At 47.1% G+C, this 288,358-nt stretch overlaps 1 protein-coding gene and 1 long non-coding RNA gene across 2 annotated transcripts; both read left to right on the plus strand.

The window, feature by feature from the left end:
• The first annotated feature begins 19,759 nt into the window (after positions 1–19,759).
• On the plus strand, positions 19,760–138,336 carry LOC119405542 (uncharacterized). The gene is made up of 2 exons (XM_049419435.1): positions 19,760–20,390; positions 138,112–138,336. Exons 1-2 carry the CDS (start codon positions 19,776–19,778, stop codon positions 138,334–138,336), a joined length of 840 nt encoding a protein of 279 aa, XP_049275392.1. The 5' UTR covers positions 19,760–19,775.
• A 35,352-nt stretch (positions 138,337–173,688) lies between these two features.
• LOC119404144 (uncharacterized) lies at positions 173,689–191,597 on the plus strand. The gene is made up of 3 exons (XR_005186184.1): positions 173,689–173,766; positions 183,950–184,034; positions 191,348–191,597. It is a non-coding gene; the product is annotated as an uncharacterized LOC119404144 (long non-coding RNA).
• The last annotated feature ends 96,761 nt before the right edge of the window (positions 191,598–288,358 follow it).

Genomic DNA, 288,358 nt, shown 5'->3' on the forward strand with positions numbered 1-288,358 from the left:
GCTATAACCAAATATAACTACCCAAGGTTGAGTAAATACACAAGGTTAACCCTTGCCGCCAAGAAAAATTGGAAGTAACTGGAAGGGAAGTAGACAAGAAAGATATAAAGTAAGAGAGAAATACCAAGATGCAGGGAGAGAGAGAAAGGAAAAGGCGACTGCCGATTTCCCCTGTGTAGGTCAGCCCAGGGGTGCCACGTACGTGAAGTCGGGGCAACATGGGTGTGTTGCCTCTGCCAAAGGGGCCTTATAGGTCGAAAGCCCCAGCGTCGGCTCAACCCCAAAGCCAAGCACGGCGAGGCGTGGGACGGGGTCGAAATCCCTCCTTTGCCGCGGGTCCTTGGTGACGCCGCTCACCAAACGCCTGCTTGCGCAGACGCCCCAGCAGAGATTACTCAAACATTCCGGTAGCCTTAGTCACTTAATGCGTGGCAAAGAAACCAGACGATCAATTAAAGAAATCGTCAGTCCGTAGAGTAAATGGAGAGTGATGCATCTGCATGGCGCTCCGCGTTATGCCTGGAAAGTTAAAATATCGAAGCTTGAACAACGGCAAAAGAAGGAACACGAGAATTATGTGGATAGTGTCGTGGAGTTCGTAAGAAAACTTTCACGTGACCTAGTGGCAGCTAGAGATGGTAAAATCGATGAAAGATTAATCGATTAATTGTGATCTATTTCCGCTTTCCAATTATTTGAATTAATCGAATAAGACACTTCGATTAATTGACTACGGCAACCTCCTCCCCGAACACCACCCTTTGGCCGGTGCACATGTGTGCGAGGCGAGCGATACTGAGACGCAGAAGTCGAGCGCAACTACTCTTTTTCACTACAGCGCATATTTCTACGCAAGTAGAACGAGCCCAAAACCGGCGGCGGCCTTATCCCATACAGGCAGAAAAGAACCCGCCCTGGTCTCCGTTGGATACAGCGTCCACCTCCAAGCCCTGCCCAAGGTTTCAAGCGCGGGCAGGAGGTGGCCCCAACCCGACGAGGCAGAAATGCACTTGCCCACTTCTCTCCACCCACAGGCTACTGCATTCGCCTCCTTTCGCCCTCCTTTCTTCTGTCGTGTGCTGGTTAACCATTTGCAAAGTGCACGTGGTGTTGGTAGTATATTGCGTTATTATTACATTTTAGTGTGTATAACGTTTCTTTTGTCAAGCCCTAAAGGCGAGCATTCGCAAGAGGAGCGCGGTGTGGGCTTTGTTCACAAACTATTAGAAAACGACGGCTGTGATGTGCGATAAAGGTAGTAAGCAGAACTCGAAGCCAGCGACAGAAACTGTTTAGATATCACCTGCTTTGCGCATAATATATTGATGTGCCAAAGAGTCATCGTCCAAAAAAATGGTCATCACTAATACTACAATGTTGAAGACACCGTTCGCGAAGGCCTCAATCGGCCTCTTCAGGTAAGTTATCTCTAGAGGCCGGATTTTTAGGCATTAGAAAATCTCACTTTAGCGCCAAAAATAGGCAAACAAAACAACGTTTTGGGCTTCCAAAGTCGTAAATATAGCAGTGTAGATAGCTGGGCTAGTAATTTTAGCCTCAGGATTCTGGTCACGGTGCAAGATTACGATTGTGGTTCAGCCATCTCGTTTCTTCCCTCCTGTGGCATAAGCCTACAAGAGCCAAAGCGTTCCTACAAGCTCGCGCCACCACCAGCCACGGGATGCTCTTCTTTTTCTCTTACAGCCTGGCCACGAGTGGCGCGGTGCTACAACACCAAAATGGAAAACTAGCGCGGGTCGCCAGCGATACGACCCAAACGCAAAGCGCGCAACGATACAGCAGGGCTTGCGTCTCGCATCATTTTACTTTTGCCATGAGTAGCGCTCCGTTTATTTCACCCAACACCACGTGCGTTTGTATTCTGCCGTTAGTGTCCTGGAGAAGGAATGACGCATCGCGTAGTTTTCTAAGGCAGCGCGCTGCGTAGCGACGGTTTGCATGTTCGAATCCCCGTGCGCGCGCTTCGGAATTTTTATCTTCTGACTTCTTTTTATTTCTAGCTTTTATGTATATATATAGGCCCATTATGTAAATGCATTATGTATGTATAGGCATTTATGTAAATATAGGCCCATTAAATTTTCATATAAGGGCAAATAATTTCGAGCTAAGATGTGAGCGACCTCTATCTACAACAGCAAAAGTTATTGCTTAAGATAGCACAAAGGCGCGAACTGTTGAACACAGCCGTACAATTGTGCTTTGTCCCACACGGTTCGCAGAACACGGTCTCTCCCGTGTTCTGCACGGTGAGTCAAGTGTCCGCTGTCGAATCAACACATTCATGAGTGTCTTTTCGGCATGACTTAGATGGGCAGAGCAGGAGCAGATAGCCCGATCGCTAAACGACAGGAAGGGTGGTATAGCTCCTATTGGCTCGGTTGAATCACGTAGAGCGGATTTATCCCCTGGCAGTGAACAGCTGGTGTAGCCAGGGAGAGAATGAGGGCTTGGGAGGGGATTTAACCTCGTCTTACCCTTCTCGTTGTACATGTGTGTATAACACGCCCACATACAAATGCACAGACGAACATGCCCAAATATGACTGAAGACCACCGCCACCCGCTTCCGAAAAACCTTCTGGCTGCGCTACTGCAGTGAACACCTCAAAAAGTAAATTACAATCAAAACAAAAGCCCATGCACATCACATTTTTTTGCTCTGCACTCTCCTTTCCGCTGATGGGCAGGCGTCTCTCCGCTGTCTCGCATTCGCCAACCACTCGCGCCATGTCAGCGCGGTACTTATGCTCGCCGGCATGTCCCACTTCACTGCTGCTAGCGGTTGTTTCCGGGAGTTGGTTGAAATAGAGGACTAGGTTGAATCCCATATAGTTCCGAACAGTCAATGTTGCGCGGTAACATGAACAGCGGTCTCAAATTGCACCCGGTAGCGAAACTTGTGGATAATAACTGGTGTTCATAGAAGTGCCAATTTAAAAAATGATTATTTATAGGCATTTGCAAGCATTAAGGCACAAACGCCAAAAATATGCACTTCACCTCTTACTCATACGCGCCCATCAAGTTGGCGCGATAGGACCGCAAGGAACAAAATAGGCATTTGCCTAAAATACGGTCTTTATTTATCTGTATCTCGCTACACGGGTAAGATCCTTTGTGTAAGTTATCTTAAAATCAGGTCGTTCCTCAATTACATACGCAGGATCAAGGAATTCTTTTTTGATAAGGCTGATACGGAAGACGTAAGCGATGACTCTTTGCGTCCGCCAAGCACTTGGACACCAGATACAGAACAATGCCAAGAGTTAGATCAATATATAAAACTAGTCTCAAGGGAAATTCTGAGCACAGCTAAACGAAGTTGAAAGCCGAAGAACTTAACTTATGCAGAACACGAGGTCTTGAAACAACTTTCAAACAGAAAGGACATTGTCATAGGACCAGCGGACAAGGGTGGTAGTATAGTAATCTGGTCTATAGAAAAATATAAAAGCGAAGCTTTCAGACAACTCAGCAACAACACGCACTATAGAAAATTACCCTCGGACCCGACTGAAGAATATAGTAATAGCATACAACATACGCTCACGAATTTTCTAGCCAAGGAATTATTCACACACTCTGAGCACCGGTTCGTGATGCCTAAAAACAAGCAAGCAGGCCGCTTCTACATTCTTCGGAAGATTCATAAGGTGTCCATAGATGAACTGCTTATCGCGCAAATTCCGGGCAGGCCTATAGTATCTAACAATAATACACCTACTGATACTCATTTCTCTCAAATACAGTCTAACCTGCCGTCTTTTGTTCAAGATACACCTCATTTCCTTCGAATTATAGATTCTATTAGCGAAACGCAAGTACTCTGGGATCAGGCCATTCTGGTAACATTAGATGTCTGCTCCTTGTATACGAATATACCTGTCGCTGAAAGGATTTAAGCGTTCTCAAAATCACTCATAGAAAGCAAGCAAGCACGTAATGCTGAAGTTTACCTATCGTTACTGAAATTTGTCCTGACGCTAAATTATTTTGAATTTGATTCGTCCTACTACCTGCAAACTTTCGGCACTAGTATAGGAACCCCCTTTTGCGCCAACATACGCCAACATTTTTATGGGACAGTTAGAATCAGAGCTGTTGGAATCATGTTCAGTGAAGCCTTCCACCTATCTCCGTTACATAGACGACATATTTATCATATGGGAACATGGCGTAAGTACACTAAATGCATTCATTGACCACTGTAACAAGTTTAACTCCAGTATTAAATTCACCATGCACCATTCTTCCAGTGAAATTAACTTCCTAGACACGACGGTATGTAAATATACGACGGTATCTATTGAAGCAGGAAAATTGAAGACGATGCTTTACCGAAAATCAACAGACAGCCAGCAATACCTAGATTACACTAGTCATCACCCGCGACACTGTAAACAAGGGATATTTGTAGGCCAAGCGAGGCGTATAAGAAAGATCTGTAGCGACGACAGTGACTACGTTCACCACTTAAGAGACCTAAAGGAAACATTAGTTAAAAGAAACTACCCGCAAGATGCTCCAAACAAGGTCTTCAACGAAGCATGTCAACTAGATAGGAATTCATCACTAGCTCAAAGGGCCCCTGTGGCACAGCCTAACCAGCCGCCAGCATGTATAACCAAATACTCAAATGCGCTACCAAACATAAATAATATCCTCCGTAAGTATTACCCAATACTGGCAAGTAACGAGCGCTTTAGAAAAGCGTTTTCCGGAGCGCCAAACGTCCTGTATCGCCGCAACAGGAATTTTAAGGACATGTCAGTGCATCCAAAAACAAACCCTCATTCTACTGCCCAAATAACACCTTGTTCTCGTCCAACATGTAAGACTTGTAAGCACCTTCAAGATGACGTTGTAGTTAAAAGCGTCGGAAGTGATAACATTCATCATATAAAATCTAGTTTTACCTGCATTAGTTCACACGCTATCTACATGATCGAAAGTTCTTATTGTCAAAAACGGTATATTGGCGAAACGGGAGAGCCTGTTAGTGTTAGATTAAACGGGCATCGTGCGGACGCGATGAAGAAGTTACCGAAAGCCGTGGCAGAGTATTTTAATGTAGCAGGTGACAACTTCGAAGATCTCAAACTTTACATACTACAGTCAAAACTTCCGGTCCCCAAGAGACAGAAAATATAGTCATAACTTATTCACAAGTTTAAAACAATTTAGCCAGCAGGTATTAACGTTTCTAAGGGGGCTCTTGAATCTATTTGGTATGGTACATACACAACGAAAACCAATGAGAGTTATGTCCTTCTAGGAATTTCGAACCTACTATAGTTAAACTGCCACGTGCATCCACTGACAATCATTCAGCGAAACGTATACCGTCCCGTCTCCCGCTCCCCTGCCCACCGCATTTTGTTCCTTTTTTTCTCTTCTCTTTCCGCGTTCCTTATGACTCACCTAGTCGTCACGGTGGCCTCTCCCCCCTCCCCCACCCCTTCTTCCTTGTGGTGGAGAGGGCACGAAGCATACACACGATAGCTAAGGAAATCAGTTCCAGCCTTGAAGAAGACAATTAAGTCCACTTGTCGAAACGTCGGCTCAAGCACCCACCCCCTGTTTACGGATTTTTTCATCGCAGCTTCCATCTTCCACTTCCTGCCGTTTTTTGGATACGCAGTTCTTGTGTCTCTAAAGGATGGATTGTTGGTAATTCATATTCGTTCTAAAAGCTTCGTCTTCTTCCAAGGACCTCTTCCTTTTTCCCTGTGTTTTCAGCGCTATGGCTTCGTTGAATGAAAGCAGCAAGGCGGTGTGTCAACAGTCAGCACTGAAGTTTGTGGTTTTCTGTGAATTTGAGATGTGAGAACGCACCGTTTAGACGCTCATTTTGTTTATGTTCGTTTTCGGCTCGGCGCTGGTTCATCGTGTTTCATCGCACAAATTCGGCTCTCCTTGCCATTGAGAAACAAGGGATTTTCTTCGCATGCAGTGTCCATGACAACATTTTTGGGTCTTTTATTTAACCTTCAGGTGGTTACGGTACTCGGATGCTGACCCGAGCGAGCGTCTTATTTACTTCCTCTTCCTCCTCGTCCCAATTTTACATTTCTCGAGAATTTTTTCACCATCGGCTACGCTGCACGTTTCCGGTGCGACTTTTCGACCAGTGTGTTTGCCGAAAGGGCCTCCGATTTCCGTGCCCTCGAGTAGGCAGGCTTCGAGCAAATACGACATGCTGCCGAATCGTCCATGGATATGATGGCCACAGATCCTTCAATCTGTGCCATCACCTCTGTGTTCATTGGTCGAAAGTGCGAATTGTAACGAAGGCGCAAATGCGCACAGGTGACCTTTAGCACGTCTGATAGAAAGACTTCGGTCGAAATTAAACATAAACAATGCCTCTAAAACAATGAGAAATCCTTTTTAAAGTACCCATAAAAAATGCCGATTAATCGAAAGCAATTAATCGATGACAGGCTGAATCTACGAACGATTATTGCCTAATCGATTAAAATTTTTATTCGACCATCTCTAGTGGCAGCCACGAAACGCCATCAAATCGGCCAGCTTGGCTATGTCTCAAGCCTTGCGCGGCCGAGTGAAAAATTTCCCGTTTTTTTTTCTTTTTTCTAAACATACCGTGCCTTTTAAGTGCACCAATTCTTGTTTCGCTATTGCACATTGCAGGGATCGCGGAAAACGAAGTTGTTGGTAGATGTTTATTGGCGCAAGGGTTCATGTGATGGCCAAAGAGAGCCAGGACATGATAGCGAAACTGAACAATGGTTATGTGAAGTGGCTGTATAGGCGCCTTAAATTCCTCGCGCTAAAGGCGGGTAAAACATATAAGCAGAAAAGTGATGGCAGTGGCGTGAAACATGTGGATAGAGAATGAATGACAAGTGGTTCTGATGATAAAACAATGAGGGTATGGTGTGAGCCCGCATACCTCCTCAGGGCCTTTGAGGCCAAAGGCAGGGAGGCAGGTGCTTTCTCTGATGTAGCACCCGTAGCAATAACCTCTTTCCAGAGGTCGTGCTACGGACTGCCTGGCTATGTGACGTGAAAGCTGTGGACTTCTTTTAAAAACGCGAAGAGTGACTGACATTTAAAAACGGGTTCTCTGCCAATAAACACTGATGGGTGAAATGGTAATTCCTGCCGGTAAGGTAACAGAAGGCGTTGTTTTCGTAGAGTTGTTCGTAGAGTTCTTTCGTAGTGTTTTGTAAAGCTGTTCGTAGAAGTGGTCCTTGGAAGTCGTTTCAGTGTTTTCGTGCTGCCGTAGCGTCGTTAGATTTTTCACTAAAAATGGTTTTCTTTTTCCCCGCCGTCTACGAGCACCCTTTCTTTATAGTGAAGAATGAACTCCCAGTTCACACAAATGAAAAACATTCGTGATCGGTAAATATTAGGAGTGCTCAAAAGCAAGCCACAATGCGTATCATATTTGATGCTTATCTTTCAGATGGACGTGTAAACCTTAAATACGTTTACACTAAACACGACCGTCATACCAGCGAAACTCCAAATTGAGCGTGACGTCAACCTTTCCGAGAACACCAAAAACATTGTGCATAATTGCCACAGAAATTACATTACGTTCGAATAATTCTTCACGAAGACCTGTTTTACGGAGAGCGTCATCTTGACAATTTACAAAAATTCACCTTCGTGAGAGTTTCTGTGCGAACGCGAAATGAGGCTAAGTTATACCGGGTTTATAAAATGGACTTTGATGACAGAGAGGTTCCTAGTACAAATATTATTCACCAGCAATCTCGCGTTGGCAACAACGAACCACAGGCCAGTACGTCAGCTTGACGAATGACGAAAAAAGCGTGAAATTCTTTGCGATTGTAGGAAGATCTCGTAAATGGAAAGAAAAAACATTGCACCCACCTGGACGAACTGGGTAGGATGGCCTACGGTGGCCCGTGAACAACACCGCTAATGCCTTGAGGAGCCAACTCCACAAACACCTGCAGGATTACATAAAGTTAAATTACAATATACACAGTACAACAGGCTGCGTATAATACAGCAATGCGATATTGTGAACAAGCGTCGGTTTCTGTCTGCGTTCTTGGGGCGGGGGCAAATCGATGGATGAAAAGCGCAAATCGATGGATGAAAAGAATTCTGCTCCTTGTAGGCTATCAATCGCGTCGTCTATGCGCGGTAGTGGATACACGTCCTTACGAGTGATCTTGTTGAGTCGTCGGTAGTCCACACAGAACCGCATAGAACCGTCCTTCTTCGCAACAAGAACGACAGGAGACGCCCAGGGGCTGTTAGATGGTCGAATAACATTTCGTCGAAGCATGTCGTCGACTTGCTCGTTGATTACGCGGCGTTCTGTGGGAGATACGCGATATGGACGTTGCCGCAGTGGCGGTTGGGCGCCAGTGTCGATGCGATGCGTAACGGTGGACGTGCGGCCGAGAGAAGTTTGAGCGACATCGAAAGAAGCGCGAAATTCTTCCAAGAGACCCAGAAGCTGGGAACGCTGGACTGGCGTAAGGTTGTCAGCAATGGAAGAAGCGAATACGTCATTGGGCGATGAACCAGACGTGGTAACAGCACTGAGCGTACTGGAGTTGGGGCAGTGCGTGTCATCTGGTTCGTCCATAACTTGTGCGTCTTCGAGGGGTTCCACGCTGCCGAGACATTCTCCTCGCACCAACGTAACACTGTACGGAGATGGGTTGATAACAAAAATTGACGCGCTGCCCTGAGTGACTTGCACGGTCGCGAAAGGCACCAGCAAGCCTTTCCTCGTGCAAACACGGTCAGATGGCGAGAGGAGTGCAACGGTGTCGGAGAGACTGGCGCAGTAGACGGACACCGCCGTTGACGAGTTTGCAGGCACTGTGGTGTCGTCTTTGACGAGTACCTTGCTCACAGACGTTGGACAGTCAGCCGGCGTCAGATCAGAGAATGGTGAGAGCTCTATTTCGGCTGGTGCGCAATGAATCACGGCGTCGTGGTGGGAGAGAAAATCCCATCCTAGGATGACGTCGTGAGAGCATGCTGGAATTATGATCAATTCGACGGCGTACAGAGCATCGTTAATCATGACGCGGGCTGTGCACACCGCTGTAGGGTGAATACTTTGTGCGCTGGCTGTACGGAGGGAGAGCCCGGGAAATGGCGTCGTCAGTTTTCGCAGTAATCGGCTAAGTTTCGCGTCAATAACGGATACGGCGGCTCCAGTGTCGATAAGGGCAGATGCGCGAACACCGTCCACAAACACGTCCAACACGTTCGATGGGTTTCTCTGAGGGCTTTCGCAGTTCGCAAGCGTCGCAGCCCTTGCCTCGTGGACTGCGACGACTAGTATTCCTGGTCACGTGGGACCGGACGTGGCCGCATCGGTGACAGTGATCGGCGTCGTGGGGACGGCGAACGGCGTGTAGATGGAGCTGAGCGAGACGATGGTGACATAGGTGGCGGTGAAGCGTAAGACGGGCGGCTTGACTGGCTGGTGATGGTTGAGCCGACACGAGGCGGCTGCACGCGATTGCAATAGCGGGCAACATGACCGGCGCAACCGCACGCGAAGCAGATCGGGGGGTTGTCAGAAGTGCGCCATCGATTCGTCGGGGTAGGTCCCATCCATGACGCAGGACGCGGTGGACGAGGCGTCTGCTGATACGACTGCATGATGGGCTGCATTGGTGGCCCAGGTATGACGTCGGCAAACGCAGCCGGCACACTCGCTGCAAAAGCCTGAGGTCTGGCGACGGCTTCGGCGTAAGTAAGTGGGGCAGCCACAGAGATCGCTTGGGGTGACCTGGCTACAACTTGCGCGTAACTGAGCGGTGCAGGCGCCGGAGGGGGCTGGTGGTATTCCGGCATGACCTCCGCGATTTCCTGCTGAATAGCGCGGCGTAAGGGAGGCAGCAGCGTGGTCGATGGCTGTTCAACATGCTGCTGCTGAGGGAAGGCCAGTAGTGAGAACTGGCGGGCAATTCCCTCGCGCACAAAGGACTTGATCTCGGCTAGCAAGGCGGACTGATCAGAAATGGCCGACAAGCCAGCGAGATCGGCGACGGGTCAGCAGGTCGACGGGTCAGCAACCGCTGCCGGCGCAGCTCCTCGTAGCTTTGGCAGAGCGTGATCACCTCGGCCACAGTACGAGGGTTCTTGGCGAGCAGCATAGTGAAGGCGTCGTCGTCGATGCCTTTCATAACGTTGCGGATCTTGTCAGGCTCAGGTATAGCTGAGTCGGCTATCTTGCACAAGTCGAGGACATCTATGTAGCTCGTAAAGGACTCACCGGTCTGCTGAGCTCGTTCACGTAAACGTTGTTCGGCTTGCAGCTTACGAAGGGCAGGGCGGCCAAACACGTCGATGATGGCGGTCTTGAAAGCAGACCACGTGGGGAAATCGGTGGCGTGGTTGTTGTACCACAGGCCCGCCACACCCGCGAGGTAGAAAACCAAGTTGCTGAGTTTGCCTGCCTCGTCCCATTTATTGGGTACGCTCACACGCTCGTACATCGCAAGCCAGTCCTCAACGTCGGTCCCATCCGCGCCGGTGAAGATAGGGGGGTCGCGGATGCGGGGGACACCGGGGCAGGAGGTCGTTGTTGGAGGAGGCGTTTGCTGAGCAGCGTCTTGAGGCATGGTAGTCGGTAGGGTACGGGCAGGGGCGTATGGTATGGAAAAACTTTATTTAGGTCCGTCGGGGCGTGAACTAGCACGTAGCGGGCCGCTCCCACGTCGGGACAGATAGGCCTAACCTGTCCGCCACGTCGTGGGCCCGTTGGACTGCCCATAGCTGCGTCCTGAAATCCGTACTGCGTAGCGCAGCATCCCACTTTGACGATGTAACGTTTTGAACCCGTAACGCAGGGCACCACCAGAGCATATGATCTAAGCTGGCAAAGTCTGAGCAAAGCGCGCACGTGTTTGACGTCTGAATTTCTGGGTAAATTTTGTGCAAGAGTGCGGGACTGGATATGCCCCGACCTGCAGGAGTCTGAGCGTCAATGCCTGAGGCCTGTTCAGTTTACTGTGCGGTGGCGGATACTTTCGCCTCCTCAGATAAAAGTTCTTGCAAAGTTCATTGTACGTCGTTGGGGGATCTTTGTTGTCAACAACCTCATCGTCATGCCGTTCAGTAGCTACGCGGTCGACGACTCCTCGCGCAGCTCTATGGGCCTTCTCGTTGAGGTTGGACGGAGCGCCCTTGATCTGTCCCATGTGAGCTGGGAACCAGACGATTGTGTGTTGTTGTACCTCCTTATTTCGCAGGATCCGCAAGGCTGATTCTGAGATGGTGCCCCTACCGAATGCTCGAACTGCTGATCTCGAGTCACTGTATATTGTTGTTCTCCCGTCGTCTAGCAGGGCCAAGGCTATTGCGACCTGTTCGGCAACCTCAGCCGTTGTGGTCCGGACCGACGAGGAGTTTGTAATAATGCCATCTTGATCAACAGTGACTGCAACGAATGCTTTTCCGTTTGGGTACCGTGCAGCGTCAACGAAACAGCAACTCCGGGCATGTGCATGGGCACTCTCCAGGAGGGCTTTAGCCCTAGCCCGTCGTCTGCCTACATTGTATTCAGGGTGAACATTCCGAGGTATGGGTGCCACGGTAATACGCTCTCTTTGTTCTCGAGGAACGCTGCAGTAGCGGGTATCGATTTCTGTCGGGTGAACTCCAAGCTCTTTCAGGATGTTTCTCCCGGCACTGGTGGTAGAAAGTCTCGTGAACTGCGCCCTCTCTTGTGACTCAGCTATCTCTTCCAGCGTGTTGTGCACGCCGAGGTGAAGCAGCCTCTCCGAGCACGTATACATGGGAAGCCCGAGGGCTCCCATGTATTTTTTTCGGGGGGGAGGCACCTCCTTGATCTATAGTGGGGACGAGCAGGCAGATGTGGTCGAGTGTCATTTTCTGCTCTGTATGCTATGGCAAAAAAAAATTTCGGGGGGGGGGCACGGGCCCGGGTGTGCCCTAACGTGGCTACGCCCCTGGGTACGGGATCTTAGCTCCAGGGGCATCGAATGGGAGCACAGCACTCTCCACCAATTTGTTGAGGTGTTTATTAGACGGCAGTCGGCCACGATGCTCAATGGCGACAGTCAAGCAAGAACACGAGCTCAGAGCGCGAGCGGGAAGAGCCCAAGAGGACGACCCACTAGAAGGCTATAGAGAGCGCAACCCCTTACTCAACTCAAAGGCTTCGCTACAGTGTGTTTTGTTCGTAGATTGGTCTCCTGCAAGCACATGGCCATCGAAGAAAAGCTGTTTAGCATATCTTTAACGTCACCTACGTTATGAAGGAGTCCTCTGCAGTTCCCATGGAGAATAAAAGCCACCTTGAAAATGAAAGTTTACAAAAAGGAAGTAAGGAGTGAATAAGGGATGCGCAAGCTTGGGCTGACATGTCTAGGGATACTGTGGTTGCAACAAAAGGAACCATAACCTTTAAGGTTATGGAAATGCAAGTTCTTTTATTTTACAGGGCCTTTTTGATGCCCTGTAATTAGGGTTTTGTCTTTTTTGGAGCGGTCGAGCGAGGCTCGCCGCTCCTTCGACGCTGCCTGCAGCGACTGGCTTGCGGTGGTGTCCATAGCTTCCGGGAAAGCGTTGGACAGTCGCTCTAATGAGCGATCCGTGCGCCTTCTGGGCTTCGTCTCAGAGGAGGAAGCCTTCGACGCAACCGTTCCCGAGGTCGATGGGACCCCCACCGCCTGCCCCTTGCCCTGGCTCGGGCCAGTGCATGTCGAGGCCTCCAGTGTGGCCGTGTTGAGTGGGGGCAGGGCAGCCTTGGCTGCTCCCACCCTGGGGGCGAGCGACGGTCGCTCCAGCACGCTGCACGTAGCTTGGGCTCCGCCTGATGCCGTCGTGGTGCTGCCCCCTGTTGCACCACTTCGGCGAAAGATTTTCTAGGAAAGTATGGAGGAACACGATGCCTTGCTTCGCGGAAAGTGATGATGTGTTTGAATTTGATGGTGATAATTTCTTGTTCCTTTTTTCCATGCCGTGCAGGATCTGGAATACGCCGCGTGGTCCCCATCGCAATTTGCGCAGTGGACTTCGGCATTGCAGTGATCGTCTGTGGAGAGTCCCTTGGTACCGCACCGTGCACAGGTAAGCTGCCCACGGCAACTTTGCGAAGCATGGCCGAATCGTTGGCACTTGAAGCACCGCCGCGGGTTTGGAATATAGGGTCTTACAGGAAGTTTGAGATAGCCCGTTACTATTTCTTCGGGCAGGTGCAAGAGCTGAACGTATTATATGCTTAGTTGGAATTTCTTTGTTGTCTCTCCGCATTTTGATTCGCTGTACCTGTATCAAGTTCTCATCTTTCCAGCCCGCCAGGAGGTCGCTATCGGTGAGATCAATTAGGTCGTCGTCCGAGACGACACCTTTTACAGTGTTCATGGTTCGGTGGGCGGTGACGGTGATGGGTTTGTCCCCAAACGCTACAAGGTTTGTCAATTTCTGGAATTGCGACTTGTCTTTTACCTCAACTAGAAGGTCCCCACTTGCTATCTTGGTGGCCTTGTAGCCACTTCCGATGGTTTCAGTGAGGCACTTCGAAACAAGAAACGGCGAAATGTTTCGCGCTTTCTTCTCTGTGCTTTCACCGTGTATCACATGGTACTTTGGAAACGAGTCTTCTTTCTTCGAAAGGAACTGAACGGTTGCATCATTGCGCCCCCTTTTACGGGGACGATCTGTACAGAAAGTGTTCGATGAGCCCATGAATAGGTTGTGTCTTCGGTAACAATGCCAGCCACCCACCATCGAGCCCAACGAGGGGACACGACAGAGGCTGTGGTGTAGCACGCCCTGCCCTGCCAGTTGTAAATCATTACTCTAACGGAATATGGTCACCCAAGGTTGGAGCACCACACAGGGTTAACCCTCGCCGCCAGGAAGGTTCGGAAGTAAACGGAAAAGATAAGTAGACAGGAAAGAATAAAAGTGGGACAGAAAGACAGGAAAAGGCGACTGCCGATTTCCCCTGGGTGGGTCAGCCCAGGGGTGCCGTCTACGTGAAGCCAGGGCCAAAGGGGTGTGTTGCCTCTGCCAGGGTGCCTTAAAGGTCCAATAACCTGGCGTCGGCTCAACCCCCAGGATCCCCTTTTCCCCGGACACGGCAAAGCCACGCACGGTGAGGCGTGGGAGGGATCGAAACCCCCCGTTAGCTCGGGTCCGTGGTGTCGCTACACACCAAACGCCTGCTTGCGCACACGCCCCCTGCGGGGTTCTCTTTTTTGGTCAATTCGTTCATTGTTCACTATTGTAAGAGTTGCAAGGCATTGAACTGCCCTGTCATCGTGCGTTCAGAAGGTAAATATTACTGTCAACGCATGCTTTGTCCGCAGCGGTGGAGCAGTGATTATGGTGCTGGGCTGCTAAACCGAACGTCGCGGGTGCGATGCTAGCCGCGGCGGTCGCATTTCGATTGAGGTGAACTTATGCTAGAGGCCCGTGTACTGTGCGATGTCAGTGCACGTTAAAGACGATGGTTGAAATTGCCGCAGGATGGTTGGTCGGCGCCAACGCCGGCGGCGTCTAACTTGGCGCTGTGAGGAGCGCTTTGTGCTCTTTCTTCGTCTTCGAATCTTCGCGGAACAAAACGTTCGCGCGTCGAAAGTGCGCGTCCGTGGTTGCCTGCGCTGTTATGTCTGGCGTTCGTTCCCACGTGCATTCCTCTGTGTGTGTGTCCAGTGCGCCAAACGTCTTAAGCTTGACATTGACTAAGCGTTCATCGCTCGCTTTGCTTTTAGGGGCGAAGCTCCTTAAGGCGGCACCCGTTCGTTCCTCGTAGTCGTAGTAGTAGTAGTGCGTAACCAGTCGTAACGCTAGTACCAGACCTTGACCTCCAAGGTGGTGCCGGTGGGAGATTTTTCCTGTGCGTTGTTGAACAATAAAAAATTCGCAGCGTGCGCGTTAACTAAAAGCCGAATTATTCTCTCTCTCATTCCCCATTAGCAGCCATTGTTTACATCCAAGGTAGTGCCTGGTGAGATTTCTCCTGTGCGTGAATAAACAATAAAAATTTTGTTCAAAACGCCGTTGATTGATGAAATAAACCAACGAAAGACGCCAGATGTTTTCTAAAAGCAAAACGAAAGAACGCCAGATGTTTCTAAAGCAAAACGAAAAGACGCCAGCTGCTTAACGAAAGACGCCAGATGTTTTCTAAAGCAATGGTTTTCTAAAAAATGAAAATTCACAGCGTACATGTGAAATTAAAGTGAGCTGCAAGTCGTCATAACTCTCATCGAACCTTTAGTATAAACGCGCCCGATCTCACGTCGGTGATGATGTACTGGGCAGAGTTCACGGAAGATTCACGGTTTACCGATGAACCTCCGCAGCTTCACCCACTCATCATCATTCACTCCGTGGATATGCTGTGATTTTATTGCGATAGCAATTATATGGACAGTCTCGGCTGGATTTTGCCGTCGCCGTCGCCGTCGCCGCCGTCATGCACCGTATATGTATAAGTATGTATATATATATAAAGGCCCCAAAGAAAAATAACTCAGAAAAATGCTTCCGAAGCGCGGAATCGAACCAGGGACCTGTTGCTCCGCAGCGAGCGGCGCTATCCACTACGCCACGAAACGCAGATCCTCCACGTAGCTAACGGCGAGCGTTATATACACACCATTTAGCGCTGGACGGACTCAGAGACAGCAGGCGATAATAAGCGTTTCTTCATTACCAGCGAGGTGGCGCTAGGAGCCCGACGGGCGCATTTAAAAGTCGTCGGCGAGCTCGCTCGCTTCTTCTTATATTTGCGCATGGGAGAAGCTTGCCCTTCCGCTGTCTGCTCGCACGGTTTTCTCGTGGCGAGGGGTAGAGGAATGTTTCACGCTTTCACCGTGATGTCCGCGCTCATGTTACGGCGCGTACGAATGTCACTCGAGCTCAGGACGCCGCCAAACGAACAAACAGAAGATGAGCGCGAACTATCAAGTGTCACAGCTCGACACTTGAAGCACGCTAGTTTCCTTCGCTGCTTCGGCCGCCTTTGCAACAGAAGCGCTGTTCAAACTGAGAGTATCCATTTTTTTGTCTTACGCGAGCCCTATTTGCTAAGAAACGGACAAGAAGCGTGTTTGGCATGAATACAGGGGGATTCATCTCTTGGCCTTCGTGTTGGTCGTACGTTAGACGACTACCGGCAGTCGTTCTGCCATCGAATACTAAACAGCGCCTGCGCAAATATAGTTGTAGCTAGCGGCGGCACCGAGCGGCCTTGAAGCGTTCCAATCTTCCATATAGCAGTGGACTACTGTGTACAGCCATTTTGTCACGACGACGAAGTGTATAATACACTGATGTAGATGCAGGTCTACCTGAGCCCGTATAGTGCTGCAGGACAGCTACCTAAGTTATCCAAGCCGCAAGGTCCATAGCTGGGCCACGTGGGAACAAATAATCATAACGCCTGTGTTAAGCGTCACACGGAATTAGACAAATGGTAGAAAACAGAAGCAAACAAAACGCTCGCTGGTGGTGCTTGTTAGTTCGTATTTTCTCTGCACTGTCCTGGTTCGTGAGCCGCTTCGCACAAACACAGACACACACACACGCACACACCACGATGATCTTCCTTCAGGTGCGCATTAACAATCCGTAGCAACGCCAAAGACGCAAGTATTTTGCCTACATTTTGGGCAAGTAGGTGTGAAAATAAAATGTAGAATTGGCGTGCCTGAGGTTCTCAGTGCAGTGAGTGAACTAATGCTCTGCGTTGCAGCTAGACTTATTTGGTTTTGAGTTCGCATGTCTCCAGTCCTTCGACATCCTTTGGCATTCGAATGTATTTTTTTTAATATTTTTTAAAACGTGGCTGATTCCTCTGTCATAGCAATCGGTATAACAGAAAAGTGAAACGTGTCTTCATAAAGTAGTTGAATGTTTATAGTGCATTGATATATGAGAGCTTGTACATTGTCTACTAGTGCTTGGCAGATACATCATCGCTTGATGTGGAGGCACCCACGTTGACGCGTAGTGGCACGTTTCAGTCCCGACGACTTACGCCCATGATCATGATTAGACCCTTAGTGTAGCTGAAGTTCTAGCAGCTGAGGTTATTAGGGAGTTTTCGAATAGGCGTCCCAACGAAATAGCGCCGAGGCCATCGCGCATGCGCGAGGCCCAAACAGCGTATGGGTTTTGCGTTGGGAACGCTATTTCTCGAATTCAGCGGGAGCCCCAAAGCCTCCGCAAAAGCTTTGCGTCAAACATGACGGCACCCACTGAAGTGACGGCTCTTGGCCAAGACCAGAGTGACCTCGAATATGGAGAGTGCGCAAAGCGCCGCAGACCCTATTTAAAAACTCTTAGCTCCTCCTTGACCCAAAGCGGGCACACGCAAAGGGCTTCGGGGCCCCAAACTTTCGGGGCAACTATTCTAAAACTCCCTATTAACGTATACCTGGACACTGCAAATAGTGAATACAGCGCAAAGCTGGCATGGACAAGAACCTAATAAACACTGGTACTCAATATGCACTACTTCAAAGCGTCGTGAAGAGCGAGGAGAAACGCAACGCGGGTCGTGTCTTCGCTCTAGCTTGGCCGCGAGTTTTCACAGGGCAAGCGGGGAACGCTGTGCGACAGGGGGCTAAGCACCTTAGTCTCAGCGTGGCTGCGTGCATCGTTGTCTGCTAACGTGTTGGTCCATTTGCTTGAGCACAAGAGAGGGCGCCACCGCCTCACTCGCTGAGTGGCGAGAAAAAGCGAACGGCGCGCCGTAACTATGGAAACGCGCTTTCTGCGATGAACGCTGAACTACCAGCTCGCAGGGAACGAGAACCTGCGCTCGCCTGCGGGAGACAACGCTGACGCAGGCAGCGTCTGTTAGCGTGGGCGTTGCAGATTCGCAGCGTGCACGTTAACTAAAAGTGGACTGCGGGTCTCTGTCTAATCTTTCTTCCGTCTCTCATTGCCTATCAGCTGTGATTTTGCTCTGGGAAGCACCGGCGCACACTGCATGCTTCGCCCCTCCACATGTTTCGCGTTAGTGGAGCTGAAACACCGTTCCCTACATGGTTCACCACCTCCCCGATTTTTTAAGCTTCTTCAATATGGATGGATGCTTTGAGCGAGGTTTGGAGGTCACGTATTACTTCACTCTACCGCTTCCAGACGGCACCTACATCCCGTGAATCAGCAGCGCTGTGAGAGTAATGGGTGAGAGATACAAAGCGTGTTCGTGTCCCCTCCTTCGTGTGTTTTATGGTAGGGCAGTGGGGTTTAGACGCTCGCTAGCAATCGCCGCGGACCCAGCGGTTACCTCTTGTCAACGAAACTTTTTCTTCGAGTTTTTTTTGGCCACCTGGTCGTGTTAATTTTGCTGACGTATTTCCGTGACGGAAATACTCATGAAAGTCTCGGTGGACCCCGGCATAAAATACTTTCGCGTTAAAATGCCCTCTTTTTAGTGGTTGATTGGATCGGCACATTTACCAAACACGCGAAATACACTCCGAAAGATATATATCTTTGTGTAACATTCATAAGCATTCCTTCAATTCTAGAGACAGTTGACGTCGCTACACTGTTATCGTACCAAACACAACTTAATTGTGAGTTGTGGCGAAACTGACCTCAGCCAGAATAAGATTTCACCAGACACACACAGAGATTATATATATATTGTCAAGACGTTTATTAACGGGCACTCAGCGACGGCGCACGGCAGCGACAGTCAAAGCGGGGTGACTCTCTCCACGAGGGGCGTGCTCTCAGAGAAGAGAACGACCCACTGGAAGGCGCTCGAGAGGACGACCCATTACTGAGTCGGAACGCGCCGCTACAATTACCCCCGGCTACGAAAAGGGAGCCGCCTGGCGACCTAGCAACTGGTCACTACGAGCGGGTCATGGTAGGGCTTCAGGCGCGCCACGTTGACAATGTCGCGCCCTCGACGGCGCATGTCCGAAGATGGGTCGATGGGTTGGATCAGGTAGTTCAATGGGGATGTGCGTTCGACGACACGGTAGGGGCCTTCGTATTTGGGCAGTAGTTTGGAAGAGAGGCCAGGTGCAGTGGTAGGGACCGAGAGCCATACGAGCGCTCCAGGAAGGAACGTGGGCGCAGAACTGGTGGTGTCACCGCGAATGCTTTTCTGCTGCTCTTGGCTATGCGTAGTAAAGGTCTTGGAGAGCTCGCGACACTCTTCAGCAAGTCTGGCTGTGGTAGAAATAGGCGCACATTCAGATCGATCCGGCTTGTAGGGAAGGATTGTGTCGATGGTGTGCGATGGGTGCCTGCCATACAATAAGAAAAATGGTGAGAAACCAGTAGTGCTCTGAGGAGCGGTATTGTAGGCGTACGTGACGAAGGGCAGAATGACATCCCCATTCGTGTGGTCTGCGGCGACGTACATCGAGAGCATGTCGCCTAGCGTGCGGTTGAAGCGTTCGGTGAGGCCATTCGTCTGCGGGTGGTGTTGCATCCAACGCTTTACGGCGTTGCACCGAACGCGCTGTGGCGTTGCGCCCAACGCACGGTGGCGTTGCACCGAACGCGCTGCGGCGTTGCATCGGACCATGCGCGCGTGCAAGTGTGTGCCGCGATGTGATTGGTGGACTTGAGTGTTTGTTCTGTGTATGTGCCTGTTTCGTGATTGGACGTGTGCATTCACGTATACTTTGATAGGGGGGCTTTTGCTATCAGTGTGTAAGACTGTTACCATGGAACCGATGGAATAAAGACGTTCCACGAGTACGTCTCCCGGTGTGGAGTTACAACAAACTGGCCACGAGGATGGGATACGGCAAGATACCCTGAAGATGGCTTCATCGAGCGCTACACTTGGCAAGCTGCCGGAGTTCGACCCGGACAACGGGGACTTCGAGGTCTACCTCGAGCGTCTCGAGTGCTTCATCGCCGCCAACGACATTGCAGAAGAAAAGAAACTGCAGGTCTTCTTGACTACGATCGGCGAAAAGGCTTACGGGACGCTAAGGAGCTTGCTTCTTCCAAAGACGCCTACGAAAGTAACATTCGAGGTTGCCGTTGATGCACTTAAAAAGCACTATGCTCCCAAAAGTTCCGTGGTGACGGAAAGGTATCGCTTCCACCAACGAAAACAAGAGAAGCATGAAAGCGTGGCGGACTTCATCGTGGGTCTGAAGAAATTGGCGGCGACGTGTGCGTTTGGCACATTTCTAGAGGAAGCTCTGCGGGACCGACTAATCGCCGGCCTTCAAGCAGACGCTGTGCGCTGCCGACTGCTAGCCACGCCAGACGCTGAGCTGACTTGGGAACGCGCCTGCAGCATCGCCGTGGCTATGGAAGCAGCTACGAAAGACACTCAGCAGATGGCCTCTACAAAGAGCGAAGGCATCGCAGCGAGCGTCTCCGACTTGCACTGGCAAGGACAAGCAAAAGAACGGCGTCCACAAGCAAGTACTGGCAAGAACGCGAAGAATTGTGCGTTCACAAAGACTGAAAAGACCACGCAGCATGGGACTAAAGCTTCTTGTCATCGCTGTGCGGGTCACCATGCACCAGTAAGTTGCCCATTTGTTAACAGTACTTGTTACAAATGTCAGAAAAAAGGGCACATAGCTAAAATGTGTAAAACCAAACTCGTTAAGCAGCTGGATTGTGATGTCGCCGGAAATGAGTTACTTACGCTGTGTCACACTGATAAAAGTTCAGGAACGCCGGCTATTACAGTTATGTTTGAGATAAATGGAAAGGAAGTTGGCATGGAGTTGGATACAGGTGCTGCTGTGTCGGTTATGTCCGAATCTGAGTGCGCTAAGCTTTTTCCTTCAGCCAGCTTCAGAGAAGCTAATGTGAACTTAGTCGCCTACAATGGCACACCTGTCGATATCAAAGGCGTGATAGATGTTGATGTTAGATATTACGATCAATGCTATTCACTGCCACTTGTCATAGCAAAGGATGCTGAAAAAGCTAGGATGCCAACGTTGCTTGGTCGAAACTGGCTGCAAAAAATTAAAATTAGATGGCATGAAGTCATGTGCATGAAGAGTGTGAGAAATCCAGTTCCTGTAACGGAAATGTACAGCGAAGTGTTTGAACCAGGCTATGGCGCTATCAAAGGCTTCAAAGCCAGTATTAAGCTCAAAGAAGGTGTTACGCCGGTCTTTTGTAAGGCGCGGCCAGTGCCATATGCTCTTCGTGAGCAAGTGGAACAGGAACTGTCGAACATGGAAAAAGCAGGAGTCGTGTACAGAGTAAGGCATAGCGCTTGGGCGACGCCCCTGGTCATTGTACCGAAAAAAGATAAAGGGCTGCGTCTGTGCGGTGACTATCGTGTCACTATAAATCCGGCAATAGAAGTTGACCACTACCCTCTGCCGCTGCCAGAGGATATTTTCATGGCATTGCAAGGCGGAACCGTCTTCTCGGTCATTGACCTATCTAAGGCTTATCTACAGCTTGAGTTAGATGAGCTGGCACAAGAATTGCTGACGGTGAACACGTACCTGGGCCTTTTTAGGTTTCAGCGTCTCCCTTATGGTGTCGCGTGCGCGCCTGCCGTATTCCAAGCAGTAATGGATCAGATCCTAGGCGGCTTATCGGGAACTGCCTGCTACTTGGACGATGTCGTCATAGCTGGCGAGACATACGAGCAGTGCCGCGAGAGAGTCGAGCAGGTGCTCAGACGCCTAAGTAAGCACGGTTTGAAGGTCAACGCCGGAAAGTGCAAGTTCTTTCAGGAGAAAGCAACTTATTTGGGTCACCAAATTGATAAAAATGGCCTGCATCCTACTAGGGATAAGGTGATGGCTATAAAGAACGCACCCAAGCCAGTTAATGTGACACAACTGAAAGCCTTTCTGGGTTTGGTAAATTTTTATTCCAGATTCCTGCCAAATTTGGCAATGGTTTTAAAACCTTTACATGAGTTGCTACGCAAAGAGACCAAATGGCACTGGTCACGTCACTGTGACGACGCATTCAATAAGTGCAAAGCGTTGTTGACTGATGACAGTGTTCTTCAGTTGTATGATGTTCGCAAAGACATTCAAATCACATGTGATGCGTCGGATTATGGCGTTGGAGCGGTACTGTCGCACGTGGAGAATGACGTCGAGAAGCCTATAGCGTTTGCTTCAAGGTCTCTCACCGCGGCAGAACGCAATTACGGGCACATTGAAAAAGAAGCCCTGAGCATTGTCTTTGCGGTAAAAAAGTTCCATAAATACCTCTATGGAAGAGCGTTTAAGGTAGTAACAGACCATCAGCCCCTGACAGTGCTGTTTGACCCAAAGAGGCAGGGAAGCGCTGTGGCTACCGCGAGAGTGCATAGATGGCTGACCTTCTTGGCTAACTATCGATACATAATAGTGCATAAACCGGGGACAGCCATTGCTAATGCCGACGCGTTGTCCCGCCTACCGCTATCTGACACTGAAGAGCTGGCTGAAGAAATTTTTTACTTTTCCACTCTCACTGAGTTGCCGCTCACAGCTAAAGATATTGAACGCGCAACAGACCGTGACAGGCTCCTAACGAGCGTTCGAAACATGATCTGGCACGGTTGGCCAAAAAGCGTTCCAAATGAGCTACAGCCATTTTGGGTTCGTCGGTTGGATCTTGCAGTTGATAATGGCTGCATTGTTTGGACCAACAGGGTCGTAGTACCAGAAAGTTTGCAAGCCCAGGTTCTAGCTCTTTTGCACGAGCAGCATTTAGGGATCACCAAAATGAAAGCAGTGGCACGTTCAATGGTGTGGTGGCCCGGCATAGATAATGCTCTAGAACAAGTGGTACGCCGATGTAAAACATGCCAATCTGTACTCCCTTCGACGCAGCCAGCACCCTTGTGTCAGTGGCGAGTAAGCGATGTCCCATGGGAAAGAGTACATTTAGATTTTGCAGCTAAGGAAGGGCATATGTTCTTGATTGCTGTGGATGCATATTCCAAATGCCTTGAAGTGAAAATCATGCATTCAACAACAGCTACAAAAACTGTGGAAGCTGTACGTTCTCTATTTGCGTCGCATGGGCTTCCAACTGAGCTGGTTACCGATAACGGCCCTCAGTTCACTGCTGCTGAATTTGAGGCCTTCTTAAAAGCGAACGGTGTAAAACACACGCTCACGCCTCCGTACCACCCACAGTCAAATGGTGCGGTCGAACGAGCAGTACAAACTACGAAGAAATCACTTCTTAAGCAGCTTCTAGACGATGAAGGGAAAGGAAAAAGCCGATCGCTGCAGCATAGAATCGACAACTTTTTGTTCTCCTACCGCACGACGCCCCATACCTTCACGGGGAAAACACCCGCCGAGCTCTTTCTCCGACGCAAACTGAGGACTCGGCTAACATTGCTTCAACCAAATGTTAGGAGTGAACTGTCAGACAAAGCGGAAAGAGTGAAATTGTCTGCAGATAAGCGACGGGGTGTACCGCGGTCCTTTTCTGTCGGTGATGCTGTTTTGGTGCGCTCAGTGCGAGGTGAAGTTATTAAATGGTTGCCAGGAAAAGTGACACGAGTGAAATCGCCGTGCACGTATTTGGTCCGTGTCGGAGGCCGTGTGCGATACGTGCATGCCGATCATTTGCGAAGGTCTTTTCTGGAAACAGACGGGAACTGTGAGCCTAGTGAAATTGATTTGCCGCACGCTGCGGAAGTGCTTGTGCCCAGTTCATCAGAGCCACCGGACACTCAGCTGGCACCGGAACAAGCACAAGGATCACCCGACCCTGACTGTTCCCCACCGATCACCGTTAGAAGCAGCAGCCGAAATCGACGGCCTCCAGACCGCTGGGGTTATAGCCACTCATAAATAGGAGGGAAGGAGTGTTGCATCCAACGCTTTACGGCGTTGCACCGAACGCGCTGTGGCGTTGCGCCCAACGCACGGTGGCGTTGCACCGAACGCGCTGCGGCGTTGCATCGGACCATGCGCGCGTGCAAGTGTGTGCCGCGATGTGATTGGTGGACTTGAGTGTTTGTTCTGTGTATGTGCCTGTTTCGTGATTGGACGTGTGCATTCACGTATACTTTGATAGGGGGGCTTTTGCTATCAGTGTGTGAGACTGTTACCATGGAACCGATGGAATAAAGACGTTCCACGAGTACGTCTCCCGGTGTGGAGTTACAACAGGTGGTAAGCAGTAGTTTTGCGGTGAACAACGTTGCACTCTTTGAGAATGGCTTCGACGACTTCCGACAAGAAGACACGGCCTCGATCACTGAGCAGCTCCTGGGGTGGACCGTGACGCAGCATGAATCGGTGGAGCAGGAAGGAGGCCACATCGCTCGCTGTGGCCGCAGGGAGGGCAGCTGTTTCAGCGTATCGCGTGAGGTGGTCTACAGCGACGATGGCCCAGCGGTTACCAGCGGACGTCAGGGGAAGTGGCCCATATAAATCGATGCCAACGCGCCCAAACGGTCGGTCAGGGCAAAGTAGAGGTTGCAGACCTGCTGGCGACAGGTGCGTTGAAGTTTTGCGGCGCTGACAATCGATGCAGGAGCGAACGAACTTCTCCACGTAGCGGTACATCCCTCGCCAGAAGTAACGTTGGCGAATGCGGTGGTAGGTTTTCGACACCCCAGGGTGTGCACACTGCGGATCAGAGTGGAACGACTCGCATATGTCATAACGCAGACAGCGGGGTATTACTAGTAGCCACTGGCGTCCGTCGCCGTTGTAATTGCGTCGGTGGAGCAGGTCGTCGCGAACGGCGAAATGGTGGGCTTGACGACGCAACAAGCGAGTGGATGGTGTGGTCGATGGATCAGTCAGCAAGTCTATCAGTGAGGCAATCCATTGATCCTTGCGCTGCTCGGTAGCGATGGTGTGAATATCGATGGAAGAAACGACAAAGTGAGACGCTGAGTTATGGGCATTGTCGTCAGGCAAGGGAGAGCGCGACAGGGCGTCGGCGTCAGCATGCTGACGTCCGTTGTGGTACAGCACGCGGATGTCGTAGTCTTGCAGGCGAAGTGCCCAACGGGCAAGACGGCCAGAGGGATCCTTCAATGACGACAACCAGCACAGTGCATGATGGTCCGTGACGACATCAAATGGGCGACCATACAAATAAGGTCGGAACTTTGTTAGGGCCCAAATGATTACCAGGCATTCTTTCTCCGTGACGGTGTAGTTGGTCTCGGCTTTAGTAAGCGTACGACTTGCATATGCGACGACATATTCCGGGAACCCAGGTTTGCGCTGCGCAAGGACAGCACCGAGGCCAACACCGCTGGCGTCCGTGTGTACCTCTGTAGGGGCCGTAGGGTCGTAGTGGCGTAGAATGGGAGGAGACGTCAACAAACGACGGAGCTCTGCGAAAGCGTCGTCGCACTCTGACGACCACGAATTGAGGGGCCCGTTACTTCCAAGGAGCTTCGTCAGCGGTGATATGATAGTCGCGAAGTTTCGGATGAAGCGCCGAAAGTAGGAGCATAGTCCTACAAAACTGCGCAGTTCTTTGACGGACGTGGGTTTGGGGAACTCTGTCACGGCACGAAGCTTGGCTGGATCTGGGAGGATGCCGTCCTTGGACACCACGTATCCTAGTATCGTGAGCTGCCGTGCTGCAAATCGGCACTTCTTGAGATTCAGTTGTAGCCCGGCGTCGCTCAAGCGCGTCAAAACCTGCTGCAGGCGTTGAAGGTGTGTTAAGTCCGCGGCAAAAACGACGACGTCGTCGAGGTAGCATAGACACGTGTGCCATTTCAAGTTGCGCAGAACGGTATCCATCATGCGCTCAAAAGTCGCGGGCGCATTGCACAGCCCAAACGGCATGACGTTGAATTCGTACAAGCCGTCGGGTGTGACAAACGCTGTCTTCGGTCGAGCGTCATCCGCCATGGGGACTTGCCAGTACCCTGAGCGCAAATCGAGCGATGAAAAGAACTCTGCTCCTTGCAGGCTGTCAATGGCATCGTCTATTCGAGGTAGCGGATAAACGTCCTTACGGGTGATCTTATTGAGTCGTCGGTAGTCCACACAGAACCGCACAGAGCCGTCCTTCTTCGCAACGAAAACGACAGGAGACGCCCACGGGCTGTTTGAGGGTCGAATAACATCGCGGCGAAGCATGTCTTCGACTTGCTCGGTAATTACACGACGCTCTGTTGGCGACACGCGATATGGACGTTGCCGCAGTGGTGGTTGGGCGCCAGTGTCGATGCGATGCGTGACAGCAGACGTGCGGCCGAGAAAAGTTTGCGCTACATCGAACGAAGAACGAAATTCTTCCAACAGGCATAGAAGCTGGGAACGCTCGACCGACGTAAGGTGTTCAGCAATCGAGGAACCAAATAAATCAGCGGGTGACGAATCAGATGTGGAAACAGCACTGAGCGAATGGGAGCTGGCGCAGTGCGTGTCACTCGGTGCGTCCATAACTTGTGCGTCTTCGAGGGCTTCAGCTCTGCCGAGACATTCCCCTCGCACCAACCTAACAATGTACGGGGATGGGTTCGTAACAAAAATATCCGTGTCGCCCTGAATGACTTGCACGGCCGCAAATGGCACCAATAAGCCTTTTCTAGTGAAGACGCGGTCAGATGGAGAGAGGAGTGCAACGGCGTCGGCGAGACCGGTGCAGCAGACTGACACAGCCGTTGACGAGTTTGCAGGAAGTGTGGTGTCGTCTTTGACGAGTACCTTGGTCGCAGCCGATGGACTGTCCGCCGGCGTCAAATCTGAGAACGGTGAGAGCTCTATTTCGGCTGGTGCGCAACGAATTACGGCGGCGTGACGGGCGAGAAAATCCCATCCCAGGATGACGTCGTGAGAGCATGAGGAAATTATTATGAATTCGACGGCGTACAGAGCGTCCTCAATGATGACACGGGCTGTACACACCGCTGTCGGGTGAATACTTTGGGCGCTGGCTGTACGGAGGGAGAGCCCGGAAAGCGGCGTCGTCACTTTTCGTAGTAGTCGGCTAAATTTAGCGTCCATAACGGAAACGGCAGCTCCAGTGTCTACAAGGGCCGATGTGCGCACACCATCTACAAACACGTCTACTACGTTTGATGGGCTTTGCTGAGGGCTTTGGCTGTTCGATAGCGTCGCAGCTTTTGCCTCTTGGACTGCGACGACTAGTTTTCCTGGTCTCGTGCGATCGGACGAGGCCGCATCGGTGACCGTGAGCGGCGTCGTGGGGACGGTGAACGACGGGTAGATGGACCTGGGCGTGACGTCGGTGACATAGGCGGCAGCGGGTCATAATACGGTCGGCTGGACTGGTTGGTGACGGCTGATCCGACTCGAGGCGGCTGCACGCGGTTGCAATAGCGGGCGACGTGACCGGCGCAACCGCACGCAAAGCAGATCGGGTGGTTGTCGGCAGTGCGCCATAGGTTTGCCGGGCTAGGTCCCATCCACGCGGCAGGACGCGAGGGACGGGGCGGCTGCTGATATGACGACTGCATGGTGGGCTGCAGTCGGGGCGTATGGATGATGTCGGCGTACGCAGCCGGCACACTCGCTTCGAAGGCCTGAGGCCTGGCGACGGCTCCAGCGTATGTCAGCGGGGGCACCACAGGGAGCGCTGGGGGCGGCCTGGCTGCAACTTGTGCGTAACTGAGCGGCGCAGACGCCGGAGGGGGCTGGTGGTATTCTGGCATAACCTCCGTGATTTCCTGTTCAATAGCCCGGCGTAGGGAAGGCAGCAGTGTGGTCGACGACTGTACAACATCCTGCGGGTGAGAGAAGGCCACTAAGGAGAACTGGCGGGCAATTTCCTCCCGCACGAATGACTTGATTTCGGTGAGTAAGCCGGAGTGGTCCGACACGGCCGACCCGCCAGCGAGATCGGCGTCGCGTGATGGAGGTCGAGGCGTCATAAGCCGCTGTCGGCGTAGCTCCTCGTAGCTTTGGCACAGCGTGATGATCTCTGCCTCAGTGCGAGGGTTTTTGGCGAGTAGCATGGTGAAGGCATCGTCGTCGATGCCTTTCATGACGTTGCGGATCTTGTCGGCTTCAGTCATGGTTGCGTTGGCTTTCTTGCACAAGTCGAGCACGTCTTCAATGTAGCTCGTGAAAGACTCACCGGACTGCTGGGCTCGTTCACGTAAACGCTGTTCGGCTTGCAGCTTGCGAACGGCAGGGCGGCCAAACACGTCGATGATGGCGGTCTTGAAAGCGGACCACGTAGCGAAATCGGATGCGTGGTTGTTGTACCATAGACTTGCCACACCCGCGAGGTAGAAAACGAGGTTGCTCAGTTTGCCCGCCTCGTCCCATTTATTGGGGACGCTCACACGCTCGTAGATTGCGAGCCAGTCCTCGACGTCGGTGCCATCCGCGCCGGTGAAGATAGGAGGGTCGCGGATGCGGGGGACACCCGGACATGGCGTCGGTGCAAGAGGAGGCGTTTGCTGGGCGGCGTCTTGAGTCATGGTAGCAGGCACGGTACGGGATCGTAGCTCCAAGGGCATCGAATGCGGATCCTAGTTGTTTAAAGGGCACAGCACTCTCCACCAAATATATCCTCTTCAGACCCCGCGTGCATTAAAATGCACATTTGTTTTTTCCCGGTTTTCGAAATTCGCGCCACTATTAGAGTCAACATTCTTGGTGCAATCGCATGCTCTATCATGTGGTGCCCTCTGGTCAACAATACAGGAAGCATACTACAGTGGAAGCCCGGTTTTCCCGCTTTGAAACATGGCGCAATTCTCGGCTTCGACGTTCTGCTCACGGCGTCCAAGTAATTCACAAATTGCTCAATAATAATCGTGTCATATTTCTTAATTGTTGTTTAAATCTAATTAGGAAGGGTTTAGGGATAATTTCCACAGGTCATGTAACCCCAAGGGCGAGTATTTTTGTTATCACAAGCTATTTTCTTCAAATGTGCATTATAATGCACACTCGGTCTCAATGGGTGCTTTTTCCTGCGTATGTTTGCCAATCTCATGCGGTTCGTTACTCTTTGGCATTATGCTTTGGCGTTTGTTTCACCTAGGAATCAGTGATATAGAAACGTGTTCTTGAGTCGATGACCAGCAACGACACCTCGGACCTAGAATTCTCATACGATGAGGCTGTCCCTTCGCCATTACCTGTTGCCGGAAGACAGGTGTGGTGCAGAACTTGACAATAGACAGTTTTCGAATAGACAATTTTCAATAGACAGTTTTCGAAGTTAGCGTTAGCGTTTGAGGCGCGCTATTTCCGTCACTTAACGAGAGCCCGCAAGCGGAAGCGTACGACGCCTGCGCAGTTGCGCGAAAAGCCAACGCAAAGCTTTGCGTACTCTACTCAAAAGCTCCCTAATGAGTCACCACGGAAGCTGCTGAAAGCCAAGGTCGGGCCCACGCCTTATGAGCCTACAACTGCGCAGGCAAGCCACACTTGGGAGCTTGGGAACTAGGGATACTCCTCGAGGTGCCCAAACCCAGGATATTCTCAGCGCAGTAGGAGTGCGCAAGGGGGGAGGGGGGACAGGGGTTCGGCCGCCCCCCTTAGTCACCTGAGAGGGGGGCACAAAATCTGCCCCATACGTTGACCCACCTAGTCACTTAAGAGGGGGAGGCGCAAAATCTGCCTCGTACATTGATTTAGTAGGGGGGGGGGCGCTGCGATGAACCTTCACCCCCCGCCCTGATGGGGAAACCTGCGCACTCCTGTGCTTAGCACACAAAGTTCCGATGCACCACGTGTAAAATCGTTCTTTGCATCACATCTGCGCGAAACTTCTCCAGGCAATTTCGCAACAGATAAGCGTGCTTTTCGCAAGCAAATGTAAAATTTCGTTATAGGCGAGTGTTGTTCGTTTTCTGTGCATTGAGACCCAGTGTGCATTATAATGCACACACTGCTGTGCGAAAACTGTTTGCCGTACAGACGCAATTTTTTTCTGGTTTAATACAGCATGTGTGTGCATTCCAAAAATGTGTGCTGATTTCACCTGTGTGGCCACAAATTTGCTGAGGTCTCAGGAGGATATATATATATATATATATATATATATATATATATAGGGCATGTGTGTGTGTGTGTGTGTGTGTGTGTGTGTGTGTGTGTGTGTGTGTGTAGGACGCCGCAAAATTAGGGGCCCCCTCCGATGAAGGGAGAGACTAAGCCCTGGTCGCACCACGATTGCTCCCTGAACTAAGGCGGACCAACGGTTGCCATTGCGGAGCGATCGTTTGCATTGGCATACTACGGCTAGGGTGAAATCATGATCATGGGCGTTAGTCGTCGGTAGGGATATGTGTGACTAGGCGCCAACGTGACTGCGTCCACATCAGGCGGTGCTACATCTGCCAAACAACAATAGACATTATACAAAATACCAGTGCACTAAAGCATTCAACTACTTCTGTGAAGACACGTTTTACTTTCATGTTATACCGATTCTTATGACAGAGGGATCAACCATCTCTTTCACGTTTGTTTCAGGCGTAAACAAAGTGCTGAAGCGGCAGTCTGGGGACCTTTAAAATGTAACCAGCTAGTTAGCGGCACCTATATTTGTTGCAAATAAATTATACCGTGTTTTGTTAAAAGGAAAAATCATTATTTATTTAGCGTACAGCAGCACAAGCGGTGCATGCATGCACTGTCTTTCCTATGAAGCATCAGCTTTTTCACAGTACTGATTTCACACCTGCCCACAATTCAACAAAAGCTGGTGTCGATTTTCACAAATTGAGTGACTACCAATACTAAGTGTACTGCATGCTCTGTAAAAACAGGACCCCTTCTTTTAATATAAGGTAACAACAGAAAATCCCAATCAAGCACCGAAAACCTATTAGACTAAACCATCTGTTATTCATTCCGGAGCACGACGAATAAAATGTAAAGATAAACATAGAGAACAACAGGCAGCAATATTTTGAAGAACTTGTTGCAGGGCTAGTTGGTAGATAACCTAGGAAAAATATACATGCCTAAGCATCACCAAACGAAATACGAAGCACAGGAAAGAGCGCCAAGACGTGTTTACTTTGGGGGTGCTTAGGCGTCAAAGTTTTCCCTCTAAGCTGACAGAAGTTCCCTCTAAGCTGACAGAAGTAGTCGTTTTACGAAAGCCTCTGTTGCCATGCGTAATAACAGAATAATTTACAGGAAGCCCGTTCCACGGCAACCCCCGTTTCTGATTTTTAAATAACGGCAATGCTGCATTTCAAGTTATAGATTCATGCTGTGTAAGGGTTAACAGAATTGCCTTGTTCAGGAATACACAGGTATGACGTGCACATGAAAACGGAAGTGTGCTATGTGTGGCGATACAGAAAAAGAAGTAGGTAGTTTCCGTGAAACGGAGCCTGCTGTTATATATTTACAGAAATGTCTCCAGGAACTATGTGGCAGCAACTTCTGTAAACTGAGACTTTTCCAATAGGAGAAGTGCAATAGGAGAATCGCATTTCCAAAAGGAGAAGCGCAATTTTTTGAACACCTTAACATAGCGCGAGGTGGCGACCTTAGACTAAGCCTCGGCTTCGCTCATAACATGCACTCATATCAGCAACAGCTCTGCGACACGCGCCTGTCTCGCCTGGATGTAACACCGCGTTCCCGGCTTACGGTTACCCCAAGAAAAATCACGACCGGGCTAGAGGGGAGACATGACGCGCGTTGCGTTTACCTGCAGTCCGGCCTTAGTGTTCAATAATGCTTGAACATGCCGCGGGATGGCGGCCTTAGCCCAAGTTCTGCTAGGGTGCCTCGATGCGCGCGCCCCCGCTTAAGGTGCTGCCCCCTTTTGTACCTGTTCGGCCAGTTTAGAGCCTGCATCTTCCTCGACCAGCTGTTGTGCTCACGTGCGCGAAGTGCTGCTGCCTTCGCTCGGCTCTCTTCGACATGGCATGCGTGGATGTTACGTCCCTCAGTGAGTCCCTTCCCACGAGAGCGAAAGTGGTATGCAGTGGCAGTCAGAATGGTGGCCGCCGTAGCAGACGACGCAGTAATTTGGAGTAATTTGGAGTGCCCGACTACAAGGAAAAAAATGGCATTAACATGTGATGACATTCGCCGCGTATCACATTACTTTTGCCTTGTTGCAGGTGTAAAGAAAGCTGTCGAGTCTGTGTTTCAAAAGACGGCTCATTACACCCTTTGAAATAACCTGCCTATTAAGCTTTCTTCTCTCGCTAAACAAAGTTATAACAGGCTCCCCCGCGAACAGCACCATGCGACATGAACTCGGGGCTAGTGGTTTCAGGTTTTCCCGCTGGCGTCAGAAAACTGATAACGCAGCGGTTGAATTGTTGGCCAGAAAACCAACGGGAGCGATCAGATGTCGTGATAACGAGTACCGAACTGCAGAAGCCCGACTCATCGCTGGAGCGTCAGTTAGTGTTTCCTCGCGCGGTGTACGTGAGATAACCGGCCCCGACTGTCTATTCCTGCCAATGCGCAATATGGCGGAATTTCACATCTGGACACGGCTCGCTTCGCGTTCGAGTTGCATAAGCTTCGCAATTTCCACCAGTATGGTTATTCTCGGTGCGATAATAACGGGTGGTGTAAGTCTATACTCGGACACAACTGACGAATTACGGAGCCCAGACGACCGAAGCGCGGCAGCCGATCGCTCCTTCTAGTAAAGAAACAGTTCCGCCCATGTACGCGGCAATGTCCTCCAAACGCGGGGTCACCGGCCGTCCGGCTCGTGATGTCAGTCTGGAGGACGCGCGCATTGGTGCAGGCTTGTGTGCATCTTCCATTGAGGACGAAATGCCACGGACTTCGAAAGTTGTATCCACCTATGGTTGTTCATACATCTCTGGAGGGGGTTTGAAGCGCCAAATAAGACGCGGAGTCGGAATAGTAGAGTGGAATAAGGCACGGGCAACTTTGTCCGCCATAATAGTTAAGAAGGCAATGCGTCGAGACGCTGAGCTGAACGGCGCGGGTTCGGTTGCTGGCCAGGACGATCACATTTTGATGCCGCATCAAAATGCGAACAACGTCCGTGTACTTATGTTTATGTGCACCTAACGAAACACCAGGTGGTCAAAAATTGATCTAGAGTACCCCACTATACGTCGCGCTCGTGATCATATCGTGGTTTCGGCAGGCAAGACAACATTATGACAGTTTACATTCGTGCAATGTTATGACAACTCGCTGTGCATGAGAATCCAACGATGTCATACAGATTACTGACCTAATACAAGCGAATTAACATTGGGTCACGCATTACGCCAGAATGAGAGCTCGTTGAAAAGTACAGATGAATTTATTTATGGTCTAAGTAGACGATTGGTGTCCCCTTTACGCAGGTTGTGACCCCAGCAAAAGCTAAAGTGATACTGAAAGTTGCGGGAACTGAGGTAACCCAAGTAATCAATTATCCGAAATCTAACGTAACTTTAAATAATAACCCAGTGTTGAATAAGAGAGAACACAGTGACCATACCATTCGGCCGACATTGCACGTTCGACGATGGTCCTCGAAGGCACATCGGCGCTCCGCGAACTCCAGGAAGTCCGATCCACGTCGCCACCCACGTGTCAGGGTTCTTGCCGTGTTGAAGTTCGCGCACTGTGTCTACACAACGGCGTGGTTCGCGGCAGGCCTGCAGGGTGCACAAGCTGGACATAAGCAAACCGTTCGCATCGAAGACATGCTGACCCACCACGCTGACGCGCACACTGGGCTTCATTCGCGGGAGAGGAGGCTCGCTGATGGAAAGAAGGAAGGGGGGAAGAGCGTTGCCTCGGTGACGAGGCGAGCAGAGCGAAGAGCCCGTATTAAAGGGCCTCTCACCAACCCCATTTCAAAGACCAGGAAGTGGTTTCCTCCTCGCCGTCGCTACCCTTCCTAAGGACCACATCTCCCCCTCGCCACTTATTCCTTAAAAGCACGTGCACCATGTCAGCACTAAACGGTAAGTCTATCAAGATTTCGCGATGGTAGGCTACACGCTGTTATGTCCGTTTGCGCAGTCGGAAACATAGAAAATCAAGTGATATCAATTGATCACGCACAATAGGGGGCTGCATGGCAAAGCAGTGCAGTAGACAGTTCACATTCGATATTTCGCGTATATGAACCGATCGATAGTATGTACTATATAGATGTCATGCGAATCACTGTACTGCGTCACGATGTGCGCCAGAAAGACGAGAAGGGCCAGGAAAGAATGTTGCGCTCGTTTTGTTTTTTAATTTTGAGAGGCTGGTCAGGGGTCCTCTAAAGGGAGGCTAAAGTGAAACAGTAAATAGGTTAATACTGATAAATTACATTCTGAAAACTACAGTGTCATTCATTTTATCACAATTCCATTGTTAACAAAACAAAACATCAATGTAAATATAAATTTACCGTGGAGATTCCACATGTTCACGTCACAAATTTCAAAGTGCTTTATCGTAAATTGGCCGCATCGGCTCAACGAAATTTCCTGAAACTTGGTATGTTCAGACTCTGCCTCCCTCATAAGACAATGTAGAGCCGCCCAAAATCTTTAACTAGCGTGACCGAGCGCCGACCTTTTTGTGCGTCAGCGCCGTACGACGGAGCCAAATTGCAATTAGGGCTAGAGTAAGCGCATGCCCGCGAAGCGCGCTCAGCTGGGCCCATCGTCTGCTTGGCTGTTCCTTCGTGAGAACGTCACCCTGCATTAACTCACTTCAGACGAGCAGGCAGCGCGTCTTGCTCGTATCTCAAGCAAGCAACCGAGAAACATCAGCAAGCAACTGAGAAAATGAAATCCGCAGATACGTTACACGCGCCCGCGCATGAGATAAGCTGACAAATGTGGATGGTTAGTTTGTTATCTGGTGACGCCGATGCTTTTTTTTTTGCGCTCACTCTCGCCCTGCTTCTAAATTAGCTTCGTCGTACGCGCTGACGAACAAAAAAAGTCGGTGCTCGCGCGTGATATTTAGAGATTTGGGCAGCTGTACTCAACTTTTCAGCAGTTAGGAACTTCGTAGGCATAGTAGACGCCGTAAAAATCTATGACGTCACGGCGACTGGTGCAGGAACTGCAAGATGGCGTCGCCACCCACATTTAACTTTGCGCGTTTTCTCGTTTACTAAGCGTCTTTTTGCAGCGAGCATGGTGTTCTTGCTATCGTAAATGAGTAATTCACCAACACGAGGAAAAAATCATTTTGCTCTTTAATGTCCCCTTAGGGCACGGTATCAGCGACCGCTGATACCGTGCCCTAAATATCGTTGCAGCGATGGCGTAGTGGTAGAGCATCAGCCTCGCATGCAAGAGGTCCGTGGTTCGAATCCAGGCGCCGGACAGTTCCCAACCGGATTAAAAAAAAATCCGCGTGATGATGGAATTGTGTAAAAGCCCTGGGGTACAGCCTCACTGGCGACCACAGCCAGCAGTGCACTCCCTCACCAGAGCAGGATTGGCCACACTGGTGTAGTACTTGGCCACCACCTTCCAGATGAATACACCAATTAACCCTCAGTCCCCAGCGGCTGCGAAGCAACTGACCAAGGTGGCGGTCAAATCTGCGACGCAGCAGAGGGTGCTAAGAATCTCTGGGTCCGGACAGGCCGCCATTGGAATCTGAACTTTGCTACGTATAACGCTAGAACTTTATCTAGTGAGGCGAGTCTAGCTATACTATTAAAGGGTGTTAAATGGGATGTAATGGGCTCAGTGAGGTTAGGAGGCCACAGGAGGCCTATACAGTGCTGAAGAACGGACACGTCCTATGCTATCGTGGCTTAGCTGACAGAAGAGAACTAGGGATGGGGTTCCTTATTCATAAATATATAGCTGGCAATATAGAGGAATACTATAGCATTAATGAGAGGGTGATATGTATCGTAATTAAGTTTAATAAGAGGTACAAGTTGAAGGTGGTACAGGCCTACGCGCCTACATCCAGCCATGATGATCAACTGGTTGAACGCTTCTACGAAGACGTAGAATCAGCAATGAGTAAGGTAAAGACATAGTATACTGTACTGATAAGCGACTTTAATGCAAAGGTAGGCAAGAAACAGGCTGGAGATCATGCAGTTCATAGCAGCATCTGTCGCAGTTGCTACGTCTGTGGGCTTGAGCAACGCGCTGAAAGTGTGGACAATCAGATGCCCTTAGATATTTCATTCTTTTTAAAACTTCGGCGCGTGGAGTGACCCCCTGCGTCTCCTGGCACAGGAGAGCGTCTGATGCAAGGTTTGCACGGTGTTCTTTGTTTTAACGCGATAGCGTTAGAGAACTCGTGTCGCTGAAATTCCGGTGTCGGCGTCGGCACCGTTGGTTGTGAGCGAAAAATCGTCCGTGACCGAAAAATCAAGACAGAAGCAAATAAAACAAACAACAAAAATCTTCGGTTCCACTGAGGATCGAACCCTGGCAGTTCGCGTGGCAAGCAGGTGTCCTACCACAAAGCCACCATGTAACTTGCAGCTGCTTCGGAAAAACACACTACATAAATGCCATGTACTGGAAGGAGTCTGCTTAACGGATTTTGTTCGGCAGGTGTCACGACGAAAACGAGCCCATTCGGCGATTTGTAGGTGCATAGGCGAGGCCATCAAACTACGTCGAAAAAGGCCGGTATAGTGCAGCCATCGCCGCTAAAAACACACACGAACTTTCAAACAGCTCTAAAGATGGACAACTATGTCCATCTAGCGGAAAACATTTCAAGCCAACGCCAGTTTTCTAGAGGAGGCGTTGATGTGCTGCCATCTGTGAGGCATTGTGAGAAATATGTCTCAACCCTTTATGGCCTCCGAGAGATGGCGGACGCGCGGCGCATATCTTGGAGGCCATGCGACTCTTGCTTTAGATCAAAAACTTGTACCATTCGCGCGCGCGCGCGCTCGTGTGTGTCTGTGTGCGTGTGTGTGTAACAATACACATTAATAAGTATGCACTTAGTGGTTGAAGTGCGCACTAGGGGCCGGATTTCGCTATCGCGTTGAACTCTTAAAGGCGAAGCTTAAGGGTCCCCCAATTTTTTTTCTTCTTCCACATCACGAGTGGGTTAAGAAAAGGGCCACTTTCTCATCCACATCTCAAGTGCAGTTTTGAAATTGAAAGACAATTAGAAGAGATGCGTCTGTAAGCATTTGCAAGTGTCGACAATGGAGAATTGACGTGGAGTACCCCACTATACGTCGTGTCCAGGGCTGGGCAGTATCGCCATACAAGAGTATCGCGATAGTATTTAAGAGATACTTTTGAGTATCTGTATTTCTGTATCGAGGTACATTTGAAAAATGTATTTGTATCTCAGTAGTGAAATACTTTTACGAAGTATCGTTTTTATCGCGATACTATGTAGGACACGGGTATCTCGTTACATTTTTTTTTGTTGGAAATAAGATGAGGCGTGTTTGCAAGAGGGGAATGACGTTTCTTTTTTTTGTGCCAGCACCGGTTGCACAAAGGCGCACCGCCCGTCGCCGACAGAAAGGGCGGCGATGGTTTCCCCTCAAGCACGGAATGGCCAATGTGGTAAAGCGCGCGACGCCGCAGACGGCAGAATCGCGGAGGCAGTGTTGTTGGCCTCTGCCGACGAAAGTCGCTGTCTCTCAATGCCAGTGCAGCACGCCTAATTTTTTTTCGGGTGGACAAGCCATTACTTCGTCACCCCCAGCGCGGATACCGCCTTGGAACAGACGGCTTTGCAATGCTTCGCGTGCGTTCAGTTCCCAAAGCGGCGGTACTTCCAAAAGAACTTCCTGTAGTTGCGGCGGAAGTGACCACAAGAAGGCTATCTTTGTCGCGCTTTCAGCCACGTCGCTAGCGCGTCAGGATGCGTTCCTAATTGATCACAAGCGTGAAATGGTTTTTTGTTGTACCAGGCTCCCCCACCGCTGGAGCCGACTTCGTCTCTTGCGGCTTGCAAAAATGGATGCTAGTAGCGTCGGTGGCGGTGACAGCATTCTTGGAGAGTGACCCTTTCGGCCCAGGCGACGAGTACTCGCTGTAGTTTCTGATGGGGCGCTCTGAGCAGCTGTAGCTGTTTTCACGTCTGTTTAGTAGCTGGCAGGAGCGATTGGGAGGGCGCAAACCCTCTCACCCCCGAAGAACGCAATTTTAGGAGGCCAATATCTGAATTGTGCTGTTTTTACATATTGGGCTCCATTACGCATAGGTAATTATGGCCGGCCTACATGGGCAGCGGAATCCTCAGCCGTCTGACCTTGCGCCGACCGGGCCAGACGACTTAGGATTACGAAGATGGGGGCCGAATGCGGCTTCTGAATGGTCAGAAACCCACGTCAGGCCGGAAGTGTTTCGGTATCTAGGTGACCTGAAAAGAGATATCGCCACGCTGCAGGGCTCTCCGGCTATGAAGGCGGTATTTATTTACTATAACACGAATTTGTGATCGTCTGCAGCGGTAGAGAGACTTTTTCTCTTTCGCGAGTCTTGCGCTGAGGCCGAACCGACGCTGTTAGAAGACAGCCTATTTGACATGCTCACACAGGAACCTTCTCAACAAAGCAGATCTTATGTGCAAAATAAAGGTATACTTTTTCTCATTTCACTGGTGTTCATTAGTGATTCGAGTAATTTGCTTAAACTATGCTATTTCGAGCATAGATCATTTTGTCACCAAGTATGTCGATTTCTGTATCCAATGCTTGTTACTGTTGCTGTGAAATAGTGCATTTTTATTGCAATTTATGCGTGTGATTATGTCATTATTACTAATTATGTACATTGTAAATCCCCCCCGGTAATGTATTAATAGCGCTGAAGGTACTATTATAAATAAATGAACTGAAAGTTTGAATGCGCTGGAACTTTATTTACAACATTATGCTGCACATATAAATATGGTTGCTGAGTATGAGCATCCTCGACATAAAAAGAAGTATTCCAGCATCTGTAGTACTGTATCTGTATTCCGGAATACTTTTTTCGTCTTATTGCGAAAGTATTTCTCAAATATCCCGTTACAGTAAAAGAAAATGTATCTCAGTATCTGTATTTTAGGCTGTCAGACCATGTATTTCGATATCTGTATTCCGGAACACTTTTCCGAGTATCTCTGCCCAGCCCTGGTCGTGTCTCATAATCATATCGTGGTTTCGGCAGGCAAGAAAGCAAGATTACAATTTACATTCAAGCAGTTTGGTGACAACACGCTGTCCTTGAGAATGCAAGGATGTCAAACAAATTACCGACATAATACGATCGAGTAAGCATTGAGTCACACATTAGGCAAGAATGAGAATTTCTTGAAAAGAAAAGATCAATTTATTTGTGGTCTGACGCACAAATGTGAGCGTGCCTAGAAGTATACTAGGTACGGCAAGTGGTTACTGCCTTCAGAAGTCACGAATGCTGAAGCGTTACTACCGTATCCATTTTCAGTAACGTGTCCGCAAGCTTGGGAAGACGAAGCTTACCCGTTCTTGAAAAACAACGGAGGGACGTACACAGGAGGCTTCCGTCGTTTCTAGCTTAGTGAGCACGCTTATTACAATTATACGGACAGTCTCGGCTGATTTTTGCCGTCGCCGTCCGCCGTCATGCACCGTATATGTGTATGTCTATATATATATATATATATATATATATATATATAAAAGCCCCAAAGAAACATAATTCAGGAAAATGCTTCCGAAGCGTGGAATCGAACCAGGACTTCTCGCACCGCAGCCCGTGGCGCTAGCCACTACGCCACAAACGCACATCGTCTGGGTAGCTAACGGCGAGCGTTATATGCACACCCTTTACCGCTGGCCGGACTCATAGACGGCAGGCGCTTTTAAGCGTTTCTTCATTACCAGCGAGATGGCGCGCTGGGCTTTAAAGGTCGCCGCCCCGCTCCTGCGAACGCCGTTGCTCTTCGCCCTACAGGGCGTGGTCGCCTTCGTGCGCTTATCTCGAGGAAAGAAGGGGGAGGGCGGGGAAAGGGGGGGTGGAGCGGGGGATTGTATGTCTTGTGCTTTCCCCGCCATGTCCGCGCTGAAGTGAGAGAGCCCGCTGCAGCAGCCGCGTTTGCGAAAGGAGCGCGCTTTATGTTTCAGTATCGAGCTGTGACGCATGATAGTTCACGCTCGTCCTGTGTGCGTTCTTTTCGTGCGTCCTTTGGGCTCGAGCGACGCGCTGGCAATTTCAAGCTACTTTCCGTTCTTCGCGCTACATTCCAATTTGTTGCTATCGCATTCATTGCTTCGCCGTTGCGGCGAAACTGTGACTTTTTTTTCGTATGAACTATGTCTGTGAACACGAGGTAACGTAAGCTTCAATTAGACGGCAACGTCGTAATGTAAGCACTGTCGCGCGAAACGAGTTTACATAAACTAAAGCTTTAATTTCAAGGGCTGCTTACTCAAGAATCGCTTTGCTATAACGCGTACGAAACCACGATATAATTATGAGGCCCAGAATAGTCGAGGACTAAAGATGAAGTTTTCACCACCTGGCCGTTGCTTAAAGGGCACGTTCATCTCAGTACATGAGTGTTTTTGGAGAACCACTGCTTTCAATTGCAGAAATAAAAGCAAACTTGGGATCTTCAGTAAAGAAGAAAATGGACGGTAATTTAAACCTTTTAAATCCATCTCGCTATCTAACCATTCGTCGAAGGCATACATACGGCTGGAATAGCAACGTTCACAAGAACAATCGGCCACCAACATCTGTTACCATATGGTCAACATGCAGTACAGTCCTTACGCTTAACTATGGTAATGACTACCCGTATGCCACATGAATGGATATTTTGATGAGAAAAAAATTCGGCAGATCCCACGCACCGTGGAAGTCGATAATATACGAAGCATGCGGCGGGAAGGTGACTGCGGCGTAATTTTTTTACTAAGCGAAACGTCACAAAATGATGCTAAAGATTTGTATAAAGTTCATATATGCTGAAAAGATGCATATGTGTTATGAACCAGTTGTTTAAAGTTGGGTAGCGCTGCCAACGGCAACGTGAGTAGTACCAACGCCAGAAGCGGTAAGCTGATATGTAGTGCTTATACTTGTCCATTATCGTGGAGAAAGCGCGCACGTTTCACGAACCCATGTGCATGTGTGGAAGGGGTTCTTGACAGTTCTTGAACAATGTCATCATCACCGTGATCAGTGAGCACTAGACACTGGTCATGACTTGTATCGGATCCGGTCGCGATCGCGGTGGCGAGGGGTCCATGTGTAGTGAAGTATGAGTTATAGTACAGCTGTTAGAAATCGTGGATGCTTCGGTCATTTCGTCGACAAATTGTCTGTATATAGAGCCGGGGACATGTCGGAATCTAAAGTCACCCATCGCGTTGGTGAGGTTTAGGCCGCTGAGGCTTGTAGGCCTGGATAGGGCTACGTCGACCAATATCAGTGGATGGCACCTGTCGTATTCGTAGGCTACCTGGGCGGATGTGACCTACGTAGCCTCGTCTACAAAACGGCTGTCAATCAATCTGTCATGATCCTCGGTCAGCATGAGGCATCTCCCAGCCTCGTAAGAAATGAAGAGGACACTGCGTCCTTCTGGTGGACTAAGTGCACTTTACGCTGCGATGATGTAAATATCATACGTAACTTTCGTTAATGTATTCTTCCGGGGACGAGCAATGCTTCAATATAGCTTGCTAAATCATAGAAATATAAATGTAAGGCTTATTAGACTGCTATAAAAGCGGAGCCAACACTGGAATCACGGACGTGATACGACGCCTGTATTGTAGGACTACATATGTACTGCATATTGCTTTCTTGTAAAATAAGCACCAAAACCAGAACTGACGTTGCACCGACACTACGCCTGCGTAGGCTGTTTTTCCAAACCAGTTTGTAAGCCTGGCATGGCTTTGCGGTAGAATACCCGATTGCCACGCAGAATGCTTGGTTTAGATTCCTGCATGGATCCTGATTTTTATTCTTTCCATTCGTCGGGTCAACGCTGCCGATGCCGGTTTTTCTTAACGCTCTCGCATTTAAATGACTAATGTCTGTTGTCGCCGTTCCTGGGTAGATATAAAATGTCAATCACCTGAGGCGCATGCCCGTACACCGCGGCCGGTGGTAAGCGGGTATGTGCCACACGTGTTTGGAGGAAAGGGTTTGACGACCCACGCGATAGGATTTTCGCGTTATTCATGTAATGACCACACAGTCATATTAGTCAAGTCCTCTTACCTTCCCATGCTAATTTTGGTCCACACCAAGTTAAGGAGGCGATCACGACAGCACCCAGACGTAGGCGGCTAGATAGATAGATAGATAGATAGATAGATAGATAGATAGATAGATAGATAGATAGATAGATAGATAGATAGATAGATAGATAGATAGATAGATAGATAGATAGATAGATAGATAGATAGATAGATAGATAGATAGACAGGTAGATATAAACGCTCAAAGTGCCAGAGGTTCGCTAAGAAATGCTTCGCATTTAAAACTACCAAGTCGCCCAAACACTAACGTTAATGATGAGAATAAAAAAATTCAATCAATCTAAAGACCGCGATAAAAATTAGGATTGTGTTCTAACAGAAGCAAGCGATCGGTGTCGCCTTTACGTTGGTTGTACCCTCGGCAAAAGCTATATTGATGCTGAAAGTTACAGGAACTGAGGTAAACCATGTAATCAATTCCCGTCCCGTCCACGTCGCAGACTACGTGTCTGCGACCCCGCGGGTCGAAGTTCACGCACGGTCTCTACACGACGCCGTGGTTCACGCCAAGCCCGCAGGGTACGCAAGTTCGCCATAAGCAAACCGTTCGCATAGAAGACATGCTGACGCCGCCAAGCTGACGCGCACACTTCGCTGCATTCGCGGGAGAGTAGGCTCGCTGTTGGAAAGAAGGAAGGGGGAAAGAGCGTTCCCTAGGTGACGAGGCGAGCGGAGCGAAGAACCCGTATTAAAGGGAAAGTGAAACCATAAATTGGTTTATACTGATAAATTATACTCTGAAAACTTCAGCGTCGTTAATTTCATCACCTTAATTTAGTTAATAGATGAGAAAAACAATGTGAAATTAAATATACTGCGGAAAATCCCGATATTGATGCTGCGAATTTGGCTGCGTCGGCTAAACGAAATTTCCTGAAACTTGGTGTCTTATGTATCTGGCTCCCTCTGAAAACAATGTACTTCATTTTCAGGAATTGGGAACTACGTAGGTCCCAGTAGACGCCTTCAAAATCTACGAAGTCACGACGACTGGTGCGTGAAACTCAAGGTTGCGTCGCCACCCGCATTTTTACTTTGCGCGTTTTCTCGCTTACTAAGCGCATTCTCGCAGCAAGCGTGGTGTTCTTGCTATCGTGAAAAACTAATTTACCAATACAAGAAAAATATCGTTTATATCTTTATGTCCCTTTAAGGGACTGCATCCGCGACCGCCGAATACGAAGCGACACATTCCCATTGGTGATGTTCTGCCAGACACGAAAAGGGGAGAGGGCAGTATTTCCTGCTTTCCTTCGAGATGTGCGCAAGTCACAGTGTGGAAAGAGCGCCGCGTGGATTCCTATGCGGCAAGCGCCTATACACACTCCATCTCTTAAGAAATGTCATAGCTGACAATAGCTTCACGTCATACATTCATTAAAGTGTACACGTTAATGCATTGTTTCGGGACCTTTGTGACCCGTGGCTGCTCGGTATACGTGCAGATGTTGTTTAGCCGAGTCACTTTGCACAATCTGCAGGCCGCCTATGACAAACGAGAGAAAATACTGGGATTCTTTTTTATGAGAAACTTATGGTCGGCTGCTTTACGTTCATAATAACAATGAACCAATAAAAAAAAACAGGAAGGAAGTAGGTTCCCTAGATATCAGCATACTTTAGATAACAGCACACGTCAGCATACTCCCAAACGCACATGTGCGCACACATGAGGACAAACGAATAATAAAAATATTGTAAGGGTTTCGCGTGCCAAAACCATGATAGGATTTTGAGGCACTCTGTAGTAGAGGACATCGAAAATTTTGACCGCCTGCGGTTCTTCAACATGCACCTAAAGATATGTACTCGGGCCCCTAGTATTTAGCCTCCATCGAAACGCACCCTAAGCAATGTGGTTTTAAATCGTGTTTTGCTGATTCAATTAGAGCAGCAACGGAACTTCACGAAGCCGTCACGTGATCATCACGTGATCTGAACAGAAGCGTGGCGCCCTCGGCTTCGTGACTGCGAGAACACCATCTTTACCGGCGACATTTTCAGAAGGCTGCTTGATGAACTTCACTACGCTTAATGATCAACGTCGACATGCTTAGGCGTGCGGAGGGCTTCCTACTTCAGCCAACACCCCCCCCCCCTCCCCCCCCCCTCTTCGTTCGTCGAGGTCGATAGAAAAGAAGCTTCGGCATGGATGCAAAAATCTAAATGAAGCGTGCTTCACTCAACAGTGTCCATGGTCCCCGGACTTCCGGCGTTGGTAATATAGGCCAATAAACAGTTATGAATACGAGACATAGGGAGTACTCGACCGCCATTGCAGTAAGAAAACCTGCGCGACATTAACCTTGACCTTGGACATTTAATGATGACGGAACAGGTCTGACTGAGTAATGGTAAGGGCCACACATGGCGCCCCCCGAGAATAATTACGGGGGCGACCGCCTCACCCCCCCCCCCCCAATGTGCCCTCGCTCACGTCGTCATGTGTCTCTTTGCCTACGCAATATGAGCAATCTTTTGCGGAGTTGCGAATTCGTGTAGTTATGCCTATTACACCAATGTCGTACGTTCGGAGACATTCCAGGGGTAATTTGCAAATATTACTTATAACTAACTTATAAAAACTTGTAGGAAAGAAGATTTCTTTTAAGGGCTAGTTTTTCTTTGTTAGACACAATACTAATGAGAACTAACATACAAACGGCACGAATTCTACGGACCATGCTCGCCTTTCAAGGAGCACTGAAACAATTTCTGGCATGGCAAAAATTACATTTTAACACGAAAGTATTTCATGCCGGTGTCCACCAAGACTTGTGCGACGTATTTCCGTCACGGAAATGATGTCAAAAAAAAAAAAACACACACGATCAGATAGCAAAGAAAAAAAAGCTGAAGAAAAAAAGATCCGTCAACGGTAGATGAATGCGCGATTTCTCGGTCCGCGACAACAGATGCCGGACACGCTATCCACTGCACCATCGTCACATAGTATGGAAGCTGTACAAACGCGCCTTTTATATATCACACTGTCCTCTCACAGTGCTCTTGGACGGCGGGAGTAATGAAATGCATCAGGGCCGTGGCCTCCATAATTAGCTCCTGCAACGCGTCAGTCCTTGGCGCGTTTCCAAGAGGAGATGTGCCATTTTGTCAACGCATTAACACACAGCGGGGTGGCGACCTTAGCCCAAGCCTCGACATCGATCACAGCATCCATTCGTAATAAAGATTGCTTTATCATGGATGGTTTTGCTTGTCCCAAACACCGCATTCCCACTTACGCTCGTATCGAGCGGCCGGGCTAGAGGGAGACACGACACTCATCGCGTTTCCCTCTAGTCCTGCCGTGGTGTTCTGTTTACTCCTTAACATGCTTAGATGGCGACATTAGCGCAAGGTCTGCGTCAAATGAGTGACGCTCGTCTGGCAGTCACATCGATTTCTTTGTTTACACTCTCCCCGTCAAATTTTACAGGTACGACAATAGTTTGTTTAATGATTGATCATGGATGTTAGTCGTTGGGATGAAGATGGGTCACCAAGTGTCCACATATATCTTTTGTTGCTTTTTTGACAAAATAAAAAAAATCACAGCATATCCACGGAGTGAATGATGATGAGTGGGCGAAGCTGCGGAGGTTCATCGGTAAACCGTGAATCTTCCGTGAATTCTGCCCAGTACATCATCACCGACGTGAGATCGGGCGCGTTTATACTAAAGGTTCGATGAGTTATGACGACTTGCAGCTCACTTTAATTTTACATGTACGCTGTGAATTTTCATTGTTTAGAAAACCATTGCTTTAGAAAACATCTGGCGTCTTTCGTTAAGCAGCTGGCGTCTTTTCGTTTTGCTTTAGAAACATCTGGCGTTCTTTCGTTTTGCTTTTACAAAACATCTGGCGTCTTTCGTTTGTTTATTTCATCAATCAACGGTAGTCGTAGTGCGTAACCAGTCTTACGCTTTGACCTTGGAGGTCAAAGCGTAAGACTGGTTACGCACTACGACTACTACGACTACGACTACGAGGGCCCCTAATACAGGAACGTAGACATCTAATTGCACATTAGGAGGTCCCGAAACAAAAACTGTCGGGGGGACCTCCTAACAAAAACTCAATGGGGGTTACAAGAATCTCGGCAAACAGTGAGTCATATATTTTAGATAATTTCGAGTGCGTCCGTAATAGAAGGGAAGACTAATCATAAAAAAACGCCAGGCCTGCGCTGAAACCGCAGCACAGTCACAGCGAAAGCTGGAAGAGCAGCGTTTCTAGAGCCCGTTGTAAGCTATCTTGGGGCTACAATACAAGTATACTAGAAAGGTACCCACTACACCATAAGTCACAATTTTTGTGAAGTTGGGAAGCTCCTACTAAGCCATTATTCGAACATTCGGCAGAGAAGCGAGGCACTAGCTATGCGTCTGTAAGGCACTATGTGAACTTTGTTGACGCGACGACTGATGATGATGAGGAATTATGGCTCAGCCCTTTGTAATAGGTTGGAAGCTTTAAACGGCCCACCAGTTACGTAATTCGCATTGGGTGACGCGCGGTCGCTATTTCCCTCTCCCGTCATGCTGTATTACATACGTTGACGTGGAAGAGAGATGGGGGGGGGCGAAGAACTTTACTGAGACCCCGAGGAAATGGATCATGCGCTTATGGGCTTCCTTGGCAACCAAGACAAGTGCACTTGCGAGGAACCCAGTACGCTATAAATAATTTTACTGAGACCCCGAGGAAATGGATCATGCGCTCATGGGCTTCCTTGGCAACCAATACAAGTGCACTTGCCAGGAACCCACTACGCTATAAATCATTGTAATTTTTGAGAAGTAGGGCAGCAAGCACTGCGCCATTTTTCGTCATTCTACGGAAAGCCGTGGTACATGCTAAACGCATGTAAGGCATTATGCGCACTTTGTTGATACTGTGCCTGATGACGACGAAGAATTATGACAGAGCCCTTTGTAATGGGTTCGAAGCATTCAACAACCTACTCGTTGCGCAATTCGGATTGTGTGACGCCTGGTTACAGAATTCGCGTTGTGCGACGCTTGGTGCTTATTTTACTCTTCTACCGCGTTATATTGCATATGCTAATGTGGTTCCTTCCCGACATGAAGCATGTATAGGACCTTTTTGCAAGGCAGTTTCAAGCACCGGCATGGCTCAGAGGTTGAATACTGGGCTCCCACGTAAGGGCCCAGGTTCGAACCTCGTTCCATCCTGGATTTTTTTTTCTTATTTCGTTTTTTTCCTATTTCGAGCGATACTGGTTACGGACACCGGCGGTGGCGGCAGCGGCGGATAAATACGGCGCCAAAAACGGTCGGTGAAATGATCTCATAACAGCTTTTGCTGTAATAAAAGTCATTATTATAATCACAAAAAATGGGATATTTAAAAAGTCAAATGGAAAAAAATTACATATTCACATAAATTCAAACAAGGATAAATGCCACGTGCAACCGGCAATGCAAACAATCATCAATTAAAGGCAAAATTCAAACACTGTACAATTAGGCATTAGTACATTTTCAAAGTGTGCTGCAGAAAAAAGAACGTAATGAATTCTATGTGTGTGACAAAATGCTAACGAAATGCTCCTTAGTTCGACGTTTGAGTATAATAATGAGGATGACGATATCTGATGGTAAGGAATTCTAAAGTGCAATGCCTGAAAATGCAATGGTAAATTTCTCATAATTTGTTCTGACTTTAGGAAGAAGTAGATTAGGTTGTTTTGAAAATCTTGTACTGCTGCTATTAATGAGGCTGGAGTAGGAAAAACCCGGAATATAAAATTCGGTATTTATGAGACGAAACATTAGTAGTAACACCTTATGATTGATCAGCATGCGCAAAGGTAAAACATTTAGGGAACTGAGTATGGGAGCAGAGGTAGATGTATGCGGCTGAAATGTAATTAATCATAGTGCCTGCTTTTGCAAAATTTTAAGCTGATGAAGATGTGTGTCATATGTATTACCCCAAGCTTAAATGCAATATGAAATGTGACTATGTATGTACGCGTAATATAAAGGCATGAGGATGTTTCGATGGAAGTAAGAGCGAGTTTTTATGATGCTGTGAATACCAAATGAGATTTTTTAAAATAAGCGATTCAGTATGGCAGTGGAACTTTAACTTCTCTTATAGAACAACACCAAAAAATTTAGTACACGGGGATCTGGCAATTACGTCATTATTTAGGGAAACTGCAATAGAATTAATGAGCAATCTTTTGAGAAATGGAATATCATCGAAGTTGTCTTAGATAGATTGATTGTTAGCTTATACATTACGCACCAGGAATTAACATTTGCTAACTCGGCGTCAAATTTATCTTGCAATGTACCAGCTATAGCACCGTTAAACGGTGCTATAGCTGCCAAACACCAATAGCCATTGTAGAAGCTCTCTTATATCAATGTACCGTATAAATTCTACTATTTCTGAAAGGACACGTTTTACTTTCGTGTTACACCGATTCCTATGAAGGAGAGATTAACCATGTTATTTTTAAATGCGAAGCATTTCTTAGCGAATTTCTGCGCCTTTGAGCGTATCTATCTATCTATCTATCTATCTATCTATCTATCTATCTATCTATCTATCTATCTATCTATCTATCTATCTATCTATCTATCTATCTATCTATCTATCTATCTATCTATCTATCTATCTGTCTATCTATCTGTCTGTCTGTCTGTCTGTCTGTCTGTCTGTCTGTCTGTCTGTCTGTCTGTCTGTCTGTCTGTCTGTCTGTCTGTCTGTCTGTCTGTCTGTCTGTCTGTCTGTCTGTCTGTCTGTCTATCTATCTATCTATCTATCTATCTATCTATCTATCTATCTATCTATCTATCTATCTATCTATCTATCTATCTATCTATCTATCTATCTATCTATCTATCTATCTATCTATCTATCTATCTATCTATCTATCCCCTATTGAAAATTCATCCACCATGAGGAATGGTGGATTCCACCATCCACCATTATGGTGGATTATGGTGCTGGAAGATGGTGGCACGTGGTGTATGCTGGATGCTGGCGTATGATGGATGCTGGAGAATGACGGAGCGTAAAACGGCTCTACAGCGTCGGCACCATCGTGCCTAGCCGTCACATATAAATAATTGTATAGAAGGCGATGTAGATAGCACTAGTACAAAAAAAATAAAAATAAAAACCATCGTATGCAAAAAAAAAAACGTCCGCCACCGGGAATCGAACCTCCAACCTTCGGATCCCGAGCCGAATACTTTACCACTACGCCACGCTGACACTTGCTCAGAGACTTGCAAAATGGCTAGTCAACATACTAATAAACCGTTTGACTTCAGCTTTGTATGTCTCATACTGGAGACAGAGGCGCTCTTCACATCCTACTAAAATTTGCGTAGTTATTAAAAGCAAACAAACTGCTGCCGGTAACGAAGGGCACGTCGAAATGGCAACAGCGCTAACTTTCTTTTAGAATTCACAACGTAACTCCAGAGAAATATGTCAAGCGGAGCGAGGAGCGCGAGTATAGTCAAACGGGTGTTACTGGGTAGTTTTAATAGCCGTTTCTCGCTTTTTCCAAAGTGCGACATGTGCAGAGGCTTTCTGTCGACTCTAATCTCCTTCGATAAATACGCGCGTACGATTGACTGAGTCTTGTGATGTGTTTTTTCTTTTTTGCGCAGCCGTGCCAGCGCACTGATCTGACGCTGTATCATTAGCTACAACTGCATAACAGCTGGGCTAAAACAAGTGCAGTGCGCGGGAAAAATATGCCATCATATTGGTTCAGTAAGGCGCACGAATTGACAAGTCTATGTTCTCGCATACGTGTCAGAGAAGCGCCGGCGAGTGCGACCGGCGGCGGTTGGTGACCGGAGGCGTTTGCTGGAACCGCGTCGCGTCTATGCTCATCGCTCCTTGTGCGGACACCGTACACAAGAAAAAAATGCTTCATTTAGGTTAGCCGATGCCACAGGTATGCTGTAAAGTCATTCGTACTCACCGGAATCGTGAATACTGAAACCAGAAGCGCCGATAACACGTAGACGGACTCGGTCGCTACGCTATGCCTAACCTTTGGTGGCAATCATGGTGGTAGAATATGATGGTGGTAGTCATACTTGGTGGGGCTTATCTCGACGCAGGCCGAAGGTAAAAGTTTGTGCATTTTAGCCTTGCCTGCATTTTCACTATTACCTTAAAGTGCCGCTGAGGTAAGTGAGTGTGCAAGAATTGCCAGAGTTGCGTTTCAAGCGTGGCGGTATCAAGCGGAAGCTGTTTTCTGGTCTCCCCGCTGGAAGGACTGATTTACTTCTCGGCAAATGCGCGGCGATGTACCACAGTTACTGTCGCTGTTCACACCGACACTTCTAGACTTGTAAACATCAAAATGCAGCAGCAGATCGCGGATGTAAACCTGATAAGTACGTGCGTAAAATGTAAACATTCACGGCTGCTGTGCTCCAGAAACCTTGTAGCGGTTATTGGCGCCGCATGAATAAAAAAAATAGTGCTGGAAAGCTTAATAATCGGTGTTGGGTTCTTTGAACTGCATATATTTCTGCACATTCAAGAGGAAAACATTAGAACTGACAGCGATTTCACATAATGTCACGTTCACTTCCATCATGCCACCGTCATCCATCATGCTTCCATCCTGCCACCGTCATCCAGCTTGTTCACCAAGTCATCCACCAAAACATGTTTTGCTCGCCACCATCAGCCAGCATTTTCCACTTAACACCAAACGAAGCTCGCCACCACCACCACCATCTGCCACCATTTTTTCCACTCTCGCCATCATCAGCCATCATGACCACCACAGCTTCCACCACATCCACTATTCTTTCCACCTTGTCCACTATTGCTTCCACCATGTCCAGCAAGATTTCCAGCATCCACCAACCCACGATTTTCAATAGGATCTATCTATCTATCTATCTATCTATCTATCTATCTATCTATCTATCTATCTATCTATCTATCTATCTATCTATCTATCTATCTATCTATCTATCTATCTATCTATCTATCTATCTATCTATCTATCTATCTATCTATCTATCTATCTATCTATCTATCTATCTATCTATCTATCTATCTATCTATCTATCTATCTATCTATCTATCTATCTATCTATCTATCTATCTATCTATCTATCTATCTATCTATCTATCTATCTATCTATCTATCTATCTATCTATCTATCTATCTATCTATCTATCTATCTATCTATCTATCTATCTATATAGACGCCTATGACTTTGTGCTCTCCTGGTCGCTTGGTTGATCGAATGTACACCAAAATAGGTATGGGGTAACATGACTGTATGACGAACAGAAATGACAAGTCATAACATCAAAATGATGACACGCATGTCATGTACAGCATGATTTACATGCCACGTTCATGGTTCGATGGCAGCCGTTTCGCTAGCTTGATCTACCCCGGAATTGGTATTGCGCGACGTGACATGGTGACGAACATAAATAACACAAGTTAACATGAAAATTATGACACGCATGTCATGTAGAGGACCACTTACGTGCCACGCTCACGGGGCGCTGGTGGCCGTTTCGCTAGCTTGATATACACCAAAATTGGTATCTTTCGACGTGACTGTGTGACAACCTTAAATAACACGAGTTAACATGAACATTATGTCACGCATGTCGTGCACAGCATGACTTACGTGCCACGCTCATGGTGCGCTCGCGGCCATTTCGTTAGCTTGATATACACCAAAATTGGTATCTTGCGACGTGACTGTGTGACGAACATAAATAACACGAGGTAAAATGAAAGTCATGACACACATGTCATGTACAGTATGACTTAGGTACCACGCTCCTGGTGTGCTGGCGGCCGTTGCGCTAGCTTGATCTACCCCGAAGTTGGTAGTGCGCGACTTTACTGTGTGACGAACATAGGACTTAAAATCATCACACGCATTTTCCTTAGTGACATACAAGGCGATGTATGCAGTTCTTTGCTGGCTGCTTCGCATTACATCGATTCCCACAATACGTGGGATCTGCCGGCTTTTTTATTACAATTGATTGAGTAGTAAAAGAACAAGAAACAAAGGCGTAATATGGATTTCGCCTACGAGACGTCTGAGGCGAATGCGCAAGGGACCGTGTGCCTGTCATTCCAAGCACGCAAACGCCGCTTGTTGGCTTTCAGGGACAGCTAACCGCCAGGTCAAAGTACTCTACATACTGCTCTGAACCTTGAAACATTTCTTGGAGCTGCGGAACAGTTTTAATGACGACCCTATCGTCGTCTCATGCCTCGTGTTGATGTTACGCAGGTTGAAGTTTTGATACTATAAGCCGAGCAGGCTAAACGTTTGTAATATTAGCATGCACTTTTCTGTGAATGCCACCGTCGAAGAAAGGCTGATACGTTTGTCCAAGCCAGTGAAGCGACAGCGAAGTTGTTAGACAGCGTCGGTTGTTAGACGCATCACGCTCTGAGCAGCAGAGAGTAGAATATCACTAGAAAGGATACCAGAAAACAAGATTGAAACTCTCACATGAAATCACAAAGTCACAAATGAAATGAAAAGGATACAAAATATCACACCATAACATGAAAGTAATAGAAAAGAGCACGAAAGAGCAGATAAACACAAGAATAAAAAACGAACCAAGAAGGGCAGTTAAAAGAACAATAAACGCAAGAGAAACACAGGCGATTAAATGCTCCACACTTCACGCAACAATAAATTGGGGTGGAACTGGCTTTGATTTCTTCTAGACGTTTTCCTCGTATGTACTGTCACGGCCGCTCGATATCCCCTCTTTGGTGCGGTCCGCCGAGTGCTCCTCTCCGCCTGTGAAAGCGGTAGTTCCTTTTCAACCCGCTGCGTCGGCTATGGCGCTCGCTATCGGCGACCCGCGGGGGTTTCTTCCAAAGCTCCTTTCAGCCACAGTGAGCTATCTGCGCGGGCACTTTCATGTGGTTCTGCTCAGTGTTTTCTCACGCTTCGCTTGAGACGCTCGCATTAACAAGCTGCACTCAATTTAGCTGGAATAGAGGTCGATGACTGGCTGAGACATATTAGCGCAACGAATAAAAGGACGAACACAGGAAAGGAAGCGAAGGCAAGCGTTACTCCTCCCACAACTGTTTAGTAGCAGGTAAGGGTTCCTCATATATATTATTTCGTCCCGAATGCACATACAATAAAGTAACTCGTATATATCACAGGCGTTGGCGCAAATATTAAAACGAGGGGTCCAGCAAAGCGATAGACGGTTCACTTTGCTGGACTCCTAATTTGAATGCATACGCAACCTTCTCTAATGTGCACGTGTTTTTTTATTCCTGTATGCGCATGTGTGATGAATGGATATATATGAGGAACCTGGTCTGTCCTGCTAATAAACAGTTATGAGTAACGCTTGTCTTCGTCTTCTTTTTTCTTTATTGCGTCATAGACTTTTAAGGCATAATATTTTGTGCGTATATGTACGGCGTTCTTTTTTTCCTAAAGGAGCCAGCTCCAGAAACCAAAACTGGGCTAAATTTCACGGGGGCGTAAAGCGAGCCTAAGAATCTTCCACTTTTAAAACAATTGTAATCGAAATCGGGCACTTCCTGATCGTAACGAGAGCTCAAAAAGGCTGTTTAGAATAAAGAATAAGCCAAATCCGGCATCTGTCTGAATCAAACTATGCCAGATCCATTAAACCAGTGCTGCGTCAACAATCGTGACCAAAACAATCAACATGGAAGCATCCAAACTATTTCATTCGTGTTCTTTGCTATACTGCGTCCGTTCCACAATTGGTTTTTCTTGGGCGAGTTGGTACTTACTCAAGGACATGAAGCTGTTGGGCAAAACTCGAATATAATGAGTAAGAGGCCGACTTTCATATTCTCTGCCTCTTAGTGTTTCTTTTCGAGTTTTGCGCTACAGTATCATGTCCTTCTTTCGCTCCAAGACAGTACATTTGAAATAGAAGACAACTGAAATGAAGATATTGGTTTAAAAGGGAGGCGGCTTGGGCTAGTTGGTAGTCATGATGAATGCTACAGCACGAACTGAGAACTAAAAGATAAGGATACACACGAAGATGAGCGCTAATGTGCAACTGAGTTTATTGTACAGAATACGAAGATATTTACCTAAAAAACACAAAGAACGACAACAGGTGACAAATGACGAGCAATGCAAAATTATATTGGGCACAGATCTATCCCTTCAAGAAGGAGAAGAGATCAGAAATGGTGCGGCATAAAACGAGCTAAGGAGAAGAGCTGAAGCATTTTTTGAAGGCCCCAGCATTGTATTAATATTGTTATTGTGGATGATTAAGACCTAGTGACTTCAATGTCAACCGAGCTTTAGTCTGTATTTTATTTATAAAGGCACGAGCGAATTTATTTGCGCGTCGTGACGTACTTATTTCCGTGACATAAATCATAGTATAACATGATTCGGACAAATATTGGTAAATAGTCTCAGATACGCGTGATTTATTACCCAATTGTTGCAGGATTTCACAAGGGGAGGACTTTGCGGGAAAGTGGTTTCTGAGAAAGTTTGAGCACGTTTTCTAGCGAGCTGCTAAGATCTCCAGCCCAGTTGGCCAAGAATGACTCGGTAGCTTTTTGATAGAGAGCTCGGACTTTTAAACCAAACAGCCGTCCAGAAAAACAAAATGGCATCCCACGCTGACCGCACGACGGCAGGATACGACTGTCACAAAATACGGAGGATTAGTGCGGTTAGACCTTCGCGCGAAGCGGTGCAAGCAGGTGCAGAGGCGATTACTTCGCCGATGTGCAGCGCCCTCACCTCCCGCCGTGACCAGTCAGTCAACTTCTCCTTTCACGCGCGCTCTTTTGTTCGGGAGACGAATCGGCAGGCCGCACCAGAGGGGGGAGATCGAGCGGCCGTGGTACTGTTCACTCCTATACTGCTGCTTCGTGATCTATACGGATGGCGTGCCGGTCTGCCACAGTAGAGCACATGGCCCTGTAAATCTTCTAACATTTCTTTTCTCTAAAAGCTCTTTTCAGGTAGTGTTCTTAAGACTGTTCACGTTTTTGTGATTACTTACCGCCTTGTACGTATCACCTTGTACGTGTTTCTCTATGGTGCAGGGAGACCTGCATGCGGTTCTGCCATATGACGGAGTACCCAGTACTCGCGAATCAATCGCCTTCTTTGTAAACATGCAAACATACATTTTATTCAGCGGAAGGGCACTACACGCCCCAACAAAGCGGCGGCTCAAAAGTGCGTTTAGTTCAATCACGTCGAAGATGAGCCGGAAAAACACAGACAAGCTTTTCTTGGACGCGGGCACACGCGTTCACAAAAATTAGGAAAGGGGTAGCTGGAGTTCCCTGTAGTCCGCACTAAATGGCTGGTCTCCAACGCTCACATACTGAAGACTGTCACTTATGAGCGGATATGAGAACGTTCGTAGTTTATACGATCTGTCTTAGTTTATATTGTGGTTAAAATTGTCTTTACGTCATTGTGTTAATGTGTATTTGAGAAACGTATATACCTTTTTCTTGTCACTTTCGTGATCAGCGACGTCATGATGACGTCACCATATGTTGTTATCACCACATCGAACCATAGCGTTCACATCGTGGCGATCAAACTTACATATCTGCTCTAATGTGAGGGCCGGCGTTACGTTGGATAATAGCTGGCCGTTAGCTAGCCCATATACCCTGTGACGTTCAAAGAAAACAAAGGTTAAATGCGCTGGTAACTTATATAGGCTTACCAAAAGTATCCTAGCTTTATTGAGGCTTGGACAGGCTTAACATATTGAGTTGCACGCGATAGGCGCAGCGGTGCTGGGTGGTAGGCGACTTGAAATGTCACACAAGGTAGAGGGTGTTCATAATGATAGTTTTAGTTCGCACGAACCCGAGAAATGAAAAGCGTAACAGCTTTGCTGTAACAGTGGTTTCCTGTATTTAGAATAAGGAGTCGTGAGAAGTTTCTTTGTGAAATTTTTCTTGCCTCAGCGCTGTGTTGTCATCCGAGGAATCGAGCTTGCTGAGGTTCCTGCGCTATGCATGGGCTGGAAACACCTCAGCAGTGCTTACTTCTGCTACGAATGACTGTTACTACTGAGAAAATGACGGCTTCAAAATCTGCAGTAGCATCTGCGGTGTTTTTGGTGTTCCATGCTGAATGTAATGCTGCGCAAATTTTCTAAGTGCGAACACGATAAGGTCGAGAAGTGATGAGTACTAAAGTGTAGAATTTGCTGCATACAATAATAAACATTTCTCAAAAAGCTGTTCGTAACCGGGTCTGAGAGGTGCTTCAACAATTTCACCCGGTACCAGCTTTGAAGCTTGCTCATAGATAATGTGGCTGGAAAGTTTTGCATCTACTTCGCCCAAAACATGTGCTGCCTTTTGTCGTACTCGTATGTGGTCTTCGCAACGTGTTCCAAGTACCACCGCATGTTCACAGCTTTGTCGCGATCGTGTTGCCAAAAATTCTGATTGCACGCGTATTCATAAAGTCAAGGCAGGCCTTAGCACACCTTCGATATCATCCGTCGTAGACCTCTGGCTAATATTTATTCCATTGGTGCTATCAGAGACCTTTTAAGCATTTCGAATTAGATAAAGATACGCTTGAGTTGAAGCAACTGAAGAATAGGTTGGCCCAGAAAAGTCACCGTTTCGCCGTAAGGGCGAAGCAATGAACCCGATAGCAATAAATTGGAATGTCATACGAGGAGCGAGAAGCGGCTCGATACTGCCAGCACCTGTCGCACTTGTGTCGCACTGTGGCGCTGCAAGTTTCGACAATGGACAATCAGATGCTCTTAGTTATTTGTTTTTCTTTTAAACTTCGGCGCGTGGAGTGACCCCCTTGAGTCTCCTGGCACACCGCAGCGTCTGATGGAAGATGTGCGCATTGTTCTTTGTTTTTTTCTTCCACTTCACAACTGGGTAAAGAAAAGGGCCACTTTGTCATCCGCGTCTCAAGTGAAATTATCAAATTGAAACACAATTAGGATAGGTGCGTCTGGAAGCATCTGCTAGTGTCGACAATGAAGAATGAGACGCTCTTAGATATTTCTTTTTCTTTTACACTGCGGTGCGTGGAGTGACACCCTGCATCTCCAAGCACACGGGGGCGGCTGGTGTATCCGGTGTTCCTTCTGTTTTTTTCTACCACATTACGAGTGGGTATAGAAAAGGGCCACTTTGTCGTGCGCGTCTCAAGGGCACTTTTCAAAATGAAAGAAAATTAGGAGCTTTGCGTGATAGAAGACATGCTCAAGCTCCTCTGAGATTTTCTTACCACCAGAGGTAAATGGTGTATACAAATAGCTCGCCGTTATTTCGCCGGCACATGCATGGGGCATGGTTGAGTTATCTAATACAGCTGGCTGGGGAGCGAAAGGTCGATGGTTCGATCCCCTCTCGGGTGCTGCGGAAGTTTTTTTCTGCTGCTTTATTTGTCTTTGTTTCTTTTGATATATATACATATACATATGCGGGGCGTGACGGTGACGGCAAAAATCAGCCTATGGTGTCCACTTAGTTGCTATCGCAATAAAAATTATGTTTGTACAACGAATCGCGGCCATATTATCAAGCAGCTGAAAAATCCGCAGAGTCGAACAAACGCCTTTAGATAAACCTTTTATGGACAACGAAAATACATTGGACTTAGCGGAGATACCACCCGTCTTTCAAGGACAGAGTTCTTGAAACGTATGTAAACACCTTAGCCAACATCTGAAGACTTCACAGCCATGCTGCGTCTTTGTAAGGCATGTAGAACGACATCCATCGATATAATGGTCACGGGACATTATATGACCTCTCACATTTTTACAGCGAAAGCTGTTATGAGGTCATTTCACCAGCCGTTTTTGGCGCCATAGTTGTCCGCCGCCGCCGCCGGTGTCCGTAGCCACTATCGCTCGAAATAAGAAAAAAAAACGAAATAAGAAAAAAATTCCAGGATGGAACGAGGTTCGAACCTGGGCCCTCTGCGTGTGAGGTCAGTGTTGTACCTCAGAGCCATGCCGGTGCTTGGAACTGCCTTGCAAGAAGACACTATACAGGCTTCATGTCCAGAAGGAACCACATTAACATATGTAATTTAGTGTGGTAGAAGACTGAAATAACAACCACACACCACACAACGCGAATTCTGTAACCAGGCGTCACGCAATCCGAATTGCGCAACGAGTGGGCTGTTGGATGCTTTCAACCCATTACAAGGGGCTCTGTAATAATTCTTCATCGTCATCAGGCACAACACCAACAAAGTGTGCACAATGCCTTACATGTTTTTAGCGGGTAACACGGTTCTCCGTTGAATGACGAAAAATGGCATAGTGGCTATTTCCCTATGTCATAGAAATTATGATGAAGTAAAGCGTAGTGGGTTCCTCGCAAGTGCACTTGCATTGGTTGCCAAGGAAGCCCATAAGCCCATCATCCATTTCCTCGGGCTCTCAATAAAGTCCTTCCCTCTTCTCTCTGTCTCTCTTTCTCACGTCAACGTATGTTATATTGCATGGCGGGAGAGTGAAATAGCGACCGGATGACACATAATGCGAATTACGTAAATGGTGAGCCGTTTAAAGCTTCCAACCTATTACAAGGGCTGAGCCACAATTCTTCATCCTCATGAGTCGTCACGTAAACAAAGTGCACATAATGCCTTAGAGATGTGCAGCTGGAACCTCGCTTCTGCGCAAAATGATAAATAATGGCGTTGTAGGTGCTTCCCAACTTCACAAATAATATGATTTATAGCGTAGTGGGTACCTTGCTAGCGTACTTGTATTAGTAGCCCCAAGAGAGTTTACAACGGGCTCTAGAAATGCCGCTCTTCCAGCTTTCGCTGTGACTGTGCTGCATTTTCCGCGCAGGCATGGCGTTTTGTTTTTTCATTGCATGCTTCACTGAAAGTATTCAGGCGACTTGATTCGGAAAAACAGCAATGAAGATTGATGAAGAATATCAACAACACGTGGTTTGGAGTTGACACTGTGCTCTTCAGCAATAATGGCGACGAAATGAAAGAAATAAATACTGGCTCTCCCGTAATCGAGAGTAGATGTAAGCATGAAATGTCTACCGCCAAAGAAGATTGCTTGGAGCTTATAGTGGCCACAGTCTTCTGCACATTCTTTTGCGTACCTCCCCTGTCCGCCTCGAGCAGTAAAAACAACCTTCAGTCAAACCACTTGACAAATGCTCTGTTCTCTGAATAACACGCCCCCTGTTGCTCATTTAAAAAAAATAGCTGCTGAGAATGTCATTCACTGAAACTGCCGAGGACTACTTAAGGACTTGGATGACAGATGTGAAATTCTTGTAGAACACCAGCCCAACACACGAAATGAGAGTGAAACACACGAAATGAGACACATGACGAATCCCTTTAACTCCGGTCATATTATACTTGAAGCCCTATTGAAGATACGTCCACCATATGGAATGGTGGATCCTACCATTCATCATTATGGTGCTGTATATCGTGGCGTATGGTAACAACCGGACGAAACGAGCGCGTGCCGTTTCATTTCTTTTCGCACTACTCGGCGCCACAAAAAAATCACAGCATATCGACGGGGTCAATGATGATGAGTGGGGTGAGGCTCCGGAGGGAATCATCGGTAGATTGTGAAAACTCTTCCGTGAAATTCGCCCAGTACATTATATAGTGTGAAGCACCGTGTATATATTCAACATCAAACTTTTATTGTACTGTTGGGTTACCTGGTCCACCCATTATCACCGCTTTGTGATTGGCGAAATGCAGGGAAAGTTACCGCTCCCGAGCGAAAGAGAAAGCGCGCCAAGAGCGAGCGCAACTCCGAGCGAAAAAGAAAGCGCGCCAAGAGCGACGGCGTTCCCCGCTCGCCCTGTGAGAGTTAACGGCAAGGCTAGAGGGAAGACACGACGCGCGTAGCGTTCCTCTTCGCGTTCCACGACGCGAGGTCGGTAGCATGCCCAACGAAAGCCAACGGAACGCGATCGTGCAAGTGCTCCGGCTTCGCGAACAATGCACGGCGTTTACTGCACATAAAGCGTCCCAAAACGAAACATCTCGCTCAAGGTGTGCTTTGCGTTTTTTGTAGAAATATCTTCTTTTATCATGTGCATTAAGACGAAAAGTTGAAAACTCACTAGAGTATATCGCCCGCAAAGTATGTCTTTTAGTGTGATTAAATCAAAGAACAGTACGTCTTGTAAATTAGGATATTTAGTGAATTGCTCATCTAGTGAGCAATTCATTAAACTAGAGCTGGCTACATACTACTACTATAGATAAGGAAACGACCCACACTCTAAGGAGCTTCGCGCCTAAAAGCTTTACCAGATCCGGTGTCAGAAATTCCAGCCTGCTACAGTTCGCGAACACTTTCGAAACAGGGAAGCTGATTTTACGCCTCAACGCTATGCCGTCAATGGACGAGGACGCCTCGACTAATAGCCGCTTCGATGCTTCTAGACAGTGTGATAAGCGCCCTCTCTGGGAAAAAATGTAAAACCAACATGGAATATTCTGCACATGGGCCAGTTTACGACATCGCGAACTTTCGATACCGGACGCGTTTTCGGTGGTGCGCGGGTGGTTCGGCAGGGTCCTGACGCTGACGAATGCTTGAAACAATGATAAAACACGCCGTTCCTATGGCACGCCACAACAAGAATACATGAGAAACCGCCACCATGCAGTTTAAGTACAAGCCACAAAGTATGGCTGTTTCTTGCGCGAGGAAATAACGAGGGAAGGGGTCCAGGGGAGCGCAAAATTTCGACTGTTTATTCAAGAGAGAGTGCAACCAAATATATAGGCACAAACATGCGCAGCAAACTACGCACACAGCGAGCGCATACCACCCTAATCACAACCTGTGATCTATGAACTTGCGCTCTGCCTGCGAAAGAGACAATGAAGTGTCACTGATACACATGGAACCTCGTGCTTTAATATGATATGCTTCCAACAACTCTCGAGCCGTGGTGTCCCCGCTTCTACCCAGAATCTGAATCTTATTCAAGCACGGCTCACACTTATGTGAACTGCAGTGGGTCGGCAAATATGCCCCATCTTTACCTTTTAGTGAAAGCTCGTGTTCCCGCGCACGCTCATTCACGCATCTTCCCGTCTAGCCGACATACGTCTTGCCACAGGATAGCGGAAATTCATACACAACACCGCTATCAACACCGCTATCAATGAATATCAATATGAATTTCCCCTATCCTGTGGCAAGATGAATGAGCGTGCGTGAATGAGCGTGCGCGGGAACACGAGCTTTCACTAAAAGGTAAATATGGGGCACATTTGCCGACCCACTGCAGTTCACATAAGTGTGAGCCGTGCTTGAATAAGATTCAGATTCTGGGTAGAAGCGGGGACACCACGGCTCGAGAGTTGTTGGAAGCATATCATATTAAAGCACGAGGTTCCATGTGTATCAGTGACACTTCATTGTCTCTTTCGCAGGCAGAGCGCAAGTTCATAGATCACAGGTTGTGATTAGGGTGGTATGCGCTCGCTGTGTGCGTAGTTTGCTGCGCATGTTTGTGCCTATATATTTGGTTGCACTCTCTCTTGAATAAACAGTCGAAAGTTTACGCTCCCCTGGACCCCTTCCCTCGTTATTTCCTCGCGCAAGAAACAGCCATACTTTGTGGCTTGTACTTAGACATGAACCGACTAGCCCAGCAACGTGTACTTCTAAACCATGCAGTTCCCTGCAATAAAATTTCACGCATTCACATTCCTTAGGCTACCTGGAAATGAGATTCCGTGCGGACTTTTTTCTAACAGTAGATTCGTGAGGCAGTGCACTGATATGCAAATAAGGTAGAAGCTAAATTGAAGATGGAATCTTGAAGCGATGAAAAATCCTTGGAACATGGGGTGCGTCCTAGGCTATCAATCAAAATCCCTAGAATGCAACATCAAAAGTTTTCACGGGCCCAAAAGCTTTTGTCCCCTTCACAAAATGCCATTTAAATGAAGTCCTAATATAACTTGCATTGTTGCTTCTCTGGTGCTCTTTTCACAGCTGCTGCGCTTTGAAATCGTGGCTTTAGGCGTGTTGACTGAAAAAATAAAATTGACGCTCTTTTTGCGGTCGCAATAAGCGCTCCTAGGCACTTTGCATGCACCTGCGATTAAAGAACCCTTTGCACAGGAAACGAATTCCTTTGGAGAATACGCGTTCGTCGATAATGAAAACGTATTTGCCCGCGTCAATCTCCTTGTGTCCTAAAAAATTTAGTGTTTAAACTGAAACCACATTTTGCAAGGGCATGTGATCTAGCAGTTTGACGACATTGACGTATGTGGCATCCGCTTCATTCGTGTACTCTACTAAGAAGTAATACAGCGTAAGGCAGACCCGTCGCCAGTAGTTTGCATAATTACTCACCGAAAATTCAATAGCGTCAACGAAACCATGCGCCAACTTGCGTCATCATCAATTTTGTGACACCTCGTCTGGCAGCTCGACCACATTAAAATGCACAAATACTGCTTTTGTATCCTGTCTGCTCATAGAAGCGCTACTATAAAAGGGAGGAAATAGTCCGACGAGTTGCATAAGGAGTCACGGTCCGAATTTCCGAAGACGACCATCATGAGCAGATGTACCCTACTGTTCCTGGTTTTGGTGCTCTGCTTTGCTGCGTAAGTGAAATATGATTCTTTCTTCGGCTTTCGCATTTCTCGGAACCTACTGAATTAACTGGTTGTGATCAATATATAGTATTCGAGGTTGATGCTTCCGAGTCAAATATTGCAAATGCGACTACTGATCAAAACACAATGACAACGACACGTTACTGTGTTCGTTGAATAAACGAAACATTAGCTGAGTGCGCCCACACTTGCAACAAAAGAATACTGATAGTAGATATGGTAGCTTGCATTTCTGCGTCGACCATGGGAAGCTCAACCAGATCACAAAGGATGTTTATCCACTGTCGCGTACTGATGATTCCCTGAATAGGCTACAGAACGTAGGCTGCTGTTCGTCCATTTACTTAAAAAGCGGCTACTGGCAAATTGAAATAGATCAGAGTGACCGTGAGAAGATTGTCATTGTCAGGCCCGACAGACTGTATGAATTTAGGGTGCTTTCCTTCGTTTTCTGATCGGCGCCAGCAACGTTTCCGCGCCCTATGGACACTGTACCATCAGGTCTTGAGCGGCAAACCTGTCTGGTTGAGGAAGGGAATATTTTTGAGGGCTCGCCTTTTTGTTTCACGCAGCGTTAATGAAAACCAGCAGATAACGAAGCCAAGGAAGGTGTAGGGGGCACTAATTGTACTGTTTTGAGTGTATTGTAAAAATTGTGATATCAATGTGACGAAAGTAAAGTGTACGATAACATAACTTGGCGCTGGCAACAACTGAACCTGCGACCAAACCTGGTTTTCATTTGGGTTCTGTCAAACAAAGAAGCGAGCCCTCGAAAAATTCCCTTCCTTTCATAGCGAGGGTCTCGTTCCAGCAGAGTTGACGCCTTCCGTTGGTATGCAAGGGCTTATTGGTCAGCTATCTGTTCGTAAAAGGTTTACGTGATACGTGATGCCTTCTGGCAAAAACGAAAGTGTGCCACACTCACCGTCATGGCTAAGAGCGGTGCTTAGGCTCCTACGGGTGGCATGCACATAAATACCCAATAAGGGAGAGAACGAACAGGTACACACAGGACAAGCGCGAAGTAACTGTCACAGTTGTTACTTATTTCTGTTTGAACAGCGCGCTCCTTTCGCAAACGCGGCCGCTGCAGTGAGGGGAGTGACCTTCATACGCTCTGTGACTTCAGCGCGGACATCGCGGCGAAAGCACAAGACATACAACGCCGCGCTCCACCCCCCTCCCCCGTCCCCTTCTTTCGTCGAAATAAGCGCACGAAGGCGACCACGCCTTATAGGCGAATAGCAACGGCGATCGCAGGCGCAGGGCGACCATCTTTAAAGCGCACCACGCGCGCACATCCCGCCATCTATGTGGTGCCTAAGAAAGCGTGGTCAAGTAAATGGTGTATATAAATAGCTCGCTGTTGGCAGGCTGAAGGACAGTACTGTTGACGGCCTAACCGTCTGCCGCGCGCTGCAAAGTGAGAGGTTGCCCGTTCGATTCCGCGCGTCGGAAAGGTTTTCTGAATTATGTTTTTATGGCTTTTATATATATATATATATATATATATATATATATATATATATATATATATATATATATATATATATATATATATATATATATATATATATATATACGGTGCATGACGGCGGTGACGGCGACGGCGATGGCAAAAATCAGCCGAGGCTGTCCATATAATTGCTATCGCAGTAAAACCCGCACATTGTCTGTATAATTGAAATCGCAATAAAAATTGTTTCTGCAGTGTGTTTGCTGTCACACTCCTTTTTGAAAACGGTCCGATGAGTAAGCAAATATATACACAAAGGAACTAAAGTGAATAGAATTTCGTGCCCTGAAGTTTACCGTGGTGCCAAAAGTACTGACGTCATCTGCTTTGTTGATAAATCTAATTCTCAAAGAGAACTAGTAATTGTTAAAGGACAAAATTCTAAAAGAACCTAACGAACGATTTAACTCTTTTCGCTAATGTTTTTTTCCGAAGAAAAAAATATTTCCATCGGTTCTGTTGCACGTTAGAGTTGAGTACATTTCCTATGTTACCACGCGAACCTCATGAAAGAGTCGCACCCATTTTCTACAGCTGAATTACTTTTTAATATGGAATTATGTCACTGCACTCGGGTTGATTCGCTTGTATTCAATAAACATTAAAATAAAACAAACAACTTTACATTTTATGCTTCCTGTAGGAAAATTGTTCCTATGCTGCCGTAAATGAGGCTACGATATCGATAGTATCGATAATTTTATTGCAATAAAAATATATTAAGATTCTCGACGAGTCCTTGCCGTCCGTGTCGCCGTCATGTTCCGTTGCGATGGAAATAACACGTGAGTCCAGGGAACTAGGAACATTGTTCCGGAGACGCCTGTCCGTCTAATAGCAGCTTGCGTAGCACCCATGCATCCCGAAAGTCGCCGGTGTATGTCGTTGTCGTGGTCGTGATGGTTGTTACTGCGACTACGTCGCGGCGCTGTCCGGCGGTTCAGAACAACTGGTGAGGTTGCCAGCCATGACCACGTACTACCACGACGCCGTACACGGTCGGACGTGGAGCAACAGGACGGAGCAGGACACATCGCGAGATTGCGACATCAGATCCAAGAAAAGTTAGCTACTAGCCTTGCTTCTTATAGCAGCTTGTTGCTATAGAATTCATTGCATCGGTGTGATTTTTAATATAGCACAGGAATCTTTGTCCATGATTACTGGAAACCGCGATTAACATGCACAATAAGACACTAAGTTATATTGCGCAGTTGTTGCTTCGTAATAACTGTGCGCCGTCTTTTCACGCCTTTCAAGTTGTCTTCGTAAAAATGCTGCTTGCCTGGTGCAGTGAAATAATGTCTAATAACGCGAATATAGTCATACAATTATCTTACGTAATATCTACATTTGCTTTATACGGCTGTGTTCTGAAGATATATGTTAATGAGTGATGAGGAGAATAATGGCTAAGCATTCTTGTCCCATTGTGAGACCAATGGTTAAAATAGATACGGATTTTCTTTGGCCACTGCCTTTACGGAAGGTCATATGAAGACCGAAAGTGCCCGGAAGTGAAAAAGTGTCATTTTTCCCAGCACTAGTTCAAAAGCCTATTTTTACATTTCCAGTTGCCACTGCAGTGGAAAAATAACAGACACAAATGATCCTAATTACTGTAGTCAATTTGTGAGTATTTTGCTAAATATTATTTTTTTTTGCGAAAGTCTGCACTGAGGCATAATATTTGTTCAGAAATACATCTATAAATTTGCTTCGTGTATAAGTCCAGTAATGAGCGGTGGTGAGGTCCACTAATCCAGCGGTCAAGGTCGGGTGTCGGCCAGGCCTGAGGCCTGTTGCACGTAGGTGACGACGACGGCTTAATTGTGGTACCTTCCTCGCAAACATTACATTTCCTTTCGCGGTATGAAAAAATAGAAACCTGTTAAATTGCTCGACAGTGGTATAAAAATTGCAGCCTTTCCCCTCTCGGGAATATGGGGGGAAGCGAAGTTTGACATGGGCGTATCATGACCTGTTAGTCTTCATTCTTTCTACCGCATTGTGTATTGCTGCCTGCAAACTTTTAGATGCGAAGTATCTTAAGGCGGAGCTCAATCCGGTGGTGGTGGTGGTGGTGGTGGTGGTGTGCGGCGTGACCACCCTTACTGCGCATGCGCATACCCTCTCCACACACCTCCTCTCCACTCACCCTCTCCCCTTCCCCTTTCCGCTTTCCCTCTCCCCTCCCCCTTTCCACTTTCCCTCTCCCCTCCCCTCTCCACTTTCCCTTTCCTCTCCCCTTCTTCTCTCCACTTTCCCTCTCCCCCTCCCCCTCTCCCATACCCCTCTCCCCTCCCCCTCTCCCCTCCCCTCTCCACTTTCCCTTTCCTCTCCCCTTCCTCTCTCCCCCTCCCCCTCTCCCATACCCCTCTCCCGCCCCTTTCCACTCTTCCACTGAAACGCGGGCTAGACATGCCGAAATTCTCTCCTGCGCAACGCCGCGATGAGCTCGAGCGCATGCGCGTCCCCTCCCCTTCTCCCTCCTCTCCTACGCTGCCCCCTTCTCGCCCGCCTGTCGACCGCGTTCCCCGCTCGCCCTGTGAGAATTAACGGCCAGGCTAGATGGAAGAGACGACGCGCGTAGCGTCCCTCTTCGCGTTCCACGACACGAGGTCGGTAGCATGCCCAACGAACGCCAACGAAACGCGATCGTGCAAATGCTCCGGCTTCGCATCGCCTCATGGTCCCCTTTAGCGGGAGATGGTGTAATTTTTTCTGTCCTCCATGCCGAGAATTGGCCTTTCACCAACGTGCTTAGCAGTGCAATACTACTCGTGTTACAGACAACAACGACGGTCATGCGTGAAGCTTTGAAATGCAACAATGAAAGGCAACAATGAAATATCGCAACGTGAAATTACTCGTGACCTCGATAAAAGATCACATTGCCAGATCAAAAACGGCCAATCGCGGACAAGTCCACGATTGAAAGAGCATAAATAACTGTAGAACGGCGCATATTAATACGCATGTGGCCGACGCACCTTCGAGGCCATAATCTGTGTACACCCGCATTTCTACACAGTCGCCAGCGCTGCGTTTGTACATTTCTGTACACTCGCATTTCTGTACATTTCGGTACACCCCAGAAATCTGTAACTCACTGAAGGTGCGCTAAAGTGGTCACAGTTTCAGAGCAGGCGTCAAGCAACCAATGCGATATCAACATTTAGAATATCATATAAAAAGAAGTAAGGCTCGTGTAGTGTCCGATCTGGCGTAGTTCTGCGAAACGGTGGCGCAAGGAAACGCTTCGCTGCCGACAGCGAAGCAACCTTGGGGAAGCCTACTGCTTCAACGCAACGTAAACGGCGAGAGGGCACGTCATTGGTTCGTATTTCGCCACGTCACTCGAGTTTAGGTGCTCCATTGGCATGGTCGTTCGTGTCAAGTAGGTGTCGTCCGCATACTGTGAGAACGCCCGAGGAGCAGAGCGCTAAGGAAGAAGGCCGGCGACAGCAGAAGTGGGATATTACCCGCCAGCGTCCCCCTTCCACCTTTTTGCGCCAGGTACACGAAAAACTACCGAAATAAAGCCTGTATGTAGGATCTTCTTGCCTAACGCACGAGGCCGTGAAACGTCGTGATTCGAGGGTCCGAACACGATCTCATTTCTGTCCTTAGGGCAGCGACCGATTGGAAACTACTAGAGACAAAGCTCCTACATAAATCTGCGATGGAAAGCCGGCTACCGGATGTCGTGCTCTTGCTACCAAAAGCTATGTAATGTCGCGTTATGCGGCTCACTACACTGAACCGACCAAAGCGCCACGCGTTCCACCGGCAGTCTTCGCCACAGATAGCTTAAGAAGCCTCTAGAATTATTGAAAGGTTACGTAAACAATTTGGTGGAATGAACTAGTTTCAACCATGGCTCATAAAACTGACTGCTGTCACCTTTGAAAACAGCCATTGTTATATATATATATATATATATATATATATATATATATATATATATAATTCATCAGTTTTTATTGTTGAGGGATGGTTGATGATGTATCCTCTTACATCTCTTTCAGAGCTGTAATTCGGACAACCATGGGTGCAAGTTTCCATGCTACTGTAAATTGATCGCCCATACTATATTGCGAACACTCACAAAATGTACCCGCCGTTCTGCCTGAACCCTTTTTTAGGCAAATAATTGCCAAATAAACAATCAGAGCATTATTTGGTGACTGACAGATCTTATTTCTCTTCCTAGAAGCACTTTTCGTTGACGCCGGTATATATGGGACGGTCAGCAAATGCCAACAATTTGGAATTAGATATGTATGCACGAATAAAACTGTTACGGATGATATGGGTTTATTTACAATGAGGTCAATGAAGCGGCAGGCAAAAGACAAGGGACGGTCCGATGATGCCGAGCACCAAATCCCTCGCGTCCGTTCTTCTTCTTCGGTCTTCTTTGGCGCTCTTCCAGCGCCGCGTTACAATATTAATAATACTATCTGGGGTTTCCCTTCCCAAAACCACGATATGATTATGAGTCGCCGTAGTGGAGGGCTCCGGAAATTTCTACCGCCTTGGGTTCTTTAACATGCACCTAAATCTAAGTACACAGGCCTCAAATATGTTCGTCTCCATCGAAAATGCAGCTGCCGCAGCCGGGATTTGATCCCGCGACCTTCGAGTCAGCAGTCGAGCGCCATAACCACTACACCGCCGTGGCGTAAAATGTATGCACGAAATATTCATTCTTGTGTTAAAGTACCGTGATATGTAATACGTCAGTTCGACTTGCTAATAGACAAATATAATTTACTCACATTACACAGATCACTGCTCCTGAACAGAGGAGTGAAGTCCTCACCAAGCGCGAAAAGTGACCGTCGGCCTCATCATCGGCGCCAACACGAGTGATGCAAGAAATAATCATGTGATCACGTTACCTTATGACGTCATCATGACGTCACAAGCCACAAAATGCCTGGTAAGAAGTAGACCGATGTCGGAGGCACTACAAAACCATGGTGATTGCATAAAGCTTACACACGGGGGGGGGGGAGGGGAGGGGGGTTGGGAGTTTTCGCGCGCCAGTCGTCCTAGGCGTGTTATGAGGGGCTGTGTGACTATTTCCAGCACTTGCAGTGGGATGACCACGTTGATAATGAAAATACATTTCTCTTCACACGAAACAGCTTCATTCGGAGACTCCGTTTACATTGATGGTGAAAATACATTCCTCTTCACAGAAAACAGCTTCCTCCGGAGGCGGCATGTTCGTTCATAATTCAAATATTTTGTTTTTCACAAGGAACAGCTTCGGAAAATAGAATTTTGCAACAGCGGTTAGAAAATTCGTCGAGCAAAAGAGAAACAAAATTCGTCGAGCAATATTATCGAACAAAGCAGAACTTTGCTCGACGATATTCAAATGCACTAACTCCGTCTTTGTCTCCGGCCTGTTCATTGAATTGCTACTATAAAGGGCGGAAATCAACCCACGGGTAACTTGAGCAGCAACTGTCTGCATTGACCGAAATCACCACCATGAGTACATAATGCCACGTGCGTTTCTTATTATCACTTTTGCTGTATTCGGTTTCGCCCACAAAGACTGTCAGCAACGCTCAGCGCCAACCGCGCCTCATTGTTCGAGAAGCTTTGCGATTATTGTAGATCGTTTTGTTAAGATTGCGCGCAAGACGCGAACAGTCGAGCTTATTCTAGAGCATGCGCGACAACCAGCGATAACGCTGGAATATTCGACGGCACATGTATAAATGCCGACGCGCTTCACCGCTTGTCAGTCGATCGACGGCAGACGGTCTGTTCGCCGCTATGAGTGCATAGCCGTGCGTATTGCTCTAAATTAACTTTCCGTTTTTCGGCCAGAAGTTCGGCCAAATAAAGAGTTTCATCTTGGATACGCCAACTGCTACCTTCGTCGACATCACGACCACGTGACAATATACAGCAGCGCTCCTTGCTAGGGGTATCTGCTTTGCTGTGCAAGCAACATATAGTCCTTCATTCGAGTTTTAGTACCTCTTAGAACTTGATGAATAAAATGGCTGTGGTCAAGACAGAATACTTTGGGTTTGGTACTTCCAACAAGTATTTACGATAAAAATACCGATTAAAAACAATACAATGTTATTGTATTCATTGACTTAATCGTAAGACATTTGTTGAGTGCACCCACACCTCAAGCAACAGAATACTTTAAGTAATTGTGTATGTGCAAAGTATTCTTCTGCAATAAATTCGCTGTTGCTGTAGGTAGTTAAAAGGGCTCGATAAGCACAGAAAAGGCTACGCGGAATCACTTTCGGAGGATGTGTAAGTGATGTGTAAGCGAAGAGTTTTACTGGGAGTTGTTTTCTTCTCTAGAAATATAGAACGTTGCTTTCTGGTGTCATCGTAATGGTACACTCAATATTCTTTCTAGCGGTCGTCACTGTCTCGAACGGCCCCATCAGAAACGCTAGTTTGGCATGAAATTTTCGCAAAGAATTTTCTTGGTGTGTACAAATCCCCCACGCCGGCTTTACCTTCTGTCTTTCAGAGGGGGGGTTTATTGCACTACACCGAAATCCTCGCTGTACCTTTGTGTTGCACCGCGGCTACAACGCAATCATATGGTTCAGATATATTCACGTTCTGCAAATAAACGCATCAGATACTTTGTTATTGTAGTATGAGATGAGAGGAGAGACGTGATGGCGCCTACGTGGCCCTGCCATTCTCGCTATTTTATTGGGAAGGCGATGGCCGAAGCGGAGTGGCGGTGGCTGCGGATTGCAGTCTGGCGAGGACCGTGAGCTCGTTCTCCATTGGCTTGCGCCTCGAGTTATCGGCATGAGCTGCGCGAGACGCGCGGCACGGTGTTGCAACAATGATGTTGATGGTGGGCGATCACGATGACGCTACAGAGTACCCCGCTCTGCCAGAAATGAACCCCCTCCCCCACAAATTATTGTCAATGAATTATTTCCCTTTCAATGCTCTTGCAATTACACTTGAAAACCTATATTCCTGCTACACAAAGGCACACAGCTTAACAAAAACAAAAGAAATTGTCAATTCCCAGCTTTTGTTAAAAATGTATTATTAGGCCAAACAGGCACTATAATGTCATGCTTGCACTTGTACTAAGCATCAAACAGTCTGGCTCAGTGAATGAGCCTATTCACTTTTCTACATCTCATGGTGTTGTGCTTACTCTTTCGCTTTGATGAGCTGCTTCGGCAGAAAACCGTTGTAGAAAACCCTCACCACTGCATCACGGTAGTTCATCAGTGGTTCTGACTGAAACAGCTACAAAGTGATGCATTTCTGCAAGCAACCTCAAAATTATTTGAGATGCACAATTAAAAAAAATAGGAATGCTTTGTTTAGGTAATCAACATATTATTGTGCCTTACACTGCTCCTTTCGCGCAATGAAATATATGTAGTGAGCCCTTGTTGCAAGTTTGACATGTTGTTGGGCTAGTTGGTTCATAGAATCAGCAGACACGTCTACACTGCGCGAAGAAGACTACACATTGGAGCATAGAAACACACACACGAATGTCCCTTATCGCAAGCTGCCGGAAACAGAAGAATAGTGTCTGCATGCAGTTCCGAGATAATTACCTGCCTTCGCAAACTGGCTGGCAGCGTTAGCTTGATGGCAGCTCCTGAAATAAATCTCGCTAAAGCCTCACGCGTTCTGTTGGTAAATAACCGTTCCCTCGCAAAATGATAGCGCACACTTGCCCGCGCTGAGCAAGAACACAAAACTAAAACGTAATGAAACCACAGCCTAAACTGTCCAATGCTGCCGCGTCAAGTCAAATCCACAGGGGACGGCGCCGGCAGCGCCAGCCAACGCGGATACACAGCCGGCCTGTTAACGCTCACGCAGCATTGCCGAACCACTACCCCACCTTCCCCCGAAGCCAGCTTTCAGTAACATTCTTCAGGGACAGATTCTGATGGAATTCTTGTTATTGCCGAGAAGAAAATGTACGAATGCACAAGGGTGCTAGCATAATCACTGTTAGGTGTTGCGCCACTTAATGACACAAAATACACGCTAAGCAAACATCGGCAATTTCAACTTATCGCGCCTCCCCTACACACAGTCACAGAACAGTCCGATGGCTGTTGCAATGGATTTTTTAGTTGGATGGAAATAACACGTGAGCCACGGGACCTCTTAATGACACGACAGTCGGAGATTTCACACGCAACACAGACAATACACAGAGACGTTAACAGGTTACAGAATTATACATGCACGCTAACTAGGAAAAATCTTCCGGAGACGCCTGTCCGTCTAATAGCAGCTTGCCTAGCACCCATGCATCCCGAAACTCGCTGGTGTATGTCGTCGTCGTGGTCGTGAATGTTGTGTTGTCCGGCGCTTCAGGGCAACTGGTGAAGTTGCAAGCCATGGCCACGTACTGCCACGACGCCGTACACGGTCGGACGTGGAGCAACAGGACAGAGCAGGCGACATCGCGAGATTGCGACATCGGATCCAAAAAAAAGTTAGCTACTAGCCTTGCTTCTTATAGCAGCTTGTTGCTATAGAATTCATTGCATCGGTTTTGCGGCGATGTTGTGATCTTTTATTTATAACACAGTACACTTTGTCCAAGCTTACTGGAAACCACGATTAACATGCACAATAACCCACTAAGCTTTAGTGCGCAGTTGTTGCTTCGTAATAACTGTGCGCCGTCTTCTCACGCCTTTCAAGTTGCCTTGGTAAAATGCTGCTTGCCTGGTGCGTTGAAATAATCACTAATAACGCTAAAATAATCATACAATTATCTTACGTAAGATCTACATTTGCTTTATGCGGCTGTGCTCTAAATATATATGTTAATGAGTGATGGAGAGATTAATGGCTAAGCATTCTTGTTCCATTGCGAGACCAACGGTTAAAATAGACAAGAACTTTCTTTTGCCACTGCGGAGCAGATCCTGTGGTTTAGCCTTTACGGAAGGTCATATGAAGACCGAAAGTGCCCGGAAATGAAAAAAAGTGTCATTTTTGCCAGCACTAGTTCAAAAGTCTGTTTTTACATTTCCAGTTGCCACTGCAGTGGAAGCGAAGGGGAATCTAAAATTGACTGTAGTCAATTTGTGAGTATTTTGCTAAATATTGTTTAGTACCTTGCTCGCCAACATTACATTTCCTTTTGCGATATGAAAAAATAGAAACCTGTTAAATTGCTCGGCAGTGGTATAAAAAATTGCAGCCTTTCCCCTCTCGGGAATATGGGGGGAAGCGAAGTTTGACATGGGCGTATCCTGACCTGTTAGCCTTCATTCTTTCTACCGCATTGCGTATTGCTGCCTGCAAACTTTTTCTGCCCTCCATGCCGAGAATTGGCCTTTCGCCAACGTGCTTAACAGTGCAATAGTACTCTTGCTACAGACAACAACGACGGTCATGCGTGAAGCATTGAAATGCAACAATGAAAGTTAACAATGAAATTTGGCAACGTGAAATTACTCGCGACCTCGATAAAAGATCACATTGCCAGATCAGAAACGGCCAATTGCGGACAAGTAAACGATTGAAAGAGCATCAATAATTGGAAAACACCGCATATTAATACGCATGTGGCCGGCGCACCATCGAGGCAAGTAATTTGTGTACACCCGCATTTCTGCACAGTCGCCAGCGCCGCGTTTGTACATTTCTGTACACTCGCCACCGCACACACCACAGAAATCTGTAACTCACTGAAGCTGCGCTAAAGTGGTCACAGTTTCAGAGCAGGCGCCAAGCAACGAAGGCGATATCAACATTTAGAATATCATATGAAAAGAAGTAAGGCTCGTGTAGTGTCCGATCTGGCATAGTTCTGCGAAACGGTGGCGCAAGGAAACGCTTCGGTGCCGACAGCGAAGCAACTTTGGTGATGCCTACTGCTTCTACGCAACGTAAGCGGTGTGAGGGCAACCCGTACTAGAGTCGTATGCCAATCGTCGTCAAAATAGCTCGCCCGCGACCGCACCCTTTTCATCAAAATTCGCGGTTTATGCCTGAGCGACGCAGGCCACCTGGATGGATGGATGCTATGAGCGTCCCCTTTATAACGGGGCGGTGACATGTCTGCCACCAGTCTCGAAGAAAAAAAAAACTTCCTTGTTTCATGTTGGCCTAATACCTTATCTACATTGATTAAATCTATGTTATTATACCACAAAAATATAAATTCACGGTCCATCTCTCTGCCTCTTAAGGCAGAATGACCTTATTTCTCCCCATTATTTATTTATTTACTTTATCTCTACTTTTCTGCAACCAATACTCTAACCGTATCTTTCTTATTTCTATCGCGGACGTGTTCAGCTTTTCATCGTTGTCCCTAAAACCCAAGGCTTCATGTAGACTCGTGCCCACACGTATACCTGGGTGAAAATCCCCACATTCAATCAGTACATCTTCCGTCGTTTCCTTAGTTCCCCCGCAGCATGTACATTGTTCTTCTTCGTTACTCAATCTCGCTTTATAACTACGCGTTCTAAGGCAGCCCGACCTTGCTTCAAACAGCAAAGCGCTTCCCCTTGATTTATCATAAAACCTTTCCCCCTTTATTTCGTTTTTTCCCTTTCGGTAGTTACTCAGAGCCAGCTTCTTTTCCATCGCTGCCATCCAATAAGTCCTCTCCGCCTCTCTGACCTTCCGCTTAATGCTCCTTGTTGCCATATCGCCCGCACTGCTAGCCGTATATTTACTGGTGAGCCTCCTAGTTCTTTTTCTCCACTGCGTGTCAACGCTTTTTCTATACAAATACCTGAAAACCTTCTCTGCCCATCTAGTCTTCTTCATTTTCCTCAGCCTCTCCTCGAATCTCATTTTGCTCTGAGCTTCCCTCACTTCAAAGCCTGTCCATCCCATATCACCCTTTAGAGCCTCATTTGTAGTCTTCCCGTAAGCGCCCAACCCGTGGCGGCCCACCGTCCTTTGATTTACATCCATTCCTGATTGTACCTCTGACTTCATGCACACCACTGAGTTCCCAAATGTAAGCCCCGGGACCATCACACCCTTCCACAGCCCTCTAAGCACCTCGTACCTACTGTATCCCCATAAAGCTCTGGCTTCATAATTGCAGCATTCCTCTTTCCCTTTGCTACCGATGCTTTCTCTTGTACCTCCATATATCTGTCCCCCTCATTTACCCATACTCCGAGGTACTTGTACTCGCTTACCCTCGGTATTTTTCGGCCCTGCATTATGACCGCATGGTCTTCGCCCTCAGCGCCATCGTGCGGCGTAGACGGCATATTTGAAGTTTAAGGCATGAATAGGACACGGACGAAGATATATATATATATATATATATATATATATATATATATATATATATATATATATATATATATATATATTTATCTTCTTTTCTTCTTGAAGGATGTTCGCGGATGTATCCTCTTACATCTCTTTCAGAGGTGCCTTTCGGACCACAATAAATGCCCCGTACCTCACTGCCGCTGTCAACGGATAGTCTCATCTATTATTCAAACAGTCTATAAATGTGTAAGGAGAACTGCATAAGCATGTTTACAGGAAATTTATTCTGAAATAAACAATCAGAGCATTAAGTGGTGACTGGCAGATCTCGTTCCTCTACATAGAAGCACTGTTCATTGAGGTCGATAGACATGCCACAGTGAGCACAGACTAGCAATTTGGAATTATACATGTATGCACGAAATATGCATTGCTGGGGAATTTACAGTGACCTGTAATACGTTCGTTCTACTTGCTACTAGACGAATAGATCTCGCTCACATCAAAAAGACCACTGTTCATTAACAAGGAAATGAAGGCCTCACAGGCCTCATCATCACCGGCATCAACACGAGGGATGCAAATAATCATCACGTGATGACGTTGGCTTATTACGTCACAGGTCGCTAATAGGGCCTCCGAAGATTGGTAAAAAAGATGCCTGATCCTTCCGTCATAGGAGTCGGTATAACACGAAAGTAAAACGCGTCGTTACAGAAGTGGTTGATTGCTTATAGTGAGTTGGTATATGAGGGTTTGTACAATGTGTGTTGTAGTTTGACATATATAGCACCGCTTGATATGGATGCACCTACGTTGATGCCTAGTGGCACATTTCCGTACGGACCACTTACGCCCATAATCATGATTAACCCTTGCGGTAGCTGAAGTTGTCAAGATATACCTTGGCACCACATATAGTAAATCCCGCGCAAAGATGGCATCAAGAAGCACATAGTAAACACTGATAGTCGATATGCCCTCGTTCAAAGCGTCGTGAAACGCGTAGAGAAACGCGACGAGCGTCCTGTCTTCCCTATAGCTTGGCCGTTATTTCTGACTTGGCGAGCGGGGAACGCGGTGCGCCAGCATGTACGAAAGAAAAAACAAAGGAGGGAGCATTACGTCAAGCAGCTAGCTTTGGCAAGCCAACTCGTTTTGAAGCAAGCAGCGTTGGCCCTACATGTGACCCCTTGCGTAAAGATCACGCTAGAAATGAGATTTGCCGATACTTTGGGTAAGGCACCTGGTAGCTTTTAAGCGTGCTTGTTTGGCGCAGACCGCCCGGCTCACGGAGGAGGTTCAAAAACAGAATTCTACTGGTATTACTAATACGTAGCGCGCGCTCTTACGTTTTCGTCACGTGTTCGGCAGACACGGTGGGCTTCAATCGCGTGACATAATTCTCCCTCCTTTCTTTTTCCTTCCTCCATGTGCGACAGCCAGGCGAGCGTCGGAGAGCTATTTTTCGATATGGGTGGATGCTACGAGCGAGGCTTGGGCTAAAGCCGCCACCTCGCGGTGTGTTAAAGCGTTGATGACATTACACTTCACCTATTGGAAACGCGCCGAATGGGATGGTCGTAGCAACGGCGCGTTGAAATATCTAATGGCGGAGGCAACGAAGTCTTTTTTTTTCGACCCTGGTGGCACATATGTCACCGCCCCGTTACAAATGGGACGCCCACAACATCCATCCATTCATCCAAGAGCACTGCGAGAGGAAAGTGTGAAAGATAAAAGGCGCATTCATGTAGACTTCGTTATGTGTTTGGCGTTAGCTTAGTCGCGTTTAAAAACATCTTGGCCTGGCACTGCGCAAGAGAGGTCACGGCACAACGGCACTGGCAATAAATTATCAACAAGGTCTCTATACAATTTTCTAACTGACACCTCTGTCAAATATTCAAATTAAAAACGCACTGACAAGAAATGATCAGGTGAAAAAACTTCTCTAAGTTAGCCCCTTATGGGCCCTTGCACACTTTCTAAAACTATGAATTCCGGCAAGACTACACAGCCGCAGTTGTATCACTGTCCTCATAAAAGGGTCATCTTTATCACGGAGAAAAGAAAACGAGTGACGAGTTGACGTAAGAATGCTCGTAGCACCAGGGCTAAAGACATTTTCCTTTCAATTGGACACCAGCACTTTACCAGTTAAAGCATGGTTAGAAGATAATGGATTATTTGTTCCATGGAGTACATATTGTTTCCTATGCAAAAACCCGGAGACCATTGAACACGTTTTCAGAGGCTGCTGGAGTGGGGTGTTTTTCTGGAATATATTACAGATAAGTCCAAAACTGAATTTACCGTTAAATCCGCATGTAATCCGGTCTCATCCGTTCAAAATGAAGATGGCGTACCTTACGACCTCATTCTACTCCTGGGCCTGCACAGCATATGGCAAACACGAAAGGCCTTTCAGAATGCCGATGTGAAAGTTAGACCTGTTGGCAATTACGCTTGCAAAGGTGTGTCTCGTTTTGTGGAATTGCAGAAAGTGCAGAAGATGCACCGGAGTGGGTCTCCGGAGTGGAATCGTTGTTACACATGCCAAAGTTTTAACATGCAGTCAGCTAACAGCTGATGGTGTATCACTGTGCCGTTCCCTGGTTTACGACTAGTGTTTGAAAATGCCTGTGTGAGGCAATAACGAAAATAAAGGTTTGCCGGTCCGTGACGGAAATACGTTATGAAGGTCTTGGTGGTCCCCGCCACAAAACACTTTCTTGTTAAAAGTGAACGGATGTCGGAGGCGCTACAAAGCCACGTTGATTGCAGACAGCTATAGGGGGAGGGGATTCGCAGTTTTCGCGCATGAGTCGTCTTAGGCAAGTCTATGTGCGCCTGTGTGACTATTTACAGCACTTGGAGTGTCACGATCACGTTGATAACGAAAATGTTCCCCTTCACACGAAATAGCTTCATTCGGAGACTCAGTTTTCACTGATGAAGAAAGCATCGGTGAAGCATCACAGGAAGCAGCTTCCTTTGGAGGATGCTCATTCATTGATAATGCAAATATATTGTGGGCACTTATCGGGCACTTCATCATCTGCACATTATCATTATCACATGGTGTTCTGTGCCTCGGATGTGTTCAGTACGCCAAGTCTCGAAGGCTTAATAAAGGCGTGTCAACTGCGACGTCACCATATTCCTATTCACAGGGAAGAGCTCGCAAGAACAATTTTGCGGTATCAGTCGTACAATTTGTCGAGCAATATCGTCGAGCAAGGCGAATGTTTCTCGACCACACTGAAATTCACAAAGTTTTTGTTTGTTTCCTGCCTGCTCATAGAAGCGCTACTACAAAGGGCGGAAATCATTGCACGGGTACCTTGAGGATCAATTATCGGCGATTCCACAAGATCACCACCTTGAGCAATACAGCAATGCTCTCCGTTTTGGTGTTCTTCTTTGCTGTGTAAATAAGATATGGTCATTTCTTCGAGTTTTCCTACCTCTTGAACTTAGAATTTCAACAGTTTCGGATCAATATAGAATATTTGAGCTTTGGTGTTCCCACCATCAATCTAGCAAAAGTGAATCATCTGAAAAAAAGAACCAAATGTTTCTGTATTCCTTGATCTATTCGTAAGACATTGGTTGAGTGTGCCCACACCTGGCGCGAAAAATACTATAATAAATCTGTGCGTGCAAATTCTTCAAAATCACACCATATCCCGCTAAAGGGGAGCATGAGGCGATGCGAAGCAGCGTTTCGGCATGTCGAGCCCTCGTTTCATCCGTAGCAGTTTCCCGCCGACGTTGCCGTTTGCGCTGGGTTGCGCGGCAGGCGTTAAGGTATTACTGCAACTGGCGCCGACGTTGACGTTGAAACTCATGACACTGGCGCAGTGACTGAGCGTGTGTATGACCTAACGCGCGCCTTGTATCTAAACGAGGAAAGAGAGGGGGAGAGGGAGTGGAGAGGAGGTGTGTAGAGAGGGTTTGCGCAGGCGCAGTAATGGCGGTCACGCCGCACGCCACCACTACCACCACCACCGGATGGAACTCCGCCATAAGATGCTTCGCAACTAATAAATTGAAGCTCCCACCAATCCGGTGACTGCCATCCCGGCGTCCGGCCTCCAGAAAGGAGGCAATGAGTCACTCAATACGCGCGTAGGTTGAGGAGTCCAATTGGGAAACACCAGTACAACACACAATTCATGCGCCACGTCCCGACGACTCAAAACGGGAATGTCGGCGAGGAGGTTGAGTCCGAAGGAGGAGAGGGGAAGTGTCTTTGACCTAGGGGGAGATGGACAGCTCACTTGGGCACGTACAAACTTTCAGGTCTGCGCTCGGGTAAAGGAATGTAGTGGCTTGGTGAGAAGCCTTCGAGAGCTGCTATTCCATGCCGACAACAAAGGCCAGAAAAGGGGTGTCTAAGATTCTCCCGAAGTTTTGCTGGGAACCCATCTACGGCGACATTTACGCTCGCTCGACCTCGTGGGCGTAAGCATTCTTCAGAAAGATGCGGCGCTTTGCGTCTCCGTCCAAGCGCCGGCTTACGTGGAAGGCCTCTGACTAACAGGCCTGCTTCGCAGCATCACGCCCAATGGCGCTTGCAGAGAAGAACGATGGAGCTGGTCGTAACAGCTTCTCCGCTGGGGAAAGAAGATACCGAGGTACAGTCATTAGCAGGTGCTGGGCAGATGTATCTGTATCGCAGCTCGTCCTCCACTACTACAGGCCTGAACATCCTTGAATCCGATGTTCACATCTCGCCAGACCATAGGGCGCGTTGCTCTCAGGAATGACGCGTCGTCCTTTGGAAACTTCCTCCGAAGGCCATATCCGGTGGCCGTCCGCCTCGCCGTAGCGGCAATTGTCGCCTTAAGGATGAAACTGCGCCGAAAATTCAACCACAAACAAGCAAGCACACGACAACCCTGCACCAAGAATTCCCAGGTCTTGCTGCACTCACAGGGGTATTTTCCTCTTATCATAGATTTAATGCAGTTGCCCTCCCGTCACAACACCAAACGCAGCGACTCTTCAAACTACCCAGGTCATACGACTGACGCACACTCAGTGAGTCTACTTAAATGCTACACAAAAATACAGCGCTCCAACCGACCAACGAAAGCAAGACTCGGTTTGAGGCTCTCGTTACAACAGCGCAACGACTCAGTAGTCGGTATTTAAGCTTTCGCTTGACCCCACTTCTCTGCCCAAAATATTATGTCGTTAAAGCTAGACAGGTTGCCGTGAGCGAAAGAAAGCAATCTGTCATGCTGCACCAGCACCAGGAACTAAATTCGCAGCAACATCCGTAACCACACGTACTAGTGCCACTGCGAGCTTCTACTCCGCGGATGTACGAGTAACCTAGCTGTACTCTTGCGATGACAATTCTTACAAACAACCAAGCGACCCTCGCGATAACCTTTCCTCATTCGCTCCCATGAAGAACGCATGCGAAACGAACAATAAGCAAACAAAACCAAATATCGCGTGGATCTGCAAAAACTCGCACACAGCATAGCCTTGCCCATTTTTGCCGCAAGCTCCCAGCTTAACTCCTATGTTTCCAATATCCAACATGCGGGACACCCTGACGTACTGTTTCCTTGTGTCTACGCATGACAAGCAACGAAACGTGACAAACGTTTTTTGTAGTCAGCTGTGGTAACCCTTTTCAGGGCACTCATCTCTTAAGCCCTCGACTCGCTCTGATGCGTGCCACTAACCTTCCGATAGTTAACTGCAAACCATAGAGCGCTAAAGAAAACAAAGCTCAATACTAGTTACCTCAACGATCAACAGTCGCGGAACTGCCAAGGAAAACTAATTCCTAAATAAAACCAACAAACAAAAAAATTACACCATCTGCCGCTAAAGGGAACCATGAGACGATGGGAAGCCGGAGCACTTGCACGATCGCGTTCCGTTTGCGTTCGCTGGGCATGCTACCGACCTCGCGTCGTCGAACGCGAAGAGGAACGCTACGCGCGTCGTGTCTTCCCTCTAGCCTTGCCGTGAATGCTCACAGGGCGAGCGGGGAACGTCGACAGGCGCGCGAGAGAGAGGCAGTGTAGGAGATGAGAGAGAACGGGAGGGGACGCGCATGCGCTGGCCCTCATCACGGTGCTGCGCAGGAGAGAATTTCGGCATGTCGAGCCCGCATTCCAGAGTAGCCAACCGAGGCAAGCGCGCACAGCGCTCTACCACATGAAGCAGATGAGACTAGAGGAGGAGAGCAGCGTATGTGCCGTGAGAGCAGATGCGATAACGCAGGAGAAGCGCAAGCAGGTGCTGGTAGAGAAGTGGAGAAAGTAACGTGCAGCTGTTGGAGAAAGGGAAGCAGGAGAGTCGCGCATGCGTAGCGTGAGTGCGGACCACTACGCCACGTCCGGATTACCACGCCGCGTTATATACCCCCGAGCAAGAGATACTTCGCATCTAAAATTCCTTTCAGCAAATCCTGGGTGAACATTCAATGGAAGACCAACAGCTGTCCTCAACAACTTTTCAGGCACATTCGCGGTGGTCACGCCCAGAAGGCGTTTCTCGTCAGGCGGGGTGTAGGACACTTATTAAAGTTAATCACCCCATCGTCGAACCGCACTATGTTCCTCGAAACGAACTTGCGTTTGTCGCCTCCTGCTAATTCGCGAAAGTCACCGACCTTTCGATCTCGCACCTCATCGAAAGCTCCGCGAAAAGAACAATGGGAAGGTCATTTGCCCTGCGTTCGCTTCCGCGTACAATGCGCTTTTCTTTTCTTTTCTTTCCGCCTGCTCGGACGCATGCGATACAGACACGTCAGAGAGGCAACGACACTTTTCTCGCGATTTTGCTCCGACGATTGAAGGCTTTCCCCAAACACGTCGCGATCCCTGCCACGTTTTTGTCCTTCGGACGCTTTCCCTTTTGTGGCGTCAGCTATACTTGCCTAGCCGTAGCCGATTTCGCGTGGATCCTCATGAACCATGCTGCGCATGCGCCAGGATCAGTGATGCCACACAGCTGGCTCACCGGAGCCGGCATCTCATGCGCTGTCCGCCACCGCCGCGCGCGGCTCGCCGCTGCTGGTCTGCGCATTCGAGAGGAGTGACGTCGTAGCCATGGCAGACACAGTGGCGCCGGCGCGCGCGCAGCTATTTGCTTTCGCTTTCGCTGTGCAGTCGCCGTCTGACACTGCGCTGGAGCCGCTTGATAGCGCCTCTGACTGGCGTTTGCAGGTGGGTAACGTCATGGAGAAGGAGAGCGCAAATGCTGCTCAACGGCGCAGAAGAGCCGAGAAGCTTATCTCATCGCATTCCGAAGTAGTTGCCTGGCAATTAGTGCTTCAGCGTAGGAAGAACGAACAGAAGAAGGATAATAATCCTAGACAATCTGGAAAACTAAGAATAATCAGCTGAACCTTTGCTAACGCAACGTATAACCTGGCATAGCCGAGCTAAGCCACTGCAAATTTTTTGCACGCTTCTGGGTGCCGACTTTGGAGCCCTTCGTCCGCCTCTGACGCTCATTAACATCGTCACAACCCTCGCCAGCTGCCTCGCGCGCACCGTGTTGATGATAGCCTCGAAATTCACCGTGTCCTCCAGTCGCTAAACCGGCAGACAGCTCAACGCTCCCTAGAACAATGCCGCTGCTTGCTCTTTTACAAGGCAGCTCACATACCAGTGATCTCTTCGTAACTGCGTTATCTTTTCCACTCAGATCCTCAGTTAGCCCTTGTGGCTTTTGGTTTCTCAAAGATAGATCCCTTTCATTTTCGGCAATCAGAACGGCAGGAATTATGTATGTGAGCTCTCCCGTGCACTCAGCTTCGCGAGATATCCGAGTAGCATCTGCACTCCCGAATCCCTCTTTAGCTGGCGCACCAACTATACCATCTATAGGCCTGCAAGGTTATTTTTTGGTGGAAATCTTCTTTGAGCCTGTTTCCACCTCCACAGAACCCTCACGCCCTGACTTGGGCGCGAGCTCTTCTTCCTTGGAACGGGTTAGCGCATCTACTGTTCTCTCACGTACACCATCTTTTTCGTCGGCTTTAAACGGAACCGCGGCTACATTGCACCGTTTGTGTGCTACATCTACGGATGCCTGGCCTCTTTGCTGCTGTACTTCACGCTCACTGTGTAGCCTTTCTAGCTCTTCGTCTAATGCCTGCATCTAACTCCTACGTTCTTCCTACCTGCCCCTCCTTTCTATATCCTCCCAGCGCCATGTATCCCCGCTTTCCTGATTTCGTTTCTCTTCCTTCATTTCCTCTCCGCGCTTCCTTTTCTCTCTTTCCTCCTCGCGCTTCTCTCTATATATATCTTCCCTGCGCCATCTTTCTCCTCTTTCTTGCTTGCGCTTCCCCCTTTCCTGCTTGCGCCTCTCGAGTTCTTCGTCGTTCGCCCCAATCATCTCGATCCCCTCAATGATCTCCGGCTTTCGTGTCGACTCGGCAATCTGGAGACCGAACTCAAGGGGAAACTCTAACAAATCCGGTCTTTGTAATGCCATCAACTTCATGGCTGCCCGTAGTGCTGCGAACTTTTCGCTAACCAGGGCCTTGTGATCGGTGAAGTGCACGCTGAGAGGTTCCTGCAGACATTCGACGTCGAAGTTGGCAAAGGCCAGATCAATGCACGTTCCCCTTATCGTGGTGGGTAGTTTCCGTTCCGCCAACACGCACATCAGCGAGTGCAGTCACGCATGTAATCGACGAGCCATTCGCCTCCTCCGCTGACGTCAACGTTGAAGTCTCCCGCGACTATAAGAGGCGCGCGTCGACACGCCTCGCCGCAATCCGTCAGCGTGTCCCCCAGACAGCGCTGAGCCTGGTCCTTCGGCTGGTTGGGAGGGAGGTACAGCGCGAGGATCGCGACGTTGCTGACGCGCACGGCAACGCACTCGGAGCAGGAGCGTCTTCGAGAGGTTCCGGATTGTTCTTCCAGGTCGACGTTAAACGCGCGTAGCGCATGCCGACTCCGAGCGTAAACGTTGACTCCTCCCGCCGCCGAACGTTCCGGTAGCGTTCCGGTAGCGGCAGGTGTTGCGGGCGAACGGACGAGGCGGCAGCTGCGGGCGCTGCTGCGAGCGCGCGGCAGGCGAGGGAGAGAGTGACGTCAGCGCGCACTGCGAGAGGAGCGTGACGTCAACGCCCAGCTGCGGCGTGACCTACTTGGCACCGCTCCAACAGCTGCGGTGAGGGGAGCGCGTTGCGGCGCGTTCGTACGGACGCACGGAGGGACAGCGTTACACAGGCTAGTCAAAGAGCTGCTTCGCACCTAAAAAGCCATGCGCTTACTATATGCAGTCATGAATTCAGACACGTTCCTTCCGAAGTTTTCAGCAGTGCCACCGGGTAGCGTCCTCCGGGTATCGAGCCTTAGCCTTGCCTTCCAGTCAATAAACTCGATTCCACCATGTGCAGTCAGTTGTACCATATCGGCTGGCCTCCCTGTCGCTATCGGCGAATCCGTCCTATGTTACCGCTGCCACGCAGTTTGTTACGACTCGGGTCCGGCGGGTCACGTCAATGGTAGCTGGCCCCCGCCGGAGCACCCATTAGCCCATCTTTTGCAGAGAGAAAAGCGCGTTCGTACTAGACAGAACATAGGTTTATTCACATAGGGACATGATGAGAGATATAGAGAGATTAACAACAAGTCTTCGTCTTATAAGGCCCGAAGTGCGACAAGCCTGAGGCATTCAAAGCCGGTGTCTGCCGCTCCCCCCATCCGGTGACTTGCCATCCCAGCGTCCGGCCTCCAGAAAGGAGGCAATGAGTCACTCGTAGTTTGAAGAGTCCAATTAGGGAACACCAGTACAAACCAAAATTCACGCGCCGCGCCATGACGACTGAAAACGGGAATGTCGGCGATTAAGTTGAGTCCGAAGAAGGAGAGGGGAGGTGTCGTTTACCTCGGGGGAGATGGACAGCTCAATAGAGCACGTGCAAACATTCACGTCTGTGGGTGTTCATTTGGGTCTTCGAGCTTCTCCCGAAGTTTTGCTCGGAACCCATCTACGGCGGAATTCCACGCTCGCTTGACCCCGTGGGCGTAAGCATTCTTCTGAAAAATGTGGCCCTCTGTGCCTCCATCCAAGCGCCGACTTATGGGGAAACCCTCTGATTGACAGGCCTGCTTTACAGGATCACGCCCAACGGAGCCTGCCAAAGAGAAATCTAAAGCCTGTCGTAACATTGCCTGGCGCGCAGGTTACTGTGTAATAACGCGAAAGCTGTCATATGATAGTAGATATCTTTCGTGATATATACTGTTCCTTTTTACGGAAAACACACAAGAACACCTTGTACTCAGCAAACGTGCCCTCTAATGCAATGTAATTTAATGCCTCTGTGTTACTCTACTCTTTCAATATCTTGCCTGTCATTCATTTGTTCCAGTTCAACATAGCTGTCTTACTCCACAAAGTGCTTCATAACAAAGTCACGCATCCATTCATATCACGTCATTTATTGCAGAATAAAAACCTGACGAGAGTTGCAGCAAGTAAAATTTTTCATTACCGACAGTTCACACTAATTACGGCAGAAAGAACATCTGCATTCACTGCTATTTAACTCTGGAATGATTTACCTATATTCTATCAAATCTTGTGTTTCCCTTTCAGTCTTTAAAAATGACCTTAGGCATCACAATCTGAACTAAGTGTACCCACGTTTCTTTTGCTTGTACTTTGAATTTCGTTTGTTGTGCTCTCTTCATGTTTAACCGATCTGTATTGAAAAGCTTTATCTAATATGTTTTGCTTTTTCCAATAATTCTGTTCATTTTCTGTTGTTAGTTATTACCTACAATGCTAGTATAATGAACGGAGGGCCTCACTACTGTTTTTTTACTTTGGGACCCTCGCCTGTATGTTCGCTAACTTTGTATTACCTTTTAAAATCAATAAACTGAAACTCAAACTCAAACTGAAACCAGCCTCAATAAACCGTCTCAAAATTGCGTCTCAGTTCAATAAACCTCATAGAGGAGCCGGAAAAACACAGAATCCTTTCTTCGATAGGGGCAGATGCGTTTCGTCAATCTGAGGAAGGGGCAACTAAATCACATGCCTCCAACTCACACGTGCTTAAGACGGCCACATATGTGCGCGTATGCGACAAACTTCGGCATGTGAGCGATCTCTCATACTTTAGAGTTTCTTTAAAATATGTGCACTAATAGAGGTACAGTGATAACTGGCTTTGTTAGTGTCTATCTGTGAGACGTATGTACTGTTTTTGCTTGTCAATTTTGTAACGACGTCACTGTCAACGACGCCATCACTGACGCCATGTCAGCGTCACCATATAACGTGATCACCGCACTGCGTCATAGCGATCACTCCTTGGCGACAAAACTGACCCCTTTGTTAAGAGTACCATCAGGTACTCTTAACATGCCACTCTACTCGCCGCGTTTGGTAAACCAACGATATGCGCTGAACTACTCAACTTGCTAGCAGACGTCGATTCACCTCGTATGGCTTGGCTAAAAGTGACAATCTGGACTAAGCTGCTATTTGCTGACTGCTTCGCATGGAATTGATTACCAAAATGCGTGGGAACTGCGGGATTTTTTCCCGAGAACGTAGGTGCCCAGTAGAATACACGTCAGCGTCTCCGATCTGTCGCAAGTATCTCATGCGCGGCGCATTTGAAAGGGAAGAGAAAGAGAGTACGCCAGGATTCTATGAGTCCATCAAGATATCTAAGGAGGGGCGGTCAGACTAACAAACAAAATGACCAAACCGAAGTATATGTTCGGGGAAACTGGCAGACGTACATGAGCATTACAACAATTTCTTATTTCGCAGTCGAGAACGTGAGAAGATAGAATGCATGAGAAAACTGCGTTGTCGTTTATACGGTGGATTGAGATTGAAAGGCGGCGGGCAATGATCTCGAAAATAAACACGTGGGAGCGCGCGCGCGCGCACACACACACACACACACACACACACACACACACACACACACACACACACACACACACACACACACACACACACACACACACACACACACACACACACACACACACACACACACACACACACACACACACACAAAGAACGTGCTCGTTTAGAGCGCCAGTGGCAATAGAAATGTGAGTCAAGTCGGCGCCTCCGGGCCAGAAATGACTGACGAAGGTTGCGCCGACGACGCTAAGCGGGAACGCCTTCAGTATCCTCAGTATCCCTAAACCAACCGTGTCCATCGGCAGTTGGGTTACAATCTAGATGAGCACTTCCCGGGAGCCTGGAGAACATTTCAGCAGGAATTGGTGGAGAATCCGTTTCGGTACCCGTGTGGCGTGTGTGATAATCTGAGGTTCAATGGACACATTTCCACCGCATCTACCGTGCATGACGAAATGCTGCGTCACTATGCGACGGCGGGCGATGAGCCGGAAGTGTGTGTCATCTGAATGCATCTAGCAAATATCCCCTCCCCTCCGCCCCGCGGACCGGAACACATCGGAAATATGAATGTTGGGCAAGCAAGGCTGGTGTCGCCACGCCTTGCCTGTCCACGTAAGTACTTTGTGCAAACCAAAGGTGAAAGGCCCCTCGTGAAGTCGGTGCACAGTAAACAGATTCCTTCGGAGACTGCGTGTTCAATTGATGACGGAAATATAGTGGCCTGCATGAACATCTTGGTGTCTTAAAGAGAAGAATCTAGAGCGTAAACCGATACCGCACTTTCGTTATCTGGCAGTTCGACGACATTGAAATAATTTACTTTGAATTTGTTTGCACACTACTTTAACATTTAGCATGAGGAAATGAAGTCCTGGTGCCAGTAAGATAGATAATCCCTGACGGAAACTAGAATAGCGTCAGTGAAATCTTTCGGTGTGTTCTTCAGAATTCTGCGACATCTCTTCTGGCAGTCTGACGACATTGAAATGTAGAAATTGCGCTCTTGTTTCCTAACTGCCTGCTACTTTAAAGGGGAGAAACCGTCGCAGCGGTAACTTGAGGAGTCTCTCGGAATTTCCAGAGATCGCCAAAATAAGCAGTTATACAGATGCATGTGGGGGTGGTTCCATCGATTGCGCGGCGTGAACAACTGCACTTAATGGTGTCGGGGTGTCCAGCACGGGCGCTGCCAGCGGCAGACGCTGGCACGTTGACTGGGCTGGGATTTAGTCATCAGATAGATGTTTGAGATCCACGTGAATCACACGTGCAATGACGCATCCGTGAGCATGGCTTCCGTAGTCCTGCTTAAGAATGAGCACGAGTGCCTTGCTCATTGAATAATCTTTGCCCATGTGCCGTTAAGAATCCCTTTCGTGATATCATTTTTGTGCTTGTTTTTTCGGGGGTATATATTCTGGTACGGAGAAATAAAACGTTTATTTAATAAGCCTTTAGATATGCCTTCAGAAGGCTTAAGCCTTCCTGCAGAAATTTAGGGAATAGAGATTTATGTGGTAGGGCGGGGGAGGGGGATCACAATCTTCATACATGTGCGTTGGCCCTGTCGTCCTTACGGTGAAGTACTGGCCAGACCCATTTCGTTCCCGGAAGAACATGATCAAAGACTGCCAATATCTCTGAGCATCGGTTGGTTCATTTTCCAGAGGAGGATCGGTCCAGTCACGTAGTGTCTGAGGTCTTTGTGCACCGAGGGAACGAAGCATCCTCTCCCGGACGGCTTCAAACACCTGGCACGACCATAGAAGATGTTCGGCTGTACCTTTAGACGGACAAGCTGAAAATTGGGGACGCGAATAGGTCTCCCGTTTCATAAGGTGAAACCTGGCTGGTGAGAGTAGCGTACCAGTTTGAATGCGGCGGAGAACTAACTGCCTCTGCCCTGCGTAGTTTGCCCATTGGTGTACGATGACGTTTCTCGGGGTTACAAAGACGTGTGAGTTTGCGACGGCCGTAACGACGCGCTCGCTGCGACGTCTCCGCCACATCCATGACGGAAACTCGTTGTCAGTCAGCGCGTGGTCTTGTGGCATCTTTCTATGTCCCGTCTTAGCGCTGTTTTTCTGAAGTTCATTATCTACCAACAAGCCAGCATTAACACCCATTATCAGCTGCGTTAAGCTCATTCGTTAAATCCTTAACTGATACTATTAGGAATTTAATTTCTTCCTTGAGCTCCCCCTTTGACGGCATAATGAATTTCAGTATAGCGATCGCAATAGCCCTCTTTCGGTTAAATAACTGTATAACAAAAAACACTGCGTACATGAAATCCGTGAGAAAGACAACGAGCTTTCCTGCCGTTTCGCCTGGGGCTGGGCTATGCGGATCGCTCAAATGGTGACGGCGTCACTGTGTTGCGCCTTTAAGTTGGCGCTGACAACAGGTGATGTTCCTGGAATCTTGATACGCACCAGGGTAGCAGGGCATGTAGTAGGGATACGCAGCAGGTACGTGAAGCCAAAAACAATGCTTGTCAGCTTCGCTGCGGCGGCTGCAGCTTGCGGTGAACATGGGCAGCGGTGCATGGCAATCTGAAATGCGACAGAAAGACTTTTGAGCATTTCCTGCCGTTTCAGCTGGGGCTAGGCTATGAGGATCGTTCAACTGACATTCATATACAGCATGACCGCACTGTTTTTACAGCATGGCTGTAAAATATTGCATTACTAATTGCTTTGCCATGCCCTTCGATTTCGTCGCGGCAGCTGCAACGGGGAGGTGAAGCCGCTTATGCTAACGGTGCTACAGTGACCTAGAAGAGGGCTAGTGGCGTCACCTCACAGCGGTTGCAACGGGGGGGGGGGGGGGGGGGGTGAAGCGGCATTGAGCCCGGGAACCTCGACCACATTTGAACGTTTTTCGTCGGGAATCGGCTTTTCTTTCCATGCGGCGGTAACGATCCGGCACCGTGGGTCACTGGACTGCCCCTTGCACGTGTCGGTGTGAGGGACTCGCCGCAAGTTGTTGCCTAAAGGAGTTGAGCAGTGGTTAGTCACCACCAAAGGCTACGTGTACTCTTTCCTTCTTCGCCATACCAAAGCGCCTCATAAGTATTTATTGCCGTTCAAGGAAGGCTGGTGTCGCCGCGCCTTCCGCTGATGTGCATACCTCGCTTGAGCCACGGCCATAGCCAGTATTGTAGCAAGGGGCAACTGAGGACGTTCCTATAAGAATGGTTACACCAACACAGAAAATGTTAGGTATCAGTGAATAAACACCTTCGCTACTCGTACATCTTCAAAAAGTGAAAGGGCTTTCGTTTTATTTCCTACGCGGTGCTCATTTTTCAACCCGAGGCAACTCTGATCAGAAGAACAATGTCCCAGCCACTAGGCTAAACACCAAGGCTTGTGCAAATAACTCGAAACTATGTGAATAAGACGTACCGGCTATAAACACTGTTAAGAATAGTTTCTGTGGAGGTTTTAGTGAAACAATTCCCGCCAGCTGCAGATCACGAACACTGTTTGAATAGAGAATCTGATTTCGACGCCTCTACGCTACGCCATCAACGGACCGGGAAGCCTCGACTAAGAGCAGCTTCGCTGGTAATATTTCCTGCGGCAGAGTAAACGCCCTCGCTGGTGAAAAATAGAAAGGAATCATGGAGTACTCTGCGCATGGGCCAATTTTCGACATCGTGAACGTTGCACAATGAACACACTTTTCGCACAATGAACACGCCTTCCTTCGGGAACTTGCAGATGTTGACAAATGCTGGAAACAAAGATGAACCACGCCGTTCGGATGCGACCCGACAACGGGATTACAATAAAGAACGCAACCAGGCGCCTGCCTACAACAAAACTCCGCGCTTACACATGACTTTGGTAACTTGTAAAGAAGCTTCTGCGCGGAGTTTTTTTCTAGAATTAGATTGGCGAGGCAGCGCACTGAAATATAAATCAGGTAGAAATTCAGGAGAAGGTGGGATGTTGAAGAGAAAAGGAAAAAAAAAACTTAGAGGACGCTTGAGCTTCACCTTGAAGAGTACAGTGCGATAGCGTAATCGGGCCTTGTGCGCATCGCCCTCTCAACTGGTAGTCTTACTGCGATTCTCGGTGCATACTTAAAAGATTTCGTAAGGAAACGAAGGACTGTGCGCGTAACATTAGGTGTTTCAAGACATCCAAGAATGCCTACTGCACCTACAGTTGTTAAGTGCCCACTGCGCCAGAATTCTTCCTTTTGGGAATCAGCGAAGGGCCTACTACGCGTCCGTAAGGCAAAACGCGAACCTACGCAACTGGTGACTTTGTTGAGGCTTTTGCAGCTGATGCAGATCAAGCATGTCTGAGCGCTTTTTCATGTAAAATACCCACTCATTGTGCAATTCACATGTTTTGACCCCTGGCGCGATTCTACGCTTCTTCCGTCCAATATTACTACGTCCGCTAAAGACACTCCGTCCACTACATGACATTCATGTAGCGTTTTTGTCCAAAGCAGTTTCAAGCAATAACGTGGCTCTGTCGTAGAACACCTGCTTGCCACGCAGACAACAAGAGTTCAATTCTCACTCGAAAGTGCAATTTTATTGCAAGAGAAATTATAGAGACATTGTCGGTTGATGGTTTGTACTGTCATCGTCATGTCCCGCATAAACAACGTTACTAGAACAAACTCAGTTTAAAAGCTCCGCCGGAGAGGCGGTCCGCGTGGCGGTCGTGAGAACTAGTGGCGCTGCAGTCACGTCTAGCTCCCGCGGCTGGCGCTTGTTGTGATCGGCGCCGCCGATGTACGAGCGCACGTGGGTTACAGCGTCGTCTGCGCTTTGTTAGCTCGTCATTTTTGCGACTGTTCTTGACCAGGCTTAGCGCCTTGTACGAAAACACGTGCATGATGTACGAAGCGTAACGAGGACGACCACATTCACAGTGCGGTATGCCGACTTGCTTTGCGCCGGGCTGCAAGAGCGGCTACCGCAACGACGACTCCGCTTCACGACACTTCTTCGGACCTCCAATAGACCCTACGCCATTAAAGCTCCGCATCGCAAAGATAGAAAGCTTACTGCGAAATGCAAGGTCTGTGACGTTCATTTTGAGAGTGACGACATTTTAAAGCACTATCGTCGTGTCGTTGCGGGACAAGAAGTTTTGATCCCACGTGGAAAGTGGGAACTCGCGCCCGGTGCCGTGCCGCGCTTGTTCCCAGCACTTCCACCCCACATTTCAAAGCCAAAATGTTCGGGGTTTAGGCGCAAATCGCCCCCCCCCCCCAAAACGCACGGCGTCCCGCGAAAGCCCAGTGCCCAGTTTGGAGGAGCCGCCAGAAATAGAACAGCAAAACGAAAGGCAGGCGATTACCTATATATGCTACCGAGACTGAGAGTTGCATCACACTAACATTCGATCAGTTGTCAGCTGTCGCTATGCCTTCAAAGCAGTGGATTTTCGAGAGATTTTACGACGAGGTATTGAACAAGATGTGCGGAATATTTTACACTCGCCGGCTCGGGAACGGCCTGCTCAGCGCAAAAATTTGACACGGTACACATAGAAAAGACGAGGACCAGCACTGGTCCTCGTCTTTTCTATGTGTACCGTGTCAAATTTTTTGCGCTGAGCAGTTTAATAATGGAATACCAACTAGCCCAATCCCACACTTTGCTTCGGGAACGGAGACTTACTTGTGCAAAAGATAATTGTAGTTGACGAGCAGTTTAACTGCGTAGTGAACGTCTACAGCACGAAACGCAAACGGCTGTCGTACAGTGTAAAGTGCTGCGGGCATGGAACATCTGCTCGGTGAAGTTGAAAAACTGAATTTTAATACTGACGACTCTTCTAGCGACAGAGTACGCGCGAATAACTGCTCGGTGCTCACATCAAGGCCGATCTGTTCGTATTGTTTAAGGCACCGTAGAAGGATGCGACGTAGAAAGATGAGACACCGAAAATACAACTATCCGCTGAAAAAATTGCTCAGAGACGACATCTATTCGATGTAATCGCACAGTGAGATTTCATTTACCGAGTTCTCGTAAAATTTTCCGATTTTGGGTCAGTATCCCTTTAACCGTCGCGAAAACGTGTCTTGTAAACATTGCAAAGCATTGGTGATGTTTTTCGAGAAAGCTTTTTTCAATAAATTGTAGACAACATGAGTACAGTTTTTCTAGACCGTTTTTGTATCTCGAGTAAGTACGCTTCTTTGTACACTATAAAGGCTTTTACAAACGTGTTGGGTTGTTCTTGGTCTAGATAAGACGGCAGCGGCTAAAATTATGGTGGTAGTTATAAAAATTACTCTGAAAACCCTCATTCGCTTAGAAACTCCTATGCTTGGAAGTTAAGCGCAATGTAGACAGCTCAAATATTGTCACAGGGTCGTGACGTCGACGAAGGCAGCAGTCAGCAGGACCGAGACGAAACTCTTTATTTGGCCGAACATGTGGCCGGGAAACTGAAAGTCAAACTACAGCAATACTCTGATAGCGGCGAACAGAGCGTCGACCGTCGATCAACTGACAAGCGGTCAAGCGCGTCGGCTTTTATACAGGCGCTATCGAACTTTCCAGCGATATCGCTGGTGGCGGCGTTATCTCTCGACAAAGCTGGAACATTCGCGTGCAGCGCGCAGTCTTAACAAGACGATCTACTACGATCGCGAAGCTTCTCGAACACTGCTTCGCGGACAGCGTCGAGCGCTGATAACCGTCCTTGCTGGTCAAACCCGAATACATCAAAATAAAACAAGAAGTGGTCGTGGCAATATAGACCGAACATCGATTCTTAGCCAATCAATGAACAACGCACGCGGGCCAATGCATACAGACGACCTTATGCATATCCACCTAAGTATCCACCTAACTAGTACAATAAGAAAGTTGCCGCGCAGTTGCCGCGAGCAACTGCGCGGCGGACCGCAGAGTTGGCAGCAGACGACGCGCCGATAGTGGCGCAAGACGGAACTGCAGCGCCGCTAGTTCTCGCGACCGCCGTTCGGACCACCCTCCTCCGCTGGCGGAGATACGGAGCTTTGAAACTGAGTTTGTTCTAGTAACGTTGCGCATATATATATATATATATATATATATATATATATATATATATATATATATATATATATATATATATATATATATATGCCACAAAGAAAAATAATCCAGAAAAAACTTGCCGACCCGTGGATTCGAACGGGCAGCACCTCGCTCCGCAGCGTTCGACATTACACGGCAAGGCCGCGGAACGTACGTGCCTCAGCACACAAACGCGAACTATTTATATACACCACTTACCGCTGGCGGTACGCAGATCTTCCGGGCATTTCTGCGTGTTATATAGATTACCAGATAAATGGCGCGAAGGGCGTATTTAAAGGTCGTCGCCCCGCTCGTTGGATTGCGGACGCTCCGCTAACACCTGTACTTTCCCCTACACTGGGCGTGGTCGCCCGGGCGCGCTCGCTTATCTCGAAACGGGGGCGGCTTTTCGTCTTAAGGTACGTGCGCACTGGCGGGAAGCATGCCGCGGCGGCGTCCCGCCCGTCGGCGCCTCCGCGCGGCAGGCAGCAACACGCTGTCCACATTGCCGGCGCGAGAATCACGAGACAAGAACGGGCATGTCGAGGAGCGCGCACCCGCCGGCTTGCTGCCGGCTCGCGATTTCTCCCAGAAAGACGGAGAGGAGTTGCGCGGGTGAGGAGAACAATGTCTGGTTGCTATGACGACAGCCCGTGTGTCGGAAGAGTAGGTAAAGCAGGCGCTGATTGGTGGTTTGCTTGCGCGGCAGCCGGCGGTAGCGGCGAAAATAGATCCGCGAGCGATCGAGTCGGCGGGAGAAAGATTTTGACGCTCCGCGGGAGAAAGAGAGAAAAGCGGCATCCAGCGAGCGGTGAGCGGCGGGCGGGAGAGTGCCGCGCCGCCAGTGTGTTCGTACCCTTATACTCTCACCGTAAAGCTTGCGTTGATGTTACACAGTGCACGAACGTCACTTCGCTCGCTGCACCGGCCGCGTTTGCGAAAGGAGCGTGAAGAAGCCATGGCTGTGACAAAGAAGTAACAAGTGCGACAGTTGTTAGTTCGCGCTCGTCCTATGCATACCCGTGCGTTTGTTTCGTACGTGGTTCTTGGTGCTTGAGCGGCGCGCTTTAAGTGTCGAGCCGTGACAGTTGTTAGTTCGCGCTCGCGCTGTGTGTGTTCCTTTCATGCGTCGTTTGGGCATGTGCAGCGCGCAGCAAGTTTGGAGCTGGTTGCCATTCATCGTGTGATATTCCCGTTTCTTGCTATCGAATGCATTCGTTCGCCCTTACGGCGATACTGAGACCTTTTTTAATATTAATTTTACTTGGCACTTTTTCTAATTTTTCGGCAACGGAGAGGATGACAATTGCTCTATCGAAACCAATGACGCCAACACCGGAATTTCTACGAAACACGTTCTTTAAAGCCATCGCGTTAAAACACTTGGAACACGGGGTGTTCCTCTGTTCCAGGAACTCAGCTTTCAATGAAAATCCTTCGAAGTCAGCGTCAAAAGCTTTCACTGGGAGAAAAGCCTTTGTCCCCATAACAAAAAGTGCGCACAACTGATAGTCTATCAGTGCTTGCATTGGCGCTTCTCGGATGCTCTTTTCACACCAGGCGAGCTTGAAAATTGTGGGCGGAATGCGTCTTATTTTAAAAGATAAAAGTGAGCGAATTTTCTTTTGCTCGCAACAATAAATGCTCGTATTACTTTGCGGGCATCTGTGGTGAGAAATCCGTCTTCACAAGGAAGAGCTCCGTTAAGGCACTACGTGTTCATTGACGATGAAAACATATTTGTTCGCGTCAATGTCCCAGTGTGTTTCAAAGAAAAAAGTCGAGAACGTAAACAGGACACCACACATTGGCTCTAGTCTGACATTTATGACATATGAGCTGCCATTTCGACAACAATGAAGCGAGTGACTTCCCCCTCATTTGTGCGCCGTTCTAAGAAGTAATCTAGCGTAAGGAAGACCCGCTGCCGGTAGTTTGGAGAATCATTCACCGAAAGTTGAGGAGTTTCAATGAAATCGTGCGCCGACTTTATTCAGAACGTTGAGACATCTCACCTGGCAGTTCCAAGAGAATGAAATGCACAAATTTCGCTTTTGTTTCCAGCCTGCTCATAGCAGCGTCACTATAAAGGGGAGAAAATCGTCGCTCGGATGAACTGAGGAGTGACTGTTCGAATTCTCCGTGACCACCGTCATGAGCAGATATACAGCAACGTTCCTGGTTTTGACGCTCTGCTGTGCTGCGTAAGTGAAACCTAGTCTATCTTTGACTTCTTTATTTCTAAGAACTTAGTAAATACATTGGTTGTTATCAATATGGAATACTAGGGGTTTCGTGCTTCCGAAATTAGCCTAAGAAAAGTTATAACCGTGGAAAAAACACCAAGACGTAACCTTATTCTTTGACCCATCCGTAAAACATTTGTTGAGTGCGGTCACACTTGGCACAAAAGAAATACATTAGTAAATCTGTATGCGCGAATTATGCTTCGGCAATAACTTCCCTACCACTCATGGCGTCCGAAAGGTTCGATAAAGAAGGAAGAAAAACAACTGAAGTTAATGTAACTTCTTGCTCTGTAGATTACATTCTGCAGAAGTGAATGTAAGCTCTTGCCCTGCAGATTATATTCTGCAGCAGTGAATGTAAGTTCTTGCCCTGCAGATTACGTTCTGCAGAAGTGAGTGTAAGTTCTTGCCCGGCAGATTACATTAGGCAGAAGTGACTGTAAGTCCTTGCCCTGCAGATTGCACTATGCAGATGTGAATGTAAGTTCGTGCCCTGCAGATTACATTCTGCAGAAGTGAATGCAAGCTCTTGCCCTGATTGACACCTGTGATGTGTGGTGCGCGTTCGAAGTGTGCGCCTTTCAAAAGGCGCAACATGAAAAGAACAGCACGCGAAAACGGTGGCCACATGAAAGACGACGACGACGACGACGACGTCGAAATAACATCCAGCACGAGAGCACGTGGCGCAAACGTTCGACGTGCAAGTGGCCCAATAAAAAAACAACACGGATCATCTCAGGGGCCAATCCCTTGCCAACACCGAGATCCAGTAGTCTCCAATGAGGAGTGGACAAGTGTACCCGAGGGCAGAAAAAGCCTGGCTTCAGAGGGTTCCGGGGAGAGTTCGAAGGGAACCAGACAAGCGGAAGGTTGGAACCGGACCGGGCGCTGAAGACAGGCCGTCGGGTTTCGGACCCGAGCCTCCAGGACTTCAACCGGCCGTGGCCTCCTGCCGTCGCGTTCCCGAGCGAGGGCACCATAGCCATGGTACCCGAACTCCACCCCAAGGCCTGCGGACTCCAGTGCCGACAGGCAACGTAGCAGCAGCTGTTGGGCTACGGGCCCGAGCTGTGCATCGAGTTGCCTGGCCAGGTTGCCCTGGCATCTCAGTGCGTCGGCCAGCAGCCACCGTTACCTCTCCGTCACCAGCCAGCCTGCGTCAACTGAACGAGCCTGAGCCACCACGTTCCGGTTGCGTTTTGCATCAGACAGCCCTAAGCGTTTTGGTGAGACTGAAATCCTATTATTTCCCGCTTCTCTGCTCAGCCGCGTCAGAAGTAGACTGTACAGTTTAAGTCTTTGAACATGCCTTTTGTTTGTTATTAAGAGTGTGTTACCGCGTGCAGTGAACCTTTTGTTGAATGTTTGGCTTTAGATTGTTTTTCGCGCTAATGGTTTATTAAATGGCTTTGTGTGTGTTGAAACCAACGGCTTTGTCCTCAATAAAGCTGTCCGACGCTCAAGTCATAGAGAGCTGTTGTGAAGAGAAAAAGAACCTGCATCACAACACCTGCTTGGTTAATAATTGCTAATCGCGAAACAGAATCGCTAACTTTAGAGAACGACCTTATGTTCTGAAGCTACCAAGTGCATAAACTACCTTTCTTGACGAGCCTCTACTGCACAAATTCGGCATACGAACCGAAAAATATTTTGAATCTGTGCCGCCATGGTAGCGTACATTTCTGACATTTCCGAGCGAACTTCATGCAACCGTGGTATCCATTTTCAGAAGGTTCATTTGTTTCTGGTCTACTATTATATGGCTGCAGTCAATTCCTTTATGCCGTATGCACCAAACCTTGAGAAAAATACCTTTCCCACGTGATGCTCTTAAACTTCTTCGTATTCTACCATAACCGAATATAAAATGTGGATAGTTTTTTGAGATATAACATGCAAACTTCTTTAGTCTAAATAAGGCCGTGTTATCCAGCATATTATCCCACAGACTTACGTTGTATTATTGTAGCGCAACCGATCTCGAGCTAGTTGGTTCTTGATCATAAAGAAAAAACTGTGCACACCTTAGGAGGGAACATGAGGAACAGGTGCTTGTGTTTCATGTTCCTTCGTAAAGTGCGTGCTGTTTCTGTCTTATCATATTGTAACGTAATTTGTATTTGGGGCGTGTTCTCACAATAGCGCCTTGATAAAAATTATTCTTGCATGTGGATGTGCGTTAGCCGTTATCACGCGATGTTAGTCATATCAAGATCGTACGTGATAACCCGATTTTTTTATGCCACTGTATTTGAGGTATCAATGTTTATGAGTTGCACGGACGCTAATTGCTAAGCTGCAATCACATGGTGCTGGGATGTTGTCTTCACGAACTGTCACGGGAACAACGGGACTGTGTGCAGTTGTATAAAGCCTTACTTTTGGCGGCACGAGTTCACATACCTGTTTTCACGTTTTCAGATTATGTTGCAGTGCGAAGCCTAGGCATCATTCTAATGGCGCAAAAGTACAGGAGAGAGCTGACCTTAGTTGGTGCACTCAATATGTGAGTACTTTGGTGCGCCGTTCTTCGATAATTTCCCTCAAAACTTTCGTGATGATGAGAAAAAGTACGTTAGTAATTCTGGTCAAAAATGGTCCCAGAAAATCGCGCCACGAGCCCGAAATACGGGAAAATTTTGCAGCATCGTTTTAAAGAACGCAGTGAGGGTGCGTTGGTGTTTTAAAAAGGAAAGTGCTTTGCATCTATGATGGCGACGACCATGGCGAAAACCTTGCGAAGACAGCGCCATCCTAAAAGATCCGGCTGGACGCAAAGAAAAGGAGGGCTACGAGGCGGCATCAACCTCGGCTATTCTGTGTGGCAGTCGAGTAGTTACCACATAGCCACGCAAATACTTGAATATGCTTCAGAAAAAAGTCCTATACGGCTGTCATGTCGGCAAGTAGTCACGTTAAAGATCGCATATTGCACGGCCGGCCCTGTGATCGCATAAGGCGCCACACGATATGGATTGTGTAAGTAGTGCGTTGTCGAAAGCTGCCAATCTATTACAAAATGCTCGGCCATAATTCATCGTCATCATGAACCACAGCATGAACAAAGGTTGCAGTTATATAGGCATACGCTTATTCTTTCACAGACGCGTAGTGACCAGAATTGTAGCGGGTGCCCAAGGATAGTTTATAAGAGCCAATGACTTCGCCTAGTAACAGACTCAAGTGCACAGACTAGTGGGTGCGAGCGCACAGAGCACTGGAGTCACATTCTATGCAGATTCCGCAGCGGCGGTTGTCGGCAGCGCTAGTCGACGGCGCAGATCCAGACGATGGCTTCCCCAAACCCTGCGGATTCTGAGTCTGAGACTGAACACCTTTGAAAAGTACATACAAAGACAAAACTGCCCATCGCAAGAGGCAATCAAATGGTTGAGCAAATGGCAAGCATATCTAGGTGCTCATAGAGGGCTCACTTGTTCTACATAAGTTCAGGCAGGCTTTCGCCTTCTTGTGTTGCGAGAGTGCAACACCCGGCGAAGATTTCTGAGCAGCAGTGATGTTTAAGGTCTGGGTTAGTAGAAAATCCCTAATGAGCGTCCGCAGTTCCTAACGGGTATGTGCCACAGAAATTTGGCTAACTCGACTATCACCTCCGGTGCACTAAAAAGGAATAAGCAGCCTATGACCATACTAGCGGGCATGTGCTTCAGAAATCGGGCAAGCCCCACTACTGACCTCCGGTCCATTAAAATGAGGAAGTTGTCGCTAACTATAATGTTCGGTGATGGTTAAAGTCATGCGTTCTCCGGGGGATATAGATAGATAAATAGTTAAATTGACAGCTAGATAGGGACACAGATACATAGAGTGGAAACAAAGTGCTGTAGAAAGCCAGTCATTGCAGCGTTGCTGCGTCACGGCAGCTTTCATGTGCACACCACTATTCCTCTAGTACTCCCGCTGGGGCCGGACAGTAATTCAATTCAGAGGTAGCAAAACTTTCGCGTTTCTATAAGTTAGATACCCAGCATTTTTTGACTCCGTGCTCGAGGCAACTTTCTGCCATGCTTCCCGTCTTTGGCGTCTTTCTGTAGCATCGTACCTTCACATGCACAACTGTAAAACTAGCATCGCATACCTTCACATGCACGATGATAACGATTTCGCTTTTGAAACAAGGCAGCAACAAATAGTGATGTAGCTTACAACATGGGAACGCGCTCAAAAACGACAGGACATACAGAAGAAGATGCACACAGCGCTTTGTGAGTCTTCTTTTGTATGTCGCGTCATTTTTGCGCTGTTCCATGTAGTATATTAAGGCGCTCCCAGATACTTCTGAATGTCGAACACGCAGCCGCAGGCAGGCGCATCGCTTTGGACGATAAACGCAGACAAGATCTGCAAATGCGCGGTCTCCCTATCCAGCAAGTTTAGATCCCTACCCTTACAAAAATGTATGTATTCTATACTGTCTATGACTGGGTTTAGATAGGCTGTCTAAAACGGGGTTTAGATAGTCTATAGACTGACTAAATTCATTTTTGTAAGGGTAGTTCATCTAGAGTGGCGTTGTCTTAATCCAAAAGGGTAGCGCTAGGTGCCCTTTAGTGCCATGACAAGGAGCGCTGGACGGATGGTGACCTGTAAGAAAGTACGCACCGTAACCTGTACATATAACTGCTTATCGATATCTTGCGGCGTGCTGCCGCCATTATCTACATCCATTCTGGGAGCCTACGTGAGCGTGAGGTGGCATGACTACAATGGCATCGCTACCTTCTTTTCAACCCCGTAAGCCTGTTCTGTGAAATATTAGCTGTTGCCTAATTATCTTGTGAGTAGTGTTAATAGTGGCTTGGTAATACGAGGACAATTTTGACAATTCTATGACGGCTCCCTTAACGGGTGTGTCAGCGATAGTGGCAATAAGGCAGTTTACAAAATGCAAAAAAGCCAGCTCATCAAGGTTAAAATTCATGCAGATGAATTGACTTCATGAATAACTCTAAAAAGCTCCACACGATTCCACACTCTTATTCGCGCACCACATTACGTGGTTTGCATATAGTTTTCCCACAATAAAAACAGGACATCGCCGCTTGGTGGGGAGTGTTCTTCCAGTCTGATCGCGTGTCTTCGTTTGTTGCCGCAGACACTCAATTTATTTTGCACCAAGGGAGGACACAATGCTAATGAAAGGTACTGAGATGAATGCAAAATAAACAGCATAGCAGCAAATACATATGTAAGAGGAAGCGGTCCTAATTGGAAATGGCGAACGTCGTGTCTCTGCCATGGTTTAAATATGTTAGTTCCTCTTTATAAATCGAGCCACGGATATGCTGACGGTTGCATCAGGTGAAATCGTCTCTGTTTCCCAGCGCTGGTCACAGTCACCTACCATAAATGTTCTGATCAAAAGGTAAACAGGTCTCAACATCAAACGAAAAAATGTCATCTAAGGCCACGAATACGCACGCACGAAAACTTGTGCTGCAACGCGTGCGCATGCGCACACACAGCTTGTCACAGACACCACCCACCCAGCCCCCCCTGATCAAAACGCTAAGGGACACTTAAAGCTACTGCTTTGTTGCAACGCAGCGCAAATGTAAATAGGGAGCGACTAGGGAGCAAATCCAAATAGGGAGTAACGTTTGCTTGCTCGGGAGACCACACACACGCAGACCGTGGTACTACATTTCGGCGGGCGCGCTCCGTCGGCGAGCGGCTGCGGTTCCGGCGTTTTGAATTATTCTTGGAGCGCGTGTGCTGTTCTGTTCACTCGTAAGGAAACGCGGCTCAGCGTGGCCGTGCAGCGCTGAGCGCCAGTGCACCCGGCACTGCCACGCAGCGAAGCGCAGCGGCGCATGCGCAGACGGTTCTACAGAAGGTAGTACTCGTTGTCAGCTACAGCGCTGGAGCGCACTCCTCCATACTAGACACCACAACCATGGTGCCGTTCTTGCTTGGCTGTCGTACAGCAAGAGTAGCGTGCTCATGTTCATCGACGCCGCCTCGATTCGATGATCGGCCGCACCGGACGTACTGGGGCTCCACGGAGCGCGGCCACGCTAAACCAAGTTCTCAATCCTCTACGAACAGCAAGCCCATATATCCACAATTTTCACGCAGCCTGTTCATGTTAAGTATCGTTACTAACTACGACATTGTAACGCCAGACGCAAATCTTGCGATATAGTGCATGCTTATTGCGGTCGATTTGCGAGCACGCGAAACTCTGACGCATCAATAAACCAAGGCCTTCGTTGCGGCGTCATAGCTTCCCGAGAATGCGAGCGCCCGTTAAAACGAAGCGGCTGGTGGCCGGCTGCACTGCTGGATTTGACCAAACGCATTGACCAATTATGATGTGGGAATGGAAGAGTCTGGTGCTGTGGCTGCTTGTACATCGTATAATAGAACGACGAATCTCAGCCTTCAAAATCGCATGTACACTAGCAAAGAAATTGCGCGACCACACGTATGGGTTCAGACGCACAAGAGATTGAAACTTACATATGTAGAACACAGCGGTCATTAAAAACAATCACACGGTCCCTGATGTATTAGCCTAAGACGACTCCAGGGTGACAGCCGACTTCTTTTTATTCTCACTGTATTGTACTGAACCTTCCCCGAGCCCTCGAAAGCTTTGTTCGCCTAACGTGGTCTTGCACTGCTTCCGTGGCTTGGCCACCTTGGACCAAACGACGACAATGACGTTTTGATGACGTTACATTGTGACGTCATCAAGACGCACGTGACATTCCCCGAGCGATCACGCCAAAAGTCACGTGCGTTTTCGGCAAAACCTTACGGCCTCAACACGGCCGCATAAAGCTTTCAACTTAAACAGATGGCATATCGAGCGACTTTTTAACACGAAAGTGTTTTATGCCGGGGTCCACCACGGCTCCACTGACGTATTTCCGTCACGAATATGACGTTGTAAAATATACACAAACAGATGGCAACAGAAAAAAAAAACTAGAAGAGTCGAACCTACGACCTCTCGCTCCACAGACCGCGGCGCGGAACCACTCAGCCACAAATCGTACGTTCCTCAGCTTACTAACAGCAAGCTATTTATATACACCATTTACCGGTGGCGGTACGCGGAGCTCAGTGGCTTCAGTGTGTTCTTGTGATCACTAGCGCGATGGCGCGAAGGGCGCAGGGGGGAGCGCTTTAAAGGTCGTCGACCCACGCGTTACAATGCGAGTGCGCCTTTGCAGGCGACGTCGCTCGTGCGCGCGCTTATCTCTTGATGGGTGCGGTTTGCAATTCTTGTGCTTTTACCACAAGTTTCCTTTGACGTTACAGAGAGCACAAACATCACTTATTTCACTCGCTGCAGCGGCCGCGTTTCCGAAAGGAACTTGCGGCTCACAAAGAAAGGAGTAACGGTTGTAACAGTTGTTATTTCGCGCTCATTCGTGTGTGTATTTTGTTTTTGTGAGTCCGTTCGGATTTAAAGCGCGCTGCAAGTTTCGAGCTGCTGGTCATTCTTCGCGTGACATTACAATTGTCTTCTATAGCATTCATTTTTCCGCTCTTGTGGCGCAACAATGCACCACAATTGTGCCCTTCATGTCGATTAAAAAATCAGTTGAAGTCTAGCGGTTGTCCTGTCTCCTTCTATGTCGTCCTTTGTGCGTGTTCGCTAGCAATATGGAAGCATACAATCAATACCAACAAGCCCAGCTTAATGCATTGACGCTCAATTCCCCCTGCGACGACACCTTTCACTTTCGTGGTATACCGACTCCCATAAAAGGGGGATCAGCCATGTTTTTTTCGTACCACTGCGTCCGTTCTTCGTTATCTTAATTTAACCAACGTTATCTGAGCTGTACAAGTGTGTTGAAGAGAATAAATTTATTTCTGAATAGCACATATTTTCAGCTTCAGTAGAGCGCGGTCGAGTCGTTCGCACACGTATACAACATTGCCTGTGAACGCCACTTTCCCGAGGATTGCATTCCATTGGAATAAACCTTAATTGTTCAAAGATTATTGCTATTGGAGCCGGGGCCTTGGCTCTCAGGGGTCCGTTGCTCGAGGAACATCTTCGGAGGTCCCCGGCGATTACCCTGGTCCGTTGGATGGCCTATTCAAGGCCATCGGGGACCTTCTTGAGAAGGGGACCAGCTGTTGTCTACCTCCTTCCTCTCCGTGCTTCTTCCACGTTGCGTTTGCAGTCTCAAAGCACATGAAACATATCCATTCGTTCATGCTAGCACCACGGGCAGCCAGGTGAAGAGTATAGCACTAGCCTCATGCGGTGCAAATAGTAGGGATTGGTGAAAGTGCCCGTTTGCCACCGCCTCAGGTCGACCGTCTGGGACCTGTCCAGTCGCGCGTGGAGCCTAAATGTTCGATTCTATTAAATATTCGACTCTCCCTCTAATGAAGCACATCTTCCTGGTGTTCACCTTTTACTAGGCTTCGCTATGTTATGTTATGTGGTGAGATTATTCGTTATGTGGTGAGATTATTAGGCAATTCGCGCATGCACATTCTCCCTTCTGCCTAGCATTGATGTTTGTTCAATGAGCGACACAGAGAGCGTGCGCATAAAGTAAGCAAGAATGCTCATGAAGGAGCACATCTTGTTGCTCATAATAATTCTTGGTACAATTGTGAGGCGCGGCTTGAAGAGACGGCGATCCTAGGCAGAAGCAAAAGTGAGCAAGCGCGGCCGGCTTATAATATTACCACATAATAAAAAAAATCCCAAGGACAAATTAATGATACTTCTTTGTCCTTTAAGTAATCTGAATATAATTTAACGTGTTCGCGTATCTAGTAAACTGGCTGTCATATTGGTTTCTCTTTTTATTTGTTAGAGATATCGTTGCGTGTGTATGGGTAATATGGTTGCCGCGGTTTTTTATATGCATTGAAGCGTGAAAAATTAAAGGATTTTATAGTCAGCGCATGTGTGTGTCGTGTCTTGTTTTCGTAGGACGACTTGTGTATTTCAACTTCAACCTCAGTATTACGTACCAACGAGGCCCAAACGAAGTTTTGCTAAAGTTTCAAAGTTATATCCGACAGTAGTTTGAATCGCCTAACGTATTGGCAACTGGTCGGCCCCATTGTAGCTTGAACCTTTGAAAACGACCATTCTATGTTAAGAAGAAAGGAAATGAAATATGTCAACTGTTCTGGTTAAACGATTGTCGGTTACGTATCCTCTAACATCTTTTACAGAGATGCCAGACCACACCATGCCCAGATCCCTGCGTTTGCGCAAATTGGTGGCAAGCCATAGGGACTGGATATATATGTCACTGAGGATAACTGCCCGTCGTTATCCACATTCAAGAATAATGTTGATCTTTTAAAATTTATGGAAGAATAAACAATAACACTGTGTGTGAATGTTTGTGCATGTATATATTTGTTGATTTTTGTGCTTCACAAACACATTACACTAGCGATGATATAGACGGCACCACGCATGGCAACTACCATCTCACTAAAAGTATTTAAAAATAACGCAATAAAGAGCCCTGACGATCCCCTTATTTTCTTTCTCGTACCAGAAGAGCTATTTATTAACCTTCGTGGAGGTCTCACGGTCAGCAAAGACTGAAGCATCATTATCATAATGTAGAGAAGCCTTGTAACTATGTAATGGATTGCGCTCTCCAACATCTTCTAGTGCGTCATCCTTCTCGGCTCCTTCCTTAGGCTCACAAATTGGCAGAAATACAGAGAACGCCAACAACTAGTTGCCTTCTCGCCACCAGACACCGCATAGTGTTGGATAACGTTGCTCCAGGAAATCTACGCTGCCACCACAAGAGAGATCAAGACCACACCGAGAACACCGGCAATAGACTGTCATCTTTCTCACCTCTTGGAAGCTCGCAGAAGCCAAGCACAGGAAACGGCAGCGGCACAATCGCAAACTTAGACACTGAATAGCCCTGCTGGCAGAAAAGGTAACATATATGCGAAAGAGATTAATACCGAAAACTAGCGCAGTTTTTGCGACTCCCTCAGAGGAACCCTAAGTACAAAAACATTTGGGTCATTCTTCGCTGCATGTTATATCCAGCGAGCATACGCACCGAGACTGCAAATGTAGTGCGACGAATTATCGGGAATACCAAGGCTCGGAGGAGAAACATATCAAGCACGGGACTGGCGTCGCCTGCAAACACTTTCCCACATTACAGAGGCTACACAGAATGTCCCCTCACATATACAGCAACGAATGTCCGTGGTGCAGTGCAACAATGACATTGGAGCGCATTACATAACAGTGGACACAACGTCCGGAGGCTGCCATCTCGCCTCTGTTGAACAAGCATTCCCTGAATTGGTCGTGGGAGGCGCGGCTCGCGGACCTGTGACTGGGAAGCCAATTGGTGACCCTTGACTAGGCCCGGCGAGTCGCTGTAGCCATTGGGGCCCAGAAAGAGGAGCAGCACCCACCCTAATTATTCCAAGCCCTGATATGAATAAATGTTCTTGTTGTTCCTTCCTGAACGAACGCCGCTCGCGCTGAGAGTCCGTGCTTTTGCTTGACTGTCGCCTATGCGTATATTCACCGAGTTCCGTCAAATAAACGCCTTAACGAATTGGCTTTGCCCTAACAAGTTTGGTTCCCATTCGATGCCCTGAAGCTTCGATCCCGTACTGTGCTATCTACCATGACTTAAGACGCCTCCCAGCAAGCGCCACCTGCCGCACCGACCGCTTGTCCCGGTGTCCCCCGTATCCTCGACTCTCCTGCCTTCACCGGCGCGGATGGCTCGCAATTTACGAGCGCGTGAGCTATTAATGGGACGGGGCAGGCAAACTGAGCAACTTGGTTTTCAAACTCGCGGGTGTGGCAGGCCTGTGGCACAACAACCACGCATCCGATTTCCCGACGTGGTGCGATTTCATTACCGCCGTTGTCGACGTGTTTGGCCGCCCTGCCATGCGTAAGCTGTAAACCCAACAGCGTTTACGTGAACGAGCTTAGCAGGCCGGTGAATCCTTGACGAGCGACATCGAAGACGTCCTTGACTTGTGCAAGAATGCCAGCGCTAGGATGTCGGAGTCTGACAGAATCAGGAACGCTATGAAAGGCATCGAAGACGATGCCTTTACCATGCTGTTGGCCAAAAACCCTCGCACAGTGGCAGAGGTCCTCACGCTGTGGCAAAGCTACGAGGAGCTGGGGCGGCCGCGCTTGATGACACGTTGACCGCCATCACGCGAAGGCTTCTCGGCCATTAGGGACCACTCCGCTTTCTTGCATGAGGAAATTGCCCACCAGGTCTCTCTACTGGCTTTCGCTCCACCGCAATATGTTGAACAGCCGTCAACAGCACTTCTCCCCTCCACCGGGCGAATCAGCGGGAAATCGCGGAGATCATTCCAAGTACACGAGGCAGGTCCGCCGCTTCAGGCTTGCCAGAACTGTATCTATCACACGTTGGAAATCGCAGGTCCCGAGCAAAGGCCAAAGGGTATTACCCTGAACAATAAAGACAGTCCTCTCACGGTTTTCCTCGTCGACTTCGATTTGCAGATAGCTGGTCTTGAGGCCCACTGAGGAAAACTACTTCCGTGTTGTGGAGTCGATCCAGGGCGTCGTGTTTCCGTGGCAGAGGGCTCACGTCCTTTTTCGCAATTTTGTTCAGGCGGCGATATGTGGTGGTGGTGGTGGTGGTGGTGATGATGTTCCAGCAGGCGGGGTTAGCCTGGCCTGCATGGCCGGCAATTGTTCCGCCTGAGCATCTCCTGAATTGTAGGGGTATGTCACCAAGTGTTGAACAGCCCAGTGTCCCGCAGGTAGACCAACAAAATTCGTTGCACGCTTTCCTCGTTGCCGCTGGCCCTTCAGGAAAAATGACGTCTTCAAATGTCCGGTGCCTATGACAACATTTTTGCAAGGTAATCAACGCATAAATGAAGATTTCCATATTTCTTCTTCACTAGAACCACGGGATGTGCCCATGGACTCTTGGACAGCTCAATAATGTCGTTGCTTAGCATTTTTTGGCTTCTTACATGAAGGTCTTGCGTACCCGCGTCGGAACTTGACACGGACCCTGCCGGACCGGTCGCGCTGCAAGGTAGTCTCTGATGTCGCGTGGTCGTTCATACCGTTGTGGACACGGCGCGTTGATGGTGTAATCATGCAGCCCCATCTGTAGGTACTGGACGCGGTTTAGATGTGGCCGGCTTCACCGGAGTTATGCCAGAGCGGGTGGTGGTCAGGTGCGGGCGCAACGTCAGTCTTGCTCTGAACATAGCGTTGGCCGACAGGTGGATAGCGTGGCGTAGGTGGCGGTGACGTCAGGCGGCAGAACTGCAGACGTGCGATGTCTCACGTGGGCGCAAGGCGGTGCGTACCGTCGGACTGTAGGAGCGTAGCTGATGGTTTGCGGCCGAGGCTGTATAGGTTCAGGGGTACCAAGCGACTGTTGCATTTCTTCCCGGATGATGTCTACAATTGACACAACTTGGGGCTGGCACGAGAGGATCATTCAACGAAGTTGTTCGACCGCCACGGCTCTTCCGGTCTCGCGCAGGTTGCCTGAGCATAGTGATGGAATGTCTGCGTAGCTTGGCATCGAGTGGCGATTCAATTGCCGGGTGCGCATTTCTAGCGTCTTTTCGATTGTCTTTGCCTCCGAGAGAAATTCCAGGACGTTTTTGGGTGGGTTCCTCATAAGAGCAGCGAAGAGCTCCTGCTTTACTTCTTGCATCAGAAAGCGAACTTTCTTGTATTCAGGTGTGGCTGGGTTAGCGTGACGGAACGCTCTGGTCATTTTTTTATGTGAAAAGCTCCACGTGCTCCTTTGGTAGCTGGACACAGTTTTCGATGAGATTTTCGGCCCTCTCTTTGTGGACGATGCTCGCAAAGGTGGTCGAGAACCTGGAGCGACAAATGTCCCACGTTGTCCGGGCTGACTCTTGGTTCGCAAACCTAGCCCTAGCGGCGTCTTCCAAGGCGAAGTAAACAGGGGGTAGCTTGTCATCGCTGCTCCAGTGCTTGAAAAGGGCGGCCCGGTTGTATGCTTCCAGCCTGCTTTGTGGCTCTTGGACTGATGATGGAGGCTCTCTGGGCTGCTGTGGCATGGTCGGTGTAGGCAGCACAATGGTTATCATCCCTGTGGTCGAAGCGACGGTCTTGAACTCTCCGGTGTTTTCGGAAAGGAGCCCGTATGCTGGCTGTAGTCCCTTCTGCCTGCAGCTAGTTGGACAATCCGGATTGTTCTTAGCGTCGTCGTCTTGGCAGTTTGGGCTTGGGTCAGCCTTTCGTGGTGGCAACAGGATCATGAACGAAGGAGCACCTCCACCAGATGACACGTGGTCGTAACGTTCACGAAGAAAGCAATCGGTGTGTTTAAGAATAAACTATTCATTTGGGCGAACCTGTGCCCGTGATGTACAAAGTGAGACTACAAGCAATACACGTTGCACAGTGACAGCGGCTAAGAAAGCGTCGGTCGTCAATAATGTGGTCTGCGTTGAGGTGCGTTTTTTACGTGTGGCATCGAACACTCGAGCCTTATCGCTGTCGCTCGCGTAGGCTCTCGAATAAGCCCGATCATTCGCATCCTGCATGTAATCTTAACGTAATGAGCTCAAACAATCGCGAATCATCTAAAATGTTGCGGCGCGTTCTGCGCCGAGCGTTCCTGACAGTTTTTGCGGTTGACGCCCGATGGCATCAAAAGAAAGCACTAAACACGCTTGGAAATAGCATAGAATAGCAGTGACCTGAGCTAGTTTGTGGCGTTTGTGGTGTCCTGACTTCTTTCTTGTGTCCGTATTTGCACGCCCCGTCTTGTTAGAAGCAATGGCATAGCTGTGCAGAGCAGCAAAGGGTGGGAAAGGGAAGTGATGCTGAGGAGGAGAGATGTAAGGAAGAGGGCGTGGGTAAGGCATTGCATAGCTCTGAATAATACAGGGGAGAGGGGGGTGGAACAGTATACCAGGGGGGAAAGGGAAAGGAGGTGAGGGGGAGACATGCGAGGGTGAGGAGGGAGGAGGGGACGAAGGAGGAGAGGAAGGGCAAAGTATACGATAGCCGTGTACATTATAGTATAGAAAACGGGTGGAAAAGGGCAGCGAGAGTGAGTAGGAGTAAAAAGCGGAGGCGAAAGGGCTCCATAGACAACGCCACCGAGACTAATTCGAAGGACTGTGCGCTCCCTTCGTCACATCACAAACCCTGTCGGACAAAACCGGAGGCTATCGTGCGCGCCGCATTACGCGCGCTGCTGCAGTGGCGTCATTGGACGCGTTAGGTAAGTCGACGCTGCAGAAAACTAGCGCTTGTTCCGCGTACGAACACTACCGACGGGCGAAGCTGCTTAGAAACGGGACGCAAACGACAATGCGCCTGATCTCGCTGCTGGCTTTCATGAAGGCGGTAGGGTGGGGAGGGCGTCGGCAGCGTTCGGTGGCGGGAACGACTGATCGAGTGTGTGTGCGGCGCAGTTATAAGAAGACAGGCGGGAGAAGGGTGCGACGGGTGATGCGACGGGGAGCAATGAGGGCTGCGATGGAACAGCGAGCGGGGCGTTCGGCGCGCGGAGCGTTTCATTGTCTTTTTGCGCCGCCGCAGGGTGGGGAGAGTGTCTGCTACTACCTTGCCCGCAGTGCGCTATAATGGTGGCTGTCATCTCACAATCCACAATAAAGTTAGTAAAAGTGAAGACAACCATTATAACCAGTTGTGCACAGAGTTTGTTTCCTTTAACCGGGAATTTCTGGTGCGCTAGGACGAAACCGCTCGAGACCTAAACATTTCCTCTTAAATCACCGGCCACACTAACCTAGAGCGATGCTTAAGGGAGCTTCGACGGCGCGGATGGGTGCGGGCCTAAGGGACCTGATATATTCCAGCGTAACGTCAACGCTCGCGCGCGGGCATCACGGTGACGTTACATCAGCGAAAACCAGCCCTATAGAGTCCGGCGTCGGCTCACCGCCGACGCGGCCGACGGCTGCTGGCGCGTTCGGGCGTCGCTCGGCTCCGAATAGATCTTGCTGCATTTCGCGCCGACCGCGCCAGAATCGCATGTACAGGAACCTGCTTACCCTGCTGTTTCGTCGGTTTCCGACAAGTGGAGCGGTAGTAGGATTGATATGCGGGCGAGTTCGAACTTATCCATCTTTGCGCAGCGCACGAAATTGACAAGGACACCGGACACAATCAGCGCTTGTCCCGTCCTCTTCTCTTGTGTCCTTGTCAATTTCGTGCGCTGCGCAAAAGTGGAGCGGCGCATTCATCGCTTTCCTGCGCATGCGCTCCTCTAGATGCGACTGCGCCGGTGCGTTGAAGCCGGCTCGACTGTAGCGGAGACCGATTTGCGCCTGGCGTAATGTCGCCGGCTCGGCGTGACGACATACAACATCCTCGGGCGCGCTCGCGTCGGAAGTCGGAGAATACCAGAGCCTTAAAGGCCCGAACGCGCGTACGCGTTTCAGCGCGTCAGCGCGTGACCTTTTGACGCGGCGCCACCCCCTCTCCCCATGGGACGCGGGGTGAATTAACGCGGAGTCACCCAATAAGTCGTGGTCAGAATCATATCGTGGTTTCTGCAGACAAGACAGTATATATAAAGTTTAAATTCAAGCAGTTATATGACAACGCGCCATGCTTGAGAAGCCAACGATGTCAAACAGATTACCGACATCATACGAGCGAGTTAGCATTCAGTCACACATTAGGCAAGAATGAGCGCTTGTTGAAAAGTAAAGATGAATTTATTTATGGTCAAACATACAAGTGGGAGCGTCTCTGAAAGTACACTAGGCACGAGTAGCTGTTACTGCCTTCATAAGTCACGAATGGTGAAGCGTCGCTACCGTATCTATTTTCAGTAACGTGTCCGCAAGCTTGGAAAGACGAAGCGTACCCGTTCTTGAAAATTGGGGAGAGACGCGTATAGGAAGAATAACGACGACGCAAACGAGGCTTCCGTCGTTTCTAGCTTAGTGAGCACGCTTATTGTCAATATTTTTTTTTTTTCATATGAACATTACACCGTAGGGTGAAATAGCGCACCATGGACTGGGACAAAAGAGACAAGAAGGACACGACGCTCGCAACTGAATTTATTTTAGGAAAAATACTTCATATATATTGCCACGTGCGTTTCTTTATCACTTTTGCTGTATTCGGTTTCCGGCCACAAAGACTGTCAGCAACGCTCAGCGCGAACCGCGCCTCGTTGTTCGAGAACCTTCGCGATCATTGTAGATCGTTTTGTTAAGATTGCGCGCAAGACGCGCACACTCGAGCTTATTCTAGAATTTGCACGGCAGCCAGCGATAACGCTGGAATATTCCACGGCACATGTTTAAATGCCGACGCGCTTCACCGCTTGTGAGTTGATCGACGGACGACGCCCTGTTCGCCGCTATCATTGTACAGCGTGCATTGCTGTAGTTCTAGTTCTCATTTTCCGGCCACAAGTTCGGCCAAATAAACAGTTTCATCCTACAAACGCCGACTGTTGTGTTCGTCGACGTCACGACCACGTGACATCTGCGGAGGTGCTGCTTCTTCCATGATCCGGACGCCCCCGCGGAGCGCTGACCCAAGCCCAAGCCGCGAGGAGGACGACGGCAAAGAAACCCCGGATCGTCGAACAAGCCGCAGGCAGAAGGGACTGCAGCCAGAGTACGGGCTCCTTCCCGAAAACTCCAGGCAGCCCCAGGTCCCAACACCGACCGCAGCGACGATGACCGACCCCGTGCAGCCTGCGCCGATACTCCTCCGGCAGCCCAAGGAGCCGCCACCTTTCCGCGGGTCGTCATTCGAAGACCCGGAAACCTGGCTCGAGACCTTCGAAAGGGTCTCAGCGTTCAACAACTGGGACTCCGAGGACAAGCTGCGCCACGTCTACTTTTACCTGGAAAATGCAGCAAGGACCTGGTTCGAGAATCGAGAGTCCACTCTTGGAACCTGGGACGCCTTTCGCAGCGCTTTCCTGGAGACGTTCACAAGTGTCGTCCGAAAGGAAAGGGCCGCAGCCTTGCTGGAGACACGGGTCCAACTTCCAAATGAAAGCGTGGCCATCTTTGCAGAGGAAATGACCCGGCTATTTCGCCGCGCTGACCCTGCCATGCCCGAGGACAAGAAAGTCCGCTTCCGCATGCGAGGGGTAAAGCAAGAGCTCTTCGCTGGTCTGATGCGGAACCCACCTTCGACAGTCCAAGAATTCGTCTCAGAAGCGACGACGATTGAGAAAATGATGGAAATACGAACCCGCCAGTACAATCGCCGCACGATTGAAGACAGCCCAGCTGTTAATGCCCTCGCCTCCGACGACCTGCGCGAAACGATCCGAGCGATCGTTCGGGAGGAAATGCGCAAGCTATTACCCTCACCACAGCCTCAAATGGACTCGATCGCAGACGTCGTTCGATCAGAAATCCAGCAGTCGCTGGGCAACCATGAACCACCACTGCCCCAGCCGCAAGCCATGAACTACGCTGCTGCAGCCCGACGCAACGCCCCCCCCCCTCCTCGCCCACGTCAAGACGTCGCGCCGCCTCAGCAGTCCCGCCGTCAGGCACCACCGCCGCCGCCACCGACGTCATACCGCCCACCAGCCGGCCAGCAATACACGCTAAGGAAGACCGACGTTTGGCGCGCCCCTGACAACCGCCCGCTCTGCTACCACTGCGGGGAGGCCGGCAACACGTACCGCCGCTGTCAGTACCGACAGATGGGGCTTCGAGGATTCGCCGTCAACGCGCCGCGCCCATAGCCAGGCGAACGGCCTCGCGACATCGTCGACTATCTCACCGGAACACAGTGGCAAGAACGACGACCTTCCCGCTCGCCTTCGCCGGGCCGCTACATGTCACCGCACCGCCGGCAATACACTGGCCCAAATCAGGGCCGGTCGCCTAGCCCGTATCCGGGAAACTAAGGGCAGCAATCGATGGAGGTGCGGTTGCTGTACGACGAACTACCGAAGATCCTCCGCCGCCGACGACCGAACGAAGCCCTAACGTCGAAACTTCACAGCCTGAGGAAGACCTGACGACGCCACGTCGAAGCAGCGGAACAAACCGACGCAGCCGTGACCCGACGCCGCGACCCAACCGCAACGCAAGACGACGAACTAGCGACGTCGACGTTCTCACTGACGGCCACAACGTCACCGCTCTCGTCGACACTGGAGCCGACTATTGCGTCATCAGTGGGCCTTTCGCCACGAAGTTGAAGAAAGTTAAGACTGCTTGGGAAGGCCCCGAAATCCGTACCGCTGGAGGCCATATAATAACGCCGTCTGGAGTCTGCACAGCAAGAGTAACAATCAATAATCGCACGTATCCTGCGAGTTTCGTAATCTTGCAACACTGCTCCAGGGACGTCATACTTGGCATGGATTTCTTAAACCATCATGGCGCCGTCATTGACTTAAGAACCAAGTCGATAACCCTATCGTCGGACAAAACGACACCGCCGGATACGAGTCCATGTCACCATGCTCTGAACGTGCTCGAGGATCAAGTTACCGTCCCACCTCGCTCCAGCGTCATTATTCCCGTCAGCACCAAAAAAGCTGAAGACATCGAAGGTGTCATCGAGAGCGATCAGCGTTGGCAACTAGACCGTGACATCTGCGTTGCAAGGGGCATTGCTCGGTTGCACGAAGGAAAAGGAAGCGTGATGCTAACGAACTTCAGCCAAGAATACAGACACCTGAGCAGGGGCACGACGATTGCATACATCGAAGAAATCTTGGCCGTCAGCGATGCATTTGCCTTTTCGGATTACGACGAAGCTACGACGACTACCCCAACAGCTGAGCCACCCTTCGACGTAAACCCAAATCTTCCCGCTCGCCAACAGCGACAGCTTCGATGCCTTCTGCAGAAAAACGAGGACTGTTTCTCGTCGTCATCGCGGGTCCGACAAACGCCCCTTACTAAGCACCGCATTATAACAGAAGAAAATGCTCGACCACTCCGTCAGAGTCCCTACCGGGTTTCGACACGGGAACGGGAGGCCGTGAAGAAACAGGTGGACGAAATGCTACGCGACGACATCATCCAGCCGTCGAAGAGTCCGTGGGCATCCCCCGTGGTGCTAGTGAAGAAGAAGGATGGGACTCTCCGTTTTTGCGTCGATTATCGTCGCCTGAACAAAGTCACGAAGAAGGACGTGTATCCCCTTCCCCGGATAGACGACACCCTGGATCGATTACACAACGCGAAGTACTTTTCGTCGATGGACCTCAAGACCGGTTACTGGCAAATAGAAGTCGACGAGAGAGACCGAGAAAAGACTGCCTTTATAACGCCAGACGGCCTGTTTGAGTTCAAGGTCATGCCTTTTGGTCTTTGCTCGGCACCTGCGACTTTTCAACGGGTTATGGATACAGTACTGGCCGGCTTGAAGTGGCAGACATGTCTCGTGTACTTGGACGACGTCGTTGTGTTTTCCTCAAACTTCGACGAACACCTTCGGCGCCTTGAAGCTGTACTTCAAGCAATCAAGACCTCCGGACTCACTTTGAAGCCTGAAAAGTGCCGCTTCGCGTACGAGGAGCTCTTGTTCTTGGGTCATGTGATCAGCAAGGATGGTGTTCGCCCGGACCCGCGGAAAACAGCTGCCATCGCTGACTTCCCGACGCCCACCGACAAGGAGGCCGTACGCCGTTTTCTCGGCTTGTGCGCCTATTACAGACGTTTCGTCAAGGAATTTTCACGGATCGCTGAGCCACTGACGCAACTCACGAAAGCCGACGTCGAATTCAGGTGGGAAACGTCGCAAGTTCAGGCATTTCAAGAATTGAAACGACGCCTGCAGACGCCTCCGATACTTGCGCATTTCGACGAGCACGCCGATACGGAAATCCACACCGACGCAAGCAGCGTAGGACTCGGCGCCGTCCTTGTGCAGAAGACCGACGGATTGGAAAGGGTCATCAGTTATGCTAGCCGGTCGCTATCAAAGGCAGAAATCAACTATTCCACAACAGAAAAGGAGTGTCTGGCCATCATCTGGGCTACATCAAAGTTTCGCCCTTACATCTACGGCCGGCCCTTCAATGTTGTGAGCGACCACCACGCCTTGTGTTGGCTAGCCAACTTGAAGGACCCTTCAGGTCGCCTCGCACGTAGGAGCCTAAGACTTCAAGAATTCGACGTTACAGTCGTTTACAAGTCCGGAAGAAAACACTCCGACGCCGACTGCTTGTCTCGTGCCCCCGTCGACGCACCGCCGCAGGACGACCACGATGATGACTGCTTCTTGGGAACCATAAGTGCCGACGACTTCGCTGAACGACAGCAAGCCGACCCGGAACTCAGGGGCCTTGTGGAATACCTCAAGGGCAGGACCACCGATGTTCCAAAAGTATTCAGGCGGAGATCGGCGTCATTTCTCTTGAAAAATGACGTCCTCGTAAAGAAGAACTTCTCTCCGGCCCGGGCCGACTACCTCATCGTTGTACCTACGGCACTGCGACCAGAGGTCCTCATAACAGACAGAGGTACCGCCTTTACGGCGGACCTAACTCAGGCGATCTTCAAATACAGCGAGACGAGCCACCGCCGCACCACCGCTCTCAGTTCTCATCACCGATTCACCACAGTTCTCATCACCACAGTTCTCATCACCGACAGAGGTACGGCGTTTACTGCTGACCTAACTCCGGCAATACTGAGATACAGCCAAACAAGCCACCGCCGGACCACAGCGTACCACCCACAGACCAATGGCCTCACCGAGCGTCTAAATAAGACCATCGTCGACATGCTGGCCATGTACGTCGACGTTGAGCACAAGACGTGGGACGCCATCCTTCCGTACGTGACCTTCGCTTACAACACGGCCGTCCAAGAAACGACGCAGATTACGCCGTACAAGTTGGTCTACGGAAGAAGCCCTGCGACGACGCTCGACGCCATGCTACCCAACGTCACCGACGAAGAAAATCTCGACGCCGCCGCTTACATACAGCGCGCCGAAGAAGCACGACAGCTCGCCCGCCTACGGATCAAGAACCAGCAGACGACTGACAGCCGCCGCTACAACCTTCGACGACGCCACATGGAATACAAACCCGGTGACCGTGTATGGGTATGGATACCAATACGCCGACGGGGACTCAGTGAGAAGCTTCTTCGACGATATTTCGGACCGTACAGGGTACTTCGACGCCTCGGCGCACTCGCCTACGAGGTTGTCCCTGATGGCATTACGAACTCTCAGCGGCGCCGTGCACGACCTGAAGTCGTCCATGTCGTGCGCCTCAAACCATATTACGCACGTTAGTGAATCTGAGGACTGTCATTTTGCTTTATTATTGTTCTTTCTTTCTTGTGCTTATTGTTTATTTTACTTTGTTGCTTTATTCTTGTTATTTATTATTGCATGCATTGGCCTGTTCTGTTTTAAGCATCGGGACGATGCTTTTTCAGAGGGGGGCATTGCCACGTGCGTTTCTTTATCACTTTTGCTGTATTCGGTTTTCGGCCACAAAGACTGTCAGCAACGCTCCGCGCGAACCGCGCCTCGTTGTTCGAGAACCTTCGCGATCATTGTAGATCGTTTTGTTAAGATTGCGCGCAATACGCGCACACTCGAGCTTATTCTAGAATTTGCACGACAGCCAGCGATAACGCTGGAATATTCCACGGCACATGTTTAAATGCCGACGCGCTTCACCGCTTGTCAGTTGATCGACGGACGACGCCCTGTTCGCCGCTATCATTGTACAGCGTGCATTGCTGTAGTTCTAGTTCTCATTTTCCGGCCACAAGTTCGGCCAAATAAACAGTTTCATCCTACAAACGCCGACTGTTGTGTTCGTCGACGTCACGACCACGTGACAATATGCACCCACGCACCCCCATGCCGTACGGTGCGCTACTTCACCGTGCGGTATACTGATCAGTCACCAACTAGCCCAGCTCTGAACCTTATCGAATTTCACATGAACTACGCCAGTGAACATGAGGTCACATAAGCTTGAATTAGACGCCTACGTCGTAGCGTAAGCACTGTCGCGCGAAACAAGTTGACATAAACTAAAGCTTCCCATTACAAGGGCCAGTGAATAAGGAATAGATTTGGTTTAACGTGTACGGAACCACGATTTAATTTTGTGGCCCCTTTGGCCATTACCTTTTTGCTACCTAGCCGTTACTTAACGTGCACTTAATCTCAGTACACGGGTGTTTTTGGTGCTTTTGCTATCAATAGGCTGCCACGGTGGCCAGAACCGCTGCTTTCTCGTGCAGACACAAAAACACACTTGCGATCTTATTCGTCTATCTATTTGTGTCTTAAAAAAAAAGGTCAAGTGCGTAAGCTGAAACTCGATTTTGGCCCTATAGCCCAACCTTTGCGGCCTGTGATCTGCCAGTTTGATGAAATTGACGTATGTGACTTCCGCTTCATTGGTGCACTCTTCTAAGAAGTAATACAGCGTAAGGGAAACCCGGTGCCGGTAGTTGGAGAACTACTCACCGAAAGTTGAGCAGTGTCACTGAAATAGTGCGCCGACTTTACTCGCGTCATCTCATCAATTGTGGGAGCTCGACCACATTGAAATGCATAAATGCTGCTTTTGTTTCCTGCCTGCTCATAGGAGCGATACCATAAAGGGGAGAGACACGTTCCATGGGTGACTTGAGGAGTCACTGTCCGAATTGCCTTTCATCGCCACCATGGGCAGACATACGTTAACGTTCCTGGTTTTGGTGCTGTGCTTTTCTGCGTAAGTGAAATATGGTCCTTCCTTTGGTTTACGCATTTCTCAGGACGTACTGATTGAAGTCGTTGCGATCAATATAGAGTATTAGGGGTTTGGTGCTTCCGGGTGGACATAAGAAAAGTGACTACTGAGTGTATGAGGACTGTAAAAGCCGAACTTTTCGTCATTCGCGACTAAGTTCACACCGTGACGGCGACTCAGTGCCCTCATGTCTTGAGCAGAAAAGTGCAGTGCACCCATCCATCATTACGTACCGCCACAACAGACATCACCATGCGCACGTGGAATAACTTTCTCAGCGGAAAATTTTTCGGCACCAGATTATTCGTCCATCACAACGTAGCAAACGAGTTTTATGCCAGCATGCAGGCCGTGGTTGACGCTCTTCGTCTTCAAAAGCTTCCAACATGCTACAGTTTTCTGACATTATCCTTGTACTTGCCTAAGTCAAAACGAACCTTAGTAAACCTGGCTCGCTAATGCAGTCAAGGATGGTGACCACGCATTTGGGAAGACCCGCGGCCTTTTCGGTTGTTCGCAAACGCTGTTTTCTCTCCTCTGCGTCGCACATTTGCGGTGCTTCGTGCTCGGCGTGCTCCGAGGATCCTCCGAATTAACCGGGTTGCGGCCGAATATAACCGAATACGACCAGTAAACAATAAATATGCTTGGCGGGACTAGGGAACATGTCTGAATTATCCTATTTTCTGAATTAACGGGGGTCGAATAAACAAGCTTGTAGTATGTATGCATACGCTTCAGTCGAGAACGCGTTTTTATGCCACTTTACAGCCATATTGCATATTACCACCATAAATAACTGTTCACTCTTAGCACCATATCATTTTCATAACAGTTGGGTGTACGCTTTTTAGTGCAGAAAGAAGATGACGCGTCAGCACCGACATATGTCGAATAGGCGTTCACAAGACACCAAAAGCCAGAGGCGAAAAGCGCCGATCTCCAAACGCCATGAACGCATCCGAAACCATTCGAGCGATTCGCTGCTGTTGCAGAGAGTGGGCTGACGCTCACAGTTGCGTAGATACCGAGGCACATGGTCGCGCGATGGAGGGCGCCAAGGATATTGCGCTACAAAGTACCGAACAGACTGCTTCGATGGTTCCATGCACGGTCGTCTCGGGCCTCATTCTTAAAGAGCTGCCTCTTATCGGTGGATCTATAGCGAGTTTGGTATGTGTGAAAACGAACGCCTAATAAAATTGCACAAGGCTCCAAATTTCATGTAAAAATCACCGTTGTGTTTTCACATGTGGAAGCACATGACACACCTGAGAGATCATATTTGAAATGTGAAAGAATAACTAATAAATAATAACCCTTTAAGAATAACTAATGGGCCGTTACCAGCGTTCAGTACCGACAGCAAGCGAGAGCCGCTGCATCCAGAGGTCAACAGTGCCGGCAGCAGTAGCAATACGCTTTTCTAATGAGTTAGTTCTAGATACATTTGATAGGCAACCAATCGAAACTTGATTTTGCGAACTTTTCAATCTGACGAAGAAATTTCCTTACCGCGGAGGCTGGTACACAATTTTATTGACTAATTTAGGAAATAAAGAAAGACGTTAGAAGTTCCAGCACTGAGGTGCAACATTTTCCACAAACTTTCTCGAAGCATAATCCTCAAACATAGGAAGTTCCCATGCGCAGCTGCACACATCACAGAGTGTGCAGCTCCCATTACAAACAAAGTGTGCAGCTGCACAGTTTGTAACGAGTGGGCAGCTTTAAACCACCAAACGTTGCGCAGTTCACATGTTCTGACGCCTCTGCCGCGCAATATTACCGCTTGAAGGAGACTCCTCCCACTACGTGAAAGTTACAGCGTTTTTTGCAAAGCAGTCTCAAGCACTGGCATGGCTCCATGGTAGAGCACCTGCTTGCCACACAGAAGGCCTGGGTTTGAATCTCACTCGGACCAAATGTTCTTTATTTATTGATTTATTTATTTCCATGTGTCTCGAATTTTCACTCACGGACAACGCCGACATTTGGCTCCAACCAACGACGCCGCAACCGATGCCAATACCGCAATTTCTGCTAAACGAGTTCTTTAACGCTATTGCGTTAAAAAAGGAAGGAGACCTCAATCCCTGACCGGCGTTTTCAGAAGTGTGACTCGCACATCTGCTTTTGTGTGCCCTCGTGTAGTCCTCAAGTTTAGTTTGTGTTTAGTCGCGCTGTCGAAGCGCGCCTAAAAGGCCATGTAGAAGAAAAAATTTGGTTCAGAATTGCTCCGCGAGGTGGCGCAATGATCCCGGTTGCTCGTAAAACGGTCTGCCCTTTCTATGAACTCATTCAATTACTTTTTAATAAATGTCCTTATATTTACCTCTAGACATTTACTTTGGACCTCAAGTAATCTTATGTTCTGATATCCTATGTATCCATATAACTATAACTTGAACCAAAGCCATCTATTTCATACCAGTTGTTTAGTTCACATGGCGTAGCGCAACACAACAGGGACCGAGAATGACACATACAGAGCGGTAACTTGCAACTAAACGTTTTATTTGCGATCACACAAGCTATTCATACAATAAAACTAGGTAGATAATAAAACCGAGGCAACAACATGCAAATGCACAGCAAAGAACACGTACGAGTCATGGCAAATCGCACAGCAACTAGCCCCTGCCTACTTAAAAGCGACGACTAAAGAAACTTTTTGTCTTCATCACACAAAGCTAAAGATGGAACACTCACACATTTTCTTTCATCTTATCTATTTTAGAGGCTTCAATTATTTCGCGTGTAGTTCAGCTTCGGGCCCTAATGAGACTGCAGGTGCTCTGAAACACTGGGACAAAACTACACCGCTGGCAGTGTATGTTTAAATGATAATCACTTGAGGCTCTTATCTGAACCTTCTGTCCCCTGATGTCGACGTTTGATGAAACTTCAGTCGGATGATCCTGCTTTCTTGTGTATTGCCTTGATTGTTGGAGTTGTACATCCCGAAACACGATATGAATATGCAAGACGCTGTAGTGAAGGCCTTCGAAAATTTGTGCACCTAAATCCAAGGACACGTGCGTCTAGCGTTTCGCCTCCATCGAAATGCGGCCGCCTTGGCGGGGTCGTGTATTGTATGAGAAAGTAGCGTAAGGCAAAAGAAGTGCTGGCGTCTGTTGTTTATGGATCCACGGAGAGATAATAAAAGAACCTTAATAAAATCGAGGGTGAATGAAATTGCCCCCTCATCAGGCAGCCTTACAATGAAACGTACGGTTTGTGTATATTTTTTGTGAGGTAATGTAAATAACAGTGTAAATAGGAGGAACGTTCTCACGGGTCAATTGCAAAAGCACTGTCTGACTTCCGTAAGACCACTACCATGTACAGATATACAGTAACGTTGATGATCTGCAAGCTCTATATTGCTGTGTAAGTGAAAAGTGTTTCTTTTTTTCGCCGTCAGATTTTGCTTACTCTAGAACTTAGCACAAACTATGTTTTATTATAGCAATACTCAATATACGGTATGTAGTGTCTCTAATTTAGTTTACTTGTTTTTGAGGTTTAACCTCCCAAATGAACTGAACCTATAAGAGACGCCGTAGTGGAGGCCCCGGATAATTTGGACCAGATAATTCTAGCACAAGGAGACATGGCTGAGAAAATGCTGCTCTATTCTTCGACCTGCCAGGGATGTGTGAGTGTGCCTAGACCTGGCACTAAAGAATAACATTAGGTTACTATGAATCGAAAGAAAAATCACTGTTTCGCCGCAAGTGCGAAGCAATAAATTGCGAACGTTATACGAAGTGAGGCAAGCGGTGAGGCTAACTCTTTTGGATCCGATGTCACGTGACTCTACAAAACGCTGGTTTAAAGGAATAAGGCCGCTGCAAGTGAAGAGGTTTTCGTGCTGTCTCTCGTCTCTACGGGAAGTAAGTGGTGACACCGTAGCACTTCGACGAGCCGTCTACTGATGTCTGTCGAGATAGCGCGCGCGACAGCTCTCGCGACCGCGCCCGTATGATCAAAGTTTGCGATTTCTGCTTGAGCGACGCAATGCCCCCGCCTTCTCCACCACTAGCATCCCTTCATGTTTATTCACCCGACGAAGAACGGGCGGTGTGTTTACTCTCTGCTTGAGGAGCATTCGATGGCAGGCCTCGCAGAGGGCCGTTTTCGAATAGGGGCACAAACGTCTAGGGGTCGCAGTGAAATAGCGTCGAGGCCACTGCGCATGAGCCAGACTAAAAGAGCGCTAAGATTTTGCGTTTGGGACGCTCTGTCTCGAACTTAGCGTGAACTCCTGCCTCAGAAGCTTTGCGTGCAAGAAACATGGCGGCATCCACTGAAGCTACAGCCTTCGGACAAGACAAAACATACCTGATTTCTTAGCAATGGATGGCATTATTAATTAAGGAATGCTGAGAATGAGAGAGAGCTGAGCTAGTTGGTAATAATAATATCTGGGACTTAACGTCCTAAAAACACGATATGATTATGAGAGACGCCGGAGTGGAGGGCTCCGGAAATGTCGACCTCTTGGGGTTCTTTAACGTGCACCTAAATAACGGGCCTCAAACATTTCCGCCTCTAATGAAAATGCAGCCACCGGAGCCAGGATTCGATCCCGTGACCTTCGCGTCAGCAGTCGAGCTCCATAACCACTAGACCACCGTGGCGGAGCGAGCTAGTTGGTAAGCATTCATGTTAGAGAGACCGGGAGTGCAAGCACGGACACAAGAGAGAAGTGACGACACCACAAACGCCGGCGCTTGGGGTGTCTTGTCTTCGCTATTGTGTCCGTGTTTGCATGCCCCGTCTCTTTCGCAAAAAATGCTGAAGTATTCTGTCTCCCTCTTATATCTAACGAGTGCAACAATAATTGGTCGAAGAATATTGTATGTTTAAAAAAAATCACAGCATATCCACGGAGTGAATGATGATGAGTGGGCGAAGCTGCGGAAGTTCATCGGTAAACCGTGAATATTCCGTGAATTCTGCCCAGTACATCATCACCGACGTGAGATCGGGCGCGTTTATACTAAAGGTTCGATGAGTTACGACGACTTGCAGCTCACTTTAATTTGACATGTACGCTGTGAATTTTCATTGTTTAGAAAACCATTGCTTTACAAACAACTGGCGTCTTTCGTTAAGCAGCTGGCGTCTTTTCGTTTTGCTTTAGAAAGATCTGGCGTTCTTTCGTTTTACTTTTAGAAAACATCTGGCGTCTTTCGTTCGTTTATTTCATCAATCAACGGCGTTTTGAACAAAATTTTTATTGTTTAATCACGGACAGGAGAAATCTCACCAGGCACTACCTTGGAGGTAAACAATGGCTGCTAATGGGAATGAGAGACAGAAGAAGTCGGCTTTTAGCTAACACTTACACTTCTACTTCTACTAACGTTTCCTACTGGAACATGCCAATGGCTGCTAATGGGGAATGAGAGACAGAAGAATTCGGCTTTTAGTTAACGCGCGCGCTGCGAATTTTTTATTGTTCAACAACGCACAGGAAAAATCTCCCACCGGCACCACCTTGGAGGTCAAAATCTGGTACTAGCGTTACGACTGCTTACGCACTACTACTACTACGACTACGAAGGACGAACGGGTGCCGCCTTAAGGAGCTTCGCCCCTAAAAATCAGTCGTCTGTTTTTTGTGCCCGTAGCCTTATCGCAGCTAGGGACACTAGAAATTGGATTGTCTTGGCTGATGGAGGAGAGAATGTGGCTTTCTCCCTCTTTCTCTCATTACCACTATACGTTGCAAATCAAAATTAAAAAAAAGTACGTGCATCTAAGGTAATTTTTTGTGCCAGCTTTTGATTATTATTCCTCCTAGTGTCTCTTTCTAGCCGTCGTGGTTCTGCAAGTGCAAGGCGCAAACACTCAGTGCACTACTTTAGTGAAAAAGTCTTGCCTCTTACCTCACCCAAAGCCAGCACACGCAAAGCGCTCTGGGGATCTAAACTTTAGGGGCCCACATTTGAAAATTTCATATTTTTGCGTTCACCATTCGTGCGGCGGAGACAGCAGGCTTGATTCATCTCTGCTTCAGCGGCGTTCGTCTCCAGCAGTCGTGGTCTTTTAGTAGCAGGTAGATCGTACGGTGCGCAGAGTGTTGTCATTGATTGGACTTTTTACGGAGCATGACGGCGACGGCAACGCGAAAAACCCGCAGATTGTCCGCAGATTGTCCGCAGAGTCGCTATCGCAATAAAAAATTGTTTCTGCAATATCTTCGCTGTCCCAATCCTCTTTCGAAACGGTCGAATGAGTAAGCAAAATATATAAAAAGAAATTAAGGTGAATGAAATTGCGTGCCCTGACGTTCGCCGTGGCGCCAAAAGTACTGACGTCGACTGCTTAGTTGATAAATTTTAATTCTCAAGAAGAAGTAGTAATTGTTAGAGGACAACATTTTAAAACAACGGAATGAACGATTTAACCTTTTTCGCTAATCTTTCGTGGAAAAACAGCCCAGGAAAAAAATGAAAGTATATTTTAATCGGTTCTGTTACACGTTAAAGTAGAGTACAGTTCCGAGGTTACCACGCGAATTTCATACAATAGTGCTGTCCATTTTCTTCAGCTCCATTACTTTTTCATCTACAAGTATGTCACTGCACTCGGGTAAATTCGGTTGTATTCATTAAACGTTAAAATAAAACACAGTTCACATTTTATGCTTCCTGTAGAAAAGTTGTTCCTATGATGCCGTAAATGAGGCTACGATATCAATAATTGTTGTGCGATAACAATTATATCAGCACTGTCGGCAAAAACTCGTCGAGAGTGCTGATATTATTGCTGATCTAAACACGTGAGCCCAGGATCTTCTTAATAAATGGCACAGCAATCGGACATTCCCCAGATAACACAGACAATACACAAAGACGTTAACACGTTACCGACATTTTACATGCAGGCGAACTGGGAAAGTTTTCTCGAGCCGCTTGTCCGAAACTCGCCGGTGTATGCCGTTTTCATAGTGGTTGTGATGGTTGTCGCTACGGCTACGTCGCTCCCAGGGCTGGGCAAAAATACTTTGAAATTGTATCGCGATACGATACAAGATACTCAGGCACGAAGTATTGCAGATACAGATACAAGATACTGCCGCAACAATTGTATCCGATACGATACTTGGCGATTGTATCTTAAGATACTTCGATACATTCTCAAATTTTTTTATTATAGATCCATATAATATAGCAGCAAATGCCTATGCACGAAGCTGTCTGCTTGAAAATTTCTTAAATGTGACCTATTTTGTTTGACTTGAATGAAATGTCTGTTAGTATCTCAAAAGTGTTGCCCGTCTTGCTCAAAGTACATTAGTTTCCTTCCAAGACAACTTATTGGGGTCTGTTTTAGCGTCTTCACAGGACGACTCTTTGTACACTTCGCTGATAGCGGTACTTGCTTTGCACAGCTTGGCGACCATCTAGCAGGTTGCCATATGATCAAAATAACTTCAATAAGAAGCCTTCGCACGACGGCGCAAATACCGGTGCGGACGCTTGTTGTAAAAGACAGCTTGCACAATACCGTATATCCGGACAGGTGTACAGCAGCAACAACGCTGGTAGCGACATTTTTCTTTCTTTTGTTTTCTTCTGGGGGGGGGGGGGTTAACGCATGCTGTATACTAGGGGTTTGAGACTTTTCAATAGCGGCCTGGCCCGCACACATGACCCTCTTCGTCTCATTTGTTTTTATTTTGTAAATAAGTATGTTTGTGAGCTGCACAGACATGACTGGTCTCAAACATTCCTTTCGTGAGGAACATGTGGTCACCATGTGCTGAAACATAACCGTGGAAAAAAACTATATTTCAGAATCAGCGTCCAGATATCAGTCATTCTGTACATCGGTATCGATGTTTCTGGAATCCTGACTCCAAATCCTGTTCAGAAATGGCCTATATATATATATATATATATATATATATATATATATATATATATATATATATATATATATAAGATATATATATGGGGAAGGCTTCCTTTCAAACGTCATTTTGTTCAAACTCTCTCCCACCATCTTCACTGTCCCGGCCCTTGCAACTAAATCTCGCGACTGCGGCCCGCTGGCTATAAGCTCAGTTTGAGACCCCTGGTGTACACGTAGATGACGTAAAACTGCAATGAATTTTCATATTCTGCTTATCTGCCGGCGTAAAGGATTCTTTGTTGATATTCTCACTAACGTGCAATCTTTTTAGTAATTTTTCTTCAACGAGAGAACATGTGCAACACAGAAACGTCTCAGACGTATTGCATAGTTCCACAAAGCGTCGCAGGACACCGCCGCTATTCGCGCTAATGCCACCTATAGCTCCCATTACGTGGCGATTAGTAATGCGAAAAATATTTAGGAAAGCCTAAAACAGGAAAACAAATATAAGTAAAATAGAGAGGTGGTTGTGTATCAAACATTCACATTGAATGAGTACAGAAATACAATACAGACGGCGCCCTGAATAGCTATGAGCATGAAGTATTGTCAACTTACCTGTATAGACAATAGAAAATTCAGTACGTATGGAAAATCGCTTGAAACGGCTCGTTGGGACGCTCATGAGCAAAACAGAGCATTAAGTAAAACAACGTTTTTCGAATCCCCTTCCCAACATCTTTAAGATGGCTCCTAATGATTTCCAGTATTATAATGCAAACACAATTTCGCTATTTTCCTAAGCGGCAAGCAGAATGTTTTGTGCTGTTTACTCAAGGTATGCCCACATAATTATATACTTGTTTTCAACATCGCCTTGGCAACGTGTAACTTTGGGAAACAGTAGTGGAAATAAAGTAGACAGAAGAATAAAGCAGAGATCTTATTTTGGGAGCGCATTACAAAAGACACACTGTAGTGTGTCTGCAAAATGACATGCAAATGCAAAATGACAGCTAAGAAAGCACTTGCGCTAATAATCAAATAATGATTTCATAAATTCTTTAAATAAATGTAGCAAGAAGTGAAAAATACGGTACGCAAAGATATTTTCTACTAGGTAAACGCTTGCTCTTTTAGATCTAGCATCAGTACCAGTGGTGCTAACATTGTTAGATTCTTATTTGCATATAAGGTAATCCAAGGCATGCAAGTCAAACTTACATCCACGAGATCCTTCAAATCGCTGATATGTAAAATACACGCGACGCAGAGGAACCCCATTCTTGCACGCATCACATTTCGTTACGGAACAAGACGCAAGACGCGAGAGAATCTTCAATAACGACACTGTAGCAACATCAGAATTTGCGCGATAGACGCGGCGCAGGACAGTGGCTAAGAGCAAGTGTCGCGGAATTGGCGATACTAAAAAGAAAAGAAATGTTCAGCAGAGAAATCTGAGCTCCTCATTTATAAACCATCACGACGCGGCCGAAAACCATGCTATTACGACGAAAAGAACAACCTGGAAATTCACCTCACTATGGCGGATGGTAAACCTATACCAAAGGTGGACAGGATCACAGTGTTGGACTCATTATTGAAAGTAACGGCCATAATAGAGAGACCATACGCAAATTAGACGATGTAACGTCTCAAATCATGCGGCTACTTAAACGCATCGCCTACAAATATAGCGGAATGAAAGAAGGCAATCTGCTTAGACTAGTTCAAGCGTTTGTAATAAGCACAATAGTTTACGTAGCATCATACTTACGATGGCACTCATCAGAAAGATACAAATTAGATTGTTTAATCAGAAAAATATACAAGCAAGCAATTGGACTCTCCATCACCACTAGCAACGATAGTCTACTGCAGCTAGGTCTTCACAATACCCTGGATGAGCTCATCGAGGCACAACGCATCGCTGAATACGAACGCCTATCCAAAACTAAAACAGGCAGGCAAATATTGGATCGGCTAGGTATTACTTATCACACCCAACATGGCGTCAAAGTAGATATGCCCAGACATATCAGAGGCGTGATAACCGTGCTTCCTATACCCAAGAATATGCATCCCGCCCACCATCAGGGCAGACGGGAAAGCAGAGCACGCGATATACAAAAGAAATTTGGTCACAGCATAGACACCGTATTCGTAGATGCAGCTAGATACAGACACAAGCGCGCCTACACAGCCGTGGTGATAAATTATGAGGGAAAATGTTTGACGAGTGCTACCGTCAGTACGCCACACGTAGAAACCGCAGAGGAAATAGCTATCGCATTAGCCATAGCACAAACACAAGCGGACGTGATCGTCAGTGATTCGCAGACGGCGATACGAAACTTTGCAAACGGCCGAATCTCCCCAGAGGCACTTCAAATTCTAAAACTCGGTAATAATCAAGAAAAAAGTGTCGATCTGATATGGACACCCGCTCACACACTATCAGAAGGTAGTAATGAGGCGGCGCACCGCATGGCTCGAGGGCTTACAGACCGAGCATCGATTAGTGCCGTCTCAGGGAATATCGATGAGTGGGAGTGGGAAGATAGAATGACCACATTTCACGAAATTACAGTACACCATAGATTGCAGAGGCGTACATTCCCACCGCCTCATCCGAAATTAAGCAAGAAACAGTCTGTCGAATGGCGGCAGTTACAAACCCGATCCTACCCGAGTCCAGCTATCATGCATGTAATACACCCAGACTTATACACGACAGACAAGTGTAGACATTGTGACTCTAGAGCCACCTTAGAGCACATACTATGGGGATGTCCAGACATAATAAACAATAGCTGTGATGCAGCCTTAAACAGCGACAGCCTCCGCGCGCGCTGGGAGTCTGCGTTGCTCAGCTCGAACCTGGAGCAACAACTCTGGGCCGTCCAGCGAGCCGAGGAAGCCGCCAAAGGCCAGCAACCCTTGGCCGAAGCCTAGGCGGGATCCAGGCCCATCCCACTAATTCGCAGGGCAATCAATAAAGTTAATTCATCATCATCAAACAAAAGGTACGTGGGCTGGGCGTGCACGTCCGCGCGCTTGTCTTCCTCATCTTCTGCCCTCACTGGGGTACTCTGGCGGAAAAACAAAATTGCGTCACTGCCCTAAGACTCATTCAGATGGCTTAGTGGCACTGCAGTACCAGCCTGAGAAGCGGAGTTTGGCCAGCGATTCTTGTTTCGCACGGTTGTGTTGCGATAGAAGTATCTTTAAGATACACGATACATTATCAAATGTATCGGTAATACAGATACAGATACTTGTCTTTCGAGAAGTATCGCGATACAGATACAAGATACCCATAGAGTATCTAAGATAGTATTTAAGATACATGTATCTTCGGTACTGCCCAGCACTGGTCGCTCCGTCATTTGAGGAGGGAAACGGAAGGTGTGCGCTCCCTAAAAGTCGGTGCCAGTGCACTCGAAGCAATGGGCAGCGGAGAAACACCGTTAGTCCATTAGGAAGCGGGTCTGCGCTGACAAGGAGGCGTCACACGCTGATGCAAAAGGCGAAACGCGAAACTGCGAAGTCACCGAATTGAATCACTGTGGACGCCGCCTTTAACCGACCATCGAATTTTCTACAATACTGTAGCGAAAGCCTCCGCCGCGCGGACACTGCCAAAACGCTCGCGGTCGGTGCTCGTTAGTGTCACTATGCATTACACTTGGCCTCCGAGATTGGTGCCCGCAACGCACCGTTGCCAGTGTTGCTCAGGCCGTTCCATTCGCATGGGGGAGAGCGTAATCAGAAAAAGTCGTGTGACAGCCAGAAGAGCGCCGGTTATTAGACGCTGAGCTTCTTTACTGAGCTTCGACTAAGGTAGCCATCCCGCCGAAGGTCAGGGGCTTAAGAGAAAGATCACACGCCGGCCGGGCTCGAAACGCGGCAGGAAAAGTGACGCGCGTTGTGTCTCCGTCTAGTACGGCCGTGATTTCACATGGTTAGATCGGGGAACGCGGTGTGAAAGCCAGGCGAGCGTGGGAGAGCTGTTTTTAAATGCGAAGCACTTTAGGGGCCCGGGCTGTCGTATGTTGTCGTTGTCTCATGTAGCTTGGCATAAAGCCGGCCAAACCGCGTACAGCATAGCCATCTGTAGCATACTGAGCACGCACTCGCGGCAAAGAGAAGCCTACTTTGTCTTGTTCTTCGAGCGCCTCGATGATATCAAGTGCGGAGCACTTTAGAGACTCGGGCTGTCGTATGCTGTCGTCACTTGGCGTAACGCAGGCAAAAGCGCGTATAAACATAAAAAAAAAAGAGGAAGCAAGCGAAAAATAGAAAAGAAAGAAAGGGGAAAAATTGGAAGAAAAATAAAATGCAATAGAAATTAAAGAAAGAAAGCACAGAAAAACTGGAAAAGAGAAAAAGAAAGAAAGAGAAGAGTAAATAAAGAGAAAACCGAAGGGATGCAAAGAAGGCTCGCCAGCTCCGCACTTCCATCAGGCTTAGCACCGCTACAGCCGAGCTTATATATATATATATATATATATATATATATATATATATATATATATATATATATATATATTGTAACGAGAGAAACAGAGACAACGCCTATTCACTAGGCCGGCTGTTCTATTCTCTACTTCATCTTCCTCTACCTCGCTCTCGCTACCGCGCGCCGGAGCCTCGGTGCCGCTCTTCGTCATCACACTCGGCCATGATTGCAAGCATTGTCGGCTGGGCTGCCGACAATGTTTCTGGTGGGCGGTGCTGACTGCATCGCGGTGGTCGGTCCGGGCCACGCTGCGACTTGGCTCGTGAATCTGCCATAAGTATGTCGGGTGGGCGGCACTGACAATTTCGGAGTGGCCTGGGTCGGCGATGCTGGAATTTCAGTTGGAAGTTTGCCAAGTATGATTCCGGCGGCCGACACTGGCTATGTCGCAGCGGTCGCAGGTCTCAGGCGTGGTGCAGTCTGGCTTGCAATACTGCCAATGACGATGGCTCTGGTTGACGGCGCTGACTGTATTGTTGTCGTCGCACGTTTACGCTGGCCGTATGCCATTTGCGGTGGCACGTATCATCAACTTTGTCTTCTTCTGGGCTTCCGTCTTGAGTCGGTAAATGATGGCTCGACGAAGGATGCGAACGAGGTGGGACATGTGTGCACCCTGTGCCAAGATTGTGACGGGTGTCCAAAGCCATCTCGATCTCGCTGCCTCTCCCTCCGAACTTGTCGAAGCCCGGTCGACCAGTGATGGATCCCGTGCAAAAAACAACTCCGTCGTGTTCCACTTGGCCTTCACGCAACTCAGTGGAAGTCTGAATGAAGTTGTTCCTGTCGTAAACGGGCTCACACGTCAGGGGGCAGGGCTGGCACACATCGGCTTCTTCTGGCTGGAGTGTAGGTTCAGCCATGCTTGGGTACCCGCTTGATGAAACGGACTGACCCTTGGCGGATGTGGCATCATCTATCGATTTGACTTCGTGAAGCGACTTGTCGATGAGCAGTAGGTGAGCGTCTGCGCATTCGGCCAATGAGTGCGTTGAAAGCGGAGGACCATGCTTTGACGCGACAAGAAGGACCTCTTTCCCAGAATTGGCAGACCGGTCAGGTTTCGCGTAAAGTGAGGGCCGCTTCTCCGACTGTCGCTGGGGCAAAGAGGTCGTAGTGACATGCTCATACGATGGTGAGCTTCGGGATCGCTTCTGCAATGGTTGTGAACGAGATGTGGTCTCGTGGTCTGTCAGAGACGTTAGTGTGTTAGTTACGGACGCCGAGTCCGTGACCTGAGATGGTGAGCCTGGTCTGAGTTGTGTGGCTGTCCTAGAGTAGGTTGAGACACTGTCTGCAAGTGAGCTGCAATGCGCAGCTGCAGCCTCCTCGAGGTGGTGCCCCTTCAGAGCTCCATCCTCGGTAGCAGTGAGGTTGGACTGGGTGGTGGTAGTGAGGTGGTGATCAATCGGTCCAAAGGCAGCTATGAGCCTGGTGCTCCACTCGGCCCAGGATTGCTGCCGCACGCCTTCGTACCTGTGCCACGCCGCGGCACCATTCCGAAGGCGGTCAATGGCCACGCACCACTTCTGCTGATCCGTCCAGCACTCGCGAGCTCCGATTGCGTTTACGGTCGCCACCCAGTCGACGGCGTCGTTCTGGAAACCGTGGAACTCCGGTAGTTCGCAGGCAGCCGGTGATGGTGCTACGGCAGCCGAAACTCCGGGGCATGACGACGCCAACCAGTCGAGTTGGTATGAGAGCTCCGTGAGGACACACCGCAGCTCTCTGCGGCTCTCGGGTGAGCTCTCTTCATGGTCTTGCGAGGCGGCGGCGGCCAACGCGGCACTGAGCGAGTGCAGTGCTGGCAAGGCGGTAGGACACAGAACGGATATTGACGCTGCCAAGGCGTTCACCGTGACTCGGAGTCGCGCGATGGTGGCGGAAAGCTCGGCAGCGCTCTCGGGCGAGCCGCGCGAGGAGCCAGTGGTGACGTCCGAGGAGTTGGACACAATCGGTGTACTCACAGAGGAGGGACCCTTGTCCGAGGGAGCTTGGACAGCACCCCTAAGCGGCTCGGGTGCCGATGGAGCACCGAGTAAGCCGTTGTCGCTGCGGGAAGCGTGGATGGCATTCCCAGGCAACGGTAGGCCGTGTACTGTCGTGGCAGCGCCGGGGAAAGCCTGCCCTTGAGCCACTGAGGAGGCCTGGACGCCGTCCTTGAATGGTGGCACAGGTGCTTCCGGCAGCTGTAGCGAGACGGGCTGCATAAGCGTTCCTTGGAAGGAAGGTCCACAGCGCCGATGAGCCACGAGGACGCACTTACGGTTCATAGTTCGTAGACTGCGCCATTGTAACGAGAGAAACAGAGACAACGCCTATTCACTAGGTCGGCTGTTCTATTCTCTACTTCATCTTCCTCTACCTCGCTCTCGCTACCGAGCGCCGGAGCCTCGGTGCCGCTCTTCATCATCACAATATATATATATATATATATATATATATATATATATATATATATATATATATTGTAAGGATGACCGGTGATGTATACCCTTACATCTCTTTCAGAGCTGCGCCTGGGAGAACCAGCAATGCCAGTCTCCCTGCCACTGTCAACTGATCACGCGTACTGTTATTCAAACTGTCACGAAATGTACCCGCCTTTCTACGTGAACCAGTTTTTAGGAAAGTAATTAAAAAATAAACAATCAGAATATTGATTGGTGGCTGGCAGGTCTTGTTTCTTTTCCTAGAAGCACTGTTTATTGACGTCGGTAGATACGCAATGGTCAGCAAAGACCAACAATTGGTAATTAGTTGTGTATGCACGAAATATGCATTCTTGTGGGAAATTACAGTGATGGGTAATAGGTCAGTTTTACTTGCTAATAGACGAATACAATTTACTCACATAACAAAGAACACTGTTACTTATGAAAGAAGTGAAGGCCTCAGCCAGCGCGAAAAGTGACCGTTGGCCTCGTCGTCGGCGTAAGACGAGTGATGTAAAATGTCATCACGTGATGACGTTACCGTATGACGTCATCATGACGTCACAGGGCACCAAAATGGCATCATCGCTTGATAAAAAGTGGACCAATGTCCGAGGCACTACAAAACCACTTTGATTGCAGAAAGCATGCGGGGGGTGGGATTCGCAGTTTTTGCGTGCGACTCGTCTGAGGCAAGTGTATGAGGGGCTGTGTGACTATTTCTAGCACTTGCATTAGGATGACCACGTTGATAATGAAAATATATTTCTCTTCACGCGAGACAGCTTCATCCGGCGACTCCGTTTTCATTGATGGTGAAAATAGATTTCTCTTCGCAGAAAACAGGTTCCTCCGGAGGCGGCATGTTCAGTGAAAATGCAAATATATTCCCCTTCACAAGGAACAGAAAAAAAAGAATTCTGCGACATCGGTCGCATAATTCCTCGAGCAAAACAGAAACAAAACTCGTCGAACATTATGTTCGAGCAAAACATAATTTTGCTCGACAACACTGAAACGCACAAATTGCATGCTTGTTTCCTGCCTGCTCATAAAAGTGCGGCTGTAAAGGGCGGAAATCATCGCACCGGTAAATTAAGGAGGCACCATCCAGATTTACAGAGGTTTGCCACCATGAGCATATACAGTTGTGGTGCTCTGCTTTGCTGTGCAAGTAAGACAGTCCTTTCTTCGAGTTTTTATATCTCCTAGAACTTATTGAATAAACTGTTCGTGATCAATACAAAATACTAGAGGTTTGGTGCTTCCAACGTCTATCCAGCAAAAGTGAATAGCGGAGATAAAAAATCTCAACAAATTGTTACTGTATTCCGTGATCTATCCGTGAGACATTTGCTGAGTTCGCCCACACCTGGCGCAAAAGTATACTGTTAGTAAATGTGTGTGCAAGTTATTCTTCTGAAATAAATTCGCTGTCGCCTTTGGTGTTCCAAGAGTTCGATAAGCAGGAAGAAAACGCTACACGGAATTTCTTTGGGTCATTGTGTAAGTCATATGTAAGCGAAGAGTTTTATTGTGAATCCTTTTCTTACCTTTGAATATAAAACGTTGCTTTCTGGTGGAATCCTCTTGGTATATTTAACTAAGATATAGTGCGCTGTGAAGCTCGCTTTTATTACTAAAATGTAATGCCTCTGGTATAGCCAAGTCCGCATTCTTTTTGCGCGAGCAGATTTGATGAAGTTCGGAACAATAGAAAGTTACCTGTCTGATCGCACGTTCCGGGGTACGGCGGGAAATACGCTGTCAGAACTGTTTACTCAAGAGAATGATGTGCTCCTTGGGGGCGTGCTTAGCTGCACTCTCTTCATTGTGAAAATGAACCGACGACGTATGGTGATTCCTCCCACAACGTTTTATTCTGTAATGTTGATGTTGCAATACTGGGGCACGATACAAGGTCAGAAGAAGAACAGACAGAAAGACTGCGCAGTGTGTCCCTGATAAACAACAAAAAAGTTCATTTTAATGTTCAGAAATTAGAAATGAAAGAAATCGAACACATTGAATTGTGTCGGCCCATTGACTTTTCCACATATAAGGAAAACAATTTTTGTTTAGTGCAATACTGATCAAAGTACACAGGCGCTTCTGATGTGACAGAGTCATTAAGTTTAAAGAAATGTAACCGAAATGTCAGTGCATGGCAAAAACAATAAATGTGCGCAAAATACGTAAATATGGAATAATATTGCAATGATCTACTTATTGATCGCTGTAATAATACAAAACACAAAACAACTGATTAAATATTTGCTCAGATGTTCCACAAATATACATGGAATGCAGGGCGCCTTCACTACTGATAAACAAAATGAAAATTACACCATCTCCCGCTAAAGGGAACCATGTGTTGTTTCGAAGCAGCGGGTAGATGGTTAGCTTGAGCGGGAGACGGTGTAACTTCTTTTTTCTTGCGTTCTTGATCCTGTGCCTTCCGGTGGCGTAGAATCAGCACTGTCTTCCAGTCTCCATCCAGCTACCGCTGCGTGGAACTGCCGGCGTCCGAGGTATTCGACCCGCGCATATTCGCAAGATCATGTGCGTCTGCCTCTCTGCAGTCCATGCCATTGGTGTCGTCGTGGTATTCTTCAGCTAGGGAAGGAGAGCATGAGCGCCCCGCGTCTAGAGCCACAGAAGCAGGGGCGGTCATCTGCCGCTCGTGCCACGTCAAGATGCCGTTGGCGTCGCTGCTGCCTACTCGTCGCAGCAGAGAATGAGGTGCGCGAAAGGGGGAGTGGGAGTGGAGAGGGGAGGGGGAGTGGAGAGGGTGTGGAGAGGAGGCGTGTGAACAGGGTTTGCGCATGAGCAGTCAGGGCGGTCACGCCACACACCGCCACCACCACCACCGGATTCAACACCGCCATAACATGCTTCGCATCTGAAAACCGATTTAGCAGGGTAAGTAGTACATTGCACAAAAAAAGAAGACTGTGGTGTGGTGGCGACATCTGTGAATGGCGCGCGCACTGAGAGTGCGCCTCAAGGCCCGAACACACGTACGCGTTGCAGCGCGTCAACGCGTGACTTTTTGACGCGGCGTCGCGCCCTCTTCCTATGGGGAAAGAGGGCGCGTGGCTACGCGTTGACGCGCTGCAAGGCGTACGTGTGTTCGGGTCTTTAGTGTGTTGTAATGTCGGCAGATGTCTGTAACGGCACACGTGATGGCAGGCAGACAATCGCGTGTGCACGCGTGTCCGTTGTGTCATATTTCGAATAAACGGCCGCTGGCCGGCTCAGCCTTGTCGGGCTTCCGCGGGCTCCGGACTCACTCACTCCTCCTGCTCGTGTCAAACCTCCTTGCTCGTGTCGCGGGCCGTGCTGGCGCGCGTTGCGTCTCGCGTCCAGTCGTCGGGCCCTCGCCGTCGGACGCAGCCCGCCGAACACCAACATGGCGACGAAGATGTTTTCCGCTTCCGTTTCGACCGCGGCAGAAAGAACGCGTGAGTTTTTCGTGACTCCCGCCTTTTTCTGGCTTCTCTGAGGCGCCTGGCGTCGCAAAGCCTAGCGCTCTTTATGTGCTGCTCCTGTCAAGCCTTTGCCTAGGCCTTCGCCCTTGCTCCGTGATGCACCTCGCGGTACCTCTCCTGTCGGCATGGCTCTCTTCGGGCACCTCCGTGTGTTCCTCGAGCTACCAGGGCCGCCCCCAGTTCCATGGACTAATCGGAAGAAAATGTTTCATGCCTACCTTGAGGCGGCTGGCGGCATCGAGTGGAACGACGCGCGTCATGCTTCGGTGCTCGTCAGCATGCTGGGACGGAAAGGACAGAGGAAATAATTTGCGGCAGCAGAACTAGAAGAAGCCCGAACGACTCCAAGCAACGCGGCGTCCGCGCCGGCGTCTTCCCCTGATTCTTCGGCTCCGGCCGCTTCCTAGTTTGACAGTCTCGTCAAGCAGCTTGCCTGGCTTTTCGCCACATCCACCAATTCCCTCTTTGAACGTCACGAGTTCACACGTCGGCCTCAACTCCCTGGAGAGAGCTTCCTGGACTACGTGACCGTACTGAAGGAGAAAGCCGTGCGATTCAAGTTTGGGCTGACGTACGCGGAACGCGTCCGCGACCAGATTATCCACGGCTCGTCCAACTCGCCGGTGCGGTAGAAGCTGCTGGCATACGGCGAAGAGTTGTCGTTAGAAAAGGCGGAAGAAATTGGTCGGACGCCCGAAGCGTTGTCGTTGGCCAACCAGGCGTTTGCTCCCAGTCAACCGGAACGCGTTGAAGCCGTAGGGCAAGGCGCCCAATATGGCGGCGCGAAGAAAAAAAATGGCTGGTGCCGATCAGGCAGATGGGGAGGCCGTGACGTCACGTCAACGCTTCCGGGAGGCCACAACGCCAATGAAGTTCCGGCAAGCCAAGATGGCGGCTTTCAGCCGCAGTCGTCGACGGGGTTCCGTGCTCCAGTTCCGAATGAGAAGGTTCAAGGCGACTTCCAACCCCAATCCGCCACCGCTGCAGAAGCATACGGCACCAATCAAGTTCTCAAAATTGTCCAGCCCGAAGTCGACGTTGCAATGCGTGCAACGCTTGGGGACATTGCGCGTCGATGTGCCGCAAGACTGCTCCTGTACAGCGCGTCTCTTCGAGGGGAGCTGTCGACGTCGTACCAAAACAGCTGGCCTCCACACTGTTGAACTTAGCTTCAACCTCGTCAGTGTTATCTTCGAATCGTCCTTCGTCATACGTGCTGACATAGCATCTCGTCCAGAAAAGACTTAGTCGTCCACGCTGTGGTCGATGGTGTTACCCTGCAACTACTGGTGGATACCGGAGCATGCGTCCTCGACACTGAAGAGAATTCTCAGCATCATTTCAGCAAAAAGCACAGCCTGTCCACAGCTGTAGTGACTTGTGGAACTTCTCAAATCAGCGCATCGGGATCACTGGCTCCTTCCAAGCTTCAGTGAAAGTGTTGCAGCGGTCTTGCTCCACTGTCTTTTCGGTTCACATATGTGTGATGTGTGTTTTGTGTAAGTGCCACTGATGCTATATATATATATAGCCTGGCTATATATATATATATATATATATATATATATATATATATATATATATATATATATATATATATATATAGCCACACATATGCAGCTTCGTTGCAGTTCAGCGACATTTACTGTTGTTAAGTATGGCTCAATCATGAAGAGAGCGATATTGCAGTTAATATCGCTGCTGAAAGAAGCCGCCAAAATAAAGCTCTGGAAACTCATACTTTAACTGTTACGTGTCTGACATGACTGTGTGCTGGCCAGTTTGTTCTGCGTTTTTCGCCTGTTTATCACTCTTACGCTTTTCTCAAGCTCTGTGTCTCACAGCTTGCACAGTGCCGAGATGATGAAAGTATATATATATATATATATATATATATATATATATATATATATATGTTGATGATGACCAAATATGCTTTAAATCATGTAACCTCTCAAACAGTGCACGATAAGTTTAGCTTGGTTGGAGCGAAATGTCATACTGGGCTAATTAAAATGGTTTCAAGATAAACCCCCTTAAAATCTCATGTGTTATATTTACCAGAAAAAGCGGCTTTCTCGTAGGTCATGAGGTTACGGTGGATTGATAATATTACGGTGGATTGATAAACGAAACACATAAGCTTGTAGGTATCAAACTCGATTCAAAGCTCTCTTTCATTCTCCACATAGTGTCTTTCATTCACATAGTATCTTTCACATAGTCTCATTCACATAGTCAATTCACAAAGTTTTTTTCATTCCCCATATAGACACGATTAGAACTGAGAGCTCAGCTAGTTGGTAAGTATCCATTCTAAAAAGTTGGCCGCGTATCTGCCTGCTTCGCTGCAAATGTCGTTTAAAGACGATAGAAGAGGCGCTGCGTGAGATATGGACGCCATCTGGAAGTACGTCGGGAAACATCAGTGCTCTGTTGCGGGCTCGTAGTCCCGGCGCAGCAGCAGGCGAAGATCGGTGGGGACGCCAGCCAGCCCGAACACGTGGTTTGGTGCGAAGAGCTGAAGCATAAGAAACGTCCGCACTCAACGAGTACTCTCCACACACTCTTTTATTTACACGTCGCCTGGGTAAAAGGAATGCCAGAGCGGCGCCCCATGGCTTTCGTATAGTGAAATACACAACCGAAACCGAAACACAACAATGAGCTCGTGCAGAGGGCACGGAGGAAGTCAAGCTTAACGCGCAGTCGCATTTTCAGCGCAGCTTAAGAAACTAGGGTTTTTAGAATTACGTATGTATGCATTTTCAATTAAAGGAGCACACCACCTAATACTTGCCTAGTGATGTTGCGCCTCAGATATGCGTAATGTTTGCTTTTTGATCAACAATGTACACAAGTATGAACCTAGTCAGCAGTTCAAGATGGCTGGCCCTTGGGCAAGTGTTTCAACTTTGGCCGGGTGGCTGAATCGAGGGACGTGCCGACAAACAGAAAGACAGACAGACAGAAAGACAGACCAAAATTTCTCTGTTTAAGTATCCCAAGAAAGACTATCGTCTTTAAAAGACAGGGCGTGCAAACACGGACACAAGAAAGAAGTCAGGACACCACGAACGCCAACTAACAACTGAAGATAGCACAACGGCGGAAAAGAAAGAAGGCACGAAAACTTATCTGCGCATGCCCATGCAATAGGGGAACCTATTAATCCGGCACGCGTGGGAGTCTACGTGGAAGGTAACGGGGCGTTTCATTTCTGTGCCGGTACAACAATGCGCACTCATCGAATTTTGGCATGCACTTACACTTTCGACAATGTAAAGATAGATTAAAAGGTGAGCCTCCTGTGATCGATCTCTTATATTCCAATAATCTCTGGTTAATGCAACGGCCTGTCTGGCCTACGTAGAAGCGGCCGCAGCTGAAAGGGACCTTATACACCACACTCGTACGGCACCCAGTGAATTTGTTCGTGTGTTTTACGAAACAAATATCGGTCCGCTTCTTGTCTTTAATGGCTCATTCTTCCTCTGCACAGCGGCACAAATCTTACCTAGCTTATTGGCAGCCGTGAAAACAACATTAACGCCGTATCTAGTTGCTATTTTTTTTTAGCCTGTGAGACACGCCATGAATGTACGGTGTACCTACGACATGTTTCTTCCTATCGCTTTCAGCAACCATGCTTGGACTTAATGATCTTTAAACGTTTAACAACAGTGGCCACTGCATCACAAGGATCACCTACATCTAAAACACGCGTAACGTGTGCGTTAAAGCTACCGCTTATACTGTGCTCCCACGAATTTGTGAGGGCTGACTTAAGGCAATACATGGCGATACCGTTTTTTACAACGTTCGAGTGCTTCGACGAAAAGATTAAGAAAGGTTTCTAAGACCTAAAAGATTACTGCCAGCACACGTGGTTCTTTTGAAACGTTAAAGAAATGTCTAGAAATTGCATTTCATTATTCCGAGGTACCTCTTTAGTAAAGTTCCACCCTGCTCCATTTAATTCTAATTTTTCGGTCACTGAGGTTACCATGGTTTCAAAGTCCTCACCACTACAAAAAATCTTAATAACCGAATAACCTAAGGCGCCTTCCAAAAGTTTGTCAATCTTGTTAAGGTATGAATCAGTGAGAACTGGAGCTACCTTAGAACCAATGCATATCCCTGATTTCTGCACATCACCGCCTTCCTTCCAACCTACCAGCGGCGACTTCAAATACGTGGAAAGAATTTCTAGAAAAGCCCCGGTAGAAACAGCACATTTATCGGTGGAAACCGTCTCGTGCCCTTGGTCGTTAATACATTCATTAACACATTTTAACAGGTCCTCATGTGGCAACGAGTAACAAAGGTCTTCAATGTCTATACTAAAATTTTAGAACAGCCGGGGTTCTCCTCTGAGAGGAACTCAGCTAGTGCTGCAAATTACGCATACGAATAGGGTCTGAAAAACACAAAGAGATTAAGCAGTTCTGCAAATAACAAGGTACATCGACTTGCCAGGGTGCCTTGCTCTGAAGCAATGGCTCCAAACGGAATCTCATTCTTATGTGTTTTTGCTGAAAAAAAAACAATTTTAAAGTAAGTGATTTGGCCTTCTTGACAATACAAGCTATTGTCTCATGATTGTCTTAACAAAAGGTCGGGAGCGCGCTGCCCCACTACCGATGGTTTAAATTTTACCATACTAAAATTCTTTTAATTGGCTGTTAATGTTTTTTCAGAACAAACTCTCCGGCATAATTTCAAAACACCCTTCCTTATCTAAAATTACTGGCCGGACTTTCTTCTCGACACAATAATTTACCAAATGTCTCATAGCATCAGGACACTTGATATGCATATTAGATCCCTTGATACTAGCAATGCAGTCTGAAATGCAGTGGGAGCGCTCTTCTTCAGGAACTAGTCTAGTTATTGTGCGCGGGAAACTTAAAACGCGTATTGGTTTAAGGTTTGACATAAAGCAGTATTTAGGACCCAAGCCTAGGTTTTTTGTGACTATCATCTACAGCTCCTCTTCCAAGGAGTAGCAAGTTATTTCCGGTGAAACAGTAGAAATAATCTTCGTCTTAGATGGTTGAAATTCTCGAAGTGCGTATGGAGGGAGAAACTTCGAGAACTTCAACCATCATCATCATCATCAGCCTGTCTACACCCACTGCAGGGCAAAAGCCTCTCCCATGTTCCACCAATCAAGCCGATCCTGCGCTTTCTGCTGCCACATTAAATCTACAAACATCTTAATCTCGTCTACCCCCCTAATTTTCTGTCTCCCCCTCACGCGTTTGCCATCTCTTGGAATCCAGTCAGTTACCCTTAATGACCACCGGTTATCCTGCCTACGTGCTACATGCCCGGCTTCAACCTCAACTTCAACCATATGTGCATATAAATGTGCGAAATGTTCTTTTTTTTGGGAGAGGTTATGTTTCATCCCCCTCCCACGTAATGCGTCTATGGAGATGTAGGTATTGAGTATATAAATGAATGATTGAATAAATAAATAAATAAATAAATAAATAAATAAATAAATAAATAAATAAATAAATAAATAAATAAATAATCAGCTTAGATGGCGCCAGCCCCCATCTAAGCCTCTCTCCCTCTCTACCCTCCGATAAATACGCCTATGTGTGTAGAAACAGCTCACTGGAAGCCGTGTGAGGGCTAGCAAAGCGAAGCGGTGTCACGCGGCTCAGATCACTACATTAAAACGACAGCAGCGCTGCCCTTTCCTATGACTAGTAGAAGCATTGAAAAGTTTCCTGAGGAACCTTTAGAAATGAACTAGTTTGAATTGCTTGATGGAAGTGTAGTTGGTCGGCCCCCTTGTAGCCAGTGCCTTTGGAAACGGCCGTTTTAGAGTAAAAAAAAAGGCATGTTGGCTTTCTGGTTGAACAATGGTTGGTAACGTATCCTCTAATGTCTTTTTGCAGAGCTGCGCATAAGCACAGTGTCCAAGTACCTGCCAGTGTGTAAGCTGGTGGTCAGCAATATTCACTGGAAAGATATGTCAATGCCAATTTCTCGTCTTTCCCTACACAAAAGTGAATCGTGGTTGTTTTAAAATTCATTCGTAAATAAACAATCGCACTCAGTGTGTGAATGTTTGTCTGTTTGCAAATCCAGATTTGTGATCATTGACACAAGCGTCACGACAATGATTATATAGCCAACGTCATGCATAGGCACCATCCTCTCTTTAAATGCATAAAAAGATTAAACCAGAGCTTTGGCGAGTCACTGATTTCTTTTCACTTGCTATAAACGGTATTTATTAAGTTTCGTGGGGGTCTTACGGTCATTGTAAACTGAAGGAAGAGAATAATAATAATAATAATAATAATAATAATAATAATAATAATAATAATAATAATATTCAATCAAACGTTTATTTAATGTGCCCAGGAACAACTGGCGCACGAAAACAAAAAACAAAAACAAAACAAAAACAAAAAACAAATGAAACATTCATAATAAAATATCAGGGATAAAAAACGTTACAAAATTGCACATATACAACTATGCGCAGGCAGAAAAAATATCAACAGTGTACAAGGCTATGTAAGTACAGTGCAAAGCTCGGAGCAGAACAACGACTTGGAGCTGTGAAAAACATCGAGCTCCAAAAAGTAAGCATTGTAAAGACGTTGTATCCTGCCAATGGTCGAATGTTCACAGAGGCAGGCGGTTACATGAAAAGGTCTATTCTCTCTGGTCAGCTTACGAGGAATTCGGAAATTAAGACAGTTGAGCAGTACAGGGCAGGATATGATACCATGCACAAGCTTGTCAAGAAATAACAAATCAGCGCGATTTCGTCGGCAGCAAAGTGATGGCAATGGTAATAATCCAGCAGCGTTAGAACGAGATCCAGAGTAATTTCTAGGGAAACGATGGTTGTAAATGCTTAGGAATGTTTTCTGGACTCGCTCAATGGCGTTGCTGCTGGAATTAGGAATGCCATTCCAGATCACAGATGCATACTCTAGTTGAGGAAGACATAGCGCGGTGTACAATTTTCGGAAGGGCACAGGAGAACGGTATTCTCAAGACATTCTGCAAACACAGCCTAGGGTGCGAAGACCCCTCAAAGCAACACGCTTAGCGTGATCAGAAAAGTGTAAGGTGCTATCAAAAAGAACACCTAGATCATTGATCTCACATACCTTACACAACGACACAGAATTGACAGAATATAAAAATGGCACACTAGATGTTTTTCGAGTGAAACTCATTACCTTGGTTTTTGAAATAATTAGGGAGAGGTTATTGCTCCTGCACCATTCAGAAAAAGAACACAAATCAGATTGCAGCAAGCGACAATCGATAACTGAATGAATTTCCTTAAATATCTTTATGTCATCGGCATACAAAAGGAAAGAAGAATTCCGAATGACAGAAGAAACATCATTAACATAAATTAAAAAAGGAGTGGGCCCAGTACCGACCCTTGAGGAACCCCACTAGTAGCTTTATACAAAGAGGACGTTTGGCCATTAACGGCAACGTAACATAATCTATCAACAAGATAGCTATGGAGGAGATTCACATTTGAAGAATCAACATCAAAGTGTGCAAGTTTATCCACAAGCAGCGAATGGCTGACAATATCAAAAGCTTTGCTAAGGTCACAGTAAATAGCGTCAACCTGTCCTCTATGCGAAATAGGCGTGGAGACTTGCATCATGAAACTGGCAAGATTAGTGACAGTTGAGCGGCCAGCAAGAAACCCATGCTGATTCACAATCAATGAATTTTTTACATCAAAAGACAATATTTTGTGAAGAGCAAGCTCAAAGATTTTGGATGCGGCACAAAGAAGGGAAATAGGGCGGTAGTTCGAGACGTCACTTTTACAGCCAGACTTAAACACTGGGAAAACACGAGCAGTTTTCCACATGCTAGGAAACGTTGAAGCATGCAGACACTTAATAAATATGGTAGTCAATACTGGGACAAGTATACTGCCATAGGCTTTTAGTATGGCAGAGGGGATGCCATCTGGGCCAGCTGAAAAGGATGGTTTCAAGCGCTTAATGCATTCTGAAATGGAATCTTCATCTAGCGACACAGCATCAGCTGTGCCAACTGCCTTAACCTGTCGACCATTACTAGCTACAGAGGCTGGAGACTTATAGACAGATGAAAAATGCATGGCAAAACAGTCAGCAACGGCTTGAACTTCTACTCCATTTGGGTCAAGTATATTGAAGGACTCGCCACTTTTGCTCGACCGTTTGCGCACATACTTCCAAAACTCAGCCGGCCTGTCAGACGCGCTTTTTTCTAAAAATGAAATATATAGACTGTGATCCCGTTTATAAAGGCGTTTACAAAGAGTACAAAAACGACAGAATTCTTCCTTCAAATGAGTTGATGCAGGACGTTTATACTTCCTGTGTGCATGATCTTTATGTTTCAGTGCACATATAAGTTCTGATGAGAACCAGGAGGGATATTTACAATGATGAGGTGTATACTGGGGAATGAACTTGCGCATGCTGGTCAAGATAAGCTCCGTAAACTGATCGACTTGATCATCAACATTGGGTTTGTCAGTTACATGTGACCAATCTGTGGTGGACAAGTCATGGTACAAGCCAACGTAGTCACCTCGCTTGAAGGCAAATCTGGGCGTTTTGTCGATTTTTCTGGGAAAGCTTGGTTTTTCTGGTGAAATACAGAGTGTTAGTTTGAGTGGTGGGTGAAATTTGTCAGGACGAACAAGAGAGATGTGAGAGAGTGATACTTCGATAGGTTGATTATTAGAAATACACAGATCTAAGACGTTACCACAGGAATTGGCAATACTATTGTGCTGCTGTACGGAATTAAAAGCGAGAAAATAATAATAATAATAATAATAATAATAATAATAATAATAATAATAATAATAATAATAATAATAATAATAATAATAATAATAATAATAATAATAATATTAATAATCAATCATTTATTTAACGTGCCCAGGAACAACCATGAGGTCTTTGTGCGGGCGCACGCAAAAATAAACAATAAAAATAAACAATACAATACAGACAGTCTTACGAAATAAAAAGAGCAAAAACACGTAGACAAAGAGAAATGAACACAAAAAGGGGAGGAGTAAAATAAGACAACGTGAGAAATATTGAAGGGGAATAAAAAATTAGATTGCATATATACAACTATGCGGAAAGACGGAGAAGGGAAGACTTTGTACATTGTGCCATACTATGTCAAAACAGTGCAAAGCTCGGATAAAAACAGTGATTGTGGACTATGAAAAACGTCAAGATCAAGAAAATTATTATTATAAATACTTTGTATTCTGTGAACGGTAGAGTGTTGGAAGAAGCTGGCGGGTACATGAAACGGTCTGGTCTCTCTGGTTAACTTACGCGGAATTCGAAAATTAACAGAATTGTGAAGTACAGGGCAGGATATGATACCGTGGACTAGCTTGTAAAGAAATAAGAGATCAGAACGATTTCGTCGGCAGTGAAGTGATGGCAGTGATAATGATTCCGTAGTATTTGAACGAGATCCAGGGTCATCAGCATCTTAATTGAAAAGGCAAAACTGACATCTTTTTTTGTTGCTGGAAACCTACGTAAGCACTTTTTGTACACCAGTGGTCGAAGACCCCTCGTGAAGTCCGTGCACAATAAACAGATTGCTTCGGAGACGGCGTGTTGATTGATGAATAAAGTACAGTTCTCAGCATCACTCTATTGGTATCTTAAAGAGAAGACTCTATAGCGTTAACAGCAAGCGCACTTTGGTTATAAGGCGGCCTTTTGTGACCTCTCACCTGGGAGTTTGATTATATTGAAGTATGTGACTTTCGCTGTTTGCACACTACTTTCAGAACTAACATGAGGAAATGCAGTCCTGCTGATAGTAAGATGCAGTCCTGCTGCGAGTTCCTTCACAGTTCTGCGACTTCTCATCTGGCAGTTTCACGACATTAAAATGCAGAAATTCCGCTTTTGTTTCCTACCTAAGCGCTACATTAAAGGGAAGAAACCATCCCAGCGGTTACTTGAGAGGTCGCTCGGAATTGCCAGAGATCGCCACCATGAGCATACAGGTGCAGGTGGCGGTGGTTCCATCGATTGCGTGGCGCGCACAACTGCACTGAATGGTATCGGGGTGTCTGGCACGGGCGCTGCCATCGGCAGACGCTGGCACGTTGAGTGGGCTGGGATTTAGTTATCAGACAGATGTTTGATACCCGCGTGATTCTCACATGCAGCGGATTTGGGCAGCGGTGCATGAGAGTCTGAGATGCGACAGAAAGACCTTTGAGCATTTTCTCTCGTTTCGGCTGGGGCTAGGCTATGCGGATCGCTCAGCTGACATCCATATCCAGCAGGAACGCTGTAAAATATTGCGTTGCTAATGGCTTTGCCAAGCTCATCGATTTCCTCACTGAGTACACCTGAAGCGTTGTGTTCTTTCCTGATATCCGCGAAATCTCTATGTGTAGGGTAGAAGCACTTTCTCACCAAAAAGTCATTGATGCCCCTTTCGTATTCGCGTGGCGTGGAATGACATACAAATGACCCCACCTGGTTTATATTATTGTGGTGATTATATGGTAGCCAGAGCCGACGTTTAAATGCCCCAAATGCTTCGTGAAAACGTTTCAGAGTGGTCGAATAAAAACTCAAGGCGTGGCTTTACAATAGCTAACACCCATGCCTACGGATCTCAGGAAAGCCTCAGCGAAGAAATTCGCTGGTCCCTTTGCTATCTCCCTTTTTCATCCTCCAATTCGCTTCCGTTTCGCAACTATTCTATGCTTGAGGCTTTCATTCTCGCGCATGCTTGGTTTACGCTATGCTTTCGCTTTCGCCAGGTGCTTTCCTTGTCCCCCTTGCCTTGGCTTTCCTTTCCCGTTCACCTCTACCCTCCTTACCTCACTCATTCCTTGCCCTGACAGCTTGATTGCTTTACAAAGATTTACTCTCTCCCTCCTCATCCTGACCCTGGCTTCCCATTCCGTTCACCTCCGCCGTCCATCCCCATCGCCTCATTCATTCTTTGCCTTCAAAATCTATTGCTTTACTATGCTTTACTCACTCCCTTTCTTCTCACACTCGCCTTCGCTTCCATTTCCCTTTGACCATCTGCTGGCCCCCTCACGCGCTTGGGTAGCCTTATTTATGATATACTTAACCTTGACTAGCTATACTATGCTTTGCCTTCACTCTCATCTGTGCCTGGCTGTGGCTAGGCATCCCGCCTTGTCATGCACCTGGTTGTCTATGCTGCGGATGGCACAGATAATGGGCCGAAGCTAGTCTTTAACGGAGTGTTGACACGTTTTTCAGGCATTGCAAAACACGCATTTTTTCGTTTCCTTGGTACGCACTCCTAACGATCTCCATACACCGGAATCAGACATGTGCAAAATATGTCACTTAACCTTTAGAATATTCGTTGCCCAGAATCAGGAAGCCAAACCTACCGCATTGGACATTATTACGACGAGTCAACCCAGTTCCACATACTTTGCAAACTCTGCGTTTCACATGCAGCCTAAATCGGTTAAGTTCTTGAAGTCGCTTGACGACAATTCTCTCACTGTTGCCTACTTCCATTACATGCGACTGACAGCAGATGGCATAGCTGCTAGCTAGTACGTCGCGAGTGGCAGACTCCCCGTAACGTAAGCCTCAGTTTACACATCGTTTTGAAACTACCGCTTCGATATCGAAACCGAAAGTGGTTTTAAACGCAGCGGTATGACAAATTCATTCGATAAATACCAAGGTGCCACTATAAACTTTCTGTGGTTAGTGGCAACGGTGTTTTTATTTTAAGCAGCTATCCGAAAATATGTAATATTTTTGTCAGTGCTCATTTAAAAGTTGCGCTCTAAAAGCCCTTTCTAGGACAACAATATAGCTAGCGGCGAAGATTGCGCACATTGGGGAAATTCAAAATCTAAGGCTTTACGCGTGGTACGGTAGTCGCGGGATGCTCATTCCGTGGGCCCGTTTCAGTCTCTGACGAACGCTGTAAGGGCAATGAAAGACGCCGTGTCGATGGGCCCAACAACGAGGTTTCAGCAAATGCTGCAACTATGGAGTTCTCCTAAATAAAACTATATCTTTACAAATCACTCGGGCATCTCCAAAAATAACAGGGAGAACGCGAAGTATATATTAGCATCAAAACAAGTGAATGTTTTTCTGCTCTAATATTCTGCACATATTCACAACTACAATTTCGTCGTTTAAACCTAAGATATCCCATATGCTTGGGCGGTGACATCAGAATGTCCTATGAAATTTCGCCATGCATTGAAGTTTCCAGCGTGAATTCAACGCCAGCAACATATGTTTTGTACTAAAATCAGCCATCTTATAAACACTGAAGTGCGTGTGACGTTCTAGACATAAGAAATGACCAGCTCCTTTCGTGGCAGTGTTGCTAAGGTGTATCTACCTCAAGGGAGGACATATTGGTCTCCCATAGCAGATCATAGGCGATAAGAACACAGGAATAAATACATGCTCCGCCCCCAGAATCGCGATGCGCTTTAATTCATTTGTGCGAGGGAGCCGTGCTGGGTTCTTTCCGTCGTTCTCGTAACTACTCATTCACTTATAATGTGAATGCTACGCTTTCTATGAATTAATGGCCCGTCGTCCACACTGATAATATTACGTTTCCCCGGAAGGTGATATTAAACATTTGCTGAAATTTGCCTAGTAGTTGAAGCTTTCGGCCGAAAACTAGCAAGACGTCAGCACAAACGATGCAAAATGTTATGTGATCAGAGATTGCTTCAATAAGTCACCCTGTGATATCATCATGATGACGTCCCGATGTCACACACCGTAAACATTTAGGACGTCATGATGACGTCACATAATATAACGTCGCATGATGATGTAGTCACACGACATGCTCGCTTGATCAACGGCGGACCGATGCGGGAGGCACTGCAACAACCACGTCATTAGTAGAAAGCGTTTAGGGGGGAAGAAGAATCAACACAATTTACCAAGTCTAAAAAGAATATGGCTTTCGCTTGCGAGACATCTTAGGCGAAGACATCGGGGACCGGGTGACTGATTCTAAGAAAGCAAACGCATCTTGTTGGCTTTCAGGGACAGCTTAGCGCCATCCTATACTATGGTACATAGTACTCGGAAGATTCAACCATTTTTTTTTCTGAACAAACGTGTTTCTTGTGGTCCGAGCTTAATGGCACGGCTTCCTGTTCTCCTACGGTAGAGCACACGGTATTCTCAATCGTGCACCATTTTTCTCAACCAACGGTGCCTCAGGCACCGACTAATGTAGAATGGTCTGGTTTTTCAGGGACAACTTACAGTTACAGTTGTCTTACAGTACAATACGTTGCCCTTTGAATCGTTTCAATTTTTTTAACTGCAGAGCAGTAGAAGGGACTACCATCTCGTCGTCTCATGCCTCGCGCTCCTGTTTGATGCACATAAGCCGAGCAGGGTTGCGTGTGGAACACCAGCGCTTGCTTGGCCGTAAGCACTAGCCTTCCCAAAGATACACAGCAAAGCACACGAAGGTAATGACAATGTATACACACATACATTATATATATATATATATATATATATATATATATATATATATATATGCAAAAGAAGTAGAATGCAGAAATATATTATATACATGAATAAAATGTCGAAAATATGATACAGTGAGAACTAGTAGCAGTACAGCTGTGTGTAGAATGAATTCCGTTTGTGAAGCACAAGTTTGCGCGAAAGCTATGCGCAAAAAATACAGTCAGCGTGTTTCTAAAAGTTATCGGCTCTCATATGCTTACAATAGTGTCTGGTAGCCCATTCCAAATTTTTATTCCTCGAGGCAGGGCAGAGTTGCGGAATGCGAGCGTTCGGCCTGACAGACACTGAGAGAAAGTGCTATTATTTATACGCCTCGAAGAGGGATGTGGTCTTACAAGAGGCAATGTGGTTTGACGGTTGCAGTATAATGTCTTGTGTAGTAAGCAGATTAGAGCAATATCCCTACGAGTCTGAAGGAGGGGAAGTGAAAGAATGATTTCTGTAATGCTAGATAGTCTGTTGTAGTCATGGTCAAGCGAGCTGCGCGATTCTGAACGTTTTCAACATATTTGTTTAGATAATCTTGATGGGGATACCAGATGGCTGATGCATATTCAAGCTGAGGGCGTACGAAAGTTTGATAGCGAGCTTGCGAGTAGTCGAAGGTGTGCTGTGAATATTACGTTTTAGGTAGCCCAATGTTTGCGATGCTTTAGCAGTTATTTTATCTATCAGCGTAGACCACGAATTGTCAGAAGAAAAGAAGAGGAAAGAGTTGATAAACAAGTGACAAACACAAGAGAAACACAGGCGAATAATTGCTGCGCAGTTCGTACAGCTTGCACGTTGGTTAAAAGTGACTGATTTTTTATAGGCACAATCCTAATGTGAAATATCCACTCTTATGAATTCAATCGTCCGCTTTCAAGAGCCGCCGACTGCATGAAGCCTCAAAAAACCGTCTCAAAAGTGCGGCTCAGTTCAAAAAACTTCGAAAAAGAGCCGAAAAACACAGAAAATCTTTTCTTCGACGGTGGCACACGTGTTGAGTCAATCGAAGGAAGGGGCAATTAAATAACAGGCCTCCAACTCACACGTGCTGAATATTGCAACACATGTGCACGGGTGCGACAACCTTCGATATGTGAACGATATTTAATATTTTATAGTCTTTAAAATATGAGCACTTATCAATATATAGTGACAACTGTCTGTGTTTGTGTCCATCTGTGAGACGTGCGTACTTTTTTTGCTTGTACTTCTGTAATGATGTCACTGTAAACGTCGCCATCACTGACGCCATGCTGGCGTCACCATATAACGCCATCACCGCACAGAGTCATAGCGATCACTTCGTGGCAATAAAATTGACCTCTCGGATCTAAAGTGTGAATACGCGTTACGTGTCTGACCATGAGCTACTCTTAACATGCCACTCTACTTGCCGCGCTTGGTAAGCCAACGAAGGTGAAAATCTTGGCTGAAGGTGAAAATCTGGAATAAGCTGCTATTCGCTGACTGCTTCGCATGAAATTGGTCCCTCCAATGCGTGGGATCTGCGTGATTTTTTCCCGAGAGCGGAGGTGCTCAATAGAATACGCGTCAGTGTCGCCGTGCTGTCGCAGCATTTCATGCGCGGCGCCTTTGAAGGGGAAGAGAAAGAAAGTACGTGAGGATTCTATGAGTCATCAGCCTATCTAAGGAGGGGCTGTCAGACTAGTAAACAAAATAAGCAAACTGGGGTATATGTTCGGGAAAACAGGCAGACGTACATGAGCATTAGAAGAATTCCTTATTTGCGCTGTCGAGAACGTCAGAAGATAGGTGGGATGAGAAAACTGCGTTGTCGTTTCTACGGCGGTATGCGATTGAAAGGCGGCGGTTAATGATCTGGAAAATAAACACGTGTGAACAAACACACACACACACACACACACACACACACACACACACACACAGACACACACACACACACACACACACACACACACACACACACACACACACACACACACACACACACACACACACACACACACACACACACTGATGAAGATCGTGCCCGTTTAGAGCGCCAGTAGCAATATACTTTTTTTTCGTGGGCGCCGCCATATTGCCTAGCGGGCGACGCTGTCTCTGGTCTGGCAAGCCATTGGCATGTGCGAAGCTCCGCGTTTGTAGGAAGGTATGCGCGCGGTTGCAGTTGCAGTAGGTTGTTTTCGCTCCGGCGCGCTGAATTCCGTATAAAGTGATGCACTTTAGGTAGGAAATGACTCTGTGAAACATCTTGAAAGGTTTCATTCATTGAGGGTCAATGATGTTAATGTGCGGTGGCGCGAATGTGTCGCAAGTGGTCAATCTCATATTTTCGGCACAGTCTGTTGGAAGACCGCGCAAATATTTAGACTCGTTCTAGCTGGGCAAGCAAGCGCTAGCACTTCGGGGGGTACAGTAATATTTTTGTTCTCGGTCTGTAAATTAGTTATTTTAGTTCACGGTTTGTTTATGCTGCGCCATACCAACTACCGCTTGTACATGCGGTCGTGCGTGAATACGCAGTCTCGAGTTCGTGGCACAGACGCCGTCTGTTTGTTGCACACAAACTGTTGTCTATCTTGTTCGCCAACTTTTAAGGTGACGGCTTATTACTCGCTCATTTATTGCCAACTGGTCTGGACGAAACGAGAACTGTTTACAGGGAGGTCCTGGTACATGAAAACTATGCTGATGTTCATATGCCGGTGCGCTTCTTTTTCTTTTTTATTTCGAGAATGTTGATACTCAATTGAATTTAGGCAGTGCTGACGTGAAGATTGCTAAAGAGTTTCTACTGCCAGTGAGTTAGTAGAAAGTAGTACCAGGAGCGCCCGGGCTCGATCCTACGATCGGCATCGGAGGTTAGTGGTATTTTTCTTTTTATTTAATAAATTCGTCAACCGGATGTACTCTTTTTGCGAAATTCTCGCGGTTTTTTTATTGAAATACAAAATAAATGAAGGAGTTGTTGTCAGAAGATTTCAACGGCAATTGGCGGGAAATCTATTTTCGTACCTGTGTGGCATGTGTGATCATCTCAGGTTCAACGGACTCAATCCCACCGCATCTACCATGCATTAGCAACAGCTGCGTCACTATGCGGCGGCGGGCAATGAGCCAGCAGTGTGTGTCATCGGAATACCTCGACCAAATGCGCCCCCCACCCGCACCCCCTGTACCGAAACACATCCTAAATATGAATGTCGGGAAAGCAAGTCTGGTGTCGCCACGCCTTTCTTTGATGTGCATACGCGGCGCGACCCACTGCCATGGCCAGTATCGAGGGGCCACTGATGACGATCCAACCTGAATAGCAGTGAGAAGACAGAAAGGTTTACGTATAATTTGGCGGAACAGATAGCTTCGCTGGTGTTCCACCTTCACAAAGTGGAGAGAATATAATTTTTCGTTCTAGGCGGTGCTGTGTTTTCAAATCTCGGGCCGCACGCGCAACAGAGGATTGTGCCAGCCACGGGGCTAAACACCTGCACTTGCAGAATTGAATATATCTGAGCCATGTGAGTAATACGTCGTGGCGATTAAAAAAATCTTAAAGAGCAGTTTCTGTGTAGGGGCTGCATTGAAATATTCTCAGAAGGCGTAATAAACGGCTTCAAGGGAAGAAATGTACAACACGCGGTATTCTTTACGTGGGCCAGTTTCCGACATAGCGAACTTTTATTACGTAACACGCGTTTCAATGGTCACGCAATGCGCCTTCCTTGTAGCTGCTCCAGACGCTGCAAAATTGTAGACGCAAAGATGAAACGCGATTTTCCCATGCCACCCAACAACAGTATTACACGAAAGGCGAGAACCATGCGGTTCCATATAAAATAAAACTCCGTGCTTTCACGTCGCTTAGAAAAACACAGAAAGGAGAATGTGCGCCGAAGGTGTCTAGCTGTAGATTCGTGTGGCAGCGCACTGAAATTAAAATAAGGTAGAAGATCAGGGGAATTCGGAAACTTGAAGAGATAGAAAATGATTGGAACACAGGGTGTTGTTGGCTCCAGCGACAACCCGGGTTCCAAGAATTTTTCAGTGCACTGAAATGGATTCTGTGCCTCACATTATAGGTGATTCACAGATGCTCCTTTCTGACATGACGCACTTTAAAACCTTGGGAGGAAGGCATCTCAATTGAACAGGGAAAAGTGGCGTCCTTTTTTTGCTGGCAACAATGAACACACGAAAGCACTTTTTGTACACCAGTGGTCGAAGACCCCTCGTGAAGTCCGTGCACAATAAACATTCTTTCGGATACTGCGTGTTGATTGATGATTAAACTGTAGTTCTCAGCATCAATTTATTGGTGTCTTACTACTTTAAGAATTAGTATGAGGAAGTTCAGTCCTGATGCCAGTAAGATGGATAATCCCTGACGAAAACTAGAATAGCGTCAGTGAAATCTTTCGGTGAGTTTGTCTAGAGTTCTGCGACACCTCATCTAGCAGTTTGACGTCATTGAAATGCAGAAATTCGGCTTTTGTTTCCTGCCTACATGCTACCATAAACGGGAGCAGCCATCGCTGGGTCAAATGGGTCAAATTTCAAGCTGAACGCTGCTTGCCCTTCTTCTCGCGTCCACGCGCCCAGAGAATGAGGGGATGACGTGCATGAGAGAATGGCCCTACGTAGATGGTAGTGCTGTGACGTCGCTCCTCTATGTAGACGAGTGTGCTCTGACGTCGCCAACAGTAGCACGTGACACTGCGATAATTATTTGACACGACGAGTAGTTTTTGTAATTTGTTGCTTGAATGGATGAATAAAACTTGAGAGCAATAATAAAACACACAAACGGAATGTGTGCGTTTTCTTTTTTTAATTTTTACTGCGAATCGCAGCGAGATTCGAGACTAATCTACCTCCGTTTCGCACGCGTTCGTGTTCTCGCGCTTTGCGCATCGTTCAGACGCCACCCTTTACAACGAAACTAATTTTCTACTGCGTTCCAGCGCTCATTAGGCTCATTTATCCTCCCGCGTCTAACTAGATGTTCATGCGGCACACCGCTAGTCTCGCGTCCGTACAAATGTTGCAGCTTTCGTGCTCAGTAATAGGTTGAAAGCCAAGTGGTCGGCGAGGGCGCATTCGGCATAACTTGCAGAGATGAAGCGCAAAGAACGCCGCCACAACACCGCTCGCGTCTCGGGGGCTCGGGCTGGTTCGGGCGCGTCATGCGCTCGTGACATTCTGTGCGTATGACGTGTTCATGCGTATGCGTTATGTGATCCTTCCGCTCGCGTGCCGAACAGGGCAGGGAAGGGATTTGGCTTGCGAAGGCTACGCGGGGCGAGCGGCGAGGGTTTGCAGCTCGCCTCCTCGCATCATGGTTTCGCGCCGCTACAAATTATTGTTTTTCTCAGCTTCTAACCTACCGATTAGAAAAATTCTTGCGGCATAATGCTCTTTATTGGGCTCGCAACCACTTGCAATGTGTAACTAAAATTCGTTAGGTCACCTGGTGAGAGGCCCTTTAAGAAACTAGGGTTTTTAGAATTACGTATGTATGCATTTTCTATTAAAGGAGCACACCACCTAATACTTGCCTAGTGATGTTGCGCCTCAGATATGCGTAATGTTTGCTTTTTGATCAACAATGTACACAAGTATGAACCTAGTCAGCAGTTCAAGATGGCTGGCCCTTGGGCAAGTGTTTCAACTTTGGCCGGGTGGCTGAATCGAGGGACGTGCCGACAAACAGAAAGACAGACAGACAGAAAGACAGACCAAAATTTCTCCGTTTAAGTATCCCAAGAAAGACTATCGTCTTTAAAAGACAGGGCGTGCAAACACGGACACAAGAAAGAAGTCAGGACACCACGAACGCCAACTAACAACTGAAGATAGCACAACGGCGGAAAGGAAAGAAGGCACGAAAACTTATCTGCGCATGCCCATGCAATAGGGGAACCTATTAATCCGGCACGCGTGGGAGTCTACGTGGAAGGTAACGGGGCGTTTCATTTCTATGCCGGTACAACAATGCGCACTCATCGAATTTTGGCATGCACTTACACTTTCGACAATGTAAAGATAGATTAAAAGGTGAGCCTCCTGTGATCGATCTCTTATATTCCAATAATCTCTGGTTAATGCAACGGCCTGTCTGGCCTACGTAGAAGCGGCCGCAGCTGAAAGGGACCTTATACACCACACTCGTACGGCACCCAGTGAATTTGTTCGTGTGTTTTACGAAACAAATATCGGTCCGCTTCTTGTCTTTAATGGCTCATTCTTCCTCTGCACAGCGGCACAAATCTTACCTAGCTTATTGGCAGCCGTGAAAACAACATTAACGCCTTATCTAGTTCCTATTTTTTTTTTTAGCCTGTGGGACACGCCATGAATGTACGGTGTACCTACGACATGTTTCTTCCTATCGCTTTCAGCAACCATGCTTGGACTTAATGATCTTTAAACGTTTAACAACAGTGGCCACTGCATCACAAGGATCACCTACATCTAAAACACGCGTAACGTGTGCGTTAAAGCTACCGCTTATACTGTGCTCCCACGACTTTGTGAGGGCTGACTTAAGGCAATACATGGCGATACCGTTTTTTACAACGTTCGAGTGCTTCGACGAAAAAATGAAGAAATGTTTCGAAGACCTAAAAGATTACTGCCAGCACACGTGGTTCTTCTGAAACGTTAAAGAAATGTCTAGAAATTGCATTTCATTAATCCGAGGTACCTCTTTAGTAAAGTTCCACCCTGCTCCATTTAATTCTAATTTTTCGGTCACTGAGGTTACCACGGTTTCAAAGTCCTCACCACTACAAAAAATCTTAATAACCGAATAACCTAAGGCACCTTCCAAAAGTTTGTCAATCTTGTTAAGGTATGAATCAGTGAGAACTGGAGCTACCTTAGAACCAATGCATATCCCTGATTTCTGCACATCACCGCCTTCCTTCCAACCTACCAGCGGCGACTTCAAATACATGGAAAGAATTTCTAGAAAAGCCCCGGTAGAAACAGCACATTTATCGGTGGAAACCGTCTCGTGCCCTTGGTCGTTAATACATTCATTAACACATTTTAACAGGTCCTCATGTGGCAACGAGTAACAAAGGTCTTCAATGTCTATACTAAAATTTTAGAACAGCCGGGGTTCTCCTCTGAGAGGAACTGAGCTAGTGCTGCAAATTACGCATACGAATAGGGTCTGAAAAACAGAAAGAGGTTAAGCAGTTCTGCAAATAACAAGGTACATTGACTTGCCAGGGTGTCTTGCTCTGAAACAATGGCTCCAAACGGAATCTCATTCTTATGTGTTTTTGCTGAAAAAAAAAACAATTCTAAAGTAAGTGATTTGGCCTTCTTGACAATACAAGCTATTGTCTCATGATTGTCTTAACAAAAGGTCGGGAGCGCGCTGCCCCACTACCGATGGTTTAAATTTTACCATACTAAAATTCTTTTAATTGGCTGTTAATGATTTTTCAGAACAAACTCTCCGGCATAATTTCAAAACACCCTTCCTTATCTAAAATTACTGGCCGGACTTTCTTCTCGACACAATAATTTACCAAATGTCTCATAGGATCAGGACTTGATATGCATATTAGATCCCTTGATACTAGCAATGCAGTCTGAAATGCAGTGGGAGCGCTCTTCTTCAGGAACTAGTCTACTTATTGTGCGCGGGAAACTTAAAACGTGTATTGGTTTAAGGTTTGACATAAAGCAGTATTTAGGACCCAAGCCTAGGTTTTTTGTGACTATTGTCTACAGCTCCTCTTCCAAGGAGTAGCAAGTTATTTGCGGTGAAACAGTAGAAATAATCTTCGTCTTAGATGGTTGAAATTCTCGAAGTGCGTATGGAGGGTGAAACTTCGAGAACTTCAACCATCATCATTATCATCAGCCTGTCTACACCCACTGCAGGGCAAAGGCCTCTCCCATGTTCCACCAATCAACCCGGTCCTGCGCTTTCTGCTGCCACATTATATCTACAAACATCTTAATCTCGTCTACCCCCCTAATTTTCTGTCTCCCCCTCACGCTTTTGCCATCTCTTGGAATCCAGTCAGTTACCCTTAATGACCACCGGTTATCCTGCCTACGTGCTACATGCCCGGCTTCAACCTCAACTTCAACCATATGTGCATATGAATGTGCGAAATGTTCTTTTTTTTGGGAGAGGTTAAGTTTTATCCCCCTCCCACGTAATGCGTCTATGGAGATGTAGGTATTGAGTATATAAATGAATGATTGAATAAATAAATAAATAAATAAATAAATAAATAAATAAATAAATAAATAAATAAATAAATAAATAAATAAATCAGCTTAGATGGCGCCAGCCCCCATCTAAGCCTCTCTCCCTTTCTACCCTCCGATAAATACGCCTATGTGTGTAGAAACAGCTCACTGGAAGCCGTGTGAGGGCTACCAAAGCTAAGCGGTGTCACGCGGCTCAGATCACTACATTAAAACGACAGCAGCGCTGCCCTTTCCTATGACTAGTAGAAGCATTGAAAAGTTTCCTGAGGAACCTTTAGAAATGAACTAGTTTGAATTGCTTGATGGAAGTGTAGTTGGTCGGCCCCCTTGTAGCCAGTGCCTTTGGAAACGGCCGTTTTAGAGTAAAAAAAAAAAATGCATGTTGGCTTTCTGGTTAAACAATGGTTGGTAACGTATCCTCTAATGCCTTTTTGCAGAGCTGCGCATAAGCACAGTGTCCAAGTACCTGCCAGTGTGTAAGCTGGTGGTCAGCAATATTCACTGGAAAGATATGTCAATGCCAATTTCTCGTCTTTCCCTACACAAAAGTGAATCGTGGTCATTTTAAAATTCATTCGTAAATAAACAATCGCACTCAGTGTGTGAATGTTTGTCTGTTTGCATATCCAGATTTGTGATCATTGACACAAGCGTCACGACAATGATTATATAGCCAACGTCATGCATAGGCACCATCCTCTCTTTAAATGCATAAAAAGATTAAACCAGAGCTTTGGCGAGTCACTGATTTCTTTTCACTTGCTATAAACGGTATTTATTAAGTTTCGTGGGGGTCTTACGGTCATTGTAAACTGAAGGAAGAGAATAATAATAATAATAATAATAATAATAATAATAATAATAATAATAATAATATAATAATAATAATAATAATAATAATAATATAATAATAATAATAATATTAATAATAATAATAATAATAATAATAATAATAATAATAATAATAATAATAATAATCAATCAAACGTTTATTTAATGTGCCCAGGAACAACCGTAAGGTCTTTGTACTGGCGAACGAAAACAAAAAACAAAAAGAAAAAAAACAAAAAAAAACAAATGAAACATTCATAATAAAACATCAGGGATAAAAACGTTACAAAATTGCACATATATAACTATGCGCAGGCAGAAAAAAATATCAACAGTGTACAAGGCTATGTAAGTACAGTGCAAATCTCGGAGCAGAACAACGACTTGGAGCTGTGAAAAACATCGAGCTCCAAAAAGTAAGCATTGTAAAGACGTTGTATCCTGCCAATGGTCGAATGTTTACAGAGGCAGGCGGTTACATGAAAAGGTCTATTCTCTCTGGTCAGCTTACGTGGAATTCGGAAATTAAGACAGTTGAGCAGCACAGGGCAGGATATGATACCATGCACAAGCTTGTAAAGAAATAACAGATCAGCGCGATTGCGTCGGCAGCAAAGTGATGGCAATGATAATAATCCAGCAGCGTTAGAACGAGATCCAGAGTCATTTCTTGCGAAACGATGGTTGTAAATGCTTAGGAATTTTTCCTGGACTAGCTCAATGGCGTTGCTGCTGGAATTAGGAATGCCATTCCAGATCACAGATGCATACTCTAGTTGAGGAAGAAATAGCGCGGTGTACAATTTTCGGAAGGGCGCAGGAGAACGGAATTCTCTAGACATTCTGCAAACACAGCCTAGGGTGCGAAGACCCCGCAAAGCAACACGCTTAGCGTGAGCAGAAAAGTGTAAGGTGCTATCAAAAAGAACACCTAGATCATTGATATCACATACCTTACACAACGACACAGAATTGACAGAATATAAAAATGGCACACTAGATGTTTTTCGAGTGAAACTCATTGCCTTGGTTTTTGAAATAATTAGGGAGAGGTTATTGCTCCTGCACCATTCAGAAAAAGAACACAAATCAGATTGCAGCAAGCGACAATCGATAACTGAATGAATTTCCTTAAATATCTTTATGTCATCGGCATACAAAAGGAAAGAAGAATTCCGAATGACAGAAGAAACATCATTAACATAAATTAAAAAGAGGAGTGGGCCCAGTACCGACCCTTGAGGAACGTCACTAGTAGCTTTATACAAAGAGGACGTTTGGCCATTAACGGCAACGTAACATAATCTATCAAGAAGATAGCTATGGAGAAGATTCACAATTGAAGAATCAACATCAAAGTGTGCAAGTTTATCCACAAGCAGCGAATGGCTGACAACATCAAAAGCTTTGCTAAGGTCACAGTAAATAGCGTCAACCTGTCCTCTCTGCGAAATAGGCGCGGAGACTTGCATCATCAAACTGGCAAGATTAGTGACAGTTGAGCGGCCAGCGAGAAACCCATGCTGATTCACAATCAATGAATTTTTTACATCAAAAGACAATATTTTGTGAAGAGCAAGCTCAAAGATTTTGGATGCGGCACAAAGAAGGGAAATAGGGCGGTAGTTCGAGACGTCACTTTTACAGCCAGACTTGAACACTGGGAAAACACGAGCAGTTTTCCACATGCTAGGAAGCGTTGAAGCATGCAGACACTTATTAAATATGGTAGTCAATACTGGGACAAGTATACTGCCATAGGCTTTTAGTATGGCAGAGGGGATGCCATCTGGGCCAGCTGAAAAGGATGGTTTCAAGCGCTTAATGCATTCTGAAATGGAATCTTCATCTAGCGACACAGCATCAGCTGTGCCAACTGCCTTAACCTGTCGACCGTTACTAGCTACAGAGGCTGGAGACTTATAGACAGATGAAAAATGATGGAAAAACAGTCAGCAACGGCTTGAACTTCTACTCCATTTGGGTCCAGTATATTGAAGGACTCGCCACTTTTGCTCGACCGTTTGCGCACATACTTCCAAAACTCAGCCGGCCTGTCAGACGCGCTTTTTTCTAAAAATGAAATATATAGACTGTGATCCCGTTTATAAAGGCGTTTACAAAGAGTACAAAAACGACAGAATTCTTCCTTCAAATGAGTTGATGCAGGACGTTTATACTTCCTGTGTGCATGATCTTTATGTTTCAGTGCACTTATAAGTTCTGATGAGAACCAGGAGGGATATTTACAATGATGAGGTGTATACTGGGGAATGAACTTGCGCATGCTGGTCAAGATAAGCTCCGTAAACTGATCGACTTGATCATCAACATTGGGTTTGTCAGTTACATGTGACCAATCTGTGGTGGACAAGTCATGGTACAAGCCAACGTAGTCACCTCGCTTGAAGGCAAATCTGGGCGTTTTGTCGATTTTTCTGGGAAAGCTTGGTTTTTCTGGTGAAATACAGAGTGTTAGTTTGAGTGGTGGGTGAAATTTGTCAGGACGAACAAGAGAGATGTGAGAGAGTGATACTTCGATAGGTTGATTATTAGAAATACACAGATCTAAGACGTTACCACAGGAATTGGCAATACTATTGTGCTGCTGTACGGAATTAAAAGCGAGAAATAATAATAATAATAATAATAATAATAATAATAATAATAATAATAATAATAATAATAATAATAATAATAATAATAATAATAATAATAATAATAATAATCAATCATTTATTTAACGTGCCCAGGAACAACCATGAGGTCTTTGTGCGGGCGCACGCAAAAATAAACAATAAAAATAAACAATACAATACAGACAGTCTTACGAAATAAAAAGAGCAAAAACACGTAGACAAAGAGAAATGAACACAAAAAGGGGAGGAGTAAAATAAGACAACGTGAGAAATATTGAAGGGGAATAAAAAATTAGATTGCATATATACAACTATGCGGAAAGACGGAGAAGGGAAGACTTTGTACATTGTGCCATACTATGTCAAAACAGTGCAAAGCTCGGATAAAAACAGTGATTGTGGACTATGAAAAACGTCAAGATCAAGAAAATTATTATTATAAATACTTTGTATTCTGTGAACGGTAGAGTGTTGGAAGAAGCTGGCGGGTACATGAAACGGTCTGGTCTCTCTGGTTAACTTACGCGGAATTCGAAAATTAACAGAATTGTGAAGTACAGGGCAGGATATGATACCGTGGACTAGCTTGTAAAGAAATAAGAGATCAGAACGATTTCGTCGGCAGTGAAGTGATGGCAGTGATAATGATTCCGTAGTATTTGAACGAGATCCAGGGTCATCAGCATCTTAATTGAAAAGGCAAAAGTGACGTCTTTTTTTGTTGCTGGAAACCTACGTAAGCACTTTTTGTACACCAGTGGTCGAAGACCCCTCGTGAAGTCCGTGCACAATAAACAGATTGCTTCGGAGACGGCGTGTTGATTGATGAATAAAGTACAGTTCTCAGCATCACTCTATTGGTATCTTAAGGAGAAGACTCTATAGCGTTAACAGCAAGCGCACTTTGGTTATAAGGCGGCCTTTTGTGACCTCTCACCTGGGAGTTTGATTATATTGAAGTATGTGACTTTCGCTGTTTGCACACTACTTTCAGAACTAACATGAGGAAATGCAGTCCTGCTGATAGTAAGATGCAGTCCTGCTGCGAGTTCCTTCACAGTTCTGCGACTTCTCATCTGGCAGTTTCACGACATTAAAATGCAGAAATTCCGCTTTTGTTTCCTACCTAAGCGCTACATTAAAGGGAAGAAACCATCCCAGCGGTTACTTGAGAGGTCGCTCGGAATTGCCAGAGATCGCCACCATGAGCATACAGGTGCAGGTGGCGGTGGTTCCATCGATTGCGTGGCGCGCACAACTGCACTGAATGGTATCGGGGTGTCTGGCACGGGCGCTGCCATCGGCAGACGCTGGCACGTTGAGTGGGCTGGGATTTAGTTATCAGACAGATGTTTGATACCCGCGTGATTCTCACATGCAGCGGATTTGGGCAGCGGTGCATGAGAGTCTGAGATGCGACAGAAAGACCTTTGAGCATTTTCTCTCGTTTCGGCTGGGGCTAGGCTATGCGGATCGCTCAGCTGACATCCATATCCAGCAGGAACGCTGTAAAATATTGCGTTGCTAATGGCTTTGCCAAGCTCATCGATTTCCTCACTGAGTACACCTGAAGCGTTGTATTCTTTCCTGATATCCGCGAAATCTCTATATGTAGGGTAGAAGCACTTTCTCACCAAAAAGTCATTGATGCCCCTTTCGTATTCGCGTGGCGTGGAATGACATACAAATGACCCCACCTGGTTTATATTATTGTGGTGATTATATGGTAGCCAGAGCCGACGTGTAAATGCCCCAAATGCTTCGTGGAAACGTTTCAAAGTGGTCGAATAAAAACTCAAGGCGTGGCTTTACAATGGCTAACACCCATGCCTACGGATCTCAGGAAAGCCTCAGCGAAGAAATTCGCTGGTCCCTTTGCTATCTCCCTTTTTCATCCTCGAATGCGCTTCCGTTTCGCAACTATTCTATGCTTGAGGCTTTCATTCTCGCGCATGCTTGGTTTACGCTATGCTTTCGCTTTCGCCAGGTGCTTTCCCTGTCCCCCTTGCCTTGGCTTTCCTTTCCCGTTCACCTCTACCCTCCTTACCTCACTCATTCCTTGCCCTGACAGCTTGATTGCTTTACAAAGATTTGCTCTCTCCCTCCTCATCCTGACCCTGGCTTCCCATTCCGTTCACCTCCGCCGTCCATCCCCATCGCCTCATTCATTCTTTGCCTTGACAATCTATTGCTTTACTATGCTTTACTCACTCCCTTTCTTCTCACACTCACCTTCGTTTGCATTTCCCTTTGACCATCTGCTGGCCCCCTTACGCGCTTGGGTAGCCTTATTTATGATATACTTAACCTTGACTAGCTATACTATGCTTTGCCTTCACTCTCATCTGTGCCTGGCTGTGGCTAGGTTTCCCGCCTTGTCATGCACCTGGTTGTCTATGCTGCGGATGGCACAGATAATGGGCCGAAGCTAGTCTTTAACGGAGTGTTGACACGTTTTTCAGGCATTGCAAAACACGCATTTTTTCGTTTCCTTGGTACGCACACCTAACGATCTCCATACACCGGAATCAGACATGTGCAAAATATGTTACTTGACCTTTAGAATATTCGTTGCCCAGAATCAGGAAGCCAAACCTACCGCATTGGACATTATTACGACGAGTCAACCCAGTTCCACATACTTTGCAAACTCTGCGTTTTACATGCAGCCTAAATCGGTTAAGTTCTTGAAGTCGCTTGACGACAATTCTCTCACTGTTGCCTACTTCCATCACATGCGACTGACAGCAGATGGCATAGCTGCTAGCTAGTACGTCGCGAGTGGCAGACTCCCCGTAACGTAAGCCTCAGTTTACACATCGTTTTGAAACTACCGCTTCGATATCGAAACTGAAAGTGGTTTTTGCCATGTCGCGGCATCTAAAGTGCGGGCTCGGCACCAACGTGTGCGCATGCGCGCTCAAAGGCACACAGCATAAATACAGCAACGCTATCTGCAATAAACGATTCTTGTTCTGGCGCTTACGGAGTGTGTTACTGCCGCGGCGCGATATTACAGTTTTAAACGTAGCGGTATGACAAATTCATTCGATAAATACCAAGGCGCCACTATAAACTTTCTGTGGTTAGTGGCAACGGTGTTTATATTTTAAGCAGCTATCCGAAAATATGTAATATTTGTGTCAGTGCTCATTTAAAAGTTGCGCTCTAAAAGCCCTTTCTAGGACAACAATATAGCTAGCGGCGAAGATTGCGCACATTGGGGAAATTCAAAATCTAAGGCTTTACGCGTGGTACGGTAGTCGCGGGATGCTCATTCCGTGGGCCCGTTTCAGTCTCTGACGAACGCTGTAAGGGCAATGAAAGACGCCGTGTCGATGGGCCCAACAACGAGGTTTCAGGAAATGCTGCAACTATGGAGTTCTCCTAAATAAAACTATATCTTTACAAATCACTCGGGCATCTCCAAAAATAACAGGGAGAACGCGAAGTATATATTAGCATCAAAACTTCAAGTGAAATTTTTTCTGCTCTAATATTCTGCACATATTCACAACTACAACTACAAGATATCCCGTATGCTTGGGCGGTGACATCAGAATGTCCTATGAAATTTCACCATGCATTGAAGTTTCCAGCGTGAATTCAACGCCAGCAACATATGTTTTGTACTAAAATCAGCCATCTTATAAACACTGAAGTGCGTGTGACGTTCTAGACATAAGAAATGACCAGCTCCTTTCGTGGCAGTGTTGCTAAGGTGTATCTACCTCAAGGGAGGACATATTGGTCTCCCATAGCAGATCATAGGCGATAAGAACACAGGAATAAATACATGCTCCGCCTCCAGAATCGCGATGCACTTTAATTCATTTGTGCGAGGGAGCCGTGCTGGGTTCTTTCCGTCGTTATCGTAACTATTCATTCACTTATAATGTGAATGCTACGCTTTCTATGAATTAATGGCCCGTCGTCCACACTGATAATATTACGTTTCCCGGAAGGTGATATTAAACATTAGCTGAAATTTGCCTAGTAGTTGAAGCTTTCGGCCGAAAACTAGCAACACGTCAGCACAAACGATGCAAAATGTTATGTGATCAGAGATTGCTTCAATAAGTCACCCTGTGATATCATCATGATGACGTCACGATGTCACACACCGTAAACATTTAGGACGTCATGATGACGTCACATAATATAACGTCGCATGATGATGTAGTCACACGACATGCTCGCTTGATCAACGGCGGACCGATGCGGGAGGCACTGCAACAACCACGTCATTAGTAGAAAGCGTTTAGGGGGGAAGAAGAATCAACACAATTTACCAAGTCTAAAAAGAATATGGCTTTCGCTTGCGAGACATCTTAGGCGAAGAAGGCGATGACATCGGGGACCGGGTGACTGATTCTAAGAACGCAAACGCATCTTGTTGGCTTTCAGGGACAGCTTAGCGCCATCCTATACTATGGTACATAGTACTCGGAAGATTCAACCATTTTTTTTCTGAACAAACATGTTTCTTGTGGTCCGTGCTTAATGGTACGGCTTCCTGTTCTCCTACGGTAGAGCACACGGTATTCTCAATCGTGCACCATTTTTCTCAACCAACGGTGCCTCAGGCACCGACTAATGTAGAATGGTCTGGTTTTTCAGGGACAACTTACAGTTACAGTTGTCTTACAGTACAATACGCTGCACTTTGAATCGTTTCAATTTTTTTAACTGCAGAGCAGTAGAAGGGACTACCATCTCGTCGTCTCATGCCTCGCGCTCCTGTTTGATGCACATAAACCGAGCAGGGTTGCGTTTGGAACACCAGCGCTTGCTTGGCAGTAAGCACTAGCCTTCCCAAAGATACACAGCAAAGCACACGAAGGTAATGACAATATATACACACATACATTATATATATATATATATATATTGTAACGAACGAGACACAGAGACAGCACCCGTTCCTGGGCCGGCTGTTCTATTATCTGTCTTCGTCTTCCTCTGCTTCCCTAGCCTAGCATGCGCCCGTGCCCGAGCGTCGCTCTTCTTCACTACAATATATATATATATATATATATATATATATATATATATATATATATATATATATATATATATGCAAAAGAAGTAGAATGCAGAAATATATTTTCTACATGAATAAAATGTCCAAAATATGATACAGTGAGAACTAGTAGCAGTACAGCTGTGTGTAGAATGAATTCCGTTTGTGAAGCACAAGTTTGCGCGAAAGCTATTCGCAAAAAATACAGTCAGCGTGTTTCTAAAAGTTATCGGCTCTCATATGTTTACAATAGTGTCTGGTAGCCCATTCCAAATTTTTATTCCTCGAGGCAGGGCAGAGTTGCGGAATGCGAGCGTTCGGCCTGACAGAAACTGAGAGAAAGTGCTATTATTTATACGCCTCGAAGAGGGATGTGGTCTTACAAGAGGCAATGTGGTTTGACGGTTGCAGTATAATGTTTTGTGTAGTAAGCAGATTAGAGCAATATCCCTACGAGTCTGAAGGAGGGGAAGTGAAAGAATGATTTCTGTAATGCTAGATAGTCTGTTGTAGTCATGGGCAAGGGAGCTGCCCGATTCTGAACGTTTTCAACATATTTCTTTAGATAATCTTGACAGGGATACCAGATGGCTGATGCATATTCAAGCTGAGGGCGTACGAAAGTTTGATAGCGAGCTTGCGAGTAGTCGAAGGTGTGCTGTGAATATTACGTTTTAGGTAGCCCAATGTTTGCGATGCGTTAGCAGTTATTTTATCTATCTGCGGAGACCACGAATGGTCAGAAGAAAAGAAAAGCAAAGAGTCGATAAACAAGAGACAAACACAAGAGAAACACAGGCGAATAATTGCTGCGCAGTTCGTACAGCTTGCACGTTGGTTAAAAGTGACTGATTTTTTATAGACACAATCCTAATGTGAAATATCCACTCTTATGAATTCAATCGTCCGCTTTCAAGAGCCGCCCACTGCACGAAGCGCTCGTATATCACAGTACCTAGTACTCTTGAATTATTCGCCTTCTTTAAAGGGACACTAAAGGCGAATATTAAGTCGACGTTGATTGTTGAAATAGCGGTCCAGAAACCTCGTAGCGCTGCTTTGGTGCCAAGGAAGTGCTTATTTTGAAATAAAATCACGTTTTTAGTGGTCCGCATCGCGTTAGCGCGCTTCAAATCTCCCGCCTGAAAATACCACTCTCATACGTCACTGCTGCCATGCCCAACGTTGCCCGCTTTTACTGCGCGGCCGCCGACACTAGTAGCAGCCGAGCGGAAGTAGCGGGACCCACAGTAGCAACAACGGCGCTGCGGCAAAGACTTGCTCGGATGGGCACATTCAAAGCCGTCACCAAGTTGCGGTTGGTCTCGTAATCCTCAGTACGAAAGTGCAGCGAGCACACACGCAGAGGTTTTGACTGTTTAGCACACTGGCGCAATGGCATGTCACTAAGCCACTTCGAGCGTAAGGGTTCATTCCGCGGCACCCAGTGAAAAGACACACCGGTTTCCTTGCTGCAGCACTGGTGTTGTGCACCATTCGGGCATCCGGCAATATCACACGCATGCGGCATTTTGTCGACCTTTCTGTCAGAGCGACCTTCACTAGCGCGCAAAACACGCACGGCAGTACGCGAACCCGAAACTACCACTGAGACGGGCGAGGCACAGTTCGGCGAAAACGGAACCTTTGAACCCCGCGCGCCGTTCCCCAAGGCAATGCCACGGAGGTTTTGTTTTCCATGAATCAAGCGGAAACGAACAAACAGCATTTTATTACGTCTTTTGATGCTCGGAATGTTCTTTTTTTACTGCTGCTAGTTTGATTACTAGTGATTTATTGCAGGCCGACTTCCCTACGTCATCGGGATCACTTCGAAAATGTCCCACTCGTGGCGCTCTTCATGTGATACATTTAGCTTAATTTCTCGGTAAGTAGGGCCCTGCTGTTGATAATATTGCCGTTTTAGAAGTTGTCATACATTGGGCTTTCACTCTGACATAAATTGTTATTTGCCTTTAGTGTCCCTTTAAACACACAAAAACACCTTTTACTCAGCAGACGCGCACTACCAGCCTCAATAAACCGTCTCAAAAGTGCGGCTCAGTTCAAAAAACTTCGAAAAAGAGCCGAAAAACACAGAAAATCTTTTCTTCGACGGTGGCACACGTGTTGAGTCAAACGAAGGAAGGGGCAATTGAATAACAGGCCTCCAACCCACACGTGCTGAATATTGCAACACATGTGCACGGGTGCGAGAACATTCGATATGTGAACGATATTTAATATTTTATAGTCTTTAAAATATGAGCACTTATCAATATATAGTGACAACTGTCTGTGTTTCTGTCCATCTGTGAGACGTACGTACTTTTTTTCCTTGCACTTCTGTAATGATGTCACTGTAAACGTCGCCATCACTGACGCCATGCTGGCGTCACCATATAACGCCATCACCGCACAGAGTCATAGCGATCACTTCGTGGCGATAAAATTGACCTCTCGGATCTAGAGTGTGAATACGCGTTACGCGTCTGACCATGAGCTACTCTTAACATGCCACTCTACTTGCCGCGCTTGGTAAGCCAACGAAGGTGAAAATCTTGGCTGAAGGTGAAAATCTGGAATAAGCTGCTATTCGCTGACTGCTTCGCATGAAATTGGTCCCTCCAATGCGTGGGATCTGCCTGATTTTTTCCCGAGAGCGGAGGTGCGCAATTGAATACGCGTCAGTGTCTCCGTGCTGTCACAGCATTTCATGCGCGGCGCCTTTGAAGGGGAAGAGAAAGAAAGTACGTGAGGATTCTATGAGTCATCAGCCTATCTAAGGAGGGGCTGTCAGACTAGTAAACAAAATAAGCAAACTGGGGTATATGTTCGGGGAAACAGGCAGACGTACATGAGCATTAGAAGAATTCCTTATTTGCGCTGTCGAGAACGTCAGAAGATAGGTGGGATGAGAAAACTGCGTTGTCGTTTCTACGGCGGTATGCGATTGAAAGGCGGCGGTTAATGATCTGGAAAATAAACACGTGTGAACACACACACACACACACACACACACACACACACACACACACGCGCACACACACACACACACACACACACACACACACACACACACACACACACACACACACACACACACACACACACACACACACACACACACACACACACACACACTGATGAAGATCGTGCCCGTTTAGAGCGCCAGTAGCAATATACCTTTTTTTCGTGGGCGCCGCCATATTGCCTAGCGGGCGACGCTGTCTCTGGTCTGGCAAGCCATTGGCATGTGCGAAGCTCCGCGTTTGTAGGAAGGTATGCGCGCGGTTGCAGTTGCAGTCGGTTGTTTTCGCTCCGGCGCGCTGAATTCCGTATAAAGTGATGCACTTTAGGTAGGAAATGACTCTGTGAAACATCTTGAAAGGTTTCATTTATTGAGGGTCAATGATGTTAATGTGCGGCGGCGCGAATGTGTCGCAAGTGGTCAATCTCATATTTTCGGCACAGTCTGTTGGAAGACCACGCAAATATTTAGACTCGTTCTAGCTGGGCAAGCAAGCGCTAGCACTTCGGGGGGTACAGTAATATTTTTGTTCTCGGTCTGTAAACTTAGTTATTTTAGTTCACGGTTTGTTTATGCTGCGCCATACCAACTACCGCTCGTACATGCGGTCGTGCGTGAATACGCAGTCTCGAGTTCGTGGCACAGACGCCGTCTGTTTGTTGCACACAAACTGTTGTCTATCTTGTTCGCCAACTTTTAAGGTGACGGCTTATTACTCGCTCATTTATTGCCAACTGGTCTGGACGAAACGAGAACTGTTTACAGGGAGGTCCTGGTACATGAAAACGATGCTGATGTTCATATGCCGGTGCGCTTCTTTTTCTTTTTTATTTCGAGAATGTTGATACTCGATTGAATTTAGGCAGTGCTGACGTGAAGATTGCTAGAGAGTTTCTACTGCCAGTGAGTTAGTAGAAAGTAGTACCAGGAGCGCCCGGGCTCGATCCTACGATCGGCATCGGAGGTTAGTGGTCTTTTTCTTTTTATTTAATAAATTCGTCAACCGGATGTACTCTTTTTGCGAAATTCTCGCGGTTTTTTTATTGAAATACAAAATAAATGAAGGAGTTGTTGTCAGAAGATTTCAACGGCAATTGGCGGGAAATCTATTTTCGTACCCGTGTGGCATGTGTGATCATCTCAGGTTCAACGGACTCAATTCCACCGCATCTACCATGCATTACCAACAGCTGCGTCACTATGCGGCGGCGGGCAATGAGCCAGCAGTGTGTGTCATCGGAATACCTCGAGCAAATGCACCCCCCACCCGCACCCCCCGTACCGAAACACATCCTAAATATGAATGTCGGGAAAGCAAGTCTGGTGTCGCCACGCTTTTCTTCGATGTGCATACGCGGCGCGACCCACTGCCATGGCCAGTATCGAGGGGCCACTGATGACGATCCAACCTGAATAGCAGTGAGAAGACAGAAAGGTTTACGTATAATGTGGCGGAACAGATAGCTTCGCTGGTGTTCCACCTTCACAAAGTGGAGAGAATATAATTTTTCGTTCTAGGCGGTGCTGTGTTTTCAAATCTAGGGCCGCACGCGCAACAGAGGATTGTGCCACCCACGGGGCTAAACACCTGCACTTGCAGAATTGAATATATCTGAGCCGTGTGAGTAATACGTCGTGGCGATTAAAAAAATCTTAAAAGAGCAGTTTCTGTGGAGGGGCTGCATTGAAATATTCTCAGAAGGCGTAATAAACGCCTTCAAGGGAAGAAATGTACAACACGCGGTATTCTTTACGTGGGCCAGTTTCCGACATAGCGAACTTTTATTACGTAACACGCGTTTCAATGGTCACGCAATGCGCCTTCCTTGGAGCTGCTCCAGACGCTGCAAAATTGTAGAAGCAAAGATGAAACGCGATTTTCCCATGCCACCCAACAACAGTATTACACGAAAGGCGAGAACCATGCGGTTCCATATAAAATAAAACTCCGTGCTTTCACGTCGCTTAGAAAAACACAGAAAGGAGAATGTGCGCCGAGGGTGTCTAGCTGTAGATTCGTGTGGCAGCGCCTTGAAATTAAAGTAAGGTAGAAGATCAGGGGAATTCGGAAACTTGAAGAGATAGAAAATGATTGGAACACAGGGTGTTGTTGGCTCCAGCGACAACCCGGGTTCCAAGAATTTTTCAGCGCACTGAAATGGATTCTGTGCCTCACATGTATAGGTGATTCACAGATGCTCCTTTCTGACATGACGCACTTTAAAACCTTGGGAGGAAGGCATCTCAATTGAACAGGCAAAAGTGACGTCCTTTTTTTGCTGGCAACAATGAACACACGAAAGCACTTTTTGTACACCAGTGGTCGAAGACCCCTCGTGAAGTCCGTGCACAATAAACATTCTTTCGGATACTGCGTGTTGATTGATGATTAAACTATAGTTCTCAGCATCAATTTATTGGTGTCTTACTACTTTAAGAATTAGTATGAGGAAGTTCAGTCCTGATGCCAGTAAGATGGATAATCCCTGACGAACACTAGAAGAGCGTCAGTGAAATCTTTCGGTGAGTTTGTCTAGAGTTCTGCGACATCTCATCTAGCAGTTTGACGTCATTGAAATGCGGAAATTCGGCTTTTGTTTCCTGCCTACATGCTACCATAAAGGGGAGCAGCCATCACATAGTAACTTGAGGAGTCACTCGGAATCGCCTGAGATCGCCACCATGAGCAGATATACAGTAACGTTCCTGGCGTTGATCCTCTGCATTGCTGTGTAAGTAAAATATCTTTCTTTCATCGACTTTTCTTGCCTGGTAGGACGCAATGTTGCCATAATGTGGAAGCGATGTTACCTACCAACATTGCCTAAACCTGGGTAATTTGCGTTTTTGACAGCATTTCAGCAACACTTAAAACCAACATTCAGGCAATGTTGATGAAGCATCTTTGCATTGAAAAAAAATTTTGTAAAAAACAAGGTGCAGTAATTTTGATGCAACGTTTTCGCAATATTGGTTGCAAGTTCCTACAAGATATAGGCACCTTCGAATGCCTAGTTGCAAGATACAGCAACATTAATATAATGTTGTTGAAGAAACCTTCGAGCGGCTCAGAACATGCCTCAACATTCAGCTGCATTCACTTCTAGGCATTGGTGGGAATACCATAGGTACAGCGCAACAATTTTAGCAGGAAAAAACCACGCGCCTCTACGAAGTGAACCATGACGAGTGGGCGAAGCGCTGGGTATTGTATGGGTGAGTAGCCGCGCGTTACCCGGGCGTTGCCCCATGTAATGTAAATTAAGTGAAATAAAGTAACCTAAAGAGCGGACGGCAAAGCTACGCCCTAAGGTCCATAATGTCTCCGATAAAGTCGCCGACTAGTATAAAGAGTTTGTACTTGTAGGCGTTTATGTTTTGTCTGTAACAATTACAATTGATGTTCCTCTATCGGAAACCTTTTTTTATTTACATGCGCACATATATCTTCTTCTATCGTAAACATTTTTTTCATTCACATAGACACATATATGTTTCGACTCTAGCAATGGTTTTCTATATATCGTGACAGCGGACAGTGAGAGTCGATGACAAAGCCAGGTCCTTAGATCCATAATGTGTACGTTGAAGTCGCCGACTAGTATATGGGTTTGTGCTTGCAGGTGTTTTATATTGTTCTGTTGCAATTATTATTGATATTAGTATATTGCTAAGCCTGGTGTTTCAATTTTACACGGTGCTGTGTCGTGCGCACTGACGCCAAACGGTCGGGCAAGCCCCAGTCTTAAGGTGCTTCGCCCCTGAAACAGAGGCAGCAAAGGTGGCTGGATTTCAAATGAATTTATTGGTGGTACTCCGGCCGCTTTTATACAAGGTGCAAGATTCGTACGCATGCGCGACAACACGTGTGTGATAAAGTCTATAAGAAAGATAGATTTGTTGTGCTCCAGCAAGCTTTATTTAGATCAAAAGGAACCACAGCAATGAAGAAACGGTTCAGGCCCGACAACTTCGACCGCAAACAGCAGAAAAGGAAAGCGTTGAAGCTAACAACGGACCTAAATCTGGAAACCCTAAGGAAGCTAGTGGGCAAGTCCGAAAAATAATACCTGGATGCAAAACCCACAAGCCTTAGCAGCCTGTCAGAGTAATTGTTTCGAGATAGCCTCGTGTCAGAAGCATGTGGGAAGATTTATTTAGGACAATGTGAAACAGCTAACATTCGTAGACCCGTTCCTTGTAAGAAGCTCCTGCGACTTGGTCTATGAAGTGGAGGAAGGGTTTCGCTCTGCCCTGGTGGGATTCTCAGTTTCTTTTGAGGACTTTTATTACTCTGTTCCATGTGATGGCCTTCTTTCTGCGGTGCGGTAATGTTTTGAATAACAGGAGCAGCAATTCCACAATAATGTGGGAAAGAACTTAAACAACTATGTCACACTTTTACAATTTAACTCCATTCAACTACCAGTGACTACGACGGGCAATTTATAATTCAACGCACCGGCATATGTATAGGTAATGGCTCCACTTCTTTGTGACGTCTTCTTCTCTGTTATTGACAAACGTACTTTTGCGAGCCTTGAATGACTGCTTCTTCGTCAAGCGTACCGTTCTGTCGATGATTACCTCGTGTTTGTTGAGGAAAAGGGTTGTTGTAATATAATGACACGGTTGACGACCTGCCCAACGTCTTCAAAGAACATTCCTGGGGCCCAGAGATTGAACTGCTAAAAGACAAGTGTATCCTGCATTTTGACATTGATTTTTCTTGTTTCTCATACTGGGCACACCTGCTGGTGCTACCAGCCCAGGAGCGCTAAGAATGTCCTTCCTTTTCATAGCGGCTATTCAAAGTTAATTGAAAAGAGCCATTGGGACCACGTGTGATCGGGCCGCCCTTCAGAAATCATGTGAGCATGAAGGCGATGTCAGCATAAATGACCAGATAGAGACTAAAAGCTGCTGGCTATCCCAACAGGGTCATCATACTCGTTTCCGAAACCCTCCTGCAGAAAGTAAAGAAAATAAATAGGACCAAAAGGGAAAAAAACAAAGACCATTGCATGCTATACCGTACGTACATAGATTGTCTCACAATTGGAAGAAAATAGCGACCAGAGGCAATGTCAATTCGTTGTATTCCGCCCCTTGTAGACGCTCAAATGTGGGTGTCCTTAATAGCAACAATAGTATTCGACTACGCAACATTCATCACGAGATGAACTGACTGATTGCCAATCAGATGTGTAGAAAATACCGTTGAGCTGTGAAATTATATACGTAGGACAAACAGGCCGATGCTTTAATGACGGAGACACACAGCATGTATACAACGTAAGAAATTGGTATGGTAGCCGCATGGGTGTGCATTGGGAGGGAATGCAAAGGACATCCTCTTTTCTACGAGACAAGGCTTTGAAGAAAGCAAAACCGAAGGAAGAAAGATTTTTCATATAGAAGTGCGATTGGTCCCTATAACTGATGTCATACTTCAGGGTTCCGAAATGTTTTTGCAGCAATCAATGCGTGAAGCAGTAAACTCAGATAGTGATGTCAATTGGTGATTACTTGGCAGTGTTGTGCAGGGCCCCAGGAAATCTGCAACGCGATACTGTTATCGGGTCCCGTTGCATCGCCTTGTCATTCGCTTTCGCATGATTCACGTCTTGGTGGAAACCTCAACTGCGCTGTGAAAAACGGAACCTCCGCACGTGCGGCATTGGCCGTTGCAAAATCGACATGCACGCCCACTGTACGTGAAATCGCGAAGTACCCATTACGTGTCCTGTAAGGCAATATGCTATCTTTTTTGACGTGCTCACTTTGTTGACGCTGTGGCAGATTATGAGGATGATGACCGACTGCGGCTGAGCACTGTGTGATGAATGGGCAGTTCTAAACCACGCACTTGTTACGCAAGGGTGTGTGACGTATATGATGCGATTCAACGCCTCTGCCGCACACATTATATGTTATTGAGCTTGCAGCACTCTCGCAGGTCAAGCGGTCTGTGACGCTGCTTCAGTGCAGCTTTTAGTGCCACCATCCTTCATGCGCTGCTTGGGGAAATAGATACTCAATTCCATATTGCATTTGCCAACGTGACTGCTCGGCCGAGACGACGCCTCTATTGGCACGCTTCTTGTTCCATAGTCTTCAAGCACTGGTATGGCTCTGCTGTACAAAATTCTTCTGGCCAGCAGAATTTCGAGGTTTGTTCCACGCTCTCTCACTAGGGAGAAGCTGTGTTTGTCGACCCTGTGCCGTTGCATCGTTGGCGCAATATCAGGGGCGAGAATGGGACTCGGCGGAAAGGGCTACGCCGCACAGAGAAGGGCCTGATGAATATGGGGAAAAGCTGTGCATCGTCTAGAGGAGTACCATAGCTGGAACTGATAGTACATATTGCTTTATTGCCTCATTTGCGCAGTTGGTACTTAACCTAGGACAATAAAAGAAACAACAACGAAGAAACTTAGCAATAAAGGCGGAAGTGCGAAGGTCCGAGTGAAAGGGGTAACAGATTTTCTGTTCGATGGTTTTCACAGATTGAAACTGGCAGCAATTTTTTCTTTGATGCATTCCTCGAAATTTACGGCTCATGGACAAAGCCGCCGACACCAAAGTTTCAGCGACATGGTATCCATAACGCTCTCGCGGTAATATGTATTGCTGGGGGGTACATATTCCTTTCCATCAGTCGTTGGGACCGCTTTTTTTTAAAACGTAATGCTTCGCGTAAATATCGGATCAGTGTTTCTTCATATAGAAGCTCTGCGTTTCGATGAAATCGAAAGGGAACTGTGGCAGATACAAAGGCTATAGTCACGGCGGGAGAGGAGCAAACGTTCAAGCGCACGTTATGGTAACCCCTAATTTTATTGGATTATATCCACTTTGAAATTTTACGGATGGGATGATAGGCTGCGGTTTAGGGACAAGATCTCCAGCGCAGCTGAAACACCAATGTACCACCGCTTGTAATATTAGGTTTTCTGTATGTAGACAAATATGCTTTGAGCTCGCTGTCATTTAAAAGAGTACGGAATGCAACACACATCCCAGACGTCCTTCCAATAAGACATACATAAATTCATTCTTCATAGAATCAACACCCATGATACAGCGAAAAACAAGAGGGGTAGTGGGATAACTGCGCAGCTCCTGCCATGGGGGAGGTGAAGCCGATCGTGGTAGTCGTTTTACAGTGAACAAGAAGATGGGTAGTGCGCTCACTGCGCGGACTCTGCAACGGGACAGGTGAAGCCGCTGACGTTACCAGGGCGACAGTGAACTAGAAGAGGGTTAGTGGGTCACTGTGCGGCAGCTGCAACACGGGACGTGAAGCCGCTGATGTTACCCGCGCTACAGTGAATGTGAAGAGGGGTAATGGGCATACTGCGCGGCCGCTGCAACGAGAGAGGTGCAGTGGCTCATGTTACCCGTGGAACAGAGGGGTGGTGGGCTCATTTGCGGCCGCTGAAACGGGAGAGGTGACGCGGCTGTGAGCCCGGGAACCTGGACAATAGTCGAACGGTATTTCTTCGGGAATCCGCTCTTGCTCCCGTGCGACGGCAACGAACTCGCACCGCAACTCACTGGGTTGTCCCTTGCACGTGTCGGTGTGCGGGACTAGTCGCGAGTCATGGCCTAAATGTGTTGTGCAGTGGTTAGTCACCACCAAAGGCTATGTGTACTCTTTCCTTCTTCCCCGTACCCGAGAACCTCCTAAGTTTTGAATGTTGTCCAAGAAAGACTGGTGTCGCAACGCTTCTGCTGATGTGCATACACCGCTTGACCCACGGCTGTGGCCAGTATTGTAGCAAGGGGCAGCTGATGACATTGCTAGACGATTGGTTACACTAAGAGAGAAAATTTTAAGTGTCATTTAACAAACAGCTTCGCTAGTCGTCCGCTCTCACAGAGTAAAAGAGCTTTCGTTTTATTTTCTACGTGCTACTCGTTTTTCAAGCCGAGGGCATTACACTCAGAAGCCTAATGTCCTAGCCACTGGGTTAAACCCCGAGGCTTGTAGAAACAAATTATTCCGAACTATGTGAATAAGATGTACCAGCTATAAAAAATGTAAAGAATAGTTTCTGCGGAGGTTTTATTAAAAGAATTCCCGCCAACTCCACTTCGCGAACAGTGTCGAAATAGCGAAGCTGATTCGACGACTCAACGCTACGCCATCAACGGACGCGGAAGCCTCGACTAAGAGCAGCTTCGCTAGTAATATTTCCTAAGGCGAAGTAAATTGCCTCACTGGTGAAAAATATAAAAGCATCACGGAGCATTCTGCGCAGGGGCCAATTTTCGACATCGTGAACGTTACACAGTGAACACGCGTTTCTGTGGTCGCATGATCCCTGTTCCTTTGGGAAGTTCCGGTTGTTCACAAACGCTGAAAACAAAGATGAAACACGCGGTGCCGATTCCACCCGAAAACAGCATTACACGAAAGAACGCAACCATGCGCCTGCATACAATAAAACTCCCTGCTTACACATCTTTCAGGCAAATTTTAAAGGAGATGGTGCTCGGAGTTTTTTCTAGAGGTAGATTCGTGACGCAGCGCACTGAAATTCAAATAAGGTAGAAATGTAGGGGAAGGTGGAATCTTGACGAGATGAAAAAACTAAGAGGACACTTGAGCTTCGCCTACAAGAGTAGAACGCGATAGCGTAATCGGGCCGCATAGGCATGGCCTTCTCAACTACTTCAGTTCTCGGTGCATGCCTCAAACATGTCGTAAGGAGACGAATGAATGTGCCCCTAACATTGGCTGTTTCAAGCTACCTTGGAATGCATTTTGCACGTACAGTTGTTAAGTGTCGACCACGCCAGAGTTCTTCCTTTTGCGGGTCAGCGAAGGGCCTACTACGCGTCCGCAGGGCAACACGCGAACCGACGCAACTGCTCACTTCGTTGAGGCTTTTCAGCTGATGCTGATCAAACATGTCTGAGCACTTTGTAATGGGTGGTACTCTTACACACCTACTCATTACGCATTTCACATGTTTTGACGCCTGGGGGATTGTACGCTTCTGCCACCCAATATTACGCGCGTTAAAGACACTCCTTCCACTACACGACATTCATGTAGCGTTTGCTTCCGAAGTAGTTTCAAGCAATGACGTGGCGCTGTCGTAGAACACCTGTTTGCTAAGGAGACAGCCAGGGTTCGATTCTCACTAGATCTTATGATAGTATTGCGATAAATATTATATGGACATTCTCGGTTGGATTCTGCTGTCTCCGTCTTGTCCCCCCCATATATATATATATATATATATATATATATATATATATATATATATATATATATATATATATATATATATATATATAACCCTCAAAAATATAATACAGAAAAAAAATTGGCCGCGTATCTGCGTGCTTCGCTGCAAATGTCGTCTAAAGACGATAGAAGAGGCGCTGCGTCAGATATGGACGCCATCTGGCAATACGTCGGGAACATGAGTGCTGTGTTGCGGACTGGTAGTCCCGGCGCAGCAGCAGGCGAAGACCGGCGGTGACCAAAACCTCCGGCGGGGACGCCAGCCAGCCCGAACACGTGGTTTGGCGCGAAGCGCTGAATCAGAAGAAACGTCCGTACTCAACGAGTACTCTCCACACACTCTTTTATTTACACGTCGCCTGGCTAAAACAGGAATGCCATAGCGGCGTCCCATGGCATTCGTACAGTGCAATACAGAACCGCAACCGAAACACAACAATGTGCTCGTTCAGAGGGCACGGAGGAAGTCAAGTTTAATGCGCAGTAGCATTTTCAGCGCAGCTTAAGAAACTAGGGTCTTTAGAATTACGTACGTATGCATTTTCTATTAAAGGAACACACCACCTAATACTTACCTAGTGATGTTGTGCCTCAGATATGCGTAATGTTTGCTTTTTGATCGACAATGTACACAAGTATGAACCTGGTGGGCCGTTCAAGATGCCTGGCCCTTGGGCAAGTGGTTCAACTTTGGCCGAGTGACTGAATCGCGTGACGTGCGGACAAACAGAAAGACAGACCAAAATTTCTCCGTTTAAGTATCCCAAGAAAGACTATCGTCTTTAATACCTCCCGATGCGTGGATTTGAATGGGCGACCTCGCTCCACAGCGCTCGGCATTGGACGGCTAGGCCACGGAACGTACGTTCTTCAGCTATTTATATACACCATTTACTGCTGGCGGTACGCAGATCCTAGGGGTGTTTCAGCGTGTAATCTGCATTACCGGCGAGATTGCTCGCAGGGTGCGTTTCAAAGTCGTCACTCCGCTCAATGCGGGCGCTCCGCTGACACCTGTACTGTACTTTGCCCTACAGAGGGCCTCGTCGCCCGATCGCGCACTCGCTTATCTCGGAACGGAGGCCGTTTTTTCGTCTTCTACTTTCACCGTAATGGTAACGTTGAAGTTACAGAGTGCGCGAACGTCACTTCGCTCGCTGCAGCGGCGGCGTTTGCGATAGGAGTGCGAAGAAGTCACAACTGTGACTGTTCGCGCTCGTGCTGTGTATACCTGTGCGTTCGTTTCGTGCGCGCTTCTTTGTATTTCAGCAGCGCGCTTTTAGTGCCGAGCTGTGACAGTTGTTAGTTCTCTTCGTGCGCATTTTGGGCTTCTGCAGCGCGTAGCAAGTTTCGAGGTGCTTGCCGTTCTTCGCGTGGCATTCCAATTTTTCCCTATCGAATTCATATCTTGGCCCTTGCGGCGAAACAGTTACTTTTTTATGATTTCTTTTATTTGGATCTTTTTCAATCTTTTGGTGACGGACAAGATGATAATTCTTCACTCGAATCCAATTTCGCCGACACCGGAATTCCTGGAAAATGGGTTTTTCAACGCCATCGCATTGAAACGCTTGGCACATTGGGTGTTCCTCTGTTCCAGGAACTCAGCTTTCAATGAAATTCCTTGGAACTCAGCGTCAAATGCTTTCACTGGGAGAAAATCTTTTGTCCCCGTGAGAAAAAGTGCGCCTGTTGCATTGTTGCTTCTCGGGTGCTCATTTCACACATGACGCGCTTGAACTTTGTGGGCGGAATGCGTCTTATTTGAGTAGACAAAAGCGAGGCAATTATGTTTTGCTCGCAACAATAAACACTCGTATTGCGCGCATCTGTGGTCAGAAACCAATGTTCCCAAGAAACAGTTCAATTAGGGCAATACGTGTTCGTTGATGAGGAAAACACATTTGCCCTCGTCAACGTCTCGGTGTTTTACAAATGAAAAAGTCGAGAACGTAAACAGAAACCACACTTTGGCTCTAGTCTGACATTTGCGACATCTGAGCTGGCATTTTGATGACATTGATGTGACTTCCGCTTCATTTGTGCACCCTTCCAATAAGTCGTATAGCATAAAGGAGACTCTTTGGCGGCACTTTGGTGAATCCCTCACCGAAAGTTGAGAAGTTTCATTGGAATCGCGGGACGACTTTACTCAGAACTCTGAGACAACTCACCTGGCAGTTCCAAGATATTGAAATGCACAAATTGTCCTTTTGTTTCCAGCCTCCTCATAGAGGGGTCACTATAAGGGGGGAAAGTCGTCGCTCGGGTAACTTGAGAACTCACTGTCCGAATTTGGCCGTGATCACCACCATGCGCAGATATACAGTAACGTTGCTGGTTTTGATGCTCTGCTCTATTGTCTAAGTGAAATCTGGTCGCTGTTGTGAGTTTTTTTTTATTTCTCAGGTTTTACTGAATAAATTGGTTGTGATAAATATCAAATACTTGAGGTTTGGTGCTTCGAAGATTAACGTACGAAAAGTCAATACTGAGGAAAAAAAAACATGAAATTGTTACTGTATCCTTGACCTATCCCTAAGAGACTTGTTGCGTACGCCCACACCTGGCACAAAAAATATATCAGTAAATATGTATGAGCAACTTATGGTTCTGCAATAACTTCGCTTCACTCTTAGCGTCCGAAAGGTTCCATAAGAAAGAAAGAAAAACAGCTGAAATGAATGTAAATTCTTGCCTTGGACATGGCCGTGTCGCTAGGTATATGAGCATCACCTCCTTGGTTAATAATTGTCCATCGAGAAAGACAATCGTTAACCATTAGAGGACGACATTATCTTCTGAAGCTACGAAATGCACACATTAGCTTTTTTGAGGAGCCTGTGCTGCACGCATGCGGCATACGCACGGAAATTATTCTGAATCTGTACCGTAACGGCTGCGTACATTTGCGACGTTGCCGAACAAATGTCATGCAACCACAATATCCATATTGAGAACGATCAATTTGTTTTTGGTCTACAATTATGTGCCTGCAGTCGAGTCCTTTTCGCCGTATGCATCGAACGTTGAGCAGAACACCCCTCACATTTGATGCTGTTTTTACAAAAGTGTTGCTATCCTACCATGAGCGAGTTTACAATGCAGATAGCTTACTAAGATATAACACGCAAACTTGTTTAGTCTAAATCAGACCATGTTATCCAGCATAATATCCCACTGAGTTGGGTTGTAATATTGTAGCGCAACAGATCTCGACCTGGTTGGTTATTCATCATAAGAAAAAACTGCCCATACCTTACGAAAGAACATGAGGCACAGGCGCTTGTGTCTGGTGTTGCTTCGTAAAGTGCGTGCTGTTTTTGCATTACCATATCGTAACATAACTGTATTTCGGCCTGTTCTCACAATAGCGCCTTGGTGAAAATGATTCTTGCTTGTTGGTGTGCGTTATCCGCTATCACGCGATGTTAATCATATCAAGATCGTACGTGTTAACCCCCTTTCCTTTATGCCGCGCTATTGGAGGTATCAAAGCTTATGAGTTGCATAGAGGCTAATTGCTAACAAGCATTGACATGGTGCTGTGATATAGTCTCTAGGAATGTCCCGTTAAGAACCGGAATGTGTGCAGTTGTATAAAGCCTTACTTTTGGCGGCACGAGTTCACACGACTGTTTTCACGTTTTCAGATTTCGTTCCAGTGCGAAGCCTAGCGATTATTCTAATGACTCAAAAGTACAAGAGAGAGCTGACCTTAGTTGGTGCAGTAATTATGTGAGTACTTTACTGCCCGTTCTTTGATATTAAACTTTCGTGGTAAGGAGAAAAAGAACCTTGGTAATACTGCTCAATTTGCTCCCAAAATTTGCGCCAGGAGCCCAAAATATGAGAAAAGTTAGCAGCATCGTTTTGGAGAAAGCACTCAAAGTGTGTTGGTGTTGTAAAAGCGAAAGTGTTATGCGTCTATGCTGGCGATGACCTTGGCGACCACCTTGCTAAGACTGCGCCATGCTAAATAATCCTGCTGGACGCAAAGAATGTCGGGCTACGAGGAGGCATCAAACTCGCCTATTCTGCATGACAGTCAAGTAGTTACCACATATGCACGCAATTAAGTACTTGAAAATGCTTCAGAAGAAGGTCATATACAGCTGTGTTTTCCGGTAAGGAGTCCCGTCAAAATATCTCATACTGCATGGCCGGCGCGTGTAATCGCATGAAGCGTCACATCATATAAATTGCTAATTAGTGGGTGGTAGAAAGCTGCCAATCGATTACAAAAGGTTCTGCAATTGCCTTACAAAGGCAACTTCAGCATCACATATCCGCAAATGCACGGAGATGATGATTATGATACTTGTTGGCCTCACTTTTGTATCGAGGCAACGACACATTACATTACATGAAACCGCGCTAAAAAATCCCGCCACCTCGCCGTAAAGGGAACCCTGAGTAGTATGCGAAGAAACCATGAATCGACTTAGATTTCTGTAAATGTTTTATTTTCTTCATCACGGTCCATGGTCCCTCTATTCGAGGTTACCCTGATGTTGTTACTTATCATATACGACTTTAAGCTCAGGGGAACGTTTTCCCTTAAGTATAACGGCCTTGTAGACCGCAAAGTATAAAGTAAATGACTCTTGCTGCAAAGGTTGCAGCTTGAAGTTTGAGAATGCGGTGTCAACGCGCCCGTTTCGCTTCCGCTTCGCGAGCGCGCCGCTCCGGATCGGCTGGGGCACTGGCTACGTCGACGCGACGCGGGGGAGACAGGCCTCGCTTCACAAGCTGCTTGCATGAATGACGATTTATGGCGTAGGGGGTACCTTGCACGGTTTATGGCGTAGTGGGTACCTTGCATGATATATGGCGTAGTGGGTACCTTGCATGATTTATGCTAGAGCAGGCGCCGCAGTGGAGCGAGCGCTCTATCGCACACCCATATGTCAGGCAAACATTCCTTTCTGCACACCATGCGCGAGCTCTCCGCTCATGCAAAAACTTCGTTCTCTTCTTTCTTTCATGTATCTAGCGGCACCGTTTTATCAGGCAAACATTCCTTTCTTCACACCATGCGGGAGCTCCCCTCTCATGCCAGCATTTCGTTGACTTCTTTCTTCCATACATCTAGTGGCACGCAGGGCACTGGTCACACCGGGGGGACAGGCCTCGTTCATAAGCTGCTGCGCATCTAAAAACAACCGGAAATACAGGAGCGGACGCACGCAGTGCTGTGTGCGTGTTCTGTATGCGCTGTCATTTTTGCGTTGTTCCATGCAGTATATACTGGCGCTCCCAGAATAATTCGGAACGGCGGACACGCAGCCGCTCGCTGGGGCAGCGCTTTGGAGGATAAGTACAGGCAAGGTCCGCGCATGCGCGGTCTTCCTAGCGAGCACGTTTCGCTCCACAGTTCATCTAGATTGGCTTTGACTTCCCCGAAAAGGGTAGTTTAGGTGCCCTTTAGCTCCATGACAAGGAGGGCTGGACGGATCAGCGCCTGTAGCATTGCACACACCGAAATCTACAAATAGCAAAAATTTGGCAGATCCCACGCCCCGTGGGAGTCGGTTTCATGCAAAGCAGCCGGCCAGTGATTGTCTAGGCAGCGTTTCTGGCTTTGAGCCAAGCGTTAGGAGGTGGATCGACGTGTTTTTGTATGTAGCAGTTGCGGGCATATCGTGGTCTTACCAGGAACGTCGAATACACTGGCATTTGAAGGGTAACTTATGGTCTGACGTAACGTCAGAACGCACGTTACACCACAGACGCCAGTATTATCGAAACAAAGTGCACTTTACGGTGCGATGGTGTGAATATCATGCGTACCATTCGTTAGCGCATTCCTCCGAGGCCGAGCAACGCTTGAATATGGCTTGCTGAATCATAGGAATACATATGCATTGTTTATTAGACTACTCTGGAAGCAGACTCAACACTGCAACCACAATAGACGTTGACCCGACATGACGACTGTATGATAGGAAAAATATATAATGTTTATTGCTTTGTTATAAAATAGTATAGCCAGCACTGCAACCAAAATTGACGTTGCACTGACACTACGCCTGTATAAGGTCTCTCCAAAGCAGCTTAAGACGTGGCGAGGCTCTGTGGCAGAATACCTGACGGCCACGCAAAATACTTGAGTTCGATTCCGGCTCGGTTCCTGATTTCTATTCTTTGCTTTCGTTGGTTCAACGCTGCCGATGTCGGTTTCTCTTAACGCTCTCGCATTTGAATTACCAATGTCTTTTCTCGCCGTTCCTGGGTAGACAAATTGTCATTCTCCTGTGGCGCATACCCATATACCGCGGCCACACATGTCTGGAGGAAAAGGTTTGGCGACGTACGCGACGGCATTTTCCCGTTATACATGTCATGACCAGGCAGTCATACTTGTCAAGTTCTCTAACCCTCCTATACGAATTTCGGTCTACACCAAATTAAGGTGGGGATCACGAGAGCACCCAGACGTAGGAGGCTAGATAGATAGATAGATAGATAGATCTATCTATCTATCTATCTATCTATCTATCTATCTATCTATCTATCTATCTATCTATCTATCTATCTATCTATCTATCTATCTATCTATCTATCTATCTATCTATCTATCTATCTATCTATCTATCTATCTATCTATCTATCTATCTATCTATCTATCTATCTATCTATCTATCTATCTATCTATCTATCTATCTATCTATCTATCTATCTATCTATCTATCTATCTATCTATCTATCTAGCCGCCTACGACTTAGTGCTCTCCTGGTCGCTTGGTTAATCGAATGTGCACCAAAGTTGGTATGGCGTAACATGACAGTATGACGAACATAAATGACAAGTCATAACATGAAAATCATGACACGCATGTCATGTACAGCATGATTTACATGCCACGCTCATGGTGCGCTGGCGGCCGTTTCGCTAGCTTGATATACACCAAAATTGGTATCTTGTGACGTGACTGTGTGACGAGCATAAATAACACGCGTTAACATGAAAATCATGAAAGGCATGTCATGTACAGCATGACTTATGTGCCACGCTCATGGTGCGCTGGCGGCCGTTTCGCTGGCTTGATCTACCCCAAAATTGGTATTGGGTGACGTGACTGTGTGACGAACATAAAAAAACACGAGTTAACACGAAAATCATGACACGCTTGTCATGTACAGCATGACTTACGTGACACGCTCATGGGGCGCTGACGGCCGTTTCGCTAGCTTAATCTACCCCGAAACTAGTATTGCGCGTCATGACGTTGTGACGAACGTAAAAACGCGAGTTAGCATGAAAATCATGACACGCATGTCATGTACAGCATGACTTACGTGTCACGCTCATGGGGCGCTGACGGCCGTTGCGCTAGCTTGATCTACCCCGAAATTGGTATTGGGTGACGTGACTGTGTGACGAACATAAACAACACACGAGATAACATGAAAATCATGACACGCATGTCATGTACAGCATGGCTTACGTGCCACGCTCATGATGCGCTGGCGGCCGTATCGCTAGCTTTATATACGCCAAAATTGGTATCTTGCGACGTGACTGTGTGACGAACATAAAAAACACGAGTTAACACGAAAATCATGGCACGCTTGTCATGTACAGCATGACTTACGTGTCACGCTCATGGGGCGCTGACGGCCGTTTCGCTAGCTTGATCTACCCCGGAGTTGGTATTGCGCGACGTTACTGTGTGACGAACATAAATAATAGGAGTTAACATGAAAACCATGACACGCATTTCGCTAAACGACATACAAGACGATGTATGCAGCTCTTTGCTGGCTGCTTCGCATTACATCGATTCCCACAATGCGTGGGATCTGCCGGCTTTTTTATTTGCGCACCACATTACATGGTTCGCATATATTTGTGCAACAATACATTACAGGATCTAGCTTCTTGGTAGCGAGTATTCTTACATTTTGATTCATTCTTACATTTTGAGTTCGTTGCCGCCAACACTCATTGTCGTTTGCTCAGGGGGAGTGTACAAGGCAATTACAATTAAGGGCAAGCAATGTACAAGGCAATGTACAATTAAGGGTAAGCTGTGTGAGCCGAATAAACAATAAATCATATCGTAGCAAATACATGTACTACAGGAAGCGGTCTCAATAGGAAAATGGCGAAACGCGTGCCTCTGCCATCTTTTAAATATGTTCGTATCTCCTCATCAATCGCGCCACCGATGTGCTTACGACTGCATCAGACAAAATCGCCGCCTCTTCCTAGTGCTAGTCAGAGTAAAATACCATAATTGTTCTGATCAAATGATAAATAGGGCCCAAAGTAACGAAGGAAGAATGTCGTCCAAGCACAAGAACACGCACGCACGAGAACTATGCCTCAGCGCGCCTGCATGCGCACACACGGCCTGTCACAGACACCACCTACCCAGCCCGTCCAATCAAAACGCGAAGGGACACCTAGATTTACTGCTTTGTAGGAACTAAGCGGATATATGGGTACAATAGGGAGCAACGCTTGCTTGCGAGGGAGATCGCGCACGCATAGACCGCGGTACTACCTTTCTGTGGGCGCACTCCCTCGGCGAGCGACTGCGTGTTCGGCGTTCCGAATTATTCTTAGAGCGCCTGTAAGGTGCTGTCCACTCGTAGAAGAACATGGCTCAGCGTGGCCGTGCTGCGCTGAGTGCACCCGTCGCTTGAGGCCTTCCTCAAGCGACTGGGCATCGCCAGTCTACATGGTGGCGAAGAAAGGTCCTGGGAACTGGAGAAGATGTGGGGATTACCACGCTCTCAACGCCCACACCATACCAGACCGTTATCCGCTTCATCATTCGCAATACTTCAATCGAATTTCGCTGGGTGCACAATCTCCTCGAATACTGACTTAGCGAAGACTTGTCGCCAGATTCTTGTAGAACCCGCCCACATTTCGAAAACGGCTATCACCACCCATTCCTGTCTGTTCGATTGCGCAATGCTGCACATACTTTTCAGCGCACTATGAACGAGGTCACGCGAGGTCTCAATTTCGTCTGCCTTGATGACCTCCTCGTTGGAAGCTCATCTGGCCCTTAGAATGAAGAGCACCTGCGCACCCTCTTGCACCACCTGCATGATTACGGTCTCGTCATTAATCCGAATAAGTGCAACTTCGGCGCCGCTAAATCGAGTATACAGGCTACCTGGTCACTTGACACGGTGTACAGCCCCACGCCACAAAGTGAACCCTATTGAAGACTTTCCAACCCCGACTTCGCTGAAAAGACACCGAAAATTTTGGGCCTACTAAACTTTAATCGCCGCGTTCTTCCAAAGTACGCCACATTCCTAAAGCTCCTGAACGACCTATTCGCTATGAAAAAAGATCCGGCTACGCCAATAGATTGTACCGCGGACGCTGCATCTGCTTTCGCCACCGCCAAGAAGGTGCTGGAAGACGCCACCATCACCATACATCCCGTTCCTGATGCCCAGATTTGTCTCATCATAGATGCATGGAGCGTGGCAGTCGGCGCAGTTCTTGAGCAGCACGTACCCCGTTGGCAGCCCCTTCGCTTTTTCTCGCAAAACCTAAATCTACCAGGAGCAAAGTACATTATATTCGCCCGAGAACACTTTGCTGTGTACCTCGCCATCAAGCGTTTTCGCCATTTTCTGAAGGGGCAGGACTTTTACATCGTTAGAGATCACACGCCCCTGACGTTTGCCTTCCACCGCAATCACAGCAATTACACTGCTCAGTAGATCCGCTAACTATGCTTTATCTCCGAGTTCACAGTGGATCTCTGACACGTCCTTGGAGCGGAAAGTGCTGCCGCTGATGCACTCTCCCGCATCGATGCCTTGTAGGCCGTGCCACCGCTAGACATGGAAGAGCTAGCAGCTGCTCAAGCAAAGACTGTTAGCTGGTTCATCTTCGTTCCTCATTCACGTCTCTATCGTTCCCAGAGTGGCCGCTTCCGTTTTTTACCTCGTTAATGACGTGTGTAACGCATACTGGTGGTCCTCGACCCTTCGTGAATTCTGCTTTTCGTCGCGCAATTTTTGATTATTTGCACAACAACCATACTCGTATTCGTGTGACCCAAATGCCTGTCAGCTCTCGTTCTATTTGGCCAAGCATCAATCCAGATGTCCGACGCCGGGCGCGGACCTGCCTTCAATGCCAGCGTGTTAAATTTGCAGTCACACTACCACGTCAACATCCCCCTTTCGGCCTCCATACGCGATGTTTTCTGACGTCGACATCGACATTGTCAGCCCTCTTCTGCTTGTTACCTGCTGGCTTGTGTGGATCGCTTTGCCAGATGGCCGGGAACGTTTCCTTTTCCGACATTAGGGCACCGACAGCTGCTAAGACTTTCACAAACGGCTGGCTGGCGCGCTTTGGATGCCTTTCGGTCGTCACCACCAACCGAAGTCATGAATTTCAATCGGCCCAATTCAGCGCACTTGCCAGCATACTAGGTATTCGAACATCCACACGACAAAGCTCCGACAAAGCGTACTTCAGAAATGATGGTAATGGCGATGGCTACTCAAGAAGTACCACATATATTTGCTACTTCAGGCAATATTTCTTAGGTAATAATGTGTTACAGCTTAGGCAGCCCTTAGAATAAACTTTAGCTACAAACGCGGCAGATGCGGCCATTGCTCGGTTTGTGCTGGGCATGCACTTGTCGGCCGTGGCGATAAACTACTTGAGAGCGGGAATAGCCAACTAGATTTTTTGTTTTGTATTATGTTTTGATTCGTAAGAATATTGCCAATAACGAAAGCTATAATTTAAAAAACACAATGAACTCAGATTTTGAAAACAACTTATTTATTTTTGAGCGACTGCTACGAGGCTAGACACTCCGACGTAGTATAGCAAGCTAGTTCCTAGCCACTGTAGACGTAGCGAGTAGCGAAGCTAGCTTGAAGAACGCACTCGCCAGCAAGTGCGCTTACCAGCAAGTGTGCTTGTCTCTTATATTGCACTTAAGTTGGCCCTTGTGACAGGGGGTGTTAAACAGCTGCGCTGTTAAGAGTTATGTTAGCTTTTATGGTTCAACGATGGTCACTGATGTATTCACTAACGTCTGTTTCAGGGCTGCTCCTCCACTCCATGTCCACCTCCCTGTCAGTGTCCTAGCGGGTGGCAAGCAGCATTTAATGGCAAAGGATATGTTTGCTACTGAAAATAACATTTCGTCGTTGTCTACATTCGTACAGAATCGTGTTCGTTATGAAATTCAATCTTAAATAAACGATGAAACACCATAAATTGATAGCGGGTAGATTTTTCTTCTTGTGCTCGAAGCAATCATACTTGACTTTCGAAATAAAGTATAAGTTGTGAAGAAGATGAAATCTTGCAGCGTTCACAAATCTTTGGAACACTGGTTGCTGCCGGAGTCAAATTTTCGACACGTGGAACTGCCTTTCAGGGTTGCAACTTTTGCAACCAGTTGCAGCCTTGGAGAAGACAAGTCCACTTGTCGAAACGTTAACATCTGCGACACCCAGTGTTCCAAGAATAATTCACTCACTTTGGTATATATACAGATGTGGCAATCAGCATTGAAAAACAATTCAGTATCGCGTATGTCTTCCAGAAATACGCATTCTTGCGAGTAGATTAGCTTGTCTTGTTATTAGGCAGTACCATTTATTTTTTTTGCTCTCATTACAAAGAACGTTGTTCTTAATAAGGAAGCAAACTGCGGTGAAACTTACAACGTCTGGAAGTTGCTTGACATATTTTACGTATACCCTTCAAGGATAATGAAATGTCTATGCATAGGTGGTAGTTAAGGCGCGTTTATTGGATGTTATTCTATTATTATGCTAACAAGGATATTGCTTGGACGGCATGAAAGCAACTACGCTTTGATTATGGCGATGTGAATGCTCGCCTTCTAACGACATCGTGTCCTTGTGCAGTATAGGTACGCGCTTTTTTGACAGAGACAAAGGCAGGGCTTCGCTGAACAAAAATCACACCATCTCCCGCTAAAGGGGACCATGAGGCGATGCGAAGCAGCGTTTCGGCATGTCAAGCCCGCGTTTTAGAGGGGAAGGGGAGAGGGGGTGAGGAAAGAGGAGAAGGGGAGACGGAGGGGAGAGAAGAGAGGGGAAGAGAGGTGGGGAGAGGGGGTGGAGAGGGTGTGTGGAAAGGGTGTGCGCGTGCGCAGTAATGGTGGTCACGCCACGCCCCACCACCACTACCATCACCGGTTTGTACTCCGCCATAAGATGCTTCGCATCTAATATGAGAAAGCATGCAGGCTGCTCGAGCCAGGTTGGATGCTGCGTGGCTAACACCCTTGAACAGTGCCGCTTTAGCAGCGTTGAGAAACCCTTCGAGGAGTACAGATTGTAAACGTGTTTTCCACTCGTATAGTGAGATAACCACCTGTGGCGCATTTGTTTCTGCCACTCGCAATAACATGTGCACCTGCCGATTGTTTATATCATCTAATCCTTGCGGGATCAACACCTGTCATTACCTGTCTCTTACTGAGACAACCACTTGCCAGTTGTATACAGGGTGTTTCAGATAAAAAGCACCAAGTATTAAAAAAATTAAGCGTAGGCACTATGCGCCTCCAATTAGTGCAGTATTGCTCTGAGCCATATAGAGCACGTCACAATATTTTATTCCGATCCTCAAAGCTCGGTAATTAACAAATATTACGTAATGAAGTTCTTAAATAGTAACTCTAGAGAAAAATATTGAATACAAAAGTTGTAGCGCTTATTCAGAAACATCAAAATTTTCAATCTAAGGTAAAATAACTCCTCTGCTTAATATTTTTTACGGCCTTTCTTTAAATCGCGCGAACTTTAAAAAAAAGATACCTACCGCGTGACTGCCGCCTAATGCGCGGCGCTTTGAGCGCCCTCAAATGTAAGTTGAACGAAATATCAAAGGCTGCTTCGCGCACTGACATCGATTGAACAGGCTGTCGTTGACTGCGATGGACGTTAAGCGACAAAAGGAGCATACCGTTTCAACAATTAAAAATTCAACGAAAAAGCGGCAGCCACGAGGCAAATGCCACTCGAGACCGTAGGGAGCATGTGATACAGCGTAGGCATTTTTTTTTCTTTTTTTTCAACAATGAGGAAAAGCCCCCAGACTATGCCTCCTCATCACCTCTGGAAATAGGAGCGTGCAAGCTTGCACTAAAAGCCACGCCACCAGCTTTCGATAAAGAACGGACAAGGTTCTAATTTGCTTATTCACTGCAGCGCATGCCCGTCGGCTGCCTGTGGCAAACCGTGCCAGCCTTTGCTGGCAACAACAAAAAGTCACAGTTTCGCCGCAAGGGCGAAGCAATGAATGCGATAGCAAGGAACTAATGCTATACGAAGTGAGGCTCGCCAATGTATACTCTCAGTTTGAACAGCGCTTCTGTTGCAAAGGCGGCCGAAGCAGCGAAGGAAACTAGCGTGCTTCAAGTGTCGAGCTGTGACACTTGATAGTTCGCGCTCATCTTCTGTTTGTTCGTTTAGCGGCGTCCCTGAGCTCGAGTGACATTCGTACGCGCCGTAACATGAGCGCGGACATCAAGGTGAGAGCGTGAAACATTCCTCTACCCCTCGCCACGAGAAAACCGCGCGAGCAGACAGCGGAAGGGCAAGCTTCTCACATGCGCAAATATAAGAAGAAGCGAGCGAGCTCGCCGACGACTTTTAAATTCGCCCGTCGGGCTCCTCGCGCCACCTCGCTGGTAATGAAGAAACGCCTATTATCACCTGCTGCCTCTGAGTCCGTCCAGCGCTAAATGGTGTGTATATAACGCTCGCCGTTAGCTACGTGGAGGATGTGCGTTTCGTGGCGTAGTGGATAGCGTCGCTCGCTGCGGAGCAAGAGGTCCCTGGTTCGATTCCGCGCTTCGGAAGCATTCTTCTGAATTATTTTTCTTTGGGGCCTTTATATATATATACATACTTATACATATACGGTGCATGACGGCGGCGATGGCGACGGCAAAATCCAGCCGAGACTGTCCATATAATTGCTATCGCAATAAAAATCTTGAGGCGTAGTCAGAACCAGTTGGCACATGAGCTTGCCGAGGCTTTCTTCATCAAGAAAAAAAAGACAGTTGCGTCAGTGATACCTCCATAACATTGTACGATAATGAAAGCATGTTCATTGCACGCGCATAGATGATTTTGCGGTTTGTGTCGCATAAATATGCGTTTTGTTTTCAACAAAATTCAGTCGCGAGTCTGCGCCCGTCCTCGTTCACTTCCTTGTCCGTGTTTGCGTAGCACCTTGTTTCATGAGACGCGTTGACAATATAACGTCCACGACGGCGCATGTCTGAAGACGGTTCAACGGCTTCAATCAACTAGTTGACGGGTGATTCACGTTCCATGACTCGATAGGAACCTTCGTAGCAACGTGGAGGAGAAACCAGGCGCCGCGGCAGGGACCGAGAGTCACATACGCTCTTCAGGAAAGAAGGGGGTGAAGGTGTAATGTCCACGCGAGCGCTCTTCTGCCGCTCTCGCTCATTGGAGGTCAAGGTTCGTGCGAGGTCGTACCGATGATAAAGTCGATCAACGAACTGTTGATTAAAACTACGCCGCAAAATGATTACTCGTCATTGATGTCCGCCTTTCAGTTAATTGAATAATCGAATAAATCTGTTCGATTAATCGATTACGGCACCGCCACCTCCAACACCGCCCCTTCGCCGGAGCGATTGGTTGCGAGCCGGGCGATGCCGAGACGCAAAAGTCGAGCGCATCTCCTCTTTTTCACTACAGCGCACATTTGTACGCCAGTAGAACGCGCCCTGAGCCGGCCGCGGCCCTACCCCATAAGAGAAATAAACTCATCCTCGTTTCCGTGGCCTACGGCGTCCAGCTCCAAGCCCTGCCCAAGGCTTCAAGCCCGGCAAGAGGTGGCCCCACCCCGACGCGGCAGAAATTCACTTGACCGCTTCTCTCCGCCTCACAATCTGCTGCCTTCACCTCATCTTGCCCTCTTTTCTTCTATCGTGTGCTGCTTATACGTCGACGAGGTACACGTGGGGTTTGCGTGCTATATTGCGTTATTATTATATTTTAGTGTCTATACTGTTTTGTGTGTCATGTCATAATGGCGGGAAATCGCAAAAGAAGAGCGGCGTGGACGTTGTTCAGAGAAGATTCGAAAACAAGGACTTCGAAGTGTGAGAAATGTGGTAAACAGTACTCGAAGCCACCGACGGAAACACTTAAGATACAACCCGTCGCGCGCCCACTTTATTAACATGCCAAATAGTCATCCTCCAAAGAATGGTGGTCATGGCGAAAACGATAATGCTGAAGACCCCGTTCCTGAAGGCACGAATCCGCCTCTTCAGGTATTTCGTCAGTATCTCGCTGTGTAGCCAACAGTCATCTACCTTTGTGCAACTTACTTTGAAAATCAAGTCGCTTTTCAATTACGTAAGACTTTCTTATGTTGTGAAAGAATGAACTTTTGAGCATATTCGTTGAAAAAGTTGTTCCCTCTTCACAGGCAGGTCTTCCTTGGTTCCTGTGTTTTTAGCGCTATGGCTTCAGTGAATAAAAGCAGCACGTCGGTGCGCCAACACTCAACAGTCAAGTTTGTCCTTTATTTCTGAATTTTAGATGTTTGAGCGCATCGTCTTGTTGCTTATTTTGTTCGTGTTCGTTTTTCTCGTAGCGCTGTTTCATCTTATCGCCGCACAAACTTAGATCCCTTGCCTTTGATGAACCAGTGGTTTTCGTCGCCGGCGTTGTCTATCACAAATATTTTGGCATTTTATTTAACCCTCAGCTATTACTTGTTTTCTTTGTGTAACTGCACTATACACTCCAAGAAGTGCTACTTTGTAATATGCGTTGTTTATTTCTTGATTGGTTCCTATTACCGTTACATTTCACTGATTAGGAAATAAAGGTTCACTGTTTACCAATAAAAAATAGAGAGGAAATATAAAAGAAGGCGGAGAGGGTGACCTGAGCTAGTACGCCCCGGAGTGCTACCCTGCACTAGGGAAAACGCAACGGGGGAAAAAAGAGTGAAGAGGTATGATGATGGTGACAGAAATGAGTGATCCGCATATACATAAAAAAACACATGATGACTAGCGTAAAGGGCACAAGGAAGCCAATAATCATTTTTTTATTATGCCATATACCATCTGGCCCAACTGTCCACCTTATAGCGTATAAACTAAGCAAGGTTTCCGGCGATGTTGTTAGCTGTAATTAATGGCAGTTAGTCACTTCTGCAAACAGAGTGTTCAAGCGCAGTTTGCTTGCGCTCTGACGTGGAAAATGTAGGCTCAGCTCTCTTCACATAAACACGCATAAGAGAGAGAGCCCTTCACGTGCAACACTCGTGTCCTCTTGAAGCATGCCAGGTGCCGCCACCAGTTGGGTGAATATGCAGCGCAAGGAAGTGTATTCGCGAATTATGAAAAGGGTCTAACAGACCTTTTTCCTAATCCGCAACTTTACGCATCGGATTACTAAAGTTCTAGCATACAGTCCATTAATACTGAAGAAGTACCCTTGTAGCATTTGGTGATGCTGTATGGTCGCTTATTTCGCGGGATAGCAGCTTTCAGCTAATGATTGCACTCCCATGTCAGCCAGCCTAGTGGCACCTGTCTTCTTATGTGACAGGAATGAAAGACAGCCGCGAAATAATATATCTTCTAATGTCTGATGCATTACACAGTACTCACAATTCGGGCTCCATGGTGGTCTAGTGGTTACGGTGCTCGACTTTTGACCCGAAGGTCGCGGGAGCGAATCCCGGCCTCAGCGGCAGCTTCTTCTGTGGCGGCAGAAATACTTCATGCCCATGTATTTAGATTTAAGTGCACGTTAAAGAACCCCAGGTGGTCGAAGTTTCCGTAACTCTTGACTAAACCCCCCCTCATAATCGTGGTTTTTATGCGAAACCCCAACAAACGACGACAACCAAAAGAATGCGTGGTGGTCTGTCACGCTATCAAATGGGCGGTCATGCAAATACGGCTGGAACTTAGTAAGGGCCCAAATGATCACGAGGCATTTTTTCCATAGCGGTGTAACTACCCTCGTCTTTGGTGTGCGTTCGACATGCATAGGCCAAAACATATTCAGGGAACCCTGGCCGGTGCTGCGCGAAGATAGTGCCGAGCCCAACTCCGCTGGCATCTACATGCACCTAAGCGGGGGCCGTCGGGCCATAGTGAAGCGGACGAGGGGATGACCGCTGCCGTAGCTCAGTGGTAGAGCATCGGGCGCGTTATTCGAAGATCGCAGGTTCGGTCCCTGCCGGCGGCAAGTTATCATTTCGTCCGCGTTATTTTCTTCACATTTATATTCTAATTGCTACAAATACCATCCCCTATACTTTCTTTGGCATTATTGTCTGTTAGTACTCATTAATAACTAGTCACGTAACACGTTACCGCTAAAATCACGTGACACGTACATAGCTTGGCGAACCGACCGAGACCGGAGAAGAATAACCAAGCAAAAACCTTGCCTTCTCTAGCATAAACTTGGCATTACCAGCAAAACTTAACTAACCACCTTCGCAATGCCACCTTCGCAATGCTACAGCGCAGTTAGTTGAAGCAAGCGGCTCGCACCACCAGTGACCTACCGCGCATAGCGGGTGGGGCATGTAGGGTAATTTGCATTGTGGAAACAGGGAATACCTTATAAATATTCATTATCTAAAGACGCGAGAGCTGCATTGAGAAAAGCATGCAGAGAAGGGTGTTTCAGCTCCACTAACGTGAAAGCTGTGGAGGGCTGAAGCATGCAGTGTGTGCCGGTATTTACGACAGCAAAATCCCTGCTAATGGCCAATGAGAGACAGAAGAAAGATTTGACACACAGACTCGCAGACCGCTTTTAGTTCACGTGCACGCTGCGAATATTTATTGTTCAACTGCGCACAACAGAAATTTCCCACCGGCACTACATTGCAGGGCAAAATCCAGTGCCAATATATATGGAGTGGCAGGTGAACGATTGTGCAGCGCGAGCAGTCGGTTCTTTTCAATCAAGAAACTCTCGAACAGACGCTGTCTGCGTCGGCGTTGTCTCTTGCGGGCGAGGGCACGTTCTCGCTCCTTGCTAGCTGTTCAGCGTTCATCGCAGAAAGAGCGTTTTCATAGTCAACGCGGGCCGTTCGCTCTCTCTCCCCACACGGTGAGCGCTGAGACGGTGGCGCCCTCTCTTGCGCTCAAGGAAATGGACCGTCCCAAGAGCAGACGACGATGCGCGCCTACACGCAGAGATGATAAGGTGACTCGCCCCTAAAAAGTTGACCTTAGATGTTGCTTTGCCAGTGGGCTGCTGGTACTGACAGCTCTCAAACGTTGGGGCACTCATGACGTCCGGCCGCCAGGCTCACGACGAGTGTGGAGTGCGCGCCTAATCGTGGAGGCTTTTAAAGACAATAGTCTTTCTTGGGATACTTAAACGGAGAAATTTTGGTCTGTCTGTCTTTCTGTTTGTCGGACCGTCACTCGATTCAGCCACTCGGCCAAAGTTGAACCGATTGGCCAAGGGCCAGCCATCTTGAACTGGTACGGCTGTTCGTACTTGTGAACGTTGATCAAGAAGTAAATATCACGCATATCTGAGGCGCAACATCACTAGGTAAGTATTAGGTGGTGTGTTCCTTTAATAGAAAATGCATACATACGTAATTCTAAAGACCCTAGTTTCTTAAGCTGCGCTGAAAATGCGACTGCGCTGAAACTTGCCTTCCTCCGTGCCCTCTGCACGAGCTCATTGTTGTGTTTCGTTTCGGTTCTGTATTGCAGTGTACGAATGCCATGGGGCGCCGCTCTGGCATTCCTTTTTTACCCAGGCGACGTGTAAAGAAAAGAGTGTGTGGAGAGTACTCGTTGAGTGCGGACGTTTCTTCTGCGTCAGCGCTTCGCGCCAAACCGCGTGTTCGGGCTGGCAGGCGTCCCCGCCGGTCGCGTTGGTCACCACCGGTCTTCGCCTGGTGCTGCGCCGGGACTACCATCCCGCAACACAACACTCATGTTTCCCGACGTACTGCCAGATGGCGTCCATATCTCACCCAGCGCCTCTTCTATCGTCTTTAGACGACATTTGCAGCAAAGCACGCAGAAACGCGGCCAATTTTATGCATGTCTATCCGTATATGAGGGCGAAATGCCTCGGGCCTCTAAATTTGTATCCAATTATAGTTTGAATTGTCTGACATAAGTGCAACTGGTCGGCGCCCTGTAGCTTGCACATTTTGAAACAACCGTTACTGGTTAAAAGATGCTTGATTATGTAGCCTCTAACGTATTTTTCAGAACTGCGTAGCTACACTGTGTCGAAATCCTTGCATTTGCTCAAACTCGTTGCTAGCACTACGGAAAGGCTACATGTTACCGAGAATAACTTGTCGTTGTCTGCATTCAAACAGACTATTGCTCGCTTTCAACAATAAAAATAGGAAATCAGACCGAGTGTGCGAGTATTTGTCTATGTGTTTATTTGTCTCGTTTCGTGCTTTTTCAGAAAAACATCCCGATAACAATCGCATAGCCGGCACCACGCATAGGCACTAACCTCCCGCAAGTACATCTGAATCTAATCAATAGAGGGCGTTTACGAAACGCTTACTTTCTTTCGCTTGATAGAACCACTATTCACTAACTCTCCTGGAGGTCTTACGATCAGCCTGAAGGATCGATATCATAGTAAAAAAACCTGCGGTTTTACGTGCCGCCACTACAAGAACATGCACGCCGTATTGGATGGCTCCGAAAATTTTGCGTGTAGATGGTCGAAAAATTGATGGTAGGATCGAAAGATTCCTGAGCTCAGGAGTCACGTTTTTGTTCATTACAATGACTGACGCTCCGCTATCATCGAAATGTTTCACGTCCTTTCCAGTGACTTGCTTTCGCAGACATGTATTCTAAATTGACGCTGTGAGTGAGGAAAACCATTTCCTACATTTGGAATGAAGGGGCTTCCAGAATTCCTTTGAGAGATTGCTTTTGCTCTAGTGTCGTACTGTTTTCCGCACAGGAATAGAGTTTGCATAGTTGGCCTCGCGATGCTGCTGTTGGAAGCAATTCAGCGGAAGCAATTCAGCCGCAGCTTGTCGCTGTTGCGCAAACAAAAGCTTCATAATCTGCAGTGGGACATCTCGTATTTGTGGTTTTCCAAGCTGAACGTTTGGTTGTCTGAAAACGAGTTTTGGAAGTTGGAATACGTTTAGGCACATGAGTTACGTAGCTGGGGCGGGGACATTAGACATTTTGTTGGGCGTCCGCAACAACGTACGGACGCAGCCTGCCAGCCATTTCCCATGGCAGGCTGCGTCCGTACTTTGTTGCGGACGCTAAACTAAATCTGTCTATTAAGCAATAAAGTACTGTGAGTTACACGCCGTGAAAAACGTCGACCCATAACCGCATGCGTAACGTAGCACTGTCAGAAGAAATAACACAGAAGCAACTTACAGAAAACTTGCCAATAAAGGCGGGACTGCGAAGGTCCGAGTGAAAGGGGCCACAGCTTCGCTACTCGATGGTTTTTGTCAGCGTAGAACTGGCACTGCTTTTGTGTAATTCATTGCATTTATCGGGATTTATGGCTCACGCACAACGATGCCTACGCCAGATTTTGGAATTGGATTTGGAATTGGAGATTGATGGAATTGGAAGCGAATTGTGGCATGTACAAAGGCTTCAGTTATGGCGGATGAGGAGTAAACCTGTAGCATCATCATCATCGCCATTCATCATCATTGTCATTTTTCAACCACCGCGCCGCGTCTCTCGCGCAGCTCATGCTGCGCGCTCGAGGCGTGAGGAAGAAGTGCCAGTTAAGAACGTGCTCACGAGTGGGTATGTGTCAAAATGCAAAGGCTACAAACAAACAAACAAACAAACAAACAAACGAACGTGCTCACGCTCCTGGGGGCGGGAAGCTGGCAGCCGCTGCCGCTCTGCTTCTTCCATGGCCTTCTAATAAAGTAGCGAGAATGGCACGGCCACGCTAGCCACCTTGACGTCTCTCTCTCTCGCTACAATTGGTGACCCGGAGAACAAGCCTTTCGCAGAGCGGCCCCCTGCCATGCTTCCGCGACTCTGTCCTCCAGTTCCGCCGTTTCACCCGGCCTACCCCCGAGCGTGGTTTACGCAGCTCGACGCCTGCCTCGCGGTGAATGGCGTCACTTCGCAGCCACTAATGCACCACATCCTGCTTGACGCCCTCCCGGCTGAGCTGCGTCATCTGTCCGCCGCGTCGTCCTCCAGCCCGCAGCCATATAACGACCTCTTCGCTGCGGTGCTGGCCCGCTACGGCGAGACGTACCGCCCGCTACCGGGGACCCGTGAGTTCCGGGTTTCCTCTCCGCCAACGCGAGCGGTACCACCGGGGCCGCAGCCCCGCGACCTACCTTCCCCGGCTACGTCTCTATCCACATCTCGTCCGGCCACCAGCGCAGCGGTTCCCGCGCCGGACGACCCGCCCGACGATGTTCAGGTTCCCACGACCGAGGTCTCCGCGCCCGACGTCGTTGCTGCTGCCATCGACCAGTCCGCCACGAGGTGCGTTGCTTCGACGCCCTCGGCCGATGGTCCATCAGGCATGCCCGCCATCCGCCCGTCGGCCCTGTCCTCGCCAGCTCACGACACGTCCCTGACCTCAGATTCCACGCTGGCTACCTTGCCGCACGACCTGGAAGCTGACACAGACAACCTCTCGCCCGCTGTTCGCCCCGCGCTCGCGGAGGTTTCGCCGTCGGCGGTACCCGAGCACGACCTTTCACCGACTTCCAAGTTCTGCGCCTCTTGCCAGCAGCGACCAGCGTCGCTCTCGACGTCTGCTGCTGCAGAAGTGCGTGCCCCTTACCAACTCCGGCCGCACTTGCAGGACGCTGCTACTATGACGGAAGCGTCTGAGGACGGCATGCCTGCTGGTTCACCAAAGGCAGCACAGCAAGCAAATGTCACACGTGCCACGACGACAGGTGTGCAGCATCCCGACCTGCGCACGGGCCCTTATGTGCCGTCTACAATAGATGCTTCACCGAGCGCAGGTGCACCGTCAGAACCTGCAGGGACTCCGCCTGCTCGGTTGCACCACGGGTTTCCTCCGGAGCTCTTGACGCAGTACGCCGCCCACCCGACATCTGAGCACCGTCCAGGCGCGTTGATCACAGCGCCGACGATGACCAATCGCAACACAGGCTTATCGCGCAACATGCTACGACGTTTTGGATGTCTTATGACACGACCTGCCAGCACCTGTACAGGGCCGCATGCGCGCCGGTGCCTTCGATGTCTCCCAGCGCAATCCTCGCAATTCCTCCGCAAGCTGCCGCCTCATACTCACGCCGACCGTACACGACGGCGTTTCGTCTCGCGCCGCAGACAACGTGCGCGGAGTGCGCCCAGCAGTCACCGGCATTATTGTTGCCTGGGCAACTCCTCTCCTCATGCCCACCCGACTTTCTGGGATCGGTTCCAATATGCAGAGAGTCGGGCGCTCTTGCTCTGCCTACAGCGTCCATTCGTCGCGATCCCCGACCGCTACGCAACTCCCAGAGCCGCCAGCCAGAGACGCAGTGGTCTCCGATGGTCATCTCACGTTGACGATCTGGACTGCCCACTGACACTCTGTCTCGCGTCACGAACCTTCTTGTATATACGCCCCGATAGTTTTAAGTGCGAATGCACTTTATAAGCGACCCTGAATCCGCCGTCCCATAGCAACGGCGCGAGGAAAGGAGAGGAGCGTCTGTAGCAACGGCGCAGCGACGTCACACCCCACGTGACTGCGCGCGCTCCGCCTCCTCACCGCGGTTTGCGCGGGCGCGCGCCGGCTCCGCACCGCTCTTCTAGGTGGCATTGGGTGCAGTGCCTCGCCGCTCCTTCTCTCGCCGTTCGCTCTCTCTCCTCCCTGCGCCCCACTCTCCCGTCCGCTGGCTGGGCGCCTCTCGAAATGTGTGCTCGAGACGCCGCTGTGAAACGCCAACGGCGGCCACAAGGCTGAGATTATGGCCGTCAGGTACAATGACAACACAAACAGGTGCTGATCAATGTGTAAATAAATGGTTACGGTACAAATCCTCGTCTCGTCATTAATTTACGCCATTAAAATTACTGCGCCGTGTACTCTCAGCGCAAGAAATGCATTCGCATTTCCTCACGATTCCCTTCGGGGAGGTGGGGGCATTTTTTCATTCCGGGCTCATTTCTGCGGTGGGGAGTAATCTGTAGCATCATCATCATCGCCATTCATCTTCATCGTCATTTTTCAACCACCGCGCCGCGTCTCTCTCGCAGCTCATGCTGCGCGCTCGAGGCGTGAGGAAGAAGTGCCAGTTAAGAACGTGCTCACGCTCCTGGGGGCTGGAAGCCGGCAGCCGCTGCCGCTCTGCTTCTTCCATGGCCTTCTAATAAAGTAGCGAGAACGGCACGGCCACACTAGCCACCTTGACGTCTCTCTCTCTCGCTACAAACCTGCAGGCTGGCAAACCTGGAAGCGCATCTTTACCATCTTTGCCTTTACAAACCAGGGAACCTAACATTAATTGGATTGGGATATCCCCGCTTTCTTTGGAATTTTAGTGGTGGTTAATAAGCTGCAATGTAGTGACATATCTACAGCGCAGCTCATGCGCCAATACAAGACGGCTTTCTGAGATCAGGTTTTCTGTAAAAAGCAAGGTACGCAACACGCATCCTAGAAGTCCTCCCAATAACACATGCGTAAACTTGTTCTTCATGGAATTGACACCCCTGGTACAGCAACCAGAAAAGGGACAGTGCGCACTAGGCTCACTACGTGGCAGTTGCGATGGCGGACGTGATTACGGTTATATTTCCCGCGGTACGGTGAACAAGAATTTCGGTAATTAGCTTACTGCAAAGCCTCTGTAACCGTTGAGGGGAACCGGGCTGTGAGCCCTGGAGCCTGGACAAGATTTCAACGGGCGTTCACCGCGAATCCACTTTTGTTCTCGTGCGGAGGCAACCTTCCGGCACTGTGTGTCATCGGACGGCCTTCAAAAAGTGCCGGTGTGCGGGACGTGTCGAGAGTCGCCGCTTAAGGGAGTTGTGCCCTGGGTATTCACTACGAAAGGCTACGATACCCCCTCCCTCGCCTCCGTACCGGACCACCTCCTAAATATCGGATGTCGTCGAAGAATTGTTGGTGTGGCAACGGCTTCCGTTCATTGGGATACATTGCATGCCCCCCCCCCCCCCCCCCGCCCCCGTTGGTCATTATGGTATGAATTAGCAAGTGCTGACGATGCCAGATGAATGGCCACGCGAAGACAGAAATTTTGAAGCATAAGTAAACAGCTTCGCGAGCGTTCCATCTTCTCAAAGTGGAAAGGCTTTCAATTTTTTACCTATGGAACTATTTATTCAGACCGTCGGTTGTAATTAACGAACCGCAGTGATCATCACCATGAGCCGGTATGCGCTCGCTTTGTCCTCTTCTTCCTTTCGTTCTCTTCATCATCTGCTTCGCTACAAGAACACCTGTGCCGATTTGTCCAGCGGGGCATGCAATAAACGTGGTGGTTAAGAGAAGGAGTTCAAAGATAGAGAGAGAGAAAGAAAGAGAAAGGGAAGATCACGACGAAAGAAGAACGCTTGACGAGCTGGGATTTGAGTCCACGAACCCATGATGCGAAGCCGAATATCACAACCACTCGGCTATCCAGGCACTCAGCAGAGCGCAGGATAGCCTTGTTGTCACGAGGCTAGCCAACCAATAAGCTCGTGTGTAGGTTCGTTTAACCAAAATTCGATGACGTATCCGTTATCGAGAAAGGAAAGACGAGACCATTTACGCCAAAAGAACAACCAAAAACCCAAGATTCAGTATATTTGAAAGGGCCCCTCACCAGGCCACATATCAGATTTTAGTTACACGCTGGAAGCTGTTGTGTGCCGAATGAAGAGCAGTATGCCGCAAGAATTTTTCCGATCGGTTCATTATGAGCTGAGAAAAACAATAATTTGTAGCGGCGCGAAACCATGATGCGAGGAGGCGAGTTTCAAACCCTTGCCACTCGCCCCGTGTAGCCTTCGCAAGCCAAATTCCTTCCCTGCATTTTTCACTTGACAAATACGCATGAACACGTCATGCGCATGCATGGTCACGTGCGCATGACGTGCCCGAGCCAGCCCGAGCACGCGAGCGGTGTTGCACGGCCGCTACCTTGTTTTTTAAAGACGATAGTCTTTCTTGGGGAACTTAAACGCAGAAATTTTGGTCTGTCTGTCTTTCTGCCTGTTTTTCTGTTTGTCGGCACGTCCCTCGATTCAGCCACTCGGCCAAAGTTGAACCACTTGCCCAAGGGCCAGCCGTCTTGAACTGGTACGGCTGTTCATACTTGTGAACGTTGTCGATCAAAAAGTAAATATCATGCATATCTGAGGTGCAACATCACTAGGTAAGTATTAGGTGGCGGGTTCCTTTAATAAAAAATGCATACATACGTAATTTTAAGGACCCTAGTTTCTTAAGCTGCGCTGAAAATGCATAAGAATGGAAGCTTGAGCGAGTTGGTATGCGTTGATCTTTGTTGAAACAGCGCTCACTAGACGACGACGAAGTAAAAGAAGGCACAGGACAGGCGCTGCCTGTCCTGTGCCTTCTTTTACTTCGTCGTCGTCTAGTGAGCGCTGTTTCAACAAAGCTGAAAATGCGACTGCGCTGAAATTTGCCTTCCTCCGTGCCCTTCGCACGAGCTCATTGTTGTGTTTCGGTTTCGGTTCTGTTGCACTGTACGAATGCCATGGGTTGGAGTTGAAAAACTTTAGTTTTGAGAAGGCCAAGAAGGTGAAAAAAAATATTTAAAAAATGAAAAAGCAGCGTTGTGGGCGGCCTTCAGGCTGCCGGTTGTGGGCGCCGCTCTGGCGTTCCTGTTTTACCCAGGCGACGTGTAAATAAAAGAGTGTGTGGAGAGTACTCGTTGAGTGCGGACGTTTCTCTGCTTCAGCGCTTCGCGCCAAACCGCGTTTTCGGGCTGGCTGGCGTCCCCGCCGGTCGCGTTGGTCACCGCCGGTCTTCGCCTGCTGCTGCGCCGGGACTACCAGCACGCAACACAGCACTCATGTTTCCCGACGTATTGCCAGATGGCGTCTATATCTCACATAGCGCCTCTTCTATCGTCTTTACACGACATTTGCAGCGAAGCACGCAGATACGCGGCCAATTTTTTTATGTAGCGGCCATGGGCGTTTTGTCGCGTTTTCTGTGGTGTACTGCCTGTTTCTGCGGGACGGGCATGAAAGTTGAGACATTTGTGCGGGCACGAGAGTGGCGGTATCGTGAGCCAATGCCGCATTAACGTTTACTTGGACGCGGTAGAATAAACGAGCATAATGAGTGCTCGAACGCGCCAGAACATTACTTTCGTTTCCAGGGCTGGCGTCTGCTCGATGCGCTAACCGCGGGGACACAAACGCATGGGAATGGGAGGCACATTAGCGCTGCATCTCGTTGCAATTCACGAAAAAAAATGAAAAAGACGCACACATTCCCTTTGTCTGTCTCATTATTTCTCTCAAGTTTTATTAATCTATTCAAGCAACAAATTACACAAACTACGCAAAGTCGTGTCAAATCATTTATCGTACCGTCACGTGCTCCTGTTGGCGACGTCAGAGCACAGTCGTCTACGTAGAGGAGCGACGTCACAGCATTACCATCTACGTAGGGCCATTTTTCCATGTACGTCATCCCCTCATTCTCTAAAGCGAGCGCCCGCGAGAGGAAGGGCAAGCAGCGTTCACCTTGAAATTTGACTCATTTCCGCGGCGCGTAGCGTTGCAAATTTTGGCAGACGTGATCGTGAACGCCCAGTGTATGCATTGCGTTCGTTAGCTCAAAATTTTCAAACCTGGTGAGGGGCCCTTTGAATAACCAGAATAAAGATAGAAGTGATAGAAAAAGGTACAGATGATTCAAAGGAAAGAAAAAGTTGCAGAACTACGAAACGACTAGGAGACGCTAACAGTACACAAAAATTCAGATGGAAAAGACTATCACCGTTCAGTAAAAGCAGACCCACAGAAGAGACGCAGTAGTGCAGACGGCCTTGCTGGAAGAAGCGGTAGGGACGCTCCCATGATTAGGCTTGGATGAAGGCGCCGCACGGAGGGAAAGTGGCGTCTGGCGAATCGAGGTCAGCGACCTTTCGGCGTTGCTCCACCGACGCTTGGAGATGGAGTAGGAGACGTAGGCGTGCCTGGCCAACGCCAGACCTTGAGAAGAAGCCTGGCCAACGCCAGACGATTGAAGAACATTGGGTCCAGGTGGGAGCCCGCAGCGGCCTCGATGCAGGAACTCTGCCCGCCGCCACTCCCGCGCCCTGGTCACGTTCTTCTCGTGGCCACGTCTTTTCCGTTTACACCCGCGACATTCGTCTTCTGACTAGCGTCGAAGGTCCTTATTTGTTTGGAAAAGTCACGCTCACACGTGCCGCTGCCACGCGTAATACTCGTCGTCCTCCTCATTTTAACACGAAAGTTTTATGCCGGGGTACACCTAGGCTTCAGTAACGTATCTCCGTCACGGCTATGACGTCGAAAAAATTTACACGATCGTATGGCAAAGAAAAAAAGGTTTCGTAAACGGGCATCGAACCCACGACCACTCGGTCCGCAACAACGGATGACGGGCACGCTATCCACGGCGCCACGGTCACAAACGCTAAAGGCTTTACAAACGCGCCTTTTATATCTACCACTCCCCCGGTCGGCGGGGCGGTGTTGCCCTCTGGGAGCGGTAAAGTAACTCGTCATTAATGTGGCCTCCGCGATTAACACCTGCAACGCGTTACACGTCCGTCCCATTCGGCGTGTTTTCGATAGTAGTTCAATTTTCCTAATGCCTTAACACACCGCTAGGTGGCGATCTGAGCCAAAGCGTCGTAGGGTGCCTTGATGCGCGTTTTGTTGCGCGTTTTGGGGGGCGCACATATCGAGGCACACTAAGGCGTCGCAAAATCGTCAGCCTCGCTCAAAGCACCACGCTAATCCAAACCAAAAATAGCTCTGCGGCGCGCGCCTGCTCTACCTGGCTGTAACACCGCGTTCCCCGCTCACGCGTTCGCCCCTAGAAAAATCGCGGCCCGTGGGCGGCACGACGCGCTTTGCGTTTCTCTCTAGGGGCTAGTTCACACAGCCGTCAAACGCTCCGTCACGTCAACATCACGTCGCCGATTTCCGTCAGGGGAGAGGGTTCCGAGACGTTTTCTCCGGAAAAAACGGTTGACGGTGTCGTAGAGCAGTGCTCTACGTTTTCGTCGCCGGCACGGGGACGGAGCCCCGCCCCTGGAAAACGGACCAATCAGGAGTTTACGTTTGGAGTTCCGAGTTCTGAGAAGAGCCACGCGTCTCGCATACGGCCCCCGGGTCCGTGGCCTTGAAACACTGAACGCGCGCCTGACTGAATGGGCCATAAAACGGGGGGGCAAGTGGTTGCTTTTGTGCGTGTGGGTGTGTTTGTGGTGCGAGGAGGAGCGCCCAGCGGAGTCGGGAGAGCGCCAGCGAAGCATTTGAGCTGCGTGGACAATTCCTATTTTGGTGCATCAGTCGGTCAACACTGCACAAAAACGTGCTGCTGTCGACGCTGCAACCGCCGTCATCTGTTTGTACACTGCTACGTCGCGTCTGCTGTACATTTTTTTGACGTGACGGTGACGTGACGGAGCGTTTGACGCCTGTGTGAACGAGCCCTAGTCCGGGCGTGGTGTTCAATCACATTTTAACATGCCGCGGAATGGCGACCAAGTTCTGCGTCCAATATGCGACGCTCTTTTGGCTATCATACCTCGTTCTCTGATTACGCTTTCACCGTTAACTACTACAGCTACCACAAAATTTTGTGTAATCATTTAACACGGACGTTAGTTGTCGGGATGGAGACGTACCACCAATCATTAAAGTGGGTGCGTTCACGTTAAACGGTGCTATAGCTGCCAGACATCAATATATATTGTGCAAACTCTCTTATATCAACGTACAGTAAACATTCAGTTACTTCTGTAAGGGCACGCTTTACTTTCGTGTTATTCCGATTCCTATGACGGAGGGATCAACCATCTTTTTGAATGCACGCCTTCATCACATTCGCGCACTTTTCAAAACGCGCACTTAACTCATCACATTTGTATAGTGCAGTATACCATGAGGTATGCTACACTATACAAGAGAAGTGAGGGTAATAATGAGAGATGTGATTGTCAGGAGGAGAAAGAGAGTAAATTGCAGCATAGAAAAGACAGAGAAAGAAATACATAGAGATAAAGAAAGGGAAGAAAGCAGAAAGAAGATGAAAGACAAAAAGAAAGAGCTACAAATGCATATAAACACAAATAGGAATAAATGGAAACAAAGATGAAGCGGGAGATTGAGAGAGAGTGAGTGAGAGAACGGGCAGAAAGAGCAAGATGGATGGAAGGAGCTATAAATAGAAAAATATATAGCGGGCGAAAGAAAGAAGTACAAACAAACCGAGACAAAAAGACAAAGAAAAAATTCGGCAGATGCCACGTACCGTGGGAATCGATGTTATGCGAAGCATGCGCGGGATGGTGACTGTGGCGTAATTTTTCGCAATGAGCAGAACGTTACGGAATGACGCTAGAGAAAAGTGGAAGTGGTATGCGCACACTCGTATGTTGAGGAGTCGCATATGTATTATATACCCAGTTTACAGTAGCGTAACGATGCCAACAGCAACATGGGTGTTACCAACACCAGATGCGGTAAGCTCATATGTAGTGCTTATATTCTTCAATACTGGATAGCGCGAATCCGAACAGCACAAAGAAGAAACGCAGATTCAGAGGACAGGCGTTACTCGCAACTAAGCTTCATTCAGGAATGTTTCCTTAGATATATCGTACGCAGCCGAGTGGCACGCGCAGGCGCACTGCACGTACGTTACAGTCACAGTTGAAGTTGTTTCAGTTGTGTTACAGTTGTTATGCTTACACTTGTCCGTTATGACGCAGAACGCACGCACGTTTCACGAACCTGTGTGTATCTGTAGAAGGGGTTCTTCTGTCTTCAGCTCCGTCACTTTCCGTGCATCCGCCGCGGTGGTGTAGCGGTTACGCTGCTCGGCTGTTGACCCGAAGGTCGCGGGTTCGATCCCGGCCGCGCCGGTCGCGTTTAGATGAAGGCGAAATGCTAGAGGACCGTGCACTGTGCCATCTCGGTTCACGTTAAAGAATACCAGATGGTCAAAGCTTCGGAGCCCTTCGCTATGGCACCTCTCATAATCATATCGTGGTTTTCGGGCATAAAACCCCAACACTTATTATTATTATCACTTTCCTTGCTTGTCACCGTGTGAGTGAGTGAGTGAGTGAGTGAGTGAGTGAGTGAAGAAACTTTATTTCCCTTTTTAAGAAAGGGGAGCAGCCGGAGGGGAGAAAGGGAGGTCTGTGATCCAGTCCCAGTAAGCGTCCGTCACCACTTCGTGTGGCATAACGTCAGACTACCAGTCGTGGTAGGCCTCCGCTATATCCTCAGCCCACCTCAGGACTCTGTCCTGGAGAGTGGGATCGGAGCTGCGCAGGGCAGTCTCCCACAGCTCCTCACTACTAATTAATGGTTTGAGAGTGCGGGCGGGAGATTTCATGGGACACTGCCACATGATATGCGAGAGATCTGCTATCTGCACAGGGCAGAAGCGACATTTGGGTGACTGGTATGTGGCAGGAAAAAATAAGTGCAGAGTTCGCGGTGTAAGAAATGTGCGAGTTTGTAGTTGCCGCCACAATATTTCTCTCTGGCGCGCGCTAGGCAGGGAAAGAGGTGGATATGTTAAGCGTTGGTGTCTGTAATGTGTGCAAATTTCGTGAAATGTGATCAGCGAGTTTTATGGGGGTCTTGTGAGGAGTTATTGGGCCCTAGAAGTTGGCGCACATTTGCGGCCACTCGGTCTGTGAATCCTCGAGCAGCTGCATGAGCCATTTCGTTTCCTCGGAGTCCTTGATGTGCTGGAGTCCAGACTAGGGCGATGTTGTTTTGTGGGGGGTGAGCGACGAGTAAGGAATGTGCGGTATTGGTAATATAACCACTACTGAAGTTCCGGATAGCTGTCTTAGAGTCGCTAATTATGACATCGCAATCAGGTAGCCCCGATGAGAGTGCGATGGCGGCTCCTTTCGCGTCGCCTGCCGAGGTGGTCTTGATTGACGCTGAACGAACAATGTTGCCCTGGTTGTCCACGACCGCTAGGACATAGCGGTGTTTAGTGGTGTAGGCGGCGGCGTCCACATAGTATACTCCTTCTGCTTGGCCGTAACTGCGTTCTAGCTTCTTGGCTCGAAGTTTCCGGCGTTCGATATGAAATTCGGGGTGCATGTTTCTCGGTAGTGGTGGGATGTTATACTGATCGTATATGTTCGGAGGAATTTGATGTCGTTTGTTCTCGTTGAATGGCGGAGCGTAGCGGAGCTGCCTGAGGATGTCACGGCCAGCTTCAGTGGTGGTAAGTCTGTGATATTGGGATGATAAATGAGCCTCAGTTAATTCTTCAAGGGTATTGATTGTGCCTGTGGCCATAATTCTTTGTGTGGACGCTCTAATTGGAACACCAAGAGCGACTTTGTATATCTTGCGGATCAAACAGTTTACAGTTTCCTCTTCCTTCCTAGAGAGCGACCGATATGGTAGCGTAAAGGTGATTTTGCTTGAGACAAAAGCCTGGATGAGCTGAATCAGCTCCTTCTCTCGAAGCCCTCCGTGTTTGTTGGAGATTCGCCCTATGAGGCGGAGCGTATTGTCCACTGTTGTTTGTAGTGTTTGTAGGGTATGGTGATTTGCTCGGTTGCGTTGAAGGTACAGCCCTAGGACCCTAATTATATCTACCTGGGGTATAGGGTGCCCTTCAACTGTGAGTTGAACATTCGGGGGCGACGTCTTGAAGCGTCTAGTTGGAGGTAGAAGGAGAAGCTCTGATTTCGTAGGGGAGCACCTGAGATTCAACTCGTGGCCTACTTGCTCGATCTCGTGAATTGCCGTTTGCAAGGTGTCTTGAATGTGCCCATCAGACCCACCAGTCATCCACAGCGTAATATCATCCGCGTACAATGCAAATCTGAGGTCCGGGATCTTCTTTAATGTAAGAACTAAAGGGCGCATAGCCAAATTGAAGAGGATAGGGGACATACACTGCACCCTGGGGTGTACCAGTGCTTCCTAAGCTTATTTGGGCAGACTGTTCGCTGCCTAACTGGAGCGTCGCAGTGCGATTCGTGAGGAAGCTGCGTATATAGCGGTAGATTTTCTCTCCGCAGTTTATACTGTTAAGTTCGCGCAGAACGGCTAAGTGGGACACATTGTTGAAAGCTCCCTTGAGGTCTAGGCCGAGCAATGCTTGTGTGTCACGTGCGTCGCTCGGGTTAATAATATGTTGTTTGATTCTTAGCATGACATCCTGACACGAAAGAGAATTGCGAAAGCCAGTCATCTCCGAAGGAAAGAAGTGATTATTTTCGATGTATTTGGTGAGGCGTAAGTGGATGACGTGCTCCACGATCTTCCCTATGCATGAAGTGAGCGAAATCGGACGGAAGTTATCGATATGAATAGGTTTATTTGGCTTGTGTTCGTGGTTACTGTGTTGGTTGAGACTGTATCACCTGTGGCACATACCCGCATAACATGAACTCTGATATGCGGGTATGTGCCACACGTGGCTGAGAGAAAGGGTTTCATGACGTACGCGACAGGTATTTTGTGTTATTCATGTCATGAGCAGTGAATCGTGTAAGCCATACAGTGATCTTCTGCCATGCCAATTTTGGTATACTACAAGTTATGGACACGACCAGGAGAGCCCCCAGACGTAGGCGGCTAGATAGATAGATAGATAGATAGATAGATAGATAGATAGATAGATAGATAGATAGATAGATAGATAGATAGATAGATAGATAGATAGATAGATAGATAGATAGATAGATAGATAGATAGATAGATAGATAGATAGATAGATAGATAGATAGATAGATAGATAGATAGATAGATAGATAGATAGATAGATAGATAGATAGAAACGGCCAGAGTGCCTGAGGTTCGCTAAGAAATGCTTCGCATTTAAAAATAGAAGACAGAAAATGAAAGAAAGAGATCAAGAAAGAAAGATAAAGAGAAACAAAGAAGGCTGCTCAGCTACCCACTTTCTTCAGGCTTCGCACCATTAGTGCGAAGCGGACAGTCTTTTTTTCTATGCGGTACTGCTTTTTCGAACCATAGGCTCCATGCATAGAATCCGAGAGTGCTGCCAACTGGGACAAACAACCCAGGCTTGCAGAAATGAATATTTATTTTATATGTGAATACGAAGTACCGGCAATGATCAAAACAAATGTACAAGAATCGTTTCTGTCAAGGTTCGTTCAAAAAATGCCAGCCAGCTCCACTTGGCGAATACTGCTGAAACAGCAAAGCTGCTTTTTCGCCTCAACGCTGCTGCATCAGCGCAAGGAGAAGCCTCGACTAAGAACAGCTTCGACATAAATAGAAGTTGTAATAAGCGCCCTCAATGGGGAAAAGATGTAAAATCAACATGCAACATTCTGCACACGGGCGAATTTGCGACAGCGCGAACTTTTACCATGAGCACGCCTTTCGCAATGCTCCTAGATTCGGGCGGTTCCAGGCACTGACGAATGCTTGAAACGAACTTGAAACGCGCCGTTCCAATGCCACCCGGCAACATTACATGAAACACAGCAACCATGCAGTGCCCTGCGATAAAACTCAGCACTATCAACATCACTTAGGCAACCTTAAAATAAGATTTTTCGCGCAGTTTTTTCTAACAGTACATTCGTGAGGTAGTGCACAAAGTTCAGGGGAAGATGGAATGCCGAAGCGATGAAAAATCCTTGGAACATGGGTTGCCTCTGTGTTCCAGGAATTAGGCTGTCAGTGAAATCCCTAGGAACCCATGGTTAAAAGCCTCCAATTGGAGAAAAGCATTTGTCGCCGTGGCAAAATGTGCCCGGAAATGACATTCTACCACAATGTGCATTGTTGCTTCTCAGATCCTCCTTTCACAGCTGCCGCGCTTTGAAATCATGGGCGGATGGCACCTGATCTGAGATGATAGAATGGACGTTTTTTTTTTGCTTGCTAAAATAAACCCTCTTAGGCACTTCGCGTGCTTCTTTCGTCAGCGAAACCTCTTCACAGGAAACAGATTACTTCGAAGACTGCCTGTATAGGGATGTTAAAAATGTATTTACCTTCATCATTCTCTTTGCGTCTCGAAACGAAAAGGATATTGATAGCGTAAACAGAAACCGCACTTTGTCCCGCGTCGCAGTCTGAGCTTTGCCAAGCGTGACCTGACAGTTTGACGGCGTTGATGTGTGGGACTTCCGCTTCATTTACGCACCGTTCTAAGAAGTGACAAAGTTTAAGAAAGACCAGGCGCTGGTTGTTTGGAGAATCACTCACTGAAGCTGGAGGGGTGTCAGTGAAATCCTGTGCCGACTTTACCTCCGTCAGCTCGTCAATTTTGCGAAACCTCATCTAGCAGCTCATCTAGATTGAAATGCACAAATCCCTCTTTTGTTTCCGACTTGCTCATTGAAGCGCTTCTATAAATGGGAGAAAATCATTCCACTAGTAACTTAAGGAGACACTGTTCGAATTCCTCGAGATTACTACTATGAACACGTACACAGCTACGTTCCTGGTTTTAACGCGATAGCGTTAGAGAGTTCGTGTCGCAGAAATTCCGGTGTCGGCGACTGTGTCGGTAACGGTGTAGGTGACGGCGTCGCTACTGACGCTTGTGAGCGACAAATCGTCCGTGACCGAAAGATCGAGAATCATGCACATAAAATAAACAATAACAATAAAAAATAATAAACAATCCCATTCAGGATCAAACCCGGGCCGTTTGCGTGGCAAGCAGATGTCCTACCGCAAAGCCACGATGTTACTTGGAACTGCTTCGAAAAGAAAACACTACATAAATGTCATGTAGTGGAAGGAGTCTCCTTAACTCATTTTGTTCGTCAAGTGTCACGACGAAAATGAGCCCATCCGGCGAATTGTAGGCGTATTGGCGAAACCATCAAACTACGTTTTTTGCGCGACGCCATGCTTCGAAAAAAGCCGTGAAAGTGCAGCCATCGCCGCTAAAAACACACACGAACTTTCAGACAACTCCAAAAATTGACAACTATGTCCATCCAGCGGAAAACACATCAAGCCACCGAATGCTTTCTAGAGGAGGCGTTGATCAAGCTAACAGCAAACGCTAGATAATGTGCTGCCATCTCTGAGGCATTGTGAGAAATATGTCTGGACTCTTGCACAGGGAAGTGCTTTAGATCGAAAACCTGTACCATTACTATACATACATCGCGCGCGTGCGCGTGCGCGTCTGTGTGCGTGTATGTGTATAACAATACTCATTAATAAGTATGCATTTAGTGGTTAAAGTGCGCACTAGGGGCCGGATTTCGCTACCGCGTTCAACTCTTAAAGGGGAAGCTTAAGGGTCCCCCATTTTTTTTGGCGCTCTGCTTTGCTGCGTAAGTGAAATATGGTCATTGCTTCGAGTTTTCGCTTTTTTTTAACTTACCACGTAGACTAGTCGTGATAAATGTAGAAGATTTGAGGTTTGGTTCTTCTGAGACAAAGCTAGCAAGAGTTAATGCTAATGAAGGAAAAACAACAAAACGTTACTGCAATCCTTTACCCAACAGTAATAAAGCTGTTGAGTGTACCCACAGCCGGCCCATTATATTACTATAAGTAAATCTGCATGTACAGCATATAAAAACCGGGATATTTGGGTATGGCATAAGTAATCATATGCCCATCTTTCTTGCATGACTTACTTCTCAAATTAGTCAGAAAACAGAGACATCTTTCCATAGAAATAAAAACAGCAAAACTCGGGAACATTTCTTTCATCTAGTTGAGAACATAGATTGGAACACTGTTTATGGGCAAGATAATCCTGATGATGCTTATAACACATTCCTGCGGTTGTTAAGTGCTAGTTACGACGTGGCATTTACACTTCAGAAGTGCTCACGTCGTAGAAATAAAAAATGCAGAAAGCCTTGGGTAAATTGTGATCTTTACCGATGCATTAAAATAAAGAATAAATTGTATCATGATTTCATCCATTCGCGGAACACAGACGCCTTAGCTGAATACAAGAAATACAGAAACATTCTAAATTCAGAAATACGGAAGGCTAAATTGAATTACTATGAAAAATTATTTCAAAGAATTTGCAATGACCAGAGGAAGCTATGGGAGGTCATAAATGGGCTTACGAACAGAAATAAGGCTTGGAATAGAACACGGGATCTAACCTATAATGGTGAGACATTCAGCGGTGAAAGGTTGGCCAATGTTATGAATGAACACTTCATTAATTCGGGTTCCTACGTTTCAACTGATGGTAACATAGATAATGCTCCAACTCATCATAAGTCTACCTTGCCGTATTCTATTTTTCTCGTACCCACAGATCCGGTTAAAGGAGAAAGCTTAATTAGAAAGCTTAAATATAATGTTGCATCAGGGATTGATTAAATAGGTTCCCTTGAGTTGAAATAGATATCACCATTGATATGTGATGTCTTGGTTTATATTATCAACCTCACCATCACTAACGGTGTATTTCCAGAGCGATTAAAAGTGGTAAAAGTCACTGCAGTACATAAGGGTGGTGATATGCATACTTTAGCGAACTATCGCCCTATATCCGTGCTACTAACAATATCAAAAATATTTCAAGAGGTAATTTATGATATATTTGCATCCTTTTTTGATAAGCATCAAATAAAAGCAAGAAGTAAGTACGGATTTCAGAAACAAGCTTTACTGTATATCAAAGATAAGATCATCGAAAATATGGAAAACAAAAAAATACACTCGGGATCTTTCTCGATCTTAAAAAGTCATTTGACTCCGAACAAATCAAATCGTTGATTCATAAGTTATTGAGGTATGGGGTATGTAGAGTTGCTTTACAACTTTTTAAAAATTAGCTTGAAGATCGCTATCAATTTGTACAACTAAATAACACTATTTCAACAAAGATAAAATTAAACCAAGGAGTACCCCAAGGGTCTATACTGGGGCCATTATTGTTCCTTGCCTATATGAATGATATTGTTGATATACCTTATTCTCCTGAACTTATTATGTACGCTGACGCTACGAACGTTTTCTTTTCATCAGATAATTTGATATCACTTAAGGTCAGTGTATATAATTATCTAAGCCATTTTTCAAATTGGTTAAGGCAAAATGAACTGCACTAGAATGCGAAAAAAACAACTTATATAATACTCCGACCTATAAACAAAGCTATCAGTAACACAACTGTAAAATTTGAAGGAAATTGCATCGCACACCTTAGGGAACAAAAGTTTCTTGGTGTGTGGTTTCAGGAGGAATTAAACTGGAATACACATGTGAATTATCTGATTTCCGCATTATCGCGAATAGTTGGTTGTTTTTTGAAAACAATGCACTTAATCCATTGAGGTTAAAAATACGTGTGCACTATGCACTCTTCCATTCTATGGTAGCTTATGAGATGTTTGTCTGGGGAACGACATCGCAAGGGAATTACCATAAGCTAATAACTATACAAAAGAAAATGTTGCGCTGTTTCGAAAAATACAGGGGAAACCTACAAGACTTGCGCACGGCTCCACTATTCATTAAACATTCCATACTCAGAATGGATCAATAATATCATTTTAAATTGCTTCAGTTAATTCAAAAGAATAAGCTATATGTGAAGAAAGTCGCACCGAAAGACCCCACTACCGTTTGCGAGAACATAATAAACGAGTTCCTAGAACAAGAACCAAGTATGGAAAACAAAGTGTTGCATACCAGGTACCGCATGTTTTATATGCCCTTGAAGGTCAATTGAACTTTAGGGCTAGTAGAGCGGCCTTTAAGAAACAAATAAAGAACTTATTAATAACCAACGGTATACATTATTAAAACTACTTAGCGGAGTTTCATGCCTCGGCTAATGCGTAAATAGTTCATAAATTTGTATTTCGATTACACTAATGTACAGTGTAAGTCGGTGCATCTACATGCATTTTGCGTCTCTCAGTTTTGAAGTTTGCGATCGATTTCGTTTAGCTGTGTATTTCTACGAGAGCGACCTCTAATTCTTGAAAGGTGTTTTGTAGACTTCTTATTTTGTCTGTGTGCGAATTTTATGTGTACACTTGCAAGTTGCTTGTTGTCAATTTTTCTGAAACTAATATATATATATATATATATATATATATATATATATATATATATATATATATATATATATTTGGCTCTGCTTATGTCAAGTTTGTGCACTTTCATGATCTACAGAGGGACAGGGGCCTTTGTCAGGCTGCTCGCCTTTAGCCCTTGCCCCTGCAGTGAGCTCTGTATTCTGCTTACTGTGGATAAAGTACTACTACTACTACTACTACTACTACTAAATCAAGCAGAAAAAAAAATCATCCGCCAGTCAAGCCACCTGATAGTGGCGCTGATGTCTGAATAAGTCGCGCTCCCTACCTCATTCACAAATATGCCTGTCGTGAGTCATTCATTGGAATTGTCGTGAACTATCTGAGAACGTGGATGACAAACATTAAATACCTGCACAATACCAACAGAACATTTGAACGGAAAGAGAAAGCATTAAATGCGTGCGGCGAATCCCTGTAACTCCAATCATACTTGTCGTATCGGAAAAGTACTTGTGGCAATCTATTCGTCAGGTAATAAACTGCGACAGTGAGTTCAATGAATGATTGCATAGAAAAGTGCTGCGCAGAGCCCCTTGAAGGGTGGAACGCGGTACTTTTATCGGGTCCTGTTGCACAGCCTTCTCCTTCGCTTTGGCACGCTTCACTTAGCGGAAACGTCAACCGTGCTGTGAAGACACGCATCCGTGCACGCGACATTGGCCAATGAAAACTCTCGTAGAATGCCTGCTGTGAGGAGAGGCGCGAAGTACCGACTACGCGTCTGGAAGGCAATACGCTAACCGAAGTAGCTGCACGCTTTTTTGACGCTGTGGCTGATGATCACGATGAAGAAATGTGGCAGCTTTTGCCCTTTGTGATGTATGGGAGTCTTAAACGTCCATTCGTTACGCAGTTTGGGTGTGTGACGTATACGGTGCGATTTCTTGGATGGCCCCTGTAAGTATAGTCGCGAGGTACCCACTGCGGCCATTATCAGCAAACCAATCTGAACACTACAATGTGCCCTTTCATAAGGAGGGTAAAAGTTTAAGGACGAGAAAAGGTCACAGCAGGTTTCAGAAACTCGCCTTATTCGGTTTTAAGGCAGCAATATGGAAGGTGGGCTTGTGGCCGTATGGAACGAGCATGCGAGCGAAGCTCTGAACTTTTGCTGGCTTATTCTTTTATTACCGAGAAAAAGTCGCTGCATTATCTTACAAACATTAAAATAAGTACAGGAACGCGTCTCGTCAGGCCACTCAGTGTGCTACTTTTATTTGTTAACGCTTTACCTTTGTCATAACAAACTGAGGCTTGCGTAGATGAATTATTTTGCTGCGGCAGCAGCAAGGCAAACATTAAATTTTACTGAAGACCTATGGCTGCTCATAGACTTAGAAACATCATACTGCGATAGAAAAACCACGACCGCTGGATGGGAACGCAAGCTATGTGGCCTGTCGCGGGCGCTGAAACCGGCGTGACAGGGCTAGCTTCGCTAGAGTCACTGGAAAATTTCAGAGTACCGCAAATGTAGGCTGCACGCGGGCAACATTGGGCGGCGGTGGTCATTTCCCTTCCAGACCGTCCGGCGCGTTGATAGCGTGTGTTGAGAAGTGACTGATCTCTTCGCCTCGATGCCGTGTGACCTGGAATATGTGGGTGTGTTTCTTCAAGACGATATTAGCAGTGATTTCGAGTCATCGACAGGTAATATTCGGCTACGCGGTAAGGGGTGCAACTAACGAAACGTACGGCGAATGTTGCCATGTGCTTGCGAACTATCTTCACGGCTTCATCGGTTTCTTTTCTTGTCCCGGCCGGGTGTCTTCGCAATGTCCGGAAATGTAAACATAGTTGCATTGTTGCAGTGACTTTGTGCGAGACACCATTTACTTCGGCACTAGGTGATTCCTGGCCGGTGTTCAGGTTCACTTCATACCGCTTTCAGAACAGTATCGAGCAACGGTGAGAACAATTACCATCGCATTATTCGGCTGATTGCTCATGCATACCTTGCTTGCGCACCATGCTTTCTGTTCAGCTGAGTGATATGTGTGATAAAAGTGGTGTGTGTAGGATAATTGGAAGTTGTGCGCAACATATTTACGTCTCGGTTCGGAACGCCAGCAGCCGAGCGGACGGGCGAATTGGCGTGTGGTAGGTAAGTGCACCTTACTTTGCGAATACGTCATCATTTCCTGGCAGATTCGTAAAAAAGAGACCATCAGTAATGACTTACATCAGTAATTCATTACTTCATTGCCTATTTTCGTCTCCTTAATATTCCCAGCGTTACAGGGCATTTGCAAATGTTTTGCTGCGTTCTGACCAACAGTTTTTTTTTTCTCTTTGTCGTTGACGTTGCCAGCGCGTAAACAACAGGGGTTCGGTGTCGTGAATGCCTTTATTTTCAACTATTTTATCAATGCGCTCTAGTTAAAACGTCTTCGGCACAGTGCTTTATGTTTTGTTGATCAGAAAATAGAACATCCTGGAAAAGTTTAATGCGCATGCCACTGCAACACAGTATATAGACCTAGTGCTCGTATAAAACCGGTTCCCTCAAAGCGTGGGATCTGCCCAGTTTTTATTGCGGTAGTAATTATACGGATACACTCGGCGGATTTTTGCCGTCACCGTCATGTGCCGAATATCTCTCTCTCTCTCTCTCTCTCTCTCTCTCTATATATATATATATATATATATATATATATATATATATATATATATATATATATATATACACATATGTATGTATAAAAGGCACAAACAAAGATAAAGCAGAAGAAAAAATTCCGAAGCCCGCGCTCCGGGATTCAAATCAGCAACGCCTCACTCCCCGGCGCGCTGCTGTAAACAACTCAACCACACGCCATGCATGCGCCGGCGAAATAACAGCGAGCTGTTTATACACACAATTTACCACTGGTGGTAGGCAGATCTCGGAGGAGCTTGAGCATGTTTTCTGTCACGCAACGCTCTCACATCTTGTTTCAATTTGAAAACTGCCATTGATACGCGCACGAGAAAGTGGTCCCTTTCTGTACCCACTGGTGTTGTGGAATCAAAAAAAAAACAAAGAACACCGGGCACATGTTGTGTCGGAGCGCCTTTATGGCAGGAGACGAAAAGGGGTCACTGTACACGCCGCAGTTTAAAAGAGACAGAAATATCTAAGAGCGTCTGATTCTGCATTTTGGACGCTTGCAGCGCGTTGCTCAGGCACAAAGACGTAACAACTGTGACAGTCGGTATTTGACGCTTGTCCTATGCATACCTGTGCGTTAATTTCGGCCGTCTTTCTTTGTGCTTGAGCGGCACGCTGGAAGTATCGAGCTGCTTGTCGTTATGCGTGTGACATTGCAATTTCTGGCTATCGCATTCATTACTTCGCCGTTGTGGCGAAAGTGTCACTTTTTTTTTTTTGCTGTGATCATTTTCGACCACTAAATAGTAATGTAAGGGTACGCTCGGCACAAAGCAGCGTTCGCAACATGTTATTTTGCAAAAAAAAACATTAAAAATACGCTTAATAACATTGCCGTAAACCAAGGTTATCGACACAGTTCCACGCTTGTGTTTTGCGCAATGGCAAAGAATTATGCCACACTTGCCTTCAAGGTATACCAGTTAGCAGTCATTTTAAGAAATAGAAATTTCACGCTCGTGCGCGACGCGCTTATAACTCGAACTGCATGGACAATCTGTTCAACAGATCGAGATATAAACAGCCCAGCAAACATAAAGGCACGTAGTGTGTAGTTATCAGTATCACTCAACATAGCGATCCGAAAAGGGGAAGTATCCTATCCCATGAGAGCTTTTGCAGCGTAGTTTCTGTATTTCGATCCCTTCAGAAATGAGTGTTCTTCGAGATGGGCGAATTAATTCTGGCCAACCTTGCAGCCACGTAGAACGAAGCTCTTTGACGTTAATGTTTCCCGCACGGAATGCACAATAAATGAGATTCTCAGATTGCATTCGGTTGCTGGTGAGCTACTCTCTGGCAAGTCCATGACGCATTTGCCAAAGCGACGAAGTACTTCTAGGGATCGTGGTACGACTTAATGTCCGGTCACGGTCTACGTTCAACGCGTCTGCATCCACAGCGCCTGGAAGGGATATGGCGGCGAGATTAAGCCAATGGCGTCGGTGATGCGAGTAAGCCAATCGTTTTGCGCTTTAAGGAACAGGGCAGTACTTTATCACTTATGTTTAATCGCCAATCTGGCCATATCTGATTGTCATTTGCCTGCGTGGGACAGATAATTCCGGATATACTGAGACACCTGCCAATTTAGAACCTGTAACGTAACACAAACGATGTCAGTGCTCGTCAAATGAAACCCGAACAGCGGCAAGCCTTCGCAATGGTATAGTGCGCACCGTCCAGTTATCACCATGGACAGGCGCGCATATTCGCAATGCGGTCCAACCGGATAGGCGCGCCTGTCAATGGTGATAACTGGACGGCGCGCACTATGCCATGCGAAGGCTTGCCGCTGTTCGGGTTTCATTTGACGAACACTGTACCTTGAAGCGTGCGCAACCGCAGACACTCCGCGCTTGGTGATGCACAAGGCATGCTTATTCAGAGAGCAGTTTAATTTTTCTGTAGTTCTTAGAACAACGAAAAACGGCACAGTGGTTTCCCGGTGACATTTCACTAACTGAAGTCGCAGTAAAAGAGAAGGAAATCCGCAGATTCGCTGGTAGGACTAAAACACGCAAAAATTGTTCGACAACGCCACTCGTCCAAGCATTAGCCCGCGCACTCAGCCCAAGCTCCACGCCGTCGCACACGAGCCAGAAAGGAGGAAAGCGCTGGTTGTCCGAGGCAAAGGTCTGTAGAAATGTGAGCCAAGTCGGCGCCTCCAGGGCCAAAAATGACTGACGAAGTTCGCGCCAATGACGCTAAGTGGGAGCGCCTTGGCCTCTAGGATCCGCAGCATCACTAAACCGATCGTGTCCATCGGCTATTTGGTTACAATCTAGACGAGCACTTCTCGGGAGCCTGAGGAAGATTTCAACGGCAATTGGTGGGCAATCCATTTCGGTACCCGTGTGGTATGTGTGATCATCTGAGGTTCAACGGGTTCCTTTCCACCACATCTACCGTGCATGACCAACCGCTGCGTCACTATGCGGTGGCGGGCGATGAGCCAGCAGTGTTTGTCATCGGAATGCCTCGATCGGATGCCACCCCCCCCCCCCCACCCTCCGTACCGGAACACGTTCTAAATATGAATGCCGGGAAAGGAAGGCTGGTGTCGCCACGCCTTCCGTTGATATGCACAAGTGGCGCGACCCACTGCAGTGGCCAGTATCAAGGGGCCACTGATGACGATCCAACCTGAATAGCAATGTTATGACAGAAAGCTTTAAATATAATTAAGCAAAACAGATAGCTTCGCTGGTCTTCCACCTCCACGAAGTGGAAGGAATATAAATTTTTCGTTCTTGTCGGGGCTGTTTTGTGAAATCTACGGCCGCACGATCAACAGGCGATTGTGCCATCCACGGGGCTAAACAGCCGTACTTGCAGAATTGAAAATGCCTGAACCATGTGAGTAATACGTAGTGGTGACAAAAAAAAAATAAGGCAGCAGTTTCTGCGGAGGGGCTTTATTGAAATATTACTAGAAGGCGTAATAAACACCTTCAACGGAAGAAATGTACAACACGCGGTATTCTTTAGGTGGGCCAATATCCGACATCGCGAACTTTTAATACATAACACGCTCTTCGATCGTAGCGCGATGCGCCTTGCTTGGAGCCGTTCCAGACGCTGCAAAATTGTAGAAGCAAAGATGAAACGCGCTTTGCCGATGCCACTTGACAACAGTATCACACGAAAGGCAAGAACTGTGAGGTTCCATATAAAATAAAACTCCGTGCTTTCACGTCACTTAGACAAATACGGGAAGGAGATTATGCGCCAAGTTTTTCTAGCAGTATATTCGTGAGGCAATGCACTGAAATTAAAATAAGGTAGACGCTCAGAGAAATTTCGAATTTTAAAGCGATAAAAAATGCTTGGAACACAGGTGTTGGTGGATCAAGAGACACCCGATTTCCAAGTAGTTTTCAGTGCGTTTAAATGACGTTCTAAGATAACATACATGGGTGATTCACAGATGCTCCTTTCAGACATGACGCGCTTTAAAATCGTGGGCGGAAGGCGTCTTAAATGAAATGACACGAGTGACGTTTTTTTCCCGTTGCTAGCATCAATGAACACTCGTAGGCACTTCCTGTACACCCGTGGCCAAAGACCCCTCGTCAAGTCGATGTACAGTAAACATATTCCTTCGGAGTCTGCGTGTTCATTGATGATAAAAAATATAGTTGCCTGCGTCCTTTCTTGGTGTCTTAAACAGAAGAATCTAGAGCGTAAACAGACACAGCACTTCTGTTATAGGGCGGCCCTTTGTGACTTCTCATCTGGAAGTTTGATGACACTGAAGTATGTGACTTTCGCTTTGTTTGCACACAATTTTAAGAACTAACTTGCGGAAATTCTGCCCTGGTGCCGGTAAGATGGATAATCACTGACGTAAACTGGAACATAGTCAATGAAATATCTCGGTGAGTTTCTTCAGAATTCTGCGACATCTCCTCTGCCAGTTTGACGACATTGAAATGCAGAAATTCCGCTTTTGTTTCCTGCCTAAGTGCTACTATAAAGGGGAGAAACCATCGCAGCGGTAACTTTAGGAGTCACTCGGAATTGCCTGAGATCGCCACCACGGCCAGATATACAATAACGTTCCTGGCTTTGATGCTCTGCATTGCTGTGTAAGTGAAATATATTTCTTGCATCGAGTTTTCTTCCTTAGTAGGACGCATTGTTGCCATACTGTGGAAACAATGTTGCCTAAACGTGGGTAATGTTCGTTTTTGACAGTATTCCAGCAAGATTGACGCAATGTTGATGAAGTATTTTTGCTGCGCTGCTTCAAAGTTTCTACAATATTCAAACAAGCTTTTGTTAAACGCAACGTGCAGTAATTTTGATGCAACATTCTCGGAATGTTGCCTGGAAGTCTCTGCAACATACAATAAACCTTCAAATAACTTACAACATAAGTCAACATTTAGCCATATTCACTTCTAGGCATTGGCGCGAATATTTTAGGTAGGGGGCCAAAAATGATTACGGATGAACAGGGGCAGGAAAGAGAGCTGAATATTAAATTAATTTGTTCGAGGTACTCTGGCTGCTTTTATACAAGGTGCAAGATCTGTACGCATGCGCGACAACACGTGCGTCAGAGAGGCTGATAAGAAAGATGGATTTCTTGGGCTCCAACAAGCTTTATTTAGATCAAAAGCAGCAACAGCAATTAAGAAACATTTCAGGTCCGTGAACTTCCACCCCAAAAAGCAGAAAAGGAAAGCGTTGAAGCTAATCAATGACCTGAATCTGGAGATCCTAAGGAAGGTAGTTGTCAAAGCCCAAAAAAAATTCTCAGATTTTTTTTTACTTGAAAACCCACAAGCCTTACCAATCTCTCAGAGTAGTCGTTTCCGAGAGAACCTCGTGACAGAAACATGTGGGAAGATTTATTCAGGACAATGTGAAAAAGCTAACATGTGTAGACCCGTGCATTGTATTGTTACGAAGTAGGTATTTGCGTGTCGATGAAAGCCGGGACGCTGACGAGCCGATGTAGCCGAAGATCGGACTACCGCTGAGGATCAGGACAAGGAGGCAAAGCTTTTACAAAACGGTAACAACGTTTATAGCAGCTACAGCGAGTTATAGCAGGTTATAGCAGTACCGTTGTCAGATGGGAGGAGACGCGGCACCCGGAGGCGCTTTGTCCCAGAGTTCTACGACACTCATCAACCCATCATCATCCGTACGTCCATCCCGGTACCGCCTCCCCCCCCCCCCCCCCCGGGTTGAGGAGGGAAATATTTGTTTCAGAAAGAAGGTCCCTGCCCGGACAAGGGGGCTACCGCTCGGCGCAAAGCGCCGAACAGACGTAGCCAGTCTCACGGCCCCACGCCAGAGAGACTCGACCATGGGGCTACAGTTTGGTGCTGCAACTTCAGTCGTCGCACACAAAACAGACGTCCCCGAGAAATACCGCACGGCCGGAAGCCGGCGGGGTCCTACCCGGACGGGGGGAGGCGCAGTTCGGCTCGACGAGTCCAATGGTCGCGCACTGAACTGCGACCGCATAGGGGCTACCGTTTGGCGCAGCAACCTTAGTCGCCGCACACAAACTAGACGTACCCAGGGAGTACCGCGTGGCCGAAAGCCAGCGGCGTCCTACTCGGACAACGGGGCCGCCGTTCGTCGCAGCAAACAGAGTCGCTGAGCACAGAATGGAAACGACCGACATGGTCCTCCGACATGTGGTGATCCTTACCTGAAAGAAGTCTAGGATTGAGGGGTCCACTTCCCGGTTGTTTGAACCTTTATCATATGCATCACTGCGTTATGCTGGGAGCTCCTTGGCACACACCTGCTTGCTGCTGGTCACGCGATACGCAAAGCTTGAACAGCTGCGCTTTTAATAACCAACGAGGTAGTTTTACAGCAGGGCTGTTATGTTCGAGGTTTGCCGTGTGTCATAGATAAAAAATGATCGTTATCATGAACTGGCACGCACCCAACCGCGTCTTCACGATCCAAGGGCCAGCTTCGTAACCACTAGGCTATCCAGGCACGCTAGCAGAGCATCGCAGAGTCTTGTAGAGTATAGTGTAGCAAGGAGGCTGAAAAGGAAAGTGAGGGTGAGAGGCGTGAGGGTCAGGAAGAGCATAAGAAGGAGGGAGAACAATGGTATTGTGTGGCGTTAATGCCATGGCATCACACCAGACTTTGTGACGTGGTGATGGCGTCAGATGTTTTTGTTATCTGTGACGTCATGCTGATGTCATATGGTAACGTCATCACGTGACAATTTTTAGTACTACTCGTCCCCGACGCCGCAGGACGCGAGACGTCGACGGACAAATTTCATATTTTGGGAGGCATATAAGGCTTTTGCCTTCATATCGAGGTATCGAGTGGGATATGAAACAGAGCTCACTGTGTGACAGCTAAGTACTACACCACAAAGCCACGCTGGTGCTTGAAACACCGTCGCGAAAAGACCCTATACAAGCGTCATATCGGGCAAGGAATCGCGTTAACATATGTGGCGTTTTGTTAAATGCGAAGCATTTCTTAGCGAGCCTCTATCTATCTATCTATCTATCTATCTATCTATCTATCTATCTATCTATCTATCTATCTATCTATCTATCTATCTATCTATCTATCTATCTATCTATCTATCTATCTATCTATCTATCTATCTATCTATCTATCTATCTATCTAGCCGCCTACGTCTGGGTGCTCTCATGATCACCTCCTTAACTTGGTGTAGACTAAAATAGAGCATGGGAGGGTTGGAGGATTTGACGAATACTGTCGGGTCATTATACGACAGTATTAACTGTCGGGTCATTACACGAATAACATGAAAATCCTGTCGCGTACGTCATCAAACCCTTTCTTCCAGACACGTGTTGCACATACCCGTTTACCACGGGCCGCGGTGTACGGGTATGCGCCACAGGTGATTGACAGTTTATCTCTCCAAGAACGGCGAGAACAGACATTGATAACTTAAATACGAGAGCGTTAAGAAAAAATAACACCATCTCGGCTAAAGGGGACCATGAGGCGATGCGAAGCAGCCTTTCGGCATGTCGAGCCCGCGTTTCAGAGGGGAAGTGGAGAGGGGCAGGAGAGAGGGAAGGGAGAGGGGAAGGGGAGAGGAGATGTGCGGGGAGGGTTGAATAAATTATATAAATCTCGAAAGGCTTGAACAAAAATCACCGTTGTATTTTAGCATGTGGAAGTCAATCTTAAAAAACCTGATTTTAAAATTACTCTCGGTAACGAAGAAATTTCAATTCACTTGAAGCTGCGCGAAGTGTGAGATCATTAGGATTAAGTGCTTCCTTCAAGTTCGATACACTCTTAATTTTATGATGAATACGACGAGATGATTATTATGGCTGCCTTGTTTTGGAAAGACTCAAGCGTGCTTTTAAGGTCGACACAGCTTGGATTCCACATTATCGACGCATATGCCAATGCTCATCTGAATAATGTTCTCTTGACGTGTCATTGACCTATCATTAATTCTCATACGTCTGTCGGCCTTCTCCCACTTGTTTTGAACCTGGCTCCCGGTGCCTCGATTTCACCGCCAGCACTAATGCTCACTTTTGTTCTTTTAGATATAGCTTTCATTCATGCGATACATCTTATAGCACAACAAACATCTACAGAACGTATGCAGTTGGAACTCAGAAAAACGCTGTGTGTGAGTAAGCAATAGCTTCCAATGAAATTTGCTGACATTTCACAATTTGCTGACAGCTTAGTGGTTGTTTCCAACGTAGTGTTTTTATTTCTCTATAGCGTATACAAGGAGATTGATTCTATACGTAGAGTGAATTTGCTAAGATGCTCGGCCTTATGGCATGAGCCAAATTACAGTTTAATTAAGTGCATATCAATACCAAAAAACAGGAGAAGCGCGATGACTCTAACTCTAGGCAGTCAAAAATGTATTGAACAATCAAATTGTAAGCATGAGGTAAAAGTTTTGAAGTGGTTATGGATGCTTGCTGATTTAGCGAGTCAGTACGTGAAAAAAATGGGAAGTGCTGTACATCACCTACTTCAAACTGAAGTTTCCTGATCGCTGAAGATGTGAAAGAAGAGATCACTTATCTTAATATCAAAGTCACTTATATAATAGGAAAGATGTCCAAGCAGCAGTTCTAAAACTGTGTAATTTTCTGTACATTAGGAAATTGAAATTAAAGTTGCTTATTTTGTAATATGCATAATTGAAATTTATATGATCAAGGCTTCATGTTTACAATCCAAATTATGTATTTCTGACGCGTAAGGCTGCCCACATCGATTAGGAAGCATTGTTGTTGCTCAATATATCTGCTTTGGATGCAGCTTTGCGTCCTTGGAAAGCCTTCGATTGGGACGTTTGAAAATCCCAGAATGTTGGCTTCGAAACCTGCACGAACACTGTTACGTGTGCTTCAACATTTCATCACCTCTTTGTTCTTTTCTAACTTCTGACATATCTATTTATGTAAAATTTTATTTTCATTTGTTTGAATATTTCTTTCCTCGGAGTTTGTCATTTTGTCAAATTGCATGTGGTTTACGCATTGCTGTACGTCTTGGGAGGTTGTGTGCTTTGTCAAGCCACTAATATTTTTTATTTCAACCGACATTGCCTGCGAAACAAGTTTTTTAAAAAAGCAGAGCTGTTTGAGCTCGGAGGCACTCCGTTCGCCGCCAACCAAATTAATCATGATTATGTACAGGCACACGCTCTCTTGGCGCTCTTCTTCCTCCTTCGTCCTTTACATATTCTGCTTCGCTCAGAACACATGCGCCAATTTTCCGGCATGGGATGCAATGACTCTGATGGGCGAGAGAACGAGTGCCAAGAGACAGAAAGAAAGAAAGAAAGAAAGAAAGAAAGAAAGATAGAGAGGGGGTGAAGAAATGGAAACCTAGAAATAAAAAAACAGGGATGTAACAGAAAAAGATAGAAACACTGAGAAAAAATAGACATAGAGGTAGAAAGAAGCATACATAAAAACTGATAAAAAATATGCAGTAACAAAGGAAGAGAGAGCATAAAAGGGAAAGCAAAATAAATAGAGAGAGAGAGAACGAGACAGAAAGAAAGTGGAAGAGAAAAATAGAGATAAAAAGATAAGAAACAACAAGAAAAATAGAATGAGGAAGAGCGCGAAAGAAATGGGGAGAGGGAGAAAGAAATATAAATAAACATACACAAGAAAGACAGAGAAACAGACTTAAAAAGAAAGAAGAGGAAGAAAAATAGACATACAAGGAAGGCCGCCCAGGTCCTTCATTCCTTCAGATTTCGCACCCCTTGTGCGGAGCTGCCTTGACTTTTTCTTAGACAATCGCATTCTTTGTTTTTAAGCTGCACACAAACAGCGCAAAGGGGCACTAAAACACGCTAGTGGGGGAAAATTTATGTTCACGCAAATGTTGATGTGTTCCTGCTTGGCGTGTGCCTTCCCGTCACTAAGTTCTGGGTTGAATATAAGTGTCGTGTAGTGAGCGGTGCGTGCAACCTCTAATGGGCACTTCAACGGATAGAGGACAGGCATGTGCACCGCGAATTGCTGTTTGTATTGGAGAAAGGAAGGAATATAGCAAGAGAGAATGCAGGGAGGTTATTCAGGCACATACCCGGTTGCCTACCCTACGCTGAGGCAACGGCGTAGGGGAGTATAAAGATGAGACAGACAGGCGGTAAGGAAAGAAGGAAACAATCATTAAATGCCCTGATGCGGACGCAGTGGTGACACTCTACAAAAAGTTACACCAACTCCCACTAAAGGGAACCGTGTGGGAATGCAAAGCAGCGCATGGGTCGACTTAACGTTCCGTTCATCACGGGCACCTTGCCCGATGTTAACGCGTCCTTGCAAGTGGATCACACCACGTGATTGCTGAGAAAGTGTAAGGGGGATAGGCCACAACGTCTTACCCAGCCCCTTACACAGGCCCGAACGCGCTAGCGCGTGCCAGCGCGTTCTGACTAGGATACAACGCGTTAGTTCATCGCGCGTCTGCAGAATGTCGTTCCCCGATGCTATCAAACGATTGCTGAGAGAGTGTAAGGAGGAGAGGCCATAGCGTCTTACCCAGCCCTTTACACAGGCTCGAACGCGCTTGCGCGTGCCAGCACACATGGTTCTCGAGAGTGTAAGGGGGAGAGGCCACAGCGTCTTACAAAGGAAGAGAGTGAGAGAGAGAGTAGGTGCATGCGCAGTGGAACGCAGACGCCACCACCGGACACAGCCCCGAGCAAAAGCCGCTTCGCATCTAAAAGTCAAAGGCGTTCACATAGGCTGTGATAAACCTGAAGATGTAATCTAATTATTGTTGTAAGCTTGAAATGTCACCTCTTTTGCTTTACCTTACACCGTGTGGGGCAAAGAGTGCATTCGCATAATACGTTGCTAAAGCTTTTATTCCAGCCTACAGCAATCTTTACATAAGCTAAGCTGCCTAATTGATAATATTGCTACTTTCAGAGAAAGGACAAATGCAAACGTTGACGCTACTGTACAACAGGCGCAGGGTGACTCAACGATGCCTGAAGTACGCATGTGCTTGCACTTGCGTTTGGCTGTTCTCCCAAAGCAAGAATTATCTTGGTTGGGCTACATACTCGTAACTTTAACCATGTTCCGACGACATTTCAATTTAACACTCACCACTTTCCAACAAAAATAGATATTTATGACCTCGACGATTTTCAACAAGTCCCGGGCCAATTTCCAACACTGGTCAACAACTACCTGGACGCTGTTTCATCTGATACTCAATGTACTTCGCGTTGACATTTCACTCTCTCTCAACAACACTTCAATTAAACTAACAATTTTCTCAACTGCAATGAATATTTAGGAACTCAATGGTTTTTAAATGAAATGTCGCGGGCCAATTTTCAATAACGGCGAACAAAATCCACAAGAATATTTCAATTGATGCTCAACGTACCTGCAATGATATTTGTTGACATGGCTCAATTCTTTTCAATGTCTTTTGAAGAAGAGTTTTTATAAGGGATGCATGGAGTACGATTTTATGGACAAAGTCAAGAAATTAAGTAAAACGGTTCAAATAGGAGCATTGAGGGCAGGCACGTTCTGCATAAATTTTGACAGAGAATTGTCCCTTAGCATAAGAAGTTACCGTCTGTTGGATGAGCGGCAGCAATTTGAAAGCTGAATTATATGACGCAATTCTTCGTGCTATACCATAGAAACTTTTATAAGTGGTGCATATGTTGTCACACCAATCCTTTATTCTCGCTATGAAGTCACGGATGATTTCAACTACTCCTGCATGTGCGGAATATTCCGCACGTGCAAGGGCACGATTATTACATCAGAGGCAACTGTGAAGAAAATGAAGCCTCACTGTCTAACACAGTCAGTGCGAGTGCCCCTCAGATCCCTTAGTCGTGTGTTACGGCCTCTCTTCATTTGCGCTATTACATTATTCTCATGTCAGTGTTACTGCTAAAGAACAATTTTATACGTTAATTGCAGTCATTGCATAGCTTTGTGCCTTCTTTCTCTGAGTATTTGTTTACAACAAATGCGTCAGCGCTCATGAGGGTGGGTGATCGGCATCCAAAATTTTAATCAGGAAATATTAAACCAGACATAGAAGTTCGCGAATGATGGTATGCATTAAGCGCCCGTTGATCTTAGGGTCTGAAGAGCGAACTAACATCTGTCACAATTGTTAGATCTTCATGCTTGAGAAGCGCGTTATAACGCAACGCTTTTACATTTTTTTCTTGAAAACTGTGGCGCATGGAGTCCCCCCTCCCGTGTCTGCTGCCGAGCTGTAGTGCTCAAGGCATTGTTTACCCGGCGTTAGTACACGCTACCGGCGTTCCACATCGCGAGTGGGTACAAAATGGGCCACATTTTAGTGCGCGTATCAAGGGCGACTGAAGGAAAATGTAGGAGCGTTGCTTTAAGCTTGCTCTTCGGAAAATCTCGTAAGTGATTCTGCACACGCTTCTGCATACGCTGAAGCACCTCCGAGCTCTACATGTCGCCAATGGTAAATGGTGTGTAGAAATAGATCGCCCTTAGTATCCCGAATAACTGGTGGCGCGTGGGCGAGTTATTTAAAGCGGCACGCTGCGGAGCCAGGGGTCGCCGTTTAGAGCCCCGGTGGCGTGCCTTCCAAATTGTTTTCTTCTCATTTAATTTTTTTACTTTTATTTATATATACATACATATACACATCAGTGACATGACGGCGACTTCAACGGTGACGGCAAAAACCAGCCGAGAGTGTCCATACAATTTCTATCGCATTAAAACCGGGTATCTGATTTTGCGGCCTATCAGAAAACTATCACGATCATAAATGGTCATCCCCCTACTCGCCTCTGGTCCACCAAAAATGAAGAGGGCAACAGGTCGCCCAATTGTGAAGTGACGGCGGCGAGCCGAAGACCCCGACTCCGTGTAAGGAACGGGAAAGGCAACTGCGGCTGCGGAAAGACCCCGAAGCGATGGAAGGCCTACGCCATCGACGACGTGCCCGTAGAGCTGTGAGAGATGCGGGCACTTGGTTTCAGCACCAATTTTTGTGTCTGGAGTTTGGATATCTGTGTCGAATCTCTGACTGTGTATGGTTTAACTCGAACTTCTTCGCGCTGAAAATTGATGTACAAGCAACCGAGCGTCACCTAGCTAAAGCCTAGCAATGACCTAGAAGCAACAGAGAAACAACCTGCATCACCTAGCTCCGTTCCTTAAACGGGTTCTGACGTGGCCACGATGCTGCTGTTTGGCTGGTGCCCGTTACACATACGGACGGTGGCAAAGACGCTACAGGCGTAAAGTAGTGTAGCGGGCAAGTAGCCCGATGTTGGATGGTGCCGCAAATCAATAGGGTTTGTCACCGTAGTTCTTCAGGTGCGATTTGTCGGACAGTAGCAGCAAGGTCGGTGGGTTGACTCGCATCGATTCTGGCGACACTTGGCAGATTTGCCAGCCTTCCACATTTTGGTGCAATAGGATGAGTCTGCAGCGTCTCAAACGTATACGGGAGAGCCGTGAGATGCGGGAGACGCACGTGAAGTCTTCTGTAACTCTAAGAAAATTGTAAAGGTCTTATGCAATACCTTGGAATAAAGGCCCAGCCTTGTCTTCTTCAGGCAACCGCTGGGTAACTTACAGAGCTTCAGAACTTCCGTTGTATAGGGAATGCACTGCTCTCTCTCAGTTTGATCGCTTTGGGCAAGTGTCCTCTACGCGCTTTTGTTTTGGCGTCAAGTTCACCTAATGATTCCATTATTTCCTCCACAAAAGCGCTCCCTTTGTCTTAAGAACTCATCATGGCTCTCGTACCTCATCAGGGCGGTTGCCATCAAAAATAACGAAACGTTTTCAAGCAGGTCGATAGAGTTCCAATGATTTTATCAGATCTCCCTATTGCAATACGTTAGCCTGTCACGGACATATCTTCCAGCTCTTCCGGCGAGAAGGTGCGTATGGCGTTGTCGGCGAGAAACAGGCGAGACGTCGGCTGTGGCAAAGTTCAGGCGGCGTCAGCTACGTGATATGTAGGCCTCGTGTACGCAGCACCTCTGCCACTCCTTACATCTGCGAAATGGTTTTTTTAAGGCGAAAGCCTTAGATTCCTCAGCGAACGCGAAAATTTTCGTCTACATATTCGTTATTGGGTGAGACCTGAGGCGAGTTCACTAGGAATGAAAGTATATTTGCCTCTTTCATTCTTTTCTGCTTAATAGAAGCCATAAATGTAATAAGAAGTGAATTTCGGCTCTTATCTGACCCATGTGACCCCTGATGTGAAAGTTCGGTTAAACTTCAGTCTGCGGCTTCCGCTTTTTTTCGTGTATTATCTTGATTGCTGGAGTTAAACGTGCCAAAATGACCATACGATTATGAGCGACGCCTTAGTGAAGGGATTTCGAAATTAGTGCACTTAACTCTAACTACACGTGCCTCTAGCATTTCGCCTTTATCGAAATGCGGCCGGCGCTGTCGGGTCGCGTATTGTCTCAGGGAGTATCGTAAGGAAAAGGAAGCCATGGCGTGTATTGTTTGTGGCCGGCGTCTATTTGTGGATTCCCGGACAGATAATTAAAGAGCATTATAACAATCGTGCGTCAATGGAACTGACATCTGAGCTGGCAGCTTGAGAATGAAACATACAGCTTCTGTATTTTTCTTTTTTGTCAGGTAATGTAAGTATAACTAGAAATAGGAGAAACCATCTGTCGGCTAACTGCACAGTCACTGTCTGACTTCCTCAAGGCCACGGTCATGAGCAGATATACAGTAATATTGCTGATTGTCATGCTCTACTTTGCTGGGTAAGTGAAATATGTTCCTTTTCCACGTTAAGTGTTCGCTTATTATAGAACTTGGCACATTACATACGTTCTTATGGCAATACTGAATTTTCAGCATTAGGGGTTCCAATATGGTTTGCTTGTTTGTGGGGTTTAACGACCAACATTTCCTGAGGCTATAAGAGACGCCGTAGTGGACGCCGCCGGTAATGCTCGATCAGACAATTCCGGTACAACAAAATATGGAGGAGAAAACGTTACTGTCTTCTTCGATCTGTCAGGCGTTTTTTGAGTGCGCCCAGACAGGACTCTAAGAATACCAATAAGTAAATTTTATTGAAAAAAAATCAGCTTGGAGCAAGGGTGAAACAATGAAGGCAATAGCAGCGAATTGGAGGGTTACGGAATGAACACACGAGCGGCGCGGCACTTTTGCGTGCGCTGCCGACCACTCGCGAAAAGCCGCTTTTCTCTGGTTCTCCCTCGGATCGTGAACATTCCCCTACCACGAACAAAATCGCTTCCTGAGCTATTTCCGCCTTTGCCGTCGGCTGCCGCACAAGCAAACCATCATTCAACGCCTGCTCCTTTTCTTCTTCCTCCTCACACTGCAGTCGTCATAGCAAGTAGATATTTTCCTCGTCACCCTCACCACCCCTCTCCGTTTGTAGGGGAGGAGCCGCGAGCCGGCTCCGAGCCGGCAGTTGCGCACGCCTCAAGAGAGAGAGTAAAACGTCTTTATTGATGTTTGCATGGCAAAGAAGCGCGTGGGAGGAACCCCTAGTCCGGAGTCCCTAAGATGACTCCAGCGACGAGTCGGGCCCGCTGTATTACAGCTCGGAGGACCTCGCGAGGTCCGTCGCAGAGAATATCATCCCACAGCTCCTCGTTACGTAAGGGGTGAAGGAAGACTGGTAAGGGAGGGAAGATGCTTGCAGTGCACTCAATTGTGACATCGAGTGATTTCCACTCTTCCTACGTGACTCTCGCGCCGTCAATGTGGGCAGCGTGCCGCTGTATAGGCTCCGTGCAGACGTAACTGCGCCGCCAATTAAGGCGCCCCTAGCGGCAACAAGCGCAGCCTTGACGGGATACTCTCACCCGCTCGCGCTGCTCGCTCAACGGTTCCGCGATGACGGCGCGCGGCATTCTCACGGGCTGTTCGTTCTGTGTTGGTTATGCCAAACTCTAAGAATAATTGCTGCGTTGTTGGGTGCAGTAACACCTACAGCAATTCTCCTGGTACGCGATTTTACTGGTTTCCAATCAGAGACCATACGCAATTTCCACGTTTGCCTAGCATGTCAATTACCCTGTGCGCCTTGGAGATACAAAAAATGTATCGGCCTAAATAAGTGCACTAAATGTACATGCAGAGTAGACACATTGCCAAGACGAAGTGTCAAAAGGTATTACTTCACACCTTTGTTGCAGTAATTATGCAGAAACACTAACTTGCCGAAGCATTTCTGTTGAATAACATGCGTGCTGACAGTTCGGCCACTTCCTGATGTGGCACTGCGACATACTGCTTGTATATACTCAGCAGCTTTCCTGAGAGCCTACATAAAAATGAGCAAATAATCCGTTTCAAAACAAACAAGCTCAGCGTTTGAGTAGAGGCAGGAAAGAGCATGAGGTGGTACTGCGATGGCGCGTCGCTGGCCTCTGCCCGGAGCACGTTAGACAATGTGCACTCGGTGCTGCCGAAAAATCTCAGCACGTGATCCACGTCGATGCTCATTGCCTTAACAGTAGTGGCAGAAGTTTCTCCAGAATATTTGTAATGAAGCTGACAAAAGAAGAGAAGAAAAATAAGAAACTCGCTCACTTTTTTTCATTTATTGTGATTGTCACAGTTGAGTGTTTCACGGGTAGACGTTTTTAATTAAAGGAAAGCCCCATGATCGCGGTTTGCTTGTCTTCGATGCGCAATTAATTTCATTCAGGCACAATGGAACTACCGCGGCGGTTTTATGCTTTCCTGCGACTCCATCACGGCAATCCCAGTTGGCCGCACGGATGTCCTTGCTTTAAGTGACATGAAAAGGTTATATGACCTGTAACTAAGAAAAAGCAAACTTAAGCGACATAGGTCAATTTTCACGGATAATCCCGGCGCATTCATTCGCATCTGTGGTGCGCACTTGCCCGTGACTGACGATCCGCCGAGCAGGGTCTCTTCCACGAAGCCGTGAACATGTCTCGCCAGCCTCGCTTCGATCGAGAAGCTCTTTGCCCTTATTTAGATTAGCTCCTCGGAAGACACCATCTATAGCACGTAGCTCTCCGAACCCAAATGTGATAATAATTGGCACGCTATGCAGTGCCAAGGCTAGCTAACAGCCGCTGTGACGACCACTCGGCTGCACTTATTGAAATCGGCACAGTGAACGCAATGCAATCGCCGGTCTTGTCGTCTCTTTCAAGCAGCCGCCAAGTCTGCTGCCACGTTAGCCTGAGGGTGGCAAGCTGTGATCGTTTAGTGAACGAATCCGCTCGCAGTTTGGCTCAACGAGCCCGTAGCTTCCGTGTCGTCTTCCCCTGCTCATGCATTTTAAGCTGCCGCGTTCGCATGAGGGTGCACGAGGTCTGGCGAAAAGAAGCATACACTCTAACATCAAGGGTCTGTGGCAGCTGCTACAATTTAACGTCTTTTGAAAGCTAACGGAAATGAAAGCGCGTCGAGCGAAGCAGGAAAACACGGCGCAGTGGCTTGCTGTCGCTTGCGTCGTCTCCTCCCATATCCCGTCAAGCTTGCTGCCGTGGCTGCTGTGGCGGCTCCTAACGTATGCACGGTGCCTATACCGAGTAGAAGCACCGACGGGTGGAACGCCGCCGCGGCATGCTTTCTGCCAGTGTGCACGTACCTTCAGTGGGCGATTTGTAAGCGGGGGGGGGGGGACGTTGCCGCTTCACGATAGAAAGAGAGAAAAGCGGCATCACGCGAGCGGTGGGCTGCGGGCGGGAAAGCGCCGAGCTGCCAGGTTATTCGAACGTTTATATGAAATAACGCTAGCAGCTAACTCTTTTGGATCCAGTCTCGCGTAACCCTACGAAACGCCGACTTAAGCGAATGCGGGTGTTCCAAGGAGTGCAGCGGTCTCTATGCTGTCGTCGTCTCAACGCCAAATCAGCGGCGACAACGCAGTACGTATTCGAGCCGTCTGCGGGTGTCTATAGAGATAGCGAGCACGCAAGCCCTCGCGACGGCTTCTGCTCGAGCAACGCAACCTCTCACCCCCTTCCCCATCGGCGCCCCTTCATGCTCCTTCCTCTAGCGAAAAACGGGTGGGGCGTGTTTCCTCTGTACTTGAAGAGCTACCGATAGCAAGGCTCTCAATTCGACCCATGTCCAGGGTTGCCACTGACTTTCGACTAAATGTCGCCAAACGACGAGCAAAAAGTCGCCAAAAGTCGCCATTTCTTTCACAAATATCGCTAAAAAAGTCGCCATTCTATAGATATGTGCTGCATACTTATAGTAATAAACATTTCCACTCATGTATAGCCCCGTAGAATACAGTACCATCCTAGACCCTTCAATTATATTGACGTTTCCCAATGCCAGTCGTATCGCCCGCTTCACCATGGGAATACATGGTGCTGCTTCTCGGACTATCCGCAAGATGTGCGTGGTGGCGCAAGGGTGAATGAATGAAACGCTCATGATATCCTTCCATCTCTATCCGACCGTTTCAAAGATAAAAGTGTGGTAAACCTAGGGCGAAAACTGTGAAATCATTGTTTCTAGACAGCTTTACGTACTCTTCTATGAATTAAATGGATTAAAAGGATTATTGAAGTTAACGCGACAGAATTCTTACAGGAACCGATCATTAGTGAGTCTTACACATTTTCATTGTGAACTAATATGATACCGGACGCCACCGACCCTTTCTTATAGTCACTTATATCTACACGCGTCAATCCGATGCGTTATTAATGAACAGGTAGATAAGGTAAAATGTTATATAACAATTGTTTTCATTGCACACGCTCACCAAGAACAGTGGAAAATGCCTCAATGAATATTTTTTATTGCACAAATAGCGGCGTATCCGCCTCTCTTCGCTATTCCAAAACAGTCTTTACGAGCTGAATTGGGGGAACTGAAACGGTGAATAAGTCGCCACGCTATTCAGAACAGTTGGAGCTCTGGCGGAACAAATGGTCGGAAGACGCGGCCAACCTGTCATCTAGCCCCTTCAGAAGCGAAACTTTAGAGAAGCTTAAGGCACCTAAAGCCTTAAACTTACAGTAAAACACTGCCGCCTCGCGGTATGCAAGGTAGTCCGCTGACTTACATGTTGCTAGAATGTCGCTATAGAGGCCGCTGCAGTACCTACTGTATCTAGATGAATTGAGGAGATACACACGACTTACAGGAACGGGCATACCGAATGACGCGTAATGTGCACATTCTACTCGTGGGTCTAAAACCATGAAAAATACAGAGAATGTTGCCGCTCATTCGTTGGGAAGACACTAAGCTTAGGATGCATAACTTAGTGGAGACCTAAGCCGAAAATCGCCAAAAATTCGCCGTGTCGCCATTCATAATTTTAGGTCGCCACGAGCCTCTCAAATTCGCCAATTTGGCGAAAAGTAGCCACCATTGGCAACCCTGACAGCAAGTTTTTGAACGTTTCGGGCCCCACTGAAGTACCGTCGAGGACACTAAGTGTGCGCACGACCATAACACTATTTTTCAAATTTACCGCTAGCCCTAAGGCGTGCCTCAGAATCTTTGCGTGAAACAAACATGGCTGCGCCAAATAAATCGACAGCCTTGAAGCAAGGCGAAACTTACCCGATTTCTGAGGAATAAATGAGATTAGGCCTTAAAAATGCTGCCGTATTCTCATGCTCCCTTTTATTTCACGTATAAGACAAACGTCCCGGAAGAATAGCCTATGTTTTAACAATGAGTTTGCGATTTTTGAGCTCGTAGGCTTATTGAGCTAGGTTGACTAAAAGTTGGATTGTCTTGGCTGATGGCAGCAAGAATGTGGACTCACAGAATCGACGAAGATTACGAGCGAATTGATTACCACTGCACCCTGCAAAATGATATTTTAAAGAAAACGCGTAGCAAAGGTTATTTTCTGTGCCAGCACTTATTTATCGTTCTTCGTAATATCCCCTTAGAAATATACCGCAGAAGAACTGACATTTGGGCTAGTTCGTTTGCCAGGTGCCTTTCTCGTGTGGTCATGTTTACATAGGCCAAACGGGCCGGAGTTTGAATATTACACTACAGGAACATAAACGCTCACTAGTAGGCAATCCTTATTCCAATCTGGCTAGACACTGCAGGGAACATGGGTATACAGCGATATTTGCAGACACGGTGGGTATTTTCGCGCATGCCGATCACGCTACCAGAGAAATTATGGAAGCTTTGTACATGCACAAAAAGGCCCTAGTTGTATAAGCGTGCTTTCTATAGCCTTGCATGACAGAGAAATTCCTTTCTTGAATAGTTTTGCCATATGATACAGTTTGTTCATGGTTAGTCCTAATCTTTTGCATTTATTCTCTGTTTGACGTATCGGCGTGTGGGCATGTGTTTGTAGGTCGTGATTTAAAATATGTGTTTCTGCTCTAATGAAGATAGTTCTGAGAACAGCGCAGGTATTAGTGCCCCTCCGTCACCTCTGTTCTCGTTTTATCGCGCTGAGTCCACTCAATATCCCTCTAGAGCCTTCGTGGTGCTGCAAACGAACGCGCATATATTCAGTTTAAAAACCTTCTTCGAAATTGCTTACATCCTGCTTCACTCAAAGCCCGCACACGCAAAGCGCTTTGGGGTTCAAAACATTAGGGACCGCTACTCGAAAATTCATTGTTTTCGTATGCACCTTTCGTGCGACGGAGAGAGCCGGCTCGTTTTTCTGAAGATTTCTCGTACAGTGGGCCCACCTTTTTCTTCTTGTGTTCTTTATGCTCTTCCGAATGTGGACTCGCTTATGGCCAACATCCTGGCAGCTATGTGCCGCGCTAGGTACATCCGTTTTTGTATAAGGAAAGGCCTGTACCCTCCTGAAGTCGTCTCCTTATCCGGTGCCATCCATCCATCGTGGCAGCATGCCAAGCTGGTAAGCAAGACTATATTCCGAACTGTGGCGCCAGATACGTATTTTCAACGACTGGCTAAAAGTGATCTGTTTCACGGGAGATCCTCAATGGCTTGCCGTAAAGAAGCTCAAGGGAATTAGTCGCCTCATCCATGATACCACCAAGATTGCCTGGAGAAGCATCTTGGATATCCTATTGAGACTACTGAAGAAGCCTCAAGAAAAGAACAGCGTGTCCAAAATGCAGGTGGTTGGTTGTGCTGGTGTACCTGAGGACAGTGCTCAGCTGCTCAGCAAAGGCCCGACGTTTGGAATGGAGCCTAAAGTCCCTGCACATGACCTAGCTGCCTTCAAAAGGAAAGTTGCTGGAAAAGTTGACCCGGAACAACCTGAAAGGTGCCTTCTTGAAGATATAGATTTCCTTCAAAAACGTGTTAAAAGACCCAACCTTCGCGACTTGTGTTCCTTAAACCGCCTCGTTGCCTACTTCAAGCAAAATGAATTACATATATTGCAGGCTGACAAGGAGGGCCATTTTGTAGTCATGTGAAGAGCCATGTTTTACAGCGAAAGCTCTTATGAGTTCATTTCACTGGCCGTTTTTGGCGCCGTAGTTGTCCGCCGCCGCCGCCGCCGGTGTCCGTAACCAGTATCGCTCGAAATAAGAAAAAAAACGAAATAAGAAAAAATTCCAGGATGGAACGACGTTCGAACCTGGGCCCTCTGCGTGGGAGCCCTGTATTCAACCTCTGAGCCATGCCGGTGCTTGAAACTGCTTTGCAAAAAGGTTCAATACAGGCTTCATGTCGGAAAGGAACCACATTAGCATATGCAATATAGCGTGGTAGAAGAGTAAAATAAGCACCAAGCGTCGCAGAACGCGAATTCTGTAACCAGGCGTCAAACATTGCGAATTGCGCAACGAGTAGGTTGTTGAATGCTTCCAACCCATTACAAAGGGCTCTGCGATATATCTTCGTCGTCATCAGGCACAGCATCAACAAAGTGCGCATAATGCCTTACATGTGTTTAGCCGGTACCACGGCTCTCCGTAAAATGACGAAAAATGGCACAGTGCCTACTGCCCTACTTCTCAAAAATTACATTGATTTATAGCGTAGTGGGTTCCTCGCAAGAGCACTTGTATTATTTGCCAAGGAAGCCCATATGCGCATGATCCATTTCCTCGGGGTCTCAGTAAAATTACAATGATTTATAGCGTGGTGGGTCCCTCGCAAGTGCACTTGTATTGGTTGCCAAGGAAGCCCATAAGCGCATAATCCATTTCCTCGGAGTCTCAGTAAAGTTCTTCGCCCCCCCCCCGTCTCTCTCCCACGTCAGAGTATGTTATACAGCATGACGGGAGAGGGAAATAGCGACCGGGCGTCCCCCAATGGAACTTACATAACTGGTGGGCCGTTTAAAACTTCCAACCCATTACAAAGGGCTCAGCCATAATTCTTCATCGTCATCAGTCGTCGGGTCCACAAAGTGCACATAATGCCATGCAGACGTGTAGCGGGTGCCTCGCTTCTCCGCCGAATGACGAATAATGGCTTAGTAGGTGCTTCCCAACTTCACAAAAATTGTGATTTATGGCGTAGTGGGTACCTTTCTAGTGTACTTGTATTGTAGCCCTAAGAGAGCTTACAACAGGCTACAGAAACGCCGCTCTTCCAGCTTTCGCTGCGACTGTGCGGCGGTTTCAGCGCAGGCCTGGCGTTTTTTATTCTGTTCCTCATGACACGTTGTTTAGTGTTGTTCGCAAGTGCAATGAATTGCAAGGAGAGGTGGCCTTTCTGAATACACTTGTCATGAAGGCTGACCATTTCTAAGTTTTACTTGAAACATCTGAAGAGTACTTTTATCTCATTTGACAACCAGTTGTTTTCACAGAAAATAGGAATATTGTGGGCATTCATTAGACACATCTACCCTCCTCGTACATGGTCATCATCATGGGTGTTCGTCGTCTTCATCTGTAGTGGGAACTCGGCTTGATTGTGATCTGTGCCTCGGGTGTCGTCGCTTCACCGTGCCTTCGGAGCCTAATAAAGGTCGCGCTAACCGTTGCGTCACAATATGTATAAGTTCGTGCCTGACACCATTACTTCGTGACGTATTCCAGTCGGAATTAGACAATTAAAACACTTTACCACAGTCTTGATGCTTTGCGCATTTTTAAAATTTTTATAACTGCAGATGATTTTTAGTTGTCATGAATCTAGGTTGTACATTGACCACTTGAAATGTTCGTAACGTTTTAGATGTGTTTGAGCTTTATGGCAAAGGCAAAGGCCGGGTGAATGATGAAGAGCTTGGGCGAAGCTCCTGAAGCAATCATGGTTACACCATGAAATCTTCAGTGGTTTCGCCCAGCAGTAATCAAAGCGATAGCCCAGTACATCATCAAAGACGTGACAAACACTGTAAATATTTATACAAGAAATTTTCTTAATTGTAAGTGGTAGCTAGACGTGGCTTCCGTTCCCCCTTCATTATAACGGTTTTATGGTCGGTTGAAGTGATGGATCGGTGATGGGTCGTAGTCGGATGTTTGCAAAGACGAAATAGCGGGCAGTTTGCAAAGGTGCCTTACGTTCCCCCTTCATTATAACGGCTTTATTGCCGGTGAAGTAATGGATCGGTGATGGATCGTAGTGGGATGTTTGCAAAGACGACGTAGTGGGCAGTTTGCAAAGGATCGGTGATGGGTCGTAGTGGGATGTTTGCAAAGACGAAGGAGTGGGCAGTTTGCAAAGGTGGTTACGCCAGAAAACGGAGACGTGACAAGGTTAGACTAAGAGGAGCTTCGCCCTTAAAATTGACCGGTAGGTACAGTGTAGACATCGTCTTTTCTGCTCCTAAAAAGCTCGCCCAACTGTCTCCCCCCCCCCCCCATCATGCGCAGCCATTTTAAAGGCTGCCATGTAAAACATGCCAAGCAGTATGTGCGTTGCGCCACCGGGCTGGTATATAAAATCCCCCTCGCTTGCGGCAAGTGCTACGTAGGGCAAACCGTTCACTGCGTCAATGACAGAATGAGGTAGCACGCGAATAATTTGAACAAGGACATGAATGCGCACAATTCTGCGCATTGCAAAGCCTGCGCATGTTCCCAAAGGTTTCATGACGTCACGATCCTGGGTAGGAGTAGAGATCGAACGGCACGAGAACTCTTAGAAGAGTTTTTACCAAGGAAAGTGGTAGTGATTGCGTAAGTCCGACGTCTGTTGTCATATTTGCCGCGGAACATGCGTTTTTAACTCGTACCCCTGTAGCTTGCCGGATATCGCCTTTGCGCTTGCGGGTTTGGAACGCATATATATTGTGTGTACCTTGAATTTCTATTAAAGTTATAGTAGTGCTTGTGGTTTGTGGTTACGTGTGTCCGTTGTGTCTTTTTCGCGCTACATGATGTCTATTAGCAAGCACCAACTAGCCCCAAAACAACTCCTTCTGTAGATGTGGTAGAATTAGTTTGGGAGAGAGTAGTGCAGAAACCATCGCTAGATATTTCGCGCCTTTCAAAGGGTTACGAAGGGAAAATGACAACTACCCGTTTGTAGCATGAAGCCACAAACCATTATAAGTCCGTATGGATTTCCTTGCGCCTTCATGCTTCTAACGAGTGGTTGTCATTTTCCCTTTTTTAAGGTCATGTGGAGAACGATACTGGTCGATTCCACGAAAGATCAAAAACCGGTGTATTGGCCTCGAGGCCCACCACTGGAAGCGCCGGCGCCACCATCGGCGTGACGTACTTGGCAGGATCACGTGGTCTCCGCGGCCGCGTCGGCTGCTTGTGGCGCACTGCCGCGTGCTTTGAAAACGAGTTTCAAGTCCCACATGCGCTGCGGTCTGTTCAAAATCGGAAGTTTTCTCTCATTTTCTACTCAATTGAAACCATTTTAATAGAGTGGCTGCCTCCGAAGGCGACGAACATGGGGCTTTACCGCTCGGTGCCGCAGCGCCGCGCTTACGCAAAGGAGCCCAGTGTCAGCCTGCACTGGTAACCGCGGCACAAGAAACAGCGTGAAGCATGGGTTGTAAAGCTAAGAACCGGCAAGTAGCTATCCGCTACGAGTCTTGTGTGCAACAAGCACTTCCGCGACGAAGACTTTTGTTACTGCGTCAGGCCTGCGATGTTCGGTGAGTAGCAGACAGCGCGCACTGAGACGATGGCTCGCGCGCGCTTCCCGCCGGCAAATGATGCTTATCTGCCACAGGATGGTCAAAGCGCTACATTTTACTATGTGCGATGCCATCTCAGAACCCTCCAATGCGACCTCTTGATCGTCGGCCCCGTGCTCAGCGTCCACAAAATCGGCTGCAGATGCGCAAGTCATTGTTTAGATACGTTGAATTAAAAAACGCACAGGGTCCCTTATTTATTCGTTAAAGATGACTAGAAGGCGAAAGCCACCTTCTTCTTGTCAGTCGATGCACTGATTCTCCCGCGTTACTGTATTTTCTTTCTTTTCCTAGGCGTCGCATGCTACTACATCCTCGGTCTCGTAGACTGGTTCTCCTTCCACCAGCAATCTCCAAGTGGTGAAGCTTTGGTCTATGAATTTGTTGATCACAGAGAGCGGCAAGTTCACTGGAACGGAAACGGAACGACAATAAGGAGCATTAAAAAAAAGGCGTCACATTGCTCACGTTTTGTGTGAGCACCAAACGAAACGAATGCGCTGAATAAAGAAACAGAAGCAGCGGCATTTGCCAGCTGAGAAGGCCGATCAATACGCAGTGCGAGACAACTTGTCAAATGACATTGAAACGTACCCGAATTTAGACCGAAAAAGAAAAAACAAAAACACTGAATCGTCGGGACGGCAGATCACAAAGTTGTCATGCGCACCGAAGCCGCAGTTGTAAGGAAATTGTTTTTGAACTGCTCTGATAGCGTCCGCGCAACAGTAGTTGTTTGTTTACTCACAAATTCTCATGTTTTGCGGCCTAAAGTTCACAGCGCGGTGCCAAAACGCGCTCGTAGCAAAAGCGAAACCATCAGTACGAACATACATGCAGACGCTCATACATGTAGAGGCACCGTCAGTCATCGCGAACCCGTGCGATCGCTGGCTTGAGGCTTCTTTCTGTTATGCTCCGTTTGGTTATACAGGCAGTGTACTCTAACGAGATATTTCACATAGTTTACACTCAGCGAGTGACTACTTTTTACGCAAGAAGCCGGTTCAGGGGTCTCCAACGCGGTGACAGCGTGAAGCGGGTGCTCGGTTTTCTCCAAAGAGACAGCGACTGTAGACTATCTTGTGCTTTCAGTTCGTCGAAAATGATTATATTGACAGTAAAGAACACAGTTTATTTCGAAAGTACTTACAGAAATGCCCTGAAGGGCTTCCGCGAGGTGTTTTTGTAGAGCGCCGACAGCAAAACCTATGGGGAGCGCGCCGGCGGCATCCTGCCTAGCACGCAATCGAGGCGCGTCCGATAGAGGGCGACTCCGTAACTCCTCGAGGCCAATACTTGATGTTTCCGATTTTCCTGATAATTTTGTATGTTGTGCACATATGATTGCACAGCACGAAATCGCAGTTCGTTTTCAAATAAAAAATTTTTTCAACACAGGAAAATTCTGCAAGCGTCGCCGGTTGACGACGACCATTTTACGAAGGTTGCGTTTTCGTAAATTTGCAACCATGCTGGCAGCTACTGAAGCTATATATTACAAATATCTTTCTTTTTAGCGGAAATAGAAGTAAATAGGAAATAGCTGTTATCATTTCATGAAATTTTGAGCAAATTATGTATTTTTAAAAATTCACGAAAAACGCTGTGTTTTTAAAAATCAGTCATATTTGGGACGCTATGGCTACTTGTGTGAACATCTGAGCTTGTTCATATTTGCAGTATGAATAGGCGTTTATGTGAATAATGAAGCTCTGCATTCGTATTTATCTAATAATATTGAAAGTGGTAAATTTTGATGCTCGAAACACCCAAAAGACAAAAGTGCTCCTCGATTCAAAAACCTCTCTAATAAAAAAAGCTCAATCTCAATTTTGTTCAAAGTACCCCGAAATGTTTTCAAAGGACTGCAGGATGATATTATGAAAAAACATATTGCATCATGTTTATCAGAACAAAAGCAGAAAATGTCAAACATTGTGTTTCCAGAGCGTGGTGGCTACTGCTTAAAGGATATCTCTAGTAACAAGAAAATACAGTAACACGTTTTTTTTCTTCTCTGAGCTTCGTTAAACAACAGTACTGATCTATTGTCGGAAAGTGGAAACTGTTTTGTAAAGAAAAAGATCGTTCCAATGAAATGCATTTGCGTGGTTTGCGACTTCACGCCAGTGTTAGACATCCCCCAGTCAACAGTAGGCGCTTTCAGTTGTAGCCTCCTTTTCTTTCATCTATTTCAGTTGAGTATAATTCATATCTTGCATGCTAAAGAACGCATTCCCTCCATGCGTCTCCAATGATGTTGTGCTGTGCCAGAATTGAGACACTGGGATAAAAAGCAAGGTCTCTTCATCAATGGAAATGAATTTCTGGAGAGCGGTCGCCAAGAGGTTTGGTTTTTGTTGGCCCAAATGTGTACGTTGTTAAACCTTATGTGATCAATGCAGATTTTAAAAAGGATCGATTACGTGAAGATTGGTGGCAGCCGTTCTGACCACGGACAAAACACGTCTTGTTTGCATTGGATCTGCTTTGCTTTGCATGTCCTTGTATCTCTTGAAGCGGTGCTGGCAGATGTGGTCTGCCTCTTGAATTGAGCGCGCATCCTTCTTCATGACCCTCTGCAAAAGAGACTCGATCCGATATCTTCTGCACAACGAAAATTCCGCTTCAGCGGAATTTTCTTTTGGTGCACCATGAGGTAGTCCGTACAAAAAACTCGGTCATGGCTATAACGCCTATCCATAACCACCTTCAGAGCGTAGGACAGTGATCGCACCAAGGTAAAGCACAATTTAGATGCTTAACTTCTATCTCAGGTGGTGTTTGACTGACTGGCACAACCGTGCTCGTTGCTGTCGTCTGCTCAGGCGGGCGTCTATCGCGCCGCCCTTTGCACCTGTTCGCCTAACGCATGCTATTCCGTTTACACGAAGGCGTGTAGCGCGGGCCACTCGATCCTCCACACGATCCGCACGGTGCGGATCCAGAGACCGGGCGGGAGAGCGACGAGCGGTGAAAATGTATCGTGTAACCAACGCAATCGACACGCCAGCATTTTCTCGTGCAGAGCGACAAAGCCTGGCAAGACATGTGTGGCTGGTGTGCATGGGTTGCACTGCGGTACTCGCCGTTCACCACTGTCGCCATTTGCGATTTCTCACATTCTTACAATGCATGATCGACTCAGCTACACAAATTTCGCGTTTAGCTTCGTTGCTTTTGTATAAGCGCATTTACTAAAAAAATTATCCAAAGGAATGAAAATGTCCGTGCTGCCCGTCGACGAGAAAATAAGTGGTGTCGCAAATGCATTTAATTGGAACGATCTTTTTCTTTACAAAACAGTTCCCACTTTCCAACAATAGATCATTACTGTTGTTTAGCGAAGCTCAGAGAACAAAAATGACGTGTTACTGTATTTGCTTGATACCACGCTCTGGAAACACAATGTTTGAATTTTCTGCTTCTGTTCTACTGAAAATGATGCAACATATTTTTTCATGATATCATTCTGCAGTCCTTTGAGAACATTTTGGGGTTCTTTGAACTAAATTGAGATTGGGTTTCTTTTATTAGAGGTTTTTGAATCGAGGAGCACTTTTGTCTTTTGGGTGTTTCGAGCATCAAAATTTACTACTTTGAAAATTATTAAAGAAGTACAAATGCAGAGCTTCGTTATTCACATAAAGGCCTATTCATACTGCAAATATGAACAAGCTAATATGTTCACACAAGTAGCCATAGCGTCCCAAATATGACTGATTTTCAAAAACGCAGCGGTTTTCGTGAATTTTTAAACATACATAATTTGCTCAGAATTCCATGAAATGATAAGAGCTATTTCCTCTTTACTTCTACTTCCGCTAAAAAGAAATATATTTGTAATATGTAGCTTCAGTAGCTGCCAGCATGGTTCCGAAGTTGCGAAAACGCACTCTTCGTAAAATGGTCGTCGTCAACCGGCGACGCTTGCAGAATTTTCCTGTGTTGAAAAAAAAATTATCTGAAAACAAACAGCGATTTCCTGCTGTGCAGTGATATGTGCACAACATACAAAATTATCTGGAAAATCGGAAACATCAAGTATACACCGTTTTCCGATCTTTCGTGGAATCGACCTGGAAATGCCTGGAAATGCATAAAATGTCATTTTTTCAGCACTAGTTAAAAAAAATGCGGCAGATCCCACGTCATCTGGGGATCGGTTTCATGCGAAGCAGGCAGCGAGAAATTTTATATGCTGCATTTGTTAGCTTTGAGCGAAGCGTTACGAGGTAGGTCGACGTGTTTTTATAAGTGTAGTAGTTGTGTGCGCATCATGGACTCACCAGGCATGTCGACTACACTGACGTTTAAAGGGTAACTTATAGCCTCACGTAACGTGAGAACGCACGATAGAGCACATACGTCAGTATTATCGAAACGATGGGCACTTTACGATGCGATGATGTGAATATCGTAAGTAACTTTCGTTAACGCATTCCTGCGGGGTCGGGAACATATGAATAAAATATTATGAATCATGGGGATGAAAATGTATCATTTATTGGACTGCCATAAAAGCGGAGCCAACATTGGAACCACAACTGACGTTAACCAAACATGACGCCTGTATGATCAGAGTACATATGTAATGTTTATTGCTTTGTTTTGTAATTAGATAACCAACATTGCAACCACAACTGACGTTGCGCAGACGTTAGGCATGCACAGGGCCTTTTTCAAAAGCAGTGTCTAGACCTGGCGTGGCTCTGCGGTATGATATCCGACTGCCACGCAGAATGCTTGGGCTCGATTCTTGCTGGGACCGTACTTTATTTTACAGCGAAAGCTGTTATGAGATCATTTCACCGGCCGTTTTTGGCGCCGCCGCCGCCGGTGTCCGTAACCAGTATCGCTCGAAATAAGAAAAAAACGAGACAAGAAAAAATTCCAGGATGGAACGAGGTTCGAACCTGGGACCTCTGCGTGGGAGCCCAGTGTTGAACCTCTGAGCCATGCCAGTGCTTGAGATTGCTTTGCAAAAAGGTCCCATACAGGCTTCATCTCGGGAACGAACCACATTAGCATATGCAATATAGCGTGGTAGAAGAGTAAAATAAGCACCAAGCGTCGCACAACGCGAATTCTGTAACCAGGCGTCACACAATGCGAATTGCGCAACGAGTAGGTTGTTGAATGCTTCCAACCCATTACAAAGGGCTGTGCCATAATTCTTCATCGTCATCAGGCACAGCATCAACAAAGTGCGCATAATGCCTTACATGCGTTTAGCAGGTACGACGACTCTCTGCAGAATGACGAAAAAATGGCACAGTGCCTGATGCCCTACTTCTCAAAAATTAGAATGATTTATAGCGCAGTGGGTTCCTCGCAAGTGCACTTGTATTGGTTGCCAAGGAAGCCCATAAGCGCATGATCCGTTTCCTCGGGGTGTCAGTAAAATTACAATGATTTAGGGCGTAGTGGGTTCCTCGCAAGTGCACTTGTATTGGTTGCCAAGGAAGCCCATAAGCGCATAATGCATTTCCTCGGGGTCTCAGTAGAGTTCTTCCCCCCCCCCCCGTCTTTCTCCCACGTCAAAGTATGTTATACAGCATGACGAGAGAGGGAAATAGCGACCGGGCGTCACCCAATGCAAATTACATAACTGGTGGGCCGTTTGAAGCTTCCAACCCATTACAAAGGGCTGAGCCATAATTTTTCATCGTTATCAGTCGTCGCGTCAACAAAGTGCACATAATGCCTTACAGACGTGTAGCTGGTGCCTCGCTTCTCCGTAGAATGACGAACAATGGTTTAGTAGGTGCTTCCCAACTTCACAAAAATTGTGGTTTATGGCATAGTGGGTACCTTTCTAGTGTACTTGTATTGTAGCCCCAAGAGAGCTTACAACCGCAGCACAGTCACAGCTTTCGCTGTGACTGTGCTGCGGTTTCAGCGCAGGCCTGGCGTTTTACAGCGAAAGCTGTTATGAGATCATTTCATCGGCCGTTTTTGGCGCCGTAGTTGTCCGCCGCCGCCGCCGCCGGTGTCCGTAACCAGTATCGCTCCAAATAAGAAAAAAAATACGAAATAAGAAAAAAATTCCAGGATGGAACGAGGTTCGAACCTGGGCCCTCTGCGTTTGAGCCCAGTATTCAACCTCTGAGCCATGCCGGTGCTCGAAACTGCTTCGCAAAAAGGTCCTATACAGGGTTCATGTCGGGAAGGAGCCACATTAGCATATGCAATATAGCGTGGTAGAAGAGTAACGTAAGCACCAAGCGTCGCACAACGCGAATTCTGTAACCAGGCGTCACACAATGTGAATTGCGCAACGAGTAGGTTGTTGAATGATTCCAACCCATTACAAAAGGCTGTGCCATAATTCTTCATCGTCATTAGTCAGAGCATCAACAATGTGCGCATAATGCCTTACATGCCTTTAGCAGGTACCACGGCTCTCCGTAGAATGACGAAAAATGGCACAGTGCCTGCTGCCCTACTTCTCAAAAATTAGAATGATTTATATCGTAGTGATTTCCTCGCAAGTGCACTTGTATTGGTTGCCAAGGAAGCCCATAAGCGCATGATCCATTTCATCGGGGTCTCAGTAAAATTACAATGATTTATAGCATAGTGAGTTCCTCGCAAGTCTTGTATTGGTTACCAAGGAAGCCCATAAGCGCATGATCCATTTCCTCGAGACTCAGTAAAACTACAATGATTTATAGCGTAGTGGGTTCCTCGCAAGTGCACTTGTATTGGTTGCCAAGGAAGCCCATAAGCGCATAATGCATTTCCTCGGGGTCTCAGTAAAGTTCTTCGCCCCCTCCCCGTCTCTCTCCTACGTCAACGTATGTTATACAGCATGACGGGAGAGGGAAATAGCAACCGGGCGTCACCCAATGCAAATTACATAACTGGTGGGCCGTTTAAAGCTTCCAACTCATTACAAAGGGCTGAGTCATATTTCTTCATCGTCATCAGTCGTCGCGTCAACAAAGTGCACGTAATGCCTTACAGACGTGTAGCTGGTGCCTCGCTTCTCCGCTGAATGACGAATAATGGCTTAGTAGGTGTTTCCCAACTTCACAAAAAGTGCGATTTATGGCGTAGTGGGTACCTTTCTAGTGTACTTGTATTGTAGCCCCAAGAGAGCTTACAACGGGCTCTTGAAACGCCGCTCTTCCAGCTTTCGCTGCGACTGTGCTGCGGTTTCAGCGCAGACTTGGCGTTTTTTTGTATTCGTCGCGTGCACGCTGCCGATGTCGGGTTTTCTGAACGTCCTCGCATTTAAATTACCGATGTCAGTTCTCGCCTTCCTGGTTATATATAATCTGTCAAGCACCTGTGTCGTATACCCCCATACCGCAGCCCGTGTTCTACGGGTATGTGCCACATGTGTCTTGAGGAAAGGGTTTGACGACGTACGCGACAGGATTTTCAGGTTATAATGTCATAACCAGACAGTCATATTCGTCAACGTTCTTATCCACCAACGCCAATTTTGGTCTACACCAACTTAAGGACGCGAGCACGAGAGCACCCAGACGTAAGGGGATAGATAGATAGATAGATAGATAGATAGATAGATAGATAGATAGATAGATAGATAGATAGATAGATAGATAGATAGATAGATAGATAGATAGATAGATAGATAGATAGATAGATAGAAACGCTCAATGATTCGCATTTAAAACTTTTTTGTACATTGCCAGTTGCCACTGCGGCGGTAACCAAGGGGAAAAAAGAATAACAGACCCAAATCGTCCTGGTTATTGTAGTCAGTATGTGAGTATTTCTTTCAATATTCTTCAATATCTTCCTCGTAAACAGTACGTTTTCTTTCGCGATATGAGAAAAAAGATGCGTGGTAAAATTGCTCCGCAGTAGTACAAAACAAATTTGGAGCCTTTCCCATATCGGCAAAATGGGGGCAAGCAAAGCTTGGCGTAACCTAACCTGTTATTCTTCTTTCTTTCTATTGCATTGCGCAATTCTCCCTTCTAACTTTTTCCATCCTTCATGCCGAGATATGGACCATCATTGACGTGCTTGGCATTGCAGTACAACTGTTGCTACAGGCAACAACGACGGTCATGCATGAAACTATGAAACGGAACAACGAAAGGCAATAATGAAATGTACCGACGTGAGAGTCGCCTGCTGCGCGCTAACGCGCACCTTGCAGGACCTCAATAAAGTTTTGGAACCAACCAACCAACCAACTAACCAACACGAAATAGCTCCTGACCTCAAGAGGATGTCAGACTGCCAGATCAGAAACTGCACGTCGCCGACAAACGGCGCACAACAATATGCATGTGAACGAGACACCTTGAGGGCCTGATTTGTGTACGAGCACGTTTCTCTACACTCACCGATGTCGGGTTTTTGCGAGCACCGCCGCCGCGACCACCGAACTTTGTAACTCACAGAAGCTTTGCCTAAAAATTGGCAGATCCCACGCGTTGTGGGAATCGGTATAATGCGAAGCAGTCGGTGAGTAGTTCTATGTTGCATTTATTGCCTTTGAGCCAAGCGTCACGATGTGGATCCAACGTGTCTTTGTAACTGCAGTACTCGTGTGTACATCGTGCCTTTACCAGGCACGTCGACAACACTGGCGTTTAAAGGTTAACTCATGGTGCGGCGTAACGTCAGTCCTCAAGTTAGAGTACATACGTCTATATTATCAAAACTAAGTGTACTTTATGATGTAATCATGCGAACATCGTACTTAACTTTCGTTAATACATTCCTCCGGGGTCGAGCAATGCTTCAATGAAGCTTGCTGAATCATAGGAGTACACATGTAGTGTTTATTAGACTGCTATCAAAGCGGAGCCAACACTGGAACCACATACGTTAATCTAATATGACGCCTGTATCGTAGGAGTACATATGTAGCGTTTATTGCTTCGATGTAAAATTAGACAGCCAGCACCGTCACCGCATTGAATTTGCACCGACATTACGCCTGCATAGGTTTTCCAAGGCAATTTCTAGACTTGGTGTGGCTCTGTGGTAGAATACCTGACTGCCAAGGCGAATGCTTGGGTTACATTCCTAGGGGGATCCTAATTTTAATTCCTGGCATTTATCTGGTCAACGCTGCCGATGCCGGTTTTCTTGACGCTCTCGCACCTAAATTACCAATTTCTGTACTCGCCGTTCCAGGGTAGGTATAACCTGTCAAACACCTGTGGCGCATACCCGTACACCGTGGCCTGTGGTGAACAAGTGTGTGCCACACGTGGTCTGGATGAAATGGTTTGACGACGTACGCGACAGGATTTCACGTTATTGATGTCATGGCAAGAAAGTCACATTCTTTTAATACTCTTACCCTCCCATGCCAATTTTGGTCTACACCAAGATAAGGAGGCGATCACGAAAGCTCCCAGACGTAGGCGGCTAGATAGATAGATAGATAGATAGATAGATAGATAGATAGATAGATAGATAGATAGATAGATAGATAGATAGATAGATAGATAGATAGATAGATAGATAGATAGATAGATAGATAGATAGATAGATAGATAGATAGATAGATAGATAGATAGATAGATAGATAGATAGATAGATAGATAGATAGATAGATAGATAGATAGAAATGCTCAAAGTGCCTAGGGTTCGCTAAGAAATGCTCCCCATTGAAAAACTGGCAGGTCACAGTTTCACCGCACGTACCAAGCGACGAATATGATAACAAGTAATAAGAATGTCATAGGAAAAGTAGTAAGGCTCATGTGGTGTCGAATGTGGCGTAAATCTTCAAAACGGTGGCCTGAGGTACCGCGGCTGCTGTAGCGTGCGAAAGGATCATCGTGCTGTCTGTCGCTTGAACGCAATAAGCGGTGAGAGGGAAGCACGTACTTAAGTACGAGCCGTCTGCCAATCTCCGTCGAAAGAGCGTGCGACGGCTCCCTTTTCAGCAAAGTTCGCCGTTCATGTCAGAGCCAAGCATGCAGGCCCCCTCGGGAATCAGTCTATAAGTTATCGCTCGACGCAGGCAGCTGGCGGATGAAGAGAGGTTGGGGAGAGGAAAAGAAGTGTTTCATCGCCACAGGTGCCGCGGCCGGCGGCATCCTCTCACGTTTTCACTCGCACGTAGAACATACGACGCACGGAGCACTGTTATCTATTTGGACATAATAAGGAACATGATGATGGTGACGGCGATGATGACAGCAAAAATGCGCCTGCACCTTTGTTGTGCGTCCTCTTCTCATGTCATAGAGCGCTATTTTTGTCGGCGCCTCGACTGTCCGTATTATTGGTATCGCAGTAAAAAGTGCACCACAAGAAGTTGTCGCTGCCCCATCTTTTAGAGAATGTTGTAAGAGGCCTTTGGAATTCAAACAGTTTTTTGAAACACACAACTACAGAAAGCGAATCTTAGCAACGTCACTGTGCTACTTCAGCGTTCTTGTGATTGCCACCATATTGACAGCATTGTCATTCTAGGCAAACAGTAATTTAGTTTAAAGGTAGTGAAACTTTTCATTACTTTCCTTTGAATGCGCAGCATTTCGTGACTTCGTGCTCGAAGCCATTTCCTCCCATGCATTTTGTGTGGGGTGTTTTGAGTAGGTAAAATCTCATTACTCATATATCTGCAGTTATTTGAAGATGATAATTGCGATCTTTGTTGGCACCGCTTTTATAGAACGAGAGCCACAAACTGCGACTTAGCCAGTTAGAGTTAAGCTTCATTACATTGTACGACGTTTTAACCTTGCCAAGTTCTGTACGCTTAACGTCACCGCTTTGCGTTCGCAGATATTTCTGGCGCGCTAATAATAATAATACCTGGGGTTTAACGTCCAAAAACCACGATATGATAATGAGATAAGCCGTAGTCGAAGGCTGCGAAATTTTTTCGACCCCCTGGGGTTCTTTAACGTGCACATATATCGAAGTACCAGGACTGGTCAGTATCGCGATGCAAGAGTATCGCGATAGCAATTCAGAGACACTTCTGAATATTTGTATTTCTGTATCGAGATACATTTGAAAAATATGTATCTTAGTAGTGAAATACTTTTACGATGTATCGGTTGTATCGCGATACAATGCAGGACACGGGTATCTTGTTACATTTTTCTTTTGTCGGAAATGAGTTGAGGCGTGTTTCTAAGGGGGAAATGACGTTTCTTTTTGTTTGTTTTTGTGCCAAGACAAGCAAAGGCGCACCGCCGGTCACCGACAGAACGGGCGGCGATGGTTCCCCTCAAGCACAGAATGGTACATGTGGTAAAGCGCGCGACGCCACAGACGGCAGAGTCGCGGAAACAGTGTTGTTGGCCTCTGCCGACAAAAGTCGCTGTCTCCCAAGGCCAGTGCAGCACGCCCCCCACGGATACCGCCTTGGAACAGAGGCTTTGCAATCCTTCCCGTGCGTTCAGTTCTCAAAGCGGCGGCACATCCGAAAGCACTTGCCATAGTTGCGGCGAAAGTGACTAGAAGAAGGCTATCTTTTTCGCGCTTTCAGCCACCTCGCCGCGTGTCAGGGTGCGTTGCTAATTGATTACAAGCGTGAAACGGTCTTATGTACCAGGCTCCCCCACCACCGGAGCCGACTTCGCCTCTTGCGGCTTGCTGAAGCGGGTGCTGGTAGCGTTGGTGGCAGTGACAGCATTATTGAAGAGTGACCCTTTCGGCCCAGGCGACGAGTGCTCACTGTAGATCCTGATGAGGCGCTCTGAGCAGCTGTCACTGTTTCCACGTCTGTTTAGAGAGCTGGCAGGAGCGACTTGGGAGGGCTTAACCCCTCCCACCCCGAAGAACTTGTTTTAAGGAAGCCAATGTCCGAATTGTGCTATATTCACATATTGGGCTTCATTGCGCATAGGTAATTATGGCCGGCCAATATGGGCAGCGGAATCCTCAGCCGTCTGCTCCGGCGCCGACAGTATTGTCATGACAAAATGGACAAATTTTTTTGCGCTGCTCTAACCACCCTACCACAATTATTCCTTATTCCATTAGCGTGAAAAGCATTAGGTCATCCAGAATTCTTACTTTTTACAACGCCAAACGCCATCAAGAACACGATAGCACGCATTTCATCATCGCAGACTTTCAACGAATGCTTAGGTACAGCGCTACGACGCCAGATCGGCGTGACTTGTTAATAATGGAAAAAAAATCGGTAGATCCCACGCGTTGTGGGAATCGGTTTCATGCGAAGCAGTCCGCGAGTACTTCTGCGCTGCATCTTATGGCCTTGAGCCAAGTGTTACGAGGTGGATGGACGTGTTTTAGTAAGTGTAGTAGCTCTGTGCACATCGTGGGCTTACCAAGCACGTCGACAACAACACTGGCATTTAAAGGGTAACTCATGATGAAGACGTATTGTGAGCCCTCACGTTAGAGTACATACGTCAGTATTATCGAAACTAAGCACAGTTTTTGGTGCAATAATGTGAATATCATACGTAACATTCGTTAATGTATTCATCTGAGATCGAACAATGCTTCCGTTAAGTTTGCTGAATCATACGAATACAAATCTTATGTTTGTTAGACTGCTATAAAAGCGGAGCCTACGCTGGAAAAACCGACGTTAATTTAATATGACGCCTCCCTTACAAAAATAGATTTAGACAGTCTATGGACTGTCTACGTGCATTTTCATACGGGCTGTGTCGTAGGAGCACATATCTAGTGTTTCATGCATTACAGTAAAACCTCGGGGATACGATCCCCGCTCGTACGAATTTCGGGGTGATACGAATTTTTCTGTGGTTCCGGCCAAGGCCCATTAGCCTGCAATGTATTGCAGTACGGTTGTTGCGAACCGATTTGCACTCCGCGACGTTTGATACGAAGGTACGCTAGCGCACAGGTACGAACAGGCGCTGCCCGCGCTGTCGCGGAAGAAGCGGCAGTCACGCGCGGGCCCGGGCATGCGCGTTGTGCGACCATCAACGGTGCGTCGTTGCCCCCGAGATAGTGCGCGCGAATCTTGGAGGTCTTTAGGCGCATTCGCGTTTAGTTTGCAGATGGCGTGGACGTCGCGCTTTTTTATTTTCGGCGCGTTAACGCGTGCTCCTGTACCTCGAGGCAGCAGAGTCTTTGTACTGTCTTAACACGTGCCTGCCACGTCGATGCAAGCCATGTCCCCGCAATAAGACGTTCTATGAAACAAGACTGAATCTTGGGCTGCGGGTCTGTCATAAAGTCCCATTAAAGGAGGACGAAGGCCCCAACAGACGAAGCGGACGCTCTTGGCGAAGGAGCTTGGCCTCTATCTATCGTGTGCAAAGGGCTTCTTAAGCCACTTTCGCCGCAGTACTCTGGTATCATGCAAAAAAGCGTAGTAAGATTAGGAAAGGCCTACCAGCGGTCACGGGGCACAACACATCTGCTTCATTCACTACGCACGCGTGCATGCACCGCATATTTACTAGTACAAGTATGATCGTTGACGTCTAGAGACTTTACTGGCAATCATTCAGAGCTGTTCATGACGTCGCTGCGGCCCCGAGAAACATTAAATCAAAACGTATGCCAACTTTCTTTTCTCGCATACTAATTTTCCATGTTTTCTGGTGATACGAATTACGGATGATACGAATATTTTTGGCAACCACGTAAGATTCGTATCACCGAGGTTTTACTGTATTGTGAAAATAGATAGCCAGCATCACAACTCCAATTGACGTTGCATTGACATTTTATTTTTTTTTTTATATGTGGGGTTTAACGTCCCAAAACCACGATATGATTATGAGAGACGCCGTAGTGGAGGGCTCCGGAAATTTCGACCTCCTGGGGTTCTTTAACGTGCACATAAATCTAAGTACACGGGCCTCAAACATTTTCGCCTCCATCGAAAATGCAGCCGCCGCGGCCGGGATTCGATCCCGCGACCTTCGGGTCAGTAGTCGAGCGCCATAACCACTAGACCACCGTGGCGGGGGTTGCATTGACATTACGCCTGCATAGGCTGTTTTTACAAACCATTATATAGACCTGGTGTGGCTCTCTGGTAGAATACCTGATTGCCACTCAGAATGCGTGGGTTCGATTCCTGCCGTGATCGTAATTTTTATTGGTTCCATCCATCGGGTCAGTGGTGCCCACGTCGGTTTTTCTTAAACTCTCGCATTTAAATTACCGATGTCTGTTCTCGCCGTTCCTGGGTAGATATAAAGAGTCTGTCACCTGTGGCGCATACCCGTACACCGCGGCCCGTGGTAAAAGGGTATGCGCCACACGTGTCTGAAAGAAAGAGTTTGACGACGTCCTCGACAGGATTTTCACGTTATTCATGTCATGACCAGACGGTCATATTCGTCAAAAACTCATAGCCTCCCTTGTCAATTTCGGTCTACACAAGCTAAGGAAAGAGGGAGAGAGAGCTCCCGGACGTAGGCGGATAGATAGATACGTTGATAGAAACGTTCAAAGTACCCAGGGTTCGCTAAAAAATGCTTCGCAACTATGAAACACGTAACCGTGTCTGAGGAAACAATCAAGTCATCCCGGAGGCAGAGCAGAAAATTCAAGTGAAGTTATACGCCTTTGGTACGTGTTTGGCCGTGTCCATCGTGTCTAGGCGCTGCTTTGGCGCGGTCGCCCATTGTGAGAACGCCCGCGGAGCAACGCTCTCATGAAGACCGCCAACGACAGCAGAATGGGGTGTGGGCCCGTCAGCGCTGCTAATCATGCTACTTATAGGGTGAAGTGGCTTCATCTTTTTGCGCCACGTACCAAAACACGGCAAAAATTGTCACGCATCGCAGAATACGCCGCATCTAGAAATTTCTTCTCTAACATACGATACCCCGGAACGCCGTGATCCGACGCTCCGAAAACGATCTTTCTTCTGCCAGTACACCAGTGGGTTATTGAGAATTACAAGAGCCACTGTTCCTGCATACATATGCTAAGGCATTCCTCTTGCTATTGGAAGTCGTGCGAGCGCTACAAAAGGCGATGTACTCGTAATTGCACGCGATTCACCTTACTGCTTTGGAACGACCGCGGCGTCGCGCCTTCCACTGGTAGCCTTCACCACCTATAGTATAAAAAACTGCTAGAACTATAGGTTTTCGTTAAAAACTTGATGGAACAAAGTAGTTTGAACAGCTCACGTAAGGGCTTGTGTTTCTGTACCACAGACAACTAATGGAGACAACTAACAGTGATGCCAGAGAAAACATCGGGAACATCGTTTCTGGTTTTTTAACCGTATCTGAATGATTGGATATATATATATATATATATAACATTTTTGGTAAACAATGGTTGGTGATGTTCTCTCTAACATCTCTTTCAGCCCTGCGGCAATGGCGAGACATGCCCACCCAACTGCATGTGTCCACGGAGCTTGTCAAATGCGCTTCAATCCCACATATCATGTACTTGCCTTACTCCCGGACAATGTTTTTAGAAAAAATAATTGTTAAATAAACTATGAACGTAGAATTATTTGTGACTCGAACATTTCCATTTCATGCCTCTTTCTAGATGAGATATCCGACAGTCAGCACCGAAGAACAATCGTAAATCACATATCTATGCACGAAATATGCATTCCTGTGCGAAAAACAGTAATCCGTAGTGCGTTAGTTTGTCTCATTAATAGATAATACCGTTTACTTAATTTACAAAGGACATTGTTTCTTAATACGGAAGTAAAGACTTCTGTATTCAAGCGCGAAAATCAAGCGCGGAAACTAACGTTCGGCATTGTCATTAGCGTCAACACGAGAGATGCTAAAAATCATCACATGCTGGTGTCACATTATGACACCATTCTTACGTCATAGGTCCCTAAATATTGCAACGCCGCTTCGTAAAAGGTGGACCGTTTTCTGGGACACTGAATGGTGACGTTGAATAACAGGGAGCGAATCTATAGTTGGTACGCTATATAGTGGTAAGCTAGTTGGTATGCTAAAAGGCCAGGCGTGCAAACACGAACACACTAGAGAGAAGTGGGGACACCACGAACGCTGACTAACAATTGAAAAGGCGCACAGAGGCGGCAAAGAAAGCAGGCATGAAAACTTAATCCACGCATGCCCAGGGGAATGGTGACGCCTATCCATCCGGCAGGCGCGGGGGTCTGCACCATTTCTTCTCTAAGCAATATTTATTTATTTATGTAGGAACTATTTCTTTAGGTACTATTGCTTCTTTATCGAAGGTAATCGACGGGGGGCTCACGCATGCGCTACCATTGTTATCGATATGCCAGGCCTCAACCATTAGACGCGTCCCTTGTACCACGTGCCTGTACAAAACTGCGTAATAATCGAATTTCGGCGTACATCTACATTCTCCACAAAGTAAAGATATGTTACATAGTGAGCCTCCGTTTAACGATCTCTTATGCCCCATTAATAGAGAGTTTGAGAATTGCGGCCCGAAGGAGCTTGGGGACCAAAAAAATTTGCAAGCCGCCAGGGCACATGAGGAGAATTCAAGTAACTCTTGTGTTCTTGCGGTCGCATTGACCCAAAACCCAAAAATCGAAGATTAGCGTGGGTCCCCAAGTCGTCTTGGGTCACCGGCGAGGAGACGCAGGCGTAGCGCGGGCCACGATGCAGTAAGGCCCGAGTCTCGCATAACTGCCTCGTCTGGCGCCAACTGCGTTTGAACTAATGCAGCCTGCGTTTGACCCGATTCTCACATGCTGGTTATCCTCCGAATGCAACAGCAGCCCAGCCAACGCACCTTGTGTACACAGTCTCTTGGGTTCCCAATTCTCAAACTCTCTAATCTCTCCTTAACACACTTACCCGGCTGTGTACGCAGAAGCGGGCGCACCTAAACTGTATCTTGTACAGCACACCTTCATGAGTGTCAGTAAATATTGGCACAATTACGTGGTCGGCATCGAAATTCCGTGGTGGGCATCGGCGTCGTTGGCTGTGAGCGAAAAATAGGAATAGATGCAAATAAATCACTAATGATGATATCTTTGGTTCGAGTGGAAAGCGAACGCAGATTTTCACCATGGCAAGCAAGTATTCTAGCGCAGAGACACGCCCGTGCTAAAATAGCTTCGGGAAAACGCTATATGAATGTTATGTAATGCAATGGCTCTCATTAACACGTGTAAAGTTGCGTGGCAGTAGCGTAAAATTTCACCAGGCGTCAAAACATATGAGTTGCGCAACAAGCGGCTTGGTTTAACGTTCTACTCATGACAAAACACTGAGGCACAACTAACCACCGTCATCATCATCAGCAACAGCACGAGCAAAGTGGTCAGATGCGCAGGTGCACATGTTTCCTTACGAACGCGTAATTGGTACTTCGCCAATTTGCAAATCGCACAATTTTGGTGTAGTGGGCGATTCGCAACTCTACTTGCATAGCCATTCTGGGATAGTTTGAAAGGGCCTATGTTATGCGCACAGACGTTCCTTTCCTTGCGGCACTGCTGAGGTGTTCCCCGCTAAGCGAAGCCAGGCTAGCGGTTCAGAAGGCGACGCGAACTATGCCCTACTGGGCTATCGCATTCTGGTCTCGAAGGCGAAGCTCAGGATTCCCCCAGATTTTGTTTGGACCGTCTTACGAAAAAAAAAAATGTCAGTCCGCTTCTTGACTATTAGCCACGAATTTATTCTGTAAGCAGCAGGACATATATTACCTAACTTATTGGCAGCCGCAGAGACAACGTTATAGACCTCATGAAAAATCTGCTGCCATCTAGCGGTCGCTGTGCGCATTTCCGCCATGTTGAAGGCTAAGCGCGCTCCGCATGTGCACACACGGAGCTTACGTATCGGCGTGTGGCGGCTAATAGGAACGGCAATGCCGACATATTTTCGTGGGCCGTGTTGCTGAGATTGAAGAAATGGGATGCTGAAAAAACGTTTGCACGAAACTAGCCTCCATGTGTCATTAGATTTGCTTGCTGCCGACGAGAAGCGGCAGATCGTTCCGTTGCTCCGTGCTTACGACTATCGCCGTGTTTACGGTCTCCGTTCTTAAAGATGTGGTAGGTGACAGCATCGGCACTCATCAGAGAACAGTCTTTCGTGTCATGCCAGAACGAGACAGTTTTCGTGCCGTGTACTTGCAGGCACAGACAAACCGGCTCCGTGTACGAGCTCCAAAGCTGCATCGCAAGCTACTCGCGCATTCCTGCGCAGTTGTTGACACCATTCATTTATTTATCACATTGCGATAACATTTACATCTTAGGTAGCTCATGCGCGTCATTGATTCTCTGCAAACGGACCGATTGTGCTGGAGCATGTTCGTAGGGCCACGCGTGTCTGGAGGAAAGGGTTTGACGACGTACGCGATAGGATATTCACGTCGTGACCCGAAAGTCATTTTCGCCAAAGCCTCTTACCCTCCTATGCCAGGTTAGGTCTATACGAAGTTAAGGAGGCGATCATGAGAGCACCTTGACGCAGACGGCTAGATAGATAGATAGATAGATAGATAGATAGAGATAGATAGATAGATAGATAGGTAGATAGATAGATAGATAGATAGATAGATAGATAGATAGATAGATAGATAGATAGATAGATAGATAGATAGATAGATAGATAGATAGATAGATAGATAGATAGATAAAAAAAAAGTACAAAGGTTAACCATGCGCTCGTCCTGTTCGTTATCCTACGTTGGTGTACGAAGATATAAAGGGAGAAGGAGACAGAATGGAAGACAGGATGAGAACAGAATCGGCTATGCCAGGATATTTTTAGCGTTAGCAAAGGTTCAGCTGATTATTCTGGGCTTTCCAGATTGTCTAGGATTAGCTTGATTGCCATGCTTACTGCTGCTCCAATGACACACACACGGTATACGTATTATGTGGCGCATGCATACTTATTTTTGCTCAACGTCAGGTTGCTTCTTCATTCTTCGTACGCTGAACCGCTAATTACCAGGCAACTACTTCGCGATCCGATGATATAAGCTTCTCTGCTCTTCTGCGCCGTTGAGCAGCATTTGCGCCTCCTTCTCCATGCCTTTACCCACCTGCAAACGCCAGTCAGAGGCGCTATTAAGCGGCACCAGCGCATTGTCAGACGGCGACTGCACAGCGAAGGCGAATAGCTGTGCGCGCCATGGCTACGACGTCACCCCTCTGGAATGCGCAGAGGAGCAGCGGCGAGTCGCGCGCGCCGGCGCCAGTCTGTCTGCCGGGCTACGATGCCACTCCTCCCTCTCTCCGCCACCAACAGCGGCGAGCCACGCGCGGCGGTGGCAGAGAGCGCGTGAGATAGCGTGAGATACCGGCTCCGCACTGATCCTCGCGCATGCGCAGCACGGCTTATAAGGAACCATGCGAAATCGGCTGCGGCTAGGGAAGTGTAGCTAACGCTACAAAAACATCTGTTAATGTGTTTCCTTCTGGACATGAAGCCTGTATAGCGTCTTTTTGCAAGGCAGTTCCAAGCACCGGCATGGCTCTGAGGTACAACACTGGGCTCCGACGCAGAGGGCCCAGGTTCGAACCCCGTTTTATCCTGGAATTTTTTTCTTATTTCGTTTTTTTTTCTTATTTCGAGCGATAGTGGTTACGGACGCCGGCGGCGGCGGCGGCGGCGGACAACTACGGCGGCAAAAACGGCCGTTGAAATGATTTCATAACAGCTTTCGCTGTAAAAGCACTTCCCCACAGAATAATAATTGCGCTTCAGTATTATGCCTAGTACGTTATCTGAACAATGGCCGAAGTCTATAATCCTAGATACTGCGGTTGCTGATATAAAGGAACAAAATTACAAGAAAAAACATGTTTTGAGATAATCGCGTTTAAAGTACAATATGTGCTTTATTACAAAAGTACAATGAAATAACGGCAAATTGATGGACCCTTTCAATAGGCACGAGCGAGGTACTCGTCAGGAATACCATGTATTCTTTTCGTAATGAAACGTCTTGCCTATCGAGCCTCCTTTGTCGCCACTTGTGCAGCCCTATTAGTGAGGTACTGTCAACGTGCGTCAAGGACGCGTAGGCCCTGCACTCTGTAGCGCCCTGATGAAATTTGAAAGGAGTTCAGCACATTGACCTAGGCTCTGCTGCCATCATTAAAGGTGACCATAGCTTCAAGAGTGCATATCTTCAATGTTTGGTGTTCCAGAAAAACGTTTTTTGAGCGGGCTCCCAGACAACAGGATTGAACGACTCGTTGGGGTTTTGAGTTTTCCTATCGTGGCATTTAGCAAAAAATTCTGGATTAGCTAGCTGCTGATAAATTATCTTCACAGCCTGAAGAACAGATGCTGGAAGTTTTTCCTTATGAACGTGTGGTTCACCATTCAACTGTGCTTTGTTGAATTTGTAACCGGTATAGGCCTCTTTCTGGCAAAGGCCGTGGGAAGGACTGGTATCCGTTTATACCATGTGAAGATATGTGGCCCAGACATCTTGCGGCATGTCGTCCAAGGTGGCTTTATTGCTTATAATGGCCAAATCATAATAGTGCTGGAGCTTGCCTATGATGGCATCACTAAGAATTCCCCGGCAGGTATAGATTTCCTGTCAGAAAGCTTGACGCCTTTGCTTTCTTTAGTTTTCGCCGTCTTGCGCCCATTCTTTTCTGAACGTGCCCAATGCACTCCAGCTTGCCAACTGTAACCTCTTCATGCGGCGTTGATGGTTGAACTGCAAGGAATTTCTTGCCACATAAGGAATGGGGGCGTGGCAGGCCGCTGCATGACTTTTGAAATATGTCATTTTTAGCCAAAAAGATGTCGCACTAAGACAAACAAATGACTGCTTCTGGTTCAGAAAAGGCAGCAGATTTCGAATTGCACAAAAAGAAAAAAAATCATTTTTTCGATATTTTTGCTTACCCTCTCCCCTAAAGTATGGCCCAACCGCATACAATGAAAATATCCTAAACTGCTAAGCTTCAAAAAAGTGTCCACATTCTGACGCTATCGAAATAGGTGTAATCCTATCTGAAAGTTCTTACACGTAAAACTTTTTTTTTGATGAGGTTGGTGTCCCACTAGGCAAAACAGGCGTTACAAGTGCCATTGGTCCGGTCATGAAGTTTCTTGGTCCCATAGCACTTCTTTTTATTTCCACCGCTTTGTCAATTGGTAGAACTCGTTCGAATGTACTTGTCTTTTGGAGGTATAGCCGTGGAAGCTCGACAATACCCATATAGAGCGGCAAGGAAATAAAATTGACCATCTCTGCGGCCGTGGCTGTTTCTCAAGAACCATCATATTTGGCATAAGACTGCTTCTACAAAGTTTGCAACCACGCACTCACTATTGTTAGTACAAATCATGTTTATTGCTGTCGTCGTCAGAAAGATGCCCAAAACCAGTGTTGTACACGTTCCTCTAAAACAGGAACGAAAGCTAGTTCTTCGTTCCTTCCCAATCTTGGAACGAGAACCCCTTACGAGTTCCTTTAGCGTGAAAGGAACTCGTTCCAGTTAAATTTAGAAAATTGGAACGTGTCGTTGTATTAACGTTACATTTGAATTTTTAATCAAAATATAGTGCCTGATAACCGTGAGGCGAAATAAAGTGAGCAGTTTAAAGCTAACATTGAGCTACTCATATTTTACGAATTTGACATCGCCGGCAGTAGGTTATATGTAGATAAAATGAAGACCACCGCGGCTATAGTACAGACATATGTCTGACTGCAACTTTCGTGCTCGTCTATTACAAGTGGAACACATGGAGCACTTTCCACGTCAGACGTCAAATGCGCCGTCAGAATACTGCGCTTAAGGTATTCAAATAGAAATCCGCACACATGCACCAATATAAGTAAGTTTCTTGCAGAGGAAACCACATCGAAAAGAACAATACATAGGCGTTTAATGAGTGCTGATTCAATATCGCAGTGTGAGTAGAAAGTAATATCCAAGATACACATTCGCACTGAGCAATAGTTGCATCTCGATGTTGAAGCCCGACAGACGAACCTGTTTTCTCGTCAGTACTTCGTTGGCAATGTTCAAGAGCCGTTCCATCAAGTGCTTGAGTGTACTGCCGTGTTGTACACAAATAGGAACAAAGTCAACAGAGGTCGGAGGGATGAGGGTAGGCTCAGCGGGTGCAACAAGAATGTAGCTCTGGATGTACGCGTACCGTTTATTGCATGACAGACGTTATCGATGCGGCGACTGTCGAACTGAACTATAATAAAAGTTATAGACCGATAGCCCCAGAGATTACTCGTATGTTGAAGGGATGCCTGCCCAAACGAAATTATCGAAGGCACCGGACAGGCGCCACTGCAGCACCCGCGTCAACTGCATTTCGGTCCGCTTCCCCGCTGTCCACACAACCGGGTGTCAAAAGACAGATGTGTCAATAGCTACGGGCGGCATGCACGAGATACTAAAGGGACGATCGAGCCAGCCGCTAAAGGCCAGTGCACGCGACGAGAGAAACATTACCAGGAACTGGCTGAAGCTTCGAAGAATATAAAACCAATAAAACGTCGGAAGAGTACGCTGCACGCGGAAATGCACTCACTCCTAAGGGGTAGAACCAAAGTGTAACTTCGTCAACATTACGTTGGGGCCGATGTAGTGATGGAGAACTATCGGCAAGTTGACTATCGATAGCATTAATAGTTTTTTTTAAAACTATCGATAGTGTATGCAAACTATCTAATGTACGATCGAAAAAGTATCGATAGTGGAATAGGAAGTGTCATGGTTAATATTACTAGCGATATTACTGCCACGCGTGTTCATTGCTTTATTTTGATGTATACGGGTTTCACCCACAAAGACTGTTAGCAACGTTTGACGCAGACCGCGCCGTAACGTTGGAGAAGCTTGACGATTGTTTGAGATCATTCTGTTAAGATTACATGCCGGATGCGCATAGTGAAGCTTATTCGAGAGCTTACGTGAGCACCAGCAATAACGCTGGAAGGTTCAATGAATGATATATAACAGACGACGCGTTCCACCGATGATCAGATCACTCGGCGGCGAGCTACTGTTCTCGCCGCTATTAGTGGGCAGCGTGTATCGCTTGTTATTGAGCTTTGATTTTCTGGGCACCAGTTGGCCCAAATAAAGAGTTCCGTATTTCTAGTCTTGCTGCAGAATTTTTCAGCGTCACAATCACGTGACATAACTATCAATTGTGGTGCGAATATTGATGCTGTTGCTGGCCGGCCAAATTGCTAAAATATTTGCGATAGCCTGCTATCAGCTTCGCTTAATTTATGAGCAGTTTTTGGCGAAAGAAGTAAATTATTCCTGCAATTGAAATGGCGGAATATGTCCTTCAATAAAGTCACATTCAAAAGCAACCAGTTACACCTTACAATTAACCAACCTAGCTCATGATTTTTTAAATCATAAATGCAATATAAATTTGAAGCCCCGCGGTTCCTCCACATGTAACGCCTTCCTTTCCGCTACAGCTGAACAGTTTCACTTTATGATCGTGTGTCAGCAAAGCACCCAGGTGAATAACACAAGCATGTCAACTTTCTTGCCCTTCAACTTGCTCCTCCTGCTCCACTATGTACCACGAGCGCGGGGAACCAAGTTCATTCTGCAATGAGTTCGTGATGTTGATTTTGTACTATCGATAGTACGATCGAATTTTTTACTATTGATAGCGCTATCGATAGTATGTTCTACCATAGATAGTTCGATAGTGACTCAGCTATCGACAGTATCGGTAGTACCATCGATAGTTCTGCATCACCATGCCGAAGACCATTAATGCGCAGTGGGAGGCCACCGCGCGAGATTTCGGTGGCTAGCACGTCAGTGCTTCACTCATTTGCTACGGCCTCTGGCATTGTTATTGAATCCTCTCTTTCATGCGTGTCGAACACCAGATTCGCGACGATGATTCGCGCCGTTCAAAAACTCTGCGGAACCACGCGTAGGTGCCTTGACTACGGTAAGTCGGCTGCCCCACTTTCCCCTAGCCCGACAAGGCCACAGGGAGGCTTAGCAGAGCCGCTCGAATACGCAGCTCCCCCCCCCCCCCCAAGACACACGCACACATAAAGCTACGTTCGAGTTCACCGAACAAATATCCAGCGAGGTCACCGAGGTGAAAAAATTGCGTGCCCTTTCCTGGTGGCGGCCTTCCAATGGGGTTCGATGATTCTCGAATGTCAAGTAAAAGTTCTCCAAGGTGTGTCTACGCTCCAGAACGGTCAGTCATTGCTGTGAGACTGGCTCAGACAAAGAGAAAAAAAATCAGCTGTTATTCCCGCGATTGGCTACTCTTGGCGTCGCGCGCTTCCCTGCGCCCCCGGTGGGCACCTTAACGTTAAAACCAGGATGCAGCATTGTCAAGTGGCAGGCCAGCGGTAGATTCTTGCGCCTCACGCGGTCGCCCATCCACCGTGTTCTGCATGATGTGTTGTGTGCGGGCGCCTGTTGAATGCCTAGGAACGTTCACAGAAGGAACGCCGTTCCATATGCCGTTCCTACATAAACGTAACAAGTTACCGTTACAGTTCCACCGATCCTTAATGGAACGGTGGCGTTCCTCCGTTTCTCCAAAAAGGAACTAGTTCCTAGGACGTCGTTCCTTGGAACGCCGTTCCGTGCAACACTGCCCAAAACGTCAATTTTCCATGCGAGTCGTGACACATATCGCTTCACGGCACAACACTTCTCAACGGACATGGCTGGGTACCCTTCTTGGGCTGAACATTGTTCTCTGCTGGCTGAAGGTGATATCACCGAATCTTTATCATATATTGTTGAGACCATACAATCAAGGATATAATAGTGCAAACATCCTCACGAGATTTCAATCGGAGAAAAACACCTGACCATGACCCGGGCTCGTTCGACGCTTGTTTTATTATCCCAACAATATTTCCATGATTTGACATCATCCCCAGAGCTACTTTTACTAGAAACAGCAAGAAATTCGATTGCGGACGCAACAGACCTCTCCACGAAACAACAGTTTGCAGAGGGTCTCGCTACCGGGTCGCCTGCCATTTTCGCGAACGAACCAGGCGAACCACTATCTTTAAAGAGCTGTTAAGAATCGCCGCAAGTCGGGAAAAAAACTCTCTACGCAGGAAACGAAACAGTGTTTTAAAAATGTGCTAGATAGAGCAACTAGTTGAACGGAAGCCTGTATTTTTAATTTCTCGCTCGGCGCGTTCGGGTCACCGGTGACCCATGTTCAATAGGCGCGGTCGTGAAAGAGTTAAAGTTGCACGATAAGGAAATGAAAAATTAGTATCTTGCATAACGATTCTTGATGCAGGAACAAAATAAGCTTTTTAAGGAACGCATGTGTTAAGGAACAATACAATTACCATGCTGGTCATCATAAGCTATGGTCATATCGCAAAAAAATAACACAGTGTTTTGTGTTTTACACAGGACAAATTACTAATAATAATATTCACATAAGAAAAACATTTATATGGCATTAAAAGCAGCCCTGGTGCCAGGAATAAAATTTGTTTTATATGCTCGTACAGGCTACCTATGTCAATAGCCATACCTGAATATTGACAGCGCTTAAGTGATGCGATCCTGCACCGTCATTTCAGGAGCTGTATTCACCCACAAAACGGTGGTGCAAAAGAAACTGCAACACACAGCAATTTATAAACGAAAACTTAATAAATAAATAGTACCCATGGCATTGCGAAGGCGCGGTGATCTGTTCATGTCTTCAATACCTTGAGAAGGTTGGCCAGATGCCGGTTGAGGCTGAGGCGGCGCTGCCCATCCGGGACGTCACTGCCATGCGCCTTGACGTGTTCTGCATAGACATCTGAATATATAAATGATAAACGCATTTGATGTCAAACACATGCAAGCAGCTTAGTCCCCATGTAGAAGAAATAACACACAGAATGATGCTAAAAAAGAAGTGCACACATTGGTTCTTTGTATGTATGTGTGAATGGGAGAGGAAAAAGCACGAGTGAGCTCTATTGCATGCAAGAAAACGTAGTAGCGTGCTTATCGCATCGAAAATAACTAGGTGTTTTTAATATTTTGAATTGTACAATAAATCTAGTGAAATCAGCTTACATGAAACCGCGAATTACATGCTTCCTGGATACTAACTACAATTTTGAGAATTGCCAGTAAAAACCCAAAATGCACACTTAGTAGCGTGTACATGTACATTGACTGCCCTTAAATTTAACTTCACAATCTTTCTGCCGTAATACCACCTTGAACAACTTTCTAACATGAAACGCTGGAACTTATGAAGCTGAAAAATTGACACGCAACTAGGCAGTATCGTGTAGCTGCCATTAGAAATCTGTGCCAGGCAGACCACCACAGCCCACCCAAACAGAAATAGGGGTGGAAGCGATGTGAGCAGAAGGACTGAAATGAATTCGCTACAGGTGTGTTAGGTAGAGGCGATATCTGAAAATGTGTTAAAGCCGTAGCACATACAGTGTGCTCGTCACATTTTCCACAGTGATATCTAAATTCACGGCCCCACGAAGAACGTAAAAGTTGCAGTAGAATTGAACGACTGTTTGCAAAATGACACAGAATGACTGCACCAATTTTTTGTCTTTTCAAAAAATTAACTCAGATTTCGGAGTATTATTAGGCAGTATAGAATCATCAAGAGAACAGTCGAGTTGCGAATAGCAATTTTTACGATCGCTACCGCCATTACCACCAAGGAATCATGCTCAACATGGCCAACGTTTGTTTTTAAGGCTTATGTTCACTAGACGTTTCATGAACTGTATCACGAAAGGCACCGCGCATAAGCGAAGGATCACAAAAAGTGCAAGAAAAAAATTATTCAGCCCTATTCGTCATCCTCAGTGTCATTCTCTTTGCGTCTATATACGATGCTTTTTATCTAGGTAGTTTGTATCAAACAACTTAGCTGAAAATGCACTGTACCTAAAAAAGTAATTCAGTCGCTGCTAACAATGAAATGAGATCAAAATTGCACAAATCCAAAGTGCATGGAAGTATCTGTCGTCTATTGCGATACCATTCTTTTTATTGTTGCAAAGCTGAAACTATCCTCTCGTAGCATGTGTGCATAAGAAAGGAAGGGAAAAAGGCAGGTCTAACAATGTTCACCATGTACACAGACGTTTTATTGGCTCCTGATACGGCAATTTGTGCACCGGCACTCTGGGAGCAACTCATGCAGTCAACGAAGTGCTCGCCTGCTTCGAATGTTTCGCTAATATTGGATAAATTCGTGACCATAAACAGCAGTGAACCGACAGTCGTTTTGAGAAGTTCAAGACCAGAGCCGTGTAGCAGTATACTAAGAGCCAAGCAAAATCATTATTTGGTCACGTGCGGTGTAGAGAGGAAGCACTTAGCTGAAGACTCTGATAAGCACGTGATCACATTGAACTGAAAAAAAGTTCAATGCGTTGTACAATCCCGCATCACATAGGCACCTAGCTATAACACAGCCATGTGTCATCCATTCACGCACTACATTGGGCAACACAAATGACGAGCAGGTGAGAGCACTGACGATGTATCTATGCTCGTTTGCGCACTTCTCCATGCAACCAAGTTGTTTGTTGTGTTTTAAGGTACAGTAGAACGCCGCTGTCACCTTCCTCACTGCTGCGTTTTTCCAGCTATTACGCCATTTTCCGCCAGTCCCGACATAGCTCCCACAGGATCCAATGTATTGCGGTACCGTTCATGTATGATATGCCGCAAGGTGCTCTCCAAGCTGGTCGAGCGACCACGGAACAGAGCGGTCATGTTGACTTTTCACGCCACTTGGCCTGTCTTGACTGTTTAGCCACATGAGCAGTGCAAGCGACACGCATAGCATAGCTCTGGCTGTTGCGAACAAAAGCATAGCCTTCAAGATTTGTAATGCACAGATGGCATCTATGATGGAATTATTTTTAACTTACTTCTTGCGAAAGTAAGCCATCCAAACTGGCGTTTGTTTCTACTGTTGCATTGGCATGGACTCATAATCGTTATTTCTTGGTTTGTGCGGTTTGCGGCCGCTGTTGCACTTGGATTGATCGTGCTGGTTGTGTTGCGTGTGCTTGGTTCTATGATGCCTATAGCTGTTGCTTGCAAAAGAATCTCATACGTTGGTTACCCTTCTGTGGATAATGTCGCTTTCAGCTCCGCAGTTCTATCCGTCGACGAGATCGTGGCTGAGTGCGCGCCAATGCGTGTACCAGTGACGAAGCTTAGGAGTCGATGAAGAAGTGTAATTTTCTTCGACGATTGCTTTCGGGGGTACTATTACTTTTGCGAGGCGTTTAAATTTTATTACGCGCCCGAGTTGCGAGAACATATCAACAGTGTTAAATTTTTGTTTGGAGACAGTTCCGCGCCCGGTGACAATCTCGCGAAGGTGTCACCACAAGTGATCACTTGCCAGATGTCGGCCTTGCTGCCACTAAATTTATTCAAAGGATATGACACTGCTGTTGCTGGAAAAAGTTTTCATGTTGCTTGTGCAAGAGTAAAATGCAATGTTGCGCATTTTAAACCATGAGCATTCAAAAGTATTTTAAGTTTACCTTTATATTTTTGGCCATTATCTGTTATAAAACAGACGAGAGCGCACATCAATCAATATCTGCGAAAGTTTCAATGATCTATCGTGTCTGTCAGATTTAAGGAACCATGCCCATTAAAGATCATTGCTTTGTCGCTCCCTGCCTGTTATACCACAATACAGCACTAGATATGCCCTGAAATTGCGAAACTATTGTGTGTCATGCACATGAACCAGATTGCCAGTTCAGAGCACAGCGCTCGCACAAAACACTGCGAGAAACATGACAATCGCAAAACGTAAATGATGCCTGTGTGATTAACATTGTAATGCATGAAAAGGACTTGCTTAGAATCGTGGCACGTACAAATGAAGCCGGGAAATTTTAGTAGTCCTGCGGGAATGCTTATAAGCGCATATATGAATGGTCTTGAAAGCACTAACACAACAATCGTGACTGGAATAATAGAAAGAACACCACACAGCCGCTTGTGTGTCGAGGGATTACAGGCTTCATTCATGTTCTGACAGATTATACCAGGGTTCACCAAGTCTGTATTGTGCTAAATTGCTGCGTGCTCGGCCAGGGCATTTGACGCACCCGCTGTTTAAGGTGGCGTATGTCGCAACTGCTGATGCTCCCCTTGTCTGCGCAAGGGATCTCATGAAGAACTCCAGCAGAGTCCTCCGACAGCTTGCGCTTTCACTTATGAAGCCCACATAATGTTTCATTTACAGCAGCAAGGGACTCAATTAACAAAAATTGCAGCATTTATTCTATGGTGGGCTTTACAAAGCTGTCACTCTAGAACAAAACCCAAGCATACTGCAAAATTTTGGCAGCTGTAAAAGAAAGTAACATAGCTAAATTTACCTGATGTATCTGTACATTTACCGAGGTGAGAACAGTACAGTAATGTGCGGTGGTAGACAGAACCATTTTGCGACTTCTAAACAGCAGCACCACTTCAGGCCACTAACAACAACGGAGAAAAAGTTGACCCTACCTGGCTAGGGAAAGCTCCACACTTGTCACCCCTATTCCTTCTAGCCACCCTGGTTGACTCATACGCAGTAGTTCTTCAGTTGCGGCAGGACAAAAACAATAGCATTCAGGCACTGACACTTCAGAGCATGAAGTTCCTCTGAGGGTAGTGAACTTCTTTCTTCTTGAAGAAACAACAGCATAGTGCAACGGTATGCCATTCCTGGCGCATGCTGACAACGCCCCACAGTGCCTTTCCTGTTTGTGTCACAGAGAGCCGGGCGGTCCTAGGTTTCTTCTGGAAACATGCTGCCTTGCTCGCAGCATGCTTTTAGTGTGACTAAAGCTTGTGATGTCTAGCCCATGTAATGCTGTATGAAAATTAATTTCGAAATCACTCCATTTGAAGCTAACAAAGTGCATTCAGCACCACTGTCTGTCGTCGTTCTGCACTACAGATAGTGGTGCGAAACTGATTCTGCAAAACATATCTCACTTACATGGGAGAAAAGAGCCACTCAGATAATTTCGCATTCTGCTAGCTTCTTCAAATTATGAGGTGTCTTTTGCAAAGAACAACATAAAATCTACAAGTCACGTGGGGTGACAGGTGGCGTGCCCCCTACCACCCCCCCCCCACACACAGACAGCGTATTTAAGAGTGGCCAAGTCCCACAGAGTTGAGATGAACGGGATTCAGTGATTGAGAGAGGTGAGTACGCTGAGAAAGGAAGAATATGCTATCGATACTTCTTTTGACCACCAAGGAATGAGATGGGCTTAGCAGCGGCAGAAGCTGTTTGTTATCACGTAGTGAACACGGCCAGAACGTTCAGCTGTAGTGAAACAAACAATTGTACACATTCTTTTACAAAGCTTTCAAAATGAGATACATCTCAAGTCGTGTAAATGTATAGAGCCTTTAATATTAAGTACTATTATTTTTATCACATTCCGCATTATTCAAGCACATTACCGACTGCAATTCAAATATACCATGATATTGCCACGTGCGTTTCTTATTATCACTTTCGCTGTATTCGGTTTTCGCCCACAAAGACTGTCAGCGACGCTCAGCGCAACCCGCGTCTCAATGTTCGAGAAGCTTCTCGATCATTGTAGATCATTTTGTTAAGATTGCGCGCAAGACGCGAACGCTCGAGCTTATTCTAGAGATTGCGCGACAACCAGAGATAACGCTGGAATATTCTGCGGCACATGCATAAATGCCGACGCGCTTCGCCGCTTCTCAGTTGATCGACGGTCGACGCTCTGTTCGCTGCTATCATTGTATTGCTGCAGCTTTCAGTTTCTCGGCCACAAGTTCGGCCTAAGAAAGAGTTTCATCTCGACGTGCTGACTCCTGCCTTCGTCGACGTCACGACCACGTGACAATATATTTAAAACTTTCACTAGCTGTAGAGTAAACAAAGGTTTTAAAGTTTTAAAGCATTTATAACTTTTTCCAAATCAACTTACATCCACATGGCAGGCACACCATTGCCCTAAAAACAAGAAGCGTAAAGCGATTCCTGCATCGCACCTCTTCTGAGCAAATTTCAACAACACAGGAAAAAGTGACAACAGTTTCTTTGAAAACCCTCTCATTAAAACATGTAAGAAAAACACTTTGCCAGACTATTTTACAGGGCCTGTAATGCCATAACCATTATATGATGTCTACCCACTACTCAGAAGCAGGCTAGTTCCTTCAAACTCAAGGTGAAAACTCTTAGCCTTCTCCTGAGTTTTTCTATAAAACTTTTCTAAATATCACATATCATTATGAATAAATCATCGTGAATGAACATACAGTTATAGCAGTACTAGCATTTTAGTTATTTTTTACTGGCTTGGTAGCAAGGTGGGAACTACGAGGTGTAAGTGCTTGCGCAGCAAAACGTAATTGTTTATGTAATTGCGTTAAACGGCGCCTAAACCACCTCGAATAATTTCCAACATTTGAAGTAAATGCACGCATCTAGTTAAGAATGTTGTCACGATAGACAATGTCAAATGCGGCATCGCTACGAGCCACGGGTGCCCCACAAACTCTTAGAAACAATCCTTTCTTCTCTCCAAGCCTTTCAGCAGTATTGAGCCCTTCAGTACCCACCCTAAAAAAAGGTGAGCATTTTCAATGTAATCGTCATTCACAATACCTCTTCGTGTGCTCAGCGCTCCTCCTCGTCCTCGCACGGAGAGGAGGAGCACTCGGCCAGGAGAGACGAGCCAACGAACGGAGCGTAGCAAAGGAAAGACAGAAACGAGCGAGGGCCTCCTATTTATCATCAAAAGCGTGTAACTCCGCTATTACGGCAGCGTTTCGAAAAATGGCCACAGCTACATTGTCGTTGTAGACCTGTCCACAACTGCAACACCACAAATAAATTTTGACCTCACGGTGGTTTAAGAGTCAGTTACAGTGGCAAGCTTGAGATATTTGCATTTGGTTCGCATATAATATAGCACAGTGTCATGTGATATGGTAATCCTGTTTCAAATGTACGCCATATGTTATTGTTGTATATCTAGCCACTGGTAACTCTGGTTACAAAGCAACATGGCACAGCCCATGCAGACGCGACCACCCGCTTCGGTCTCAACTAATGCTAGCTACTTGCCCACTACCATCACAGCCAAAAATAAACGGTGAAACCAGCTATATCTATGTATCAATGGAATGGGAAGAGACAGGTGGCAGATATACAGGTTTCATTTAATGGGGATGCGGAGCAAAAGTGCGAGCTAGCAAATTTGAGACCGCAAGAACAGCCTATTTTGGTGGAGTAGTCGTCTGCCGCCGCCGCCTCCGGTGTCTGTAACAGCTATCGCAACAGAATGAAAAGAAAATCCGGCCGATCCCACGCGTTGTGGGATTCGCCTTCATGCGAAGCCGTCAATGAGTACCAGCGTTTGAATTTTTTTCTCCTATTTGAGCTAAGCAGTACGAAGTGCAGCGACCTCTGTGTAAATTGTGGTTGTGCGCATATTGTGGGATTGCCAGGCCCGGCACCTACACTTGCGTGCAAAGGGTAGCTCATGGTCGGACATAATGTTGGAACTGCATATAGCGCCGCACAAGTGCATTTCGCGCCTTACAGACGCATAGAGGGTACCTTACCTCTCTGCAAATGAAGAGTAATGGCAAAGTGAGTATTTTTCTACCTCACAAAAATGTTTGTTTATAGCGCGGTAGGAGACATTGCAACTCTACTCGCAGTATTCGCCGGAATAGTGTTTGAACTGGCTCTAGAAAGTAGGGTTGTGCGAATATTCGAGTTTCGAATTCGAATCGATTAGTTTCTAATCGAATAATACTATTCGACTTTCGAACAGCTAGTATTCGAGTTTCGGATAACTCGACAGGACGAATATCTAAAACGCGACAAAGGCAAGTTGGTTAGGGTGGGGTGGATAAAACTAACACCAGCGTCACCGTTCTTTAAACTTTCACTGACATCCTGGTTCAAAAGCGAGCGCATGTGCATCTTAAAGGAGACTGTGTCATTTCCGCTCGTAGAAAAACACATGACAAAACTGTCAAGTGCTTCACAGCATCGCTCCCGCTACGAAGGCGCGGACGTTTTGCGTAGTTCGGTCGCATACGCCGCAAGCGCCGTAAAACGACCTGACTTGGGCCTACGAAACCTTCGGTGATACGCTTTCCATCTAAAAATTTGTTCACGCTGGGCAGTCGCCACTGCCGCACCGCACCACTGGTTCGGAAACTCCCATCGTTCCGGCGCGCAGTTGAAACGCTGCTGTGAACGGGCGCCTGAAGAATTTTGGGCTACATTGCCGTTGTAAGCTGAGCCGTATTGAGCACCGTAAAGGCTTGAACACACGCACGCGTTGCAGCGTGTCAGTGCGTGACCTTTTGGCGTAGCGTCGCGTCCTCTCCCTATGGGGAGAGAGGGCACGCGGCTACTCGAAGCTGCGCGCCCTCTCTCTCCATAAAGAGAGGGCGCGACGCCGCGTCAAGAAGTCACGCGCTAACACGCTGCAACGCGTACGTGTGTTCAGGCCTTAAGGAAACTATCTACCGTACTTCCCTTTGTTAGGAGTGGCACTGCTGACTAGAATGGGGGCTCTTCCATCGACATACTTGCACGCCCATAAAAGCTGAAAGAAAATTCACTCCCGAACAAGTGCGTACTGAAGCTTCCAGCACGCCGTAGGGTCCCTGATTTTTCCCTTTTCTTTCCCTAACTGACGGTACACATTTTGTGTAAATATACTATTTGAAATTAGATTCAATATTCGATATTTTATGCCACTATTCGGCTCTATTCGATTCGAATTCGATTCGAGAAGAAATTTCACTATTCATACACCCCTAATAGAAAGGCCGCTCCTCCATATTTCTCTCTTTCTGTGTTGCATTTTCCGCCCAGGCCAAGTGTTTTTATTAGAGCGCAGCTTTTAGGGGCCCGTTCTAGCGTTGAGCGGTATCGCCGTCGGCCTAACGCATAGAGCGAACGAGGACGAAAGAGAGTGGAAGTGGAGTCTGGCAATAGCTTCATCTAACGGGCAGCACTGCTGTAGCCAGGGGGGTTGACATGTGTATTTAGCATGTGTACAGCATGCATAGCATCTTCGCATATATACAGGCGCACATGCTAATGTACACAACAACATAAATTATGGCTGACCCCGTCCTCTCCCGAAAAAAAATTCCTGGCTGCTCCACTCACTGGTATTACTCAAGGTTCTTATATGTGGGGTGAGGACGCAGCGGTGCTTGCTTACGCAGATGATCTGCTGTGCAAAGCCACGCAATGCGGAATGCTGCCGAGCGACTGCTTTGAAATGTACCAACTCCCATGGATCACACGAATCTTCATCAAGGGACTGTCCAATAGTGAAAAAAGAATGCAGTGTCCTGAGACAGATGGTACGGGACAACTTAACGCACAAAGGGGTTGGTGATATTGTGCGAAATGGACAACGACGCTCGCGTCGGCAGTGAAGAGCTAAAACTACTGTGGCCCAATGCGGACGGGCACTGCGATCTCCTACTCTGACTGACCATCATACTTCTATTCAACGACAGCTGCCACCACCGCCACCAACAGCGCCGCCCAGCGCATCACACTCGGAGAAGTAAATCTATCTATCGCGCCGCCCAGCGCATCACATTCGCAAGAAGTACTCGTAAATGAGCTCTGGCTTCGCGACCCCTCCCAACGGAGGCCAGAAAAAGAGCCGTCGTTCGATATCGCCACACCGGAAACGCATCTCCGGCAATTCTTGCACTTCCACTTGCTTCACCTATACGTTAGGCAACAGTTAAAAAGGTTCCCCGGAGGCCAAATTGCAGAAACTTCAACCATCGCAGCTCATCTGCGCCGAGATCGGTCCTACCCAGTGTGGCCCCCAGCGAGCGTTAGGCCTGCCCCCGGCGCTTCTTGGTTTAAGCACACGCAATTCCAACGTGTAAGAATTACTGTAAAGTATAGTCTGGTTAACTTAAAATACCATTTTTTCTTATGTACGGCGTCCGCACAAGGAGCGATGACCATCGATGCGACGCGCTTTCAGCAACGAACACAGGCTCACCGAAAGCAGCCGGCCGCGCTCGCCGGTACTTCTGTGACTCATACGTGAGAACACATACGTGTCAACTCGTACGCGTTAGTGAACTAACACACCGGCGTCTTTTTTCAGCAAATTGTATTTGTTTTTGCTGAGCGGTTTTATAGTTGTAGTGATCGATAGAACTGCAAATCAGAATGCAGGCACGCCCGCTCCGCAGTAAGAATGTCGCTCGCGCGAGAAAACTACTCCGTATGAATTCATGTAGGCGCATGTTTATCGAACGAGTCATCGTAAAGCTTTTGTACATGTTGATCATTAGCAAGGGCGAGAAACGGCTATTAAAAATCGACAGTAACAGCCGTCAAACTGTACCCTGCTCCTCGGTTCATTTGATATTTTTCGGAGTTAAGGCGGGGATTCTTAAAGAAACTTAGCACTCTTCCCATTTTGGGCATTTCATTCGTTGCCGCCAACCCTTTGTGTTTGTCTAGTAAAGAAGCAAGCTTGATTTTGAAAGGAAGATCGCGTCTTCCGTGAATGCGCGACATCAAAATATGCGAGGAAACGCTGTCTTACTGTACTGACTAGCCCTTTTACGAAACTGCCGACATGTTTCAGCGTGGCGCAGTGGTAGAGTACTCGCTTGGAGATGGAGAGGTGGCGAGTTTGGAAGTTTTTTTGTTTTTTTTTTCAAACGGCTTTTTTTTCTTTTTTTATTGCACTAATGCTTTCTATATGATTATCTTTACTAATATATTTATGTAGGGCACGTAGGCATCGCCGTTTTAACGCGGTAGAGCCGTTTTGCGCTTGAGTACCCAGCGCCTCCCAGTAAAACACCGCTCCAGCGGCCCCGTATCCAGCGCGACGCTGGGCCCATAATCAGGCATGGCAGTGGACGCTGGTACCCAGTGGCGCTTGGTTTTGCAATAGGGAAATGTGCGCGGTGAACGCTGATACGTGTGTGGGCGTATTCCTTGCTTTCTCTTTTCTCCTTGCTTCCTATATTCTTTTTCTCCCCTTTCACCTTCCCTCCCATATGGTAGCAAATGAGGTGAAGCCTGGTCACCCTCCCCGCCTTTCATTTGCCTTTATCTCTCTCTCACTTTACATGGTGAGACAGGATTAGAAAATAAAGAAAGTTCGCAATGTATCAGGAGCCAGGATCGAGAGAGAGGGATAGCTGAAGAAGGAGGCCGGTAGGTTAACGAGATATTAATTAGCACCTGGTTTGCAACCCTGCACTGAATAACATAAAAAAGGGTTGGAATATGGCTGGGATAACGCGCCTATAGGCCGAGAAAATCGGAAGCTTCACGTGAATTCGTATTTCCACAAAATAGATTGGCATGCCTCTAGACGCGCTGAGGTGGAGTGGCTACTATTCTAGTTGGTTACAAGCTAATTAAAAACGTCATAGATCCCAGCGATCGCTGACCCTCCCAGAGGGAATTGACACAGAGGCTCCATCAAATCAGGCTTAGGGTAATTATTTTCGTGACGTCAATCAGCTCTCGCGTTTATCAGGTAGTTGGCTTTTCCATAGTGTGAAACTTTTGTGCTTAGATGCTCCATCTGATCAGGCTTGGGACACTTAATTTCGTGACGTCAATCACCCCTGGCATTTTTCAGGTAGTTGACATTTCCGCGTTGTTAAACGTTTGTGTCGCTGGTTTCAGGCCGGAAACTTGAACATCTTCGTAAATCACTACATCACTACAAAGCTAAACCTAGTGTTTCAGGTAGTAACGGCGATGCTTTAACTCTTATTATGCGTAGTATAAAATGCGTACCAATTCTTAGCAAACCTTTGGCACTTTGAGCGTTTCTATCTATCTATCTATCTATCTATCTATCTATCTATCTATCTATCTATCTATCTATCTATCTATCTATCTATCTATCTATCTATCTATCTATCTATCTATCTATCTATCTATCTATCTATCTATCTATCTATCTATCTATCTATCTATCTATCTATCTATCTATCTATCTATCTATCTATCTATCTATCTATCTATCTATCTATCTATCTATCTATCTATCTATCTATCTATCTATCTATCTATCTATCTATCTATCTATCTATCTATCTATCTATCTATCTAGCCGCCTCGTGGTAGTCTCATTTCCATGACAAACACCAAAATTTACATGAGAGGGCATAAGTGCATGACGAGCACGATGAACAGGCCATTACATGAATAGCATGTGAGCATGTGACACTTGTTTTGTAGGTGATGAAACCCTTGCCTTCAGACATACCCCTACACGACGACCCAAGAAATGTGGGTTTGAGCAACAGGTGATTCGCAGTTTGTATCAACCCGGGGAACGGCGATAACAGACTGTCAAAAATATTTGCGCAAGAGCGTGATGGAGCTTGCGTCGCAGAAAATAGGAGGCAAATGTCAGCAGCGTTGCCGCTGAGGGAAAAATCGGAGGGATGGAAACATCAAAAATCCCGGTTGGAGCCAGAATCGAACCAAGAGCTTCCACACAGCTACGAAAGTGCTTGAAAGTGCATATGAAAAAGACCGTATAATGGCTTCATTTCGCGGCAACACCCACCGTTGTTGCCACAGTGTTCGGAATCGGCTTTATTACAGTGTAATGAACGCTAATTATTAAGTCATGTGACGCGGCAAGCTATGGCCAACCATTGCTCAACCCAGAGCAATACGGCGTTTACTTTGTACATAAGATACCCTTTGGGCATCAGTGTAGTCGAGGTGCCTGGTAAGCCCAAGATCAATCGCATACCTAGGGGTTTGGTGGGTTGGGCGTGGCTCAGGGGGTCTTTTCCCCCCCCATGCTGTTGCTTTCTGATAGAAGTACTTTCCGAAAAATCCATGCTTTCCTCAAAGAGTTAAGGACTTCAGCCAGTGTCCCCCTCCTCACGCCTAAAAATATTTCCCTCTATGGGCCTGCGTACGATATCCCGATACATACTCAAAACGCACGAAGGAGTCGATCCGACTCGCATCAGTGCACTCAAAGCAATAAAGAAAATGTGGTCTAGGCCGCTACTCAGCTACTCCGTCGCAGGAAATTGACTCCCTCAATGAGTGGGATCCGCCCATTTCTTTTAAAAGGGAGTGCGAATAGTGAATCTAGTAACTGATTCGTATACAAATCGTACAGCGATAACATCGAATCGTACAAGAATCGATTGCTCCAAGCCTCCTTTTACGGCACAGGCGTAGCAAGAGGCTTACCATTTTTCGCAACTGCAGATGGATTTACAGCAGTGACCACATTACTAAAAGGTGGCACAATGTCAACAGGTTTTAAATGAACTTAGGTATAAATATTAAACAATATTTATGAGTCAACGTCGCCATAAATGTCACGATGAAGACAGTGGATTGATGACTCTGTTGTTTCGGCGACACTATAGTCGTTAGGAAGAACTCATTCATCGTGTAATGAGCATACCGTCTATAGTGCCGTAAAATATGGGCTGCATGCATAGTGATAATTCGATAAATCATTACCCCTACGTGTTTTAACGTTTCGTTCCTTTCAGGGATTTTTCGTCGGTGCTCTTGTGCCCCAGTCTTGGGGCTCTTCACATACAAGAGCCAGAAAATCAATACAAGCCTGTGCAAGCTACGGACGATCGGAGATCTGGTGCGCCGCATGGTCTGTCAGTTCTCCAACAAGCAAGAGGGTGTCAGAAGCCGCGATGCTTTGTGCCTCGCCAGTGCTTTCGTGACCAGTCGAATCATGTATTTGACAGCCTACGTACGTTTGCGCAAATGCGATGTGAACGCGCTCGAAGCTATTCTCCGCAAAATATAAAAGGGTGCCCTCGAGCTCCCAATCTCGACGTCTAATCAGCGTCTTTCAGATTTCGGCAAGACCAACACGGACGGGGGACTCAAAGAGGCCCATCTCAACAACCAGTACCTGTTGTTTACCAAGTCGCCCGCTGGGAGATGCCTCTTACACTGGCTCCACATCTCCTACGCCTATCAGGCAAAAGAGCGGAGTACAATCAGAGAGGACTGGCGTGGTGCCTTGGTTATCCGGCCTGTGCCCCAAAATATGACTAGGGGGACTGATGAAGGCAGGCGAAATGCGCAGGTTACAGCCTTGCAAGGACGCCCTGGGTCCCTTCTTGGAGTCTTCTGCGCAGACGCGTGTGGTCGTTGTCACGAGGGGTGGTACACGGTAGCTGTAGTTCAACCAAACGTGCCTCTTCAAGGTCTCACTTATCGAGCCGCGAATGTAACTCACGTGGCGGAAGTCACCATAACTCTCGCCGCAGCGGACCCCCTGAGCCCCGCCCAACCCACCATACCCCTAGGTATGGGATTGATCTTGGTCTTACCAGGCACCTCGACTACACTGGTGCCCAAAGGGTATCTATGTACAAAGTAACCACCGTATTGCTCTGGGTTGAGCAATGGTTGACCGAACCTCGCATCGTTATTACCGATTCGCGCAGTGCGCGCCATATTCTTACTAGAGGTCGCATAACCATTAGCGCTGCTGGAATCTTCAAGCGCTGTGATTATCTCGACCGCCCAAATACACGTTTCCTTATCTACACTGCAGCTCACGCAGGACTAGGTGGTAACGAGGCTGCCGATGCCTCAGCCGCGCGCTTGATTGCCGGGACCTGCCTCGCCCTCCACTACCTGCCGATCCACAAGCTAATCCAGTCACCTCATTTCGCGACATTACAGCGATTTACTAATCGACAGGCTCTGATTTTGGCCCCTGGCGGCGGACCTGACTAAGGCTGACGAGCGCTGGCTCTTTCGTCTAAAAACCAACGCAGTATTGTGCCCGGCGATAATTAAGCATTTGAATCCGGCCTTCTACGGGGAATGCCCAGACTGTGATCATCCGCTTGCGGATACATTCCACATGGTGTGGGCATGACCATTGACCCGGCTCACAGCCGAGCTGGGAGGCTGCCCTGCTCGGCTTTCAGCCTTGGAGGGCCAAAGAGCCCTGGTGCCCAGAATGCATGCAGCCGCGGAAACCACAAGGGTCCCAACCTACCCGAACTAAGGGCTCCTCCTAGTGTTTGTACAGGGCTGGCCCTTAAGGCCGCCCTGATCTCTCACTTGTAAATGGTTCAAATAAATATTTTTCACCACCACCACCACCACCCTATATCCGCCCTCGGTTCTTGAAGAGATTCACTCTGGAATTGTAGGGAAGGCCCTTTGAAGCCTGATTTTCTGATAAATTTTCCCGTTAAATGCTATACTAGGCGGCGCGCAAAAGGTTAATATTCATCTGTATTTGTCTTCATCAAAGCATTCACTACAGCTTCACCAACTGTCCGTTGGTGTATTGAAGCAACCTCGCAGAATGCAAGCTCACGGGTAAGCCCGGCGTCGGCAGAGCACCTGCTATGTCTCAAGGCAAAATAGCGGTTAACACACGAAAGAAAAATAAAACAAGAAAATAATAGAAAATGTCGAAGACCGTGACGTGCATGACGCAACTCGCGGGCGAGGCCTTGCGATCAGCTAGCCCATGTGTAATGCCTCCAGTGCACCAGAAGACACGTTTGGCTAATGAAAGCCGGGTGTCATGATACAAGTTAAAGCCACTTCCACGCCTGTCAAATATGAGTACATTGCTATATTGTTCTATGCATTGGCATGCCACCCTAGAGGCTGTTTCATGCAATCGCACTGCGGCGCTAAAAATATGTAACAAAGCTTGTGCGACGCTTTACCGTCTTTCTTCCTGTTTTCCTTCTTCCTGACATTCACATAACCTCTCCTACCTCACTTACTTTTCCCGCCCCTTGCTATATAGCACATGGCTATGCTGTGCTCTACCCTCTACCCTCCTCCTTTGCTTCGATGGGAGTGATATTCTGCTGTTCGCCGCCACTTCGCAGTAGCCTCACTAGCTAGATACTCTGGGTCTGCACTTCGTCGTCTATTCCGCTCTATTCCGTCGTCTATTCGGCGTCGGTTGGCCTTTTAAGCCGCGCTGCTTCTTCTTGCGGAGTCAACTGTTTCTTTGGCCTACACATATTGGGCGAACGAAGAATGTGTGGGCGCTACGCCGGAACACGACTATATACGCGTGGCGCTTCCCGCCATGTGGCTAAGCCGAACATCTGCTCGGTGTAGCTCATTTCCGAGCATAGTGCGCGCCTCACTGACCTACCGTAGTGGGGTCAAGGCTTGGCGCCGCATCCCCGGCTGTGCTCTCTCTTCGCTCCGCGTGGAAAATCGAAAAACCTTTTTTAAGATTTAGAAGGGGCTATTAGCACCAGCTGTCTGGAACACGCGCATTTTGCCACCTAATTACGAGCAAGTTTGATGACATTCAAAACCCGACAAAGTTACCTGTCGAACTATGCATTCCACGTTTGTGTGGGAAATGCTCGGTCGAAACCGTTTGCTGAAGATACTGGTGTCTCCCAAAGGCGCCTGCATTGCTGCGTTATCTGCATTGTGAAAATGAACTCTCCACTTACGGCGGTTCTTCCCACAATGTTTCTGTGCATGTGCTGATGATGTCCACACAGGTCTGAAATAAGGTAATCTCTCAATCTGTGAGCGAAAACTTCAGCTTCGTCTGAACTAAGTGTAATAGTGGGCTAATTGAAACGGTTTTAAGATAAACCACCAAAGAAAAACAAAAAAAAGCAGAAAAAATGAGTTTCTAGTAGGTCCTAGGTCTACGATGGATGGACTATACATACATACGAGGGCGGTCCGATAAGTACTTAGCCTCACCGCGAGAGCGCGACTCTATCGCATGAGACATATACTGACGGTAAGTATGCTCTCTTAGAAGGACACATACGAAGGTCCAGTCGAATCGGGCTCGCGGTTTTGTTTTGGCCGCTTGAGGAAGCAGGTGATGTTCGTGTGCCCGTTAAAAATGGAAAAAGAGCAATATCGGTTGGTGATTTGATTCTTGTTTTTGGAAGGGAAATCGCGCAGCGAAATCAAAGAGCGACTGGATGCCGTCTACGGTGAGTCTTCTCCTTCGATGGCAACCGTAAAAAATTGGTTCAACGAGTTTAAACGTGGTCGCACGTCGGGTTTTGATGAGCCTCGCCCAGGGGACCCGCAAACGGCTACCACGGCCGATAACGTGGCAAAAATCCACGACCTCCTATTGGCAGACCGCCGACTGAAGGTGCGCGAGATAGCTGAGACAGTAGGCATCTCAATAGACCGCATGGGTCACATACTGCATGAAATATTGGGTATGAGAAAGCTGTCGGCGCGATGGGTGCCGCGTTTGCTCACTCCGGACAACAAGCGCATCCGTGAGACCATTTCAGAGCAGTGTTTGAAGCTGTTTAAGCGTAATCCGAAGGAGTTCCTGCGTCGTTTTGTGACCGTCGACGAAACATGAATCCACTGGTACACACCAGACACCAAAGAACAGTCGAAACAGTGGACTGCACCCGGAGAACCTGCTCCGAAGAATGCGAAGACTGTCGCATCGGCCGGAAAGGCGATGGCCGCCATTTTCTGGGATTCTCAAGGTGTGATCTTCGTCGACTACCTTGAGAAGGCAAAACGGTGACAGGACCCTACTACGCTGAATTACTGGGCCGATTCGACGCCGAATTGCAAAAAAACGGCCACATTTGGTGTAGAAAAAGGTGCTCTTCCACCATGACAACGCGCCAGCTCACACCTGCGGCGTCGCCACGGCCAAGTTGGTCGAACTGCGCTACGAAGTGGTGCCCCATCCAGCGTATTCTCCAGATTTGGCCCCGAGTGATTTCTTCTTGTTTCCCAACT

This window comes from Rhipicephalus sanguineus, chromosome 9, assembly GCF_013339695.2.
Source record: "Rhipicephalus sanguineus isolate Rsan-2018 chromosome 9, BIME_Rsan_1.4, whole genome shotgun sequence".
NCBI classification, from domain to species: Eukaryota; Metazoa; Arthropoda; class Arachnida; order Ixodida; family Ixodidae; genus Rhipicephalus; species Rhipicephalus sanguineus.

Coding starts and splice junctions, on each gene's coding strand:
- LOC119405542 (XM_049419435.1), top strand. CDS start 19,776: ATGGCTTCATCGAGCGCTACACTTGGCAAGCTGCCGGAGTTCGACCCG. Junction 20,391..138,111: donor CAAAAGAACGGCGTCCACAA/GCAAGTACTGGC, acceptor GCCGCTTCCTAG/TTTGACAGTCTCGTCAAGCA.